The sequence below is a fragment of the Ammospiza nelsoni genome, chromosome 4, assembly GCF_027579445.1.
Source record: "Ammospiza nelsoni isolate bAmmNel1 chromosome 4, bAmmNel1.pri, whole genome shotgun sequence".
In the NCBI taxonomy this organism is placed as follows: domain Eukaryota; kingdom Metazoa; phylum Chordata; class Aves; order Passeriformes; family Passerellidae; genus Ammospiza; species Ammospiza nelsoni.
In genome coordinates, this window is record NC_080636.1 from 7,596,099 (window position 1) to 7,870,885 (window position 274,787).

The 274,787-nt window shown below is 47.2% G+C and overlaps 2 protein-coding genes across 2 annotated transcripts; one reads left to right on the forward strand and one right to left on the reverse strand.

Annotated features, from left to right (window-relative positions):
* The first annotated feature begins 2,467 nt into the window (after positions 1-2,467).
* LOC132072248 (GDNF family receptor alpha-4) lies at positions 2,468-73,828 on the forward strand. The gene is made up of 8 exons (XM_059470403.1): positions 2,468-2,581; positions 57,536-57,814; positions 60,817-60,897; positions 64,208-64,553; positions 67,366-67,475; positions 68,969-69,103; positions 69,319-69,476; positions 72,069-73,828. The coding sequence occupies exons 1-8, from the start codon at positions 2,542-2,544 to the stop codon at positions 72,213-72,215; spliced, it is 1,296 nt and encodes a 431-aa protein (XP_059326386.1). The 5' UTR covers positions 2,468-2,541; the 3' UTR covers positions 72,216-73,828.
* Positions 73,829-83,640: 9,812 nt separating this feature from the next.
* Positions 83,641-231,322, reverse strand: ATRN (attractin). The gene is made up of 29 exons (XM_059470115.1): positions 231,006-231,322; positions 196,430-196,513; positions 192,075-192,188; positions 183,077-183,205; positions 180,970-181,175; positions 179,802-179,970; positions 178,368-178,458; positions 177,008-177,251; positions 175,189-175,372; positions 172,772-172,926; positions 168,361-168,445; positions 166,608-166,828; positions 165,341-165,462; positions 164,679-164,817; positions 162,570-162,751; positions 160,167-160,383; positions 158,834-159,019; positions 157,156-157,389; positions 155,967-156,104; positions 149,927-150,020; positions 148,574-148,626; positions 146,874-146,968; positions 145,898-145,976; positions 145,343-145,500; positions 125,349-125,410; positions 115,130-115,208; positions 102,521-102,628; positions 88,400-88,514; positions 83,641-86,981 (listed from the first exon to the last, which is right to left on the reverse strand). The coding sequence occupies exons 1-29, from the start codon at positions 231,308-231,310 to the stop codon at positions 86,857-86,859; spliced, it is 4,173 nt and encodes a 1,390-aa protein (XP_059326098.1). The 5' UTR covers positions 231,311-231,322; the 3' UTR covers positions 83,641-86,856.
* Positions 231,323-274,787: the final 43,465 nt, after the last annotated feature.

The window sequence follows — 274,787 nt, forward strand, 5'->3', positions numbered from 1 at the left end:
TGCAGCTGTGAGGATGCAGGAATTTCATTGACCAAAAGGAAGGATTCCTCTGCTCAGAGCCCAAAGAGGAACAAGGCAGAGCCAGGGAAAACAAGTCCTCACACGGCAGCTCTCTTGGGACACTGAGCTAAACCCATCCCTTTGATGTGACGGGGCTCAGGGCACCTCCCTTGGTCCAAGAGCACCAGAATTCCTCATTCCTGAGGGAGGCAAAGACATTTTTCAAGGAAAATAAATTTTTAAATTTGTTAAAAATCTCACTAAAACTCACATATGTTCCAGTGATTTTTTTTCCCCTGGACAAACAGCCACTTCAAAAATAGAACACTGAAAAAGAAACTGCAAAATAATTAAAAATAATAATAAGCAGAAAAATCCAATCATTTCCCCAGTTTCCCTGTTGATGTTTCAACTGCAGCTCAGTGCAATTTCAGCTTGAAATTTGCTTAAACATAATCATACTGCTCTTAAAGAAATCAAAAAACCCAGCTCCAGAGCAGTGTTTTTTACTCCAAATGAGGCTTTATTAACACTTTCTTTTTCCCCACTGAGTAGCTCAAGAAATGTTCATTTTGGGTGTGAAATACACTTGCTAGGGACATTAATGTATTTACAACTTTTCAGTTCTGGCAGAGGACTAGGAAACCTGTTAAATGGATAGTTCCAGGCTGGAACATGGTAGAAGCTTTCAAAAGGAGAGGAAGGCCAGGGAGGAAGGCCAAGGATCACACTTTCCTTTTGATTTGCCAAGTGGGAAGGAAAAAAAAGGAAAAAGGAAAATAAAAAGTACTTTCTTGACTTTTTCTGTTTGATATATAACACCTACAAATGGCTGTATGAATTATTTCCCTTCTCTGTTTTACTCCTGAAAAGTAAAAGTGTGCAGTTCTTTGCAGGAAGGATTAATGAGGTGATGCCACGAGGAAATGCAAGTTAAGAACCCTGAACAGCTCCAGCGGAAAAAGAAAAACTTCCCAGAGTATTTAAATACCTGTTCAGTGAAAAGATCTGAGCCAGCAGAGGGAAAAAGCTCCCTCTGCAAATATCCAAAAGCTCTGCCTGGGAAAAGTGCCCTGGTCATCCCCTGAACCATCCAGGGAGCCAGGGAAGGGAAGGGAAGGGAAGGGAAGGGAAGGGAAGGGAAGGGAAGGGAAGGGAAGGGAAGGGAAGGGAAGGGAAGGGAAGGGAAGGGAAGGGAAGGGAAGGGAAGGGAAGGGAAGGGAAGGGAAGGGAAGGGAAGGGAAGGGAAGGGAAGGGAAGGGAAGGGAAGGGAAGGGAAGGGAAGCTGTGTAGGAACAGGGGTGGCTGAGCACAGAACACTGGCTCAGGAATGAGGCTGTCCCTGCTCCATGGGTCAGTTAATTACTGGGGAACCTGAAGATGTCACTTCACGTTTTGTGTCTCAGGTACTCCGTGCATGAAATGGAGGCAGTGGGAAATGATGCTCACTCATCATCACAAAGATTAAGGAGCCAGGCTCTGCTCCCTAATCCAGGATCACTTGCTGGGCCCTGGGGATCAGAGGTGGGGGAAGCAGCAGGGAATGGTGGTGGGGGACCAGTGCACCAGGGTGAAGGAGGTGTGGGGAGCTGGATGGGAAGCCATGGAAGCACATCACCCGAATTTACAGAGGCTTTTGGGGGATAACTGGGAGGTCATCACGAGTCAGGGGATTTTGGAAGGGGCCGTGGCCGGGAGGGGGGCAGGACGTGGGCCAAGTGTTCAGGGCAATGTCACTGCCAACAACAGTCGGGAGCAGGACACATCTCCAAGGCGATGAGGCCGGTGCTTCCATCCCAACGGGAGGGCTGGGAGGAGGGGAGAGGCGCCGGGACCCTCCAGGAGGGCAGCGGGGAGGCAGAAGGCAGCCCGGGGCTTGCAGGGTGGAAGGGCCATGCCCAAGGCACGGGTGCAGGAGACGAGAGAGAGAACCCCCGCCCGGGGCCGGGATGCGGGACCGGGGATGCGGGGCTGAGGAGGAGGAGCGGGGCCGGGATGCGGGGCCGGGGAGGAGGAGGAGGAGCAGCAGGAGGAGCGGGGGCCGGGCCCCAAGCCCCTCCCCAGGGCCGCGGCGGGCGGGGGCGGCCCGGGGAAGGCGGCGAGGCTGCCCCGGTGCTCGGGCACGGGGAGCTGCGCCCGCCGCGAGTTCCGTGCTGAGACAGGAGGAGAAAACAAAACAGAAAAACACAACCACAAAGGGAAAAATAACAAACAGAAACAAACAAAGGAAAAAAATCCCAATAAGAAGCAAGGACAATTAACTAATCCACACGCTCAGAGTCAGTGCGGCCATCCCGGAGCGGCCCCTCGGCGGAGCATGGCGCGGGGGGCGGCGGGCAGCCCGGAGCGGGGCCCGGCGCGGCTGCGGGCATGACCCGGGCCCGGAGCGGGGCAGCGCTCGGGCCGGGGGGGCCGGGCCGGGCCGCGGGGCCGCCCCCCTCCCTCCGCCCTGCCCAGCCCTCCGCGCATCCTCCGGCACCGCCGAGCCGCGCCGAGCCGCGCCGGGCCGGGCCGGGGCTCCGAGCCGAGCCCAGCGGGACGATGAGGGGCATCCCCTGCTTCTGCACCCTGATCCTCCTGGGTGAGTAGCGCGGCGCGGCCAGCGGGGCACAACTTTCTGCCGGGCTCGCTCGGGGGGCATCGCGGGCACCCGCGGGCAGGGGCTCCGCTCCGCAGCGCTCCGGGAGCGGCAGTGAGCCCGGCTGGCACCCCCGAGGCCGGGCTGGATGGGCTTGGAACCGCCCGGGCTCGAGGAAGGTGTCGCTGCCCGAGGCAGGAGCGTCGGAACGAGATGCTCGGGAAGGTCCTTTCCAGCCCGAACCATTCCGCGACCCCGTGCTCATCCATCGGCTTTGCCTCCTGTGCTCTGGAGCCGAGCTGGGCTCGCTGTTGCTGTGCTTTCGGATGGTCCTGCTGCCGCGGAGATGCCCAGATGTGCCCCGCGCATTCAGCACTTCTCGGGCACACGGCTCGGAGGGGCTGCGCTGCGAGGGGAGGCAGGTTCTGCACGGCCGGGAATGCCCCGGTGTGCCGGGCTTTGGGGCACGGTGTGCGGGGTGGCAGCCCCGGCTCTGTCCCCGCTCTGTCACAGCCCGAGCGAGCTGCCGGGCTGCGCTCGGGGTCCGCGCTGCGATTCCCTCACACCCCCCGATCCCAGCCGTGCTCAGCGCTTTGTTCCTGCACCGAGAGCAGGGATGAGCGCCCCAGATGTCCCCCCACCGCTGTGGCAGCCCCCGTCCCCTGGCGTGGCGGGGAGCCGCTGTCCCCGAGTGCGCGGGGATGTGGCTGCGGCTCCCGTGCTTTGAGCATCCCGCTCGCATTCTTCCTCCCTCCGCCCGGCCCGGAGCGACCGCGTCTCCTGCGCGATTCCCGGGGCTCCCGCGGCCCTGGAGGAAGGGAACGGGGGTGAGGGGGCTGCAGCCTCCGGCAGCGGCTGGGGATGCCCCGGTGCCACCCCGGCTCCTCCCCTTGGGGCATTCTGTCCCCTCCCTGTGCTCCGATGAGGCACCAAAGCTAACATTGAGCTTAAATAGACCAGGAAGGGCTCTGGGGAGGCTGGGAATGGGATGTGCCCGTTGTCTTTGGGTGCCACTGCAGGAGGAAAAGGTCTTGGGGTGACTGTGAGAGGCTGGGACATCGTGGGCGCCCGGCGCTAGGTCCCGCTGGAGCCCCGCTCCTGGGGAAAACCGAGCTCCGGGCAGGACACAGAGCTCCTGACAGAACCGAGCTTTGGCAGGACCGAGCTCCTGGGGAGAACTGAGCTCCCGGGCAGGACCGAGCCCCTGGGCAGGATGGAGCCCCTGGTAGGACACAGAGTTCCTGAGGAGAACCGAACCCCTGGGCACGACCGAGCTCTTGGGGAGAACCGAGCTCCTGGACAGGACAGAGAGCTCCTGACAGGACCGAGCTCCAGGGAAGAACCGAGCCCCTGGCAGAACTGAACCCCTGGGCGGGACCGAGCTCCGGGCAGGACCGAGCTTTGGGCAGGACCGAGCTTTGGGCAGGACCGAGCTCCGGGCAGGACCGAGCGGGTTCTCCCGCGGTGGGTTGGCTCTGCCGGAGCTCCAGGTGACTCCCCGTGCCGGCTCTCCCTGTCACTAGATGTCAGCAGCAGCAACCCTTCCAGGTCCCAAAGGTGGGGATGGGGGCAGATCCGACCCCTCAGGAGGGCCCGGCCGTGTTCAGCAGGGCCCGCTTGGCTCCGGGGCTGGGAGTGCCCGGGAGCACGGCACGGCACGGCCGGGATGGCCGCTCCTCCATCCCGGGACAGGGCTGCGCCCGGGCTGGGTGGGCTCAGCCTCCCCCAGGGCTGCAGCTTTTCCCTCGGGCTCTCGGGGCTCGGGTGCGAGTCCCGGCCTCGGCAGGATCCGTTTTCCAAGCGGCTCGGATTGGCTCCCTCATTGATTGACTGCCCGATTGACTGGCTGGTGGGCTGATCGATTTCTCTAGAGAAAGTGGGCTTAAAGAAAAGGCAAATGGCCAGTCCCATTGTCGGCAGTGGCGTTGGGAATAGGGGACAGGTGTTAGGGACACGGGACACACTTGTCACCTCTGCTCCACGCCAGAGCAAAGCCATCAGCTGCTGTTCACCCTTTGCCCTGCTGGTCCTGAGGGACCTTTTCACCCCTGCAGGCACAGCATCACCCCAAGCAGATGCTCCTGGACACCCTCAGCCTTTTCCCTGGGTATTTTTGGGATGTTTGTGTTGTGGACGGACATGGAGATGTGCCTGGGATCCCATGCAGGGCTGGAGAGGGCAGGCACGAGCCTGGCAATTCCCAGCTTCATCCCAGTGGGCTGCAGTGCGAGCTCCTCGCTTTTGGTGTGTCCTCTGTGGCATTTTTGGGATGATCCTGGCTGCAGGAGGCAGTTCTTGGTGAGATTAGGGCTCTCCTGATGGCAGTGTCACCATCGGGCAGCCTAGATGGAGATCCCAGCTTCCTGCTGGCACAAGCACACAGGGCGGCCCAGAGCAGGCAGCTTGCAGAACTGAGTAGTGTTTTTATTATCCTCAGCTGCTCTTCAGCCAGATCAGCTCCCTGAGCTGTCCCCAGCAGCCACACTGATGTGAGGACAGAGCAGGAGCACAGTGCCACCCCTGAGGACAAGGGACTTGGCTTTGGGCAAGCTCGTGGCTGCTAGAGTGTCCCCTGGTATTTACCTGAGCAGGAATCCCACTCATGGGGCAGTGCTGAGGCTTTCAGGAAGACTTTATGGAAAATCAGGGCTCCAGGAAGCACTGATAGAGTTACATATAAAGAGTGTAATTAATTTGACAAGGACACAGGGCTACAGTGTGAGCAGCCTGAGCAGCACAGCACCTGAGCAGCACAGATCCCATCAAACACTTGCAGGGTTCCTGGCCTGGGTTTAGTACAGGCTCCTCACAGATCCCATCAAACACTTGCAGGGTTCCTGGTTTGGCACAGGCTCTGCACAGATCCCATCAAACACTTGCAGTGTTCCTGGGTTTGGCACAGGCTCTGCACAGATCCCATCAAACACTTGCAGGGTTCCTGGGTTTGTCTCTGCACAGATCCCATCAAACACTTGCAGGGTTCCTGGTTTGCCATGGGCCCTGCACAGATCCCATCAAACATGAGACGGTCTGGCCAATTTTCACCTGGTTTGGGAACTCAGATCCCTGGGGAAAAACAGGAAAAAAAATCTCTTGATAAATGCATCTCTGTGTGTGAGAGAGGGAAACTTTCCTTAAATGAGTGGCTTTGTCAGTTCTGACGGGAGCAATCTGATTTTTACATCAACGGGAATGTGATATTTGTGTCTGTCCGTGTTGGTGCAGAGGAGAAATAAAACTTCTCCCTCATCAAGCTGCCCACTAATGCTGTGCAGATTGCTCTGCAAGGACCTTACCACACCCAGAAAATATTTTTTCCAGAGCTCTGGAGCCTTAAATAGCAATTATTGCTGGGTAAAAATTAGTACTACTTAAGGCTAATAATTAGTACGAATTACTGTGAATAGCATTTTATTTTGCTTTTGGAGACAGAAATGTCTTCCCTGCTCTCCCAGCAATTTTCACAGATGATTTCTATTGTGCCTGAAATTCCCTTCATCATTTTCACACAAGACTTGTTCATTTTTATAACTTTCCACTTGGTCATTTTAAAACATGACTTCTAATGTCTCTAAAGTTTGCCACCTTTTGATAAAAATACCCTGCTACCAAGATATTCATGATTTCTTTTTCCCTCTAGTGGACTTTATATTCCTTTTGCCTTCCCTAAAAAATGTATAAATGACCTCTTTCTTCTCAACCCAAAAGTGAGAGAGGACAAATTGAAAGGTAGTTCTCCTGCTAGAAGAATTTTTTTCAGAAGAACACATTTCACTGAAAAAATAAAAAGGAACAGAACTATGGCAAGCTTGTTCCTGTCAATCTTCGGTTCAGAACAGCTCCCTTGTTTCAAAAGCCTCTGTCAGAATCCCCTGTGGTAGCAGTGGAACAGAGCCCCTCCTGGCAGTGCCTGGGCTCAGGGAGAGGGCTGGCAGAGCTCATCCACCTGCACTCCCTGCTCCCCCCTTGGTCCATTCCTGCTGGGCTCTGCACTCCTGGGGAAGCAGCCTGGAACCAGGGATGGGTGAGAGGGGGAGCCTGAGGAGCTGGTGGGAGGTGGCACCAGGGATGGGTGAGAGGGTGTCTTGGTTTGGAAAGACAGGAGTCTGCTAAGGAAGGCAGGAGCCTCCCCTGAAATGGAGAATGTAAACCCTTCCCACTCCTCCCAATTGCTATAAATTTTAAATTAAGGGGCTCTCAGGCAAAAATATGGGAGCAGGAAATAACAGTTCTTTAATAGGGAAAGGAAGAACGTAAAAGGATAAAATAAACAATGCAGTACACTAGAACAACACTGCCACAGTCAGAACCCAACCTGACACCCTGTGGGGTGTTGGTGGCAGTCCCATTGGAAATGTGGCTCAGCCCTCCTGCAGTGTCAGGGGTGGTTCTGTTGGAGCAAGGGGATCCTGTAGAGAAGGATGTATTCTTCCTCTGAAGATCCAGTGGAAGGAGAGGCAGCTGCTGTTCCTCTGGGGAATCCCATGGAGAAAGCCGTGCTGGTGTCTCAAAACCTCTGGATTATATCTGGGTAGCAATGCTTGGCTCCTCCCTCTGGGCTCACATCTCACAATGGGATGCTGTAGTTCTTATCAGTCATGCAGTGACATTCAATAATCTGTTATCAGCAGATGTCCCCTCCTGAGGGAGGTGTGAATGTGGTCACTCAAAGACAGAGATAAAGCAAACTGCCCACTTGACAAAAGGTAATCTGCCATACAGATGGTAATTGCAAACATCTTGCATTGCAGTCTTCAGCAGAGGGTGAGCCTGAGGAGCTGGTGGGAGATGGCACCAGGGATGGTGATTCCTCCTGCAGGTGGACAGGGAGGAGAGCCCAGCCTGTGTGTCTGGGCAGGGGTGTGGGGGTGCAGGACAAGGACCCAAGGCTGCCTCACACAGGACAAGGAGGGTTTCCAGAGGGGAAGCCACCATCCATCCTGGGCAAGGAGGAGCTGGGAGTGCCACAAGGAAGGAAAATGAGTCTGCAGGAAGGTCACATCACACTGAAATCACCTGTGAGTCATCCAGGACCTGGGGCTGGTACCACAGCGGGCTCTGGCTGAGCTGCAGTGAGTTTGGTGGGCACTGAGAGAGCTTGTGTGTGATGGTGTTCAGAGGGGTCTCAGGTTGAGGGAAGAGATGAGGATCTGACTCCGTGTTTCAGAAGGCTGATTTATTATTTTATGATATATATTATATTAAAACTATACTAAAATAATAGAAGAAAGGATTTCATCAGAAGGCTAGCTATGAATAGAATAGCAAAGAAGAATGATAACAAAGGCTCTGTCTCAGACAGAGGGTCTGAGCCAGCTGACTGTGATTGGCCATTAATTAGAAACAAGCACATGAGACCAATCACAGATGCACCTGTTGCATTCCACAGCAGCAGATAATCATTGCTTACATTTTGTTCCTGGGGCCTCTCAGCTTTTCAGGAGGAAAAACCCTAAGGAAGGAATTTACCATAAAAGATGTCTGTGACAGTTGTGGTCCTCGTGGACATTGCCAGGCATCCCCTGCATCTCACCAGAGTGGTGGAGGCCCCACCTCTGGAAGCATCCAGGCTGAGGCTGGATAGAGTGTGAGCAACCTGCTGTGGTGGAAGTTGTCTCTGCTCTTGGAAAGTTCCTTTCAACTCCATCCAGTCTGTGACTGGGATTTTTGATTAAATGAACTTTCAAAGGTCCCTTCCAACCCAAACTGCTCTGTGACTCTGTGGTGAGCTGGTGCCCCAGCTGCAGATCTCCTTGGGCCCTTTCAGTCCCCCAGCAACGGCACATCTGTCCCTGCCCTGAGGGAACAGAGATCCTCTTCATTCACATCTGCGCTGTCCACAGAGCCTGCCCATGCCTTGTGCTCTGCCCCCTGGCAGGAGCTGCTGGGGCTGTGGGCTGTGGCTGCAGCAGGAGCTGGAAGGGATGGATGGCCCCAGAGACACAGAACAAACCCCACTGCCCCAGAGTCCTCATGGGGAAAAGCTCTTCCCTGTGTCCTGCTGTGTTAGATGAATATTCTCCAGCTCAGAACTGCTCTGGCCATGTCCTGTCACTCTCATCTCCCTTCATGTGAATCCATCTCCTTCCTCCAAGGTGTCCCCTCCAAGCTCAGGGGGCCCTTGTGGCTCTGCACAGCTCCTGCCAGGAGGGCACAGCTGGGGGGATTTGGGATCTTATCCCAGGGAACAGGGACAGGAGCAGAGGGAACAGCTCAGGGGAGCTCAGGGTGGGCATAGGGGACATTCCTCATGGAAAGGGCAGGGGTGGTGTCCCCATCCCTGGAGGGATTTCACAGCTGTGTTGATGTGGCACTTGGGGACACGGGCAGGGGTGGCCCTGGCAGTGCTGGGGAATGGTTGGACTCGGTGCTCTGTTCCGATTCAGAGGGCTTTTCCAATTGAAATTATTCTGGGACTCTATTTTTCTCTTTCTATGCAAATCCATCTGGAAAGCAGTTTGCATGAAAGCTGCAGTGAGAGCAGTTGTGCTGTGGCTCTGATTTATGGAACCCAAGTGGCAGAGCCTGTCTGTGGTACCTGTCCCCACTGAGCAGAGTTATTGCAGCACTCCCCCTGTGCTGGTGACATATGGCTCCAGGGCTGCTCTGACACACAAGTGCAGCCAGCTGGCTTTGGAGGGGAAAGGAATGGCACAGATTTTTTGGTGCTTCTTCCAAAAGGAGGATCAAATTGCTCATCTTTCAAACACCTCCGAGCTCAGCCATCTCTTTGTTGCCCCAAGGGGGTGGCAGTGCACTTTGGGATGGGAGCTTAACCAGCTCCAGATGCTGAGGGCTGTGAGTTAAGCCTTGAGAGGCTGCTGGGTGTTCCCTCCTCACCTCCTGTTACTGGTACAATGAAAGGGAGGCAGGCACACAGTTTGGGTCAGGCCCACCTGCAGTGCTGCTGCCCGAGCTGTAGGGCTGAGCTGCAGCCCACCCTGCTCAGGGGATCAGCTCTGCTGCGCCTGCAGGGACTGGGCTGCCCCGGCTGCAGGAGGGCTGGAAGTGCCCAAGGAAGGGTTCAGCTCCAGACTGGAGCAGCTCAGGGAGCCCCTGCATGGTCTGAGGTCTCTGGAGCCTCAGAGCTGAGCTGGACCCAGCCAGTGCCCAGGACAGGTCCTGAGAGAGCTCCAGGGTGCCTAAAGAGGTGCTGGAGTGAACTCCATCTCTGCAAAATAATCAGGCTTTGCTTTCAGCTGTGCATCAAATGAGGCTGGCTGGTGCCTCCTGGGAAATCCCATCCTCCTCGATTAATCAGAGCAAAGGAAACACAGGGCAGCCACAGCCTCGTGGGGAGGGAGCCTTCACTTGGAACGTGGCTGTGAATTCTTGTTTTGAGCAAACACCGTGTCTGGGCCACCACTCTGCAGAGTTCGTGTGGTCCTGTCCGTGAGAATTTTACATAAACAGTCAAATCAATCATAAAGGGGTTTGAATTTCTCAATTCATCTTCTTGTACTGTTGCAGCCTTTATTGAACGCTTTGCTCCTTTTTTTTTCCTCCTGCTGCCCAAACTGGACCCCCCCTAAGTGTCACCTCCACCTTATTAACTCTTGCAGCCTTTATTGAACACTGTGTTTTATTGTTTCCTCTTGCTGCTCTAATGGGATCCCCCAAAGGCATCACCTGCACCATGGTGACAACTGGAATGTCTTTCTGTCCCTTGCTCAGCCCAGGGGAAGGTGTCCCTGCCTGTGGCAGGGGTGGAACAGGATGAGCTTTGAGGTTCCTTCCAGACCATCCCATCCCATCCCAGGGTTCCAAGGCTGAGTGCTCTGCATCCCCATCCCTGCAGTCCAACTCCAAAGGGCTGGCTGTAGATGCAATGGTTTGTCCTGCAGCCAACCCACCCGCCCTTCCTCAGAGCTGCTCCAGTGAGGAAACCCAGGAGGAGGCTGACAGCTCACCTGTGTGTGGCTTTGGGTGAACAGCTTTTGGATCAGAGTACCTGCTCCCTGTGCTGTCCCTTCCCTGTGTGTGCAGAGCAATAATCTGCCCGTGCCAGCTGCCCAGGGGGCTCAGCTGTGCTTCCCCAGCCCCTGCAGCCTGCAGGGAGGCAGCAGCTGGCTCTGCAGGGCTCTGCAGCTTCCCTTGGATGCTGCTGTGAGCAGCGCAGGGCATCTTAAAGGGCTCTCACAGGGCTGGGGAGACAGAAGCCCCTGGAACCCTCTGTGACTCTGTGAGGAGGACTGCAGGTGAGGACGTGGTGCTGGTGTGTGTGATGGGGAGGAGAGCAGCCCTGCATGCTGAATTCTGGGGTTTGGGAAGAGCCAAACGAGGGGACATGGGGTTGGTGTGTGTGATGGGGAGGAGAGCAGCCCTGCATGCTGAATCCCCAAAGGAGGGGACATGGTGCTGGTGTGTGTGATGGGGAGGAGAGCAGCCCTGCATGCTGAATCCCCGGGGTTGGGAAGAGCCAGAGGTGGGGACATGGTCTTGGTGTGTGTGAGTGGATAGGAGAGCAGCTCTGCATGCTGAATCCTGGGGATTGGGAAGAGCCCAAGGCATTGAGCTGCTTGTGTGAGCCCTGGGTGAGCTGGGTGTGCTGAAGTGTCTCCTGCTGCTGAGGAGTTCACTCCTCCTTGCAAGGTTAGTTGATTTGACACGAGTTACAGCAATTTCACGGTACATTTTTCCCTCCTTCCAAGACATTTGTCTTGTTTCTTCCTCTTGGTAAGAGAAAATAACCAGTAGGCTGCTTGAGAGACAAAGTGCTCACCTTGGGCTGCTGTCACAGGGGACACACAAAATCCCTGGGGGAGCACAGAGCTTTCCTTCAGTGTGGGAAGTGCTGGGGGTTCGTGGTGCTCAGAGCCTGGAAAAACCCCCAAGGTAACAGAGGAGACAGGTGTGTGCACAGGGGGCTGGGATGAGGAGGAGCTCCAGCTGTGGGTGAGGAATCAGTGCCTTCAGAACAGACCATGCTGGGGCTCTGACACCTCACCCTGAGCATGCCAAGTTCAGGCAACACCGTGGGCTCACACCTTCTGTCTGCTGCCTGGCAGGGAACTGCTGCAGGAGAAGCTGAAATGTTGCACTCTGTGATCCCAGAGGTATTTCCTAACCTAAAAGGTGTGCTGTGGTTCTGTTAATAAAAGCTTGGATTTCAAACTACCTGAAGGGAGAAGAGCCAGTTTGCCCTTAGAGGGCTGATGGGATCACTGAAGGACTTGTCAGGCTTTGGAGAAAACCATAAACCAAAATGCTGCCCTGGGGAGCTCCCCAAAAGTGCCTGGGTGCCCCATCCCCTGGGAACATGCTGATTTTCCCTCTCCAGTCAGAAATCTTGTCTCCTTTTTGTGATGTTGAAAGGAAATGTCCTGAGGTGAGGAACCTCCTGTAGGACACAGCTTTGGAGGCTCTCCTGCTGTGTTGGGGACTTGGCTGAACTTGCACTACAGGAGTTGTCTGTCAGGGCCAGAGGGTTTGGGAAGGGAACAGTGGGAAGGTTCTGAGCAGATTCTGCTCTGGAAGTGGGATGTGGAGGAAAAGAGGCTCCTGAGGTGTCAGACGGGAGGTGCAGAGGGAGCATCCCACGGCGACAGGAATTCACAGGTGTTGAGGAAGATGAAACAGGAAAGCCTTACAAATATGATTGTCTGGCAAAAGATTTTGAGAATATGGAAACTATAAGTGAGATTGAAATGAAAGCAAGCTCTGAGATACCTCAGTTACTGAACAACTGGAAAACAATGGTGTGGCCAGCTGAAGATGATCCCCTTTTGATGGAACAACACCCTCTGCCTGCAGACAGCTCCAAGGGTCAGAGCAGACCCTACAGCTTGGCAGAAGGGGTCCAAAGAGGAGTTTTTAGGGTTTAAAATGTAAGACAGTGTGGTAATGTAGTGATTCTTACAGGCTGTATGTAAATGCTATAGAATTTGTGTATTGTACTGGAATGGTTAGTGAGGATCAGAATATTCAACACAGAAGATGATTTATTGTATTGTAACAGGAACTTCGCTCTCTTACCCCATTTATTCTCTTACCCCTTTTACTCTCTTGCTCTTTTACTCTCTTACCCTCTCATCCTCTCTCCCCCTCTCTCCTCTCGGGCCTGCTCTGAGTTGTGGCTGCAGCTCCCAGCAGGGCCCTGCACCCAGGCCCTTTGCAATAAACCCCAAATCCCAGCAGGGCCCTGCACCCAGGCCCTTTGCAATAAACCCCAAATTCCAAAAGGCCCCTGCACCCAGGCCCTCTGCAATAAACCCCAAGTTCCTGACCTGGCTGCAGAGATCTCTCCTCTCCGTCCGTCCCGACCATCCTCCCCCCACAATGCTCTGACGTACAGGAATCCAGGAGCTGGGAGAGGAGCACATGCAGGATGGGGAGCTCTGAGAGCCCTGCTGGATCCAGGGAGCCCCAGGGGATGGAGTTTCCTTCTGCCAAAGGGGATGTGGCTCTCTGCAGGTGAGGAGGCAGCTTGGGGCCGTCTGTCAGATTGGGGTTGGACACACGTCCCAGGAGAAGCAGAGGTAGATTTTCACCTTCCTGGGACTGCTGCAGGCAATTCACCTGCCTCTCTGGTGCTGCTTCATTCCTGCTCCCCACAGACGAGCCAGGGCAACCCCTGATGTGTGCTGGGAAGCCTGTGAGTAATTAACTACCTGACTCCAGGGCTCCAGAGCTCTAATTGAGGTCATTAGATGCTATTGCATTACCAGTAAGTTCTGATCATAATGGAAGGGCTGGAGCAAAAAACAAACTAGCAAACAGGAATTATAAAAAACCCAAATAGCAAGAAGAAATGCAGTGAACTCCCCCAGAAGTGTTCAATCTGCAGGGTGAGCCTGTCCCATAGGATGAGGAATTGTAGCATTTGCCTCTGGGTCTCTCAGGTTTTGGATAATGATGCAAACTCACTGCATCCATGTGTAAAATCAGGATATTTTTAAAGCAGGGGAATTCTTGTGAGCAGAACCAGCAGTGTTTGACCTGGGATATTTGTGTTTGTGGCCAGCAGCAAACTCCAAGCTGGGATCAGAAACATGATGACTTCCAGCAGCCCCTGCCTGAGCACAGAGCCCACTGAGCCCTTCCTCAGGCAGGACCAAGGTGAAGAGTTCTGCAAAGCTTCCCCCATCCCAGGGATGCACGGGGAGCTTTAACAGCCTCTGGCACAAGGGCAGGCTGGAAAGCAGCAGCTCATTTCCCAGAAAAATATTGGGCTTTTGGTACAGTTTGACTTTCGAACAACAATGACAGATCAGGAGCAGTAAAATTTGAAATAAAAGATAGCAAGTGGAAAATGAAATGCTTATTAAGTATAATTCCAGGGGAAGAAAAATGAGGACTAAAATGAAGCTGCAGATGTTCCTCTTCTGTTTTATCTGCTTTTATTGAGAAAACAGAAAATGGTCTTCCCAGAGGGACCTTTGGCAGGAAGAGAAATGGAATCTGTCTCTCACTTGTCCCACACACCAGACAGGTCCCAGAGGCTGCAGGTAATGGGTTTTACCCCACCTGGTTTTCACCTGCTCTTCTGAACTTCTACTTTCAATTGAGAGGAGAAGATGTTAGGCCTGGAGGGACACTGCTCCTCTCTGCACGTTGGTGTTACTCCCAAGGGCTTCAAAGCCAATCCCAGTGACACTTCTGGCTCTGTCCTTGATCAGTGAGATGAACCCAGCCAAAGCCACCAAGCTCTCATGGTCCTCCAAGGAGCAGCTGATGTGGAGGGAGAAGTCAAGGACCCATCATTTCAGTCTATACAACCAAAGAAATTAAAGATTAAAAAAATGAGATTAAAACATTATTTAGTGTTTTGTTTTCCTACTTGCAAAGCCCAGATTTTCCCAGGAAACATATTTTTCCATGTTTAAAAGAGAAATCCAATGAGAAACTTGTGTTTCACATTAGGGCTCTAGCCCTGATGATGGTTGGAGCTGCGTGGACTTGGTGCCTCCTCTGGGGCTCACAGAGTCCACCCAGAGCCCAGGAGCGTTTGGGGCCATGGGAATTGCTTGTCCCACTGTTAAAGTCCCTGAAGAGGTGTTGGCCATGGCCAGCCAGTCCTGTCCTGGCCCTGCTCACAAGGCAGGGACCATTCCCAGCTGGTGTGAGAGGGGCTGCTCTGTTTGCAGGAGGGCAGAGTTTACCAGCTCTGGTCACTGGCACCTGCACCTTGGCTTTGCTGGGCTCAGTGGGCAAGGCAGGGCACTGAGACCAACCCTTCCCCTGCCTGCCAGGCCTGCCTGCTGCTCAGGAGCCCCCAGGTCCTGCTGGACAAACGTTCCAGCTTCATCTCCTTAGCCCCCACCTCCATCTCCCATCGCCTTTCTGCTGCCCCAGGGCAAGGCACTGGGTGTGACATGAGATGGCAGGTGATGGCACTGGCTGTGGCACAGAGCAGGTGATGGCACTGGCTGTGGCACAGAGCAGGGAACGGCACTGGCAGAGCCCTGGCTGTGACACAGAGCAGGTGATGGCACTGGCTGTGACACAGAGTAGGTGATGGCACTGGCAGAGCACTGGCTGTGACACAGAGCAGGGGATGGCACTGGCAGGGCACTGGCTGTGGCACAGAGCAAGTGATGGCACTGCCTGTGACATGAGATGGCAGGTGATGGCACTGGCAGGGCACTGGCTGTGATACAGAGCAGGGGATGGCACTGGCAGGGCACTGGCTGTGATACAGAATAGGTGGTGGCACTGGCTGTGACACAGAGCAGGGGATGGCACTGGCAGGGCACTGGCTGTGACACATCTGACACAGAACAGGTGATGGTCCTGGCTGATTTAGGGGAGCAGGCAGGTCTGGAAGGTGTGAGCACACCCAGAGCACAGAGCCAGCTCTGGGCCAGGCTGGGTGCCGGGCCAGCAGGAGCTCCTGCAGAGCTTCTGTGAGCCCTTTGAGCCCTCGGTGCCCTCTGTGAACCCTCTGTGAGCCCTATGAGCCCTCTGTGAGCCCTCTGTGAGCTCTGCCATGCCCTCTCCAGCAGGCAGAGCCTCTCCTGCCTTGCAGTGCAGCGAGCACAGCCTCACAGAGCAAGGGAGGGCACGGGAGAGATGCCTGGGGTGGGTGCCTGGCTTACCCAGAGCTGCAGAGGGAAGAAAGGCACAGGAGAGAACGGGATCTCACTCTATAAATACCTGCAAGGTACCAGTTCCAGGGAGGGAGAGGAGGATTAGTCACACTCCTGTGAGACAGGGAGGGGAGGGCAGACAGCAACAACGTGAAGCACTGGAGGAAAAAGTTCTGAGTATTACAGTGAAATGTTTAGGCTATTTTTCTTTCTCATTTGTAATGGAAAAAGAAATTGCAGGGTCTCAGTCTTAGTTATCCTTGAGGCTTGATGAATTTTTTCAGGGGAGTTGTGAGTCACAGGCATGAGGAGCAGCCAGTGCATGGCTGTGTGGGATCTGCAGGTCCTGGGGATCATAACCATGAGGAGCAATCAGTGCATGGCTGTGTGGGATCTGCAGGCCCTGGGCAGTCACAGGCATGAGGGGTACCCAGTGCATGGCTGTGTGGGATCTGCAGGCCCTGGGTGCACCCAGGGTTAAACAAGGGGCCAATGTGGCCTTTGGGACAGCAGCAGTGTCACCAGTGTTAGGAAAATTAATCCACAAGCACCAGAGGTTTGTGTCCAAAGAGGACACAGAGGAGTCCTTTTTTGGCTTTATTCCAATAAAGGGAGAGGCCATGGGACATTCCCCTGGGATCTCTCCAATTTTTGGAGGACACAGCCTCCCTTTTTATTCCAATTTCCCAGCCACATTTCCCTCTCTCTTTCCCCATTGGCTGAGGTACTTGAGAGGTACAGACTTCCCAAAACGCCTGACACTGAAGATTTCTCAAAGATTTCCCTCTAATATTTATATAACTCTCTAACATATATGTATAACTCTCTGTTTTAATTTTTAATTCTTATGGAATTTAGGGGTTTTTCTTCCCCATTGTTTCTTTCATCTCTCAATGTCTAATTTCATTTATCAGCAAACCTAAAGTTTATTTGTAAAAGCAAATATCTTTTTCCATTCATCAATCAGTGGAATCCTTCCCATTGCTTCTTTTATCTCCCGGTGCTGGTTTTATCTACCAGCAGCCCCACAGCTTGTTTGGAAAGACAAATTTGCTATTCCTCTCACCAGGCAGAGGGTGACCCTGCTGCCTGCTGCACTGGGAGCCCAGGGCTGGCCACAGCTCTCCCCTTCCCCAGAACATCCCAGACTGGTGTGGAGGTCCCCAGGGAAGGAGGTGCTGCTCGGTCTCTGTGCCTTTGGATGCTGCAGCTGGGAGGGCTCTGGGTGACCCTAAGCTCTGCCCATGGCTCCTGGGGTATGTGGGCTCCTGCTCCTGTTCCTGCTCTGCCCCAGGGCAGTCCTGGTATCTCAAACCCAGTGTCCCCTCCCAGGACAGAGCTCCTGTTCCCCCTGGGATGGAGCGGGGCCAGGCAGGAGTTTGGGGCTCCCCTCCCCAAGGGGTTGGCTCCATGTCCAGCTTGGACAGACACTCCTGTTGTCACCCTCCATTGTGCTGGGACCCAAAAGTAAATCTTTCAAAAAAAAATAAGGGTTGCTGCTGGCAGGATGTTTGCCCCTCTCCTCAAGTAAGTGCCAAGAACTCTGTCTCATAACCAACCAGCTGGGCAAATATAGGTGTCCCTGGAGAAAACCCTTCAGGCTGGAAGAATAAACACCTTGATCCAAATAAAGGTAAACAATTGAATTGTGTTGTTCTTCCAGCTGTGTTTTCCTGAGAAAATTTCCTGAGAAAATGAATCTTGTGTATGTCAGTCTGCCCCCCCCTGGGCTGGTCAGACAGAATCACAGACTCATGGAGTGGTTTGGGCTGGGGGGGATCTCAAAGCTCATCTCCTTCCACCCCCTGCCCCAGCAGAGACACCTTCCACCAGCCCAGCTTGCTCCAAGCCCCATCCAGCCTTGTTGGATGAGAGGTTTCAGGAGAAGTTCAGATCAATGAGCTTTGGGAATGGGAATGAGCTGCTCGTGCTGCTCACTGTGGAAGGGTTAGCTCAGAGCAAAAAGATGTGTGTGGAAGGGGATGCAGGAACCCAGTTGCTTTCAGAGTGCTGCTTGCTTTGTGCCAGGCTGCAGGCACACAGGGGTGGTGGCTGCCAGTGGGGTGAGCCTCATCCCCAGTGGGTTCAGCTGTGCAGGACAGGTGAGCAGCACTGACAGCAGTGAGCCACAGGGTGCCCAGGTGAGCAGCACTGACAGCAGTGAGCCATGGGGTGCCCAGGTGAGCAGCACTGACAGCACTGAGCCATGGGGTGCCCAGGTGAGCAGCACTGACACCTGTGCCCAGGTGTGCTGGGCAGCCACGGAGGGAGCAGAGAGCACACAGGTGTGATGTGTGAGCATGAGGGGATAAAAGGCTGGGCTGGAGAGCAAGAATGGCAGATACCTGAAGCCTTCTGAAGAGATAAGATGTATGTGTCAAAGCTTTCTGAAATTGTGTGGTGATGCTCTGGGTACCGTGGCCATCTCAGCTGTGACACCAGGTGAGTGTTTTTCCTTAGGACTGTGGGTGGCTTGCTGCAGGAACTCCCCAGGTTGTGTTTTCTTGCTGTGGTGTCCCCTTGGACATGCCAGGGCTGTGGGGGAATTGCTCTGGGGCAGCAGGAATCACTGTTGGGGATGAGGGGAACTGGGGAAAGAACAGGCTCAGGGAGAAGCTTCCCGGGTTTGAGTCCCTCTTGGTGACAGAGCCTGGGGATCAGGAGCCCCTGGCTGTCCCAAAGCCATTTGTCAGCTCCAGCCCCAGGTCAGTGAGTGCCTCCCTGGGCTGATGGCTGGGGTGGGACACAGGGACAGCTCTGTCCATCCCAGATCATGTGGGGGGCACAGGGCAGGGCAGGAGGCCTCCAGAGCTGGCTCCAGCAGCTCCTGTGATCCTGGGCAGGGATATGGGGAATGCCAGGGCAGGAGGGCTCCAGAGCTGGCTCCAGCAGCCCCTGGGACCCTGGGCAGGGATATGGGGACCTGTCTGGTGCTTCCTCTGCCCCCCTGAGTTTGAGTGCTGTGCTCCCATCTGAGCCTCACTGCCCCTTGCCTTGGTTCTTGTCCTGCTGCCCCACAAATCCAGGGCAGCAGAGCCTCTGATCTGCCCCTTTGTCCATTGCACACAGAAATCTCAGAGTGATGGATCACAGGGAAAAGAGGGTGAAAGAGAGGAGGGAAAAAGATGTTCCTTCATGGTGCTTTTGTTTTCAAACAATGTTGACATTATGTGGAGTAACTGAGTATAAAATCTGCCTATCGTTTGGGAGCTGGTGTGCAGGGAAGATGTTATTATCCCAGCCTTTTATGCCTCTTTACCCTGTCTGGATCACAGGAGATAAATGTGTAGATAGGAGCCTCAGCTCCTGTCTTTATTTAAGCTGTCAGGTACTGCTGTGTTATTTTCTGATGATTGTTATAGAAAGCCTCCACAAAGAGATATATGTTTCTATATTCCCCCTTGTTTCCTATTTTAATCTATAATTTAATAATAAAATAGATGTATTTCCCTTTATTATTTTTATTTGTAGCATCAGTGCTGCTCGTTCACTGTTATTCTTCAGATAAACATTCACAGTCACAAAGCACTTAAAATATGCACATAATCAATCTTCTCTGTTCTCTTTTGGGCTCCCTTTTGACTATTATTGCAGTAGTACTTTAATTTACACATTAATGCCAGAGCATCTTTAGTGTAGAGCAGGCTCCCAGTGGGGACACACACAGAACCTGTGTCACCTCCTCAGCCACAGCCACGTGGCTCAGGCCAGGCACAGCTGCACGTGGGATGGGGCCAGAGGCACTTGTGAGGGGTGAAACAGCCCACAGAGCCAGGGGCAGTGTGGAACAGGGTGCCCAGGGAGGCTGGGGCTGCCCCAGCCCTGAACATGCTCAAGGCCAGGTTGGGCTCTGGGGCTCTGACCAACCTGGTGCTGTTGAAGATGTCCATCCCTTGGAAGGACCTGAGGATGGGCTGTGATGCCCCAGGTCCATTCCTGGCAGGGGCTGTGTGACTGACCCCTGTCCCAGGTCCATCCCTTGGAAGGACATGAGGAAGGGCTGTGACTGACCCCTGTCCCAGGTCCATCCCTGGCATGGGCTGTGTGACTGACCCCTGTCCCATCATTGGGATGGGTGTGAGCATGGGCTGTGTGACTGACCCCTGTCCCATCATTGGGATGGGTGTGAGCATGGGCTGTGTGACTGACCCCTGTCCCAGTGCCCACGTGCTGTCCAAACGTCCTCCTGGGAGCCTGGTGACGGCAGCTGCTTGAACAATTTCCAAGCAGGAACTTGGCACCACTTCAGATTTAAAATACAGGCAATTAGTGGAAGTGGTTTCAGTCTCGATTATTTCCCTCTTATGGCAGAAAAAGCATCTGTGGAAAGCTGGACAGTTTCTTTCCTAGAGCATTGAAATCATGTCCAAAGGGAACAGGAGGGAATCCCAGAACTCTTATTCCTGCACATCTGAACCCTGTGCCAGGCAGAACCCACCTCTGTCCAACATTTCCTCAAGTCCTGGGTCTAGAAACTGTAATAGGAGTCACAGGGGTTGTCAGCAACATTTTTACTCTGTTTAGTTTAAATGCAGTCACTATGGGGTGACATTTTTTAGAAAAAAATTAGGAAGAGTGAACAGCTATAGAAAAGATTCGTTCTGCTCCCAGGCTGAAACTTCCAAGAGGAGAAATCAGATGAGAAGAACCCTGGGGCACACTGAGTCTACCCAGACATGTCTCTGTTCTGGGGGATTTTTCTCTGGGATAAGCTGATATTTATGTGCTGGCACTCAGATCGTGCCCTATTGTTGGCTCACAGGGCTGCACAATGTTTCTCCACATCCATCATTTCTTGCAGGGCAGGGGAAGGCTCCTTGGAGACCCTGGAATTCATGGGTGGGCTGAGGGCACAAGGCTGCTGCCCCCACAGCCCTCAAAGCAGGGAGCAGTTCCTTGCATCATAGCAGAGCAGAGCTGGAGAGCTCAGCTCTGTCCTCTCCCTGCCAGTCCTTAGCTGACATTTGAACTGGAAAAGTGCACAGAGCATCTTTTCCAGCACGCTGCCCAAGGCTCAGGAAAACTCTGTGCAAACTGTAGAGGTGTGCTCCCTGCATCCCTGACCCTGCTCCTGCCTGTGCTGGCTGCTCCCTGCATCCCTGGCCCTGGTGCTGCTCCTGCCTGTGTTGTGTATTCCCTAGATCCCTGGCCCTGGTGTTGGGTGCTCCCTGCACCTCTGACCCTGCTCCTGCCTGTCCTGTTTGCTCCCTGGGCTGTGACCCCAGGCTGAGCTCTGAGCTCTGTTTCTCTAGGGACAAGTTGCAGGACAGGCTCCAGCAGGGGCTGAGCTGTTTCCTTCCCCAGGAGCTGTCCCAGGAGCTGCTCAGCCCCAGCTCTGGAGGGGCTGGTTTGGGGTCCCTGCTGCAGTCTCAGTGTTCTGGAGGGGCTGGTTTGGGGTCCCTGCTCCCAGGGTGTCCCTGTAGGGCTGGGGCTGACAGCACAGGACTGGGGGGCTCTTAGGCCCTGCCCGTGACCTGAACCTCTGGGGAATGACACACACCCTTATTTTGTCTTTCTTCCTACACAGGCAAGAAAACGTTTTGGCTTCATCAAAACCAAAAGCTTGTGTGAGGGAATGACCCATTTTGGTCCCACTGCAAAGCCTTGTCCTCCTCCACCCCTGGCCACCCTCCCAGGCAGTTTGTGACAACCAAATTCCATGTGTGGCTGTGTCACAGGCCCAGAAACCCTGCCCATCTCCCTGAGCCTGCCACACCAAACTCGGAGATCTGGTCTAGTCAGAAGGTTTGCAGAGAAAATGAGGGTTTTTTCCTTCTTGGCTGGCTTCCATCAGCAGCAGCTCCCACTCTCCAAGGCACATCTCAATTAATTAATACAGTCAAACCTTATTAGAGACAATTGCTGGGCAGAAATTTTCCAGTCCAGAGTTCTCTTTGCTTTTCTCCTTGTTACTTCTCACGTTTGCTTTCCTCCCTGGTGCCTTTCTCTGCAGTGAAGCCTCTCCTGCAGAGCCTGGTGTGGAGGAGGAGCTCTGTGGAGTGGAGTGGGGGCTCAGCCCCCTCCCAGCCAAAAGCCCAGCTGCAGTTGGGGATCCTGAGGGGATCCCAGCACAGCTGGACACACAGCCTGCCATCACCAGGCTGGGCAGTGCAGGTTGGGACTGGGCACAGCTGGACACACAGCTGGACACACAGCCTGCCATCACCAGGCTGGGCAGTGCAGGTTGGGGCTGGGCACAGCTGGACACACAGCCTGCCATCACCCAGGCTGGGCAGCAGCAGGCTGTGGCTCTCCTCGGGGTCCCAGCAGCTCTCATGTCACCTCAGATGTGGCATTGTGGGCAGAGCAGTGAGTTGCTTTTCTGAGAAAAGCAGGGAATGACCATTAAAGCCTCTGTCATGGGGGGCACTGGGAATGCTGAAAATCCTCCAGGCAGGCTGAGGTTTGACTTGAGAGACTGAGTGTCCAAGGAAGGAAGGAAGGAAGGACAAAACCCAGACCCAGCATACTTGAAACCAAAGCACACATCAGCAAAAAGAAGCAGGATTTGATGTTGTGTCAGCAGCCCCAGCAGCTGCAGATCCCTCAGCTGTGGCTCTGAAATACCAAAGTGCAGAAGGGCCAGGGCAGGGTCCTGAGGCAGGAGGGGATGGAGGGAGAAGGGGCCAGGGCAGGGCTGTGCAGGTGGGGCAGCAGGAGCCCCTGGCACCCTCCCTGGGGACAGACACTGCTGGGAGACTGGGCTGGGCTTTGCTACCCGGCCCTGCAGGAGCACCTGGAGTGTCCCAGCACCTGGAATGGCCCCAGCCCTGACCCAGGGTGTGGGGAACAGGGCACGGGGCTGGCAGGGTGTGGGACATGGGACACTGGGCACAGGGCTGACAGGGTGTGGGACACGGGGCTGGCAGGGTGTGGGACATAGGGCACAGGGCTGGCAGGGTGTAGGGCTGGCAGGTTGGCACACAGGGCACAGAGCTGGCAGAGTGTGGGACATGGGACACAGGGCACAGGGCTGGCAGGGTGTGGGACATGGGGCACAGGGCTGGCAGGTTGGCACACAAGGCACAGAGCTGGCAGATTGGCACACAGGGCTCAGGGCTGGCAGGGTGTGAGACATGGGGCACAGGCCTGGCAGATTGGCACACAGGGCTCAGGGCTGGCAGGTTGGCACACAGGGCACCGAGCTGGCAGGGTATGGGGCACGGGGCACAGGGCTGGCAGGTTGGTACACAGGGCTGGCAGGGTGTGGGACACGGCACACAGGGCACAGAGCTGGCAGCTCCCCGTGCCCCCAGCCTGGCCCAGGCGTGCAGGGGCCCAGGGGTGATGGGGCCCTCCTCAGCAGGGAGCAGCCGTGTCCCAGAGCAGGCAGGTCCTCTGAAAGCTCTGCAGGCTCAGCAGGAGCAGGGGCTGCTTTGTGTCTGTGGGTACATGAGAGGCATTTTCCAGCGCTGTCAGGGCAGAGCTGACAGCCTCAAATTATTGTTATTATTTTCTTTTAACAGGAATGCAAATATGTCAGCCTTTCTAGGTGGCTTCATTAAGTACCCAGCACATCACTCAGAGCCTCACAATTCTTGTCAAGTACCCACATCCCCATCCCATGTTCATTGCAGAGACTGAATTCCTCTGACTCCAGCTCGTGATGACAAACAGGTTCAGAATGAGATTAAAAAATATCCAAAAGATAATAACAGTTGTTTTTCTTCCTTACAGCTGCTAAATAGCAGAGCAAATACATGGCAGGGTCAGTGCAGCTCACAGCCTGGGTAGCTCAGGGCTGGGTCACTGTGATACAGGTGAGGAATTGGGGCTCATCCTGGGATTTAATGGATTTGTCCTGAAACACGGGGCAGTGCCTCATCCCCTCTGTGTGCTGGAAGAAGAAATTCCTCTTTCCCATTTTGCTTCTTGACTGAACAGGAGGGAACGAGAAAAGTGCTGCAGGATCATTATTAAAGCTGATCAAACAGAGACAAAGATAAATTGACTAACAACAGGAAAACCCTTTTATTGCATACAGGTCTTGATTAGTCTGTTTATTTTCATAAATGCAGTGAACTGCTCTTTGACCCTCAGTTCATGACATTCCATTTCCCAGGAATTTTAGCCACCTTCTCCCCCAAGTACCAAACAAGGGATGTGCATCACTTTGCCGTGCCAGGGACCACCATGGTCAGAGACCCCACAGGTCCCACCCGTGTTTCCTGCACCGTCTGGGCTGCCCCAGTGTCTCAGAACATTCCCTCTGCTCGAGTCCACCTCCACCCTCTCTGTCCAGGCTGATTCTCCTCTCCACTGCAGCTCCCTCCCGTGTCTTGTGGGAAGCTCCTTCTCCTCTCGGGCTCATCCCATTGAGAGCTTCTTCAGAGCCCCAGAACATGGGACAGATCAGTAAAATTCCTGAATTAGTGAAGCTTGGAGAGATGCTTTATACAGCTTTGAGTGTGGGGACCTCAACTGAGGGATTTAGGAGCACAGAAGAGAACACAGTTAAACACAGGGAGGCTTAAGAAAGACAAGTCATGACCAGTCTCCCTGGCCCTTCTGCATTTCAAGATCAGTCACAAAAATGTGTTCAGTATTTGGGCAGAAGGCACAGCCCATGGATTGGCACAGAGAGGGGATTGCTCCAGATGTGTGTGTGTGTGGAGAAGGCTGTGATGGCTGATGTGCAGGGACAGGCAGGTTCAGGTGTGTTTTAGCAGCACTGTGTATTAAATGCCTGAGCCTTGACCTTCAGCTGTATGAAGAAAATAGGTATTTCAGGCTCCAAAGTCAGTCAGACTCTTTATTTTAATGAAGGATGGGTACTCCAGAAATTACAGGCTGAACTGGCAAAAGGAATGAAGGAGTCTGGAGGCATTAATTAAAGCAGCCTGGCTGCTGTTCTGTCACTCACACAGCCCTGAGAGCTGAGGGGAGCTCCAGCCAAGCTTTGCATTTGATGATGCAGTAATATTTTACAGCTGAGATAACTTTGTGGGGCTGGTTTGTTATCAGCCTCTGCAGCAGCACACCTGGTTTTGGGGTGTCTGTGGCCCCTGTTCTGGGGTGCAGGTCACAGACCAGGCTCAGGTTCTGAGAGCAGAGGCTCCTCTGCAAGCCCAGCTGGAACTGTTTGAGGGCAGCAGTGGGAATGGGATAGCAGCCTGCCAGCCCTTGGAAAGCTGGGCTGGGGCTGTGAAACCCTCTGGTGTGCAAAAGCAGGCACAAGTCAGGGAGAAGAAAGAGCAATCTCCTGAGGTTAAATCCTTCCAGCTTCAGCCAATGCAACATTCAATACCTACAGCTGCCAGCACTTCAGGGGTGCTGTGAAAAAGATGGGCACAGACTTCTGTACAAGGGTGTGCAGTGATAGAAAATGGGGAATGGGTTTGCATTAGGCAAGTATAGATTCAGATTGTATATAAGGAAGAAATGTTTTACGATGAGGGTGTGAGGCCCTGGCACAGGTGCCCAGAGCAGCCTCTGGATCCCTGGCAGTGCCCCAGGCCAGGCTGGATGCTGGGGATGCTGGAAGGTGTCCCTGCCATGGCAGGGGTGGGAGTGGTGACTTTAAATGTCCCCTTCAGCCCAGGCTCTCTGTGGTTCTGTAACAGCCACTGGATTGCAGCACAGGGAGAGCAAAGCCCTGGGGAAAGCAGCCCCAGCCAGGGGGACAGGACAGTGACAGGTTTGGGGCTGCCATGAGCCCGGGGTGTGTGGGGATATCAAAGGGCTCCCTGTGCCCAGGGGTGTCACAGAACCCTGGAGTGCCAGGCTGGGACAGGAGAGTGGCAGATCTGGGGGCTGCAATGAGCCTGGGGTGCATGGGAACATCAAAGGGTTCCCTGTGCCCAGGGCTGTCACAGAACCCAGCCAGACTGGGACAGGACAGTGACAGATCCTGGGGGCTGCCATGAGCCCGGAGTGTGTGGGGATATCAAAGGGTTCCCTGTGCCCAGGAGCTCACCCAAGGGTGTCACAGAACGATGGAGTGCCAGGCTGTGACAGGACAGTGACAAATCCTGAGGCTGCCACAAGTCCCCCATGGGGACATCACAGGGCTCCCTGTGCCCAGGGCTTCACCCAGGGCTGTCACTGCACCGTGGGGTGCTGCTTGCCTGCCTCCCCAGCCTGAGGGCTGGCTTTGGGCTGGAGGAGAGGTGGCACTGGGAGGGTTTGGTGACACTCCCAGGGTGCTGCCACTGCTGGGGACAGGCACAGGAGGCTCCAGTGTCCCCTGCACTGCTGCTGTGCCTTGGTTGGCAACTGTCCCCACCTCAACACACCCTGGGCTCTTTACTCATTGCCTTTGCTTTTCACAACAAAAAATTGCTAATTTCCAGAATTAGCCAGCTGTGTGCTCCTCCTCACCCTCCTCTGATGACCTGCATGGGAATTGTCAGCACCAAACCTGAGCAAGCCATAAATTCACCTTTAAAACACACATTCCTTCTCACCAGAGCCCCATGGCAGAGGAGACCTTGTGGCAAGAACACATCTATGGGTTTGGCTTCTCTATCTCCTCGTGCAGGATCCCAGCCTGGAAGCCTGGCCTTTGTGGGTCTCCTTTGCTATTTAGGGTTTTCTAAGGGGTCTTCTTTGCTATTTAGGATTTAATTTGCAGATAAACTGTTCTTTGTGTGTGGCAGGGTTTGCGGTACTCTTTGTATGACCCAGAACACTGTGCTGAGGAATGCTGCCAGGCACAATTCCTTGCAGGCTGCTGCTGGAGGAGGATTGATCTGCTCTGTGAGCAGGGGTGGGGGCTCAGCTGTGCAGAACCCCAGTGCTGTGTGTGCCCCAGCCCTGCCCAGAGATGTTCAGGGCTCAGCAGGAGTAGCCCCTCATCCTGGGACTGTTGGGCTGGCAGAAGAACAAAGGAGCTCAAAACAAGGGTCTTTAGCTCAGCAACTAAACAAACATGAGAATCCATCTCAAGCTGGTGGTTAATGGGCAGAAATGGGCAGTGCAGGCTTCAGTGGCTCTTGGGGGAGACCCCTCTGCCCCCCTTTCCTGAGTGTCTGGGAAAGCACTGCCCCTCAATTAAAAATGAACTCCTCACATTCCTGTAAGAGCAAGGAAATGCTGGGGAGCAGCTGCTGCTTTCAAGGTCATACCTGGGGCCTTTCAGGAGTATTTCACGCAGGTTTTCTCAGCATCCCAAGCCTAGAAACTTGACAAACTTGGAAAGGAAAGGGAAATGTGTACACCCAGCAGAAGGACACCCTGCTCAGAGCTGCAGTGCCTGTGCAGGGGGCCTGGGCAGGGGGACCCCATTCTCTGGGATTTCTGACCCTGCTGGGGACAGTGCACAGGGGCTGCCCTGGGGGAAGGACCCTCAGAGCCCCCCCCCCCCCCCCCCCCCCCCTTTCAGACTGGGAGTCACAAACGTGGCAAACGTTCCAGGGGGCTCTGGGAACCTGGCTCTGCCTCTCCAGGGGTTCCTGGGGGCTCTGTGAGCCTGTCTTTGCCTCTCCAGGGGCTCTGTGAACCCGGCTCTGCCTCTCCAGGTCGTTTCCTTGTCCTTTTGTCCCTATGGGAACAGTCTTTTCTCAAATCCAAATGCAAGCAGCTAAAAAACCATTATGAATTTTACATATTTGCAATGGATTTCCTCATACTTGCACTCTCATTTTCACTCTTTTTCCCTTCAAAGGTCTGACCTTAAGACAGGGAGAATGATTCTGGAAATTTTACTTATGGCTGCAGTTGTCCTGTGGCTCAGGGCTCTTGTTACATGGCCACTCCAAATATCCCTTGACATTTTCCCTTCTAGCTTCATTTTTTCCTAATCCAAGTAAAGATCCAGGAATCAAAGCCAAGTAGTTAAACCATCCAACTCTATTCCCCACCCCACACCCCCTCCCATTCCTCTTGTTTGTACAGGACAAGGCTGTTGGCATCACAAAAGGTTATTTCTCTTTTTTGGCAGCCTTTCTGTAATTTTTTCTTTATTTAAAATCTTGCAAGGAGGCTTTTACACTCTGCACTGCACAGCCTTTTTTGGCCCATTGGATCAAACACCCTTCCATATCATATTTTTAATGTTTAAAATATCAGGAGAACTTTTCTCCTCCTGAACGACCTTTCAGCAGGAATAGCCCTGGGATGGATGATTTTCTCTTTATTTTGCCTCTGCTCAGGTAGAAGGTTTACAGGCTGGTGAGTCACTTTTTGGGCTCTGGGTGTCACAGGACAGACAGGGGAGCCCCAGCTGTAACCCTGCTGCACCAGCAGCACCACCAGGCACCCAGGGTGGAGCTCCCTGATGGGAATTCCAACATGAAATATCTGCCAGAAGTAAAGCTGAATAGATGGAATCCCCCTCCTGTGACTCTGCTTTGTGCAGATCCCCCCTGGTACTCCAGGAAGGGTCATTTTCTACAAGTTCTGAGGTTCTGGAGTGGTTCTGAGGATCATGGTGATGGTTTTGAGGTTCATGGTAATGGTTCTGAGGTTCTGGAGTGGTTCTGAGGTTCATGGTAATGGTTCTGAGGTTCTGGAGTGGTTCAGGATGGCAGAGTCAGGTACAGAACCCCTGGAGCTCCCCACAGCAGGACACTGTGGATGTTCACATGGGTCTGTGGAGACACTGGACATGGTCCCCAAAGAAAAATAAAATTTGAGAGTCCCTGATCTGCACAGAAACCACTTTTTCTCTGACAGGGAGGGTGTCCCATCTCTGGCAGTGTCCCAGGCAGGTTGGACAGGGCTTAGAGCCACCTGGCCCAGTGCAAGGTGTCCCTGCCATGGCAGGGGGTTGGACTGGAAGACCTTATAAAAGCCCCTTCCAACCCAAATAATTCAGTGGTTCCACATGCTCAGGGTGAGAAGAGCTGGAGGCTGGAAAGGCACCAGGGACGGCACCATGTCCAGAGTTAGTTCTTAAGTATTTTGGGTGGAAAAGAGAGAGCCCAGATGAAAACTGAGCTCTGCAAGACTCTTTGGTGGGTCAGGAGGCCATATCAGGTTGCATATCTACTCAGTTTTTGAGCGGGTCTCCAAGCTGTATTCAAATACAGACCACTGAGTAATAAAACTGATTTGTTAATTTATTAATCCAGAACAAAATATGCATGTAAATCACAGTATCAAGGAACACTGGAATTGCACTGGAGTGTCTCTGTTGCTTCAGCTGATGCAATGTGTGGGTCATTGTGGATTTTACCCTGGTTTTTCCCCTCTATCCCATTAGCTGGATTCTATTTCACACCCAAGATAGCTCAGCTACCTTAGAAGGCATAAAATCAGCAGGATGGCTTCTGTGGTGTTGTTGAGCAGGTCTGAATGCTCTCCAGTATTTCTGACTCCAGCATCCTCAGCATCTCCCCTTGGTCCCACAGCACCATGTGCTGGGCTCACCTTCATCATCCTCAGCATCTCCTGTTGGTCCCACAGCACCATGGTGTCCTCAGGGGCAGTACCGTGAGCTGGGCCCACCTTCAGCATCCTCAGGCATCTCCCCTTGGTCCCACAGCCCTGTTCCCCATAGAGGAGCTGGCCCTGGGGAATGGGGGCTCCTTTTCTGGGGAAGGGGGGCTCCTTTGGAGCAGCAGCCATGGCCCTGCAGGGAGAGGAAAGGAAAACACAGAGATGAGCACAGCAGAGGTGCCTGGACCTGCCCATGAGACAACAGAACAAGGGAGAGGGAGAGAAGAACAGAAGGTGCTCTGGAAGGTAAGTGGGCACAAACAAAGGAAATGAAGTTAGTTTGTCAGTGTGGAGTTTGGGCTTGCACAAAGAGCAGCAGTGCAGGACCTGTGAATGCTTGGCAAGGGCAGGAGGAAGGAGTGCTTGTGTCCTGGGATTAATTTAAATCACAGAAATGTGATCCCAAGCAAATGGGATGCAATGCCCATGGCAAAAGGAAGGGGAAAAAAGTACTCAAACCAAATTAAAGAGAATTGGAGTGATATAAAAACAAACATGGGTGTATCCACCCCCAACCCCCAGATTCCCAGCTAAATCCTGAGTTTTCATCCCCAGTTTATGAGGGATCTCTGCTGATTCAGGTGTGCTGGAGTTCTGGCTCAACAATTTCAAGTGGCCAGCATTCCTTTAAAAGATAATTGGTGCCTGCAAAGGCTTTTCTTCCTCCCGTCCACCTTCCCACCAGAATAAAAGATTCCCCCACATAATAATTGGCCAAAATGGAAATTGCCCATGCTTTCCCCTCAGGTATGCACAGCCAAGCAGCTGTGGTGTGGTCTCAGCTGGGAAGTTCGATTTTATTCTGCCATTCAGCCCAGGTGCTCAATAAAAAATGCAAGAGCGACAACAACAACAAAAAACCCAAAAATCAAAGGGCAAAGGATGGGAATATTGCTGCCAGCTAAGCAGCTCCTTTTAATCTGGGCTCCGTTCTCCTCCTTTTGAGGGAATGGTGTTGCTATTAAAGTCAGATGAGAGGAGAGATGGGATCCCAGGTGAGCAGAGCTGGAGTGGTTCTGGGAGATAAGATTTAACATTCAGAGGCAGAGACTGGAGCTTGTTGTTGCAGAAGGAGGGCTGTGTGTGCTGGGGGAGCACGAGGCATGTTTGGCTTCCCTGGGATCAGGGCAGGGCTGGGTCTGTGTGGGTATCCAAGGACAGACCCAGCTGGGAAAAAAACAGCTCCTGGCTGGGATTGGGTCTGGAAGCTTCCATGCCTTGTTAGAAGAGCTGGGAGCTCCTTGTGATACAGTCCTGAGTTCCTGAAAGCACCCAAAGGCTCCTCTGGATGGGACTGTGGGGCTGCCCAGAGCCTGTCCTGCTCCTGCATCCCTCGGGGGCTCTGAGCTCCCCCTGCCCATCCCAAACTGCCCCTGCACCACCCTCCTGTCTGTGCCACCTGGGTCCCCTCCTGGTCCCTGGGGTGGCTGAAGGACCTGCTGTTGCTGCTGGAAGTGCTCAAGGGCATTTGGCCAAGGATGTTCTGGGGGAGGGTTGGAGATCCCGGGCAGTGCAGGGGCAGTTTTTGCAGACAGGGGAGCCCAGGTGGAATCCCTGGACACAAATACCCAGCTGCATTTGGACAGGTCTGGAATCCCTGGACACAAATACCCAGCTGCATTTGGACTGTGCTGACTCCCCTTTTGATGCCTTGGTTTTGGAGGAGCAAGGACAAGTCTGGCACCTCAGACAGACAGACAGGCAGAGCACTGTCCTGCCAGAGCAGCAGACACAAGGCAGAGGCAGAATGGGGCCAAGGCTCAGCTAGACTTCTCAGGTCAGGAGTGAACACAAACTGGAACCACAGGACTGGTGGGGAAGTTTGGGCTGTCCCTTCTCTGCCACAGATTTTTGTGTTCCCTGGGAAAACCTCTCCACCTTGCCAGGCCCATGCCTGCCAAACCCGGAGGGATGGAGGGATGGAGGGATGGATGGATGGATGGATGGATGGATGGATGGATGGATGGATGGATGGATGGATGGATGGATGGATGGATGCTTTTTATTATTTTGAAAAGGCTCTAGACTTCAATAACGGCCCTCAGTGCAAGATATTCCACTTTTTAGCACTGAAATGGAGCAAAAGTTCAGCAATAATCTCAATGTGATGAGAACTAGGTGTTTTTCTGTGTTCCAAATGTCTATTTCCTTTTGTCCCAAGGTCCATATGTGCTACTGGGAAAAAAGGGGAAAGAAAAGGAGAGGGTTTTCTTGCTCTGTGAAATTGTAGCAGTCTGTGCAGTAGTCTGCTAAGGAAGAAGGGGTGAAAGCATCAGTCAGACATGGGTTTTACAAATTCCAGCTGAATTTGACACTGAGCCTGATGTGCAGTCCTTGCTGAAGGACCCAGCAGGGTTAAGTTTGTGTCCTCAGTGCTTTGGGTTATGGATGAGTCATGCCCGTGTATCCCCATCTGGAACCTCTCAGGGAGCTGCCCCAGTGCCTGCTGGGCAGACAGGAGCTCCCATGTGTCTGTCCTGGCAGTAGGGGAGGGAGGACTCTGTAGGGTCTCAGCATCGAGTGCTGGTGCAGCACTGCTGCTTTGCTGCTTTGTTCTGGGCCGTGGTGCTCTGGAATTGCTGCTGGATGGGCACCAGAGGGGTCCCAGCATCACCTGCTGTGGGCTGGGATCCATTTAATGACTTCCCAGAAAGGGCACATGAAGCCCTCCCAGACTCTGTGCCCAGAATTGGGTGGGAATTGGGTTTGAAGCTGAGAGCTGTGTCTGGGAATCCCCACATCCCAAGAGCAACTTCCCAGTTATCCTTTTTTGTTTGGATCAGGGCTTTCCCTTTGATCTAGAAAGCCTTCACAGCAGGGACCATCTCTGTGTGATTTGGCACAGGTGCCCAGAGCAGCTGTGGCTGCCCCTGGAGCTGTCCCAGGCCAGGCTGGACACTGAGGCTTGGTTTGGTGAGGGTCTCTGTCCATGGCAGAGAGTGGAGCTGGATGATATTTAAGGTCCTTTCCATCCAAACCATTCCATGATTCCACACTTTAAAGGGAGGTGGTGATGTGGGGGGAGCTTCACTCAGTCCCAGAATGAGCTGACAGAGAAGGGCAGTGACCTGTGCAGGGCTGTGCCACCAGCCTGTTTCTGAAGTGGGAGCAGCCCTGAGGATTCCTGGTGGTGTTTGATGCTTATTCAGAGGCTGTCAGGCTTCTCAATGACAAACTCAACCTCAGTCCTCACCATCTTGATGAGCTTTTGTGTGTGTTAACCAGCTGCCAAACACTTGATCAGGGAAGTGTCTCTGAGCTTAACAGAGTGAGAAAACAACCACACACTTCCACAGAAAGGCAGGGACTGAGCTCCCAGAGCAGGCACTGGTGTGAGACAGTGAGAGCCCTCGAGATGCTGAGTGTGTAACATCCAGACATCCTCCTGCATTCATAAAATTGGGGTCAATAACACCATTATTGATGCTAACTATGGCAGCCCCATTTCCCAGAGTGTCAGCTGTAATAAAACAGCTCCCCAAATGTCAGGCTGAGCATAAAGGATATTAGAAGCCTAATGGAGCACATTCATACTTCTAATTGAGAGTAAAATATCATCAAACAACCCAGTACTTTGACAGGGTTGTTTAATAATTAGGCCAGGATGCAAGAGAGAGAGAGTTCAGCTTGCTGCTGAAAATGAGGCAGGGCTTATGATGAGGGGAATAAAGACAGTCTTTTACAAAAGCAATTTGAGAGGAAATATTGCTGAAGAGTGCTGTAAAAAATGTCACAGGTATGGTATCAGCCTGCATAGTCCTGGGGAGGGTGAGCCCAGTGCTCAGCCTGCCCAGGGAGGTCAGTGCCAGAACTGGATGTTGGTGAATAAGCTCAGTTTAAAGAGCAACTTTGTCGTTTGCTTTCATTTGGATTTTTACATCAAAGACCTCATTTATCCTCTCCTCCAAGCAAAGGCTCCAAGAGGCAGAGCTGCCCTTCTACCTGAGCAGAAAAAAAAGTCCAGAGGCTTTGAGCTGAACACATGAAACATCATCTTGGTGACCCTGCCTTGACTTTGACAGTCTCTGGAGATCCTCCCTGTCCCTTGGTGGCTGAACTCCTCCAAGTGACACCATCCCTCCTGCAGCTGCATTAAAGTGGCAGGGAAATGTTTGGCACTGCAGAGATGGGAAGTTTTCCTCGTCCTACATGGGGACACAGCACTTTGAGCACCTCCTCTTGAAATAAATAGGGCAGGAGATCTTCCTCCTTTTTAATGCCTTTATTAAAATTGATCAGCTCGGGTGGGGAAGAACTGATGGGTCTCGCTCACACTGCCGCTGCTCCCAGGAATGGCACAGAGCAGGAGGAAGAGTGCAGTTGCATCTGCTGGTCTGCAGGCAGGGCTGGGGGCTCCATCCTCACAAGAGCCTCAGGAGATTTCCTTGTTTTTGAGTTTGACATTCAAGGTCCTCTTTCTAGCCAACATCTTTTTAGTTTAGGGTGAGGCGTTAAAAGGGTCTTAGCGGACACTGGAGTCTGTTCCTCACCTCTAGACATCACTTCAATCTCTTAATTCCATGGTGACTCATTGTTTTAGGGGTTTTTCCTGCTAGATTTGGTGAGGGGTTTCCTCATTTGCATGCCAACCCCGATGTCACCCCCTCCTCACAATTCTGAGTGCCACCTTCCAGGAAGCAGCAGGGTGATATTCAACAAACAGGTAATTAAAGTAAAACTATTAACAGGTGATTACAACATGAAATTATTAACAACAAATAGTTAGAACTCTAACTTAGCAGCAATTTGTCTAACCTGTTAACTTTGCAACTTTTAAAAAAAATGAACAACTTTTCTATTCATAACACTCTCAGCCCCGTGTAGCAGCAGCTGGGGCTGCAGGGGCTGCACGCCACACAGGCTCCATCAGCACCACCCTGGAGGGCAGAGTTTGGGCACACCTGGCCCACAGGGGCTGCAGTGGATCTGCAGTTTGGGCACATCTGGCCCAGAGGGGCTGCAAGGGCAGAGAGGGTTGTGAACACACACATGGGGAATGTGAGAGGTAACCAGGCACTGCTGTGACAGAGGTGATGAAAGCCTGTGACACACAGACAGGAGAGAGAAGAGAGAAGAGTGGTTTTAGGGTGCAATTTTCCTGCTAGCAAAGTGCTGGCTGGATTTTGGGAGGGGAGAACAAAGGGATGGAGCCCTGCTCCCATAGGAGAAAGCTGAGAGAGCTGGGGGTATTCAGTCTGGTGAAGAGAAGGGTTTGGGGGGAGCTTTAAACACTTTCCTGTGCCCAAAGGGACTGAAAGAAAGATGGGGACAAGTGTTTTAGCTGGACCTGCTGCAAGAGGACGAGGGGTGATGGTTTTAAAATAGAAAAGGGTTGATTTAGATTAGATATAAAGACAATGTTTTTAGGATAAGGGTGGGCAGGCCCTGGCACAGGTGCCCAGAGCAGCTGTGGCTGCCCCTGGATCCCTGGCAGTGCCCAAGGCCAGGCTGGACAGGGCTGGGAGCCCTGCTCTGATGGGAGGTGTCCCTGCCATGGCAGGGGCTGGAAATGGATGGGCTGGAAAGGCTCCCTGAAGTGCCCCAAGGCATTCCTGGACAGGTGAAGTGATCTCCTGCCTCCACCAGCTGTGCTGACAGAACAACCCTTGTGCACTTTGCCAGGACTGCAGTGGGATCTCTGGCATACTGGCCCTGCTCCAGCAGTAATAACTCTGTCCTGCCTCCCCAAATTCCTCCTGCTCTCTCAGTTAGAAACAATTTTCTTCTTCACTTCATGACCCAAACTGTTGCCTCAATTAGTTGCTCAATGTTGATTAAACAAGCCAGTTCCTATAGATGGCTGAAAAGGAGTCTGTGGGGATTCGAGCACTAATGGAATGCACAATATTAACTGAAATCAATAGAATTAATGGGTTAATTCCATGCTAATACGTAGGGCTGGAGGAGAAGTTAGGCTAATGAAAATGCATGTATTCCCTAAACTATTCCATTTGCATCAGATGATTCATCCAGCACTGCTTCTTTCAAGCACTAATGAGATTAAAAGGACTTTTACTGAGGTTGCACAACCAAGCACCAGCTCTGCTTCACAGGTTCCCTGGGTGAGGTGCTGCCTCTGTTCCTCTGCAGGTTAGCTGGGCTGCAAGAGCTGGGGAGCTGGGCAGGGGCATCCTGCTCTGAGGGCCAGCAGCTTTCTGCTAATGCTGCAGGGTGGTTTGGCAAGGACCCTCCCTGGGTCTGCCCTGGGCTTGAGTGAGGAATGAGGAGTGAGGAGCTGAGGTGTGAGCAGTGAGGAGCTGTGGTGTGAGGAGTAAGGAATGAGAAGCTGTGGTCATTTTGATGTCCACCTAAACCTTGCTTTGCATCAGCTCTTGTTTTCTTATACTGGAGAGATTCACTGAAAAGCAGAACTTCTGGGTTTTTCTTCTTCTCATGCTGGTTTCTCAAAAATTGCAAATGTCTGGCTTTTCAGGAAGAAATGTACATTTTCATCAGAGTCATGGAGTTACAGAATCATGAAGGCTATCACTGGGCTCCAGCCCTTTCCAAGGGGAACCAGAGGGGAGTGGGATTCACTTGGTCTGGGGGTGAGGGGATGCAGCTGTGAGCAGCAGAGAGGGGATCCATCCATTGCACACTTTCATAAAGGGCAAGGAGTCAATGGCTTATCATGAGCCAAGATTAGAAGTTTCTGAGCACTGGCAGGAGAAGCCCTGGACTTTGGGATATCATGGAGGTGTGCCAGCTGCAAGTGAGGGGTACATCTGTCAGGGGTACATCTGGAGGGCTCAGACAAGCTCAGACAAGAGGTGTGCCAGCTGCAAGTAAGGGGCACATCTGTCAGGGGTGCATGCGGAGGGCTCAGAGAAGCCCGGGTACAAAACTGCCCAGTAAATTTTCCAACCTTCTCTTGTCCTTGCAAAATCAAAAGATGCTCGAGGTGAGCCTTGATGACCACAAACCCAGGTTTTCCTGTGTTAGAAAGGGTTGATAGAAACATCAAAGCATCATTTAGGTTGGAAAAACCCTGTAAGACCATCAAGGGCAGCCATTCTCCAGCACTGCCAAGGCCACCCCTGTCCCCAGGTGTCACAGCCACACACTCCAGGGGCTCCATGGCACCTGAGTGAGCCCAGGGCAGGCACTCACAGCCCTGGACCAGCCCTGGAGCCCTGTCCCAGGTGCCCATGGCAGCAGCTGCCCTGCACTGCTGTGCTGCACAGGCTGGGTCACACGTCTGCATTGCTGCTGTGCAGAGCATTCAGGATCTGTGTGTGGGGCTCACAGCAGCCCTTTGCATGCCCAGGCCACCCAGGAGGATGTGACTCACCCCAAACAGGGCCAGAGCCTGCTCTGGGGCCGTTCTGGCACAGCCCAGGGGCAGCCCCAGCCCAAAACCAGCCCCAGGGACTGGGCAGGACTCTGATTGGCAGTGGGCTGCAAAACCTTGGGAGTTTGGCTCTGCTCTCTGGGAAGTATTGACAAAATCAGAGCCAAGAAAGATGGTCCCAGCAACCCGATAAATTTTTGGCAAAAGAGAAAATGGTTTTGGCCATAAAAGAAGTGGTTTGGCTCCTGAGCTGCATCTGCAGAGATGAGCTCCAGCTGCAAAACTCTGAGCAGAACTGACCAGATTTCAGGACACCCAGTGGCAGCAGTTCAGAGGCCACATTTGTCTTAGTTTGGGGATATTTGGGTTTTCTATTTATAGGAAAAAATATGGCATCTTTTTGCTGTGCATCTCCATTTTCTCTGGGGATGGGTAAAAAGAAATGTTTGATCCCACAGCACTCTGGGAGACCATTCTTGGAGACGTAATTAATTGGGAGTTGGAACTAGATAACCTTGAGGATCCCATCTGACCTTTAATCTATGATTCTGGGTAGTTACTCATTCTATGATTCTATAAGAAATTTTCTTTAAAAAATTGCTATTTGGGACAATTTTCCCCTGAGAATGGGCCTTGCCCAAAATAAAATGTAAGGAGGAGTTTGTTTCATTAGGGGAAGGGAAGGATTGGTTGCATAAGTTGAAGCAAACCTTTCATTTTTGGTTTCAATGAGGTTTCTCACCAAGTCTGCTTTTGAGTGACTGCACAGCTGAGCTTGGGTTTAATCCTCTCATTTCACCACTGTGGCAGGAGCAGTGGGGTAACAGAGGGTCCCTTACCCTCCCCATGGCAGCCACGAGGCAGTGCCTTTACCCAGCCAGGCACATGCCAGGTCAGTGCAGTATTTTTCTCCATTTACAAGAAGTGGAATTGATTCCCACAGGAAATCTGTCATTTCTCTGGACCTGAGCACCACTGTGTTTCTCACATTAGGAGCTCTGTATTCAGAGGCACTGGGGGGAGGTGGGAGCCCCATTTCCAGAAGTGTTCTGTGGTTTTAGGAGCACATCCCTCACAGAGCAGAGTGCCAGGGGAGATCCCTGGTTGCTGTGACAATGCAGGGCCCTGGCCAGCCCTGCACCAGGGCTCAGGCTCTGCTGGGCCCTGTGTATTACAAGAGCAGCTGAAGTCCTGCAGGGCTCAGCAGCAGCTGGGTTGTGATGCTCCATTTGGTACAGTCCTGGAAGTGCAAATGAAAACCAGCATTTGGATTTTCATTTCCTTCACCTCTGATCTCCACCACAAAGAGGATTTCACTGAGGATTAGGAAGAATTTCTTCACAGAAGGGGTGGTCAGGCCTTGGCAGAGGCTGCCCAGGGAGGTTTGGAGTGCCCATCCCTGGAGTGCCCAAGGTGTCCTCCACTGGAGCGCGGATACTTGCATGAATATACCTAGCAAAAACTAACAGTAAGGTTAGAACTAAGTCTTTTTCCTTGGGTGTGTGGCAGCCATCTTGACATCTTCAGTGTCATGCTTTTTACAAACTACAAGAACATAAAATTTGGTGGGTGATTGGTTGATGTTTTATCATCATGGTTTGATTTTTATTTGGGTTTTTTTGGCAGGGGGTAGTTCTGGGGTTAATTCTATGTTTGTTTGGGGGTGGTTGTGGTGTGATGATGACAGTTGGTTATTGTTTTTGATACTAGGAAATATAGAGGAAGGTTAATTGAAAGTGTATTGATGACAAATGATTTGGATCATGTAAGGATATATGATGCCTGGATGTGGCACTCAGGGCTCTGGGCTGGGGACAAGGGGGGGATCAGGCACAGGATGGACTCGATGGTCATGGAGGTCTTTTCCAGCCTGAATGAGCCTGTGATCCAGTGGTTCAGAGCAGAAACTCTGCAACAGCCCTGGTGACCCCTGGCAGGGTCAGGGCTTCCAGGACACGTCTGTGTGTCCCCAAGAGGGAGCAGAGCTACCCAGGCACACAGCTCAGGAACTTGACTTTGATCTCACACTTTGATACACCACTGACTGCAGTGCAGAACTGACACCATCAAAATAAGATCAAAGCCTGTTCCTTGTGCACTAGAGGCATCTGTGATGTCAGCAAACACCCAGAGTCGGCAAGCTGAGCTCTGTGGAATTGCTGTGGCTTGAAAGTGGTGTGACTATGATTAAAACTTGTCCTTATATTAATTCATATTTCACAGGCCTTTTCTGGGATGTTTTGCATTGTGATTCTGCTGGGGAAATTCCAGCTGCATGTTCTAGATTCATGGTCTCTGATCCTGTCATCTGTTCATTCTCTTGTGCCCGTGGCTGTTCAATCTCAGACAGGGAGAAGCAGTGAGGCTTCCCCCAGGCCGGTGTAAATCAGCATAACATCAGAACAGTCTGAGTCAGCCTGTCTTCACTCAGCTGTGCCAGCTTTAATTCCTGAAATGGGGGTTTCTTCCTGGAGAATGACACTGCAGCCAGCTGGGAACATGCAGAAAGTGTAGTACCAAATTCCCAGCTCCCAAAAGCAGACCAGAGAGGGACTGCCTGGAGGGGTGGAGGGACAGGGATGGTGCTGGCCCAGGGTTTAGAGCCAAAGGACAATGGAGTTTGTGGCCAGCATCTGTTTGTGATGCAATCCCAGATGCAGTTTGTGACTGCCAGGGGAACTGTGGGGTTCAATACCTGGCCCCCAGCCATCAGCCCAGAGCTGTGGTAGGTGTAAGAGGCTTGAGGATGCTTCCTGAACTCAGGGGAACTTCTCAGGTCTGAGTTCAACCCACCTCCATGGTGTTTCCATGAAATCTGTCTCTGAAAATGCCCCATGAGAGCTCAAAGAAAACTGGAACTGGGTGCAAGATGAAATTAGCACTTCAGAGGGGATGTGGCCATTAGTGGTACAGAGGGACCTTGGAAGAGAGGGGATTCAGCTCCAGCAAACAAAGTTAGGCTGAAATGATCAAAACCCCTCCAGAATTTAGGAACTTCCCTATTTATCCACACACTTCTGAATTGGCTTCTTGCTCAGCCCTGGAGGCTCCCTGTGTCCCGTGGGCACCGAGTGCCACCAGGGGCCCTGCACTTTGGGATCTGCTCCTGGGCACAGCCCTGCCTGAGCAGCTGCCCTTGGCCAGCTGAGCCAGCCATGCACACACACCACTGTTCTGTGCCTGCTCCCAGCTCTGCAGTGCTCCAGCTTCACTGCAAATCCAGCAGAAATACACACCCTGTGACTGTCACCTACTTAGCAGGACACCCAGGGTCTCAAAGATGCCTGCCAGCACCTCCAAATTCACTCCCAGCTGGATCAGCCAAGGCATGGAGGGGCTGAGCAGTTCTCATTGCTGGAAGCAGGGCCAGGAGACCTCACCTGAGCTGCATCCCAAAGCAGGCTCTGAGTCCTGCCCTGGGAACGTGGGGCTCTTCTGGCCCAGGTGTGCTCTGCAGGTGCAGAGGGCTCAGGGAGGGAGGAGGCTCAGCAGGGCAGGATGAGGTGCCTGTGCCACTCTCTAAGGCAGCTGGAGAAGTGTTTAATGTTTATTTTGTGTTTGTTCTGCATTCCTGAGGACAGTGGGAGGTCACACAGGTACATTACACCTGCTGGTACCTGGTGAGGGAGGATGGTGTGATGTTATCAGAGAAGGTTGAGGCAGGAAAGCCAAGCAGTCAGGAGACAGGCAGTGACAGATCCAAGGCTGTCTGTGCCATGTAATTCCCTTCCTCCCGTGTGTTTCCATTCTGATATGGTCTTTTAACTGCATGATTAAAAATATTGATACTCTTCTTGGACAAGATAAAAATCTGTAGTGTGGAGGTATTGAATGACTGGAGACACAAATCCTCATCTTTGGTAGACAAGTGAGGCAGATGCTGGGAGCGTTTGCTTTAGCTGAATGCAGGCTCCGGGTTTCCAGGAGGGAGGAAAACACAATCCCTCATGACAGAATGATGATATTTCAGCAGAGAGAGGAGTCAGGGGCATGGCAGACTGGCAGTGCTGATGATTTGCTGAGATGTTGTGTGCAGTGCTCAAAGCCTTCACGGGTACACAGATGAAAGCTCCAACTGGAGCAAACCAGCAGAGCTCAGGTGGATGTCAGGAAAAGGGGGGACAGGCACCCACCCCTGCTTGGGAGGGCAGAGTTTGAGCCTCTGGATCAGTGAATTGCAGGACTGCAGAAATGGTCTGGAGTTCTGCAAAAACCTCCCAGGGACAGAGGTTTTAAGGAGTGAAGTTGTGGCAGAAGGAAGATGAGAGATTCTTTTATTAAAGGGTTTCCAAGAATTTAATCCTCACAGGAAAGCAGCAAAAAGAGGTGTGGGAAGAATTTGGGCCAGTTACAACCGAAGGAGCCAAAGAAAGCACATTTTGGCAAGAGTGGTGATTAACCTTTGGAGCAAACTTCTGGGATGGTAACAGACTTCTTTCTCTCTTGAGGTCTTCCTATCAATGAAAACTCTTCTCTGGAAAACAGACTTGAGCCAAAGACCAGTTCCTGAGGCCATGGCGACCGTGAGTGGGTGCAATCCTTTGGGCAGTGTGAGGGAGAGGTCAGCCCTGCCTCCCCCTGTGCTCTGCTGCCTCAGGGCCTGCCTGGCCCCACTGCAGGCCCCACTGCAGACCCCACTGCAGACCCCACTGCAGGCCCCACTGCAGATCCTACTGCAGGCGCCACTGCAGGCCCTACTGCAGACCCCACTGCAGACCCCACTGCAGACCCCACTGCAGATCCCACTGCAGGCCCTACTGCAGGCCCCACTGCAGATCCCACTGCAGATCCCACTGCAGGCCCCACTGCAGATCCCACTGCAGGCCCCCCTGATGATCCCACTGCAGGTCGCCCTGCAGACCCCACTGCAGGCCCCATTGCAGACCCCCCTGGGCTGCCTCAGCTGCATGCTGATCTCAGCAGAGCCGGGCCAGCACGTCCTGCTGCACTGCAGGTCCTGCCAGGGCCAGGCCAGGGCTCCAGACCTTCACCCTCTCCCACCCAGGGGTGGGTTTTGCTCCCAGTGACCCAGCACTGAACCACCTCCAGCCTCTGTTCTAGACCCATTAGCTCTGTTCTGATGAGTGAGAACACCCAGCCTCTGTTCATCCTCCATTCCTACACCCCCTGTGTCCACCCTAACTTGCAGCCTCTCCTTGGCCTTGTTTCCTCTACTACACCTGCTAGTAACTCAGCAGAGCCCACACCAGGCAGGGAGCTGGCACTCCCAGGATGTCTGGGAAGGCTGCACACCTAGCAGTGTCCTCCTCTGGGCCTCACCAGCTCTCCAAGGGTGGGGATGCTGCAGAGATGGGCTCCTCCTGGTCCCTCCTGGCAGTCGCCTCCTCCTCATGAGTTCTGTCTGTTCAAACAGTTGTAGCAATCCTTGGTGCCCTGTTGCCTCCTCCTCATGAGTTCTGTCTGTTCAAACAGCTGTAGCAACCTTTGGTGCCCAGGGACAGAACCAGGGAACACTGGAGCTGGGCCAGGGCAGGTGAGGTTGGATCTCAGGAAAGGTTCTCCCCAGAGGGTGCTGGCACTGCCCAGGGGATGAGTATGACCCCAAGCTCCAGGAGCGTTGGGACAGGGCTGCCAGGGATGCCAGGTCCTGCCCAGGGTGGGATTTTGGGGTGTCTGTGCAGGACCAGGGGCTGGACTGGATGATCCTGGTGGGTCCCATTCAAATCAAGGTATTCTGGGATCTTTTTAACCAGGGCACTGCAGTCACTACCTCGTTTGGAGGTTCCCAGCCTGGACAGAATGACAGAATCAGATATTCTGAGTTAAAGGGGACCTCCCAGCCTTCTCCTGCACCAGAGCCTCTCTGCTGTAGAGCAGAAAGGCCAACATTGGGGGTGCCATGGGAAAATGCTGTAGCAGCTTAATTCTCCCTTGGGCACTGGGATCCTGAGTTCATCCACAGCTGGAAAAACACTTCCAGGGTGGGGAGCAGCCAGTGCAGCCCTTTGTACCTGCACTCAGCCTGGAGTGCTGGCCCTGGCTGCAGCAGCTCCTGCAAGCACAGCTGGGACTCTGTCAGGGAAAGGTGTGATGGTGTTCACAGGTTGAGGGAAGAGATGAGGTTCTGACTCCATGTTTCAGAAGGCTTGATTTATTATATTATGGTATATATTACATTAAAACTGTACTAAAAGAATAGAAGAAAGGATTTCATCAGAAGGCTGGCTAAGAATAGAATAGGAAAGAATGAATAACAAAGGCTTGTGGCTGGGACAGAGAGCCCGAGCCAGCTCCTTGTGATTGGCCATTAATTACAAACAACCAACATGGGCCAATCACAGATGCACCTGTTGCATCCCACAGCAGCAGATAACCATTGTTTACATTTTGTTCCTGAGGCCTCTCAGATTCTCAGGAGGAAAAATCCTAAAGAAAGGATTTTTCATAAAACATGTCTATGACAGAAAGGCAGCAGAGGAACTGCACTGGAGCAGTGACAGGGTCCCTGCCAGGCCCCAGACCAGCCAGAGCTGCTTTTCATTGTCAGGTGGAGGAGGAAAGGTCACACAACGGGCTCCTGGCACAGTCTGGGTTTCCTTCAGCAGAGCAGCACAAGGCTGAGAGCAGCTCCATGTGGGGGAAAAAGGGTTATTGGAATTGCAAACACCATTCAAGGAGAGCTGGGATTAGCTGGGTTTTACAGACAGTTAGGACTAAAGCTGAACTTTATTACTTCTGCCTTTTTCAGTTGCCTCTGGTCTATTCAAACTTCATGACACTTAAAATTAGATTGAAGTCTAAGCTTCACTAAATTGGGAAGCTGAAGTCAACAGGGAACAGGGAAGAGAGACCAACAACTCTTTTACCTCCATTGATTAGATGATAAAAAATATGATTTCCCTTTAAAGGTTCTGTTGATTTAAGTGTCTGAAATTCACTGATGTGCAATAGAGTTTTTAATAGTACACATGTTCCTGGTAAATCTTCATAATCAATTTTCTTTATGCTCTTCTCTTTCATTTTCCATCATAATCATCTTTCCTCAACTCTCCTCAGCAAGTAATTCTGAATTTCAGGCTTGTTTGCAACCTGCTGACCTCTCCCCACCCCCAATATGAAACCTATGAATAATCATTGAAAGCGTGTCATAAATAATTGTGTGTGAACTGCAGCCAGTAATTAAATATTAGGATTCTGCTCCTGTTGCTGGGTGAACTCTTGTTTTACAAGGGTAAAAGAAGCTTCAAGCAAGTTACTAGACCTTTGTATGGCTCAAGTTATCTTGGATTACAAGATAATGTCTTACAGCAAAATTCATGTTTGGTTATTTAAGCTGAGACCAAAAACAGATTTCCATGGCAGAAATAGTGAGGGCATAAGGAGAAAGTTCAGCACAAAGGTTCAAACCTTGCTTAATAACTTATTATTATTTAATTTCCTTTTATCCCCTGGGATCTCTGGGATGGAGAAACCTGTCATTGCTGTAGCTGCAGGTCTGGTTCAGGTGCAGACACCGTGGCTCAGGATGCTGCTGCTCCCCTGAAGTTTGGGAAGTGCTGCTGCGTCCATGGCAAGGGCACTGCTGGCTCTGTGCTGGCCCTGAGCAGGAAAAGCCTGTCCCACCCTCAGCAGCCTCTCAGCCTGTCTGGCTCCAGGTGCTTTTTGAATCCCTAACACAGGTCAGGGCCCTTTTCTGAACAATGAGGTTCACTGTGGCCACATTTGACCCTGGGACTTCATTGTCACAATCCACAATCACCTCTCTCTGTTTCCCTGCACTCTCAGCAGCTGCTGTGGGACCAGGACTGGGCTCCAGGGGCTGTCCAGGGCCTGTCCACGGGCTGTCCCCCTCCAGTTTCCCCTGCCAGGACTGGGCTCCAGGGGCTGTCTCCCTCCAGTTTCATCTGCCAGGCCCCAGCTGAAGGACTGCCCTGCCTGCGGCTCTGCTCAGCTGCTGCTCCAGGAGCAGGCAGGATTCCCATGGAGTACCTGTAGCCCACCTGTAGCCCTGCTCTTGTCTCAGATATCTTGGAGCATCCCAGGCTGCACTAAATACCCACAGCTGGGCAGTTCCAGTGACACAGAAACCAGGACACCCATCTCAGGGGTGGAATGAAATGACTGCTAACACAATTATCAGGGAATCATGGAATGGTTTGGGTTGGAAGGGACCTTCAAGCTCATCTTGTTCCATGGTCAGGGACACCTTCCACTAGACCAGGTTGCTCCAAGCAGGCCTTGACTTCTTTTCCTCCATACCACCCTTACATGACAGGTAATTTACTACTTGCTTTATACTCTATATTTTATTTTTTAACACACTGCCTTTGTTGTTCATTTGTTGCCCATTTCTGCCCAATGCCTCAACTCAGCAGCCCTAGGGAAAACCAATTTATCATCCTGGTTTTGGAGCAACCCCAAGACATGATCCATTCATCTTCTCTCTTTCTCACCATGTTTCCACTGTTTTTCCTTATTCTGTGTCCTCCACATTGGTTTTATGCTTTTTATGACTCAGTTACCCAGCTGAAATATCTCTTTTGCTCTCCCTTTTATGAGATGTATTAGGAAAGACTTGCCAAGGCCGTGCAGATCTCACCAGTGCAGCCTCTCCCTGTTCAGCACAGCACTTTAAATATTACACAGGGTACAGACACAAGGCTTGCAGTGCCTCCACAGGTACAATTCTCACCCAGGTCTGATGATTAAAATAGAATCTCTGGTCTGACTGTCAGCCAGCTGATGTTCTGGGCAAGGCAGGCAGGTGTGATGAGAATCTCTCCTCTGTGTGAGGCTGTATTAGTGCACAGGCTGGGCTATTATGTGACTGTGCCCTTGTGCTGGTGTGGGATGGGAGCGTGGATTTCAGCTCCTTCTGGATTATTCATGGCAGGTCTCAGATTGTGAATCCTTGCATTTACAACCTCAGTGCCTCTCTGCTGTGGAGTCTTGTTGATTCCAATGTAAGTTCTCATGGTTTTGTGTTTTTGCTGTTCCAGCACATCCTGCCTTTCCCCTCATGACCTCCCACCCTCTGTTTGTAGTCTGACTGCCCCACCACGAGCCCCACAGGCTGTGGGAGTTGTCCCAGCTAAGTGAGGCTTTCCTCAAGCCACTGAGGGCACAGGAGTGATTCCAGAGGGTAACTGCAAGTAATTTGGGTTCTCTTGGTATTCCCTAACTATTTTCCTATATGTGTAAATATATATGTATGGCTATATGCCTAAATTCCAGTTGTCTTGTGTCACCCCTCACTTCTCACTGCCTTTTCCCTTCCTCAGCTAAAATCTTCTCTGGTTTTTCCAACTTGACTTCCTCTTCCAGTTTCAGTGTGTGCCTTATTCGTCCTCGCTTCTGATTTGGGCTTACAAACTCCAGCCTTCGTGTCTAATATTTAGTGTCAGAGGCAGAAAAAGGTCAGTGAGAGATGAAGGGATGATGGATAGATGCAATGACCTGTGCTGGTACAGACATGTACACAATTTTGTCTTTGAACCCAGGGTTGCCTGGAAAAGTGTCACTGGAGGACATTTATTGGAGTCCTGTGGCTTTGTAACATCAGGAGGAGAATCTCTGTTCTTTGATTTTAATCATCATTAATCTTCATAAATCTTCAGGAGGGTTTCGCTTTTGTCTGAATGAATTTTGCAACTTCCAAAGAAAATAGAGGCGGGGGAGTATAATTGAGTGCTTGTTTAGTGCCAAATTCATCTTAAAGTAGAGAATGCAAATGGCATGGCAAGTGTTGAATTATATATGATTAAAACTGCTTCAGCCCTTGCAAAGAAAAATAAAAAATGGCCTTTTTATTCACCGGTTAATCATGTACAAAAAAAAAAAATTGGATGGAACAAAAATGAACTTAATCACAGAAGAAGGGGTCACAGTTGCTGCTTGACACATGGCTGGGATCCCCATCATAACCATGCAGCACAGAGCATGCTGGCATTTAAGTGCTTCAAAGAGGTGCATTAAGAAGAGAGTTCATTGATAAATGACCCTTTAAAAACGGGTGAGATTCTGTCCTTAGCAATGAATGCTCAAGGTCTGCACAGTTGTCTTGGCCCATCTTGGCTGCTCTTGTGTTTTGCAGGCAGAGTTGGAAGGTTTTCCAGTGCTTAGTTATATGGAATGATGTGCAGGACAGATAAGAGTGTTGAAACTGCTGAAGGCAGGATCCAAATCCTGTCCATTTCTGCTAACAATTGTTGGTCTGGCAGCAGTTCAAACTCAACACCCGTGGACTTTTCTGATCCAGCAAGTGCCAGAGATCAAACGAGGAAAACGTAATTTTCTCCTCACTTCTCTACAGGAAGAGCAGGGGCCTGAAAATGACTGCTGGACCCCGCTGAACCAAGAGCATCAGACATTTTTAGGGCTGTTTGATGCCGTGGGCATCACAGCTCCCCCAGAGAGCTGGATGAACTCAGTGTTCCCAGAGCTCTGTCTCTGAAGGCATTGCCCTGATGTTGTTATTGGCAGCGTGGACAGGGATGCTCCGTGCTCTGCCTTCCAAGCTGCTCCGGGCACAGGGGAGGCTGTGGGCTGTGCAAATGGGCTCAGCTTGCCCTGGAACAGCAGTTCCCTCAGATCCCTGCCAGGGATGGCAAAGGAGGACATGGGCCTCCAGCATGGGCTTTAAAAACCCAGCCACCTTTCTGCAGCTTGGTGTGTCAGTGTTTGGTGGGAACCAGTGGACAGAAACAGAGTGTTAGCAGCTGTGTTGGAGCCTGGTGAGGCAGGGAGGAGTTACCAGGGAGTGCTGGCCAGGGAAACCTTCCCTGTCCCAGCTTGCTCCAGCCCCAGTGTTCAGCCTTGAGGAGGGAGATGCCTGTTCTGAGAGAGCCACCCTTCACACAGACACAGTTATTCCCCTGCCATTTGTGCCTGTCTCCAGTGTGGTTTGTTTGATTTGGAGGTGCCTGTCCTCATTTCACAATCCACAGCTGCCACAAGGAGTGCCCTGGAAGGTATCACAGGGACAGAGAACGGGAAGGGACCATGTGTACAACACCCACAGCTCCAGCAGGGGAGGGAGGATGCAAGAGCTGCTTCTGACAGGTGCTTTTGTAAACAATTCCACTGCTGGGGATTAAACAGACCCTCCATAATCTGTTCCACTTTTTAACTTCCCATGTAACATTTTTCTTAATATTGATCTAAATCTCCCTTGCTGCACATTTACTCAGAATTACATCTCATCTCATATCTCACAACAGTGGAGGGATATCTATCACTGTCCACATCTAAAATGTCTTGTTTATGTATTTGAGTGCTCTGATCTTGTTTCTTCACAGCCTTCATCCTAAACTACACAATCCTTTTCTTTCATCCTCACCTCAGCCTGCAAACCATTTATAATTTTAATAAAATTCCTCTGGGATCTTGTCATCTTCCTTAACATGTGTTGTCCTATCAAAAGATGACCCAAACTCCAGCTAAAGCCTTAGTGGGGCTGAGAAGTACAGAATAATTTCTTCCCATGATAAACACATACCACTTGTGCCTCAGACCACATGTTTTCTGGTTTTCATCCTGTTTCTTTTCCCTGATCAGCCTGTGACCACCTCTGTCCCCCCCATATCTCCTTTGCTTCTATTTCCTAGCTTTGCTTTTCCTTCCTGTCCTTTCACACTCACACTTCCCAGTGCCACTTTTGCTTCTGGTCAGTGTCATCCTCCTGATTTCATACACTGCCTTGACCAGACCAAGACAATTTGGAATTCCAGTCTTGTCTTGCCCATTGCTTGTGACCCCTCCTCATCTTCTGTCAGCCACAAATTACAGAATTCTGTTCTCTATTCCATCACTGGAGCCATTATGGGAATACTGAACAGCACCAGACTCAGGACAGACTCTCAAACACCTCTGAGTCTGAAAGTGTGCCTTTTCTGGTGTTGGAGCTCTGTGTTCATGGGCACCCACTTGGCTGTGAGTGCTCAGAGGCCGCTCACACTTGGACCTGTGCCCAATATCTTAGAGAGGTCAAATGCCATGTCACACCTGCTTTCCTGGACAGTGTTATCCATGAGGTTGATCCATAATTCATCTGGTTCTTTTGCCTGCTTCTTTCTTTTTCCACTCCTTTGGGATCTCGTTCTTCATAAGAGTTGGAAAGATAAAGATGTTACCTTTCTACCATCTCTAGTAGCTCACATACACAGACTTTCTGACAGGGAGAATGTATTTCTGTGTAAGCAATTCTGTGGCATGAGGGGAAATTTTAAAGCAGAATTTGGGGGCAAACATCTCTTATTCTGTGGAGAGTGTGGTGGGACATGGCAGAAGCAGCCTGGATGTCATTCTGAAGGTCTTGCCCAAAAGGGTCCATGTCCTCAAATTGCTTTATCTCCTTGGAGCTCTTGCCCCTCATCACCCTTCACATGTTCTGACCTGGGCCACAGCAGAAGTTCAGGATCTTGTTCTTGGTTATGCCAGAGAGGGAGAACCCATGGCAGGAATGCCAGATCCATTTCTGTTCCCAGTTTATGAGTCAGCAGCTGTGGGGCAATGGATCACCAGCAGAACCACCCCTCTCCTCACCCTCAGCCTCACTCCAGCAACTCTTTTTTGGTCAACAGCTCCTCCCTGGGCTGCAGCCAGAGACTACAGCAGATGAGAGACTCTTGTGAGTGGGAAAAGATGTGAATGACTGGATGATATCTGGAAAGTGATACACTGCAAGGAAGTGTAGACCAGGGGGAAAAGAGAAAATAAAACAGTGTTGAGATGTCTTTAATAGCACTGGTGAGCAGGGCACAGAAATCTGTGCTGTCAGATCCTGAACCTCAGTGCTTCAGCCTCCAGAAATGCTGCTCTGCTCATGAGGCAGAAGTTAAGGGACTATCTGCAAACACTGAACACAGTTTTTCAAAATAGAAGTCAGTGCAATATGCCTGCCCCTGGGAGCAGCAGGAAAGAAGCACAAGTCCCTCAGATGGAGATTAGATCCTGAACAACTCAATAGGAATATTCAGAGAAAATGTTTTCCTTTGTGTACCAAGGGAGGTACTTTGAAGACAATAGCTGGAGATATGGGGTTTCTTCATCCTGTGATCTGCCCCTCTTGGGTCTTTGCAAATTGCCCTAAGAAGACTTTGTAAATCTGCATTTCCAATGCCCCTGATGGGACATGTTCCTTATAAAAATTTCCCTCTGGTTTTTAACTTGCTCCTATGGTTTTCGATAGGAAAATGCAAGAATTATTTAAAGGAAATGAGGACATTGCAGTCCACATAGACTGGGGAGTAGGGGAGAGGGCAGCAGAAGGGTCAAAAAATAGGGCATGGCAAAAGAAATCTAATTTGAAATGAGAAATGTGGGGTATTTGGGAGAAAGTGGAAGTGAATTGACGTATACACAGACTCTGGCCAAAGCCATGTGAGTACAGAAATGCTGCTTTGACAGCTAAGAAAGATTTGCAGGGTTTAGCTCCTGGAATTAAATGAGCTCTGTTCTTTCTGGGCTGTTATTCAGGATTCCAAGTGAAAGAGGAGTGCCAGAGTGGACAGGGAGTTTTGCCAGCCAAAGAGAGGAAAGCAAGCACCTGAGTTTGGGCAAGCTGTGCCAGAGAATTAGAGAATAGTTTGGGTTCTGAAGAGATCTTTAAAGGTTGTCTGTACAGCCCCCTGCAATGAGCAGGGACATCTTGCACTAGATCACACTGCTCAGAGCCCTGTCCAACCTGATCTTGAATATTTCACCTCAAGATCAACCACTTGGCCAGTAAATCCCTCTGTGAATGACTCAGACAGTGTGACAGAACTCCTGGGCACTATGGTGGAATTGTTTTCTCAACCACTCTGGAAAATGCACCTTCATGTACAGAGGGATGCCTTTGCTGCAGGAGCTGCTAAAGAAAAATATTCAGGTAGGAGAAATGGATCTCAAAAAAAAATTCAGCTGTGAGAAGATAGGAAGGTGTTCAGCTTTAATTTTCCAGCTGCATCCATGCAGTTTGGGCAGTGTAAACCAGGAAAACAAGAGCTGAGAGCAGGCACTGCTGTCCTGGGAGTATTTGAGCATCATTCTTGAGTGCTGGTGGAGAACTGCACAGGCCATGGAAATCTGATGGAAGAGATTTCTCTCATCTCAAACTTCATTGGGAATAAACTTCTGGGAGCCATAGCAAAGGAGAAGGCACTGCAGAAAGCTTTTAGCAGTGCCACTGGCAGGAGGCTTGGGAGCTGCATATCAATCCAGACCAGAGCTTTCTGTCACTGAGAGCACAGAGCACAGGTGCAAGGATTAGCAGGTGTCAGGGCTACAGGCCTGAGGGATTCTTCAGAATCTGTGAGACCATGAAAATCCATTGCAGTGGCCACCAGTGCACAGGGATGGAAGAAATAGATTTGTGTGAAATGTGTCAGTAGTTTCTACCTTGGAGACAAAAACCATTGAGGCTGGGTCAGGTGTGGTGGACCTGTGGGACCATCCATGGCACTGAGGCTGCATTATTAGAGACACTCATATTATGTTACCCCGTAGGAAACAATAAACCTTTATGTGGCACATATGGGCTTCCAGAAGTGGCCATTTTTTACATCAGTGCACAGTTAATTAATGGGACTTTGCAAGATTTTGAGGAGTTGGTGAATGCCAGAACTGTTCAGTCAAATGATTTGAAGCAAAGTGGAGCTAAGGGAGTTAAAAAAAATCTCAGATATTTAATTCTCTATGTGTATAAAACCATTACAGGCACTGAGAAAGATCTGGATTTCACTCTGCTGGACTTAAGCAGACTGCCTTTAAGGCACTGGGTGTTGTTAGCTGAAATTTTGCTCAGAAAGATGACTATTAGGCTGCCTTGCTTGTCCAAACCTGGACTGGGAAGCTGAGCTGATCTTGATGCACAGATAGAGAAATAAAAATACATGTACAAAACCAAGTGATGTTTGAGGAGCTCAGTTACTTCAGACTCTGTGGCTGATGACTCCTGAATGCTGCTTTAGTGGCAGATGAGCATCAACTGCAACATGAGAAGGATTTTTGCTCATAAAAGGAGAAGATGCAAAGAGTTTAATGATGAGGTTTCAAAGCCCTGTGGATCTGGCACTTGGGGACATGGGCAGTGCAGGGGGAATGGTTGAACTTGGTGACCTGAAAGGGCTTCTCCAACCTAAATGGTTCCATGATTCTGTGTGCAGGTCCAATATTAGACTTGAGGCCACAGAAGGACAAGGGAATAAACTTCTTGTTCACTGTCATTTCTCAGGTGAACAGGGACATATGTGAGCCCTGCTCAGCACAGGGGGAGATCTCTGGATGGGGAGCATGGCAGGTCAGAGGTGGGAAAGATCACAAGGTGATGTGACTGAGCAGACCCCGGCAGAGTTAGACCAAAAAAGGAGCTGTCTCCTGGCTCTAGGCTTGTTTTGCTCTGCCTCAGCAGAGAATCTTTATGTCTTTACCATGGGCCAGGACACTTTAAAGTCAAATTTAAGTGGAACTTGAGGTCTTATATATCTAATGTAAGTACTTAAAGATCACCTCTGGCCCTTGAAACCTCAATTGTCCTTACTGCTCTGAGAACATCTGCTAGATGTTCTCTCACCTTGGCATACAAGGAGCTGATATCCAGAGACCACCAGTTATCCAACAGGATGGGATAACTGTGGGATACAATGCACCAGTGTTGAGTCCCTGGTGATCACAAACCCCAGTCACCCTGTCTGGTATGCTGCCTAGCTTTGGGAGTGTGAGAAGAGCCTCTGTTCCAGCAGAAATCCAGGACTGAAGCTTCCCAATACACCAATATCATGGTGTCCCCAGATTTCAGCAAGGAATGAATGTCACGGATCATTTTCTCTGCCAAAACTTGCAGCTGGTTGTGTGGTCTGTGTTTCAGACTCCCAGTATTGCAGAATAGCCTGTACCCACTTTGGGACTTCATGGATCCACAAAAGTTTTAAGACTTCTTCCTGCTCTGATGGATTAAACTTATTTAAAATAGATACACAACTATTTGCAACCAGGTCATGCACTGAGCGTGATGATCTGCATTTCATCCTCCTTTCATAAGAATGTTGTTTATAGCTGATTTGGTGGTTAGTCTGGCTGAGTCAGTCCAGCAGGATGGGGCATTCCAGAGGCATCTTTAGAAAACAAAGGCTGAAGCCTTGTCAAAAAGGATGTGTTAGTGTAGGGGAGCAATGATATCTAGGGAGACTTTACCCCAAGTCATCATGAAGGCTTTCATGATGAATTCTGTTCTCCTTAAGGGTAATGGAGACATGATACAACTTGTCATGGTATCTGGGTGTCATGTATAAATCTGTGATAAACAGCCAGGCAGATGAGAGAAATGTTTTCTTTGGGTTTGAGTCTCCATACAGTGAGTGGTTATCTCCTACATGGATCAGCCATCAGAGCAGAAGGAAATATTCAGTGGGTGTTGCTGTGGTTATTTGTATCTCCTCAGTGCCTGTAAAGTCCTGTGTGGAGGCACAGATCAAACACAGACAAAAGATTGCTCATAACGTGGAGAGAAGGGGTGAAGGGTCAGAGCTGGAGGGACAGAGGATCAGGCAGCACATTTTTAATACCTGATCAGGACATGCAGCACGTTATTGGCCTGAACTTTCCAGTATTGCTTTATTTGCTCAGACCCTGCATTCCTGAGATATTCTCAGCAAATTCCACCACCCCAGTGCTGGCTGGGAAGGATCACTAGGAGAAGATCCATTTGCAGTATGGGATTCCATTATGTGTGTGCTATGTTGGTAAAACCATCAAAGTCCACAGAGGACTGTCAGCAGGGAGTGGTGGTGTCCTCCTCAGGTGAGCTGCTCTGAGTTAACACAGGAAACACTGGGGCAGCCCTCAGAGAGGTGTTGGAGCATGGAACCTGCACTGAGATCGGGGCAAGACAGGTGGAAGGGAAGGAAACTTCCCCTTGTGTGGAGAGCAGCATCCCAGAGGAGGTTTCTGGGCTCTATAAAACCCAGGTGACAGCTCTGAGTTCTGGACAAGGTGTGTGGGATCTCATGGGAGGGCTGTTCTCAAGCAGGCTGGGGAAGGAGCATAGGTATGGCAGACCTATTCATTGGGGCTGCTCTGCAGGTATTTCAGCAGCAAATGGGAAATTATATTTGAGCTGCATACTAGAGTTTGTTCCTTGTGATCCTGAGCAATTGGCTATAAAATCATTACATGAAAACAGAATTTAAACAAGGTTTAGCAGGGGCCACCTGCATTAGCCACCTGGGCCCATTCATGCATGACTATTGGTTTATGGATAGTTGGGAAATACTAGAAATATTTCTTCAAGACATCCCTGATCCCCCTTTCTCCAGACTGAGCCCCTTTCCCAGTTCTCTCAGCTGCTCTTCATAGGACTTGCTGTCTAGACCCTTCCCCAGGTTCATTGTCCTTTTCCAGACATTCTCCAACCCTTCAAATGAGGAGTGTAAAAAGATTCCCACTGAATTAATATATAAACTGGAGGGGAGAGAAGGGAGATGCATCCCAAGGCCCCCAGTGGAACTGGTGTGGTTCCTGCTAAAACATCTAAAGCCCAAGCTGAGTAAGAAAGGGAGAGAAACAGGACTCCATGGTGCTCTCCAGGCATTTTATTCACTATTTCCAGCCCTCACAGAATCACCTTCACACTTCTGTACCCCAGACACAGCTGCACTTCCTTGAGAAAGGAAATTATGTCCTTGGAGGAGAGTCAGACCTGCTTGGTCAGCAAAGTGCACTTTGAGACACCTATCTGAGAGGAGCTGAGGGTCTGTTAAAATGGGAAGAGACAGGATTTTCTCTTACTCCCACACTTGAGGAGTAGCTCTGGGTGAATGGCACTGAGATAAGAGTGAGCAGAAACAGATGTGGAGCACAGCTACAAACAGGATGTGAAAATAAACTCATTACTCCATCTGCCCACCGTAAACAGCGTGAAATTAGCAGGGAGTGAGAAATAAAACTCCAGACAAATGGCTTTTTAAAGGGAGCAGAGGGAGCTGGAAGGGCTGCTATTAGACAAGCAGAGACTCAGAGAGCCCAAGCCATGCAGAGCTCCGTGCATATCCCAATTCCCTGGTTAGCCAAGGAGGAGGAAAATCCCGTGGCACAGAGCCTGCCAGGAGCTATTTCTGAAGGCAAAACCAGAAAGGCCACTCCATCTTTGGGAGAGAAGACTTAATATTGCTCTTGTCCCTGCCTGTTAGGAAGCACTATCAATTTTATAAGTCATGGAGATTTATCTTTTTCCCTAAGAGGTGCTGTCTTAATGTTGCATAAAATTACTCTCTCAGGGGCAGTGTGAGGAGAAAAACGTGGTGTTATGTTGTCTCAGTTGCAAAGACTCTGCTAACAATAAAAGCCCCTGAATGATTTGGTTTTTAAGTGACACAATTACGGAACGGGTCATTCATGACACTGCAAGTGGCCTCAAGCACCCCTGTCATAAAGTCTGAATGGAGGTGTTTTATGCTGTGGGTATGGGCTGTAAATATTCACCCCTGGCCTTTGTTCTATGAAGCAAGGCTTGGTTTGAGGATATATTTACTTAAAATTTTGCAGGAAAATTTCTCAAATGGTCAATCTGCTTGATTTATTAAAGTGAGATCCCAAAGTGTTTTACAGCTTTTACAGACTGGTTGTGTTTATAACCATCCTGGGGAGTATCTTCTGCAATTCATGTAGCGGAGAAAGGGAAGGAAGGTCATAATTTCTATTTTAACCTACTTTTCTAGCAGCTGACAGGACACTGACAAAGTCATCTCTTCTGGAATACAGCCTGCTGGGCTTTATCCTCATTCAGAGGAGACCCTTTGGAAAAAGCCAGACTAAAATAAGTGAAGTATTTTTTCCCAGACATGTTCTCTAGCTCATTTTATGGATCTCAGTGAATGTGCAAATTGCCCAAATGATATTTCAAGGAAACTGGTTCCTTGTGTTCGAAGTTCTTCAGTATATGATAGCCCAAGGCAGACTTTCCCACATGTTGGAAATAATATCTCTCTCCACATTTGGCAGATCCAAACAAGCCTTGAGTGCTAAATAAACTAGGTCTATGAATAAATCAGGGGCAGGAGAACTCAAATTTGAGATAGTGTGAGATTTGAAATACCTGAAAGCTTGGCATTGGCCATGAGGCACTTTGAAATAGTCTGCAGTTAGATAAAAGGTTTTTCATTTGAGATTCCACTGGGATACTTCAGGAGGAAACCTCCTAGTGGGTTCACCCAAAGTTTGTAATAAACATAATTGAAGTATCTGAACTCCAGCTGCTACTTTCTACTCTAATCAAGAGCAACAGAGGCAGCTCCTTCGCAGCAAACACACTGTGACTGCTGAGGGAACAGAAATGGATATCCTGGGCTCAAGTGCTCAACTGGGAGGTGCAGAAATTAAGGAGAGGTAGCAGTTGGAAGGCAGAAAAGGAGACTTTATGAAGAGATCTGTAGAGTCTTGGAGAAAGCAGAGATTTCATGAAGCCCTCAGAGATGGAGATCAGGGACTCACATTTTTCTCAGGAAGCAGGATTTTCTAATATTGTCCAAACTGGGTCTCACCAGGAGCAGACACTGGAGGGAATCAAAAAGCAGATGGTCTTTTCTGTCCTTCCCCTTCTGGTTTCTACCCAAAGAGAACACAAGTTATGTTAGAGACAGAGACTTCCTTTGGGAAGTATTGGAGAAGTTCTCCTTCAAGGTCATGACAGCAGTTTCTGTTTTGATAGTACAGCAGGATCCAAAATTACTGTACAGGCACTGGAACTGATTCTCCCCTTCCATAAACCAGGTTTGCCTCTTCCTCACTCTCCCAAGCTGTGGAGCAGTCCTGCTTGTCCTATGCCAAATGCTCCAGACCATCACACCAGTCCCCTCGGTGCCACCTGGTGCCACACAGCCTCATCTGAGCACGGCTGACCCTGCCCTTTGCCAGGAGCAGCAATGCAGCCACGAGCCTTGGGCTGAGCACATCCCAGGAGCCAGCCTGGATGTGTCCAGCCTGCTTCAGTGAGGAGGAGCAATAAATAACACGGGATTGGTCTGCTCCTGGCACTGAGGCACAGCACCACTGAGCCCTGATGAGCTAATTTATTGGTGAAGGTGTAGCAATGCCATCTTCCTCCCATACTTTGGACTCTCCAAATGGAGAACACAGCATTTTGTGTTGGTAAAGGAACTTTGAAGACAATTTACAAAAGCTTGGAAAAAGCCAAGACAGAAACAGTGGGAGTCCTGGGGAGACGGTGACAGTGAACAAGGGCCAACTCCTGGGATATATGTGGGCTGACTACATGTCAAAACACCCACACAGAGCCATTTATTACTCCGAAGGTATAGGCACAGTTAAACCATATTCAAGGAGCAGAGGCCAGGGTCTCTGTAACATAGGGCTTCTGTTAACTTTGGAGGGCAGAAATGAGATAGAGAGCTGGGAAAGAAAGGATTTGAAAATATTTTTGTTCTCCAAGAAGGAAAAATCAACCACCAGGAACTGGTCAAGTTTCTGTCTCTTATAATCCTGCTACCAGGCTGATCCTGTCATAGAACCATGGCATGATTTGGGTTGGAAAGGACCTCAAAGCTCATCTGGTTCACCCCCCTGCCATGGGCAGGGACCCCTCCCACTATCCCAGTTGCTCAGAGCTCCATCCAGCCTGGCCCTGAACACTCTCAGGAACAGGGCATGCACACCTTCTCTGGGCCCCCTAGAAGAAGGTGACTGCGTGTAGCAGGCTCCATGGAGTTGGCTAGGGCCCCATGGCAGGCCAAGACTTAACAGTAGGAATTGCTGAGTCATGACGAGACAGCAAAATAAGCTCCTGTCTTCCGCCTCTCGAACCCTAGCTTATCTCTGTAACCCCATAGGTCACTTTCCCCTAACCCCTAGTACTGTACAAGTTTGGATCTCCCTATACCCTATAAAAAGGGGCTGTTTTATTTAGCCCATTCAGGAGAAGAAGAGCCGTCGCTGGAACCCTTCACAGACCCCCACAATAAACCATTGCTGTGGAACACCAGGACTTCTCCTTCTCCTCTCTCTCTTGTCTGCTTCCACCCCTAGCCCTCTGGTGCTTTTGGCAAGCAAGAGCTGAAATCCTAAGAGAGCTGATAATCACTAAAGAGCTGAAATCCACTTAGCTTGCCAAAGGTAGCCACAGCTTCGAGCAGCATGGGTATTTGGGCACTCTGTCTCCAAGAGGGACTGAGTTATCTGGATAGGACTGCCTTGCTTGGGGATAAGCCTAATCTGAGGACCAGGGGTCCTTCAGCTGCAGGGGACACGGGCCATTTCCCGCGGGGCTGCTCCGTGGCGCTGACCATCCCTCCCCTTCCCTTGCAGCAGGCATGGCAGCGGCCGCGGGCCCCAGCAGGGACTGCCTGCAGGCGGGCGAGGCGTGCACCACGGACCCCGTGTGCAGCGCCAAGTTCCGCACGCTGCGCCAGTGCATCGCGGGCAACGGCGCCAACAAGCTGGGCCCCGACGCCAAGAGCCAGTGCCGCAGCACCGTCAGCGCCCTGCTCTCCAGCCAGCTCTACGGCTGCAAGTGCAAGCGCGGCATGAAGAAGGAGAAGCACTGCCTCAGTGTCTACTGGAGCATCCACCACACGCTGATGGAAGGTCAGTGGGACGGTGCGCTCCTTTCTTATCATCTTTGTAAAAGGGAATTGTTCATGGGCTGTTCTACAGAGCTTTCCATCTCTGAGGTTGCTGCAGAATACCCCTGCATGATCCTGTTCTGTCTCAAGACGTGCTGATCTTGGAGGGAGCAGCATGAAGCTGTGTTGGAGGGGGTTAGGTTGGGTATCAGGAAAGGCTCTTCCCCCAGAGGGTGGTCAGACACTGCCCAGGCTCCCTAGGGAATGGCACGGTCCAAAGGCTGCCAGAGATCCAGGACCATTTGAATAACACTCTCAGGCACAGAGTGGGATTGTTGAGGTGTCTGGTAGGGACAGGAATTGGAGTTGAGGGTCCCTGTGGGGCCCTTCCAACTCAAGAGATTTGATTATCCTATTGATCCCCATGGTATTGACATTTGGAGAAAGCACTACTGAAAACCTGAGATGCCTCCTTCCTTTTCTTTTTTTAACCCAACCTCTCTTTTATGACATTCCCAATATACATTGAGATCTTTTGCTGGAGAAATGCACAGCATATTTTGTATCTAAGTATGTTAACCAAGACCATAAACACTGTAGATTTTATAGAAACACAACATAAAACACAGGCATTGAGGAAAAACAGCACAAGCTTCAAAAAAATCACTCTTAGAATGTCTCAAGTGTACCAGTGTCTTTGTGTTAGTGAAGATTTGGGGCTGGTGACATCAAGTTGGAACTTAAAGTGTTCCCAGAGCCAGTATTCAATAAGTTTGGATTTTGACTTTTTTAAGAGTCACCATAAAATTGCACCTCAGTGACCATAATTCTTCCTTGTCAGGCTGGTGAGTATTTTATGCACCATGAAAATTAAAATGGAGAATAAAACAGACCCTTCCAGCCATGGGCTGTGAAGTAGACTAATAAAACACTGCTAACTGAAACCTGAAAGGAAAAGTGCAGGGGTGAAACCACAGGCCAAAAGGCCAAGCAAAACAAAGGGGATGGATTCTGCAGTGCACAGGATTGCCAGGATGGAAACTGGTTGATCAAATTCCTGGGAAGCTTCCAGGTGCCACAGCTTGCAGGGTGCAGAGCATGGTGCTATGAACTGACTGGGCAAATACAAGACCTGAGCACACTCCAGTATCTGGCCTTTCCCATAATTATGTGCCAGATTTGTTTCCATTGAAGGGAAGTCTGGGGAAGAGGTGGCAATCCAATTTCTCCATTCATCTCAGTAGGTGGTGTTACAGCTCCTTCCCATCTGACATTTGTGGCTCAAACTTGGAAACAGGTCACCTGTGACATGGCTGTGTAGGGCAGTGCTGTCATGAGGGTTTCCAGCTCTGGGACACACAATGGTTTATGTTGGAAGGGACCTGAAAGACCCTGAAAGTTCCAAGGCCCTGCCATGGGCAGGGAGAGACACCTTCCTCTAGAGGGAAGAGAAGAGAGAGGCTGGCAAGGAGTGCTGAGAGCAGGCAGGGGCCAGCTCTGGGTCATCAGATGCAGAACACCAGTTGGGTGCTGGATGGACTCCCTGCCCAGTTCCTTGGGATTTCCACCTTGGAAATGACTGGGAGAGGGCTGCTCTTGGAGGCTGACAACAGCTCTACTCCACTTCTCCCTGTCATGTCCTGAGCACCACACTTTTTCAAACAACTGACTTCATTTGCAATGCAGATTCGCACACCAAACTTTTGATTTCCTTGCCTTAATTTCCCCAGGGAGATATATTTCGTAGCAGTCCCATGTTTCAGAGTCCTTACACATGTTTAATTGACTGAGAAAGGAAGCCAATCCACACGGTCCATGTAGAGCTTTGTTCTCAATCAGACATACCCAGGAGGCTGCAAAAAGCTTCCTAGAAGCCCTCTTGCAAAAACAATTGTGGAAGTGCGTGCTCAGGGAATTTACAAAGCACACTATTTACTCAGCTTCTCTTGAGCATGCCGTGTTTAGCCACCTTCCCACTTAGAGACACAATAACATGATGACAACCCGATAACAACTCTCTGATAAGGTGCTTTATCATCAGGACATAAAACTGCTATGCTGGAAAATACAAATGGGCCCCTCTCTAGTCAGTAACGATACAAGATATTTCAATGAAGGTGTAAAGCTGCCTTGTAATGTGCTGTGGTGATTGCACAGGGTTGTGGACCCTGGGAGCCATTTCTTGCTGCCTCTGGCTGCAGCTGGAGGTCAGCCCATGCCCAGAGCATGGGGTTGGATAGTCCTTTTATCCCAGACAGTACATCTGCTGCTGCTGTCCACATCCATCTAAATGTCTAATAAAAAACCAACAGATACTGAGCTGTTTGCTTCAGTAATATTCCATGGTATCCATCAGGATGATGGGGCATTACAGACCATTGCACAGATGAAAGGGAAGCACCAGTTGAATAAAATCAGGCTCCCAGAGACTTAAAAACAACTAGAGGAAGTTTCTGCGGGAGCTGTGGGTCATTAGCTTCGTGCTAAGTGAGAAAAGGCTGTTGGCAAGGAGAAAGGGAGAGGTGACAGTAAAGATGGAGTGTGTCATCACCCACATAATCCTGTGCACAGCCCTGTCTGTGTCCTAAAAAGAGGTGAGGACCTTTGACCCAGGGAGGGACATAGAAGAAACTGCAGTAATGGTGATGGAAACCCTGTGTGTGTAGGGAGCTGGTGATTTGAGCTCTGCCCATGAGCAGGAGCCTGTGCTACAGTCTGGTGTCCTCTCTGGCAATCCCTGCCGTGTGCCCCAGAGCATGAGCTACAGAACTCAACAGTTCCTGACAGGCTGCCCCACTCCAAAATGGAGATACATTTTTAAAGCCAGTTCCATTCTATTCCCTTCTCCAAGGATGTGTCCACACACCTGTTCCTATGGCTCCGAGTGTCCATTTACTCGTGGCCTTTAGAGCATCCCCTTGCACCCACCAAACAATATCTCACTGCAGATGTGGAACTTTGTGCATCTCAGCCATCCCTCAGGAGCCTCATCTGCCTTCTCACCAGCTTCTCTCTTCCCCTCAGGCATGAATGTCCTGGAGAGCTCCCCTTACGAGCCGTTCATCAGGGGCTTTGATTACGTCCGGCTGGCCTCCATCACTGCAGGTAGGTGTGTGGGAAATGCTCTGACACTTCTGTGCAGACAGAGAGGGCCCTGGCTGGGGATCAAGGGCTGCAGGCAGGGAAGTTCTTTGTGAGCATTGCATGGTTCAGGTCTAGCAGTTGTTTTTTCCAAGAAGGTGCCTCTGATTCCTTTGCTAAACTGTTACATGCTCTGGGAAAAGCTGCTTGTGATTTTTGTCTTTGGGCTGTTTCATGTCTGTACCATGAAAGACTGGGACTTAGGGATGTGATACAAAAACCCCTTCCAATGACCCATCCCAGGCACACTCATTCTCCATAGCAGGTGGATGATCTGTTCCATGCAGACAGGAGCTGCTTGGGCGTCGTTAGTTTGAGAAGGTGCTTCCACATCAGTCAAGGATCAAACTCTGCAGGAAAAGAGGTTGATAACTCAACCTGTGTGTTGATCCCAGCCACAGCCTTTAACCACCTGCCCTGAGGGCAACCTCAGGACCCAGAACTGTGTTCTGCTGTACATCTAACCCTGTTAATGGCTGAGCAGAGCAGTCTGACACCTTTTAACTCCCCGAGGGCTCAGCAGTTCAGAGGTCGGTGTGGCTGCCAATAACCCATCCATCACCAAGGACACAGCTGCCACCACAACCAGTCAGTGCTCCACAGCCATGGGGAAGCTTTCCAAGAGTGGGTATTTTACCAAACTACCTGTCTGGGAACAGGTAATGTGCTCCTCCTGTGTCCCTGGCAGATGTGCCCAAACAGCTTTTCCAAATGTGTGCCTTGCTCTAGGGTGACATCCACAGCTGGAGTGCACCCAGGCGAGGAACGAGCTGCATGTCCCTGCAGTTGGTCAATGCCTGCAGTCCCCACCATGGCCAGGCACTTGCTGGGTGAAAGTGTCCTGCAGCAAATTAACCCATCAGCCTGGACAAGGGGAGCAGAGAGGATGGGAGGTGCTCCCTGACCTCGCTCTCACTGACTCCACCTGGCAGACTGGTGCCTGGACAGGGAATTTTTTTTCTGGATCATGGTTTTCTTTACTGGAATTTTTCCCCTTCTGCTGAGTTCCAGCAAGCTTCAGAGCATGGGGAAATCAAGGGATGGGGATTTTATGCAGGGTTAACACACTCTCAGGTTTTTAAAGCAAACTGAAATAGATTGTGCAGCAAAGCAAATGGGCCCCGAGCAGCAGGGATTCGTCAGAGGACTTGGCATCCACTTAGGGACATGAAATTTCTTAGCCTTTTTGTCCTTATCCATACTAATCAATATCTTCTATTACATCAATTACAACCTGCTGCCCTCTGCCTGTCCAGTGTCCAGGGTCATATGGTCAACACTGCCAAAGGACCCTCTTTCAAATCTACCAAAAAGAAATCTCAAGAACTTGTTGAAACATGACACCCCTGTGACCATAGGCCAATTGAACAACAGGTATATTAAACTAAATTTTTTATAAACAATATATGGCCGCTACTAAAACTGTACAAATGGAACCATATCCCTCCACTCTAATTGTAGCAGTGATTTAAAAAGCACATCTGCTGGTGTTGCGTGGGAAGAGGAGAAAATCCAACATGTTCCCTGTGATTTATTGGCTGAATGGGTAATGAAACCCTTCCAAGTAACTGTTTCCTACACGTTAGCTGGCAGCTTCCCAGCATAAACTGATGCTCTGAAAATATTCATCTCTGGGTTTTAAAGGTAACTATTTAGTGAAGGGATCACAACAAGCAAAATTTTCACCCACCATAAAATACCTGAAAAACTTGGAATTTGACTTCCAGCTCACTGTAAGCAACAGGGGGCAACAGGAAGGAAAAAATAAATGGTGGGAGAAGGAGCATCTGATAAAGTCAGGGAAATAAAGGAGGGCAGCCAGCTCTGAAGGGCTCAGGGCGATTGTCAATGTTTTAACACTTGTCAGCAGTGACTGGCTGGTTTTAACTCCCAGTCAAAGATAGGGCTTGACTCTGCATTGGAAATTTATCATTCTGGGGATTTTTCCTCAATGGAAAAATCTTTCTGCGCTGGGGAGAAAGTCCTTCTGGTGTGCTGCTGGTCATGATTTTAATTCAGAAAGGTGAAAACCAGCTTCAGATTCATTTTCTCTCTCAAGCTTGAAGGACCCTTGTTTTATCTGTCCGATCAGACACATTCTGCTGTTCCCACTGACTCCTGCCAGGGACCCTGTAGCATTTTTCCCCTCTATAAAACAGAGTCCCATCCACCTTTGAAGCAGCCCTACATCCAGTGTTGGACAAATGCCTTTTCCTCTTCCTTTTCCCTGTTTTTACAGAGAAGGCTGTTGGCACATAAACTCATGAGATTCCTACTTTCCCACTGAAGACACTGTTTTTCTCATCCATCACTATAGTTTTTGCTTTATTTTCCTGACCTTTCCCCTTACTGCAGATTTCCTCCACTTTCCCTGCATCCCACAGCACATCTCTGCTCTCCCACCCAGACTGGGACATTCTTTCTCCTCTTGTTTAGGAGGGTGGACATGCAGAGTGATTTTGCTGATGTAAGTGAGGGTGTGGGGAGAGACCCACGTGCACTCATGTGCAGGCAGCATCAGGTTGTGCCCAGGGGCGCAAGGCTGGATGGTACCTCTGATCCTGCTCTGTGAAGGCACTGTCACTGCTGGGGACAGGGGGTACTGGCTCAGACTGGTCTGGATGGGGCACACTGCGACCCAAACAGGTCTCCCTTAACTGGGCAGATCCTGGGGTGAAAAAACAGCTGCTCCAAAGCCAAACATGACCGTTCAGAGGCCAGGAGAAACTCTCTGTCCAGGGCAGTGAGGCTGAGGTGCCAGGAATCAGTGCAGACCACCCATGTAGCAGAGACTCAGTCTTTGATCTTGAGCAACTTGTAGAAACAAGAAGGTCCATTCGTAGAGGTCCCAATACTTGATGGATGCACTCATAGCCATAAGTAGATGCACTTTCTAATGCCTGCTGTCTTTCAGGCCTCAGGCTGGTTAATCTCCATTAGTAAAGTGTTACCAGATGCCCAGATTAAAGCAAAATTCATTTTATTAAAGATATGAGCTTGGTAAAGTGAGCTCTGGGGGGGTGCAGTCTGGTATGTGAGTGTGGCACTTCCTGGGAAAAGATGAGTGTGGAGAGGGGATTTGGTCCTACCAGGACCCTCAGAGCAAACCTGGACTTCACCCTGGCCGTGGCCTTCCTGGGGTGTGATGTGGTGATGCACATGTGGTGTCACCAGGTGGCCATGGATGGGAGCAGGGGGATGAAGGCCTCAGGGGCAGTGCTGCTGGTGGGGAGGTTGGCACAGAGCCACCTCACCGTGTCCCACCACCCCGCAGGCTCTGAGAATGAGGTGACACAGGTGAACCGGTGCCTGGATGCCGCCAAGGCCTGCAACGTGGACGAGATGTGCCAGCGGCTGCGCACGGAGTACGTCTCCTTCTGCATCCGCCGCCTGGCACGGGCCGACACCTGCAACCGCTCCAAGTGCCACAAGGCCCTGCGCAAGTTCTTCGACCGCGTGCCCCCCGAGTACACGCACGAGCTGCTCTTCTGCCCCTGCGAGGACACGGCCTGCGCCGAGCGCCGGCGCCAGACCATCGTCCCAGCCTGCTCCTACGAGTCCAAGGACAAGCCCAACTGCTTGGCACCTCTGGACTCCTGCCGGGACAACTACGTCTGCAGGTGAGGCTCACACACAGGGCTGTCTCCATGGAGAACTCTCCCTTGGCCAGGGCCTGGTTACAGCCCTGTGCCACCACAGGTGCTCCTGGGGCCCTGTCCCACACGGCCATGATGGGCCGTGCCATGCTGGGCCCTGTCCCTGTATCCCACAGAACCTGCTCACAGACAGAAGGAGATGGGAGATGATCACCCTGAAGCTGTTTAGACATTTTCTGTGGATTTTTGGCTTTGGTTCTAGAAGAAAGACCTGTTATGGGAGCAGTTCCAGGAAGGTGCAGGCTAAGCAGGAGTATGGGGGAGGGGTCCTTACAGCCACTGTCACCAATCCATCTCCCTCACTGCTCTTCTTCCCCAGCCCAGAGCATCCTCAAGGAGCACCCAAGGTATCCTCACAGCCACAGGCACTTGTGAAGGCCTTAAAACCATGTTTGTTTGCCTGTTTAATTAGAAAAATTAATCTATATACGTAAAAAATACACCCTTCAACTGCGAGCAGCCTGGGATAGTGGAAGGTGTCCCTGCCACAGCAGTGGGTGGAATGAGATGATTTTTAGGTCTTTTCTAGCCCAAACCATTTGTGATTCTGTGATTCTATGTTTTGGTGATTGCACCAGGAGTCTCAGAGTCCTGATGTCATTCCAGGTCCACAGCACAGTCTGTGGCCAGCCTGGTTTGCTCCTCTGTTGCCTTCCACCCCCAATCACACACACACAGATCCATCCCATGTGCACACTGACAGCAGAACCCCTTCAGCACTTTTCCTTCATCTGCACTATTTTCCCCTCCCTGTTGCTCAGAAAGTCTTTGATATTCCAGAAGGTTAATGCACACAGAGCTCTTGGGAGCAGAGCCCAGCTGGCAGTGAGAGATGTAAGGCAAAAACAGCACCATGGGGGCCCAGCCCAGTGCCCTGTGTACAGCTGGGCTGTGAGCAGACACCTGGGGAAGAGCACAAGAACAAGTGTAGGACACACCTCCCTGTATTGTCTCAGTCTCTAATTGCTGTGGGGTTTGGGACTTCCTGAGCTGAACTTCCAGCAGCCATCCCCTACCAGCACAGTATCTTTTAATTACAATAAAAATATTATGTATTTTCACAAAGGAAGGTGAGTGCAGCAGCATCCTCTTGGAAGCATGAAAGTACAAATACCCTCAGCAGTCTACACCCCAGAAACATGGAGGCAGGAGAAGGACTGACCTGTGCAGAAGCAGACTGAGGGAGATGCAAAGCCCCTGGGTTGACCAGGCCCTGCTCAGATATTGTCCCCTGGCTACCCAGGGAATCCCAAATGGATGGGTTCTGCCCTCTCCCTAACATGACAAGAGGGCCCAGTGGGGAGGAAGAGGTTCAAAGGGGAGAGTGTTATTCCCCAGGAGACTGGAATCTATTTCCTGCAAGCAGCACAGCTGTTAATTATCGGGTCCCTTGGTCTCTGAATATATAATATAAAATATCCTCTAGAGACACAGAGGGAGCAAGAGGTTGACATGTGACCTGGTCAAAGCCAGCAGTGCAGAATCCACAAGGAGAGCCAGGAATAAATCATAAAGTGAAGCACTCCAAGTCTCACCCTGTCACTCCTGCACAGCTCTAGCCCTTTGAACTTCCCAGCTCAGAGGGCTGGGTTCTACTAATATGGATTATATAAAATCTGCAGTCATTATCTCCCTTCTCTAAATCTCCAAACAATGCAGCAAGTTTTGGGAAAGAAGATTTTGCCTGTCCATGTTACAGAAGGAAAGGGTTGATAAGAGGCAAACATGGGAACAAAGATGAGAAAAAAAGAAGGGTGTAGGGGAGAAGTGGGCTGGAAAGTGCAAACTGGAATGCTGACACTGACCAGAAGCAAGAGCAATGTGTCTGGAAAAGACAGGATGTCTGGGAGAAGCAACATGCTCAGTTTTTCTGAGATTGCCCAGGCAGGGTAAACATTTGAGTTCTCAGCTCAGACAGTGCAGGCTGTCACCTAAAGAACCCTCCCTTCAGGGGTTGTCAGTGCTGGTGCTTGCTTGAGGTTTCCTAAGCAGCTCAGATGCCACGTGAAATCCCTTCCTGCCTGGCCACAGAACGAATGTTGAGATGGATCTGGGTCTCCAGCTGTTTCTGTGTCCTCCCTAAAAGCCCTGTGTTGATGCCTCAGATCTCCAACACCACCATGTGCCAAGAGCTGACTCATGCCTAAAGAGTTTGGTGGCACATACCTGGTTGGCAGAATGATTTGCCTGCTCCACAGGCTCCAGAGAGTCCTTCTCCTGAGAATGGGCATCTGCAGTAGAGGATGGGCAGCAGCCCTGGCCATGGGTAGGACATCTTGTGTCTGAACCTCTGGACATTTCCTTTGATCTGAGGTGATCTCAGCTGTATTCAGAGTCTTTAGAGAAAGAAATTGGACCAGAGCAATTCTCTCTTTCATCCAATCAGACTAAAAATGAAAGCTGGGGTCTTTAGGCAAAGTTATTACCCAAAAGATAGAAAATGGCAACACAGACTGATCTCCTTCCTGGCAACAGCTCTTTCCTCAAAAACCAATCTCACACAACAGAAAGCAAACATTTCTTCCAACACTGGACTTATGTTGCAGTCCTGGAGGAAGCCTGTAAAACATTGGCTGCAGAACCTGTTCAAAACCTCCTCCTGGGTTAGATGGCATAGGCAGGAGATTGTAAAAGGACATCTGTTCCAACTGCTTGAAGAACACCTACAGCAGCATTTTGCAAACATGTTCCCCTCTGTGAACACCGTGAGTGTGCTGTTCCATCCCCTTTCCCACAGCTGTAGTAACATGTCCTGTTTGTGCTCTGGCTCTGTCAGGTCGCGCTACGCAGAGTTCCAGTTCAACTGCCAGCCGTCCCCTCAGGCCGCCAGCGGCTGCCGCAGGGACAGCTACGCCGCCTGCCTGCTGGCCTACACCGGCATCATCGGTGAGCATTCTCTCTCCTCTGGAGGGGAGACCTCTTCTCTGGGGGGGAAACTTCTCCTCCGGGGGGGAAACATCTTCTCTGGGAGGGAAACCTCTCCCCTAGGAGGGAAATGTCTCCTGTGGGGGGGAAACCTGTCCTCTGGGAGGGAAACATCTCCCCTGGGTGGGAAACCTCTCCCCTGGGAGGGAAATGTCTCCTCTTACTCTGGCTATGAGGACAGTAAGGTGGAGAGCTGAGCTCTCCAGGACATCACAGAGTCATGGAATGGTTGAGGCTGGAAGGGACCTGTAAAGCCCATCTCATTCCAGCCCTGTGCCATTGGCAGGGACACCTTTCACCAGACCAAATTTCTCCATGCCACATCCAACGTGGTGCTGGTCTTTGTCCCTTCAGTGGCATGACTAAGCCATGGGTATGGGGTAACTTTAGGATGGCTGCAGTGGAGGGAGAAAAACCATGGGCTACTGACAGATTAGAGCATCTCTCTCTGGTGGAAATAGATGGGCTATCCCAGGGTGTCTGCTCTGCCAGGGATTCCCTGATGCCATCACCAGTGATGCCACTGGAAATCACCATGCACTGCCATTCTGCCAACTTCAAAGGGTGTTAGATGAGGGTTTCAGATGCTGCAGAGCCCAGCTGGCAGCAGTTGGCATGGGCACAGACAAGAGTCCAAAGAGAAGTGCAAGTGGCCTTTGGACCAGATCTGTCCTGACAGATGAGACAGACTGACATTTTTGGGCCAACATTTCATTCTGTTTTAATCTTTCATTCTGGAGATTGAAATTGGCTTTTTCAATGACAGCATGAAAACCTTTATACACATTCACATGCAGTTTTTGAATGCCCAGCCTGGAGAATAAAGGGCTTCAAGAAGACCTTAGAGCCCCACCCCCAGGGCCTAAAGTGGCTCCAAGAGAGCTGGAGAGGGACTTAGGGCAGGAGCCTGGAGTGCCAGGACAAGGAGAATGGATTCCCAGTGCCAGAGGGCAGGATCAGATGGGATATTGGGAAGGAATTCCTGGCTGGGAGGGTGCTGAGGCCCTGGCACAGGGTGCCCAGAGCAGCTGTGGCTGCCCCTGGATCCCTGGCAGTGCCCCAGACCAGGCTGGACAGGGCTTGGAGCAGCCTGGGACAGTGGGAGGTGTCCCTGCCATGGCAGGGTGGCACTGGATGGGATTTAAGGTGCCTTGTAACCCAAACCATTCCATTATTCTCTGAATGTAATTAGGGAACCTGAATTCCCAGAAACTGCCCATTCCTTGGACTGATAGCACTTTTGAATTGACCAAAGGCTTTGGTGATGGTGTTGTGACCAAAAGGGTTGTGAGTGCCCCTCTTCTCTCCCCTGGAAGCAAACCAGAGCTATGACAGCACCACCTGAAGGGTTTTGCTGCTGTCATGGAGGGGCTTGGCTGAGGCAGAGTCACCCAGGAGAGCAGCCCCAGGGGATGTCCCTGCCCTGCAGTAACATTGTCCGTCTGTCCCGGCAGGCAGCCCCATCACCCCCAACTACATTGACAACTCCACGTCCAGCATCGCTCCCTGGTGCACCTGCAACGCCAGCGGGAACCGGCAGGACGAGTGCCAGAGCTTCCTGCACCTCTTCACCAACAACATCTGCCTCCGTAAGCACCACTGCTGCACACTGGGGGGGGTTTGGGCATGGGGACAGGGAGATGTCATGTGCTCCGGGGTCTGTGGCTGTCCAGCTCCCTGTGTTACCAACCAAGGAGCTCTGCAGAGCCTCAGGCATCCCTTCGGGTGATGCAGAGAAAGAGGCTGGGAAAGGGAGGCTTCCCCCTGCTCTGACAAACCTTTTCTCCATCTTTCCCACACCAAGAAAATGCCATTCAGGCCTTTGGCAATGGGACTCACCTGAACACAGCCGTGGCCCCGTCCATTCCCCCCACCACACAGATGTACAAGCAGGACAGAAATGCCAACAGAGCTGTGGCGACCCTCAGAGAGAACAGCTTGGAGCACCTCCAGCCCACCAAGGTAGGAGAGGGCAGGCCTGGCCCAGGGATATGATCAGCCATGTCTGTGCCTCCTGCAGTGTCCTCACCTCAATCCTTCTTGCACCTGTGTCATTTCAGTCACATGCAGGCATCCAACCTACCCTCCATCTCCTGGAGGCCTGATTTCCCTTCCCTTCCCTTCCCTTCCCTTCCCTTCCCTTCCCTTCCCTTCCCTTCCCTTCCCTTCCCTTCCCTTCCCTTCCCTTCCCTTCCCTTCCCTTCCCTTCCCTTCCCTTCCCTTCCATGTTTCATTTGAAGTACTGGGAAATCCATGGGGTTTTCACCCAGAATCACTGGTTTGGCTCCTCACTGTCCTTCATGGCATCAGTTCAGCTTCAGACGAGCATTTCAACTTCCCAGGACACAAGTTCCTCTTTGTTAGATGAGGGTTCTAGAGGTCATAATGCAGAGGTTAAAGGTTTGCTAAGCATTGGAGAATTTGAAAGGAAAGGTTCTGATCATCAGTAAATTATTACTATCAAAATAATATTAAATTGAAATTATTTTAAAACAAATAACATGTTCATTTACTGATGATGGCTGTGATAGACATTAAATATTTTATTTTCAAATAAAAGAAAATGACCTTGACTTGCCATGCTAGAGTAATTTTCAGATTCAATTATTTTCCTACTGAATAATTAACAGTGACCCTGATTTGCTGAACATTCAGGTTACAGAAGCTGTCAGTTTTAACTAGACTCCAAGGACTGAGCTTTGCACTGGGCTGACTGATACCTTCAGAACTTCCAAGTGTGGGTTATTTTAAGGCTAATCAGTGTTTCTTTTGCTGGGAAAAAGCCCAATTCACCCCTCTGCACCCTGTTTTCACAGAGTGGCTGTGGCCACAGCTCTCTTCACAGAGAGCAGCAGGCACAAACTCCCCAGGATTTCCCTGGGGAAGGCAGTGAGAGAGCTCAGAGAAAGAAGAGAAAACAATTCTTATCTGTATTTGCTGCTCCTGTTGTTTGGCACACAGGGAATGTGTTATGGAGATTGTTTACGCAAAGTGATTTGTTAATTGGATGCTGGTGAAGGTTGTTTTGATTGATTGACCAATTAGGTCAAAGCTGTGTCGTGACTGTCTGTAAGGAGTCGTGGATTTTTCTTTAGTGTAGTTTAGTATTAGTTTAGTATAGTATAGTATGTAGTAAATATATAGTATATATATATAGTATGTACTAATATAATTTAGTATCGCTTAATAAAGCAATTGCTCAGCCTTCTGAATCATGGAGTCACTGCACGTTATTCCCCAGCTGGGGATCATCCTGCATCAATCAGCAGCAGGTTGGGAGGTGGAGTAGAGTGGCCTCAGGTTTCCTCACTGCTCTCCAGGGCACTGGTGGCACTGTTGCAGGGCACAGGGACACCTTCACCAGGCCAAAAGCTTGGCACCCAACAGATCTGGAGGCTTTCCCTCCAGCTGGTGCTCCTCAAATCTTAGAAAATCGAAGTAGTGGCCTCAGGTCCAGACCTGGCACTGAGAACTTCATCCTGGAAGTGAAGGAGAAGCTGTGAACTGTCTGTGACCAGGACAGTACTCCCAACAGCAAGTGGGAAGCTGGAAAAAGCAGCTGCAGTGGAGGATGGCCCTGCCACATCTCCAAACTCCTCGTGGCAGCAGCACATCCTTCCTCTGGGGTGTGCGGGCTGCTGGAGTGTGGTCCCTGCTGGAAACCAGAGATTTGGGTCTTGACTTTGGACTCAGCTTCAAATCCAGATCCTGTTCAACTTTTAATGAGGTTAGCACCTCTGGAGAGGGGAAAGCTGGTGAAAGGTCTCCCAGCACCATGGAGGTATATTCCACATCCACCTTTAAGGTCAAGCCAGTGGCCAGCAGTGGCTCCATAAGATACGTGGATGGCCACTGACCTGAGAGGGCATCCAGGCACCCACCTCACTCAGACACCTCCAGCCAGTGTCCAAACAAGTGCTGTGCCCACAAATGGCTCTGCTGCTGTGGCACCACCAACAGCTGAAGAGCTGTGCTGACCTCCAGGCCAGAGTTTGGGTGCTGAAATCAGCACTGGCCCCTCTGCACATGCACATACCTGGGGCTGCACAGCCCCTGAGCCCCAAATCCTCTGAGGCACCAAGGAGGGACACCAGTTTGATTAGAGACATGGAGCCCCTCTCCTGTGAGGAAAAATGGAGAATTGGAATTGTTCAGTCTGGAGAGGAGAAGCTTCAGGGCGACGTAATTGTGGCCTTCCAGGGCCTGAAGGGGCTCCAAGAGAGCTGGAGAGGGACTGGGGACAAGGGCTGGAATGCTAGGACAAGGGGAATGGCTTCCCACTGCCAGAGGGCAGGGTTAGATGGGATACTGGGACTGAATTCTTGGCTGTGAGGAAGGGGAGGTCTTAGCACAGAATGCCCAGAGAAGCTGTGGCTGTCCTGGGAAGCTGTTCCAGGCCAGGCTGGACAGAGCTTGGGACAACCTGGGACGGTGGAAGGTCCCAGGGCAGGGGGTTGGAATTGGATTGTCTTTAAGGGCCCTTCCAAGCCAAACCATTTCATGATTCCATGATGAGGCACAGAGCTCACCCCACGCTGTCTCCTTTCTCCTCAGGTGGCTGGAGAGGAGAGGCTCCTGCGTGGCTCCACTCGTTTGTCCTCAGGCACCTCCAGCCCAGCAGCCCCTCCGTGCTGGGCGGCCTCTCTCCTGCAGATGTGGCTCCTCCTGGCCCCTGCTGTGCTCAGCCTCCCCGTGATGTGAGGAGGGCTGGCACTCACCCTGAGAAACTCGATCTGTGTTGGTTTCTGTGCTCAACAACCAGACCAGTAACTTTTTCAGGAGGAGAGCAGGAGAAGGGAGGGGAAGGGAAGGTGAAGTGAGTGTTTAGGCATCCCTTCCTCCTCCTTACCTGTCTGCCAGTTTATTTGATTTTATATGATCAGCGTTGTTGACAACCAGCTCATTCCTGGTCCTGGCCACCTTTCCACACCACAGCTTGGTTGTTGTTTCTCCAGCTCTCTATGGATAGGCCTGAAGCCATGGACAATTCCCTTGGAAAAGGTGAAGCAGAGACATGATCCAAGAAATGAGAGCTGCAAAGGAAATGCTTTTTCCTGCCCCAGCCAAGAGGGGAAAGACTTTTGACGGATGGGTGACTGGATGACCTGTGAGGAGGTTTCCTGAAGCCCACCCTGAGGGGCTCCTGACAGGACATGGGGAGTTCAGACTGTCTACACGGTTCCTCAGGACCTGAAGGACAGCACACCTGGTTCCCTCAAACTGAAGAAACCAGAAGACTGGTGGGAAGGTGGTTGGTTTTGTTCACTGGAGAGGAGCCTGAAGCACCTCTGGGGAGGGCCAAGTGACCACACTCTGAACTGGCTGGCAGGGATTATCCACCCTCTCAAAACCATGGCCAGAGTGCAACCAGCATCCACGTCCCAGTGTCACCTCCCCTCGGGCCCTCCCTCTTGGGGAAACCTGTGTCCTGTATTGATGGTATTCAGGAAGAAACATGTGTGTTGCATTTTGTTTATGGCTGAATTTTTTGTGTCCCAACCCAAACACCTCTATCCACTGGTCCTGTTCAGTGTTTTGGGGCATTTTTGCCACATCCAAACAACCAGAGGCCAATATTGTCCCACTCCAAGCTACCCTTTCTCCATCAGGGGCCAATGTGTGAGCCCATGGGCAGGGTTTTACCTGAGCCCAACACATCCCACTCTCACCTGCTCATCCTCTGGTCTCACTGGCACAGGGTCTCCAGCCATGGGATTTCATTTGTTTTCCTGGGAAGAGATAGGATAGGAGGGGTTTGCTAGAAACCACCCTGAAGACAGAAATACCCAGCCAAGAAAGGCCAGTCATGAATTATATAATGGGTAGGGACTGGATTGCTATAGTTTCCCCTCCTTGGAAAACTGGCAGAGGCAACCCCCAGTGTCGAGGTGAGCAGGCCAAGGGCTTTGCCTCTTGCCTGTTCCTGTTTTTTCAGTGAGGATGTCATTTAAGGAAGGGATGCTGAAGTGACCTTTTCTTCTGAGCCACAGCCAGAGCCCAGGGGAGGAAAGTGAGGATCAATGTCTCTCTGGTGTCCTGGGGCACCTTTATGCAGGTGTGTCACCCTGGGCTACCTGAGCATCCCATCTTTCCTGAGGAGGTGAGCTGAGGAGTCCCAGTGCCCTCCTGGGGGGCTGAGCCCTTTACTAAAGCCAGGAAAGAAGATGGTAAGGAAGAGTGAGAAGGTTTCCCAGGATAAATGCTTACCCAGGCTGAGTGCCATGGGAGGAAGAGCAATAGCCCCAGAATCCCCTGAGTGTGTTTAGGTCTGGCCTTTGCAGCAGTCCATTTATTCCTATAATAAATATCATTAATTCCTTGGCATTTGAATGCATGGAAAGGCTTAGGAAGCATCTGACACAGCAAAGTCCATTGCTTTGTAGTCCCATTTCCTGCAAAACCTCTCCCATTGCTTATTGCTTCGGATTTTCTAAGAAACTGCAGCAACTTCCTTGGCTCTTGCTCCAACAAGAAACCACTCTGGTTTTCAGCTGAACACCTGTGGATGTGTCTGACATGAGCAGAAATTCTCCTCCTGCTGCATCCTGTCCGCAGTGCTGCTCCCTGAGGTGCTCAGGGCTGTAGCACCTGATTTTCAGGGCTGTGCAAAGGAGACACCAAGCTCCAGGGCTTGTGTGCAGGGTGAAAGTCACACCCTGAGCCAAAGGCTGTGTGTGAGAACTTCATGGCCAAGAGGCTCACTGTGACCAGGAAAGCAGACCAGGAGGGAGAGCTGCAGGCAGGAAATCCTTTCAAAGTGACCCCAGACATGCACAGAGCTGCTGTGAAGGTCTCCCCTTTGCCCAGAACAACAGTGTCTCCTGAGAGGCCAAGTGACACAAAGCTTGTGCCCTCTCAGCTGCAGTGGAGAGGGGTGAAACCCTGACTGCTCAGCCCTCCAAGGCAAGGAACTACCTCAGCACCACGAGGTCATGCTGGGAATTGCACCCTTCTGCCCCGTTCCTTTCCAGTCCTGTAGTCATGCTCTGCTTTCCACAATCAAAGCAGTCTCCAGCAGCTTTCAGTCGTGCCCAGGCTCAGCATCTGCACAGGGTGGGGATGCAAATGTCAGCTCCTTCCCGGGAGCACCCACTCCCGTGTCTCTCACATGGTGAAATGCCACTTTGCCATTTCCTTCTCATTCAGCAGAGAGAGGTCAGGATGCCTCACCTCTCCCTTCAGACTGGTATGCTGTAAAAAGAGGTGTGGAGAATCCTACTCAAGGACTGGATGGGATGGAGACCTCCAGAGGTTACCTCACCCCAGTACCATGTCCCACATCAGCACCTACTTTAGTGATTTCAATGAGAGACATCATCATCTCCCCAGGGTTTACATCACAGGATCATGAAATGGCTCAGGTGGGACCTTAAAGCTCATCCTGTTCCAGCCCCCCTGCCATGAGCAGGGTCACTTCCATCAGACCAGGCTTCCCAAGCCCATCCAGCCTGGCCTCCAGGGCTGTCCTGCTTTAAAGGCTCTGCAGATGCTAATTGTCTCACTGCAGATCCCCAGTTCCCATGTCCTGTCCTCCAAGCCCTGTCCCAGGCCAGCTCCTGCCCTCCCAGGGGTTCCTTGGGGTTCTGGGACGCTTTGGGATGAAATGAGTGAGGCACAGAGCACGGAACCTCTCACCCAGCAGGAAGGAGCAGGAATTAACAAAAAAAAAATTCCCAAAACTTTCATGGCTTTGTTCTGATCATTTTACTCTTTCCACCAATATTTAATGTTGATTCTCCCTCCAAGCCTGCTCATGAATCAAACTGTGCAAAAAATGATGACTTTTGAACCTTTCTGCTGGAGGAAGCAGACACGATGACTCTCCTCCCACCCACCAACATGTGTGCACAGACCACTGCTTTTTCCTTGTGAAAAGTCAGTAATTTTTTTGGATGAAATTCCATCTCTGCTGAATTCTGTGAAGTGAACCATGGATCTTCATTTTTAAGTCTCTTGATTAACCACAGAAGTCATAGCAGCTGCTTGTAAAGGCAAAAGACTGAGCGAGCCAAGAGACAGAAAGGGAGACAATTTTTTTTTAGGAATTACTCCATTCCTGACAACTTCCATAAGCACAAAGAAGAACCATGGGAAAAAATAAAGAAAAAAAACACAGTTAAAGAACCAGCCAGACTTTCTGTAGCCACTGAACTCTATTTTTTGGCTGCACAGCACTTCTCCCAGTGTTTGGCAGCCCTGAGAGCCTGTGAAATATTGTGTGTGTACTTATACCTGTCCTGCCACGTCACATCCAGCATTGTCCAGGCGGGAGCAGGAGCTGGGAGGGAGACCTGGGGTGGGAGATGGTGCTGGGGCAGGAACCCCTGTGTGCCCCTGCTCGAGGGGAGGGGTCAAACTTGTACTTACCTTTTCTGTACATGTCAATATTCAAACATATCCATGAATAAAGCACACACGCATTTTCCTGACCCCTCGCTCCTGCCGCGCCAGCGTGTCCTGGATGCTGCTGAGCTCTGCTCTTCTGCTGGAAGGGCAGCTGGAAGAAGCTGGGGGATGTTCTCTGGGGGCTGGAAGAGTGGTGGGGCTCAGATGAGCCGTGCTTGGCTGGAATCATGGAATCCTAGAGTATCCTCAGCTGGAAGGGACCCACAGGGATCACCCAGTGCCACACCAGCACTGCCCAAACCCCTGAAATCCCACCCTGGGCATCCCTGGCAGTGCTGTCCCAATGCTCCTGGAGCTCTGGCAGCCTCGGGGCTGTGCCCATTCCCAGCCCCAGCCCCAATCCTGGGTCCCAGGAAGGAGAGGTGACAGGTGAGAACCACCTCTGCTGAGATGGAGGGACACCAGTGTCATAGGGAAGGAGACACGAGTCCCCACACCAGTCCTGGGGCTGTTTGTGCAGCCTGTGGGGGTGAAACCTGCAAAGGTTTGGGAGAAATCTGGGCAGGTTTGGCCCAAAGCTGGGGCCAGCACAGGAGGAGGGAAGCAGTGCAAGATACAGCAGGGATGGGAATAATTGCACCTGCAGTTGGGGGCCTGTGGAGCCACTGCTGCCAGGATGTCACCAGTGTCCCACAGAGTGGGAACAACTGGGAAGGGCTGGTGTTGCACCCTGGGCTGAGCACAGGAGGAAGGGAAAGGGAGGAGAAGGCAGGGTGGTGGGTCATGCCAGCCAGGAAGGCTTCTGCTCAGGCCATGAACATCCATGAGCTATTCTTGGCAACTTAAAATAAGAAATCACAGGAAATTTGATTAGAGGTAAATAGAATGCTTTCTTGCCAATTCTGGGTAGGGGAAAATTTGAAAATACAAATACATAAATTTTTTATAAAAATAATGAATAAAATTCAAGTCAGTTCCTTAAGTGAGTTCGAGGTTGAACACATAAATGTTGCACTTCTTCCTCCCGTAAATCATGTTTGCCTCCATGTGTGCATGGAGCAGCTGAGGATGCAGCTGAGGAGCAGAACCTGAGGGTTAGAGAAGGACTTGGACTCTCCTCAAAGCCTTTTTCCTCCCCACAGCACCCAGGCTGGGCTTTGCTGACTCAAAGGACAATTCCTGTGGAGGTTCCAGCCAGCTGAACCTGAGACTGTGGAAACTTCCATGCTATGGAAGCCCTGCAGGGCTGAGGGGCTTTCCCGGGCCCTTGGCAAGCAGCTGCTCGGGCAGGGTCAGCGCCCAGAGCTGGGCTGGAGGAGCTGCAGGGGGGTCCGGGGGGTCCTGGCATCCAAGGGGCTCTCAGGACTCCCCAGTGGGACCCCCCAGGCTCTGCACAGGGACAGCATGTGGGGCTCAGCTCGGGGGCTGGCTGCAGCAGCCCTGCTCTGGCATGGAGCACCTGGCTCCAAGAAAACCTGGGAATCACCCCAAATTTAGGGTGAGGAGATTCTGGAGCAGCAGAAGCACCAATGGTTGGAAGAGGCTTTGGCTGACCCTCAGTTCTTCCCTGTCTCTGGGTCTGGGTGGTGCTGGCTGTGCCCATAACAAAACTGAGCACCACTCCCTCCTCCAGCCCCAGACATTAAACACTGGGGAAGGAGCATAGGAAGTCATTTTTCCACATTCCCAGAGAAAAGGTCTCGCCTTTTCTTACTTCACCTGTGTGGCCCCCAGGACAGGACAGACAGAGCTTGGGGCAGCCTGCTCTAATGGAAGGGGTCCCTGCCCGTGGCAAGAGAGTGTTTAAAGTCCAGATGGTGTTTAAAGTCCCTTCCGGCCCAAACCATTCCATGTTTCCATGACACACCTGGGGCAGCACAGCGGGTTTGGAGGAGAGACCTGCAGACAGGACCCACAGTCCCCATCACACTGGGGCTGCAGACACAGCACAAGAAAATCCTGCAGCTGAGGTTCAACTGCTGCAAGGGGATGTAGAAATCAGAAACAACAATTTACCACACATTGTCTCCAAGCAAACAGTGCTAAAATGCTGGTAGAGATGGAGACATCTTGCTTTGGTTATTAAAACACTGAATTTCTAAAAAATTGTGGATGTTTGCAAAGGGAAAAGTTCAGAATTTGCTCTGACATGAAAAATGTTCAAGTCATTTCGTGGGGTTTTTTCTAAGGGGAAGTGGAAGTGATTTCTGGTGGGAGCAAGGATCCCAGGGAACATGTCAATGGAAATCCTGCCAGTCACCCTGTGGGAGGCTCATTGTGGCTGCAGCCTGGAAGGCAGAGCTGCTAAACAGCCAGCTGCAGGTGGGATGGATGGATGGATGGATGGATGGATGGATGGATGGATGGATGGATGGATGGATGGATGGATGGATGGATGGATGGATGGATACCCCACACATGTCTGTGCTCTGCTCCAATTCCTCATCCAGACAGTACTTCATGGTCAGCCACCACAATCCAGACCTACCCAGTGAAGTTCTGCTTCCAAACTGAATTCAGGGATCAGCATGAGGACCAGGACAGACTAAATCCCTTGCTCCCATGGCATTGCTGCTCACCATGGTAGAGGGAGATCAGAAACAGCCCCTGCCCTCACAGGTTTGTGGAGTTGCACCCGGTCTTCTTGTTAGCAGCAGGGAAATAAAAAGGGGAAAGGTGCTGTCTTTCTTGCTAGAGCCAGGGTGGCCAAGTCAGTGTTTTTGGCTAAATTCCCTGCAGATGTGGTTTCTGAATGATGCATGCAGCCCAGGGTCTCCCCCCACCTCATGCCCAGGAACACAGAGAGGAGGAGGAAGGAAGGGCCTGATCCTGCAGCTGATCATGGACTCATGGAATAGTTTGAGTTGGAAGGGGCTGTAAAGACAATTTAATTCCACCCCTGCCATGGCAGGGACACCTCCCACCATGCCAGGGTGCTCCAGCCCCAGTGCCCAGCCTGGCCTTGGGCACTGCCAGGGATCCAGGGGTAGCCCCAGCTGCTCTGGGCACCTGTGCCAGGGCCTTAACACTCACAGGGGAGAATTTATTCCCAGTGTCCCATCCATCCCTGCCCTGTGGCAGTTGGAAGCCATTCCCCCTTGTCCCAGCCCTACATGCCAATGAAAAACATCAATTCCAATGCAGTTTGAGGCCTGAGATCTTGTTCTTTGTTTGTGGGGAAGATTTCTCTAGTGCAGATCCCAAACCCCAAGCTTGTCACTGAGCCTCAGGAGTCACCAAGGAGAAGAGGTGCCTGTAGGACATCAGGTACCTTACCTCAGAGCTTCCATAGGGTGGCAATGGTGTCCCCAAATCCTGTGGCCAAGGGTGTTGGGACTCTGACACAGTCTGGGATGTGTTGCTGTTCCCAGCCACCCTGCAATGGGGAAGGTGAGGAGCTCAGCCCACCTCCAGTGATGCTGACACCTGGGTCCAGCTTCATTACCAGCCAGGAAAATCACCAGCAGGTGCTCTCACCTCATTAGAAAATCTCCCCCCATGTCATGCCTTTGGCAAGATCTCAGTGGTACCACTCTGTCCCTGCAACCCCTGCTTTGCTGCTTGATCACTTCAGAAACCAAAAACCCCAGAGAGAAATTCAAGAATCTGCTAATTCTTTTTTCCCAAATGGCAATTGGCTATGGAGCTCTGGCTCTTTTGTACAACTCTCTTCCTCCTCTCTTCCCATCAATGGGGAAAAAGGAAATGTTGGTGTTTCTGCCATGTTGTAGATGATTTGCCACCAACCAGCCACGTGGAACTACCCAAGAGCTGCCCCAACCCCACCTTTTCCTGGTGGAAGAAACAGCACCCAGCCTCCACTCCAGGATTTCTGGGGGAGTTAAACTGGTTTTCAAAAAGCCTTAAAGTCCCTTCTTGCTGTGAGTGGTTGATATTTAAGGTTTGTGGAAAGAAAACTGGACCTGAAATTCCTCTCTGGCTCCTTACCCAAAACCATTCATTAATGACAGCTGAAGACAAAGACCATCATCCTGGATGGACAAAAGCCTTGGAAAACCTCCACGTTCTTTCTCTTCCAGCCTCTTTTCTTTGCTACAACACGAGAAAAATCAGAGCAGGGATGAAAAATGGCTCCAGCCCTCTGTGGTTTTTCCTGCTGTCCAAAATAAATTTAAAGCAGCTCTAAAACCACTACCCCCTGCCCATTTCATTTCAAGTCTGGACACCCCACGCTGTGCTGTCAGCCTGGCATCCCCTGCTCAGCTCTGCAGCAATTGCTGGAATTGGGCTCCTGCATCCCCGTTTAATGCCATGGAATGAAGCAGCACAACAGCCTTTGGAGGCGACTGTGGCTGAAACCCTCACGGCTCATAAATGTCAGGTTCAACTCTGCTTCATCCCAGCAGTGCTTAATTCCAAAGTTGGAGAGTGACATAAAAATAAATGGGGAGCAGCGGATTGCGTCCCGGCAGGGCTCAAGCGCGGCTGCCGGGGTGTCACAGATCAAGTGACAGCTTGAGACAAGCCCTGCCTCAGGCACAGGCTCTTGGCAGCAGCTCTGCTTAGGTGACCTGCACCTCAATCCTCTGGCTCGAGAGATCCTAAGGCTGCTGATTAAGGCTACTATAAAATGTGTTATTTACTGAGCAGACAGGAGGTAACAGACAAAAGGCCTTGAACAGTTCCTGCACAGTACAAACCAAGAGAACTGCTGAGAGATGACATAAAACAGTGCACAACATTGAGGTTATTGTTATATATTAAATATATATTGTTATATATTATAGCTATATACATCAAAGCTAGCAAAGGCATAGTAGAGAACAGGAGTCAGTGGAACTTACCACCTATAAAGTACACAGAGTCCTTCCACTCAGTCCTTGAGAGAGTAACCACAAAATTATGTCCCAACTTTGGGGAAAAGCCCCACAAATTTCTAGGGAATGTGCAGAAGACTTTTGCTTTGTGAAAGTCTGGTGCAGCTTTTGTAGTAAAGTGGAGAGTCTGTCAGTCAAAAATTCCAGCTGATCTTTCCACAGCAAGATGTTTATTGTCACTAATAGTGTCACTTCCCTAGTGCCTGCATAACCATGAGACAGGCAGCCTTTAGTACTAGAGTTATTTCACCAAACTGCAAGATTTTGTGAAGGGCAGGAGCCTTGCAGCAGCCAACAAACCACAGGTCAGTCCCTGTGGTGGGAGATGTCCTGGTGCACAGGGGTGGGAGAGGAGCAGCCACCTCTGCCTCCCTCTCCAGCTGTTGTGTGTGTCTGGAACAGCAGCTGGTGCCAACACTTGATAAATCATCAGCAAAACTGGTGATACAGTTTCCATGGGGGAGAGCTTTTCCTACTTGGATTTAAACAAGAAATTTACTGGACAAGAATTATTAGTGAGAGTAAGAAGGGAAGGGGCTGAGATTTTATGTCTCTGTGGGGGTTATGTCAGGAGGGGCAGCTCTGATTTCTGCTCTCTGTGACAGGGAACGCCTGGAGCAGGGTCAGGCTGGAGGTCAGGAAAGGTTCTTCCCCCTGAGGGCACCTGGGGGAAAGTGAACCTGAGGGTAGGAATGGAACCTATTTAATGACTGTCTCTGTCTTTAAAATCTACAGATTTAACTCTTTGAATTACATCCATCCATCCCCCATCCAGAGGACACGTCCTTCCTTTCTCCTCCCAAATCCAGCACCTGCCAGGAGCCCACTGACACCCCCCTAGCAGAACAGAAACTCACCTTCACCTCAGCCAGAAGCCTTCAAAACACTTTGAATTATCCCCCCCACCCCCCTAAGAAAATATATAAGAGGGAAATTTTAACCAGATCATCTACTTTTTATTTCAGAGGAAAGATTTGCATTATTTACCTTTATTTATATACATGTACTTCACATTTGTATTTAAAATGCACAGACCTCCCAAGAATTTTCTCCTTCCGGCTTTAAATTAGCTGTTATTTTACAATACAAAAAATTATACCAAAAACTGCAATCCTAAATGTGTGTATGTATAACACCCACAACCCCAGCCATGAAATAGTTTACAATACTTGCTCCTATTTACATATGAATGCAATAAATGCTAAATTATACATATTAACAAACTAAGCTCAAGTCTGAACACAGATAAGAATCATAAATAATTACAGAACAAAGAGGGAAAAAAATCCAGAATACAATTAATTCAAGGATCTTAGTTTAAAGAACATTTATTGTGCACAAATTTCAGAGTAATATAAAACTCTTTTTTTTTTCTTTTTTTCTTTTTTTTTTTAAATGGACTGACATGTGATACACTCTGCAACAATTGTTATTTTTCTCTTTTTTTCTACTGGTGAGGTTTGTGGAATCAATACTAAATGGAGAGGAGATGTCTAAAGAGTTCTAGTACCTGGAAGACGCACACAAATCGTCTGTGTGAACAAAGAAACAGACTGAATAAAACCTGCCCTGATGCAGAGAAAATCAGCAGATACACATACTGTAGTAGTCCTGCCATGGAAACTCAGCTTGTTTCAGCAGCTACCAACAGAAAAAGCAGGAATTTGTCTAAAATTGCAAAGAACACACCCAAAACTGAGGCGCACACCCCGAGCCATCCCTTCCCTCCCTCCCGTCCCAGCCCAGCCCAGCCCTGTCCCCTGTCCTGCAGCTCCAGGGGCTCTGCCAGGGCAGCCCCTTCTCCTCCCCTGGGTGTTCCCAGATGGAGAAACCCGGGAGGGGCTCAGGGGCTGCCCTGGGCACGCAGAGCCTGCTGGCTGCTGTCTTACACAGAGCTTAATATCAATAAATCCCAGGTAATATCAATAAATCCCAGTAATTATCAATAAATCCCAGTTAATATCAATAAATCCCAGCAATTATCAATAAATCCCAGCTTCCTGTGGGAAGGGGCTGAGGGCTCTGGATGCAGCTGGTGCCTGTCCCCAGCTCAGGGTCTCCTGGAGAAGGAAAAGCAGCTGGAACAGCTGGAGCAGCAAAGGAAGGGGGGCAGCCCACCCCATGGCACTGGAGCCCCAGGGGTATGGAGAAGGCCCCAGGGGTATGGAAAAGGCCCCAGGTTTGGTTTCAGCCTCAAAGGCTCCTTTCAGCTCCTGCAGGGCCAGCAGGCTCAGTGCCATTTGCAGCACCCCACAAAGCCCAGCACCCCACAAACACCCAGCAGGCTCAGTGCCATTTGCAGCACCCCACAAAGCCCAGCAGGGCCTGGGCACCTGGGGCACGTTCCTGCAAGAGCTGGAGCTCCTGGGCACTCTCCAAGGAGGACACAAAGCACCCTCAGGAGGGTGGATCTGCCAGGAGAGGCTGTCCATGGCTCCACACCACTGAATTTGGGACATTACATGCCATGGCTTGATGTTCATCACAGGCATTTCCCATCATAAGTAGCTTTATTTTGGTAATTTCACTACAGTGCGTTTTAAGCCCAGGGAAAGTGATAGTAACAACTGAAAAGTTGTGTCTCATAAATATTCTTGTATCCAAAATATTGAGCCAGAGAGTTTCAAGGTCATGCTACACCTGCCCAGAGAAAATTCTGGGCTAAAAACCATGGAAAATGGTGAATTTAAAAAAAAAGGTGTTATTTGGAGATCCACTGGCACCATTGTTTTCTCGAAGAAAAGGGCCCCAACAGTTCTGAAATTTCATTTCTAATTTTTTTAGAGGCTCCTCTCAGAGAATGAAAATCTTCTGAGGTCCGAGATGTCAAATGCTGAATTTTCAGCCAGTCATAAACACCTGAAAATAGTGATTTTGAATGGAAACACTGCCACAATTTTAGTAACAAAGGCCTTAAACTACTGATTTAATCCTCCATGTAGTGACCACTTTAAGGACCTTTATTACTTGTATCCAAATGTTGCTTTTCCCCCTTTCAAATGGAAAAACCATTATTTAACTTGGTTTCTACATTTAAGTGAAATACATTTGAACACACAAAAGTCAAGTTACACATCCCTGCTTTGCAAGATATCACGATATAATCTGGTGTTTAAAGCTCTGGAAAGTTATCTACTACTGATCAGATGAAGGAGTTATTAAGACAAAACTCATACATAATTTAAAATCATCAAAAATACATTCAATATTTTTTCTGGTTTATGTACACTTTAAATCTCTCCATGTTCTGCACGTTACTGTAGAGTTTATGTACAAGTGCAAAATCTGTGTGCCATTTGTCATTTATTTACAGATTCTCCCATGAAATAAGGTTGTTCTTTCTCCCCCATCTCTCCTCCAAATAAAATAAACCCAAAATTCCTTCACTTCTGATACTGGCCTGGTGATAAACTGCCAGCAATTCCTCCTTCCCCGAGCCTTTCCCATGTTTTTCCCTGTTTACCTCTAAGCTGGGATGAAACTGCAGCAGAGCTATGTATGAGAATTCTCTTCTCCCTCATCAGGATAGAGATCAGATGCAGGGTAGAGCTACATCCTAAAGGAGCCAGGTCCTTTTAGTTATGTAAGTAACTCTTGTTGCTCTATTCACATTTTTTTGGTTCTGATACACCTTGACTTTGATCGTTTTTGCTCATTTTTTCAGTATCTGACACCTCATTTTGGCCACACTCCTGGCACACTGCAGGCTTTGCAGACCAGACAGCCCAGCTCTCCAGGACTGAGAAAACGTCCCAAACTCTGTATTTTTGTCTTTTTATTAATGTAAAAATCTGTCACCCCTCCAGGCCTACAGTCCTGAAAGCTGTTTGTGATCAGGAAAACCCAACAACTTTAAGCACCTGCCCAAGAGCTGTCCTGAAGAGGGAAATCCAAGCACAGGGGCTTTCACCATCTGGGCTGGCAGCTCTCCTCCCAAAAACAGCAAGAAGAAATCTGCAAACATCAGGATGTGCATCGTGGCTGAAAATACACAGTAACAGGGGAGGGATTTTAGTCCAGTCTTATTTCTCCAGTTCAGATTAACCCTATCACTGAGCAAGTTAGAAAATATTATCAGGAGATGAATCTGTCTGAGGTAATCTGTGCATCAGGTAAAACTTAAATTGCCTAAATCCCTTCATTCTAAGACAAATCTCAACCCTTTTCTGATCATAATTCCTTCTTCCCACAGAGCACTGAAACTTCTAGTTTAGAAACAGATGCATCTATATATATTTTTATATATAATGCATTTTTCCCAATATTTTTCTGCAGTCCCAATATTTTTTGCAGTCCCATTGCACTTGTTGAATGACACATTAAATCAGAATTATCATCCACCACAGTCCTTAAGCCATCAGGCTGTTCCCATCACCACTGTCTGGACACACACAGCAATTCACCTCTTTATTGCAATGCTGCCAGGCTCCAAAGAGCTTCTTCAAAATACATGGTTAGGAAAAAAACACCCCAGAAATGAACGGCTGACACGTGACTGATCACCAGAACACGCACAAAACAGGAGCAGTTATTTGGGTTTCAGTTTGGAAAGGTGCTGCCTGGCCAGACCCAAGAGCACTTCCCTTCATGTGTTACTTCTCCATTATTAAATATCAGATGTCCTCCACAGCAGCTCAGTGACCTGGGTGACCCACGATGACTGTCAGAGCCATAATCACAGCCCTCATTTGGAGCCTTCACTGACACCTTCCCACCACTGCAGCCCCCCCAGGCCCTGTGGGGACACACTGGACACCACCACACACAGATGGGTGCCCCAGTCCAACCTGGAGCCTCAAACCACAATCCCAGCTTGGCAGAGCAGTTCAGGTGGTTTGATGCACCCCTTAAACACCAAACCTTCTCTTTGCTGTTTGCAAGTCTCATCCTTTCACCAACCAGCGACTTCTTCAACCTCTAACAGAGCTCAAGCTACACAGGAAATACCAGGATGTCATTGTGGAGAACTCAAACGTGTGGCAAAACAAAGCTGCTCTGCCTGATTTTTATTTGAAGTTCTTTTTTAACTTCATCCTCAAGTGCCCTGGCACCTGGAGCGTTGCTTTTTACACCCTGTAAGAAGATGGAGCAAACCACAACCACTGGGGAGCAATGCCTCCAAGCTCAGCTCTCATCCAGAGGATGGTAGGAGGGAAGGGGGAGGAAAGAGGCCAAAGTCAGAAAAATGTGATGTGTCTGACCTGGAACACAGACTGCTTCTATGAAAATGCTGGTGAAACCGGGAGTTTTCTTATGGGATACTGAAACTCTACGTGCCTTGCAGGTATTTGCACCTGGGTGAGTATTTGGTTGGTCAGGAAAATGCAATTTTCCTCTGACTGCATGGGACAGAGGACACAGAGTGCCTTGGGTGACTCTAGATGTGAGTATACATACCTTCAAAGGAATTTAGTTATGTTAAAAAGCAGCGTGTGTAGCAGTCTCCTCACTCCCTAGATCTGTTCACGTCTAGGCACTTGTGTGTGGTGTACTCCAAGCAGGTTAAGACTATGTAAACACTGAGTCTTTCCAAAGCAATATCCAACTTTCCAGTTATTTTATGTGGTCTGAGCAACATCAACCTTTAAACCATCCCAGCTTTTGCATTCCTGGACCATGATGACTACAAAAAGGCTGTGCCTGGAAGAGAGTTCCACTGAAATAATGAGGGAACAATTAAATATTAAATGAAAACAAAGAATGAAGATGCTTTGAAGATTAATAGTAGTGTTTATGTGTTGAGAGCTGACACCTGTAAACACTGGATCTTTTTCTTTTTGTACAGTTTGATAAATACATGAACTACAAAGCACTTTCCATGTAGAAACCTGAGTGTCATTCATTGGACTACTGTTGTATTTACACTGACCAGGAGTGGCGGCGCCGAACCTCACCGCACCTGCAACGAAACCATTCTGCTTTAAACTTGAAGAAAACAAAGGAGCAATCTGAAGCCATGTGTCAGTAAAACTTAAGTGGAGCAGTTGTCAAATAAAGCCAACTAGCACGTAGATGAGAGAAAAAAACTGGGTTCAAGGAAGTTGTGGTTTTTTCCGGGTGCTTCTAGTCTCTTGGGACACGACTTGGAAATCTTCCTCCTCCTTGGTATTACTTTTTCATTGTGTTTAAAACCCTAGACAGTTTCTGATGTCCATGCATCAAATACAGGTTCCTGGCTGTGCAGGGGGCTGCTGCTTCCGATTCCGGACGGCGCCCGACTTCTCTTTGTAGGCAATTGGCATCTGTTGTGAAATGTCCACCAGAGCGCTGGCCACGGCGAGACCTGGCACAGAAAACACATCACACAACAGCCACAGCAACAAACCTGCAGAAAGAGCTCAGAAAACCCCTCCAGGCCACAAAGGGTGTAGAATTTTTTAATAAACTAGAAAAGTGTTGTGGCCCAAGAATTAAACTCCAGCCAATATTCTGAAAGGAGCTGAAATACTGCATGTTTAATTAGAAGCAACAGCAGGAGGAAAAGAAGCAATAAGGGTGGGTATTAGTGGATGTAAAACTCTAAATGTGGAAACCTCAATCCTTAACATTGAAGGTGTCTTTCCCTGCATCAGTAGATGGACTACAATAAACCTGAAAGCAAAAGTGGACCGAGGTTCACTGCCCTTCCCATGGATACATCACCTCTGCAACCTCCTCATGGCAGATCAGGGAGTCATGGAATGGTTTGGGTTCAAAGGCACCCTAAAGCCCATCCAGTTCCACCCCCTGCCATGGGCAGGGACACCTCCCACTATCCCAGGGTGCTCCAAGCCCTGTCCAGCCTGGCCTGGAAGATTCTAGAGATGGGGCAGCCACAGCTGCTCTGGGTGCCCTGTACCAGGGCCTCCCTGCTCTATTCACAGACAAACCAGATCTGGGACCCAGCTCAACACCAAACCATCCAATTCAAACCCTGCTAACTCTTTTTCCAAAGCCTTTGCTTCATCAAGCTCACTGGGCACTGGGGAACCCCAGTTAAATCACACACTGCCCAGGAGATGATGACCAAGTGCCCTGACACCAGGTTTGGGTCTGAAGGGGTTGAGAACAAGGCTGGGTGGGGAAAAGCTCTTTGTCCAGAGCTCCTAAGAGGAGGGCAGAGATGCTCTGAAAGGACTTGTAGTGACAGGACAAGGGGGAATGGTTTCAGACTGATAGCAGACACGGTTAGATGGGATATTCTTCCCTGTGAGGTGGGAGAGGCCCTGGCACAAGTTGCTCTGTGGCTGCTCTGTGGTTTGCAGCAACCTGGGATAGAGGAAGGTGTCCCTGCCCATGGCAGGGGGTGGAACTGGATGATCTTTAAGGTCCCTTCAAACTCAAATCTTTCCATGATTCTGTGAGTTGATGTTCCCCTGCAAATGGAGTTGGGAACTAAATTGGATAGGCCAAGTGACAAGTTACCTTCACAAGTAACTACTGCAAACATGGCTGTACCTGATCCCTCTTTCCCCCACCCAGCTGTTAATTAAAGCATAGTCCAATATCATATGTTCATCTATCAATTGACCTTAGTAATTAACTCAGAACTCATGTTGGGAGCCAGCAGGGCCCAGACCAGGGAGCCTAAAAAACCTCGAGCACATCCCAAGCTGAATTGTGGCTACAGCAGCTTCTGTGGGACCAGGAAAGGTGAACTGTAAGGCTGGGGAAGGAGTCCAGAGTTAATGCCAAGGCACCAGAGACAACAGCAATGCTCACCTGACTGTCCTGGTGGTGGAATACCCCCGAGCCCTCGAGGCAGCCTCACGAAGACGGAGAGAACGGCTGCTTTGTTCCCAAAGCAGGGCTCCAGCGCGATGGGCTTTGGTACAGTCTGCAGCAGGGGAAACAGCGGGGGAAAACAAATGTTAAACAGCGTGTTACACCCTCCCTCCTCCCCCAGCATCACTCCTCCAGCTCCTACAAGCCCCAGGGCATGAACCACCATGAACCACACTGCTGTGCTGGGCAGATTTCCAGCACACAGCCAGCAAAGCTAAAACCACTGTCAGCAACAATCAAAACACGAGTCATCACAAGAAAACACATTCACTTAATAAAAATCAGGCTATTAAAAAGTCCAGCACTACACAAGGCTTATATTTCTCCCTAAATTCAATAACAAAGGAGCAGCTTATGTAATCAACAGGACTGAGGGTTTGTTCCATCGACCCCATCAGCAGCCTGTCACTGATATCAGCACGCACCACCACGGCCACTCGATACTCCAAATTCTATTTCTACAATTTAAGTCCATGTACCCCCTCAACAGCACTCTGTGCATTAACACAGTAAAGAACATTTTCCCAAGAACAAAAATAAGTCTTCAAGGCCAGGCTGGATGGAGCTTGAAGCAACCTGGTCTAGTGGAAGGTGTCCTTGTCCATAGCAGGGGGAATTAGATGGGCTTTAAGGGCCCCTTCCATCTGTGATTCTAATGTATAATAGACAGACAGCTTTCTCCCTGGAGGAGCAGAGGACTGGATCCCTTGCTGACCCTCAGTGTCTGTGACCACCTCCCACTGCACTCTTGTGAAGATTTTACCTGAATGATCAACAGCCAGCTTCAGTATGTCATTAGAAAGCCAAAATGCAACAGCCCAGCCCAGAAATTAAAGTATGTTCTCAGCTGGGCCCCAACCCCACACACAGGTACACAGGATCAGTGCTACTGTGGGCTGCAATAACAGTCAGATTAGCATGCAAGTGTTCACCAATGAGTGCAGGTTTAGGAGAGTTTCTTCTTTTGTTCCACACCAGCTAAAAATGCTGAGAAACACTATTTTACCCAATACACTCAGTGCTTTCTGTTTTCTTGTTTAGTATGGACAAATTCCACTCGGCTGTTAATGAAATAATTAGTTCTTTTTCCAACAGGCATCAAACTACATCATAGCACTCAAATATTCAACAGAAACTCAATGCAATGCAAGCCATGAAAAAGCCTGAACAGGAGTCAAACATGCTGTTAAATTACTGCTGCTCAATAAAAAAGACAAAAGGAGACAACAGCAAGCAAAATGAAACTTAAAACTTTCCATATCTCCCATTTACTGCAACGATTGCAGCAGTGTTTGCTGGTCTGTGCCAGGCAGATAAATACATGCTGCACAGGCTGGATGATGGAAGCTGCTGCCTGCCTGCTTTATGACAGCAGGATTCTTCACCTCCCCACCCCCAACAAAGGGACTCAACTCAGAGTAAAGCTTTTCCCAGAAGGAAACAAGCACACCCTGGTGCTGGAACCCAGAGACTCAACTGCCAGAGGCAATGGAGGGAGCTTGGAGAAGGAACTGCAGGAATAGAGCCCACGGACCTCTGCCTCATGGGGGGAGCAAGAACCCAGCACAAAGCTGACTTTCTTTTGGACAGACTCAAGTATTTTACTTATTCTACTGTTAATGAAGCAGTTCTGCTGAATTCCAGAGCTTGAAGGATGGCACTGGGGTTACAGAGAGCTCTTGTGCTCACCCTCAGCATTGAGCAGAATGGGCAGCAAGGACCACACAGAGAAGTGATGGAGGGAAGACAGTGAAGGAGCAACTGAATAATAGACTGTATTTTTTAATACTTTTTAATGTATTTGTTTTCAATGGATTAACGGCCATGGAGCTGCTGCAGGGCTGGAGCCCCTCTGCTCTGGAGCCAGGCTGGCAGAGCTGGGAATGTTCCCCCGGAGAAGGGAAGGCTCCAGGCAGAGCTCAGAGCCCCTGGCAGGGCCTGGAGGGGCTCCAGGAGAGCTGGAGAGGGACTGGGGACAAGGCCTGCAGGGACAGGACACAGGGAATGGCTCCCACTGGGAAAGGGGAGATTGGGCTGGGATCTTGGCAAGGAATTGCTGGCTGGGAGGGTGGGCAGGGGCTGGGCTGGAATTCCCAGATTTGCTGTGGCTGCCCCTGGATCCCTGGCAGTGCCCAAGGCCAGGTTGGACACTGGGGCTGGGAGCAGCCTGGGACAGTGGGAGGTGTTCCTGCCCATGGTAGACCATGGATGGAAGGTGACCTTTAGAGTCCCTCCCAACCCATGAGGATGCTCAGTGACACATTCATCATCCTCCAGCCAACCTGCAGAAACAGGAGGCTGGAAAATCCATCCCAGGGGTCACCAAATCCAGCCCTCCACTAACACAGGCAATAGCACATAAAAGCACAATTCTCTGCTTTAGGAGCAGTTATACTTTCAGCCTGTGCCATCACCTCTGGGAGACCTTTCCAGATCCCCTGGTCTGGATCTCACCAGAGAGTGGTGGCAGAGTTTTAACCATTCTGCCACCAGAAACTTTCTTTTAACCTCAAATCGTTCACAATTCAATTTATTCATCTGCCTCATGTTCTTCTGTGCCTTAACCCTCTCCCTGGGCTTTAACCTGCTTTACAGCTCAGCCCTCTTTTGGATCTCAGCCCTCTTTTGGATCAACTGGAAGAGCAATACTCTGAATTCCTTCCCTGAACACAAGTACTGCCTCCTCCAGTTCTCCAAGTGCCCCTCTCTGCTCCTCGTTTTCGACCACCAGAGAGGCATTTCAGGCTCTGACAGGGCCTCTGTTGTGGTACCCAAATCACCCTGAGTCTCCTGCATGTCATAAAACAGAAAGAAACAGAAGCTGTTCATTATATAGCTCTCAGTCACAGAGCTGAAGGGACTTGGAGAGGAATTTAGCTCATCTCTCAGCCTCAGGCAAGACCCTCTCTCCTCCTCTGCCCTTTCCAACTAATGAACCCTGAGTGTGCAGCAGAAACTCTCATTATGCGTCCCTGTGGGCACAATCTTCCCTTTCCATGGAATTTTTATTTTGGTCCTCAAGGTCACACATCTTGCTCCTCTTTGCTCTCCTGGTTCCACAGCACAGAGAGCTGGGATAGGATGTAGCCCTGAGCCTCCTTCCTTCCATTGTCAACCTGCCCAGGAAACAACCAGAATCATGGAATCTTTGGATTGGGAGGGACCTTAAAGTTCATCTCATACCCTGCAGGCAGCAAGGACACTTCCCATTGTCCCAGGCTGCACCCAGTCCCAATGTCCAACCTGGCCTTGGGCACTGCCAGGGATCCAGGGGCAGCCACAGCTGCTCTGGGCACCCTGTGCCAGGACCTGCCCACCCTGCCAGGGAACAATTCCCAATTCCCAATATCCCATCCATCCCTGCCCTCTGGCAGTGGGAGCCATTCCCTGGCTCCTGTCCCTCCAGGCCCTTTTAAAATCTCTCTCCATCTTTCCTGATGGGCCCTTCAGGTACTGAAAGGCTACAATTAGGTCAACCCAAAACCTTTTTATTTTTCAGGCTGAACAATCCCGAAAGAGATGAGGGTTGGTAAAATATTGTTAATATTTCCCTGCATGGGGACCCTTATTTCTCTCAACCATGCACAGCAAGGATAATGATGCACCCAAAATCTGTCAAGCAGTTGCAAACTAATTTGGAAGGAATTAAGCACAACATCACTTTGCTGCAGCTAAGCTCCATCTTAAAACTAAAAGGGGAAAAATGGCCTATTGTCCATCAATCCAGCTTTTCCTGAGACAAGCTGCAGTTAATAACAACAAAAACTCGCCTAAAGAATCAAGTCCTGCACATTTATTTTTGACAGCCCCCGTTCAGGCACCTGTTTTCTGAACTGTGACTCATTGTGCATCTGAGTGCTGCTCACGGCCAGAGACAGAGCAGGGAGGGAATGACTCAGAGCAATGAGGGATGAGGAATGTGGAATTTGAGCAGGGAGGTCAGGAGTGAGTTGAGTGACAGAATGAGGAATTTGGAATTTGAGCAGGGAGGTCAGGAGTGAAGGACACGCTGCACCCTCTGCAAGGCAGAACCAGCGCTGGAGCCAGGGACCAGCTTCTGCACTCAGGGAGGAAAATGTGACATCTCAACCAGCAGCTTCACTGTGACCTGGACTGGAGACCTCACCAGCACCAGCCCTGCCCTGTCACCTGGTGTGACCTAGGTAGGTGTCACCAGGACACTGAGGGTCTAAGGAGCAGCTGGCTGGCTTCATCAAGGGCAGTTTTGGTGGGGAGACCTCAAGAGCTCAGGTCTCCTTTCTTTGCCCACTCAAGTGGTTTCTGAGCACTCTTATCAGAGATTATGGAATCCTCTGAGTTGAATGGGACCCACAGGCATCAGCCAGCCCAGCCCCTGTCCCTGCTCACACACCCCAAAATCCCCCCTGGGCATCCCTGGAGCTCTGTCCCAACGCTCCTGGAGCTCTGGCAGCCTCGGGGCTGTGCCCATTCCCTGGGGAGCCTGGGCAGTGCCAGCACCATCTGGGGATGAACCTTTCCTATCTCCACCTAAACTTCTCCTGACAGAGCTCCACAGCCTCTTTTATTGCAGATCCAAGCCATTCCCCTGCAAGATTTTGAGTGAACATGGACAGCAGAGTTCAGATGTGAGAGATGGCTCTTAAGGGTAAACTTTAAAAAGGTACATAAAATAGATGTATTTCCAAATTTTGTAACAACCTCTATCAGACGCTTAAAGCCTGCCTCTGCCAGCAACTTCCATTCAGAGGTTTTGATAAACTCATTGTTGAATTATAGAAGTGATTCTTTTTTACTGAAGGCCTAATGGCACAATGAAGTAGACATTATTCAAATCTATTCAAATAAGGTGCATCTCTCAGACACTCAGCACCAGAGGACTGCTTTGAGAGGTGCCTGAACAGCGGAGTCCCATGGTGGGAGCAGACACAGAGGGGAGAACAAAGCCCTGGAGCTCGAGTGGGTGGGCAAAGCCCACAGTCAATGGCCATGGGCAGAGCTGAGCTGGCTGAGCCAGCAGGCCCTGCCCTGAGGCACCTCTGGTCCTCAAAGAAAAATGGACAGCTGTGCCTCCAGCACATTGGAGAGACAAATTCATGGAGCTGATCACAGAAACATAGAGTGCTTTGAGTTAGAAGGGACCTTAAAACTCATCTTAAAGCCATGGGCAGAGACACCTCCCAATGTCCCAGGTGCTCCAAGCCCCAATGTCCAGTCTGGCCTTGGGCACTGCCAGGGATCCAGGGGCAGCCACAGCTGCTCTGGGCACCTGTGCCAGGGCCTGCTCACCCTCCCAGGGAACAATTCCCAACATCCCATCCAGCCCTACCCTTTCCCAGTGGGAGCCATTCCCTGTGTCCTGTCCCTCTGTCCCTTGTCCCCAGTCCCTCTGCAGCTCTCCTGGAGCCCCTGCAGGCCCTGCCAGGGGCTCTGAGCTCTGCCTGGATCCTTCCCTTCTCCAGGGGAACATTCCCAGCCCTGCCAGCCTGGCTCCAGAGCAGAGGGGCTCCAGCCCTGCAGCAGCTCCGGGGCCTCCTCTGGGCTCTCTGCAGCAGCTCCACGTCCTCCTGCTGTTGGCCCCAGGGCTGGGGCAGCTCTGCAGGTGGGCTCTCACCTGAGGGAGGGGCACAGGGACACAATTCCCACCTTGCCTTTGCCATCAGCCAGGGCTGGGGCAGCTCTGTACATGGGTTCTCACCTGAGGGTGGGGCACAGGGACAGAGTCCCCCCTCTCCTGCACTGAATCACCTGAACCCTTCCCTGCAAGGGGCTTTCCATGCTCCTCTGCAGCAAAGCAGCAATCAATGGACATGATGGGAAAACCCCAAGACCTGCAATAACTAGATATCAAATAATAAGCAGAAAGCCAGTGAAGCCCTGCTGGCCTGGAAGCTGTGGGCAGCCCTGTCAGGGGAACAGGCAGCTCGTGGTGCTTTAAGGGTGGTGACACAGCCCCATGTTCCCAGAGGCAGCAATAGCTGCTCTCAGCTGCTTCCCACAGATGATTTTATTGACCCAAATCAGCACTAAAAGCCAAGTAATTCCAGTTGTTTCTGAGTTTTGATGTGTATTTAGCATGCATAAAGAGTAAACCATTATAGACATTAAAAGCAATAAGAGACAGATGAGGTGATTTCATTAGTCCAGCTTCTCCAGCAGGATTCTCCACATGAACAGGGCCTTTCCCAGGAATTTGTCTGGGCTATTTCTAGGGGACCCAGATGTGGAATAGAGCACCTGTTCCCTTGGGAGTCAATTTCACAGCCAAATACTTTCCCCAAGTAGGTTGAATTGTGTGATGCTCAACCTAAACACTTTTATTTCATCTCTTTATTTCTATTTATGCTGCTTGTACTTGACAAATTCAAAAAGTTAATAATGTGTCACATAAAACTAATGGCCAGAACAATAAATATTCTGTATAATTTCACAAACCTGGCATCATTTTTATTTAGGTTCTGTGCTATACTGCCAGCATATTGCGTTTCAAGATGTATTAAAAAAAAATAACATGGACAATTTTTTTCCTTAACAAGAAAACATGTTTCTGTGGTTTGATCAAATAAGTCTTACATGGTTTTCAATTTCTAGGAAGGAAATTAAAATAAAGGAAAAATCTTATGGTGGTGGATGAGAAAAGGAACATTACCCAAACAGTTCAGTTTTATTACTTGATTCCACTTGTTCAGGTGATTTCACTCTGTAGAAAAAGGGTCAAATTCCATTTGCAAGTTTTTAAATTGTGCCATTAAAATCTGAGTGAACATTCGCAAAACAAGTTACAAGCAATTTCCTATTAAAACAGATTATTAAGCTTTTAAAATTATATTCTCAGGGTAGTATGTGTGTCCTGCAAGATAGAGATGAATGAACTTCTAGCAATAATTCACAGTAAATGAGTTTAGATTAAAAATTTACATTTACCTTGTCCCTGATAGCTACCTTGGAATTTTAGAGGGGCTGGGGAATGAGCTGACTTGCTCCTAGAACTGGGTTGGTGCATGAGAGAAACTAACAAAAATCACATTCAAAGCCTCAGCTGGATGTTAGCAGCCTGAAATGGGGAACAGAGATCTGAGCACCCCGGATCTGCAGCCCACATGCCTCCAGCCCCACGGGGCCCCAGTCTGCTCCCCCTTATTTAACAACTGCTCCGGGCTGCCCAGGGCTCCTGCGAGTCCAGCAGCGCCCAGCCACCAGCTCGGGGTGATGGAGAGGGATTGGTGAGGTGAATTTGGATCTCCATGGCCACCAGCTCAAAGTGATGGAGAGGAATTGCTGAGGAGAATTTGGATCTCCATGGCACCAGCTCGGGGTGAAGGGATTGGTGAGGTGAATTTGGGTCTCCAGGGCCACCAGTTCAGGGTGAAGGGCAGGGATTGGTGAAGTGAATTTGGATCTCCATGGCACCACCTTGGGGTGAAGGGATTGGTGAGGTGAATCTGGATCTCCATGGCCACCAGCTCGGAGTGATGGAGAGGGATTGCTGAGGTGAATTTGGATCTCCATGGCACCCACTTGGGGTGAAGGAGACGGATTGGTGAGGTGAATGAATTTGGATCTCCAAGGCTGCTCCCCTGAAATGACCAAATCTCGTGTCACAGTTTGAGCCTGGCCACTCATAGATGCCAACACTCATCCTGCTCCTTCACTTCCCAGCCACACTTCAGGGAGGGGTGGACGAGGCCATGGGGAGCAAATCTGGGAGATATGTGCATATATATGTGAATATTTATTTTGATTTTGTACAGGTGAAGGGGCAGGACCTTTACAATTCTTTTCAAGCACTCAGCTGGTTTTTGCACAGGAAAACAAAGTAAAAAAACCCAATGAAATGGGACAGCTGGATGAAGATGGCAAACACAACACACAAAACAACTACATAAATGAATGCAAATAAGTCTTTGATAATGCTGTTGAGAAGCTGCTGGTGTTATTAGTACTTCAATCAGAGAGATGCTCGTTAGAGGGGAAAAAATGAACTTAGAAAATCCTTCTCCTGTGGGAAGCTTCATGCTCCTTCCTCTCCTTCCAGCAAATACCTCCTTATCAGCTAAAATCAGAGTCCAACCTGCGGAAATGTTTATACAGTCTTCAAACCTAAAACTAGTTAAAATCACTTATCAGCCAAATGTTCCCTAAAATACAAGGTAGGCTTAACAGATATGTCTGCTGGTCTCATGACAGCTCCCTTCCTAAGATCTATATTCCATATTATATCATGGGAGTAGAAAAAGTTTCCCCTAATTTTGCAACCGAATTCAAAACAAGGCACTGGGCACTTGTTTACTGGAAATAAACCTTCAAAAGGTGAAGGTTTTATTGGATATTTTTGTTGCTGTTTTGGTAGGAGGAATCACAGCCAGCCTCTATGGAGTTCTAGGGCAGCTAATTCACTTTACACATCTCAGCTGCCAAGGGAATGCTCCCTTCCTACCCCTGGCATTCCTTCAAAGGGGATCCCACACTTTTCCATGCCCTAAAAGGGGGCCAGCATATGAGGAATAAACACCAAACAGAAAGTACAAGCTGGGCTGTCCTCCCTGTGTATTCCTTTGCCACCTCAATGCTCCAGGAGGGAGCCTAAAGAGTGGAAGTGGTTTTGCTGAAAACAGAGACAGCATAGACAGCCTTGGAATTCCTCTGTGTTAACATATGGAAAAGCTCCTAGAACCAGTAACTGCCAGAAAGCCCAGAAATAAGATTTTAGAAATTAAACTGCCTTTCCAAAGAGAAGCTGAGAAATCCAGAGCCTACCTTAGCCAGGTCAGGCAGAACCACACTGGCCTTTCTGGTCTCAAAGGCTGCATGTGATCCATCTCCAGCAAGTGCCACAGCAGGTCAGGATCATTCCCTTTCTTTCCCCCCATCCCCCAATTTCAACCCCTTGCTGCAGCTATTATCCTTCTGAGGACAGGAATGACTTTCAGCATATTTGTATCATCCTTGAAAAACCCTAACCTGCTCTGTCCCCTTCTAACACATCTTGATCACACAAAAAGAAAGTGGTTCAAGTTGTGCCTCTGGGCATTTAGACTGGATATAAGGGAAAATTTCTTCATGGGAAGAGTTGTGAAGCATTGCATAGGCTGCCCAGGGAAATAGGCATCACCACCCAAGGAAATGCTCAATAACCTTGTGGATGTGGTACTTGAAGACAGTTTAATGGTGAACATGGCGGTGGTGCTGTGTCCATGAATGCACGTGGTGATTTAAAGGCCTTTTCCAGCCTTATCAATTCTATGATTTGACACAGCCTGGTCATTTCTGCTTGATGAGGCTTTTGTGCATCACACCTCACGCCTGGCCTCCCTCCAAATCCTGCTCTTGCACAGAGCCCCAGTCTCAGCTCGCTGGAGCTGTCCTTGCCATGCTTACACTAACCCAGCTCACTGAAGGGGAGTAGGTTGGGAGATGTCACAAAAGCTGGTCCATCAGCAAATCTGATGGATCAAAAGCAGGTCAGCAACATGTGAAGTAAAGGGGAAGTGAGTCATCAAGAGTGACAACCAGAACAGGATAAAAGCTGTAAAAACCATCAGTTCCTTGGCCTTTAGTTCTTTGCTGAACTCCACCTGCATGAAACAGCCCAAAATCAAGCCACATGTCAAAATTAACATGAATTCACCCTGTAGAAGTGCTGGGGCTGGCAGATGCTTCATTTCAAATCATTCCTCACCCTGCAGCTTCCCCAAACCCTGCACTCTGTGGCACAGGACTTACTACTCATTTCTCTGCCCCTTTACTGCTGGTTGCCACTTCATTGCAATATAAAAGGAATTTAACAAGGGTATCGCTCAGATGCAAAATACAAATAGACTGAAAATATATTAATTAATCTGTGGTACCCCCTACCCACTCTCAAATCAGCTCATCACTTTAGCTCTGCACTTCATGAACAGATGGGATCTTCTGGCAGCCTTTAAACCACTCAAAAGCACTTTCTCCCATAACAAAGCAAACTAATTACTAGAATAAGATGCTATTTCCCATCTATTTATCTGCTATTTTTAAGGAATCAGCTTGCTGTCTGATTCAGGATTTGTAGTGAAGCCCTCAAACAGCAGAATTAAATGCACATTGGTACAATGGTACAGAACACACTAAATGAACTTCATAAGGATTTTGCTCACCAAATGCTTCTCCCTTTCCCTTTAGGAAACTAAAGATCATGGGTGCAAAGATAATCAACACTTAGCTTCACGTGCTGGATCCTTGAACACAGCACAGCAAAGACTGCTCCAGCTCTCCTCTGAAAGATTCCAAAATATTTTTTTCCAATTTGAGGATCATTCTTTCCCACTGCAACCATTTTCTTGTTGACCCCGTGAGTGCTTTGCTCAACCTCAGCACTTGCTTGCTAGGCTGTGCATGTTTTTTCCAAGGTAACTTCTTGCCTTTAGCAACTTCAAGATAGGTGGAAATCAATGTCAAAATTATAAACTTCCCAAATTCTTTCGGGAAAGCTTCTAAGCATGGCTGCAGAGGATTACAAGACTTAGATTAATCCGATAACAAGCCCTAAAAAAGCCTGAGCTACAGCAATACCAGTTCAGACACTTGGATGAGTCCCAGGCACCCAAGGAAGTTAAACACACTTAGAAAAATAATTGCAATATTCAGCACGTCTGAACGCACAAAGAGCTGCAGAGAGAAGCCAACAGATTTTGTAATAACTAAGCAAATTTAGTGGTAGATTTGTGATTCAGTGGGTATTTGTTGAGTGGCAAATAAACCAAAGCAGCTAGTTACGTGTTGCCTAGCTGCAGCCTCTAATAGGAATTGCTTCCCTGCAGGTAAATCACTTTCTATTACTCCTAAGTACCCCAGGAAAACTACTAATTGAAAACACAGTTCTAATACTGTCCAGCTGGAAAACATTAGCTTAGGATGGAACTAGCTTGACACTGGCTGCCAACTGGCTATGGACAATGGAATAGGAAATTAATCTTTTGCAGACAAGACATACCATTTTCCACTTCTCCTTTGTAACCTTCAAATCAACTCATCATTAACCAACAGCTTTGATTCCCATGGACAAAGAAAAGCATCACTGAATTCATGATAATGCAAGTCTGGCTTTCTTGCAATTAAAATGAAGACTCCAATTTTGACATAGTGGATGGCAGTGGAATTGGAGGGCAAATACAACATCCAGCACCACAGTAACATTTCCCTCTTTTCTTGACTAAGAGTTAAAGAACAGCCAGACCACAAAGAGAAGCACAGTTGTCCAATTCTGCATTGCCCCAGCCCATCCTCCTGCAGCTTTCTCCTGCCAAGAGCTTTTTCCCATGCAGGTGCAAAAGGCATGAGGAGAAAAACCCAAGCTGCTGGCTAGTGTTAAACCATAACACCCCATACATATTCAGACTGGTGTTTCATTTCTATTTAAATTCATTTCCATGCAGGGACCAACAGGTCAGACTATCTCAGAAGCACCATTTCCCCAAGTTGCTTCCAACCCACAACGTTCCTGAGCCTCCTCTCCTTTTGTGAAACACTCGGGCGTTTTGTGACTACTTTTATTCCCTAGCCAAGTTCTAAAAGATGAGAAGAAAAACTATATAAACCCCATCAAACCTAGTAACACTCCTTGTCATGTAGAGGCACCCTTGTTCTGCAGCCACACCTGCCAGCAGATGATGGCAGAGAGCTGGAAAGGGATGATCTTTAAGCTCCCCTCCAACCCAAAACATTGACTGATTTTATGGAGTTACCATTGGCAAAACACTTCAGGTGCACATTCATCTCCTCAGCTCCAGATTACTGTACAGAGTTTGTGCCATTGCATGATCAGACCACCTCATCTGTGCCCAAAATTGATTAAGAAACATGTATCTGAGTTACCAGCACAGAGGCAATTACCAGTTCCTAATGATTTCTGGGTCTAAAATAGCATATTTCTCCACAGTCTTTCTTACTGTGCTTCAAACCAGCTTCTCCATCCATTCCAGAGGAACCCAAGGAGGCCAGACAAGATGAGGGCAGCAGAACCAGAGGAGGAATAACACACTCATCAGAACTGAAGAGATCCAGAGCTTATCCTCTCTGTAGTTTGAGTGCAGACAACTTGTCAGAGATCAAAAAGTTTAGAACAGCTTTGTTCTGGCCTGATCCCACAGGAGAGGTGTTTTTAGCTACTTCCAGACAACAGAAGAAGATGAAGGGAAGGGCCCCAGACAGACAGACTGCAACCCAAACCCATCAGCAGCCAGGCTACATCCTCCCAGATCTGCCTCCAGCCTCATGAACATCCACATGCATCCCACAGCCTTTTTAATGAGCAATGAAATAAAAGTTCAGTCTGATTTGGTGAGTAACATTCTGATTTTGCAAGGGTGGATTCCCCAGTCTTGGTGAGCTGTCAGAGGTAATGATTCCCAGTACCAGACTCATGACAGAAGCAGGGAAATTATAAAAAAATCAGAAAATCTGAGGATCTGGAGTCAAGAGAAAGTCAATGGGGAGGAGAACCAGTCAGAGCATCCAAGGAGAGGTCCAGATACTCAATCACCTGAATTACTGAGGACCTTTGCAAATTTTACTTTACTTCACTATGCTCCAAACCAGGTACAAGACAGGATGAGAGGAAACAGCCTAATGCTGTTTCCAGGAAAGGTTCAGCCTGGAAATTAGGGAAAATGCCTTCCCAGAAAGGGCTGCCCAGCCCTGGCACAGGGTCCCCATCCCTGCAGGGATCTGAACATCCTGTGGTTGTGGCACTTGTGTGGGCATGGGGCAGTGCTGGCCCTGGCAGGGCTGGGGGAGTGGCTGGACTCAATGGCCTCAGAGGGATTTTCCAACCTTAACTATTCTGTGATTCCATATATTGAAAAGCTGCTTCTGCATGGTGTCCACCCAGAAGGTGGTGCAGGACACCAATCACATGGAATAGTATTAAAACTTGCCATGCCAGACCATATTTACACACAAATAAGGAAGAGCCAAAGCTATAGAGGCAAACCTTAATGCCTGCACTTAGGCCAAGACTTAAAAATTATTACTCACCAAATAGAAGTTTTGGGGTCAGACTGCTTTCATGTGCTTTAGGTTTTTGGTTTTGTTTTTTTAAAAGAATAAGCTCTCTTGCTATAGTAAGAGACTGTGAGAAACTTAGTACCTGGAGTAATCATAGAATCTCAGAGTGGTTTGGGTGGGAAGGGACCTCAGAGTCCACCCAGTGCCACCCCTGCCATGGCAGGGACACCTCCCACTGTCCCAGGGGGCTCCAGCCCCAGGGTCCAGCCTGGCCTGGGCACTGCCAGGATCCAGGGGCAGCCCCAGCTGCTCTGGGCACCTGTGCCAGGGCCTGCCCACCCTCACAGGGAATTTTTTCCCAACATCTAATCCATGTCTGCCCTTCTTAACCTTAAAGCCTAATGAGAAAAATTTCCAAAAAACTTCAGTCTAAATAAAACAAAAAAATCCAGCTGCCTTAGATGAGAAAGAAAAATAATCAATGTTTTCAGGTTCTTAATTTTTTTCTTTTTGTACAAAAGTCTGTGCTGGTCAAAGCATCACATCAAAAAGACCTTTGAATTAATTCATCACCTCTTAAATATGCTTCTACTAAAAATTCAACATGTTGTGTGTAAGAATGTGCCAGCCTGGTGTATGACCATGATTTCTTCATGCTCCTATTTGCTAATCACAAGATACGTTGGAATATATATTTGTTATCAGAAATATGTTAACATTATCCAGTACACAGACATGATTATATTCACACTTGTCTTGAGATATCACAGGGAAGGGTTTCTATTTGCAGCACCTACAACTATTTCCAGCCAGTGCTCTCTGGTGTAAAGCTGAAATTCTTCTCTATTTCAAAGCATAAAAACTAACAAGGTACACCCAACACTTCAAACCCAGCATCAGCATAACATTAATCTGAACCAGCCCAAGAGTTATCAGTGAATATCTGAAGGGATAAAAGCAAATTAAAATGGTGCCTGTTGGACCTCCTGGACTTAGAGTTTCTTGCAGGTATATACAAAAATGAGAGGATTTGGGATTGCTGTGTAAAGCATCCCTGGTTAATCATGGTGAGGACCACCCCAAAGGCCCAGCTCTCACCTTTATGCTCCCCCCGATGAGATCTGGTGGCTCCTCATCTGTTTCTAAGGCAACGTTGATGGAGGCAAAGGGGCGACTTGCCATCTGTTGCATCTCGCGCAGGAGTTGCTAATTTATCAAACAGAAAAATATTATCATCATATTGTTCTGACACAAAGATGAAAGACAAATGTATCTAAAAGGTTTTGCCCAATACAAAGGGACATCAATGAATATGGAAAAATAACCTCCAGGGGCTTTAATGGCCTTAACAATACAGATAATGGTAAATATTCACATTACCACAATTTAACAAGTTATTGGAAGTAAAGCTGAATGTGAGCCTGACACATCTGGAAGGCAAAACAATCTGACTGAGTCTCCATAAAGCAGTTATTTACTTTTTAAGCTGTTGTTTGTCATCACCTGTCTGATTCCCATTCCATAGGATTTGTGGGAAACATTTTGAAATTAAACTAGCAGCAGTATGTAACTACTGTAAGAATGAAGTTGCTATTTTTTATAACAGCACCATCAAAACACTGTCAGGTTTCTATTGAGTAATCCCCTTTTTTTATTTCCTTGCTGAATACAGAAAATGGCAAACATGACCTTATTGCAAAATGTTTTATTAAAATAAAAAACCTTTTCCTGGGCAAATCCCCACAATCTCTCATGACACAAGGCATCTCTTTATTGTGCTCTTAAGCCCTTCTAAGCATTTCGATGCAGCTTCCCCTTTTTTAACACACAAAAACCAGATACTTTCTACACAGCTGGGCTGGAAACAGCATTTTAGTTTTAGCTGAGCTGTGGACACACTTCTTGTTGGCTCCAGTGACTAATGTCTGATGGTGACAACACAGCCTGACAGGGGAGGCAGAAGCCAGAATTCCATGAGGCAAGGGGTCCGATGGGACTCAGTGTCTCTGTTTAATAAGAGAAAAGGCAAACACTTTGTGCAGCATGAGAAAACCCAGTGCTCTTAACCTTAAATGCAGGAACTGCCCAATGCTCTGACACAGATTTACACATTTACCATCACTACTTATTACAGCAACACCAGTTATCCTCTGTTTTTAAGCTGGACTGAGGCACCACCAAATGCTCTCTACAACTCTTGTCATTGCCACCTGCATTTTCCCATTAATTCTGGGCAATCTGACACTCCAAGCCCAAAGTGATCATGTACAGCACTCAAAAACCCCATAGAAAACCCCACAAAATGCACTGTGCCCCAATATCCCCACGCAGCACACAAGAAGGTGAAAGGAAGGTGCTGTTCTCCAACAACATTGTTTGGAACTGATTCCCAGAATCACCCAGTCCCAGAATGGTTTGGATTGGAAGGGACCTTAGGGACCATCCAGTGCCACCCCCTCCCTGGGCTCAGGCCCTGCCTGTGGCTCTGGGGCCATGGCTGGGCCTGGAGCAGAGCCTGGGCCTGCTCTGAGCCCTGCACACAGGGACAGACTGGGACACACAGGGACAGACAGCCAGGGACACACAGGGACAGACTGGGACACTGAGGGACAGCCAGGGCTGAGGCCCCTCTCAGCTGGGGCTCCTCTCCAGCTGAGCAGCCCCAGCTCCCTCATGCTCCAGGCCCTTGTTCAGCTGGGCAGCCTCTGCTGGCCCTGCTCCAGGACATCCATGTCCTCCCTCCGTGCTGAGGATCCAGAGCTGGACACAGCACTCCAGAGCTGTCCCCAGGCTGGGCACAGGGGTAGGATCCCTCCAGAGGTGCCCCAGGGCCGGGCACAGGGGCAGGATCACTGCAGAGGTGCCCTCAGGGCCGGGCACAGGGGCAGGATCACTCCAGAGGTGCCCCAGGGCCGGGCACAGGGGCAGGATCCCCCCACCCTGCTGGCACTGCCCTTCCTGCTGCCCCCAGGGTCCCAGGGGCTCCTTGGCCCCCAGGACCTGCTGGCTGCTCCCCCCCAGGTGCAGGACCCTGCATTTGTCCCGGTGGAATTTCAGCAGGTTCCTCTCTGCCCATCCCTGCCAGCTGTCAGGTCCACCTGAAGGGCAGCACAGAGGGGCTCCTGCCACCTCTGTGTCACTGGGAACTGCCAAGGAGCCACCCAGCCCACCCCAAATCACTGATGGACCAAACAGCACTGTGCCCAGTACAGAACCTAGGGGGACACCACTGGAGACAGGCCTCCAACCAGACCCTATGCCACTCATTGCCACCCTCTGGAACCTTCTATGGCCTTTGCTTTGCCAAATCACCTATAATTTTGAGACTCTTTCACTGCAGAGGACTGTCTGTAACTTGGGGGTGCAGGCAAGGCATGATGAGGCCAATGTAGATAAGCTTGGGGGGGGGGGGTGTATGAGCTTCTATGGCTCTCAGTCTAGCTAAAAAAAAACTGTAAGATTTTACTGCCATAAAAGGCATGTGGTAAAGTTTTCCTTAATTTTTGAAAAAAAAAAAAAGAAAGGGGAAAAAAAGGCATTTTGAGCAGATTGTAGATACTGTCACAAAGCAAAAACCCAACAAATCCACACAAATGGAGCGTTCGTAAGCAAACTTGTGTGTAACTCACACTTGGGAAAAGGACACGAAGAGTGCTCGGGTATTTAAAGCACACCAGCAGATTGCAGACGAAAGCAAGTGTGAAACAGATTGCTGGGTTGTTGTTCCTGTAATTGTCCCCTTCAGCTATCGCAGAGTGCTTTGTTTAATGGCTATAAAATCAATGAACAAGCTGTCCTGATGAAGATGTCCAAGAGACTGACAAACTAAAAGCTATTAGTTCTTCAAAGGAAGTTATTTTACTAAAGAAAATGTGCAATTTGGCAACATGACTCCTAGTGAAGTCAAAAGTAGCTTTGAGAATATAGAACCACAGGATGGTTTGGAACGGAAGGGATCCCAAAGATTATCCAGTCCTACTCCCTGCCACAGACAGAGACACCTCCCATTGTCCCAGGCTGCTCCCAGCCCTGTCCAGGCTGGCCATGAGTGATTTCAGGGATGGGAAAGACACAGCCCCTCTGGGCACCTGTGCCAGGGCCTGCCCACCCTCACAGGGAACAATTCCCAATTCCCAATCTCTCATCCAGCCCTGCCCTCTGGCAGTGGGAGCCATTCCCTGGCTCCTGTCCCTCCATCCCTTGTCCCCAGTCCCTCTGCAGCTCTCCTGGAGCCCCTGCAGGCCCTGCCAGGGGCTCTGAGCTCTGCCTGGAGCCTTCCCTTCTCCAGGGGAACATTCCCAGCCCTGCCAGCCTGGCTCCAGAGCAGAGGGGCTCCAGCCCTGCAGCAGCTCCGGGGCCTCCTCTGGGCTCTCTGCAGCAGCTCCACGTCCTCCTGCTGTTGGCCCCAGGGCTGGGGCAGCTCTGCAGGTGGGCTCTCACCTGAGGGAGGGGCACAGGGACACAATTCCCACCTTGCCTTTGCCATCAGCCAGGGCTGGGGCAGCTCTGTACATGGGTTCTCACCTGAGCATAAAAATGCCCAAAGCAGATGAAATCAGAGGTCCAGGATGCAAGCAAAGCAGCAAATGCCTAAGGGAACATCCTTTTCCTAGCACCAGCTCCTGGTGTAGCACAAGTCATGTTATGAAGTTCCCCCTAAAAATTAAGAACTAATTTAAGAAATAATTGTTTGGTTTACCCCAAGGCTTGCACCATGCCTGTTTAACCCAGACACAAATCAATCCTTCAGTATTTGTTTGGTGTGTCAAAATTTTAATTAAAAGATTTTATGATGCTGTAAGGGAGAAAATGTGATTTTTCTCCAGTCAAGAGGCTGAGCATGGCTTTACAAGTCAGCAGCTGTTAACATCTAAATACTGCAGAACCTGCCTTTCTCTCATTCCTAAAAATGGGCTTTCTGAGGTTTCAGATAATGAACCTCAATACTCTTTCAAGCAAACCCTGGTTTTCCAGATGACACGATTAATAGGACAACCTGGGAATATTTTAAATCACTTAGGCACAAAGAGGATTTTAAAGGCAAAGTGTTTGACAGCTTGCAAAGAAATCACATCAAAAAGCCTGTCTTGGAATATACCTCTGGCCTTTAATATTCATATAACTGCAAACTGTGAGAATGTGCACACCTTTCATTTGCATTGAGTGTGATTTTTTTCCACATCACAGAATTATGGAATGGTTTGGGTTGGAAGACACCTTAGAGACCATCTTGTTCCACCCCCTGCTATGTTCCACCTTTCTCCTGGGCTGACTTTATGATGCTCACATTCCCATTGGTCTGTTTAGCCCAGAAATGAGTTTTGCACCTTTCAGGCTGGTTCTGAGAGCAAAGGGGGAGACAAGAAGTGCACAGTTTGTTTTCGGACACTGCACTCACTCCCCACATTCCTGCTCCTGGACTGGGATGGACAGACAGCAGGACAGAGCTCCCCTTTGCTTTTAGTTAGTTTTAGCAGCTGAAGCACAGAAGTTCCCTGGACTGTGCTTTCTCTTTGGAGCTGTTCAAACCTGCTGTGCCCTGAAGAGCAGCAGAGCACCCCCAGCTCTCCCCTGTGCCCCACGGGGCATTTCCAGCCCCAGAGGGACTGATCAGAGACTGAGTGAGCTGAGCTACAGCCCACCAGGGACTCTGGGAGTGTGTCACCTCTGCAGAACAGTGAGAGGTGTTCTTGTTCCATATTGTTCATTTTTGGTGTGCTGGTGAATGCTTTGCCTGTTAAATAAACAGTTTTTTCCACTTTTCTCCAAGGAAATCTTTTTCTGAACTGGTTTGGGGAAGGGTCACTTGAATTTGCTTTCTAGAGGGACCCCAATTCAGAGGTTTTCTCCCAAATTTGCCCTAAACCAGGACAACCTTCCACTAGACCAGGCTGCTCCAAGCCCAGTCTAAAGCAGCCTGGAGCCCTTCAAATAAAGTGATTCCTACCAGGAATATTTTTAATTCTCACACATTGAGTAATGGACAATCTAGAATGAAGAGTGTGTTACTGATGGGAGAAAAACCTCCCGAGGAAGTGAGGAAAGCCTTGCCAGGCAGTAGTGCAGGCTCTCTCAGAGAAGACAAACAGCTATTCAGGTTACCAGGTTAATTGACTAATATAACCTATGCTGTGCTTCCTGACAGGAAAAGCCTGGACATTTTATTCCCAGTATAAAGCAGCCACAAGGCTCCATATAACCATCCTGCTTACATCCATCTCAGCAACTGCCCCTGCAGAGACTGTTTCCTGAGCACAGGGCCCCAGCAGCTCTGGGGATGGGGCTCTGGTATTTTCAGCCATGAAATAACAGTGATTTTTCCAGAAGGAAGTCAATATCTTGGATTTAATTTGATCCTTATGAAGAATGGCCTTATAAACAAGCTTATCAAAACAGTGATCTAGAACTTGTAAGGAACTTCAGTATCTACATGAGCAATTTGCTCAATTTTTTTTAAGAAAACACACCAGGAAGGAAAACAGTAGGAACTCAAGGAGGACAATAGTGAAGTACTGGCACAGGTGCCCAGAGCAGCTGTGGCTGCCCCTGGATCCCTGGCAGTGCCCAAGGCCAGCTTGGAGCATCCTGGGACAGTGGGAGGTGTCCCTGTCCATGGCAGGGGGTGGGATTAGATGGTCTTTATGGTCTCTTCCAACCTAAACCAGTGCATGATTCCATGGGGCCTGAGCACCTGTTGGAGCTGGCCCTGCAGGTGTGCAGATCCACCAAGCTGCCACTGCCACCAGGGCTGGAACCTTCTCTGTAGGTCCTTGGGAACCCCGTGAGGGTGGTGTCCCCTTCCCACACTGATTGTCAGCAGCCTGCAGCAGCCACAGCTGCTCTGGGCACCTGTGCCTGCCCACCCTCACAGGGAACAATTCCCAATTCCCAAGATCCCATCCAGCCCTGCTCTCTGGCACTGGGAGCCATTCCCTGGCTCCTGTCCCTCCAGGCCTTGTCCCCAGTCCCTCTGCAGCTCTCCTGGAGCCCCTCCAGGCCTGCCAGGGGCTCTGAGCTCTGCCTGGAGCCTTCCCTTCTCCAGGGGAACATTCCCAGCTCTGCCAGCCTGGCTCCATAGGAGAATCACTGTATATTACTTGGAAGTAACATGTAGATCCTGCTGTAGGAACATTTGCTTTATGTCATCATAACTTGGTGACCTTGGGGGAAAGGGAGTTACCTTCCAAAATAAAAACTGGCATCAGCAAAAAATGAACATATAAGCCATAAATATTCCATGAAGATGAGCCCCAAATGTCTCAGAACTGAGTGATTTAACGTATTTAACTACAATTACACTAACTACCATATAAGTCAACAAACAAACAATTTTCTCTGACGCTTTCATCATCACTGAAAATTTAGTTTTTAAGCCCCTAGAGCAGTGTACATATTAATGTTAGCTAATTAGTTTTGTAACTGACTTTGCAGGCTATGTTGAAAGAGAGAGGAGGAGAGAATTAATGTTCAAATCCTTCTCAACAGGCATTTCCACACTTCAAAACTATAACAAACCACAAAGCAAAGCTGCTGGGAAGTTGCCTCATGCTGAAATGACACAAGATATTTAATTCAGGGCTGATTAAGATAAGCAAGTTATTCATCATAATCATGCCCAGTAGGAGGGCATAGAAATCCTGACCTTTAATAAGAAGAATGAGATCATTTTTAAAAGACCAGAAGGATCTAGTCCATGCAGACTAAAATATACACCAATACCTGATAATTACACAATAGCACAGTGAAGCTTTGACTGAGTGGAGCTCTTCTGAAATAATTACACAATCTCTCCCTGATTTTTCCAAATAACTAAATTAGATACCTGTGATGGTAGCTGATGCCTACCATCAGAAAGAGAGCTTGGAGTCTGAAACAAGAACAGCTTCAATAGACGAGTAGTGGGCTTTTTTTTTAAATAAGGTTGAACTCTCCTAGAGCTGGGCTTGATAAAATCATTAAACCATGGAGTGTCTTGGGTTGGAAGGGACCTAGAAGCCCATCCAGTTCCACCCCTGCCAAACAGAAGGTTTGACCCAGTGAGCTGGTATCCCAAGCATGATACTCCAGTTTCATCTAATTTGATACTCAGCTTCATCTTTGCTCAAGCTCTACCAGCTCTTCTGTGGGATATAAACCCACTCAATTCTCCAGTAGCAACTGCCTTGAGGACTCTGTCACAAGAGCTCCACGGCCTGTGGCTGCCAGCCCCCTGTGCTGGTGTCCTACAGAGAGGTTGGGGATGCAGCTGCTCAGCTGGAATTGGCCATCTCCCCAAGAGGAGCTGCAATGGGCACAGAAGTGACAGGAGCATGTTCAAACAAAACCAGACCATCAATTGCCCCCCACAAGCAGGAATCTCTTGTCAGCACTAATATTTTGGGATGTTTTTCCTCTTCAGGGCATCTCTTATTTCTGCTGCAATTTCCTTCAGCTGGTGACCAAAGCCACATGGATCACTGCAGAGCACACAGTGTCTGTATTTCGGAAAAAGCCTCCTGGCACTATGAGCTGGTTCCCATTCATGGATTTTAAATTTAGGGAGAGTGGAAAGCTACGATTATTTGATGTGACCTCCTGCCCAGCACGAGTCACTGAATTGCACCATGTGATTGACCTAGAAAAGGTCCTCCAAAATCACTCTCACTCATTCTGAGAGCCATGTTTCTAAAAATAGAAATTATTGGCATTGCCACTCTCTCCATTAAAAATGGGAGAAAAACAGAAAAGATTTTTTTTGACTTTTTTACCCCCAGCTGCAGACATGGGGTGTTACAGACTGGTTTGGTTTGGAAAGGACCTGAAGTTCATCTCCAATCCCCTGCCATGGGCACGGACATACTGTTTAAACTTTTGGCTGATTCTTTAGAAGATCCTCATCCCATCATGAATCTTCTATGATTCTATATAAACCTTCTATCAAACTTTAAAAATTCTCTACAAATCCATTCTCCATATGATTCCTTTTCACAGCCACTGATTTGCATCACCAAACCTCAGTATGTTTTCCTTGGAGAAATTGAGGAATTTGTGATGCTTTAAATTCTTGCTTATCTTCCAGGTAACAAATTAACCTTGCAGTGTTGTTCACCATCTGCAACACCCAAAACATTGCTAAGAGTAGTGTGGACACAGTACTCCAATAACTGGTTACACCTAATAGTAACACTGAGTTCTTATTTTATTACTCATACATGCAGGAAATGATATTTACATTCAGCTTTTAAAACACCACAGCCACCATCACTTCAGTCTATTGTCCTGGGAACAGCTATTCTGGGAAGTAAACCCACCTTCAGTGCATAAAAAAAACCAACTCAGGTTCATGTTTCCCACTGTAATGAGAGAAATTATTGTGCTTACCACGTGACTCAACCTCCTCAGTCACCTGCTGGCAGTGATTTCTCTCTCCTCCAACTCTTGTTTTCCCTACAAACTGCCCCAAACCCAAGCTTAATATTTTCTTTTTGCTGACAGATACCAAACAGTGCTGTCAGTACTATGGAACAAGATCTATGTGGCAAATAACTGCTGGGAGCCTGGAGAATGCCCAAATCTAGAGAATTGCCAGATCTTTTAATATTTCTGCATAAGTTTAAACCAAGTCCTTTGGAGCACATCTTGGTCCAAAACACCACTGAAGACTCTAAACAATGACAAAGATCCTAAATTACAGATAATTGAAAATATTCCAAATCTAAAGCTTTTTCCTTGACCAAGGATGCCCTTAATCACATTCTAAGAGAGAAGATCTAAGAGATGAATGAAATACTACGGGATGAGAGCAAGAAGGGGAAGAAAAGGAAGGCAGGGCAATAAATAGCACACAGCACAGATCCCTTGCAACATCTTTGCTGTAAAAAACACAGGGATCTGCTTGCCTACATGGCATTCTGTGTGCATGGATGCTACAGCAGAGGATGCCAGTGGAAACTGAAGCACAACTAAGTTTTGAATACACTTGGGAGGGAAAAAGGTTTCAGCAATGAGACAGAGAAGGATAATTCCTGCAGTAAATCAATACACAAAACCCCTCCTGAATAACTGGGTGACTTGCAGAGTACAAATATTCAGTCTTATACAGCTTTGGCAAGAAAGGAGGCAAAATACAGATAATTTTGTTAAGAAATGTTTTGAAATGCAGCTCTAGACACCCAAATTTAATTATTTCTGTAGGTGCTTGCTATTGATACTCCCCCCACATTCCAAAGAGGCACAGGCAGTGATCCAGCTGACCCTCCCCTCCCTGGGTCAGCCACACTCCCTTTGCTGGGAGGGAGCTATTCCTTGCTCCCAGTGAAGGAAACAAGGAGGACTGAGGGTGAAGAGGACTTGATGCAAAAATAGAACAACAGCACAGAAAATTCCTGACAGCAGATGAGCATATTGAAATTCTAACATTATGCTCATACTTTGTGCATTATTCTCTATTACCACTGTGATTCCTTTAACATGCCATTTTCTACAGACAAGACAGAGAGGTTTCCTATCCCTATTTCCTAATGTCATTCACCTCATTCTAAGCCTCCTATAAAAGCTGCCTTTTTATTTCTATTTTCCCTTTTTTAAGATGTCTGAAGATACTCAAACACAGGGTTCAATGGCAGGGGAATGAACACGCAGTTTACAGTTCCATCTCCTGAATGCCTGATATGACACAAATCATTCCCATTTTTACTGCTGGTCAAGTTTTACTCTTTGCAAGGCCTGAACTTCAGCTCAGTGCTCCAAACTCATTTTCCTACAAGCCCACATTGGCTGTGTCTGCCCACCCCACAGACCTGGAGGCTGAGAAGCACTGACAGACACCTGCAAGCAGCTGGGCAGAGAGGTTTAGCTGAAATACAGAAAAGAAAAGCCAGGAGAATCTTGTGTGTTCTACAAGATCCTGATGGAGACTTTGGATTTGTAGCATGCTGCCTTCTCCATAAGGAGCAAAGCAAACTTGGTTTCAAGCAAAGGATGCTGCTGTGTTCCATTCCCCAGCCACACCAAGCACAGCTGTCTGCCTTCTCCCAGCACATTTCCCAAGCAAGCCTGGCTGTGTAATTTTGACCACTAAACCTGTCAGTACACTCCTTTCCTGCCCTGCACATTTCTCAGAATAAGCCTCAGCCACCAGCTTTTCACTCAGCACTGCCATAAGGATTTGGGCACGTGCAGTGCTCCTGCTGGAAGCAGAAGGGATGGACAGCTGGGAACTCCCTGCGCATTGCATCATATCCTACTGACCTCTGGGCTAAAATCAGACAACAAGCACAGAGTTACTACACACATGGGAAGTTACTACAGAGTCACTACAGACATGAGAAACGGTTTATTGTAACTTGACTACTGCTAAAAACACAGCCCAAACCAGAGAAAGATCTTCCTTCAGGGCTGCAGCATTTTGGAGAATCATGGAACACTTTGGGCTGGAAGGAACCTTGGAGATCTTCTAATTCCAACCCCTGCCACAGGCAGGAACACCTTCCCCTATCCCAGGGTGCTCCAAGCCCTGTCCAGCCTGGCCTGGGACACTGCCAGGGATGGGGCATTGATGATAATGTAAAACTACTAAAGAGACCTTTGCTTGGGTTTATCAAGAATCAGTAAAAAAACCTCCACCTTCAAGCTATAAAATCATCTTAGATAACAAATTCTTGGGTGGACTTTTGCTTCTGGAGAAAGTGTATTAATATATGTAATTATGGCACAACAAAGATTTTAAACTGTTTCCTCAAGATTTACAAGTATTTTTAACAGAAAATTAATGGAACAGCAGAGATCCATTAATAAAAAGATAAAAAGAGAGAGCAAGCTAAATAACAGCAAAAGACAGGAATGTGCCTGGGAAACACCACCCTGATGAACTGCCTGTCAAACAGCCACACATGTAGATTGAATTTAGACTGAAACATGCCAATATGTTGCCAGTACTCCAGGGTTGTTTTTTTTTCCTTAAAACAAGTATCAGACTAACTTAATTTATAGAGACATTTCTCACTTAGGCCACCACTCAAATACTTTAACTCCAAAGCACAGTGTTAACTTCTTGGTCTCTATTCCTTATATATTCCTAGATAACATTTAACCCCAGGAGCCACAGGGGATGTTATGCTGACTCCAGCTTAGTTTCTTGCCAAGAAAGCAAACAGGAAAAAAACAGCTGCCCTAGTAAAAATTTATCTACCTTCAGAGAATACAGAAAACCTCAAAGACTTCCATTATTTCCAAGATTAAGGGTTATCTGTTTGAAAAGCAATGATTATATTCTGCAGTGAGTTCACCAGTAAAAGCAGAAACATCTGAAGCAGAAAGAGAAAGAAGAGCAGAAGAGTTATCAGACATCATCCTGCTTTATTACCAGAGAGGAGCTCCTCATATGGAATAAATTCACATTATTCACACCACTGCACTGCAAAGTACAACCAGCTACAGATCTCTGAAGATATGCAGGAAACAGGGACTTGCAGAGAACTCCAACACCGTAAAAATTAATCCCCCAAATCCTCTTGATCAACCCCTACATGGGAACAAACCGCTCTTGAACACAACAGTGACACAGGTGGGTCTGCAGCTGCCAAGAGCTTCAGCCCAGCAGGACAGCTGGGAGGAAAACCTAGAGGAATGGCAGATCCCACCTGAAAATCCCAAAGCAGGGCAGAAACACGCCCCATTCCTTAGGGAATCTGGCCTCAGGTGATAACAAAGAGATAACTGTATACAGCAAGTGCACATGGACTCGCTCAAATGATGGCTGGCTTCTCTCATTTTGCACAGAAATAAACAGATTAACACAAGACAGAGCTCCTGAAAAGAACTCCAGGTGCAGCCCAGCCCAAGCTGTGATAGCTGCACGTTCCATGCTCCCAGCACACCAAGGAAACCTGATGGGTGTGTGGGCAGGTGGCACCCAGGACTGCCCCACAAACACAGCTGGTGTATGGGGCATTGGTGCTGAGAAATGGGGACTGAGGACACGTCCCTTGTGCCACAGCAATTGGTCACCTCACCTGGGCCACCCTGAGTGTTTGGGTGGAACAGGAGAGCAGGGTCCACTGAGAAGCAAGAAAGGAAGGTAGTGAACAAAAATAAATCAGGAATAAACAAGGAGGAACCAGATTTTGGGGGTGTAAAGCACTAAGTTATTTACATGATGCAAACACAAAATGTTGTGAAGCTCATTTGGACCATGGGTAGGTGAAGAGGAAAAACTTTGGCTCTAAAATTCACGTTTTTAAGCAGTAAGCTACTGGTGGCATCCCCAACTTTTTCTTATGCCCCTAATGTTCCAGGGGGAAAAAAACCAACCACCCAAAATATCTGAATAAGATTTAATTTCAAAATGGGTTTTGACTTCTTTTTTTAATGTATTACACAAGAGCTAATGTTTCTATTTTCTATTTCCTATTTTGAAACAGATATAAAGAATCTCCTAGTTTATGTGGTTTGGTACTTATGCTGTCTAGAAACAGAAATTCTGGGAATTCAGGATATTCACCCCTATTTTTTTGGTGCTTCACAGAAACTGCAGCATCAGGATACTAAAATAACATAATTTGTCACTGAAACTGTAATCAAAAATATGCTAAAGGCCTAAATAGCAGCATTAACTGAATTAGCTTAGCCTTCAATTTAAGGTTAATGTGATGCATATGTGAATAAATATGCATCTAGAGAGAACAACTACTAAAAAGTCATTAAGGAACAACACTTTATCCCTCTCACCTCTCTCCGTCGTGATGCCCAGCAACTTTGTTTAATCTTCCAAACCACAGCTGCCACCAGGAGCAATGACAGGAAACAACTGGAAAGGAAAGGAAAAAAAATAGAAAATAATATTTATTGCTCTTGTTCATAACACACTGGCAGCTGAAAAACTCTAGGAAATGCAAAGTTAAATGAAAAGTTCATATATTACAGATACACTGAAGAAAGATAATCCAGCACAGTTCAGTGCTTCTGATACCCAGTGAGGAATGACACACTTATTTTCATTATTTATATTGTTGATTCAAAGTTCCTTATCTGACTTCCTTAAATGACAGCAAGGCTGAAAGATTTAATCAGATTTTAAAAGCCACTATTGCCTATCTCTGGTGATATTTTGAGTGAGAGGATAACCCCCAAGAAGAAAAGCCTTGAGAGAAGTAGAGAAAATTGATTATTATTTCCGTTCCAAATTACAAAAATAAGATAGAGTGTAGAGCAGGCAGGCTGTTGCAGAGCTACAGGCATTTCTTGATTTCCCCAAATCTGTATTGGTTTTCATCATCAAAGGAGGAGGGGAAAAGGATGAATGAATATATCAATTTCTGGGGAAAATGCAGGGAAGCAGATATAATAAAAAAGAGTAATAGGAATAATAATAATCATTATTATTATAATAATTACAATAACAACCGACTGTACTGACAGATATGATTTTATCACACTGAGCACCTAATGAGCAACTTCAAGGCACACAAAATAAGATTAAAATTTGAGCCCCAGTGGAAGCCTCCTTCCTCAGGGACTGCACTGATGGGTCACAGAAAACATCTCCAAAGCCTCTCCACCTTCCAACATGTACTGAAAGGTTACAGGAAAGTGTCCATGGAAGGAAGATCAATCAGAGCAGGTGACTTATGTGCTCAGCTGCAGCATTGCCTGTAACCACAGGCTCTGGATGCTCCCACAGGGCTTTCTCTCCAAGAGAGAATCTGCCCAGGGCTGCAGGGAGTCACCCAGGACTGCACCCTGCCAGGAGGGGACAGGGACAGGAGGAGAGGGAATGGCCTCAGGGGAGCCTCAGCATGGACAGGGGGTAAATTCCTTCATGGGAAGGGGGTCAGGTCTTGGAACTGGCCAGGGCAGGGCTGGAGTCCCCATCCCTGGGGGAATTTCACAGCCCTGTGGATGTGGCCCTTGGGGACATGGGGCAATGGGGGCAGTGCTTGAACTTGCTGATCCCAGAGGGCTTTTCCAACCTAAATGATTCTGTGATACTATTACTTGGAAATGCCTATAATTAAACACCAGGATAGACAGCAGGAACCATTCCCTGAGAAGTGCAAAAGGTGAGGAGACAGTTCTTCTTGCCATATCACCATCTACAGACTATGTGATATGAAACCTCCATGGATGGGGCACACACACCCAAAGGCAGCCAGTCAGAGATGGGATTGCATTTTTCAGGCTTAGATGTGCACAGAAATATGCTTCACTATCATATAGCATATAATATTTAAAAATGTGCACTTGTTTGACTTGCATGGCCCTGGCACAGGTTGCCCAGAGCAGCTGTGGCTGCCCTGGATCCCTGGCAGTGCCCAGGCCAGGTTGGCACTGGGGCTGGAGCAGCCTGGGACAGTGGGAGGTGTCCCTGCCCACGGGACTGGATGGGCTTTAAGGTCCCTTCCAACACAAACCAGTCCACGATTTTATGACTTCAGATGCAGTTTATGTGCAACATGAGCTGCTGCCAGGGCTCATAAGTGTTTGCCTCCTCAGTACACCTCTATTTGGAGAAAAAAGATGGAAATCCAAAGGGCAGATGAAAATGCCAGCAGTGCCAAAAATGCCATTCATCTCAAGCACCTCTGGTAAATTACCCATTTCAGAGGAGTTTCTCAGGAGGAGTTTCTCAGGTCAGGCATACAGATGAACTTGCACTGTGCCACCCTCAGCCACAAAGTCAGTGAGGTCTCCACCTTTACACAACAACACGCACCAGTCTTGTGTATTCATCAGACAGCTCCAGAAATCCACACAGCAAATGGAAGACACACATCAAAACATGCTGAACTGCTGTAAGGATGGCCCCTTTTTAGGAAAAAAGTGACCTCAGCAATTAAAACTGTTGGACCTCTTATTTTGGGTCAATTTCATAGAATCACAGAACCTATGCTGGAAAAGAGCTCTAAGATCATCAAGTCCAACCATTATTAACTCAGCACTGCCAAGGCCACCACTAAACCATGTCCCCACATGCCACATTTTTGGTGGCACTGTAAATATGTCTCCCTACATATTAGTTACTCTTTTGGAGAAGAAAGAGTGGAGAACTAAGAGGGCCACCTTTACTACTAAATCCCCTTTCCAAAATGCAACACTGCACAAGTCTGCATGTTCCAGAGCCCTTCATTGGTTTCTCTTTCCTGCCCATTTCTGGCACCACAGCCAAGACTTTCTTCAGAAAATACAGAGAGGAATTAACAATTAAAGACTAATAAAACTTCTCCTAAAACACTCACCACAGTACCATTGTATTTCAAAGGCACAGCACCATACATCTTTGTATTGTCACAAGGAGGCAGCAAATACCCACAAAAGCTATAAAATCGCTAAGGAAATGTATTTTCCCCCTTGAACTAACATCCCTTGGAAGCACTCGGGGAGAAATAAAAGGCAGAGCCCACTGCAGTCCATCACCTGCTGGAAGAGCCCCAGGGGTTGAGCAAAGTCAAGATCTATTGTTGCATTTACTCAGCCTAAACCATCCTGAAATAAGTTAAAAGACCTGATGTGAGCATCACTAGCTTTGAAGAAGGTTTTTTTCCAACTTTCTCTGGAAAGCAACTTTGTAGGTATGGAAGCAGCAGAAAGAAGCAGCTGCATGCAGAGAGAGAGGTGCTGGGAAATGATTTGGAGTGAGAGCTGAGGCTGGCACAGTCCTGGGTGAGCTGTGCTCTGCCCTGCTCTCTCAACAGCTTCACACACATCTCTGCCATGAATATCCACCTGCTTACAAATGACTTTCAAAATCAACATTTACTGCAAGATTTGCTTTGCCCTCTCCTTCCCATTTCTCCAAAAATAACAGCCTACCAAGAGCATCCTTCATCCCAGAAATCCCTCTTCACCCAAGTCTTCTCTCTGCAGCTTCCCCCATCTCAAATGGCTCCAGGCAGAGCTCAGAGCCCCTGGCAGGGCCTGCAGGGGCTCCAGGAGAGCTGCAGAGGGACTGGGGACAAGGCCTGCAGGGACAGGACACAGGGAATGGCTCCCACTGGGAAAGGGCAGATTGGGCTGGGATCTTGGCAAGGAATTGCTGGCTGGGAGGGTGGGCAGGGGCTGGGCTGGAATTGCCAGATTTGCTGTGGCTGTCCCTGGATCCCTGGCAGTGCCCAAGGCCAGGTTGGACACTGGGGCTGGGAGCAGCCTGGGACAGTGGGAGGTGTCCCTGCCATGGCAGGGGTTGCAACAGGGGGATCTTTAAGTTTCCTTCCAACCTAAACTATTCTGTATTTCTGTCAACTGTTGGATTTCCATTTTCCTGTAGCCTCTGACACGTCCAGTTTGAGACCAGTTAAATTTTTCTAACAGATAAAAAGGAAACCAGCAAACTCAGGTGTGGAACCAGACTGGAAGGAAAAAGAACCATCAAGAGCCACCTAACACCCTGGAGAGCTTTTCATCCCAGGGAAATTTGAACATGACTCCATTTTAACCAGGTCCTACCAAACAGAGTTTCCAATAGCTCACACAGTCATAAAAATTTGTGCTTACACAGCATAAATATTGCAATGCAGGAAGAAGATACATTTAAATTTTATGGAGAATAGTCTATTTGGCAAATAGCTTTAATAATTCATTCTTAATTATTCATTAGATTATTTAAGTACAATAAATGAGCAATGTGGTTACAAATAATCTCTCCTCAGTTGGTCTCCACACACACATGGAACCTCAGCTGATCAGCCTTCAGGCTACCTACCACAGGGTATTCCCACAGTGACACAAAAACCTGAATTTAACACTCTGTCTGGTTTTATTCTAGACTTTAATCTCCTTTTCCACAGAGAGAATATTCTCTCCACGCCTGGTATCTTTAAAGCTTTTCAAACAAGTACGCTTTCATTTTTAGATGTCTGGAAAACTCCATCAGCACTTTACTGTGATGCATTCTCAGAAGAAGAGAAGAAAATCCATCTGGTGTATTAGGGCCCAATTATTAAACCTTCGTGAAATGTTTATCCACATCAGAATTGCTTGTAAAAAATGGCAGCTTTAAACACCAAAATGTACAGCAGCCTCACTGCTAATGTGCTTTAACATATACAGGTCACTTAATAATCTCAGACAGCACTGCCATGATTACTAGAAACACAGCCCAAGTTATTTTGATGAATTAGAAGCCATTTAAGTGCTATTTACCAGTACATTTTAATATGCTAGAGAGCTACAGGACACATTTTAAAGTACTGGATGCATTAATCCTTGAAATAATTGGAACAAGTGTATAACATGCACGTGGTTGGTGCCAAACAGCTGCCTGCAGCCCAACAAGCCAGATTCCTGACCTCATCCTTCTGCTGAAGATGGCACAAGGCTCAAGAAGCCACAGCTCACCCTGGTTATGGCAGAGGAGGCAGTGGAGGCAGGGAAGGGCTGGAGTACAGGGGCATGGGTTACACCCAGGTAGAAATGAAGCACTGCAAAGCCACCCAAGCCCCTCCTCTGCTCCCCCACCCTGGTGGTGTGGGGAGGAGAATCAGATGAAAAATTTGTAGGCTGAGAGAAGAAAATCTTAATAATGGAAAACAAAATAAATACAATAAATACCTAATAATAACAATTATATTTAAAAGATAAATTAAAGAAACCAACCAAACAGCTGATGTACAATAGAACTGCCCAGCACCTGCTGACCCAGATCAGAACCCTGCAGGTAACTCCCCCCAGTTTACACACTGGGCATGATGCTCTGAGCTGTGGAATATCCATCTGGCCAGCTGGGCTCACCTGTCCCAGCTATGATTCCTCCCAGTTTGAGTAACTCCTCACTGGCAGAGCAAGAGAAAAAATACAAAACCAAACTTCTGAGAAACACAACCTAGCAAAACCCAAATAGCAACACCCATCAGTGTATTATCAACATTACTCTAACTGAACCCAAAACACAGCACTAGAACAGCTCCTGAGAAGACATTAACTCTATCCCAACCTAAATCAGGACAGCAAGTCTGATGAAAAGCAGCTGAGGGAGCTGGGAAGGGGCTGCAGAATCCCTGAGGGAGCTGGGAAGGGGCTCAGCCTGGAGCAAAGGAGGCTCAGGGGCCCTTGTGGCTCTGCACAGCTCCTGCCAGGAGGGCACAGCCGGGGGGGTCGGGCTCTGCTCCAGGGAACAGGGACAGGAGCAGAGGGAACGGCCTCAGGGGAGGGTCTGGGTGGGCAGTGGGGAAATTGCTCTTTGAAAGGGCTGCCCAGCCCTGGCACAGCTGCCCAGGGCAGGGGTGCAGTCCCCATCTCTGGGGGGATTTCACAGCCCTGTGGATGTGGCACCTGGGGACATGGGGCAGTGGTGGCAGTGCTGGGGGAGTGTTTGAACTCGCTGATCTCAGAGGGCTGTTCCAACCTCAATGATCTTATGATTCTATTCTATGATTATGGAGGATGAAGTAAAGAGTGCTGAGAACATGGAAAAAAGGAAGTTATGGATACTGAACTGTTACTCTTCTTCATTTTGTTGGAAATAATGGGAAGATATTCCCAAGCTCTTCCTTTTTCTAAGAAAAAAAAAAAACCAATAAGGGACTCAGACTGTATTTTAAGCACCTATTTAATAAAGACATTTGTGCTAAAGTAAAAAATTATTTAATAAGCAACAAGAGTAAATAAAATATCTGCAGCATAACTACAGATTTGAATTACTGCAGGAGGCATTCCCACTTAATGAAAACACTGGGAAAATACATATATTTAAGGAAAACAATATACAATACATAAAACCATCTGCGTGAGTCTTGTACTGAGCAAACAGTTCTCCTGCTCAAGTTTTTATGAGGAACAGGTCCAATTATTTGTATCAAACTAAAACTACACCATTTCCATTTGATATTCAGACCCCAATGGGGCACATGAGGTTTGATGTGCCACCACAAAAACACTAAGCTGGCAGCTTTTATTCCATTTGTGAAATAACACTCATTTCTCTAACAATTATGGTAGGGCTTCGGTGGGACACGTTGGATCATGGAATCACACACTGCTTTGGGCTGGGAGGGACCTCATATCCAGCTTCAACCACCCTGCATGGGATGGGCAGCAATGCCTCCCCTAGACTGGAGCAGACACTGGACTCTGTTAGAAGGGTGTTTCAAGGACAGATAATGAAGACAAGACCAACAGCAGGCAGGAAACAAAATGAGCTGTGCATGTGAGAACCAGCAGAGAAGTGCAGTAGAAGACACCTGAGGTATTTGGTAAATCCATGTAGTAAAGCTCAGGATGAGACCACAGAGAATCATGGAATGGTTTGGCTTGGACAGACCTTAAAAGGCCCTCTGGTCCAACCCCTCTGCCATGAGCAGGAACATCTTCAGCCAGGTCAGATTGCCCAGAGCCCTGCCCAGCCTGGAGTGGAATGTTTCAGTGATGGGGTATCCACCCCTCCTCTGGGAAGCCTATTCCAGTGTCTCACCACCCTCAGCACAAAAGATTTCTTCCCTGATCTAGACTTAATAGACCCTCTTTCAATTTAAAGTCATCACCCTTTGTTACATCACAACAGGTCCCACTTAAATGTCCATCCCCATCTTCCTTTGCACTACTTTTAAGGATGCAGAGATCCCAGTAAGGTCTCTCAAATGCTCTCTGGGCTGAAGGTTGAAGGGAAGAAAAGGACAAGGGAAGAATGGAAGAAAAGAAGAAAAGGAAAAGGGAAGAATGGAAGAAGGGGAGAGAAAGAAAAAGGGGGAAAGAAAAAGGGGGAAGGATTATTGGGCAATAATATGGGCTTATAAGGCCACAAATATTTTTACATCTTCTGTACATAAAGGTACGCTGGTGATTAGTACCTGTGGTAGGTGTGCTGTCAGACAGATTTTTTGGAAGATAAGCAAGCACAGATATGAATAAAGAATGTTCACTAGAAATTGTCAAAATAGCTCAAACTATGTGCTGAAAGACAGCTGCACAATCTGTAAATTAAAGCAGAGAGGAGGAAAGAGAAACCCGAGTTTCCTTGCAGTTCATTAGCTTTGCAAAGGTTAACAATGGTTGGAATATCATTTCTCCTCTGGCTCTGATTATAATGCAATATTAACGATCTCAGAACTTCACCGTTCTACCCAACCTTTATCCACTGACATTTTCTTAGCTTCAAATAACACATTCATGTGTACAAATTAAGGCTGTGTCATACACAGCCCCCTGCCTGGCTTGGTGCTGAACTCCAGGAATCCAACAGCCCCTCTAAATGTGAGGCACAGCCCTCTGATCACAGGAGCCAGCTCCTAAATGAAATGAAAACCAGTCCTGTGTCCTGCTGCACACTGCCTGGTGCTGTCTGAATGCATGACCAGGCTCCTGCTTTTCCATGCCCTGTGCACCCCACAGGCAGCCCAGCCAGTGCCTGGGATAGCAAAACTCAGCAGTGCTGGGCTGTGGCGAGCCCACAGCTCTCTGCAAGGACTGCACTGACCTCATTCATCTCAAATGTCAGCAGAGACACTGAAAATCCCCCGGGTCCCTCTCAGGTGCTCCACACAGCTCAAGGCACAGATGATGCCTCCAGCTGCACAGCAGAAAAGCCCAGTTAGGACGGGCTTACAACCAAGTGGGCGAAGTGGCTTCCAGAATAAAGAAATGTGCCACAGCATCTCCAGCTCAGACAGATTTCCCAAATTCATAGAGTCACAGAATGGTTTGGGTTGGAAGTGATCTTAAAAATCACCTGTTCCAGCCCCCCTGCCACAGGCAGAACACCTTCCACCATCCCAGAGTGCTCCAAGCCCCATCCAACCTGGCCTTGGGCACTTCCAGGGATGGGACAGCCACAGCTGCCATGGGCAACTCCCACACTTCCTGCAGAACAGCAAAATGAAGCAACACCCTTAAATGTGCAAACAGAAAGCCTCTAAACATCTGTTTTCCAGAACAACATCTCTTTAGGTCTCCATTATACCTAAGAAATTGATACATATCCCAGGTTTTGAGTTTGGTGTTAATGATACCAACTGGTTTTAGGTTTTCACAAAGTATTTTCCTTGCTTCTATTTTAGGGAGCAAATTCTCAGCCAACTGTTGCTTATTAACAGCACAGGGGGCTCTCAGGTTATTTATGGTCTGTCTTGGATCCCACAGTAATTATGAAATGTGCTCTAGAGCATTAAAAATGCAAATGTTTCAATAGTTTCCCCTATACCCAGTGAGATGAATCACACTGTTCTAATCCACTGGTTAATTAGGGAGTTATGGTGACTGTAAAATAAAACACCTGGAGAGAAGCTTAGGAGTAGTGAAAGAATCAAAGAATTTCTAGCACATTATAAATGCTTAACTGGAAAACACCTGTAAACTGTCTTCTCCCAAATCCACATGTTCTTATTCCTCTGGCTTGTTAGGATGTTAAATAATATTGCAACATTACTTCTCAAGGAGAGCCATGAGATAACAGTGATGGAGGAAAGGAAAGGGAACTTGCAGCCTTTGCACATGTACGTTCAGCTGCATGTGCCCACTGAGACACACAGTGCACTGATCTTCTGCTTTAACCTGGGACTGGAATCATGCAAGGATTTGGGTTGGAAGGGACCTTAAATCCCACCCAGTGCCACGCCTGCCATGGCAGGGACACCTCCCACTGTCCCAGGTGCTCCAGCCCCAGTGTCCAACCTGGCCTTGGGCACTGCCAGGGATCCAGGGGCAGCCACAGCTGCTCTGGGAATCTCTTCAAACAATGAATCTGGAGCAATCCTTCATCCTGAGGAGTTTAAACCCTTATGTGCAGATGTGGTTAGGTCTGTAAAGCAGTAATTGGACAGGTTTTGTAGTGCAGATTTATCTTGCACAATTAGAAAAGAACTAAGGAACCAACTGTTTCCCTCTTCATTTTCCTAATAAGCAATTACCCTGCCACACAGATTTTTAGGGAAGATGTTGACTGTGATTAATTCAGCAAAACAAATGATTAAGCCTGAGCCAGGAGTAACCACCTACTCTGCTCCAATGGCAGGAGGTGGTGGTTCTGATTCCCAGGGATCAAACCTGCTGTTTCCCAGGAAATGCACTAAAGCAGATTCTACTCTCTAAAAGCTCCATATGAAAAAAATTGATATAAACCACTTGTCTGAAAGGCCTGTCTGGAGCTTCTTGCTTTAATTAAATTTAGCATGAAATCTAAAGCAAGATATTACTCCCACTGCTCATTTTACACCAGGCATAATATTGCCTACTTTAGAACAGGCTGTGAGTGGTGTTTACTCCATGTATATCCCTCCTGTAGGACTCCTTGTCGATCAGGTATTGGTTTCCACTTCTGGAGTATTAGCAGTCCCTGAAACAGAGGCCAATATACTGGATTTTGAAGCTTTGAAGAGAGGGCCTGCTGTTTAAATTTTTTGGAGCAATGAAGAGGAGACAAGGATTAAAATGGCTTCTGTTGGTTCCCACTCTGAGGGAATCATCAGCTCACTTGACACTAAGAAATGAACTTAGAACTGTGTATGAAAACCAGAAGAATTTGGCTTCCATTGAACTGTAACATATGTTTGTATTTAAATTTACATACTTTTCAGAGTTCAGTTTAAAATCAAAAGGTGGTACCTGAAGAGCTGGAAATTATTCCAGACTTAACTCTGCAAAATAACTCCCCTGGTTTGTGGCTGGTGCCTGACAAGGTGTGACAACCTGCAGTAAGTCACACACAGCTGTGGCAAGTCAATGTTTTCTACCCCCTCTCAAAAGGAACTTCTCCTTTTCCAAAAGCCCCTCCCGGCCCCTCCCAGCCCCATCCTCCCTTTCCCTGCATGCACTGGCATCATGCATTGGAAAAGATGCACAGACAATTAATTTTCTTAACATAATTCCTAATTAAACATTTAAATCAGAGTGAAGATTTCCATTTCCTAGGCTGTGCTGTAAGCAGGATGTTCAAGTTAAAAAAAGCCAGACCAAGAAGAACCCAAACTCTGAAGCCCAGAACCTAAAGAAGTAACATTTAGCTGTCTTAAATGAAAAGTACCTGAAAAATGTCACAAAGAACTGCACCAGGTCCATAAAGTTGCTGTGCTGTGAGAATGCAATCTGCAAAAGAAAAGCAAATGCTTTCTGTTACTTACTGGAAAGAAAATTCATATTTCAAGATATGTAAAAAGGATTTAAAATGACAATGAAAAGTAGCTTTACTCAGATCAATTCATATTTTTCAACACTGTTTTTGAAAAAGAACGGAAATGTTCTGAGGGAAAAGAAAATAAATTATAACTTGTTTTGAAAACATATATCCCAGAAACGAAGCTGAACAAGTAACTCTGTCTCCCAGCCATGTTCCAAGGAATATTCTTCAGTGCACACTGAAGAAAACACTACTTCAAAAACTTAGAACAGAGGTTTCACAGAGCTGCAAATAATCTTTAATTAGAAGTGAAAATCTTTAATTATTGTTTACACAGCAACCCAAAATTTAATATTTACATTTCAAACAATATCCAGACAACAAAATCTCCTCAAAAAAGGAACTTACACCCAGAGCTGCAAAGAGGCACGAAACACAGAAGATGATAGACACTGTGAAAACAGCTATGGCATTCATCTTAGCTCACTGCCCTGCAATCCCACGGCAGAGCAGGGAAAAACACAGAACATTTGGGACAAAACCAGAGGGAAGAGGCCAACAGGAAACTGGGAGGTGGTTAGAGGCAAAAAGGAAGATTAGGGAGTCTGGGTAAAAATAACAACGTGGAGGGGAGGCGAGCCAAGAGAAAAGCAACTTGTGCAATATTAGGGATCAGAAGTTCTTTCCAGGTACCTCCTATTTCCTCTGCCTATCAATCTCTCATCACCACAACAGCATATTAACTCTTTCATGAAGTAACAGAATTCACTCAGAATTAAAGTGAAATCTGCACTGACAAAATCCATCTCTGGTGTCATTTGTTTTTTTTTCCCTTAATAAACAATACTTATGGCAACATTAGCATAAACATAAATCCCTCCTCCCAGCAATAGCCACATCCCAGAATTCGTGAATATGTGTAAAGTGAACCATTGCTTGGGTTTCTGTTGCTCTGGAACACTTTCTATGATCGTATTTGCTTTAAATATCCATTGTAACTTGGTACAGAAGCTGCCCCAAATAGTTTTCTTATCAATACATTGACATATTTTGACGTTGAAAGCTCCTTTGCAGCTCACAATCACTGTGTGGCTGGAAAGTGAACTCCAAACCTGCACACCAGATGCTGCAACCTCAACAGTCCTGCCTATACAAGACAAGAAAAAACAGAGTTTCTTGTTGATTTTTGCTTCTAAAGTGCTTCCCAATAGTCTTCTGATTATTAAAAGACAGTGAGCAAGATTTCACTTTTTGTGTAAAAAATCAGTGCCTAGTAACTGAAGTGGTACAGTATTTGCATAAATGGATATTCTGGAATAAACATTATATTCTGGAATGTATTTAAGACAAAGATAATCCTTAGTGAAATATCTCATCCCAAAATATAAACATGTAACACAGCCAGTTTAAAAAAAAAATCCAACTCTTCATATTATTTCTGAGAATAACCATGATGCTGAGTGACTATAAGAGATGCATTTCAAAATAAAGCCCTTGTTATGTATCAACAATCCTTAAGTAGAAAAAGACAATTAAAAACACAAGGGAATCATTGACAGGCCAGTCCCCTGTGGATGACCATCAGGATCAGTTTCTGTGATGGAAACCAAAACTTGCTCCTATTAGAAGAAACAAGAAACTGCTATTTTTAAAATAAGGGAGATTCTATGAAAGATTAATGAGACTGTTACCAGAGAAGGGCTTCTCATCTTTTGATAACAACTGCAAGAAATAAATAAAAACAAAAACAAACAAAAAATAATGTAGGATTATTTCACACCGAAGCCTTACAAATGCTTTAGCAGTGGTGATTATTTTCTCCACCTGCTGGAGTTCTTCTCCTATAAAGCCCAATTTAGGACCTGTACCTCAAACATGGATTAAAAAAAACCAGGTTGTTTCTACAATTTATTCCTCGCAAACTGAAAATACTTTGTGCCATCAAACCTGACCAATCTGTGTCACAGGCAATTTGGTCTCATAATTGTTAATGGTTTGCTTACTTAGGGCTTAATTTCCCCTAATATAATCTGTTCCCAGGACTTAATTAATTCAGTTACATTGAAAGTTTGGTTGGAAATAGCTGTTGAAAGTAGGCTGTTCATTCTGGATCCATGAAAAATATGGCACCAATTTCTTAGCAGGCCGGGTTTTTAATTAAGTTTAGCTGACAGTAGAAGATTCATTTATCCATTCTCAAAAAATGAATTCTGTACAAAAGGCTGAAGCAGTTTAAGTGCAGGAAAGGGGCTCATGTTGGGGACCTGGAAAGGCTCCCCTGGGTACAGGGCAGAACCTGAGCTCAGCTGCACCATCAAATCCCCACTTTCACATCAAAGAATCCCAGAATTGTTTGGGTTTAGGCCCATCCAGTGCAACCATCTCCCAGCACTGCCACCACTGCCCCACGTCCCCAGGTGCCACAAGCACAGGGCTGTGAGATCCCTGCAGGGCGAGGACTGGAACGGGGACTCTGGCCCTGGACAGCCCTTTCTGGGCAGAAATTTCCCCTAAAATCCACCTTAAACTCTCCCTGGGCACACCTGGAGTGCCCCTCAGCCACTGTGGAGCAGCACCCCCAGGTCCCCTTCCATGGAGCAGCACCCTGACCCTTCCCAAGCCACCCAAGGAGGTGTCACACCCTGTTCTTAGGAACAGCATGGCACCCTCAGATACTTCATATGGTAATTCCACAGAACAGTACAAGCTTGTGTTTATCTTATCTGGAAAGGTACCCTTGAGAGCACAGCTGCCTGTCCTGCTTCTCCTGTTGCCACATCACTTGAAGTACCAAAATAATCCACCTGCTTTCCAGAGAAGCAGAAGTAGCTGGCTGCATGGACTAACAAAAATTTAGAATGAAGAGCTTTAAATTTTTTATCATTTGATTAGCATAAAATATGAAGCCAAGAAGAAAATTTGGCTTCCTTCACCTAGCCAACATCTAAAAATTGCACTGGCCTTGAAATCAGTACACACAAATTTCAAAGGAGTTAATGGCAAATGACTTGGCCACAAAATAACATAAGCAAAGGAAAAGCATATTTGAACCCAACAGACATTTCAGTAACAGTTGGTGTTTCAAACTCAAAATATTGCTGGAGCTAAACTACAGCCTGTGGCTGATAGAAATTTTGAAAATCCAATTAGAACAATTACATACCAGGATTTGGTTTGCATAAGCAGCAGTGTTTGTTCCTCAAGAGAAAAGAAAACAAAATAATTTTGAGATAACAATTTTGTATTAAAGTAGGCCAACTAAGACCTAAGTTCACCTTAAACCTGCAAAAATGCAATAATAATACATGCAAAAAATACCTAAAATTACTTAAACCTCTACTGTGGTGATCTACAAGTGTTCTGAACTTTTTAAAAACAAATTGAGTTTCACATACCACTAAGAAAAATCAGTCCACAACCAAATAAGAAATTATGTAGAAATTTTTTGTTAAATCCAGCAAGAATTAAATTTGAGTAACTCCTCCCATTTAACTGTAATAAACAGATATACAGATAATTTAGCATAGCATAACTTTTTCCACTTGTGCTGGAAGTTACTGATATTTTATAGGAAGCCAACCTTCCTATAAAATTCACCACAATGGGATTAGGACAACAGCTCCCCCAAACTCAAAAAATATCCAATATTATACATAATATTAGCACCCCTAATCTAAAATGAACTAAAGAACTGAAAACATAAGAGTTGGGGTTGTTGCAGAAGGCTCTGGGGAGACCTTGCAGGGCCTGCAGGGACTCCAGGAGAGCTGCAGAGGGACTGGGGACAAGGCCTGCAGGGACAGGAGCCAGGGAATGGCTCCCACTGGGAAAGGGGAGATGGGGCTGGGATCTTGGCAAGGAATTGCTGGCTGGGCTGGAATTCCCAGATTTGCTGTGGCTGCCCCTGGATCCCTGGCAGTGTCCAAGGCCAGGTTGGACACTGGGAGCAGCCTGGGACAGGGGGAGGTGTCCCTGCCCACGGATGGACTTTAAGGTCATTTCCCACCCAGACTATTCTGGGATTCTGTGAATGTACTGAGGAATATTTCAAGTATGACGATTTCATACCATAATTTGGTATATTTTGGGTCTCCAAACACCTGAGAAAATATGAACAACCACAGAAAAGAGTGTTTCCACTACTTTTTTACCTTCGTAACAACTCAGGATTATTGACACTTTATATTTCTGCTTTTCTTTGCAAATATATAAAGTGACTAAATTCCCACCAGTAGTGTCTTCCTTTTTATCCCTATTTCATATCAGGGATGAAAAAAAGAGAAATTGAAAATGATATTTTGCACAGGACATGCTCCTAGAATAGAAAGAGCTGTGTAAGAAAGAAAAGTAAAATTGTAATTAATTTCTGAAACCAGAGTGACCCAACAGAGACAGCGCAATGTGAACCTGGCTCCCAGAGCTTGGGGCTTGCTGTGAATTCAGAAGATATCAAAAGGTCCAACTGCTACATCCATTAACCCCACCTGGCAGGTGGGAGAGTGCTACAGGACTTGTGTTTTGAAAGTCTACAGGACCACACAGAAATTTAGAGGGTTTTGGGCTGTTTTCACAGAAATTTAGAGGGTTTTGGGCTGTTTTCTGCTTTTTATTTCAATCTAGCACCAGCACCAAAGCTAGCGAACAAAAAACAACAGGGGAAAGTGGAAAGCTGGGAGTTCCACAGGCTTCCAGTGAGAGAAAACCACAAGCCAAACAAGCTGCAGGTGACATTTATGCACATCCTCCTCTATTTTTTCCCCAAAACTCCAGTCTTGTCTCTTTTTTCCTATGGTTAGAGGCAAGGATTCAATCTGACCTTGGCGAATACAGACAAGACTTACAGGACGCCATGGTCTGAATGCTGAGTGCCTGTGCCTTTGTCAAAGGACCTGCTATAAAACAAAGGGGCTTTAAGTATTCTTGAGTGATGCCAAAGTCATCAAAACATTCATTCTGCCCTCTAGAATAATGCTGGGGGGAAACTTCTCTTCTGCTCAGGAGTATTGAGATTGCCTGTTCCAGTTCTCCTTGAGACACAAACCCAGCATGGCACTCTGTGCTCTGATGGAGCCCCTGGCCAAGGCCCACGCTGCTCCTGGTGCTCTCCCCTCCAGAGGAGCACTCAGCCAGCTCCAAGGGCCCTGGCTGCCAGGTTCTGGGGCAGAATGTGCCAACACAGCAATCCAGCTCCACCACCTGAACACGGCCTCAGTCCCGCCATGTGCTGCTGCTCCCTGTGTTCTGTGAACATCTTTAATGAGCCATGGAAGTCATTAAGGCAGCAGAGAGCTAATCACAGGAATGAAGGGCAAAAAGCCTTTCAAAAACACCCTTCAGAAGCTGGGTTTTTGGAGCTGACCCTGCTCACTGAGGGATGAGCAAACACAGAAGCAGCCTGAGATGAGCCCTTTCCAGGCAGGTGGCTCTTAAACGAATTCAGCAATGTCAGTTCCAAGGAACACTTTCCAGGAGGAAGCTTTTGTTCACCTCTGTGGGTGATTTGGGAGGTTCAGACACAGATTATGACATGCAAATCCAGGGTCACAGGGGCATTCCCATCAGCCCTTTACACTCAATGGAAACCTCATCTGTGCTTCAGCTGACCAAGGCAGGTGCCTAATAATAAATAACAAAAAACTATTACCCGACCAGGTCCATAACAGAACTGTAAACACTGAAGCACACAAAGACATCTAAATTTAGTTAGTTTAAATTTCCATGGTGCATCCTTGCCCTCGGTTTCCTGGATGCACTGGAAGCTCCATTTGTTGACTAAAGAGGGGTAAAAGCTATTGCAGCTTCCCCGGGACACCTCACCTGGCCTCCAGAACCACAGAATGGGCTGGGTTAGAAGGGACCTTCCAGCCCATCTCATGCCAGTCTCTGCCATGGGCAGGGACACCTCCCACTAGACCTGGGTGCTCCAAGCCCCATCCAACAGCTTTTGGGTGAATCCCTACCCCAAGCACACCACGGAAGCAGAAGGGCATTCTCTTGCAGAGGCACCACTGATCTTTGTTTTAAATGAACAGCAAAACTCCACCCAGATTTGGAGGTTAAACAGAAAATTTAACCTGGTCCACAGGGAAAGATTCTCTAAATGGAAAGTTAAACCTTAGGTTTCAGAGAAGAAAGGATCTTAACAGGAGTTAATTGTAACTTGAAAAACTCTGACACACAAGTTGGAGTATGATTTGGAGGTGGGAGACCCCAGAGAGTCTGTAATGCACCTGATGCTTTGGTGTGGACATCAGTAGCAGCACTGGAAGGGGCTCTGAGCTCCCCCTTGAGCTTTCTCTTCCCCAGGCTGAACACCCCCAGCTCTCATTCTGTCTCCAGAGCAGAGAGGCTCCAGCACTTGGAGCACCTTCATGGCCTCCTCTGGACCAGTTCCTCGCCTACTGAACAGTTCACCCATCAAATCCACCTTTCTCCAGATCAGAGAGAACTTGGTGCAGCTGAAGAGGTTCCCATGCTCACATCTGCATTCTACAACAAGCAAAAATTTAATCCTCACTCAAATTTGATTTTCACACCTACTACTCCGAGTCACTCTGCTCCTGCGTGAAGGATGAAAGAGATTAATGACTTACTCCTCACCTGCTGCAATATTAACTGAGCCATTGAGCTTTATGGCACAAATACTCACCACCGTGCAAATATAAAACCTGCTTCATTCCTGAACTTATTCTGAGATGAAAATCAATTTACATTCCAACACTATGCTGCCTTCCTGCAGTAGTCACAAATTGTCACTTCTCAGCTAATTGGCTGCAGTCAGCAGTTGGCTCAGAAATGCCAATTATACATGTTTTGTCTTCCCATGTGAGCTCTCTCATGTTGTGCAGAGCGAACACAGGCACGACTGTCTCTAAATTAAAAATAGCGCTTAAGATGTGGTCCCAAATTTCACAGCATCCCAGAAATTATCACACAAATCTGAAAAATGAGAAGTATTTGTTCAATAAACAGCCAGCGGCTGAATTGTGATGCACATCTAATTTAAAGTGCACTAGGACATAAAATTCTGGAAAGTCCCATAATTGAAACAGCAAACTCAGCTCAGACCCTGCACACCTCCACATGACAGAAACATGCCCCAAGAAAGCCAAGGCAGGGCCAGAAAAAAACCCAATTCTTCTGAATCCCCATTCAGAATTATTCTGAATTCTCTGAACTTCTCAGTTCTTTCAGGCCACTTACACGATGAAAGACCTGGAGGGGCTGGAGCGTGGGCAGGGAATAGAGCTGGGAAGGGGCTGGAGAATCCCTGAGGGAGCTGGGAAGGGGCTGGAGAATCCCTGAGGGAGCTGGGAAGGGGCTGGAGAATCCCTGAGGGAGCTGGGAAGGGGCTCAGCCTGGAGCAAAGGAGGCTCAGGGGGCCCTTGTGGCTCTGCACAGCTCCTGCCAGGAGGGCACAGCCGGGGGGGTCGGGCTCTGCTCCAGGGAACAGGGACAGGAGCAGAGGGAACGGCCTCAGGCTGGGCCAGGGGACCTCAGGGTGGGCATTGGGGAATTAGGGAAAGGGCTGTGGGGAATTAGGGAAAGGGCTGTGCAGCCCTGGCACAGCTGCCCAGGGCAGTGATGGGGCATCCCTCCCTAGAGGGATTTAACAGCCATGTACATGTGGCATTTGGGGACACGGATCAGTGCTGGCCTTGGCAGTGCTGGGGAACAGCTGGACTCGATGATCTTAGAGGGTTTTCCAACATAAATGATTCTGTGATCCTGCAATTGCAACAATTACTCTGGAGGCAAGGAAGCTCTGAGGTACTTGGAAAAAGTGGTTGAAAATAAAGATCCCAAACCTTGAGACGGAAGACACATCACCAGTAGGAAAACACTCCAATCCTCTGAGTTCCAGTTCCTCAAGCACCTCCCTCCAGTCCCAGCTGCTGCAGTGCAGATGCATTTGGGAAGGGACCCCATTGCATTTGGGAAGGAGGGACCCCGATGCACTTGGGAAGGATCCTGTTGCATTTGGGAAGGATCCCGCTGCACTTGGGAAGGAGGGATCCCATTGCACTTGGGAAGGAGGGATCCCATTGCACTTGGGAAGGAGGGATCCCATTGCACTTGGGAAGGAGAGATCCCGTTCCTGCCCCGTGCCCAGCAGAGCTCTGACACCGTCTGCCTGCAGGCTCGGTTACGTTCGATTGCAGGCCGACTATTGCTGGAGAGGTTCAGCATGGAGAAAATTAAAACTTTAGCACATAACAGCTCAAACTCTCACTCAGACCCTCGAAGTCCAGTAAAAATGAGCATTATAGTCAAGTGAGCTTAAAAGCAATATCTGCAAGTTTCTTTTTTAAGGGTTCAATATAGCTGACAGATGGAAACAGGCAAAACCTTCTGTCTTGCATCATTTCTGACCAGACAAAACAGGGGAAAAATGCAAGATACAGCTGAGGGCTGCAGTACTGTTAATGGGGAAAACAAGCTCTCTCTCCTTCCTGAAGAGGCTGTGAGTTCCAAGGATCATATTGGATGAGAAATTTAGCATGTTTATCAACCTGTAGCAAAACATCCTGTAATATGCCAGCTGCAAGAATCTCATCTTTAATAAAATAAAGTAGTAAAGTGTGTATGTATATATGTATATATGTATATATATATATATATATATATTTATACATATTACATATGGAATCATAGAATGGTTTGAGTTGGAAGGGACCTTAAAGATTATTTAGTTCCAGCCCCAAACTAAATAGGTATTTATATAAATAACCAAATTAAAAATATCTTTGAATGACAACATTGTCACATTATTACACAACACTAAAGCCACAAGTCATCTCAAACACCACATCACGACCTGAAGTGGCAGTAATTAAAAACCCCCAAATTTACTTTAAACAAACCACATTGCATCAGGATCAGTTTTAAAGAGCCATGAAATCAGAACCGAAGGCTGGGCTGCTTTATTCACCACAGGTTTTTCTGTTGAGAGCCTTGGCTATGATTTGGTGTTCAAGAAATCTTAACGTGAAAAAAATAACCATGCTGGGTGGTGCAGAATGAACAACTTCTCTATAAGCTCTCAGATTTGCATTTAAAAGGCCAGGTAGTCACTGCCTATCACTAAAATATTTCTAGAACATGTAATTCACCCTTTTGTCATGAAGAATTTCCCAGTAAAATACTGAAGTGACAAATCAATTGATGGAATTTAGTTCAATCCCCAGTCAAGATATTAATGTAATTTGTTGATACTTTTGGTCCAGGTGTGGGAAGGTAGATGGTGCTAATCTTGTATGCAAAACAGACTGGTTAAAGTAGTAATTATACATGACACTTGTAACTCAAAACAATAATTTTAGAGAGAACCAATTTAAGAAAAAAAAAAAAAAAAAAAACTCTTTGAAATCCCCAGCCATGCCAGAAATGTATTCCTATACAGGACTGTGACACTACTACCCTGCCCTGTCCCAGCTCTTGCTTGCCAACATTGCTGGGAGCAACATTTGCCATTACAGTAAAAACAGTCAAAATCTTAATAATACAAAGTCAGGAAAATAAGTGAGAGAAAAAGAAGGACATTCCAGTGACATTTTTTCCCTGAAAGAAGCCCCACAGTCAGCTGAGGGCTGCCTGTGGAGTGCTGGTGTCTCTGGCTCCGTGTCTGGGAGCTAAACCAGCCACAGGCATTTGGGTTTGTCACCCTGTCCTGGGCTGGCTTTATGATGCTCACATTCCCATTGGTCTGTTTAGCCCAGAAATGAGTTTTGCACCTTTCAGGCTGGTTCTGAGAGCAAAGGGGGAGACAAGAAGTGCACAGTTTGTTTTCGGACACTGCACTCACTCCCCACATTCCTGCTCCTGGACTGGGATGGACAGACAGCAGGACAGAGCTCCCCTTTGCTTTTAGTTAGTTTTAGCAGCTGAAGCACAGAAGTTCCCTGGACTGTGCTTTCTCTTTGGAGCTGTTCAAACCTGCTGTGCCCTGAAGAGCAGCAGAGCACCCCCAGCTCTCCCCTGTGCCCTACGGGGCATTTCCAGCCCCAGAGGGACTGATCAGAGACTGAGTGAGCTGAGCTACAGCCCACAAGGGACTCTGGGAGTGTGTCACCTCTGCAGAACAGTGAGAGGTGTTCTTGTTCCATATTGTTCATTTTTGGTGTGCTGGTGAATGCTTTGCCTGTTAAATAAACAGTTTTTTCCACTTTTCTCCAAGAAAATCTTTTCCCGAACCAGCTGGGGGAGGAGCTGAATTTCCTTTCTAGAGGGACCCCAATTCAGAGGTTTCCTCCCAAATTTGCCCTAAACCAGGACACACCCTCTCTTAGTTCTGGATATACTTTCCCTTGTGGTTTAGCCAGGCTGAATCCACTGTCACATTTCGGTGGGTGGCTTCTTCTATTTTACTTTTACAATATGCTTTTCTCACCTTCATTACCTCTGCTCACTATTCTGACTCTTTAAATAAGCTTTTGTATAAAGAAAAGTATCTCGCTCTTTCAGCTTCTCAGCAATGGCCCACAGCACTCACTTTTGAAATACATTTGAATTTGGGGGTCTATATTTACAATCTCTGGTGGGTTATGGTATTTTCAAGAGTTATTCATCATAGAAATACAGCAACTTCAAGCAACCAGCACTGGCCTCACCCAGTAGAAATTAATGCCTGATTTGGACTTAGCTTCCATAGAAAATTAATTCTGCAATTTTTTATATATTTTCCAGCCCTGCATTCAGAAAGAGAAAAAAATCAGCTTCCTTAAAATTAAGGCAATCAATATATATGTCACTGTCAGATCTCAATAAAACACAACCCAAGAAATGCTCCTGGTATTATTAAATCTGAATTGCAGACTGTCTCTCTCTCTGGTATCCTATAACTTTTCTTATTTATGCAGCTGAAGTTTTGCAACAGGCATTCAGAAAGACTTCCAGTGCTGTAGACAGGTATTACAATAAACCTCACATGTGAGTCACTACAGCTCATCCCAAGAAATCCCAAGGTGCAGATGTAAAACCCCAAGACTTCATTCATTGCCCCTTGCAGGCCTGCAGGGGCTCCAGGAGAGCTGCAGAGGGACTGGGGACAAGGGATGGAGGGACAGGAGCCAGGGAATGGCTCCCACTGCCAGAGGGCAGGGCTGGATGGGAGATTGGGAATTGTTCCCTGGCAGGGTGGGCAGGCCCTGGCACAGCAGCTGTAGCTGCCCCTGGATCCCTGGCAGTGCCCAAGGCCAGACTGGATGGGGCTGGGAGCACCTGGGACAGTGGGAGGTGTCCCTGCCATGGCAGGGGTGGGATGGGATGATCCTTCATCTCCCTTCCAGTCCATGAATCTGATAAAAACCCACACCCACACCCCCAACACAGCACCTGGGAAAAATCTGGCATGAACAATTTTCAGGATTGTTCATGCTACAACCTCCTGCAAAATGGACTGAATTGGCACCACCTCCTGCCAAGGGTTAACTGCCTGTGAGAGAAATCTTCCTTTTTAAGGATTTAAGAAGGTGCTAACAAAAATATTACTTAACAGAAAAGGAACAACTTCTAAAAGGAGAAAAATGTCACCAGTTGATGCCAAAAATAAGGTGGCAGGATCAGATAAAACAACAGCAGCTGTTTCATGTTTTAAAGGACCATTTAACTGTTCTGTTTTAAATCTTTCCATCCCACAGTAGAAGATGTCAGTTTGCCTGTTCTGAAAAATCAGCATGTAATTGCATGCCTCCAAAAGTAATTACATTCAACAGCAAATTTCATCAGATTAACAAATTGATTTACGTTTCATTGTTGGGTTTCAAGAAAACCTCTCACATGGTGAGAGAGATGCAGGGAGAGAGGCTCAAAAGCACTTGCAGTTACAGCTAAGGAAAGGCAAGGGAAATCATTAGCAAACAACTTTGGCATTACAATGCTTCCAGAAGCAACAGAAAAAAAGAACATTTTTGGAATAAAGGGTCCCAGAGAGCTGAGGATGATTTTCTCTCTGCACTTGCATCTCTTTCTTGTTAAGTATGAACAAGGCACATGAGGACCTGGCAGGAAAGCTGTCCAGATCAGCAACCTCACTGATTTGATTTCAAGCCTACATAATTATTTTACCAAAGCAATCCCTACCTATCTGAATGTGTTTTATTCTCTTTGGCCAACAACAAAGATACTCCTCCTTTGCCCTCACTGAGGGCTCTCATTCAATGAACCTGTTGCTTTTGGTTTGAGAATTACACTAATTTAGAGAAAGATTGGAAACCTCCACAGGCCATGTCCAGTCCTCAGGGGTTATTCATCCTGTATCAAATACCCAATGCTCCTTCCAGAGAGAAACTGTCTGCATTACAGACAGCTCAGGCCCTGCTTTTTAACTGTGCATGGTTTCTTTATTTTCTCTTTTTTCCATGGATTATCAAAGCCTTTTAGTCAGGCTGTAAACCTCAAAGAGGGAAAGGCAGAGAGCATGACTGCTGGCAATGATCATGCCACCTAAAGAGGGTGAAAGCCTAAAATAAAAGGAATGTGTGAGATCTGCTGTTCCTCCAGCTTTGTTTTAGCACCTGCAGGAGCTAAGGGTACCCCAAAGCTTTCCTTGGCTGTAGCAAAGTGTCATCCATCATTTAGCTCTGGAGGAAAACAAATGCTTCCTGAACTACACTAAACATGAATGGCAAATAAAATTAAAGCTTAATTGAAAGTTACATTAAGATTCTTGCTAATGCAGACCACCTGTTTTAGGGGTAATGCTGCAAATGAAACTAGCAGGTTGATGGGGAAGAGCATTAGAAGAAGAATTGCAAATCAAAACTGCTTTAATGAAGGAGCTTTACTCTGAAGGTTTCAGTATTTACATACTGGAGGACACAACATTAATGAAACACTGAAATAAACAATGATAAAGATCAGAGCGAGGGCTTTGAGGATTGTGGAGTCTTCTTAAAAATGCAATTCCTGGCAGTTTGCAAAATATGGGCTAATATTTCACACTTGGATAGCCACATTCAGCATAAGAAAAACCAAGAGCCATTCCTCAGCAGAATCTCAGCCTGGTGTAAAATTCATCTGACCCTGAAACACAGCTGACACCAGGTGGCTCCACCTGAACTCTGCCTACAAACAAGACAGGAAATATCTCCGGGGTAGGGAAAAGACCCATTTCCAGCTTCACTGCCAGCTCTGCTGAGCAAGGAGATGTGAAGGGAGTTTGCCCTCCTACATCCCTACAGACCTTTTCAGCATATCACTGGAAACCAGTGGGAACTGTTCCCAGGTCAAAGGGAGGCAATTAGTCACTATCACACAATCCTTTGGGAAACCCTTGGGCTGCAGAGGGAGGCAGAGAAGTCTTTTGATGCCTGTGAAAGAACAGAACTTCAGCAATTCCCTCAAAACAGCTCAGGATAGAAGAAAAGGTCTTCAAAAAATCAGTAGTCCCAGGTCTGATATACAAGGCACCTGAATCCAAGAAAGTCACAGTTCCCAGAGGTTTAACAGGAGCACAGTTGTCCTCCCACATTTATCAGAAATCTCACTTCATGCAGCACTGCAGCTCTTCACTGGAGCACTAAAATGAGCATTTTCCTTCCAAGTTTGGATAGTCATCCTGGCAATGGGAATTTAAGAAAAGCAACAGAAGGCAGAGAGGGAGGGAGGGCCCCAAAGGAAGGGGCTCATTAAAGAGCACCTCAGCTAATGGCTGACATCTCATTCCTTCCTGGGGATTGCACCTGCAATGGATCTGTACAGAGCAGATGGAGCTGTGACACCTGGATTTTTCCTGTGGCGCCAGGCTGGGAGAGCTGGGAATGTTCAGCCTGGAAAGAGAAGGCTCTGGGATGATCTTATAGCCCCTCCCAGGGCCTAAAGGGGCTCCACAAGAGCTGGAGAGGGACAGGGGACAAGGGCCTGGAGTTCCAGGACAGGAAGGAATGGCTTCCCACTGCCAGAGGAAAGGGTTAGATGGGATTTGAAATTCTTCCCTGTGAAGCCGTGGTACAGGTTGCCCAAGAAGTTGTGATTGCCCCATCCCTGGAATTGTTCCAGGCAAGGCAGGATGGGGTTTGGAGCACCCTGAGATAGAGGAAGGTGTCCCTGCCCATGACAGGGCTTTCAATGAGATGGTCTTTAAGGTCCCTTCCAATCCAAACCCATCTGTGATCCCAAGATTATGTGTGCCAGTCCAAACACAGCCACCTGGATCACCACAGACCAAATTCTGGTTTAATTACAGCACATTTGAGCCTGTCCCCAGTTTCCAGGTCCCCCATGAGTGACAGTTTCTGCATGTGCCCTCCTGACACCTCCTGTGCCAGCTGCCATCCACTGGAGGGCCATGAATTGTTTCACCTTGCAGCTCGGCACTCACCCTTTCAGCAGAGGAACCAGAGAGCAATGCAGCAATTGGAGTGGGCTCACCAGGACCCTCCTGTCAGGGTAAACAGCATCTCTGGAGACAGAATAACTATGACAACACATATGTGACTGAGCTAAACAATCCACAGATTGTCTTTCAGGTCCCTCCAAACCTGTTTCCATTAACTATCTGAGTAAAAAGGGATAAAGATATAAAGGAGACTATATAGATAGACCATCCTGAAATAAATCAAGTAGAGGAAACCAGAAGAAAGTTTAAGGAACTAAAGTTGAAGACACAGAGGCAATTTTAGCTATTTTTCCATTACAGCCTTTATGAAATCTGAGTGAAAGGCAACAATTTCAGTGAGTTGAATGTTTCCCACTGGTTCTCAAATGCACTTCAAACAGTGGAAGCTATGCAATGCTGCTGCAGCCTCCACCACGCTGCACATGCAGCGATGCTGCACAGTCACAGTGGCACTTTTTGAAGCCCACCACGACAATGAATTGCCAGGAAAATGATATATAGTGAATACCTAATGAGATTTTGCAAATGGCACATTTTGTATGCAAGGGCTGCAAAATTCCTTCGCCTCTTTTTGTTACTTGTAGCATTTGGTTCATAATTAAGTGTGTTCAAATCAAAATCCTTCAACCAACAGGAAGGAAAGAGGGAGGCAATTGCCAGTTAATGATACAATTACAAACTGGTTTTGCCTTAATCAGCTCCTAAATGTCTTACACATTCTCAGAATGTAGAGATCAATGCAAGATGCTTGGAATCTGAGAGGAAAAAATCAAATATCAAATGGGACAGAATGTAAGTGAATATAAACAATAGTTTGGGTATGAAACAAGACTAAACCACCAATTTCTATTTAGTGAGTGGCAGCAAACACCATCAGCAGTAAATTTTTGTGATGAAGCAGAAATCTTACAGCCAGGGGAGAGTTTCCTGTATTAGCAGATGGAATTTTCACCCTCCTGTACACTCTGGAGAGGAATTCACTCACTGGACTTGCCCCAGGTAAATACATCCAAGTTTAAACAGTGTTAAAACCAGCTGACATTTACACAGGTATCTGAGAGAGTTTCAAACTCTCACCATTAACTACTTGGCAGCTCCAGAAGTACAGTTTCACCTCAGAGTGAGCTGACTTTGCATGGATTGAAACCCATGAAGAGAACTCCTCTGGAAGTTTCTGAACTGAATTCCTTTGCTTCTTACTGTGCTATTGTACAGCAGATAATTTACAGTCAATGTCTCTCTTCTACTCTGAGCTAAGTTTGGAAAGAATAACAAAGCAAATTCACAATAAAGATTAAGCAAAGAGGAAGAATAGTGGGGGAAAGATTACTATTACATTTGCATAAGTGTAAAAAAAGGCTCAATTGTTCAACGCCCACTAATGTCCTTTTCTAAAGGGTGCACTCCCAGTTTGGGGGAAGACAGGGAATGTTTAGAGCCAGGCTGAGGACAGGAAGGTGAACAGCTGGAGTTTGCTAAATGCTGCAAAATTCCATGTGTCCAACATTTGCAGCAAAGATGAGCTAACAAAGCAGAGAGAATGGAAATATCCAGACACTACTGACAAGGCCCAACCGGGATTTTCAGGAAAGCTTGGGAAAGTAAGGCTTTAAGTGAACTCCTTCATGCTTGGAACTGCTCAGAAAGGAGAAATTAGGAAGAAGATTGCTGTATTTTGAAGGCTTTCTGCATTTTGCTGCTTTAGTTCTTTTACTGAATGATCATTTTAAGTCATTAACCAGGCAGGGAAAGACATCCCAAACTAACATACTTTAAAAAAATAAATGAACTGAAGTGGTTTGAAAAAGAGGTGGAGCAAGACAAAGAAAGAAGAGCCAGAACTGAGCATTGGCAGGGACACAGCCATGTCTTACACAAAGGAACATTTACACTTTCCAAGTGCAGATTTTAACAGGCAAGGAGACAGAATAAATAAGAGACAGATTTCAATCAAGGACTTCAAGATAAAGTTTGCAATACTTATAAAAACAAAATAAGGTGGATTGTAGAATTGCTTTGCAGTAAAAACTACATTTATAAAGTTTTCTGTTGCAAGATTTTGTATAGACATAAGCATTCATGTTTAAATGCATCTGTTGTATTGAAATTGAAAATAAGCCAGGACAAGTGAGTGTATGCACAATGACAGTTTACTAAGATAGTCAAACAAAGAATAAACCCCTAAAATATGATTTGGACATGCTGCACTGCCCAGGAGCAGCCCAAACACATGCATGAGCTGCCAGGTGATGCACATACGTGAGGACAGAATCATTTCCAGCAGCTTGGCAGGAGCAGAATTTTCCTGCCTTCGACATACTCTATTAAAATCAGTGTAATTTCCAAAGGAAATTGAAACATGTTCTGTCGCTGTGTGACAGTTTAATAGTGGAGTTGCAGTGAGGAATACTGGAGGAGACAAGCTAGGAGATAAGAGAACAGTTTGCATCCTACCCATACTGCAACATGGAGTTTTAATTAACAAGCCAGTCAGTCCTGAAGGACTGATCCCAACAGCACAGGAACTTTTCTGCAGCGAAATCAGGGATAAACTCCTTGGAAAAACAAATGAGAGAAGGAAAGTATAGGAAAGTATAATAGAAGGAAATTATTCCTGAGAAGAATGTAGCATGGGATGAGTCAAGGACTGAGGGCCAGAAGTCTTAAAATCACAGAATCAGAGAGTGAGGTGGGTTGGAAGGGATCTTAAAGCTCATCTCATTCCACCCCCCTGCCATGGGCAGGGACACCTTCCACTACACCAGGGTGCTCAAAGCCCCATCCAACCTGGCCTGAAACACTTCCAGGGATGAAGCAGCCACAGCTTCTCTGGGAATTTGTCAAAAAAATCTTTGTCCCAAAAACCTGTACCATGATTTAGCTTGTATTTTATCATATCAAACACAAACTACAGAGAGCCACGACTTCACAAAAATGAAGAAAACTGGGGCATGGAAAGGACAGGTAGGGACACAGATTGCTACTGAGGGAAGGTCAGTCCCTCACAGCAGATTGCACAAGACCTGAGAGGACACGGTGGGTCCTGGGTTTTAGCTATGCACTGAAGAGAAAACTAACAGAAATTCTATGGACCACAGATTGCTGGTGGTTGCCAGACTTTTACACAAAAACTGTGTCTCAATGAATAAGAGCTGATGCTATTTTAGATTGTTTTGGCAAGTAATAAAGATATTAAGAAGAGCTGGTCATAAAACATTAACTTGGATTGAGTGCATACAAGCACATTCACATTAAATTAAGGATAAAGAGAGGTTAAGTGTTGTAAGAGAATCAAAGTTCACTCTTTAACTATGAGAAATTAAATCAAACAGTAAAATCAAGTGGATAAGGAGATTAGGAATGGCAAAGCTGCCATCTAAATATTTCTCTCAGGTCAAAGATGAAAAACTATTTGAAAGCTGCATCCTCAGAGCTAACCTCAAAAGGGACAAGAGGATCAATTAGAGAGACTCTGTATTAAGGAGAGGAAAGGATTTATTAGCAATGTCTTGAAAGTCAGCAAGAAGCAGAGAGATAAAATAAGAGCTGCCAGAAGTCAAGCTGTGCCATTGCTCAGCAAATGAAAACAAAGCAGCAAGAGATGTTTCAGCCACATAAGTAAAGGAAACCAGGAGGGGAAGGGAAGAGGGGACGCTGTAAGGAGAGGTAAGTGAAAAACCAATCAGCTGTATCCCTAACACATAGTTCTGCAGCAATAAATAACAAAGAAATGAATAAGGGTAAGGTACAGCCTGGCACTGATTATGGAAATTCAAATATCAATCAAAATAACCCATAAGGTTAAAAAAAAGAATTACGTTTTTTCTTGACTCCTGCATTTATGAATTTGATGAAAGAGAAGCTCAAATATTTAAATAAATCATTGCATAAGTGCTCACCTTTGTACACACATGCTATTTCCCCTATGACAATAGTATTTACATGAAAACAAGGAGGTTTGGGACTTGCTACTTGAATATCCAATGACAAAGATTTTACATTGCAGCTCATCAACTCCTTCATATTTAAAACTCAGGACTTGAAAATAAACTAAGACTTTACCAGTTTATGAAGTAAAAACTCTCCAGCTGCAAACTGATTATCAAAACTGTAAGTGATATTAAAAAGAGTCCAAAGCCAACCTGCCAAATCTTCAATCTGCAATCAACAAGACAAAGTTTCCCAAGTAATTAAAACCCAGTATCTTTAGGAAAAGGTGATAAGAACATTTCACAAGTATTCCTAATATTTTTTTTAATTCAGGAAAAATATCACTACAGCTTAAGGACCTTTTTTCCAGGTGGATCTCATTTTCTTGCTCAATATTATCCTGTGCATTATTTTTGTTGAAAGAGTGAGTTTGCCTGACCAATAAGTTTGAAACACTGAGTGCACTGATGTGAAATGTCAGCTTTCACAAAACAATTGCATGAACAAGGCTGAAGATGGAAGGATTTGGGTTCCCATATTTGACCAAGTTTCTTTGATGAGGCAGAATTCAAATATGCCAAGCTTTAGCTGAGCTCTGTGGCTGCCCCATCCCTGTAATTGCTGGAGTTGGGACAGGGCTGGAGAAAGCTGTGCTAGCCAAAGCTGTCCTTGCCCATGGCACCATTAAAGCCCCTTCCAACCCAAACCATTCCATGATCTCCGCACCAGACCTCCAAGGATTTTGTCCTTCAAACACCCACATCACTCTGAGCACACAGGGAGCTGATACTTGACCAGCCCACTGCAAGAAGTTGGCTGAGGCTGCTCTGAATTGTGAGCTGCCTCAGCAGTTGCAGGATCTGTAACTGCAATCACAGAGTGATTCTGTCTGATTTTATCACCATCAATCACAGAGTGACTCTGTCTGATTTTATCACCCCCAATCACAGAGTGATTCTGTCTGATTTTATCACCCCCAATCACAGAGTGATTCTGTCTGATTTTATCACCCCCAATCACAGAGTGATTCTGTCTGATTTTAGGACCACCAGTCAGAGAATGATTCTGTCTGATTTTATCACCACTAAGCTCCGTCCCTGCTCATTCTGCACCACTTCATCCCCACAGCCAGCCTGGTGCCTCAGGCACTGCCTGCCAACCACCTACCCCTAATAAAGGGGAAGGATGAGCTGCTGGTCCTGCACGTGCCACCAGCCAGAAGCAGCAGCAGGAGAAAGGGGGTGGCCCTTGAGCTGGGCCTTTTGAGTACCAGGCACTAAAGAGCTCCTAAAGCATTTCCTCTGTCTGCTCTTTCCAGGCTTCCTTTTCAGCTTTATCAGTCTTTTTCTACAACACCAAGATCTGCACATTTGAAGTCAGACACCTTGTCAAACACGGCCCTGTTAATAAATGAGTGTCTCTATTTCACATCTTCAGATCCACTGGGCCGAGGCATGATCAGGAGATTCCTCACACCCTCTTCCTCTTATCCAGGAACATCAGACTCTGTCTGCTCTGGGATTACACCAGCCTGGCTCAGCTTGGATTCCTCCACACACAGCAAACTGCCACAGTTTTGAGAGAAATAGAAAAAGCACCTTTAAACAATTTGACATATGTTAGCACCTCCTACCTGTATTTTTATGGGCCAGGTGAAATTGCTGACGTAAACAAAGAAGGTGATGTTCGGGTTGTTGCGGAAATCAAATTTCTCATTGGAGAAACTGTCCTTGTACTCTTTTATATTAGTTCTGGAAACAACTGGAATTTCCTCCCCAGCCTGTGTGCCAGCTGTCGTAAGGAGTAGCAAGAAAAGGTATTTCAAGGTGTACTTAAGAAAACAAACAGAAGGGCAAACCATCCTAAATTCTAATTTTAAAAAATTCACTATTCATTCAAAACCAACTATGTCAAGCTGCATTGCATTATCAAAACCGCTGTGTGCCAAGATGTTGCATTGTAAAAAATCAAATTTGCACTTTCAATGTTTACAAAACAACACTATAAAAGTTGAAAACATAGGTTTTTTTAAACATTTTACTCCCCCCCTCAGGCTAACAATTTAAAAACACTATGCAAAAAGTACATGGGTTAAAAATCCCCCAGAGTTTTCCCACTTAAATCTGCCTTTTTCAGAAACTGCTAAATGAAAGAAGCTCCTGAGTTACTCAGATCATCCTCAATTTACCTGCAAAACTTGTGGACCAAGTAATGTTGAGGTTGAAGTTTTTAGATGCATTGATGAACATGTCCAGGTCTCTGTTTTGCTAAAGGAAGAAACAAAAAAGAAATCCCATTTTCAGAATAAGCAGTTTTACTGTACTGTTTCCTAGGAAATCATTGCTAAAAAAAATTATCTTGAAATTTGTAACATAAAGAAAATACATCATGCTAAAAACTACATAATGTATTTTCTGGAAGAAGTATTCTCCTCCTCAAGGAGGAAAAATATACATAACAAAAGAGTCATGTGTACAGAATATCAATGGAAGAACTGAGACACAAGATGTGGGATGACATCTCTGCTCTGGAGCCAGGCCAAGGGAGATGGGATTGCTCAGCCTACAGAAGAGAAGTGCCTGAGGAGTGCCTGGAGGGGCTCCAGGAGAGCTGCAGAGGGACTGGGGACAAGGGATGGAGGGACAGGAGCCAGGGAATGGCTCCCACTGCCAGAGGTCAGGGATGGATGGGAGATTGGGAATTGTTCCCTGGCAGGGTGGGCAGGGGCTGGGCTGGAATTGCCAGATTTGCTGTGGCTGCCCCTGGATCCCTGGCAGTGCCCAAGGCCAGGTTGGACACTGGGGCTGGGAGCAGCCTGGGACAGTGGAAGGTGTCCCTGCCATGGCAGGGGGGTCTGGAGCAGGATGAGCTTTCAGGTCCCTTCCTACCCAAACTGGTCTGTGATTTTAAAAAAACTGGAATGGCTCATAGGTTGTTCCAACAACTGGTAAGAATCAGCTGTGGCTCTTTATGAAATCTTCCTGTGACGATTTGGGACTGCACAGCCAAGCCAAGGTCAAAAAGCTCTGGGTGCTTCATGGAGCTGGACATACCTTCCATATCACAGGAGTACACCCAAAGACCCACAGAACTGTAACAACTCATTGCCTCCAGGGCCAAGAGAAGACAAAGGACAAAGTTAAAAGGGAAAATAGAAAATGTACCTCTTCTGGTGTTGCTACAAAGTTGATTGCTGTGTAATAGCGATCGTCCTCCTGGGAAAGGCTGAAGGTGAACTGATAGTCAATGAGCAGAGTATCTGTAAGGAATGCAGGGAGACAGTTATCCCATCTCCTGGAATAAAGTAACTTCTGTAAAGCAAGGCATGTCACTGAAGGGTTTCTTGGACAACCAGAACACAACACTATCGTGACACTGCTACAAATTACTTCAACCTACATATGATCCCACATAAGGAACAAAAAACTCCAGGAGCTGAGCCTAGCTAGAGAGGGAAGAGAGCTGGCTTATACTTGCCAAGCAACCGCCTCCAGCCTTGATCTAAATCAATATTCCTACCTATACACTGTAAAAAACATGCCAAAAGATTTACTTTTCCAGCCTGCAATACCTCTGTGATCAAAGGGAATAGCAGAAAAGTTCAGTAGTTGTGTAATTCCCACTGTGTAATTCCCACTTGGAAGGGGACAGTGGTCCCCCCATTCCAGGTTTCTGTACATCAGCAGATTTTCCTGGAGAGGTTCTACAGAGCAGCTGGTTGGTCATGAACCCAGCTGCCATCCTGCTCTGGGACACACCCCACCCAGGCATGCCAGGAGCAGCCTCTGGTCTGTCTGTCTGTCTGTCCTTCCCTGCTCCCGTCTGCCCAGGCTGGTGTGAGCCACAGCCACCAGTGGGGTGCACTCACCCACCTCAGCACCTTTCCACTACTGCACACTGCTGTGAATTGTGCACATTCCTGAAACCATGCAGAGATATTCTCAGCAATAATAACCAGGAACTGACACACCAGGTGCTGTTTTCCTCTCTCTGCCTCCCAGTGACCCCTCATTGACTGACACAAGTCAGACAAGCTGCTGGTGTCCATCAGACACAGCACAGAGAAACAGTCAGGGAATGAAACCAAGCAAGAGTGGATCTGGGCAGCACAAGGTTCTTCCTGTAAGAGCTGCAAAGCTTTGCCTTTCTCCACTTTTCATCCCTGCTATTTCAGCAAGGAATTTGGTCATTCTTACACAGAGATGCCATGAGGAGCCAGCAGTGCCCTTGTTTGGCCACACAAGCAGAATTCAAATAAGCCAAAACCAGGCAGTTGATCATTTCTGTGCTGGACAAAACCACTACTGGAGACTTTAATTTAAGATTCCATCTCTCCACGCCTGCCAGGCTGCTGATTGCTAATATTTGCAAATAGAAGCTGGAAAGTTTCCATTAGGTAATCTGAATCTTGGCAAAGGATCTTCTGGAACTGCATGGGAATCCAACTGCTCATTTCAGAGGAAACGTGGCAATTTTGAAATCCATTCTAACCTGGACCAGAATTTAAAATAAACAGTATTTTGCATTTCTAAAAATTCTAAGGACACTCCTTGTTTTTTACCTGTTAGGAATATAGTTTAGAGTGCTCTCCAAAAGACCAGATTTCATCTCAGTCACATGAAAAACATTCAAAACATTGTTCAAAAGATCTAATCATCACATGGACCTTATCAAGAAAAGTATTTTCATTCTCTTTAAACAATGTATTTGAGAAAAGTGAAGGTTTTTACAGCTATTTTTTAGTCCTTTCCTTAATCCCCCATACTTTAAACATATGCTGAGGCAACTGAAACAAGTTTTAAATAAGTTATTTTAAACTTCAAGCACATTTTTTATCTCCAAACAAAATCCCAAGGGTACTCACAGTAACACGTTCCTTTAAGTGGATTTCCTTGATATCTGTTTTCAACTTCACACCTAAAAAGAATATACATTTTTTAATAAATGGAATTTTTTTGCAGTTCTATTTATTCCCAGCCACTAAATACCAGAAAACACAACCTGTGCTGAGAGCAGTACACAATTAAAGATGAATGTCTGAGCTAGACTGGGCTGATGAAGAAATTTCATGTTCGGTCCAAGTCCAACTCATATGCAGTAAAAATGCAATATAAAATTCTGGATATTAACGTTTGCATCCACCTGGAAGGTATTTATTAGCTCTCCACAATGCATGGAACTGGATTAGCTTAGTCATTTATGGCTATTCCAGGTTCTATCCTATAAATGTTTACTCATGTGAGCAATGCTTTAAAAATAAACCTGGCAATGAAATTATTTGGAATTAAATTATTTCCCCTAACATTACACTAAAAGCATTTCTGTTATGTTACAGAAAAACCTCCAGCAAATTTGTTGCTCTAAAACTGCTCCATTAAACTGCTTGAATGTCAAAGGCTCATTTCCGATATATTTACACTCACACTGAACAGCATCAGAGAGCACGGACGGTGAAATGAGCATGGACGGTGAAATGCGCCGGGTAAAAAGAAGATATTGAAGGATAAAGCAAAGCAGAGAGAGACCAGAGCAGGCCCTGGAGCTGCTGCAGGGCTGGAGCCCCTCTGCTCTGGAGCCAGGCTGGCAGAGCTGGGAATGTTCCCCTGGAGAAGGGAAAATTCCAGGGAATCCTCAGAGTCCCTGGAGGGGCTCCAGGAGAGCTGCAGAGGGACTGGGGACAAGGCCTGCAGGGACAGGAGCCAGGGAATGGCTCCCACTGGGAAAGGGGAGATTGGGCTGGGATCTTGGCAAGGAGGGTGGGCAGGGGCTGGGCTGGAATTCCCAGATTTGCTGTGGCTGCCCCTGGATCCCTGGCAGTGCCCAAGGCCAGGTTGGACACTGGGGCTTGGATGCCCCTGGGACAGTGGGAGTTTTCTGCCATGGCAGGGGGTGAGCCCAGAGTCTCTTCCAACCCAAACCATTCTGTGATTCTATGTATAGTTTGGGGCGTGAGGATTTTTTCAGCCATCCATTCTGCATGATATTCCCAGCTGAAATGTTTTTAAAATTGGAATTCTTCAGGAAATCATCCTGTTCATGATATTCCCCAGGGGACCCACGGCTGGCTGCGCCCTCAGTGCAGTCAGTCAACTGTCAGGAGGAAGAAATGAGCAGAGACATCATAAACACAACCATTAAAAAATGGGGGGGAGGAGGGGTGTCTAAGGTGGTACGTGCACAATTTTTTATTGCAAATAAGAAAGGGAAATGAACTCACAGCTGACACTCATCTCCTTTGATTCCCTTGGTTGTGCAGAAACATTTCCCTGTGTTTGTGTTGCAGACGGACGCGTGGCCATTGCACTTGCAAGCTGTTGAGCAGAGGGGGAGAAGATGCAACGTTGAATGAAGAAGAGAAGCAAATTCAATAGCAATTAAGTCCTTTAGTTGTCAAACTGAGATACATCAACAATTAACGTGCATATGAAAACCCATTTGGTGTCCTTTGCTTTCTTTGTGCTACAGAAGGCAGATGAAAATAGAACCGTGCGTCAAAACAGAGCAAGCACAGGCTACCCAGGACTGGTGGTTTGTATGAAATTATCATCAGACTCAGCTTTTTAGCCTCAAAAATTCATTTAACTTCCTCTCCTATTGTTAGACAGCAGGGCTGATATCATAACTAGGAAGGAAAAGACAATATTTGAAATAATTTTGGGCTTGTTAACACATTTCAGCCAAACTCAAAACTCTTGAGAGAAGAATTGGGAAAATAAAACAAAGCCCATGGGACTTCAGGGGCTTTTTCCAGAAATAAATAAACAGACCTTGGGAAAAATAATATTTCATCACTCCTACTGAGGAAACAATGTCATCATCAACAGCACCAGCAGAAAAGATCTGGTGCTAAGATGGTGATGATGTCCATGTTGGGACTAGTTACCCAATATATTTTAGGATAACTTTGTGCAGAATGTCATTGAGTTGTTGTTGAAGCAAACCTGCACAGCCCTGAACAACTTCAGGTTTGGGGCAGGCCCAAAACAGACCACCTCATTCACCTGAGTCTGCTCAAGATCCAACCCAAGGTAGAATGGTGAGGACATACAGGAGATTTTCTTCATAAAAATCCTTCTCATTTAAGCTAAATGCTGATATTGACACACTTTGAGACCTTTATTTACAAAGATGTAGAGGAGAAACAAAACCAAACCAACAAGTAAGAACAAAGCCTACACAGCCAGTTGACTTTGACATCTTGTTCATTCTCACTGCGAGAACAGATTTAACAACTCTGGGCATGTAGGTGCTATTTAGGAGTCACTCTGCCAATGCAGGTGCATCCATCTGGAACTGTGCACAGCAGAGTGTACAATATAAGGGAAAAACTACACAAAGCAAAGATCCCTTGTTTATGGTCCTTGAGCTTGCTGGGAACAAGATGCTTTAAAGGCCAGAGCCTCCTTGTTAAGAAGACATATTCCTCCTCATTAAGCAGCCATGCCAATCAATGTACCAGCAGATTCTTAGACATCAAGTCCCCATCCTGAATATCTCTGCCAGCTTTGGACCTTATTTTAGGAATCCTTTTGATATCTTCTTTCTGTTGGCACACAATGGAAGCTATACTGTATCAGGGACACTTAATTGTGCTTCTCAGATGTGGATGAGTGGTTTCCTAGCAGCAACACAGAGCAAAATAGGAAGAAGCAAAAAGGCCTATTGTTGGAACAAGGAGACTGAATGAAAATTCAACAAAGTAATTGTATTCTGTGAAGGAAACACTCTTTTCATTAGTGCCACTTAAAGAAAAATAAGTCTTAGTACTATTGAGAATGTCTTGTACTTCTTTCCTTATGCTTTGCACAAGGGAAGCAAAGTGACGTTGCATCAATATTCAGTATGAACATGTTGTAGTGTGTTGTTACATACATGAAATTTCTCTTGATTTTTTAACCTCGGGTTGTTTAAAGGCAGATTGCAGCATCTTGAGCAATATCATTAATTTTTCTTTCCTCTCTGCTCTTTAGCATATCAAGAAGACTGAACACTCAAATATCTCTATTTAAAACAACAGAATTTATTCATTTATCCACTTTCCTACAAGCATGTAACTGGAGATCATTCACTAAATAACTGGAATATGCACAGAGACATCTTCTCATGGCTTTTCAGAGACCTTTAAATTTTGGAAACAAACTATTGATAGAATGTTCTCGACAAGCCTGGTGGAGTTTACAAATGACAATTTCCCACTGGAGCCAGAGGATAGAGCAGAAGCCCACAAGCACTGGAAATGGCTTTTTGACTGGGAATCCTGCTAACAGCCTGATGATGAACCATGTTCTACCTGCTGGTGTTCCTCCTACCTTCTCCACAAAGCAGGGCTCCCAGGCTCACTCAGAGATGGTCATGGGGGTCCTCACTGCTCTTTCTGTGTTTGTGATGGGCCAGCTTCCCAATGGCAACACCACCAGCCACCTGCCCAACACTCCATGCATGTGCTTCAGCTGCCCTGCAGGGCCCCCCAAGCCCTGGCAGAGGGAAGCAGGCAGGTCCATGGCAGCAGCAGCTCATGGGCCACCAGTGAAGGCTGTGTGGATGTGTTCAGAAGCGCTGCCACAGCTGCAATCTGATTTCAGGCATAATAGTGCCTTCCCTTCACTTGCAAATAACTTCCTTATCTCCCACCAGCATATTTTCATGGGAAACTTTAACCAGAAAATTCAGAAAAATCCTGAATGCAGAGAAAGCACCTTGCAGCTATTTTTACATTTGATGTCCTGCATTTCCTGCCCTTCTTGATTAATACTTCTCTACTTGGACACTTCCTAAAAGCAACCTCTGAGGAGTGATTTACCTGCCATTTAGTTATTATCTGCCTAGCTCTGCCAACACCAGGGCGTATGATGTGATGCAGACAATTTTTTCAGGGAAATAACTGCAGTTTGACAAAATATTTTCAACACAAGTAATATAATCTTGTGTTGGGACTTTTTACAGAGATATGCAGGACTGAAAGCATTTAAATAAAAGAGGGCAGGGTTAGACAGGATATAGGCAAGGAATTGCTCCCTGGGAGGGTGGGCAGGGGCTGGCACAGGTGCCCAGGGCAGCTGTGGCTGCCCCTGGATCCCTGGCAGTGCCCAGGGCCAGATTGGACACTGGGGCTGGGAACAGCCTGGGACAGTGGGAGGTGTCCCTGCCATGGCAGGGGGTGGCACAGGATGGTCTATTAGAACCCTTCAATCCCAAACCATTCCATGATTCCAGGACTCACACTAGGCAGTGAGTGTGCAAGCACACAGATGTTTGTGTGTGTGTCAGGCTGGAGTGTACAACAATAGTCTGCAGCACGGCTGTGACTGTGGGCTCTAAAAGCAGAGCAGCACTAAGTATTGCTCACAAATGCACAGAGTGAAATCAGCACACTATTAATGGCAAAGGATGGAAGGACCAGAAGCTAACAGAAGGGAGAAAACAGGAGCTAGCTCTGCTACCTATCAGCCAATCCTTATCTGAAGAATTCCCCTCTGGAAAGGTTTTCACCAAGCAAAAATGACTAATAGGCAGAAGTCAGCCTGGCTGCATCAGATAGGGTGATTTGCTCTTGCTTTCTCTTTCCCAATCCACTTCAGTCTTTCTGCCCAGGTTCCTGCTTCCCTCATTCTTTCCCCTTCCCAGTAAACAGTGTTAAATCACAGCAAATTAAAAACCTGGGTCCAAAGCACTTGAGAGCAAAGCACTTCTGACAGGAGCTACTGGTTCCATCAGATAAGGAACAAACGCTGTTCCACAATCTCTCTACACATTTTCTAATTGCTTCTTCAGGCATCTGGATGATTTCAGTCTGTCATTCATTACCTCAACAACAAACTATTTTGGGACAATCCTCATGCACAAGAGTCCAAAGGAACTTACTCTCCATTTCCACATACACGGAAAAACGACGCCTACCAACAGGCACGTTGTGATGCAGTGATTAAAACTGAAAGCTCAGGGTAGAATTCTGTATTTTCTCAGTCAACTCAGCCTCAACTTATTCATTACTTTCAAGAAAACTTTAGAGCATTTCAAAGTATATTCACCTGAAATGAGCTTATGAGTATCAGCAGTATTTTATCTGGCAGATAAGGTTGTGAAATCAAGTGTCAGGGATGCACCTTCTCCTCTGAGCCCCTGTGCTGTGTGCTGGAATTCCATATCCCTTTGTTCTAAGGAGGGCAGCTGTATCCTTGTGAGTTTTTCACCCTCTTCTTTGAATCTCTCCATTGGGAAGTTCGTCATAGCCCCAACCATCACCACCTCCCTCTTCTTGAGGAAACAGGACTCCATGCTGCAGCTACTGACCCTCATGTTCATACAAAAGGTCAGCACTACTCCCAATAAACATCCTAAATTAATATCCAACTATTTTCTACTGGATTGTGCCACATTTGGAAGAAGCAATAAAAAGTCTTCAATGCCCACACATTAATCCCACACAGTTCATTCTTCCAGGCTGGCCACAAACCACCCACACTCATTTCACAGAAGTACTGACACTGCCCTGAGCAATGTAATTTTTATTCTACCTTTTCCATCCCTGTATCTAAATGTCTCATTCCATCTCACTATACTCCACTAACATAATCCACTGGGTCAGTGCTGTTTAACATCTCTGCTGGTGACAGGGGCACTGGGACTGAGGAACCCACAGCAAGTGTGCTGGTGACAGCAATCTGGTAAGGTCAGGATGCAGGAGGGGAGGGGGACATCCAGACAGACCTAGATGGCCCCCAACAGTACCTGGATAGCACAATGGGGGCCTGAACACACCAGAGACATGGGACTGTGTGAACCTCATGAAGTTACACAAGGCCAAGGGCAAGGTCCTGCACGGGGCTGGAGCAAGGCAGAGCACAAGCACAGGATGGGTGGGGAAGGGCTGGAGAGCAGCCCTGGGGAGAAGGACCTGGGGGTGCTGCTGGGTGAGAGCTGGACATGACCCAGCCCAGAGCCCCTGACCCCAGCCCTGGCTGATGGCAAAGGCAAGGTGGGAATTGTGTCCCTGTGCCCCTCCCTCAGGTGAGAGCCCACCTGCAGAGCTGCCCCAGCCCTGGGGCCAACAGCAGGAGGACGTGGAGCTGCTGCAGAGAGCCCAGAGGAGGCCCCGGAGCTGCTGCAGGGCTGGAGCCCCTCTGCTCTGGAGCCAGGCTGGCAGGGCTGGGAATGTTCCCCTGGAGAAGGGAAGGCTCCAGGCAGAGCTCAGAGCCCTGGCAGGGCCTGCAGGGGCTCCAGGAGAGCTGCAGAGGGACTGGGGACAAGGGATGGAGGGACAGGACACAGGGAATGGCTCCCAGTGCCAGAGGGCAGGGCTGGATGGGATATTGGGAATGAGGAATTGTTCCCTGGGATGGAGGTGAGGCCCTGACACAGGGTGCCCAGAGCAGCTGGGGCTGCCCCTGGATCTCTGGCAGTGTCCAAGGCCAGACTGGACATTGGATCTGGGAGCAGCCTGGGACAGTGGGAGGTGTCCCTGCCCAAGGCAGGGAATTGGAATGGGATTTATGGTCCCTTCCAACCCAAACCATTTGAGGATTCTTTGATTTAATCTCTTAGGAGCAAGAAGCACCTTCCCTCACTTCTGCACCTCTCACACCTGGTCTCCGGTTTATAGTTGGTCTCCCCATGCCAGAGCACTGAAAAATTCACAACAGTTCAAAACTATACCACAAGGTTGCAGATCAAAACTCCAAGTCTTCCATGTATATTTGTCAATATTAAATGCATTGGTGTTTCCAGGAAGACTTTTTCCCAGTTTGTTAACTGGATCTTGCACAGCTGAAAATGGTTCTTTGTGCCAAAGAGTCCCAAAGCACTTTACTAACTGAAATGCAATTTTAACAGGGTTCTCCTAATCCTCAACTGAAATCCAGCCAAGCCTTCAGTGAAACACTGCAAGCCTTTATGAAGCAGACAATTTTAACTATTAACACAGAACACATTAACCAAAAGGAATAGAAGGTGAAACTTAGATAAGCAGAAATTTGTTCAAGACATTTGGATCAACACTGTTTCTTTTAAATACAGGATCACCAAACACTAAAATACAGACATTTTTCATTGTGGTCATTCCAAGTTTAGAAAGGAGGCCATAAAATCATCTTTACATGCATGCAGTGAAAGCAATTCCACTCAGCAGTCTGGGTGTCTTTGATTTGAAGAAACAAGAACTGAGCCTCACCCACAGGAAAGAAAACATGAATTATCAGGATGTAATTTGTGTTAGGCCAGCAGAGGACTGAGCAGAGCGGGAGCCTCGGGGCTGCACTTACGCTGGCAGGTGCCCCCGTTGGTGGGGTCTCCGTAGTAGCCCGAGATGCAGGTCTCACAGTGCCTGCCCGTGGTCAGGTTCTCACACTTCTCACAGACGCTCTCGTTCACACACCGGCTGTGCCCGTTACACTGGCACGCTGTGGGAAAAGCAAACAGGAAAAGCCCCTCTGAGTGCAGGGGCTCCAACACAGCCCTCAGAGACCCTCGGGAGGCTGTGCTGGGCAGGGGACAAATGAAACCATTTCATGCACCTTCCTGAGAGCTTCTTGTCTCTTGCTAGCGATACATGGGCCCAAAGACTGGTGTACATCAAAAAATGGAATTTAGAGCAACACACTGAAAACTGAACTGCAAAACACTACATGCACATTGTACTGGAAGCTGCTGGTGGGAGGGATTTACAAGGAACGGAGAGGGGAGTATGTTACATGGCTTTGCAAGGGTTTTTCAGGGTGAGAGAGATAGACGAGAATCTTGGCTTCATGATCAGAAGGCTGGATTTATTAATTTATGATATATAATACATTAAGATATACTATAAGGAAATAGAGAGAAAAGTTCAGAAGCTTGCTAAGCTAAGAATAGAATACGAATCAATAACAATAGTTCTATGTCCAAGCAGAAAACAAGGACAACTCTCCTGTGAGTGGTCAGCAAATCCAAACACTCACAGAAAACCAATCACAGCTGCACCTGTTGCATTCCACAGCAGCAGAGAACCATTGTTTACATTCTCTTCCTGGGGCCTCAGCTTCCCAGAAGAGGAAAAATCCCAAAGAAAGGATTTTTATGAAAAAATATCGGTGACAGGAGTGTTGGTTTTGTGTCAAAAACATTAGTTAAAAATCATACTAAGCATTATTAACACTTAAAATGATCTTCAAAGGAAGATGTGCCTTCCTTTCAAACAGACTTAAAATAAATAAACAAACAAAAGTTAAAATCTCGTAAAGATCTGTAGGGAAAGGAAAAATTTCTCCCAAGTAATAAATGTCTTCATGCAGCAAACCTGCGCAGTTCAGCTGCTTCACAGCCCCTTCCATCTCCAAGTGTGTAATTCCTACTTATATTCCATGCTCTTCTCCCCCCTCCATTAACAGGAGGGAACATAAGACACCACCATAGTGTTGAAAACTCTCTCCCTTTGCACTCAGTGGAAACATAGGACAGTGAAACGCTGCTCTTTACCTGGACACTGGATGAAGGACCAGTTGTAGTTGGTCTCTGCAGGGCACATGCTGACGTTGAGCACAGGCTCCAGGCTGTGCTTCCCTGGCGTGGAGGGGGTGGGCATCCTGACAGGCCCCCGGTAGGAGCCCTCGATGCACTTGCCCTTGCCCGTGTTGCTGGGATCCGTGCACCACCCGCAGCCCGGCTGCTCCAGGCACTGAGCACACGTGCAGTACCCTGAGCAGTTTTCAGCTACAAAAAAACAAACCACGATACAAAATTGTGGAAAAAAGCACAATCTCAAACACAGGCAACAAAAAATGCAGAATGTATTCTATAACTGTATTTTTATCTCACCAAAATATTTATCTCATCAAATCTAGAAATATTTATTCTGATATGCACAGCAACATGTTCATTCATATCAGCATATTTATTCCAGAATCTAAGATGACTATTAAAAAAAGGTTCCAATAGTCAATGAGTTACAAAACAGCACAACACACACACAGGTTTTTCTAACCATTACACACCACCCTCTAACACTAGAGGTTAATGTTCCCTCTACAAAACATCTCTGATTTATTTAAAATAGATAGGACAATCAAATGAGCCATCTGGAGGCAAAGGCTAAAAACCAGCCAGTTTAGTCACTTGGAGCCTCTTCCTACCATATTTCAGTATCACATGCTATTATTTCAAGTATTTAGCTGAGGCAAAAAGCATAGAATACAAATAGGAAAATAAAATTCCACCCTTTAGCCTCTCCTTTCTCTAATGGGATTGGATTTTAGGGGTGACGAACTCTTAACATACTAAAACTTTTTACATTTCTTTCCCTAGACCATCTTGAAAAATATTTTCTGGATTCTTGGTGTTGCAAGATAAGGAGACTTTCTATTTTGATGTTTAAATAGACAATATTTGCCTTCAAAAAGAAAAAAAATGTTTGTTTTCCATTATTTTAGCTTACTCATCTCCTGCCTGATGCTTCCTCCAACTTTTGACCTCTGGCAATATGGGAAGTTCATACTTTCATGTTCCTTAAATTCATTTTCTTCATCTCTTATTTTGCAACATTTTGAGCTACTTGTGATGCCCCTGCTCACACCCAGCTCCTAAAGAATTCAACATAAATAAAATAATTTCTACATCTTCACTTTTTTAAAACTTAAAATTTTGTTTTAAGTTTTTAGGCCCTTTTACTCCACTTTGAAAGGAAAACACACTATTCGAAAGTCCCATGAAGCTTTTGCAGTTTGCTCTCATCTACCTAAAAGGGGCAAAAAAGTAAATAATTTCTTTAAAATGAGGTAGGAATTCCTACTACAGTCTGTAAGTAGACAATACTTCAGAATAAAACACTTGTGTAAACCCTGATTTGGATTTGAAAATCAGGCAATTGCAGAATGTTTTGGGTTGGAAAGAGGCGGTGCTGTTCCACGCCCTGCCATGGGCAGGAGCCTCTGGCTGGAGCAGGGTGCTCCAAGGCCCATCCAGCCTGGCCTCATCCCCACCATCCTGGGAATGTCCAACACACCCCTCAGGGCTCTCCATGGGCAGGAGCCTCTGGGTGGAGCAGGGTGCTCCAAGGCCCACCCAGCCTGGCCTCGTTCCTCCATCCTGGGAATGTCCAACACACCCCTCAGGGCTCTCCACGGCCTGTCCCCCACCCCAGCCCAGCACCGTGACTCACGGGGACAGCTGCTCATGGTGTACCACTCCATGCACTGCCCGTAGGGGAAGGAGGCCACGTAGGCGTTGGAGTCCACACACTGCTGCATGTTGCTGCACCACATGCACTCGGAGCTGCCGCTGGTGCACTCGGCGCAGGCGGCGCGCAGCGCGCACGGCGTGCGGCACTGCTTGGCGCTGTGGTTGGCTGTGGGGAGGACAGCATCAGAGCTCTGCCAGGAACAACCGTGCCCTGCTCCCGCTGGGAATGGACCTAGGGACCATCCCATCCCAGCCCAGCCCAGCCCTGCCATGGCAGGCACACCTCCCTCTGCCCCACCAGGGTGCTCCCAGCCCAGTGTCCAGCCTGGCCGGGACATTGCCAGGGATCCAGGGGCAGCCACAGCTGCTCTGGGCATGGAGCAGTGGTCTATTTTTCTCTGCAGTTCTGCTGATGCATTCCCTAGTTACCCTCCCCAGCAAAGTGCAGGGCAGAGCCCTGTTTTACATGAGCTCACAGGCACATGCTTTAAGTGATTAGATCAGTTCCAGACATCAAACAAGCACTGAACTAACTCAGCAGTTTGTACTCTGAGCCAATGCTTTAAGTTTTGCTTCAAGTGACTGTTCTCAGACCATAAAAGCCAGCACAAAGCTTAAACCCAAGTGCTGCAAGTGAAAACATAGAGTATTTGAGATCAGGTTCCACATTCAGGATTCGCATCCTACTCTTCCACAAAGAATGATTTCAACTGCTGCAGTGTACTTAATTTTTTTTTTTAATCAACCAACTTCCCTAACACTTAAAGAGGCATTAATTGGTATTCAGAAATGATCAGCTACAATGGAGAATTAACAGACCAAGCCATCTGAAAAGATATGCAGTTTCAATAAAGCTGGAAGACTTTTCCCAAAAGCAAATAGATTGTTTTTTTCAAAGTTCTCATATCTCCAAAGTGTCTTGGCCAATTAATTTCAAACTTTGATAAAATCCTCCTCTGGCTACATAGCAGGGGAGGAGAAAAAGGGGAATTCAATCAGAAAGTTACTATTAATTTTTTATTTCTTTGAAACAGGAGAATGCTGCATACCATAATTACCCTAAATGTCACATGTAGGTATGCAATTAAGAAAAAAAAATAATTAAAATAATGTACTTCAAATATTTTACAGTTAACAGCGTAAATAGTGAGCTATTTTTAAAATTTCTATTTCCTGCATGAAATACATACACAAGACTCTTGTTCAGAAGTATTTTTCTTTGGCAAAGTCATAATGCAGCTGGTTCAAAATGTAACAAATTGCATTCTCTTTACCTTCCAGGAAATATAAATCAAGCAGACAGCTGCTGTTACCTGGCCTTTCACAGACAGTGCCGTTGACCTCATTGATACATGTTGCTGCCTTCAACCCCTGGTGGGAAGGCTCAGCTAAATATCCACAAAATCCAGCATCACTGGGTTCTTTGGGAAGCCACTGGACCAGGGTGTTGGTGAAGGGGGACATGTCTTCCCAGCACCAATAGGAGACATTGATTTTCCTCAGTCCAACCCATGGAGTCAAAGTTTTGGGCTAGAAATAAAGAAGCAGGTCAAATCTAAAGTAGTGTTGCTGGACACAAAATTCATAATATAAAGATCCTATAAGACAACTATTTCTAGTGGCAATTTATTTTTGGCACACTTTCATTTTGGGGAGGAGCATTTGAGCTCTGTTGATATAATACATGGTTTTACTGCTAAAATAAGTAAACATCACCTACTTCAAACCGATTTTATGCACTTTTATACCCTAGAGCTGCAGGTTCCAACAACAGGGTTACAAAGCATATCATGCTAACACCAACATATTTTATTGTTATTACTAAACATCTACACAGAGTTTACTTGAAAAAGGAGCAACTGCAAAGCAGAGTCTCCCCCAGCACAGCCACCAGTGCTCCAAGCCCCAGTGTCCAACCTGGCCTTGGGCACTGCCAGGGATCCAGGGGCAGCCACAGCAAATCTGGGCACCATATGCCAGGGCCTGCCCTCACAGGGAACAATTCCCTGCCCTCACAGGGAACAATTCCCAATTCCCAAGTTCCCATCCAGCCCTGCCCTCTGGCACTGGGAGCCATTCCCTGTGTTCCTGTCCCTGCAGGCCTTGTCCCCAGTCCCTCTGCAGCTCTCCTGGAGCCCCTGCAGGCCCTGCCAGGGGCTCTGAGCTCTGCCTGGAGCCTTCCCTTCTCCAGGGGAACATTCCCAGCCCTGCCAGCCTGGCTCCAGAGCAGAGGGGCTCCAGCCCTGCAGCAGCTCCGGGGCCTCCTCTGGGCTCTCTGCAGCAGCTCCACGTCCTCCTGCTGTTGGCCCCAGGGCTGGGGCAGCTCTGCAGGTGGGCTCTCACCTGAGGGAGGGGCACAGGGACACAATTCCCACCTTGCCTTTGCCATCAGCCCAGGGCTGGCCTCACCTGAGGGAGGGGCACAGGGACAGAGTCCCCCCTCCCCTGCTGCCCATGCTGGGATCAGCTCAGGATACACTTTCCCACCTTATAAGCATTCTATCCTAATATCCATTAAAACAGGCTCCTAGTCTCTTTAGGCTCACTTTTCAAAGGACTCTGTAGGTGGAAAAAGAACCCTGTAAATTAACAATTCCTTTTTACACTGTGTAAAAATTTAAACACTATGAGGGAAGGGCTACCATGTGTCTTCAGAAATTGACTCTACAGTCAGCTACTGGAATATCCAGAAACACCTGGAGCTGTCAGAATCATGTATTTTTTACAGTATCCCAGGCTTGGATTCCTCATTCTACAAAAGATTTAATGAACAATCTTGCTTAAACTGCACCCTACCTTTCCTTGGCTAAATTGACTCCCCTCTAAAACACTGTAAATGTTGAAACTCCACTTTAAAATTACAAAGGGTATCAAGGCAGGGAATGTTCTTGTTTTAACAGGGGAATATTTCTCTTAAGTACTGAAGCATGTTCTCTCTTGAAAAAAAGCAATCCTATTGCCTCCAACCTCATTTTTCCTAGAGAGAATTCTCCTCACAGTGGCCTCTGAGACCCAGGAGTTGTTATTCTGACGTGCCATCAGGCCGCAGCAGCTTTCCAGGCAAATCCAGGATTTTAGAAGAGATGCACAGCATCATTCTTTGTTAGGAATGTAGGTTTGTAGCACCACCTACACAACCTGCCCTGAACATCTCCCTTCTTCACCCAGGGACTGGAAAAAATATGTATTTCTTTCACTGATGCACGAAGAGGGAAAAATTCCAATTCACATCTCCCCGGGGCTGACAGAAAAGCACCTGCCACTAAATGACACCCAAATAATGCCCAATAAGCCAAGCAGCTCTGTGGAGTGAGAAGGTGACATTTTAAACAGCAGCTTCTCTGAGTGCAGTAAATAACACTTTACATTAAACACCTCCAGTGCCCCAAAGGGGCTTTTATTTATCAAATATTGTGCACAGACCAGCAGAGGGCTCCTGCTGCAGTCCAGTATTCCACCCGGGAAATGCAGGTGTGATTTCAGCACAGAAAGTGATCCCTGTAAGGAACTGTGTATGTTTATGTTTATCCTTTCCATTTACATTCTCTACAATTTCAGCTCAGAAGCACCCAGAGGGTACACTTAATTTCAAAAGAAAATCAGTTGGTTTTGGTTAAGAGGCATTTCCATTGTGTACAGAGCACACAATACTCCAGCAAGGACTTCTCCACAGCCACAGTTTTATAACACAAGGGACGGACAAGAGAGGCACTCACTGAAGACTGAATCTTCTGCAGCTCCTTCAGAACAAATTCCACCTTCTTCTGGGTAGTGAGAGAAGCCAGTAAAGCACCGTTGGACCTACAGGACAGTTTGGCATGATCATAGTTCTCCTTGGCGTTGGTGATCCTCAGGCAGGAGTTGCCAACCAAATGCCAGTTTGTTCCGCAGATGTTTTCTGGGGGACAAGGAGGGGAAAGAAACTAAACCCAGAGGCAAAGGTGACCTTCCAAAACAATCAAGGTAGTGAAAAAACCATTAATAAACATAAGCCCGGGTGGGAAAGGAGCCAGTGGCCCCCGGGCTGTGCCAGCTCTGTGGTGCCAGCAGGGCCAGGGCAGTGCCACAGTGTCCCTGTGCTGGCACTGCCGGGGCACCTCCAGTGCTGGGGCAGCTCTGGAGAGCCCTGGAGGGGCTGGAGCATGGCCAGGGCAGGGACAGAGCTGCCTGGGAAGGGGCTGCAGAATCCCTGAGGGAGCTGGGAAGGGGCTCAGCCTGGAGCAAAGGAGGCTCAGGGGGCCCTTGTGGCTCTGCACAGCTCCTGCCAGGAGGGCACAGCCAGGGGGAGTCGGGGTCTGCTCCCAGGGAGGAGGGGAAACGCCCTTAACTTGTTCCAGGAGAGGATTAGGTTGTGTAACAGGAAAAATTTCTTCCCTGGATTTGTTGCCAAGCATTGGAAGAGGCTGCCCAGGTCAGTGGTGGAGTCCCCACCCCTGGAAGTGTTCAGAAAATGAGCAGACATGGCCCTTAGTGCTGTGGCTTAGGGCTATGGTGAGGCTGGGGCAGAGGTTGATGATGATGATGATCTTGGAGGTATTTTCCAGCCTTAATGATTCTATGACCCCTACCACTAAGAAATACCCACAGCCCCATCCCAAGGCAGTATGACTTAGAGGTGTGCTGAGAAGTGTTGATACATAACACTATTAGAGGAGAAGGAAATCTGTTCAGGGGAGCTGAAGTCTGACATCAGCATTCGTACGTAATCAAAGCACCTATTACAATGTTGTACAGTAAAATAGTTGTAGGAGAAAGAGGGGAAAAAAACTGAATTTGTATTTTGTTGATGTCTTAAAGACACCTACTCACCCACACTTGTCAGGGGACCTTTTGGCAGGAGAGGGTTGTTGTGCTAATCCTGTCCACAGCACCGACTTCCAGGATTAATCCCTGCTTCAACTGGAGCACAACCTCACTACTGAAGAACTCCTTACACTTTGTGATTAATTATTTCCCTTGCAGAAAAAAACCTGATGGGCATTTCCAATGTGAATTCAGACTTAACAGATGGAAAAGCTCTCAGGTGTCAATTTTTCAGATGATCTTTTTACACATATGATCAGATCATCCCCTTTTCTATATCAAATAAAACAGGCTCCTAAAAGATGTTTTTCTCACTTTCAAAGATGAGATGTTTTTCTCTTCTTTAAAGTCTCCTCTTTTTTAAACTGCTGCAGACTGGCAAACACCAGACCTGGAAATGTCCAGACCTACCCTGTCCTAGGGGAAGCCTTTCCACATCCACTAAAATGTCCTGTCTCATGGGTTTTCTCCCCTTTCTCTATATTTTATTACCTACAAATGTTAATCGCTGAAGATCCCGTATTTCTCTCCCAGTCATTGGGATAAAAAAAAATTACCGCAAGGGAACTAATAACCAGCTCCTGTAAGCTCCACTGGAAGCACTCTAATAGGAGAATTTTCCTTAAACACTTCAGGTCTTACTTGCCTCATTTGTCCAGTATGTGCCATTATGCTTTTGCACAATTTTAGTTTCTAAATTAAATAGCATGCATTATTAAATCTAATATCTTGCAGAAGCCTATTATCAACAGCTTTTATCAAATGAAAAGGGAGAGATGACATAGAGCCTAATAATTATACGTGTGATCATAGTCCTCTTCAGACAACTGGGAATGAAAAATATTCCAGCAGACCTGCTGGATTTACTACAAATTCAATGTCATACCAAAGCTGTTATGATTAAACAGCACTATTTGCTCCATCTTAACACTAAAAACTACAGATTTGGGGTTAAAACCAACAAAAATTTTTAAAAACTTGCAACAACTTTTGGAGTGGGTGAATTTGGTACTAGTACCTACCTGGCAAAGCAATGCACTCCTGATTCCTAGGTTCCCACTGACAGTTTTGATCCATGGCACAGCTTTTACAACTTGTCTTTTTGTTACAGTAATAGGCAGGATTATCCTTAGGACAATTCTCATAGGTAGTAACAGGAACCTAAAATAAATAGCACAGGTGAGACTTTTTGTGATATCCAGCCATGTGGGTTTATAACAGCCATGATTACAATACTAATATCACAGTCCAGCTCTACAAGGCAATTTATATATCCAAAAGCTGTGGAACTGGGCACAGCCTGGACTGGTTATCCAAGATATTCCCCCAAAACACTGCCTGACATGTTTTCTGTACTAAAGCTTTTACAAGAGGGCTATTTTGTTTTTTTCTAGGGGAAGCCCTATTGATATCAAACCCAAAATGTGATTAATGAATAATCATATCACGGTGAAACCTCCAACTCTTCCCCTGCCCACAGCCATCCTCCTAAATTCATTGTAAAATACCATGCAAAACCCTTGGATCAAATTGAAAAAATTCAAACATGTAGCACTTTTGAGCTAGATATGCACTGGGAATAACAAAACAGGGATCATAACACTGACAGATGGAAATGTGGACATTTGCTATTCCAAAGGGTAAATTTAAATGAGGGAAGTGTTAAGAGCCATTACGCCATTACCTGTTCCTCTGTGCAGTTGTTGTGTGCTGGGATACACTGGTCAGAACACCACTGACAGCTGTTTGTGTTGGCTGTGCAGCTGTAGCAGTCTGTAATCTGATCACATTTTTCATTGTCTACAGCTATTAAAGAAAAAAACCTGCATGACCAAAAACAGGCATTTCCTGACAGAGCTCTAAGAACTTGATTATTTACAGCAAAAGACACAACCAAATAGCAGTGCCTGCAGATTTTCTGTTAGCAACTAAAATCAGGTACTTTCATGTATTTGAACTGATAGAAGATTGCTTTTATTTACAGCAGCAATCATTTTTAGTGCCCAAGGAGCCCTAAAACACACCACCAGAAAATAATGCACCAAGACATGGAAGCACAGGTTAATGCCCAGGGAAGTGATGCCAGAGGATATCCACAGGGACAGTGGCCATCCCCCAGCACAGGCCCATCTTCCTGCAAGCCTGGCTTTCAAGTGGAATGTGAAGCTCGAACTTTTCATTCATCTTTCCAATTATTTATTGCCTGTGTTTTGTGAAAATTTACTGTGCATTGGGAGCCCAGCAAGGCAATGTCTCCTTACATCAGTTTCTATTAAATAATTAAAGGCTGCACATCTGTTACAGAATCAAGGGCTGTATAATGAATGTATCAGGATAAAGTTGTTTAAAATTATCCTAAGGGGAAACACAGGAATCAGATCTTAAAACATGAATTGATTTTATCTGCCTCTATACATAGAATCATAGAATCCCAAAATGGTTTGGGTTGGAAGGGACCTTAAAGATCATCTGGGACCAATCCCCTGCCAAAAAAACAAAGTAACTTTTCCTAAAGCAGTATCCCTGCTGTCTCTTTTGAAGAGTACAGGATAACTCCATCAGATCCAGATGCCCTTCCTTGCCCCATGGTGCTCTTCAGCCAATTCTTGGCTCTCACAAAGTCAATTGTTGGAGCAAACATTTACAGAATGATGGTCCAGGCTTGGTTCTTGGCTGGTGATGCTTGTTAGGGATAGAAAAGCAAGTACAAGCAGCAGGGTAGGAAAAAGCTCTCATGAACAAGCAGCTTCAGGAGAAGGAGATAGAAACACTTCCACATCTCCATGACCCCTGGCCAGAGGAAAGGCTGCCAGGACACATGGAAGCCCAACCACAGCCCCCCGTGTAAAACCTGACCTTGGAATGGCACACAATTAACACAGGAGGAGTTTGGAAGGAGAAAAAGCCTGCCCACCTTCCAGAAAAGGGAACAGAAAGAAGGAGACACCTACCTGGCTTGGGAGGACAGTCTTCCAAGACCTTTTGCTGCTGCGCCAGTGTTGCATTTTCCCAGGGGATGCAGCGGGGAGGGCGCAGAGCCCACACACACCTGACCCCGGGGCCAGCCCCCAGGCAGGACAACTCGTTGCCAAAAGCCTCACATCTCTCAGGTGTGAACTTCAGGATGTCATTCAGGAGGAGGCTGTTGAAGCCTCCAAACACATACATGGTGCTGGACAACATGGAAGCAAAGAGAGAAAAACTCACAGCTGTTTTCATGAACAGAGCACTGCTCCAGTAAATGGGATTTAAGGTCTGAGAAAGTGTTTTATTACATGCCCGCATATATAAATCCAAATAAATAGCTCTTGGTTAAGGGAGGCACTAAAGAAAAGGTCAGACAAATTTCACTGTTTCGGAGAAGCCAGAGAGACTCAACACAGAGTCAAAGCTACTCAAGGTCATCAAACTATCTCCCCCTCCAGCCAAAACTTTGAGGGGACCTGATCAACACGATTATACATAAAATGCTGAAAAATGTGGGATCCCCTTGTAATCCACACTGGCAAGACACAGAGGAAGGATAAAAATTGGGGAGATTCTACCACAGCACTACACCAGAGTTTAGAAACTGTGACAAAACAATTTGTTGCTGTCACTCTCTCTGCTCCTCTGTAAGAAAACCACACTTGGCGTGTCTGGTAACAACTGAGCAGAGTCACTGTGTCAACTAAAAAACCCAAAACAACCCCCATTCCAATAATTTGTACGGAGAGGAGTGGGAGATTTCAAACCTCCTTCAGTATCCCAGCTGCACCAAAAAAAACTAAATTTTAACGGTTACACAAAAACATCACACAAAAATTCTCTGTGCATCTGTGTCTGTCAATGCACCTTTAAAAATATGGTGAAGAAGGGCCAAGGCAGCTGAAAAGAGAAGTTCTGGTTAAATCTTAAGTAGTTGTATTATGATTTTCATTCTATTTTAGAACTCCTATGAAATAAATTTCTCAAACTTGGTTGCACTGATCCAATAACAGCTGTTCATCTGGAAGCAGGGATATCACTACAGGCTGTAAGGCCTAACAGCCAAAATCTCACCTAAGATTTCACCCAAATACTGAACATCATGTGCCTGAGGAAGAGCAGCCCCACAGGAAAAGGTGTGTAAAGTGAAACACAGACAAATTTTAAAAAGCATGAGGGAAATTCAGATTTGGAAATAAATGTTGTCAGTGCAGCTAAGAAAGAGGTGTGAAATACATTGAAATGCACAATTATTAAATAACTAAAAAATAGAAATATATATAAAAATAATGACAAAAAAAATCAAATTATTGAAAAAACTAAGTGAGCTGGGACAGTTTAGCCCAGTACAGAAGGGCTGATAGGAACAGCTGAATACTAAAGGTATTACAAGAGTGAAGATCTGAAAACTTTCAGAGACTCACAGAATGGTTTGGGTGGGAAGGAACCTTAAATCCCACCTCTTTCCACTCCCTGTCATGGGCAGGGACACCTTCCACTAAGCCAGGCTGCTCCAAACCCCATCCAACCTGGTCTGGGACCCTTCCAGGGATGGGGCAGCCCAAAGCTCCATGGACAAGGGGGTTTGTGCCAGACCCTCAGCCTGTGCTGCAGCTCCTCATCCACTGGTGCCCATCCCCTACAGAACACCTGTGCCCAAAGCCCCAGAACACCTGTGCCCTCACCTGTTGTAGAGCACAGCAGTGCCCATTCCCTACAGAACACCTGTGCCCTCACCTGTTGTACAGCACAGCAGAGTGCCCAAACCTGTTGACATCATGGTGCAGAGCCGGGCGAGGCAGCACAGACCATCGATCACAGGCTGCAAGTGAAAAAAGCCATTTCAGAAATGTTTCTCTGGACAATGAAAAGACAATTCACAAAGCAGTTTCTTCCTGAGAGATCCCCAGGCACCTGAGATCCTTCAGCAAAGGCCCTGAGGGGCTGGACAGGCCCTGGCCCTGCCCCTGCCCTGACCAGGGCAGGAACAGAGCTGGGAAGGGGCTGCAGAATCCCTGAGGGAGCTGGGAAGGGGCTGCAGAATCCCTGAGGGAGCTGGGCAGGGGCTCAGCCTGGAGCAAAAGAGGCTCAGGGGCCCTTGTGGCTCTGCACAGCTCCTGCCAGGAGGGCACAGCCGGGGGGTCGGGCTCTGCTCCAGGGAACAGGACAAGAAGAAACTGTTTTTTCCTCCTTTACTAGTAGGATTTTTCACCATGTAACAAGTTCTGGTTTTATCTGTTTATACATGAATTATTTGTAGTTTTGCCCCAAACCAGTATCACTGAGAACAGAGGCTTATCTTTTTTTTACTTTTTCCATTGCCATTATGTTCCTAGAGGGCAGATATCCATGTTTTTAAAAATATTTTTCACTCATCATAGCTTAAAGATTTGTGGCTGTTTTTCTCTTTTAATACAATGTTAGATTATTCCATCTTTTTCTATTAGCATAAAATTTGTAAGTTCTGCTCCATTTTTCACTTGGTTTCTCAGGTAATTTTTTTCTTTGGGCAGTATGGGAGAAAAAAAAACAAATTAAGAAACATCTAACCCACTGAGCAAAGGAACAGAAGTAGGAAAAGTCAGTCCAATTCATAACACTTAAACTTCATAAAGGGAATGGATCACCTTGGGGGCCAATATCCCAGAGGCACTTGGATGCAATTTATGCAATTAAGACAGAAAAGTCAATCTTCTGTAAAGATCTACAGGGCCCTCAAATACTCCTAAGACTCTTTAATATCCTAAGACTCTTTAATATGAGATAGAACCATTGAGTAGTGGTGTGACCCTCTGGAAAAAAAAGCCCACAAACCAAACTAGCCCATGGATAAACTGAAAGGGCAAAAAACCCCAAAGTTTTATTTTTTTACTAAATTTAATTGGAGAATTTTTGGATAAAACAACAGATGCAGAGCAATTTTGTTCAAGAATGCTGATAAAAAAAATACAGAAGACAAAGATTTAGTACTTTGATAAATTGTGAATTTGGAATTCATTTTTACATGTCATTTGCTCCATCTTCAAAGAATTTAACCTAACCCAGCACCACTTCCAAGCTAAATATGACAGTTCCAATTTTTAATAGAAGACTTCAGAAAAATTGGACAGCAATTTGCAACTTTTTAGCCATCAAGTTATGTGTTATGTGAGGCCAAGAAAAATGTTTTTCTAGATTAATAGAAGGCCTGGAATATTTTGGTTTCTAAGCTTCTTTGCCATTTTTAACCAGAGATCAAATATTGGAGAAACCAAGTAATTCTGAGACTACCAAGAATCTTCTCCTTCCTGACTTAACCTAAAACTTAAAATGCTGGGATTTATGAAATACACTCTTCAAACAGAACATATCAGCTACAAAACCATCCAGCCTGTGCTTGTCATCAGAATCAGAATTTTCATGGGGTAAATAGAAAAGTTTTCGTTTCTCTTCTGTAGGGAGAAAAGATCAATTTAAAAGCACCACCTTTACCTAAGTAGCGGGTGGAGGATTAAGTGAGGCATTTTTCCACACAAAGCTGCTGCAGAGCAGGAAACCTTGACAAAGGCCAGAGAGACCAATTTTGGGGATAGGAAGAGCTAATTGGCCATTTCAGTGTGCAGAAAATAGGGAAAATACTGAGAGACAGCTCTGCCCAAGTGCTCACCCAACCCAAATGTCAACAGTCCAAAGGCTTGTGCTGAGAATGGAGAATAACACATGCACACAGCTGGACTGTTATCCTGAAACCTTCCCAAACTAGGCAGCACCTGGACAATTTGAATTTAATATGCCCCAAGCTGGTCAAGTAGAGGATAAGGGACAAGAAGCAGTCAAGAATTTTTATTGCTCACCCCCAGCACACATCTCAGTGCAAGCTGTTAGCATTGCCCCACACAGAAAAAAGGTTTTATGTCCTCCCAATACTCAGTGCATGTGCTCTGATTACTTGGAAATTTGAGGAGGGAAAACCAGAAAAAATTGATGATGTAAATAAAATTAGTTACTACCAAAATAAGCTTTAATGACAAAGGTTAAGGAGAAGACCTGGCTTTGAAGCATTTTTTTCAGATTGGATTTAATTCCACTTCTCCCCAGTCTTCCAACCATCACTGTGATTAATATCAATCATGATGGCTAATCATGAAGATGTAAAAAATTAGCAAACCAGGCAGAGAGTATACTATAAAAGTAGGGAATAAAGACAATTATTAAGCCTCTTCACTGAAGTCTCTCAGTATCAACTGGCCTTGCCTTGGGAACATTGAGGGTTAGATAACAGGGGAGTTATATGGGCTTACTCCCATGGAGACCAACAGGAGCATGACCAGGGTCATTAATTGCTGCACAGATCATGCATGAAGAACCACTGAAAAGGCATTTCTGCTGTGACACAAGTGATGGGCCACCACCCTAATGCTTCCCTAATCACACAGGATAAGGGAAATCATGCACAATGGCTCCTGCAATGAAGAGAACAGAAGTGGCCTCATTTCTGGAAAAGAAAAAAAAAAAAAAAAAAAGCTGCTCCTTTCAGGCTGAGAATCTCTTCTCTACGGAATGAGGGGACTCAAGAACACCTCTCACCCACCATGTGAGGTAAAACCAATACAAGCTCCCACACATGAGTGTATATCTGGTAAGAACTGGGGACGTTGACTACATCACTCATGTCATGTAGCATGTCACCTAAACCTGAACATCATTATTGGCATATTTTGTCAAATTAATGCAATTTGTGTTTTACACCTGACAGAGGGTTCAATAGGTCAGGGCAGATAGCAGAATGTAGAAAGAAAATCTATCACAGTTGCTACCAAAGTTTTAAAAAAAAATCAAACTGTTTATGACTACCACAGAATGACAAATTACTCTGGGCTGGATGGCACCTTAAAACAATCTCATTCCAGCTCTGAGCCATGGGCAGGAACACTTTCCACTAGACCAAGCTGCTCCAAGCCCCATCCAACCTCGTCAAATACCTCATTTTAACTCCTCAATTAAAAAAAAAATCAAAATAAGCTAAAAAAAATCAAAATAATGCTAGCTAGGAGCACACAAAGATTCCAGAGAGATGTAGCTAGAAATCACAGGAGGCACGATGGAATGACTGCTATAACAGAAAGCAAAAGAGCACAAGGATACCAAACCCTGATGGCCCAAGTATTCTGTTGCATTTTCCTCTCACAAACCAGGAATGAGATCTTGGTGGACAGTCACTTGGATATTTCAGGTTTACAGGACTATTTCAGGGAAGCCACATTCAGGGCATTCTGAGAGCAAAAGGCGAATGTCAGAGTACAGAAGGGCGTTTTTCCCCAGTGTGAATTATCTGTGTATGTACCTTCTTTTATGTAATTTCACCTCTTCCTTCCTTGTTCTTCTTAAACTCAGTCTCTGGAATCCAAATCCACAAATAAATGCTGCCCTCTCCTGGCCACTGAAACTCAGCAAGTGCAACCTAATAACTTGGCTTTCTGATTGAATAAGGCAGTGCACTGCACAGGTGGAGTTTCAGCAGGATCTAGTGCTTGTAACTGTCCTAAGAACTTGAATTTTTGACACATCATAGATTAAAACACAATCAAAAGATCAGAACAGACTTATGGCTGAGATAGCAGGACAGGAAACAGCCTCAAGTTGAGCCAGGGAAGATGTAGATTAGACATCAGGAAGTATTTTTTCATGCAAAGGGTTGCAAAACACTGGAATAAGCTGCTTAGGGCAGTGATGGAGTCACCATCTCTGGAAGTGTTCATAAAAACACGTGGATGTGGCACCTGAGGACATGGTTTAGTGGTAAAAATGGTAGTGGTGCTGGGTTGCCAGTTGGACTTGGTGATCTTAAAGGTATTTTCCAACCTTAATGCTTCCATGGTTTTATGATTCTGTAACAATATGCAATTTAAAACCTAATTTTTAATGCCCAAGGTTGTGTACAAACTGTTAACAAAGGAACTGCTGCTGTCTGTAATTAGACATCACTGCCCCTCACGTGCTTGGAATTCTGTAGCAAGGTTATGAGCTCCTCCAGACTGCAGATCCCTGTGCCCAGCAGCATTTGGGATAACACTCCCACCATAAACCAGCATTCTGGAGACAAACTGAGGACAGCTCCTGGGGAACAGCCAAGTGTTTGGGGGTTGTCATTATTTCTGCAAGAACTTACCGATATCATAGGCCATGAAGTCCGAAGAAAAGCACTTGGCTCCGTGGCTCATGGAGGTGTCGTTGTGAGTGTTTCCTCCAAACACCAGCATGGTCCCACTCACTATCACAGCTGTGTGCAAGTAGCGGAAAAATCGGCTGTCTTTGAGAATAGTCCTTCAGAAATAAAAATGTATCTATTAATGAGACTGCTGAGTACCTGGCAAAGGCAAAACACTCCATAAATCCAAGCTGAAGAACGCTTTGAGGGCGAGGATAGTATCTAACTACTTTTCCTAATGAGCTGATTAACAATTATATTCCACATTGTTCAATTCCACCTGTAATTTCATTCTCATCTTTCCACGTGCCTTGCCAATTTATAGGAGAAATATACCTATGAGAGCCTCTTTCCAAAGCTGTGGATCTTCAAATCATCAGTTCTTTCCCTAGGGATTCCCAAGTTTTCACACTTGTCTTTTGAACATAGTCAGCCTGGGAAGACTCCATATTTTGTAGTAACTCTGCTTTTATAGCAACACAAAGAAGTCTTTCACACTGGGCAGCACCTCTGCTCACAACTAAAAATTCTATTTTAGGAGATCTATACAGCTCCTGAAAACGAAGCCCTACAGGTTAATACCTGTACAACATGCTGGCTCATCGGAGACTAAATCATGGGAAGCACTAATCAAACTCACCACCAATCTCAACTTACATCAGTAGGACTGATGGCACTGAACACAGAGGGTCATCTTTTGGAGGATTCTCCTACTTTTCTGAGAGGATTTGTGTTGAAAGAGGGGGGACTCTGTCCCTGTGCCCCTCCCTCAGGTGAGAGCCCACCTGCAGAGCTGCCCCAGCCCTGGGGCCAACAGCAGGAGGACGTGGAGCTGCTGCAGAGAGCCCAGAGGAGGCCCTGGAGCTGCTGCAGGGCTGGAGCCCCTCTGCTCTGGAGCCAGGCTGGCAGGGCTGGGAATGTTCCCCTGGAGAAGGGAAGGCTCCAGGCAGAGCTCAGAGCCCCTGGCAGGGCCTGCAGGGGCTCCAGGAGAGCTGGAGAGGGACTGGGCACAAGGCCTGCAGGGACAGGAGCCAGGGAATGGCTCCCACTGGGAAAGGGCAGATTGGGCTGGGATCTTGGCAAGGAATTGCTGGCTGGGAGGGTGGGCAGGGGCTGGGCTGGAATTGCCAGATTTGCTGTGGCTGCCCCTGGATCCCTGGAGTGTCCAAGGCCAGGTTGGACACTGGGGCTGGGAGCACCTGGGATAGCAGAAAGTGTCCCTGCCATGGCAGGGGGTGGAATCTGTTGAGTTTTAAGGTCCCTTCCACTAGGGGACATCAAGTTGAGTGTGTGGTCATACACCTGAGGGACAGGATTTGTTCCAGAGGAAACTGGAAGAGCTCAAGAAGAAGGCCCATGGGAAGCTCATGAGATTTAACAAGGAAGAGAGGGCCTAAATCACTAAAGAATAAAAGAAAGAGTCAATGACACAAAAAAAAGGCAGAGATAGAGATGAACAAACAGTCCTACACTCTCCACTTGTTCAACAGGGCTTGCCAGACTGACAAAATAAATGTGACAAAAGAAAATTGGTGCTGCAGGAATTTGGAAGAACAATGTCACATTTCTTAAGTTTCTGCCTACTCAGCCAGATTTGTCCACTCCGTGGTTGAAGTAGAAGATCAGATTAATCCAGAGAGGAAGTGGGGTTATTTCTGTGTATACAACTGAGTGGAAAGGAGGGGGGCTGGAAATTAGTCACTCATTACCTTCCTCATCAGTACAGACTCACAAACAGATGTTGCAGAAACACAAGCTATTTTAACACCCAATAAGAGATGTAGTGACTCAAATTTACATGTGTTAACCCAAAAGACAGTCAGGAGCCTTTAGAATCAACATTTAGAAAAACACAGAATTAAGGACAATGTATTTCATCTCTGTTGCTCCAGGCTGTGAAGTGTGGCTATAGCTTTTTAATAAAATTCACCTTTTGGCAGCAATAAATCACAGAAGATTTTAGCTTAAGAAATGAACATTTCAAGCAGTTACAGAGCCAGAAGAAAATAGGGTTATAATAGAAATTCTTTTACAGTCTTAACTGTAGAATGGATTATCACTCGCTTGACTGCAGTAAGTGCACTAATATGCACAGGCTGTATGGCTAGCAAGAAAAAAACATCAAATATTTTTCTTTTCAGCTTGAATCAAACAATAGATTAAAATGGATTTCTTGGCTTGTTCACAGCCTTGATTATATTGATTATATCATTCTCTATTCATAACGGGACATAAAAACAAGAGATCCAAGAGCACAGCATCTATCCTGAAATCAGGTAGATATAAACCACTGTACCCTCATCAAATACCCATTCTCTTGTTCACTACAAACAAAACTGGCAGGGCAGTAAACAGGAAAAAGAAGAACAACAACTTACCACATGCGGGAATCCACTTCATATTTGTACAAATCATCTGCCAGCCTGTACTTGTTGGCACTGAAGGCCTTGTAACCCCCGTGGATATAGATTGATCTTGTATTTGGATCATAAACACTGCTGTGACCATATCCTCCCTGCACCAGAGCTCCGCTCGTCTGCAAGATGCTCCAGGTATTTGTCACTGAAAAACGAGTGACAAAACATGGCTCATTTCTGTCCATTAATAACTCATCAACAACATGGTGAAATAAATTGGGATTCCCCTGACTCAGATCTAGACACTGTCTCTATCACTTCACATCCAAAAATATTCCCCTTCAAAAAGTCTGTTGTCAAGGAGCATTGCCAGGTATTTTTAATTGGAGCAGAAATAGCTCTTCCACAGTAATTTTTTACATTTTGCAGACAAGATAAGTAAATGAGAAATAAAAAGTAGAGAAATAATAGATTTCATTTCAATGACATGAAAATGACAGTACTGTGACTTGATTTTGAATGGGACTCAAGAGCACTTTTACTTTTTATATATATATATAAATATATATATAAAGCCAGACAGCACTGAAGCCAAGTCTGACTGTGAAGAACACTGCAGTTAAAAACTAATATGTGATTCATGATCCTGTATCTCACTCACTAAAATAACATTGGTCTGAAGCACTTTAGACATATTATAATGGCAAGTGAAATAAAAATACCACATTACACACCAAATCTCTGTAGTAAGTGCTGAATGAAACCCTATACAATCTTCCCAACTACAGGCCAGAGCAGGCACACCAAAGGCAAAGGAAGTGAACAGTCTGCAAGATCACACATGGCAGAAACAAATCACTGCCTGGTTCTCTCTGGATTTCTCCGAAAGGAAGAGATCTTGCTCACATGGACTCCAGAGAACCAGGCTCCAGCAGATCCTCTGGATCAGCATGACTGGAGGACAAGGACAGCAGGAGCAAAGTGCAGACAGGGCCACTATTCCTGAGAATAACCAGCACACTCTTGTTGTGAACTTCCTGTGCCTAACTACAATCCTGACATGTCTGGGGAGCCAGCAATGTCTCCATTTCTGAGCTGGGTACAAGTTCAGTTTGCCTGGAAAGCCTCCTGTGCTTCTCCAGTGCTTATACTAGAACTCTCTGGATCCGAGAATCAGAGCCTGGACTACTCCAGGATATGGGGGTCAGATCCTATCAGGAATATGGGAATCCAGAAATTCAGCACCTGTTTCCCACAGCATCTGCTGCTGGGGACGTGGGTGTCAGGTTAAGCAGGTATTTGGTCTGAATTGTTACAGCCATTATTATATTTGCAGAATTAAAAAACAATTTCAGAAGTGTTTGTTTTGTCAGAGAGAGAGACGAAAACTAATCTAAATTGCTCCAGAGTTGCCCTGCTTTACCTCTCAATTACAGCTTTATATCTTTGGGACCTAACGCTGTGTATAAAGGTGGAGGCATGTGGCTGCCTGCTCACTGGGTTATACAAATCTGTTAGGTTCAACTCTTGTACATACAAACAGGAGGAGGAGAACACATTTGTCTGTGTTTTGTTATCTGAACAAGAGTCATTTAAATAACATCCAAACCAACTGATCCACTGGCAGGGCCTGACAGGAGGGCTGCCCCCCCTCCCTCCCTCACACAGGCTGTACTCCTGCACAGGAGGGCTGCCCTCCCTCCCTTTCCCTCTCACTCACACAGGTTGTACTCCTGCACAGGAGGGCTGCCCTTTCTCCCTCCCTTTCCCCCTCACTCCCACAGGCTGTACTCCTGCACAGGAGGGCTGCCCTCCCTCCCTCCCTTTCCCCCTCACTCACGCAGGTTGTACTCCTGGACGTTGCTGATGTAGCCGTAGAGGGGGCAGTGCCCGAAGAGCACCAGCATGACTGTGCTGTTGTCCCTCAGGGTCACCACGTGTGCCGAGTGCCCCACCACGGCGTACTGCTCCTTGGCGCGGGGAGCCAGCACGGCCCAGCTCTGCCGCGGGATGTGGAACACCCACAGCTGGCTGCTCACGTTCCCCGTGGCGTCCAGCTTGCCGCCGTACATGTAGATGTTATCCTGAGAGAAGGCACAGAGGGCAGGGAGTGCAGCATTAGGAAACTGCTGTTTGGGAAGCACTGGAGCTACTGGTCTGAAATTACCTAATAAACTCCCTTGGAAAGGGACTGGGGAGAAGGGATGGAGGGACAGGACACAGGGATTGGATCCCACTGCCAGAGGGCAGGGATGGATGGGATATTGGGAGTTAGGAATTGTCCCCAGGAGGGTGTGAGGCCCTGGCACAGGTGCCCAGAGCAGCTGGGGCTGCCCCTGGATCCCTGGCAGTGCCCAAGGCCAGGCTGCACATTGGGTCTGGGAGCAGCCTGGGACAGTGGGAGGTCTCTGCCTGCAGCAGGGGACTGGGACTAGATGATCTTTAAGCTCCCTTCCAGCCCAAATCATTTTGTGATTCCATGATGAATTTCCATGCTTTGAGGTTCTTCAAGTGCTCTGTTTGTGAATGACAGTGAGGAGTTTTTTGAGTACTTATGATTAAGCTTTGCCCTGGCCTGCACTGTTTGAGCTTAACAACATTACAAACCCAAAAATCAATAAAAGATCACCTCATTTCCTTTCCACAGACTTTGCTATCCTGCTCTCATATGGTCTGCACTTACAGCAAGGCACACAAGTGAGAAAGGAGGTAAAAACTGTCAAATCCACTTGCTGTGTCAGATGCTGGAAGATTAGATTCACAAATTTATTTGCAGAGCAAGTAACAAAAATCCGTAATCCCCCAGCACTGCTTTGGTGTCTTGGACAACAGAGCTCATAAAAATATTCATGTGATCTACATAAAAGGCAGCTGGGGAACTCCAGCAAACTCAGCCTCAGGCATTCTTGTCAGCACAGACAGTAAGAAGGAAATAATGGACTCACTGGCCTCAAAAAATCATCTTCAAAATCTCTGGAAAAAGGGCAAAGAAGGAGCACACAGGCAGAGACACTGCAAACTTCCCAGGAGAGCCACCCAAGGATTCCCTGGAGCACAAGGGCACAGCCTGGGCTGAGCAGGGACAAGCCTCTGAATGAGGAACACTTCTCCCAAAGCAAGGCTGACGTGGGATAAGGAGTGGGAAGCAGGAGAAAAGAAGGGAAATCAGCTGGGAAGTGAGTCTGGAGCACTGAACTTACCTTGTGCAACGCCAATGAATGACCATATCTCATCTCTACTGAGTTCACAGAGCTGTTCAGTGGAAGCCACTCTTCAGAAATGAGATCATACCTGTATAATTAAAACTGAATTACTTTCCAAGGAATAGGTATTAACGCTGAGAATATGATTGTTTGTCCTTTCTAAGATTTGGGGAAAATTATTTACCAATATAGTATGTTAGATATAATTATTTACTGAAATAATAAATCCTGCCATGATTTCAGCATGCACAAAGCTCATACAAACTACTTATGGGTTAAAAAAAAACAGTTGAACCTGCTCTGTTACTCAACATCCACAGGTTGATCTCCTTTGCCCTGTTTTCTTTTCCATACAAACCCAAGAGCTAGCTGTGACAACCCACACCACCTCTCCCTCAAAAAAGTAGGAAAACTTTACACTAAACTTAGGTAATTTGCAACTATTTGATTAGAAAAACTCTGCCAGCACTTAAAAAGCACTATTTAATTATGTCTTTGCTATTCATGCTAAAAATAACATAAACCCTCTGCCCTGAAAATGGCTTGTGGCTTTTCATTTAAAATAAGGCACTATATTTGCCAAGCTAAGGGCCTTGTGAGATAAAATCATCTCTGAGAAAGCATTCAACAAAGTCATAGGGTATCCTATTAAAAAACAAGGTGTGACTTTGGAGGAGTAAATTGTGGGTGCAACTAGCAACTGCTCTACATTTAAATGTGTGTTTTCAGCTCCTCTTCCCCTATAAGAACTATTACCTCCGGATGTGAGTGCAGAATACACAGCTCTCACTTAGGTCCATCAAAGTAAGGTACACGAGTATCTCTGGAAAAAAGTCCAGCTTTTGCCTAGATCTGCCCTAATACAATACAAAAGCTGGGGTTTTTTAAATGGACTATTTCCATGAAGTAAATTATTATTACTTTATATTTTAGTTACTGTTACATCTCCTCAAACAATTGCATAAATGCCCTCATCCTAATACCACTCCCTGTCTGGTGTCCCATCCACTGTGGATAACCATCCAGAGTCATCAGTAGGTGTTAATTAAGGAGCCAAAAACTCAAGTGACACAAACACAACATAGAGAAGGGCTAAAAAACACTGAAGCAAAATGACCCTCTTTGAATATGAGGCTAGATATAATTTAAGAGCTGGCCCAGAAATATACAGAGAATAGTTAAATGCTGACAGACACAGATGAATCAAAAGCTCCCTGAACATCAGGAACTTTATGCTTTTCTTTTCCAAAATTAGCACCCCTTAGCAAGATTTTCCCCCATCTCAAACATGAGCCTGAGTTTTTATTATGGCTGTTTTCCCTCAGAGATGAAGCACAGACCAAAGCAAAGCACGTCAGGTGGCATTTTCTAAAAATAACTCTCAAATCTAAGTTCCTATCTTTAGTTTTTATTATCTGGGTTTATACTCACGCTAAAACCTTCTGAGAGTCAGAATGATTGAAGACATAGCCTCCAACAATCCACATTTTATTGTCATGGATGACGGCTTTGTGAGATGCTCTGGCAAGTTTTGGAAGAGTGTATTCTTCCCGTTCCCAAAACGACTGGTTTGCAGGAAGAGGAATTGAACAGCCAGGACCTGGGAAAAGAAGGTTTAAAAATGGGTTTTTTCCAAAGCCTGTATTGCAGCTGGAGGTCAAACTCCTGCTAGTGCTGTAGCTGGTTGCATTTAATATGGGACTAATTCTTACATATCAGTAGGTCTTGGCAAAGCAAACATCTATGTTCGGGCCAGATCACTGCCAAGTTGGCCGTGGCTGATCAGCTCAGCTGCACATGAGAATGAGGCATTTGACATGTTCAAACGGGTCAGCTATGGCAACCAGGCTCAAATTTGCTTCAGGGGCATAGGAATGAGACCTGAAGGGATGCCTGTACACCACAGGTTAGTCCCTCTTTGGATGGTTGCTTTTAAAAGCATTTGTTAAAAACCACAGAATCACAGACTGAGATGGATTGGAAAGATCCCCTTCCACCCCCCTGCTGTGGCAGGGACACCTTCCAGAGGGTGCCCCAAGTCCCAGTGTCCAACCTGGCCTTGGACACTGCCAGGGATCCAGGGGTAGCCAGAGCTACTCTGGGCACCCTGTGCCAGGGTGTCATCACACTCACTGTAAAAAACTTCTTCCTTATATCTAATGTAAACCAGCCTAGTTTCAATTTAAAGTCATTCCCCTTTGTCCTGGCATTCCAGGCCCTTGTCCAACATCCTTCTCCAGCTCTCATGGAGGCCCTCTGGGCACTGGAAGTGGCTCTGAAGTCTCCCTGGAGCCTTCTCTTCCCCACACCCCCAGCTCTCCCAAACTGCCTCCAGAGCTGAGAGGCTGCAGCCCTTGGAGCTTCTCTGTGTCCTCCTCTCCAGCATATCCATCCATCCATCCATCCATCCATCCATCCATCCATCCATCCATCCATCCACATGAAGTGTGGTCTTTTAACTTTAAAAAGCAGGTACTCTGTTCCTAGTCAAAATGCTAATGCTGTCATGCAGAACATTCCCACGTCCTCCCAGTAAAGTGCCAGCTCCATATACAGAAAATGCATCCCCAGAGCTCTGTGTGCCCAGCAGGAGACTCACCTTGCCAGCCTGCAGAGCACACGCAGGCTCTGGAGCCGTTGAGGCTGCAGTGGCCCCGCTCCGGAGCGCCGCAGTTCCCCGGGCAGTAGGGAATGTCACAGGCCTCTCCCTTCCAGCGCTCGGCACACTCACACTGGGGGGCCAGGCTGCTGCTGTTGAGCCTGCACTCCCCCTGGCCAGAGCAGTTATTGGGACACATATTGAAACTGGGGAAAAGCACAAGGCAGCTCGTCAGGAAGGAAAGAGATTCCCAAGAATTATTAACAAAGGCAAGAGTGATGCTGAAGAAAATGAATACAAATCATTACAAACCAAGAGAGAGTCATCTGCTACCTGGTGTGATGCACCTGTAAAGATCTGTACTCTATTCCTAAAAACTGCTTCATTTCACAAGTTAAACTCGCAGCTCCTCTGAGAAAATGATCAATATGATTTTTAGCCATTTGTAAGGCAAATGACTTGCCTTAAAACACCCAACAGTAAGTGAGAACTTTCATCAGAGTGTAAGGCTGCTGTGGTGTCTGCGCAATTTATACTCAAACTGTTCACAATTAGGTGCTATTCTGGGATCTGCTTACCAAGAGAACAACTGGAGATGAAAACCAAGCCAAAGACGTGCCTAGTTTAAATAATTTCTGATTTTATAATATCTGCAACGTAGCTGAGGCAAAACCAGATATAACCTTGGTAAAGGTCCAAATTTTGAGAACATAATATTTTCCAGACTCCAGTATTTGCTGGTGTATCAACCAGAATAATTCACAGATGGGAATTAGTACCCATATTCTCACTGTCACTGGCTCCAAGGCAATTTCACAAGTGCTGAGAGAACTACTACCTACACTCAGTGACAACTATGAAGACTGCTATGTTTCATTCAATCTACTTGCTGGAAAAATGTTACAAGCAAACCTAAGAACCAGAACACAAAACAGCACTTGAAAATTGTCTGAAATGATGAAGAAAGTGACAAATTAAAGGAATATTGTTCTTGAAGACAATATTTTATTGCAATGGTGCAAATCCAACAGCTGGCAGTAGATGGAGTCCTGGTTTATGCAATCAGATTTGGAAATCACTGCCTCTTCAGCTCCTCTGATCCCACTAACTTTGCATACACTCCTGATCTTCTTCTGAAGCTTTCAAGGGGTGCTGGATGCCCCCTGTTTTTAAAAAAATTCACTATTATGTGGGTTATTCAGCACATATTTGTGTTCTTACTGAGGATGAAAGTACTGAGACTTGATATTCAAAAACTAAGCTTCTCATTTTAAGAGAAAGTCAATTTTTGCAAGAAGTCAGTCAAGACTGAAGCTTTTCCAGCTGTTTTTTTGAAAGAGGTGAGACTTCCTGCAGATTATTCCCAAATTAAATCTCCCAGTGTGGCACAAACATAACTTGCATCTGTATGAGCAAAAAAAATCCAAAGCTCATGATCCCTGCAGAAGCAAAACCTTCCATCTCTGTGAGTATGTCCACACATTTACCTCAAGACAAAACCTTTCTAAAAGCAGTTGATGAATTAGGGAGCATACAAGAATTACTTTTAAAAAGCTCATCAATGAGGACTAAATACATGTCAGTGAACAGAAAGCACCCATCTGTTTAGAACATGAACGAATATAAAACCAATCCAGAATAAAAAGAAGCCAGATGAAGGGATTCAATCCAGGGACTGAATAAGAAAGCAAATCCTGAGGATGAGGACCCTCAAGAGCATGTACAGCCCAGTGTCTCAAGTGAAATGCTGGCTGATGGAAAAGTGTGTTTGTGCTAGAGTATCTGCAGAGCACTCAGGAGCACAGACATGCACAAAACATATCAATTCCTGTTGCTCAGACAGAATCAAATTGATCCAATAACAAAAAATAAATAGTAAGATGCCTTTTGGAGCAAACATTCATCCACACAACTGACAAGTTGTAACATTGAGCACATGCCACTTATTGGCTGTTGCAAGGGTATAATAAAGATTAAAATCTAATTTCAGGTGTCTGCTCATAATTACACACTTCAATGGCAACTGCTTATTTCAAGACAAAAGTAAGAAAAGGGGAAAACTCCTTTTGCTCAACCTGCAGCATCACTGTGGAGTGGTGCCACTTACTTATAGGTGATGTTAAACCCTGTGAGATTATAGGCAGCATCACTGAAGAAATGTAGAAGAGCATATCCAGAAGTAGCTACAACTTCAGGTACTGTTTCATTGCTGTCCTTCTCAGGAACAATAAGACCACTGGAAAAGTAAAAGAACAATATTAGAAGTGAAATAGAAGGCAGCAAAGCAACAAGAGTAAATGCACCAGTACTTTCAATAAAATAATTGAATTTCAATAAAATAATTGAAACTCGATGTATTTCCATTATTTGAAATATAATGAATTTGTGGAATCATAAATAAATGTATGTTGGAAGTATTTAACCTGAGAAAGACTGAAGCTAACTAGAATTTTAGATATCCCTATCAAAAACCTTTCCCTCCCTTGTCACTCAGCAAAGAATTAAGCAGGTCCCATTCATAAAACAAGGTGGCCCCTTTGGAAACAGAAATTAATGTGTCCCAAAATAAAATCTGTATTACGAAGTCAAACTAAAGGTCTGCTGAGCTCAGATCTCCTCCTGACTGTGGGCTACAAAAATGATTGGGAAAGGTTGTGACAAACCAAGCAAGTACAGAGCATTGTGGCAAAGTGTAATCCACCTTCCAGACACCCAGTTCAGATGCTTAGGCCTGGAGAATGCACTCAAGCCAGTACAGTAAAATAAACCACTCTGCCATGCTTCTACCCAATTCATTTCTTAATCATTCGTATCCTTTTCACCTGAAAAATCTGCAGCAGTGCTGTTAACAATTTAATTCCACAACAGCAGAAAAAGGATTATTCTACTCATTTTTGACTTGCTGCCTTTTGGGTTCTTTTTCTATGAGAAATACGAACAGTCAGCCATGGAATCACAGACTGGTTTGCATTAGAGGCTTAAACCAGAGACTTAAAACTCATCCTGTTCAACCCCTGCCATGGCAAAGACACCTTCTGCTATCCCAGGCTGCTCCCAGCCCCAGTGTCCAGCCTGGCCTTGGACACCTCCAGGGATCCAGGGGCAGCCACAGCAAATCTGGGAATTCCAGCCCAGCCCCTGCCCACCCTCCCAGCCAGCAATTCCTTGCCAAGATCCCAGCCCAATCTCCCCTTTCCCAGTGGGAGCCATTCCCTGGCTCCTGTCCCTGCAGGCCTTGTCCCCAGTCCCTCTGCAGCTCTCCTGGAGCCCCTGCAGGCCCTGCCAGGGGCTCTGAGCTCTGCCTGGAGCCTTCCCTTCTCCAGGGGAACATTCCCAGCCCTGCCAGCCTGGCTCCAGAGCAGAGGGGCTCCAGCCCTGCAGCAGCTCCGGGGCCTCCTCTGGGCTCTCTGCAGCAGCTCCACGTCCTCCTGCTGTTGGCCCCAGGGCTGGGGCAGCTCTGCAGGTGGGCTCTCACCTGAGGGAGGGGCACAGGGACAGAGTCCCCCCTCCCTGGGGATCAGCCCAGGCACGGGGGGCGTCCTGTGTCCCAGCTCACTGGGCGTGTCCAGTTTCTTACCCACCAACATCACCAAGTCCTCCCCTCCAAGGCTGCTGTCCATCCCTTCATCCCCCACTCACTTCTCATAATCGGAATTGCTCCCATCTGATGCAGGACCTTGCACTTGACCCTGTTGTATCTCATGAGATCCCTACAGTGCCAGTCCTTGGTGATGCCCAGGTCCTTCTGGATGCCATCTCATCCCTCAGGCATTCCAACTGCCCCATATCTTCTCATCATCTCTTCTTTTATAAGCTCTACCTGACTCATCACATTCATGTTTGTTGTCCTTTCTATCATAGCAGCCTGTCACACTCTCAACTCCCACCTCATTCTTTGCTTCACACTTCTGGATGCCTTTGGCTGTTTCTCTCACCTTTCCAGGTTCTCTGAGATCCTCCAGCCTTTTAGTTTTCCAGGACTAGCTGAGAGAAGCAAAGATGGTGGGCAAGACTATCTACAGTATTGCAGACACACTACAGATTTATATAAAGGTTTGTCAAAATAATTGGAACAAACTGACAAACTAAAATGAGCTTTGAAAAAAGTAATTACTACCTATTTACCTATGACACTAAATACTTTGTATCTGAGAGGGAATGTTTATTTTTCATTTAACAGAAGCTTGACAAAACCAAAAAATTAAAAGTTGATTCCTCCCTCATACAAAAGCCATCAACATGGGCACAAATTTAAAGTCTATTGAATTTATGTTTTTAAAAGCCTTTATCCATGCACAGTATGTTGTCCAGCACCCCCTGCTCACAGTCAGCTGCTATTTCCCTGTACAGATCCACCTCTGCCCAGCCTCACTCCTGCTTCCCAAGGCAAAGTCGAAGCTCTGTGACCAGCAGGGGCTCGAGGGGCAGAGCAGAGCGTGTGGGGCAGGGAGCCGGGGCAGCTCCAATCAGCCCAGCCTGGCCCCCACCCGGCCACTCCCCAGAGCCCAGGGCCACCAGCAGGCAAAAAGCAATGATGGAAAGAATTTTCCCCCGAGAAGAACTTTCCTTTTTTCACATCTATTTAGAATAGAAAGCTAATGCAGTTGAAGAGAGTTTCCTAGGACAGAGTAAAGGAGTTTACCTGCTCAAGGAAATCACTCTCAGCTATCCACAGCACGCACTAATACCACCTGGGAAGCACTTGCTGTGACCTGAACTTTTCTGTCCCCATGGTACAATACAATGGTGTGCTCCAAGAACAGAACAGACCCTCAGCAATCCTTTCTACTACAGATCTGGGGGTATGTGCACCAAAACCAGCAGATGAACAAGCTACCTACATCAGGATCACACTGAAAACTGCACAACAAATCTTATGGTGGACAAAAAAGATGTCCTTCATTTTACCAACACACCATAAAAATCACTGGAACCTGATCCCATGTTTTGGCTAAGCAACTCCAGCACATCTGCTGATACACATTTCAAGAAATATTTCATTATGAGAAAGCCAAATTTCCCCCCGCTGCTCATTCACTTCTCAATGGTAAGGGATTAAACAGCAAAATTAATTCCCTTTTCATCTCTCTGGAAGGGGTGCTTTATTTCATTCTCAATGTTTGAGACTTCTGAAGTTTATCTCTCCCAAAAGACCATCTCTCACAAAACCTAAGAACAAAAAGCCTAACAAACTTCTTGTTTGGTTCATAACTATTCCCTTGTAATGGACACTGTAGGACAGTACATCTCCACCACAGGAAAACGAACATTTGAAAATTATTTGGGTGAGGCAAACTGCAGCTCAGGGACAAGAAAAAAATTGCTTTTGTCTGGTTTCTTCTTCAGCACTTATCACTGATATTACAGGGCAAAGTAAGTGGAAGGCAAGACAAAAAATCCCCTCAATAATCTTTCCTAATAAAAGGACTATCCTTGACAATTCTTTGTGTTCTCAAAGAAATCTCAGATTTGGGGTTTGTTTGACCAGAACACAAGTACCTCCATAACAATGCTTGCATCCCAGATATTCCCTATTTCCATCTTTTTCTGGTGATTCATGTGTAAATAACTAAAGAGGATGTTATGCCTCCTACACAAATTTGAAACACTCTAAGGAAACTTAATCACAGAATTGTCTGGGTTGGAAGGGACCTTAAAGGTCATCTAGGCCAAGCCCCTGCCATGGGCAGGGACACTTTCCACCAGACCAGGCTGCTGCAAGTCCCACCCAGCCTGGCCTTGAAAATTTCCAGGGATAGGGCATTTTAATTTCTTTCAGAGAAAGCCATGAAGAGAACACAACACAGCAGGAACAGTCAGAGCCTGAAAGGTTGAACCTCAGAAACAGTGAATAAATCAACCTGCTCCCAGCATCATATGGAATAAACAGAAGCACATCAGAATTTACATCTGCCACGAAAAAGAATCCAATAGGCAGAATCAGAATGATAAAAGATTATGCAAAACTTCCTTTAAATTATGATCCAGAATCTCTGAGCAACTCAACTTGGCCAAGATTAGCATGTTTCACAACACACTGCTTTTATTTCCTTTCATAAGGTTTCAAAACGTTTTGCAACCATCCCTACTCCAAAGCAAATAAACACTCCTACTCAGCTCAGCTGCCCAGTGACACCCAGGGAGAGGCAAACCTCTGCTTTGGACAGAAATAACATCTATTTCCTGGACTGCTGAAGTCAATGGCAGAAAGTAAAAGAGTATCAGAAATCAATGAAACATAGAATGGCCTGAGCTGGAGAAACTTTAAAAATCCTCCTGTTCTACCTCCTGCTATGGGCAGGAACACCTTCCACTATCCCAGGGTGCTCCAAGCCCCAGTGTCCAACCTGGCCTTGGGCACCTCCCATGGAACAATTCCTGCCCAACATCCCATCTAGCCCTACTCTCTGAAGGCTGTCACTTCTTCCTTGTCCTGTCACTCCATCCTCTTGTCCAAAGCCTCTCTCCCACTCATCATGGAGGCTCATTTCAAGTATGGAAGTTCACAATTATGTCCAGGAGACCCAACTTCTTCACTATCATAATTTAAAACAAAGGGCACCTCCTCTATTATTTTTCTTGGATTTGCTATGTGAGTATCACAATACTGGCATATTCCTCATTTCCTCCAGAGACACAACCTGTTAGAGATCAAAGCATGAGAAGCTCTACTAAGCAGAAAAAGGGTATAATTGAGAGTCACGAAAGGAAAGGGTGAAAATACAGAGTAGAGCTCATGGAGGAGTAAAAGGATAAAGATCATACTGAAAAATCAGCTTTCAATCCATCAAAATCCAATGCAAACAAATTATCCTTATTTTTAAATACATTGATACATCTGGACACACACATACACAAAATGGCAACATTTCTCTGCTACTAAAAACCAGTCCATGCACCTCATTCAAACTCAGAACTACAAGAGTAAAACTAAACAAACTAAAAATAGCAGTTACAGGAGACTAAAAATAAAACAATAGCAAAAAATAAAAAAGGAGGGAGGAGAATATAAGGAGACATCTGAAATTTATTGTCTTAAATGAAGCAGGATGACTCCCAAACACGGACTTTTAAGGAAACAAACCCATTGCAACAACATGTACGAAAAAAGCCTAGACTATAGATTCATTATAGAGCTGGCAGCCCCTCACATTACAATCTTCCTTGAAATCTTTCCCCCTTGGTGCAGAAAGCAGAAGCAGCTGCAGCACCAGCACAGGGAAGCTTGTCTGTCTGCAGAAGCCTCCAGATCAGGGGCTTTGCCCAAAAACCTCCTCAGTTCTTACATGACTGTGGCTATCGAAGGATCATGGAACAGTTTAAGGTGGAAAGGACCTTAAGGATCATCCCACCCTGCCATGGCAAAGACACCTCCCACTGCCCCAGGCTGCTCCCAGCCCCAGTGTCCAGCCTGGCCTTGGGCACTGCCAGGGATCCAGGGGCAGCCACCCTGTGCCAGGGCCTCACACCCTCCCAGGGAACAATTCCCAGTTCCCAATATCCCATCCATCTCTGCCCTCTGGCAGTGGGAGCCATTCCCTGGCTCCTGTCCCTCCATCCCTTGTCCCCAGTCCCTCTGCAGCTCTCCTGGAGCCCCTGCAGGCCCTGCCAGGGGCTCTGAGCTCTGCCTGGAGCCTTCCCTTCTCCAGGGGAACATTCCCAGCTCTGCCAGCCTGGCTCAGTGGTAGGGAAGCTCCAGCCCTGCAGCAGCTCTGTGACCTCCTCTGGACTTGCTCTGGCAGCTCCACGTCCTCCTGCTGTTGGAAGCCCCTGAGCTGAATACCCATTTCCATGGCAGCAAGGTCAGTTACAATTTCTGGCAAATAATTGAGGAAATAGAAGGAAAAAATAGAGGAGAGTCAACCACATCATCTATGTACAAGGAGAGGTAGGAGTGAGGTTCCTTTAACTTCAAGGAGAGATAGCTGAAGAAGGATGAAACCTAAATTTTGACCTCAACTACCTCAGGAGAGATTAGAGAGGAGGGAATATCAGAGGTTCACAAGAAAAGGACAGGAGGCAACACACACAGGTTGCAGCAAGGGATTGTGGCTAGACATTAGTATTAGATTAATTTTATATCATTATTTTAACACCAATCTCTGCACCATGGACCCAGAGGATCAACAAGACCTCCATCCTAAAGATAAACTCACACCTTGATTGGACAAAGGGCTCTGATGGTCATCCTGCTTTGAGAGAGGGATCAGACCCTTCCAACCCAACTCAGCCCTACACCCAAATCTGGGTGCTCAAGCACCACATTCACCATCAGGTCCACGAGGCTGGTGAGCTGCTCCTGCTCCAAGGGAACACGGGCTCACATCATCCTCCACCTGGCCCCTGAGAGCAACCACAGCAGCTGCTGGGCCACTGCCAAACGTCCTGCAGAACAACACCTGGGTCTGACCAGGAAAACACTCCGTGCCAACCCAATCACAATGAAAATAAAGGTGCAAAACCAGCTCTGGTAAATGTTTAATGCGGAGTAAAGTTAACAAAACCAACTAAGTTCACAGGTGCTGAGTGCAGTTTATCTACTTCAGATTTATTCATCAGTGCTGACAAACATACTGCATTTGTTTCCATGTTCTTTTACTGCAGTTTTGAAGCAGCACAGTTACACAGTCTCATTGTGCCTGTGGTCACAAATATAAGCCAGCAAAGATATTTTTAACACTGTTTAATAAAAAAGCTCAATATGCAGGACCAGACAGCTCTGGGGGCTCTCAGAACACAAGGAGTTTAGTCTATGCACACACTTGAACTGTGTAAATGTTGGCATTAAGCAAATATTTATTGCTGTTAAAAACTGATAAATTTAAAGCTTCCCTACAGTTCAATGCTGAGGATTCCCAAGATCATCTTAAATATATACAAGATTATATATATATTTCAGGATAAATATCATCTTGTGAACAAACATAAATGAGCATCAGAAGGTCAAGAAAACAAAATGAGAGCAGTGAAGGAAGTGAAGGTTCAGGGAACTGCTGTAAAAAGTCAGGGAGGGAACAAAAATTGAGTTGAGAGAAAGGAATTTCTAGTGTTTATCAACAAACTCTCAAAGCTTACAGGGCCCAACTGTATAAAGCTCAGTCTTGTATATCTCCTGGCAGGGTACAAATAATGAACAAGGAAATATGTTTACGGTAATAATAAATTTAATATACCCCAACTAAATTGGGAAAATATGAACACTGCTCTTAAAAAACTCCAAGGCATTTATTTTGTATTAGAGAAAGGTATTTTTCAACAGATGCTTTCTGGTACTTCACCAAAATGAGAAGCATCTGCCATTTCCTGAACTTGGATTACTGAATACCACAGCTCACTGCTAATGAAGCTAAATTCAAATGTCATCTAAAGAAGCAATTTTAAAAAATTGGAGTTTTTTCCCTACCTCAAAAACATTATTGTACAAAGCTCATGTTTGCTTGTCCTCAAGACCAGGCTTCCTGATTTACAGATTTCCCAGTCTGAACCATAATTGTTAATGCTGTGAACTACTTATAAGTTCAATTTTAAAAGCCCATTAAGTTTTGGAAAACGCACAAGAAATGGCAGGCACAAATCATCATTTCACCTTTTCACCAGTGTATTAAAAAATAGCTTGATTAGAACAAAATTACATTGGTCAAGATGACATTTCCTCCTCTTCCTGCACATCAATCAGAACACGATACCAGAGAGCACTTCCAGGTGGCATTGCCACGTTTTTGGAGCTTTTTAGAAGAGAAAGGTTGTTCCTTCCTCAAATTAGCTGTTCTGTTTTGACCTCACCTTAGTCTGAAGCTTTTACTCCAAAACAACGCTACATTTGCAGCTGAAGACCAAAAAACCACGTGGCGGTTTAAATTTTTATCAACTTTTTTCCCTCTGCTGATTTTCTCTCACAGACATTATAAGGATTTTTTAGAACAAACATGAAGTATTTTTAGACCTTCATTTCACAAATGAGAGGAAGCCCAGCAGAAGGTTAATTCTGGAAATAGTTACGCAGCCACTTGGAACAAGCAGGGTCCCAGGGGAACCTTTAGTTTTTTTCATAGATAACTTGGGATTATTTTCCTAATTTCAGTTTAAAGAATAAAAAGCATGACAGGGTGGTGTCACTGCAAGACTGAAACACAGAAAAACACAAGTTATGTTTATGTCTCAGGATGAAATGTGGATTGGTCACCAGCAGCCACACAGATGTCTCATCACATGGACAAGCCAAACACCTGTAACCTGTTGGCAGAACAGGAATTTTTACACATGAGGAGCTGGAGAGGGACACTTGCCATGGGATGGAGAACAGGACAACGGGAATGGCTTCCCACTGCCAGAGGGCAGGAGAGATGGGACATTGGGAAGGAATCCTTCCTTGTGACAGCAGTGAGGCCCTGGCTCAGGTGCCCAGAGCAGCTGTGGCTGCCCCTGGATCCCTGGCAGTGCCCAAGGCCAGGCTGGACATTGGGGCTGGAGCACCTGGGACAGTGGGAGGTGTCCCTGCCATGGCAGGGGTGGCACTGGATGGGCTTTAAGATCCCTCCCAAGCCAACCATCCTGTGATTCTGTTTTTTACAAGGTTGATTCATCATTGCTGCTCCTGAACATGTTCCAAGTAACTAAAGACTTTGAAGTTTAAGGTACATAAAAGATAGACATAATTCTATGAGACCTCCATGTCTACAACATTAGCTGGCTTTTGCCCTTCTGTCTGTATTGACACACTGCAAGTTTAAGTCATAAATCATGTTCAAACCCATAAATGGGGTAGTTTTCTCCTCTCAAAGGAGCCTGCACACCAAATCATCTCCAGCCCAGACAGACAACAATAATTTTTTTGTCTCCCAAAGAATCAGGATTTGGAAATGAAAACATAATACTTAAATGCTAGAGTGCAGTGACATGACTTGTTCATTGTAAAAGCTAAAAACAACTCTTTAATTGTTTATGCTGACAAAGAGTGCACAAAAGGACACTGGCTATATGTGCTGCACTTGCAGTGTTATACATTTGGATTACTGGATCATATTTACAGCCTGACATGTAAGTCAGGCTCTAAGTTAAGAAAATACCACTGGCTACAGTTAAGAGTCTCACCAAGGGGAACTCACCTAAAAGCTGCCAGTAAGGGAGCATAAATTGAGTCTCCATCATACACATACAAGTGGTCCCAGCTGCACTCTGTGGCAAAGTGATTGAATCGAAGCCTGAGGATTGTGTTTGGCCTGTAAAGAAAAAATAAATAAAGAAAATATTTGTAATTAGCCACTCAACACACAGGGCAAAATCCCTTCAACACACTTCTCTGGTGTGAAGCTCTGGTCTAGACAAGACTAAAACTGAGTCATTTGGTGTAACTGTAGGCGCATTAAACATGCTGTGGTTCAGGGGTTTTTTGTATGCAGCTCTCCGGGTATTAAGCAAAAATTTCTTTATGGTCAGAAAACTGTGTCCTGTTGTGCAGAACAGATCATGGAACCACACAATATCCTGATTTAGAAGGGACTGAGAAGGATCACTGAGTCCAGCTCCTGGCTCTGCACAGGACACCCCAACAACCCCACCCTGAGCCTGAGCGCATTGCCCCAGCGCTCCTGGAGCTCCGGCAGCCCTGGCACCACGGCCACTCCCTGGGGAGCCTGGGCACTGCCTGAGCACCCTCTGGGGGATGAGCCTCTCCTGAGACATAAACTATGCCTCCCCCAACACAACTGCAAGCCCTTCCCTTAGGTCCTGTCCCTGGTCACACAGAGATCAGTGTCTCAGAAGGAAGTTGCAGGCTGTGATGAGGCTTCCACTCAGTCTCCTGTTCTCCAGGCTGAACAAACCAAGTCACCTCAACCACTGTTCAAACAAGACAAATGTCCCTCTGCAGCTCTCCTGGAGCCCCTGCAGGCCCTGCCAGGAGCTCTGAGCTCTGCCTGGAGCCTTCCCTTCTCCAGGGGAACATTCCCAGCCCTGCCAGCCTGGCTGCAGAGCAGAGGGGCTCCAGCCCTGCAGCAGCTCCGGGGCCTCCTCTGGGCTCTCTGCAGCAGCTCCACGTCCTCCTGCTGTTGGCCCCAGGGCTGGGGCAGCTCTGCAGGTGGGCTCTCACCTGAGGGAGGGGCACAGGGACACAATTCCCACCTTGCCTTTGCCATCAGCCCAGGCATGGGGGTCCTGGGGGCCGGCACACATGGCTAGGGCAGGTCCAGGTTTTCAGCATGGTAAGACACCGTTTGTTTCATGCCAATATAAAAAAAGATACATCTAATGACAATTACACAGAAAGCACAGCAGATATTTAATTCTGGCTCAGCTCCAGGAGGGTGCAAACAGCACTACCACTGCTTAGACCTGAAACAAATAGAAAATGAATGTCTATCAGCAGTGCTTGTTCCCACCCACAGCTGGAGCTGTTGAAAGGACAGACACAAGTGTCTAGGATCTCCCCAACAGTATTGCCCTTGAATTCAGATGAACTCCCTGTTAATCCTAATCAAAAAAATTTTTTAAATGTCAGCTTGCTATATAGTCCTTCCTTCCCACAGAAGGGGGAGTCTTTAGGGAGTTATTCTGCAAATGACTGTTTTTTGATAGGTACAACAATCTACTCTAGGTCTTTGGAAAAGAGCAGCAGGTGGAACTCAAGGATAATGCCCTGCTTAAAGAAAAGGTACAAAGAGAACCTATGACTTCAGAACTGAGCAGCCTGTGGAGGCACAGGGAATTGCTTCTACTTGAACAGCCTGACAGCTGTAGAGCAGAAAAATATTGTCAATCAATAAAGGTTCAGACCACAAACAAAAAGGAAGGGTCTCTTTGCAACAGCCAACAACTGGTAGGAGACAGCCCTCATCTGCACAATCACATGGTCCCTCAGGACCCATGGAGCTCATCTGCCTCCTTCACTCTCCTGGGAAAAATAAAAAGGACTCCCCTGGGATAAGAACAGAGCACAGACACCAGCCAAGAAAACTCAGGAACGGTGCAGAAAGGAAATGAGAACACTAAGGAACACAGGGCTGCATATTTCAGCTGGTTTAATCAGCATGATTATCTCTTTTCTGTTTACCACCATGCCCTGACAGCAGGGTATAAACACTCACAGGCAGGAAAAGGACTCCAACCTATGCCTGGCTATGGAACAGGGAGGAACATTTCTGTCTTTCCAGCAAGAAAGATCTCACTTCAAAATCCATAAAGTGGTGGTTCCCTAGGAAGCCTCTCAGTAGTAGTAATTATAGGCTGGAGGAGCAGCTTTGGTGACATTATTGAGGACTCATAAAAAGCACTTCTGATAAAAATACAAGTCACAATATCTTTTAAAAACAGACGTTATAAGGGTTTAAAGCTGGCTATGCTGGCATTGCTGAGGCTGGTTCGTCTGCAATAATGCTCTTGTGAAACATTTTTAAATTATTTGTAATTGCAAACTGTCAGCAGCTGTTTTCCTATTACCTACACAAATTAAAACAAGTAGCCACTTGGAGCAGCCAACTTTTGCTCTTAACCACCTCAAACAACTGCGCTCCTTATAAAGTTAATAGTGAGTGGTTGCCTCTCAATTTTATCGTTCTGCATGGTTCTAGAGCTTAGGAATTAAACTTCCTCAACTCAAATAAATGTCTGCAGTAGATACAATGAATAATTTCTCCAAACTCATCAGACCTCCTGAACAAAGGACCATGGAGTGGTTTGGGTTGGAAGGGACCTTCACAACCATCTTGTTCCAGCCCCTGTCATGGACAGGTTAGTCCAAGCTCCATCCAGTCTGGCCTTGGGCACTGCCAGAGACCCAGGGGCAGCCACAGCTGCTCTGGGCACCCTGTGCCAGGGCCTGCCCACCCTCACAAGGAACAATTCCCAATTCCCAAGGTCTCATCCAGCCCTGCTCTCTGGCACTGGGAGCCATTCCCTGGCTCCTGTCCCTCCATCCCTTGTCCCCAGTCCCTCTGCAGCTCTCCTGGAGCCCCTGCAGGCCCTGCCAGGGGCTCTGAGCTCTGCCTGAAGCCTTCCCTTCTCCAGGGGAACATTCCCAGCTCTGCCAGCCTGGCTCCAGAGCAGAGGGGCTCCAGCCCTGCAGCAGCTCCGGGGCCTCCTCTGGGCTCTCTGCAGCAGCTCCACGTCCTCCTGCTGTTGGCCCCAGGGCTGGGGCAGCTCTGCAGGTGGGCTCTCACCTGAGGGAGGGGCACAGGGACACAATTCCCACCTTGCCTTTGCCATCAGCCCAGGCACGGGGGGGCTCTGGGCTGGGTCATGTCCAGCTCTCACCCAGCAGCACCCCCAGGTCCTTCTCCCCAGGGCTGCTCTCCAGCCCTTCCCCACCCATCCTGTGCTTGTGCTCTGCCTTGCTCCAGCCCCGTGCAGGACCTTGCACTTGGCCTTGTGTAACTTCATGAGGTTCACACAGTCCCATGTCTCTGGTGTGTCCAGGCCCCCTTTGGTGCCATTTCTTCCCTTCAGCACCTTGCCCACACCACATGGCCTGGTATCCACTGGCAGATTTGCTAAAGGTGCCTTATTCCACTGTGTATGTCAGCAACAGATACATTAATCACAGGGAGAAGATTAAGGAAAAGTGCCCTCTGGGACTGTAGCAAATTCGGATCCCCCAAGATGCTAAGAGGCCTCAGCTTGCAGTGTGCAGTGCAAGTTCACACTCTCACACAACTCCTGCCAATTCACAGCCCTCTCTACCTGCACACTCAGGGAACAACATGGAATGTGACTGAACATACAGATGTTATCACATAGCATCATATCTGACCATGGAAAAGCTTTAGAGACTAAACAAATGGATCTTACAGTCCTGGTACCAGCTTGGTTATATCAAAAATATATTTCAACAAGTGAGATGGTCTGAACTGCTGCACCATCAATCAGGTGACAGAGGATAGACATTAAATATGCTACTCCTAAAAACCTGTGCAAGAAATTGCTGTAAGCAATATAAGGATCAAATACAAGAAGGGCAGCAAAGTGAGGGGAGAGATCTGAGAGACTTCTCCCAGTTTAGAAAGCCTTTGCAATAAAAGGTCAGTGGTTCCTCTGAAGTCCTCATGGCTCAGTGAGTAAAGAAACATCTGAAGTTCATCACTACAGAAACTGATTCTTCATGAATAAAAGCTTTCAGAGCTTTCTCTTGTTTCTCATACTACTGAAAAATCCCATGTGCAGTGAATCCCATCATCTGAATGGCCCATGATGATGTCAGTTAAGTAATTCATAATCCTTCATTATTTACAGAAGTGCACTGATTTTTTGTTCACCACATGCTGTTTCAACACAAACCTCTTAAACAGAAGTCAGTTTGGAGGGCTCAGTTACACAAAAATTTATTTACCAAGACCAATTAAGTGTTGCCCAATTTAGCTTTTAGAATAGCCAGAAAGAATCGTGACATTTAACAATATTCAGGGCAGATAAAACTCGCCTAGAAGTGCCAATAAGCAATACAAAATTCCAAGCTGCTTCCAACACTCACCTTCCTTCAATGAGCCAGGTGCATTTTGTCTTGTATTTGTAATTTCCAGGCCCATCTGTGACATACCCTGAAGGTTCAGTGAGTCTGCAAACAAAAACACAAAGACAAACATTAGTGTCCAGTGCTTTTAAACATTCAGAAAGGATTCTCTAAATTCTGAAGATCCATCATTAGATTATTATCTACTTAAGAGCCACCATAAACAAACCAACTACAGCACGACAAAACCCAGCTGGGAGTCTCCTGTTGAACTCTCTGTGCAGGCCTTCTGATGATTGTTTCACTTCAAGAGTGATGGTTTCTCTATCATATTGATGCCATGGTTCCAAACTTGTATGTATGGATATACCACCTAACCAGCACAAGGAATTCCCCAACAGAAGCTAAAATTATTCCTAAACTATTTATTTAGACAAACTGTACTATTGCATGTGGTTCAGATGAAGGCCATGGTGCAACCTCTCACTCATTCTGTATCTGACTCTCCACAAACTCCTTGACAAGCTCCTAGATGGAGAACTGGATTGAGAGTTGGATCCCCCAAGCCCCTGGATCCCAGGCTGGACTGGGCTTGGAGCACCCTGGGATAGTGGAAAGTGTCCTTGCCCATGGATGGGGTGGAATGAGATGGGCTTTAAGGTCCCTTCCACCCCAACCATTCTGTGATTCTGTACTGTTATCAACATCTGCAAATGCTGCACAGTGCAAATTCTACTCCAGCGAAAGAAAACCATTGGGACATGCATTCCTGTCTCACATGAATTAGTCAAAATATTCCAGATGAGTATTGCAGAAACTGCTGAAAATAAATGACAGGGAAGGATGGCAGCAGAAGGCAGCAGCACCTGAAGGTGCCCAAACACCACATTCTGGTAGAGCACACACTGGCACCCAAACCAGGATTCCTTCCTAGGCCAGTTATAAACTCCATGGTCGGCACACTGCTGGAGCAAATCACAGCCCTCTGGCAAAATTCAACTGTCCTACTTACAACACAGCTCTGAAACAAAAACACTCTAAATTTAAACTTGGCAAAAAGAGAGGAAAGCAAGACCAGAAATTCCTCAAACCGGTATCTTGGAACCTTTTCTGTGCCTTTCCCCAGTGATCTGTTAATGCTAACATCTCACTTTTTAACACATTTAAAAATGTGGGCTGAGTCAAAAATTATTTTCCATATTCTTTTCCATCAAGCATTTTTAAGGTTGATCTCTGATTCAAATTAAAAAGGCAAAACTCACAGGTTTTTGAAAACCACCTTCCTCTGTCTCTAAATGAATTTATTACAGTACTTTTCAACCTGAGAAATTGAGCTGAAGATTTTAAAAAGCCAATCACTGAAGTTCTGCAGAAAATGGACATTCAAGCAAGTGAAGAAAAAGCTCAGATTTTTGGAAGCACAAAAAGCATCTGGACCCTCAATGGAGACACAGATGTCAGTGTAAACCGAGATTAGATTCAAAAAAAATACACATACAGAAGGTATAGATTTAGGCTGGATATTGGGAAGGAATTGTTCCCTGGCAGGCCTGGGCAGGCCCTGGCACAGGTGCCCAGAGCAGCTGTGGCTGCCCCTGGATCCCTGGCAGTGCCCAAGGCCAGGCTGGACACTGGGGCTGGGAGCAGCCTGGGACAGTGGGAGGTGTCCCTGCCATGGCAGGGGTGGCACTGGGTGGGCGTTATGGTCCCTTTCAACACAAACCATTCCATGATTCTGTGACTTATATTTCTTTTAAAATTTCAACATCTTAGAAAATTCAAACTACTTATCCACCAGCCAGGAATTCACAAAACCAAATGAAACTTCCAAGCTGGAGGCAGTAACATCTAGTCTTTTTGTCTAAAAAAATCATCATTCTGAATATAATATCCATGTAAAAGCCATGAATCAAACAGTATTAACACTGATAGAACTTTGCCTGCATCCAAGAACAGAGATTCTGAAAACCTGAGGAAGTCTCTCAAGCTATAAACAATCTCATGCTATGTGGCAAGCTCTCAGGGAACCTCTGCTCATAGAAATCCTGCAACAATTTTATCTGGAAGCAATTACTAATTCATTCACCACAGAAATGCTACCAAGAGTGATATAAAAAATAAAATAAAATAATCCTGTTAGTACTGCTCCAGGCATGTCGTATCTCAGGAGAGAAAAAAAGAGAGCATTTCAACAGCCATGTAATTCAATGAACTTTCAGCAAAACACTGGACTTAGTTTTAAAAATATAAGTCAAACTTCTTTGATCCCCTATTATCTGTAAGTTTCTCAGACTGCTTACTAAACTTCCTGCCATTATGGACGAATTAAGGATATTAAAAATCTATAATCTATTATTAAAATCCATTAATAAAAATCTATTAAAATCTATAATCAATCAGAGTTGACATGTCTGAAAGGAAAATAAATAGCCTGCACTGCCAGGCTAGAGCAGGCAGTAGCATCCATGTTCTTCTATAAGCACTCTCCCAGACAGAAATAAATCTTCAACACAAAAGCAAACTGAAATTAGAATTTCATCTTTCCATTCAAGACAGAAAGATGAACTGATCTCCAGGCTGCAGTTCAAAGCAAACAGGCCCTGTTCCCCATGCTGCGTGCTGCCTGTGCCACAGAGACACAGGGCTGGGGTTGGGATGGCTGGCACAGGTCCCACATGTCCCACAGGCCTCTGGCTCGGTCTGCGAGCAAAGCCTTGGGAAGGGAGCACGGGAGAAACTCCAGAAGGAAGAACACCGGAGGAATGAGGGACTTGGAGGTGGGAAGCTCCCCTGACATGCATCAGGCCGCTCTCATAGAAGGCTCCTACCCCACGTAGCCTGTGTCACCATCACAACCAGGCTCCAAGGCCTCTGGGCCCAGAAAGCTTTGGCCATGTTTGTGATGTGGGGTGAGGGTTAGGCCCTGCCGCTGGCTCACAGCAAGCCCTGCAGCTCCAGGCTGGGCCAGAGGGCTGGGAAAGGCCCTGGGGCTGCTGTGACAGCGGCTGGGCACGAGCCCAGCTGGGCAAGAGGCCACTGGGGGCCCCTGGGCCGTGCCAGCTCTGCGGCGGCAGCACGGCCAGGGCAGTGCCAAAGTGTCACTGTACTGGCACTGCCGGGGCACCTCTGGGTGGGCTGCCACCTCTGGGGCAGCTCTGGAGGGGCTGGAGCATGGCCAGGGCAGGAACAGAGCTGGGAAGGGGCTGCAGAATCCCTGAGGGAGCTGGGAAGGGGCTGCACAATCCCTGAGGGAGCTGGGCAGGGGCTCAGCCTGGAGCAAAGGAGGCTCAGGGGGCCCTTGTGGCTCTGCACAGCTCCTGCCAGGAGGGCACAGCCGGGGGGGTCGGGCTCTGCTCCAGGGAACAGGGACAGGAGCAGAGGGAACGGCCTCAGGGGAGAGTCTGGGTGGGCAGTGGGGAAATTGCTCTTTGAAAGGGCTGCCCAGCCCTGGCACAGCTGCCCAGGGCAGGGGTGCAGTCCCCATCTCTGGGGGGATTTCACAGCCCTGTGGATGTGGCACCTGGGGACATGGGGCAGTGGTGACCTTGGCTGTGCTGGGGAACAACTGGCCTTAGAGGGCTTTTCCTACCCCAACAATCCTGTGATTCTAAGGCAATTTTATGACTCAGATGCAGAAATCAGACACCAGAAAATATGGAAAGCAATCAAACACTATTTGTCTTTGATAACTTGGTGAAAGGTCTGGCTGCCACACAGGAAGTGCTTCCCTGTAGCTGAACATTACATCTCCTGCTCTGCAAGGAGCAGCTGCTACACCCTAGGAAAACAGTCAGGTCCTGTACAACAATACTTACAAGGCTCTAAACTACAACATCAACTTTAAAACATCCGGGGTAGAAAAAACAACTGCAAAGATGCAAGGATCTAGTCACAAAACTCAAATTAAAACCATACATAACTGTACTGCATAAATACATATGTGTACATTCATATACACACAACGCTTAAGGCTTGTTTCAAACTTCACTGTTCACAACAGTGTTGTGTACACTAAATTTTTCACTGATTTCCAGTAGACTGCCATATACATGAACCAAAGTGAAAGAAGAGAGTAAGGGAGAAGAACCTTCAGCACACATATTCAGAGCTCCAGCCTTGAGTACTGCCTATTCCAGCTTTTTTTAAGGAAAAAGCAAAAGGGAAGCAATGACAAGGAGGAAGATTTAACAAGAAAGAACTTCAAAAAGAAATACTTTATGCAAAAGTATTCTGCACATTTAATTGCTCCCCACTCATTCTGGGAGCCCCTGAAAAGCAGAAAACCAACACAAGAAAATCAGGCAGCAATCAATGGTATCTCCTGGGTAAACAGCCAGATCTGATATTGGAAATCACCAGAAAAAATCCGAAGGTTCTTTAATATTAACGTGAGTAATAGTAGCAGCATATATTTTTCAAATACAAATTAGTATGCACTGAAAAAATTCCTCCGTGGGCAGGAACTGTGCAACAATGCAAAGCCTCAAAGCTGTTGACTAATTTCTATCTAATAAATCTAAAGCAAGGCTGTTGCTAGTGAGTATAAAAACTCACAAGAAGTACCTTAGGATTTAGGATTAAATAACTTTGCAGCACTTACTTCAAAGCATTGTGACATTAAAGGTACATTATATACTGGCAACAGGGTTTTGAATATATTTATTTTCATCAGAAGTATTAATAAAGAAAAAATGCAGTTTGGCTTTCCTTCACTACTCTCCAGAAAAGGTAAGCAGGCTGGTTTGGTTTATAAAACACATTAAAATTTAACCTCCAAGTGTCATCACTGGATCTCAAAATGGGTTTGTATTACTTTCAGTTATACTGTAGTGACACTGACAGTGAAGACTCATCAGCATCTTGTGTCTGGAGAAGTTTCACAGCCTTTTCACTAATAAAAACCCCAACCAAATAATTAAAAACCAAACAAAAAACCAAACCAACCAAACAGAACCAGCAAAATCTAAATAACCAACCAAAACCACCAAACAAATCCAAAAGCCCCTTGTCCATCCTAATAGTTGTTAAATCTAGAGCGAGATGCACGCAATGAATTTTCCTCCTTTCTTCCTCCTCCTTCCCAAGTGCTCAAGCATTTCACAATTAGAAGTCACTGCTTTGGGTATATTTGGAGTTGAAGGCACAAAGAAAGGGCTGTTACAGCCTCTTACAGGAACAAACACTTTCTATCATAAATTGATTAATAATATGACTTTGTCCATGTTCTCACCAAAAGCACTGAGGTTAAAGGACACTTATTATAAGCAAATGCTTTAATTTATAGGCATGGAATAGTGATCAGGCACACTAGGGATGAGAGAAGCAGATAAGCAATCCACACAACTATTTCATTCATTTCTAATGAAGAACAACTAAATCCCTTCTTCTGCCACCTGGGTTCCACACCACAGGTAAAGCTAGGAAGATGTAAATAATTACAGGCCAGGTCTCACAGATGAAGGTAATGACATTACTGCAAAATCCACTTTGATAAGGATTTTCCCTATGCAGCAACAGGTACCTCAAACAAAGACAATCAACTACTCCAGGTGCTCAGAGAATTGTCTCCTCCTCTCTCTTCCACATACACAGTCTCCTGAGGTTACAGTCCTAAAGATGAGCAAACTCATGTGAAAGTCACTGCTGTAGCATAATCATGGAAAACCAAATGTTTTAGGTTGGGACAAACCTTAAAGTTCATCTCATTCCACCCCTCTTCCACTGTCCCAGGGTGCTCCAAGCCCCAGTGTCCAACCTGGCCTGGGACACTGCCAGGGATCCAGGGGCAGCCACAGCAAATCTGGGCACCTGTGCCAGGGCCTGCCCACCCTCACAGTAAAGATTTTCCTTACAGTAAAGATTTTTATCCTAAATAAATAACTTCTTAAAACAATTTTAATTGTAACAATCATTCAAATTACCTCACCTCAAGACTAAGACAACAGAAACGATGAAGAAAAAGCTGATTTGCCACCTCCAACTCCATTTCACCACATCAGAAGCATTGAAAAAAAAAAAAAAACCAAAACCAAACCACAGAACTGTGCTGGATCCCAAACAACACCAGCACTTCCCCACTGCTTCAAAACCATCATTTATAGAGGCTGCCTTGTGCTCCTACTGTGTTTGTCACACCAAAAACACGCTGGAGCTCCACTCTTGTGTGTGCCTCTAAGTTGTACATTCAAACTGAAAATATCCCAAATTCAGGTCCTTTCATATTCTCCTATTTCTTTATTCCCAGCCTCATCTCAGAGACCACAGAGCAGCATTTATTCACTGTGTAACCACAGCTTCATGTCTGCTGAACCAACCAGCCAAGCTGCACTGCAAATGTCAACATTACTGTGTACCTTTATTACAGATTTTTCCCTCATTCAAACTTACCAGGTAAAACAAAGAATAAAAGATATTATTATTATTATTATTATTATTATTATTATTATTATTATTATTATTATTATTATTATACACTGAAGGAATACATTCTTCACACAAGCAGCACGTTTTGTGCTGTTTGCCAGCACATTTTTCTGTGCCATTGTTCTATTGTCTCTATATTATCTTTGATCTCTGCTTTCGCACTGCAAGAACTCCAGTCTTGGCACTCTGATTTCTTTGAACACCTTCCCCAGTGCCTGTATTTTATGCAGAAATATTACCATGACAAAAGGCCAATTCATGAGGTCCCCTTGAAGGCCATCCATACCCACCACTTGTACCTGAGGCACCAGCCATGCCGATGGTGGACACTGCAACAGCTGTCTACTAATCTAGCCCAACAGTTGCATTCTGCTTTCCCATCTGTTCCCAAATCCACTTACTGGATCTTGGCCTAGTTCTTAGAAATAAGGATAATTTAGCTGAAAGTGTCTGTAATGCCCAGAAAAATGGGAGTCTCATCCTTCCCTGATGGTCCCAAAATGCTCCTGGGGTTTGTGGTAGGGAGTTGTCTTACACCAGGCAGGAGGAAACAACAGAGCACAATGGAAGCAAATGCATCTCACACATCATAAACCATCTCACTATAGCAGGAAAAGAACATATCAATGTCACAGCATAGTGCAGTCGAGACAGCCACAATACACAGAGTATCACCATACCACATCAGAAAGCTTCACCCCGTACACAGTAACACCATGACACTTCAGAAGGCTTCAGGTATCTGCCCTTTTGGTTCTCCAGCCCAGCCTTTCATCCCCTCACGCTCACACATCACACCTGCGTGCCCTCTGCTCCCTCTGTGGCTGTCCAGCACACCTGGGCACCCCATGGCTCAGTGCTGCTCACCTGGGCACCCCATGGCTCACTGCTGTCAGTGCTGCTCACCTGGGCACCTCATGGCTCACCTGGGCACCCCATAGCTCGTTGCTGTCAGTGCTGCTCACCTGCTTCTCACAGCTGCACCCATTGGGGATAGGGCTCACCCCACTCCCAATTAGCACAAACTGTGTACCTAAATATCAATCCCTCTCTTTCCCTGGCACATGACTCCCTAAAACCTTGGGGAAGGAGCCCTTGCAAGTGTCTTACCGCAAAACTTGACTGCCTGCCAGACAAAAGGACAAAGAAGCCACATTATTGCAATGGTCAAAGAGAATCATCAAAGGCTCATGCACACAAGGTCTGTAAGATGAATTTTTATCCCTTTCCCAAAATTAGAAATATTCAATTATTCAATGGATCTCAAGCACCTGTACAGGTGTGCTGTACTGTAAGCTGCAGTACAGCATACCTGTGACCCTTGTAAATAAAGCTTCATAATTCAAACTCTTTAAAGCCCACATGCTCAGAATTGACAGACATCAATCTTCTCCTCCAGCTGGAGAGCCCTTCACTTTGATAAGCTTTCAAGTTGTCAGGCCTACATTTAAGACTGGGAAAAACATTCATTGGCAGAACATGTGCTGTACTGTGAACAAAAAGAGGTTAAGCAGCTGACTTAACCTTCAGGCCAGTAGGAACCAGAGCAAGTGCAGTTTCAGGCCATCCCTGTGGAGCAGAAGACCATCGTCCTGCTGCACTTCCTCAGACAAAAGCAAGTTTCTGAGAAATGTAAAAGCAGTAGCAGCAATCCCTTCTGTTTTCCAGTGCTGTATATGAAACTGCTGCCTTATTCTTCCTAAACACTAAACCCCAAAATAATCCATTGAACTCTCAGTAAGTCCATTTAGACTCTGATTTAGCTCCAAACTTGCCACCCTCCATCACTGCTGATTTTTAGGCCAAACGCAGAGTTCAGAACTGGGTAGTCGCACTTACAGAAAAGCACAAGCCAAACAGCAGTCAGTCTTGCAACAGAAGTGAAAATATTGAGACAATCTATAAATAAACATCACAGCCTGACCCACTTTCCTAACAGGGATAGAAATAATTCCTTTTATTTCCTTCCTGACATTCAAAAATTTTAAGCTACTAAGCAGCAGTGTTACCTGCTGGGAGAACTGAGCCCTAAAAAAATAAAAGTAGTTAGGAAAAAGATTGCTGTTAACTTCTGTTTGGTTTGGGCCTCAAAACCAGGTTTTAACACAGATCCTCAGAAATAGATCCCTGAAATAGTCACAGTACATCCTGAAATCCAGAGGGACATTTCTGAACCTGTAGAATGACAAATCCTCTTGACTTTTTAAAGAAGCACATTGGCTGAAAAAACAACATAAGAACATGCAAAGATCAGGAAATTGATAATGAAAATACTGTATTCATTAATGAAACAAATTCTCAGCCAATATCATAATTTAATGACACCTTGATTAACTAATAAGGAAGATGTTCTCTAAGATGCCACAAGTAGTAAAAATAATACAACAGAAAAGGAGCCTTTTAAGCATAAAATATTAAACCTGAGCAAACAAGGGAAGTGTGGTCCCTCAGAAAAAAAAGTCTGTATGTTTATATGATACAAGGATATTCTACCTGTCCCACAAATGTCCTTCTCCTCACTTGTATTACTGTAAAGAATGAAAGGCATGTAAATATTTGTCTTGAAGGAGGGGGCAGAGAAGACTTTCATTGAGGGGAGGAGAAGTTCACAGAGCACCAATAATAAAATAAATGAACAATTTATCACTCCAATCTCCTAAAACCTATTTAGATTATTCTGTTTTGCACTTCATTTCAGTGAAACTGCTCCCAGACAAAATCCCTTGATCCACATGCCCTCTCTATTATACCAGTCCCTCAGCACACCCACCTGGGGGGTTTAGGACAGGCCCTCAAGCAGGACTGTGATCACTGGCTCAGAGAGCAGAGCCCAGAGCCCGGCGCTGGCTCGAGAGCCCAGCCGAGATTGCAGCTCTGTTCCCTCCCACCAACAGCTGCTGACACCACACTGAGTGCTGAGGGTGACACACCTGAGAGATGGAATGGCACCTGCTGGGACCTGGACAGGCTGGAGAGCTGAGACAGTGCAAAACTCATGAGGTCCAACACGGCCAAGTGCAAGGTCCTGCATGGGGCTGGAGCAAGGCAAAGCACAAGCACAGGATGGGTGGGGAAGGGCTGGAGAGCAGCCCTGGGGAGAAGGACCTGGGGGTGCTGCTGGGTGAGAGCTGGACATGACCCAGCCCAGAGCCCCTGACCCCAGCCCTGGCTGATGGCAAAGGCAAGTGAGAATTGTGTCCCTGTGCCCCTCCCTCAGGTGAGAGCCCACCTGCAGAGCTGCCCCAGCCCTGGGGCCAACAGCAGGAGGACGTGGAGCTGCTGCAGAGAGCCCAGAGGAGGCCCCGGAGCTGCTGCAGGGCTGGAGCCCCTCTGCTCTGGAGCCAGGCTGGCAGGGCTGGGAATGTTCCCCTGGAGAAGGGAAGGCTCCAGGCAGAGCTCAGAGCCCCTGGCAGAGCCTGCAGGGGCTCCAGGAGAGCTGCAGAGGGACTGGGGACAAGGCCTGCAGGGACAGAGCCAGGGAATGGCTCCCACTGCCAGAGGGCAGGGCTGGATGGGATATTGGGAATGGGGAATTGCTCCCTGGCAGGGTGGGCAGGCCCTGGCACAGGGTGCCCAGAGCAGCTGTGGCTGCCCCTGGATCCCTGGCAGTGCCCAAGGCCAGACTGGATGGGGCTCAGAGCACCCTGGGACAGTGAACAGGGTCCCTGCCCATGGCAGGGGGTTTGGAACTAGATGACTTTAAGGTCCCTTTAACCCAAATCATTCCAGGATTCTATCTTTTAGCACCTGCAGAAGCAATTGGAAATAAGTTCCCAACTTCACAACACAAAAAAGCAACACTCACGTTTGCCAATATCCAGGAGAAAGAAAGACAGGAACAAAAAAGCTGTCTCCTAATTCTTAGTTTTACAGGATCTTCTCAGTTCCACATACATAATGGTACAGAACTGTAAACACTTCCACAAACACTTCATCAGTTCTTCTCCCTTTCCTTTCCCAGTTCAAGCCAGCTGTTTCTCACTCCCACATATTGTTGTGCTAAATTCATTATCACAGTAAGAAAAGAATGATGATTTGCAACCCCTTGCAGAAAAGCACGAGTGGCATTTTCCCCAAACTACTCATATTAATGTAAGCAATTTCACACAACATAGAAAAAAAAGGAGCTAAATACCAAACACTTGGAGTCTCTAATGAAGACAGGTGTACACAGTTGGCTTCCTTGAGAAGCTCCCCTTCGTTAAGTAGAACAAAACTCAAAAATAAAGAATAATTCAGATGACTTGAATTTAAGCAGGACTATACAGACATCAGAAAAATGTGAATACCAAGCACTTGTCCAGCTGCATGTTCTCACTCACCTATGGGACGGGAAGTCACCTGCAGCACTTTATACTCAAACATGCACCCAAAATCCTGGCTTAACACAGAGAGAAAAGGCCAGACTTCATGTAGCTTTGATTAAATCATCTTAATCCCTTCAATGAAAACTTCCTACTGCTGGCACAGGTCACTTTAACCACACAAATTACTCCACCAGCCAGCCGAAGCTTTTCCACCAGCTCCTGGAAAGAATTAAATAAACTCATGGTGCTCAAACCATCCCAGTGTTTATTTAAGAGCCTGAGCAAATAAACCAAATGTGAAAGTCATCCAGTAACTCAACAGCTCCAGACCCCAGGAGGTGAGAAGCTGGAGGGAATTTCATATGCCAGAGTATGTTTGTCAGCCTCACTGGGACTAGTCTAAATCCCTTAGAGAATGGGTGGGTTTAGGCACTACAGACTGCTATGCCTTTATTAAATGCATCTGCACAATAAATTTGACAATCCAGATCAGGTATTTCCTAACCCACCAACAGATATTCTTGGCTATTAAAACACCAAGTCTTGATTCCTTAGCAGGGCAGAAGAAACAGCTGAGAGAGCTGGAAACGTTCTCCTGGAGAAGGGAAGGTTCCAGGCAGAGCTCAGAGCCCCTGGCAGGGCCTGCAGGGGCTCCAGGAGAGCTGCAGAGGGACTGGGGACAAGGGATGGAGGGACAGGAGCCAGGGAATGGCTCCCACTGCCAGAGGGCAGGGCTGGATGGGATATTGGGAATGAGGAATTGTTCCCTGGCAGGGTGGGCAGGCCCTGGCACAGGGTGCCCAGAGCAGCTGGGGCTGCCCCTGGATCCCTGGCAGTGCCCAAGGCCAGGCTGGACACTGGGACTGGGAGCACCTGGGATAGCAGAAGGCGTCCCTGCCCATGGCAGGGGTGGAATGGGATGGGCTTTTATAAGGATTTTCCAACCTAAAACATCCTGTGATTCTCTGACTTTTTAAACACACTTTAATCTAGCAAAGACGACATGCAACCATTTTATTTTTGGAACAAACTTTGAAAATATAGAAACAATGCACTCATTGACACATTACACAGAATTTGTGGTTTGTGTCAATGCTGCCTTAGCAACAGTCTCACTACAGTATCTTCATAATCCAAGCCCTGTTAGCATTTCTTTCTAGGATAAGTAGCTCTGGAGTGTTTGTCTGTGAATCACTCTTGGTTCAGGGAAGGTCACACCGCAGCCTCCCGACTCCTCAGCTGCAGAGACAGATGTTCCTGCATGGTGGGGGAAAGATAAGGGCATTATCTTCGCTTCTAGTAAGGCAGTGTCTGACATGCAGATCTCTTGATAATCCCTACAAAGAAACCCTTCCTTGGAAAAAATCAAGAACACAAAACAACAAATGCAACAGACAAATAGGCCAATCAAAAAATACCACAATTGTGGACATCTGACCCAGCCAGCAGAGAACTCCCTGAGGAAAGGTGTAGCTGTAAAAATCATTGCTTGCATCCGTAGCCCAGCCATATGCACCTCTCCTATTGCCTCCAAAATGACTTTGAAAGGAGTTATTCTGGGACAGTAGCGGGGAAAAAATGAAATTCCATCTGCTCGCAACAGATTTGCGACAACAAAAACAAAGACAGTGGCTCAACACTAGTTATGCAAAGTTTTGAAATAACCCCTCACTTCACCAAGCTGAACATGACTAACAGGCCACCTCTCTACTAAACAACTCTAAAGAAAGTCCCAACTTCTTATTTAGGATTCAGTCACCACCAATCTTTCCTCACTCAGGCAATGTCCATAGGAAATGGCACTAAGATTAAGGAGGGTTTAAATTAGATTATGAAGAAATTATTCTCTACAGGAGAGATGAGGCCCTGGCACAGGTTGTCCAGAGAAGCAGTGGCTGCCCCTGGATCCCTGGCAGTGTCCAAGGCCAGGCTAGATGGGGCTTGGAGCAGCCTGGGACAGTGGAAGGAGTTCCCACTAATGGCAGTGGAATGGAATAATATGTAAGGGACTTTCAGGTACCTTCCAACCCAAGCTATTCCATCATTCTAAAAGTCTGTTTGCACTAACAAGGAATTGTGCACAAAATACTGCTGTGCTTGCCTTAGTTTATTAAGAAAAACAGGAAAGGAAAAGGTTTTGCCTCATTCCACTTTCCCATTTAGCTTCCTACATTTTCACTTCATTATCTCTATTCACAACCAAGATGCCTTAAAACATTATTTATAAGAGAAACATTGACCACCCCGTCCACACCCTTAAACCTGTAAGGAAAAATTCATTTTTGCCTCAAAGTTGCTCAAACAAAGAAATGCCACTTCACTGTACCCTATGATGGAGCACTAGGAGAAGCACTTGAGTGGAGCCCTGCAGAGCAGGAACCCATGAGCCACATCACAGAGGGAGCGCTGCCCTGCAGCGTGCTCCAACACCGCTCTGCTGTCCATGCTCACAAGCATGCCAAGGTGCTGATATGACTTGGGTATCCACCAGGCTCTTTTCCTCTTGGATATATCTTTGTTCCAGGCCCAAAGCAACTCTTTGCCCTGCTGTGGGGCTGAGGAACACACACACACACACGTGTAGCAGAGGTACAACACCAAGGGCAATCTTGGTGTCAGCCCTCATTTCAGATATTTAACACAATAAATACCAAACTTCAGGTCAAAGGAGGAAAAAAGCTAAATGTTTCTTAGACCTAACCACAGATGCATCAATGCATCATAAGGTCAGTACTTCCTCTCATCTCCTGTGCTTCAAATTAATCTGTCAGAGGTAATTTATAGCACAAGAAGTGAAGCAATCAAAGAGATAAATTTCTCTTAGACATATGAAAAATCCAAAGGTACTAGGCACTGGACAACAGCTTTCAGGAACCATTTTGTTCTTATGCTAAAATTATCTATGCAAATGTACAAATAAAAATTCATGGTTTCATGACAAAAATAATTTAAAATATGTCTGCACAAAATTTCCTAGGAAATTTTAAAACTCCCACATCCAATTACAGAGCCCCACTGAGGATCCCAAGTGCCTGGACCAGGAGTGCTTGACCAGGTGAGGTTCCCATAGCCCAGGTACTGTAAACCCCTGTTACACCTGAACACACAGAACTGAAACCTCAAAAAGGAAACATGATTGCCAAAGCAGAGGGAAAAGTGGTGCCCAGCTCTCAGGAGAGAGATGAGCTCTGGGAAGAAGGTGAGCTGTCACAGTAGTGTGTGACAGGGACAAGCAAGGGCAGGTTGGGGGACCCAACTTGGTTTTCCCCTTCATCCCACCCATGGCAATGGCTGCTTTCCTGCCTGCCAAGAGCTCTGCAGTACTATTCTGAGCTTTTTGCATCTCATTATTTAATTTATTTATTAAAGGCTGATAGGGGAAAAGGGAGGCAATACTTGCTGAAAGCATTTGAGTTTTATTTAGATTAAGACAGGCTGTTCAAACTGGCTGAGAGTCAAACGGTTCCACTAATTACAATCTGTAGTTTAGAAAGAGTGGAAGCAGTTCTTGGTTAGCTGCTACAGCTGCAGAGCTCTTCACTTAGGGGTGAGTTTCTCATCTCAGCAAGGTTAACAAGCAGAGTTTAAAGCACATGGCAATTCCCAAACCATGAAATGGCATTTCCCAGGAAATTAGTCGATTTAAAACTGAGCTGTAAAATTAAAGCCCCTTTACTGCTCCCCATTAGTTAAATATTACAGGTGAGGAAGCAGCAGCTGGCACAGATACAACACCAGCACTGCCCCAGTGAAAGGAGCAAGAGGAGTAACAGAATCAGAATTTTTGGGGTAGGAGAAGCCCTCCAGGATCACCCAGTCCAACCTGTGACACCCCACCTTGTCCAACAGCCCAGAGCACCGAGTGCCGCATCCAGGCCTTCCTGGGGCACCTCCAGGGACCATGGAGGCTCCACCACCTCCCCGGGCAGCCCCTGCCAAGGCCTGAGCACCCTTTCCGGGAAGGAATTCCTGCTGGTGTCCAAGCTGAGCCTGCCCTGGCCCAGCCTGAGGCTGTTGCCTCTGCTCCTGTCCCTGTTCCCTGGAGCAGAGCCCGACCCCCCGGCTGTGCCCTCCTGGCAGGAGCTGTGCAGAGCCACAAGGGCCCCCTGAGCCTCCTTTGCTCCAGGCTGAGCCCCTGCCCAGCTCCCTCAGGGATTCTCCAGCCCCTTCCCAGGCAGCTCTGTTCCTGCTCTGGCCACGCTCCAGCCCCTCCAGGGCTCTCCAGAGCTGCCCCAGCAGTGCCAGCACAGGGATGGGCACTGCCCTGGCCGTGTTGCCGCAGCCCAGGTACACCTGTACACACAGCTCCCTGTACACCTGGGCACACCTGGGCTCATGTCCAGCAGCTGTCACAGCACCCCCAGAGCCTTTCCCAGCCCCCCTGTCACCTGGAGTGCTCTGTGAGTTTGCTGCACTCCAGAGCAGGACTCAGCACCCTGCCTTACTGACCCTCAGCTCGGGGGTCTCAGCCCATCAGTCCAGCTGCCCTGACCCCTCTGCACAGCCTCCTGCCCTCCAGCAGACTGACACTTCCACAGTTTCTTGTCATCTGAAAACATGCTAAGAGTGCACTCGATCCCCTCATCCAGACCACCAGTAAAATAAAATAAAACTAGGCCAAGACTGAGCTAATACCTGTTGGTATCAGCTCAGCTACCCCTGACCCAAACCCTCCAAAGCAAGGAGGACAAGCAACATTTAGACCTTTGCCATCAACTCCACCATAAATCACATTATTTTTTTTGTTTGTTTGTGGCTTTTTGGTTTTGGGGTTTTTTTTGTTTGTTTGTTTCCCGTCTCCCTAAATAACTGTCTGGTATTTCAGAGACAGAAAAGGCAAGAACTGATAAATACTGAATGCTCATTTTAAAGATTTGGAACGTTAATTTCAATGTTTAACTAAAGTAATCATTTTCTATGTGGGGGCAACAGCTTTAAGGCTGAATCCAAATGTGTTTCATGACAGCAAACACAGAAAACTCTTGAAAGCCAACAGGGCTTTACAGGCAAAGACAATTATTAAACTCACCCCCAGGACCTTTTACACCAACCCCTTAAACATCAGAGGGAAACAGGAGTCTTGCACAGTTCATACTAAATTTGCTGCTGCTTTGGAACTCAAATAAATGTAGTTACTATTTGCATGACACATTTGCTATCTCAGTGAGACACAGGATTTCACAGTGTCAATGTTGTTTCATAATGATCAATATGGAATTCCCTCATGGACAAAAGCCATGGCTGATGCATTTATTTGGAGTTTGGTCTGAGCTGTCTCTTGCCTGTGATCCTCATTGCCATGCACTGAACCCAAAAGCAGTTATTTTCCCAGGATTCTCTATCCTCTTTTCTCTGGAGACAAAATTATTTCTACATGAGCAGTGCTGTGACTTGTCAATAAGCACAGGCTGCTCTGCCAGACAAACAACCTCACCCAGCCACTAATTTGCTGCAGAGCACTTTGCATCCTGCCTGTCCCAGTCACATTCCCACAATGCCCTAACACAGAGGCATTGGCAAGAGGAGGATTCTATGAAAGACTCAGTGTAGTGACACATCACATGAAAATTAAATGTTAATGCAAAACTTTTGCAAGGTTACTAACAGTATCACTTCAACACTGCATTAAAAACAACCACTTTTTAACCCTAAAAACAAATCAAAAATCAATTATCTAAATAAATGTAGGGGAGGAAAAACCAGTAATTTGCAAACATGCCTTACTGACATTTCACAAAACTTTAACCTCACTTCTGTACAGGTTCCACCCTTCCACACCAAAAATACAATGTTCCACATGAGGTTTTATCTGAATCCAGTGGTTGAAATTAGTGTTTCAACCCTCTAAGCACAAACTTCATCACATGAACAGTGACTACACATCACACAAGGCAACTAAGCTGGGAGAACAGAATTTACAGCAGAAAGCTGGAAACATAAAACCTTGTGCTTCAAAAAAAAAAAAAAAAAACCAAAACACACCAAACAAAAAACAAACACTACAACATTGTAAGGAACAGGAAAAAAAACCTACTTCCTGGAAATTAATTTTATATATAGAAGAACACCTTCAAAGCCTTGTGAGGCTCACAAAGAGTCATGGTTGTCAGGATTCCTCAACCAGTGGGTTTGGGGTGAACTTCAGCTCCAGACAGAAAGCAGAGGGGGAGACACCCCCAGCCTGCTCTGCTGTCAGCAGCTCTCCATGACAAGTGGTAACATACACACATTGTTTTGCTCTAATTTATTCCATTTGAGGCTGCTGTTCTATATTAAGAGTGTGACAAGCCTTTATATGTCTAGTTAAATTTTAATATAAAAGTATTTTTTCCATTTGAGAAAAAGCTGACAGGGTGACTGTTAAGAAATAAATTATCTACCTGCTCCCAATGAACTGGAGAGCAACATGTAACAAAAAATAATAAAAAATATTTTTAAAACAACTTAATAGGTTTTTAAAGGGAAGATGGCATGACAAAATGTTCTACAATTACTGACTTCCAGTTTCAAATCTGAGTAGATGTCACTGGGCTGTAGAGGGAGAGATGCAGAGAATCATGGAATGACTGGTGCTGGAGTGAATCATCAACATCTCTGGATTAAACATGAGGACTTGTTCCATTTAAAAATTACCTTCAGTAATTGAAACAGTAATTTCAGTGTAGCACCCATGAAGCACTGTGGAATGAACACCACCCGGTTCTTAGACTGGTAAGAAACAGCTGCAGGCCAAGAGCATTTGCTGATCAACAGACATAAAAAACTTAAAGAGAAATGACTGCCAGAGCACCTAAAAACAAAAACCAGAAAAATCCTCTTCACAAACACATGATTATAAAGAAACCAACTGATCAGAGAGTGATGGTATTATCCAGAAGATATTCCTACCAGGGCTTTGAACCATAGTATCAGTTTTCCTCCTTCTCCTCTCTGCCTTTTTCCTTTGTCTTCCCAAATGCATCATGGTGACAAGTAACAACCATTCAAAGAACCAATTACTGTTTCTGGGTCTTTTTTTTTAATGTAATTCCATCTTGAGAGGCTTCTTCTGTAAATCCCCGTGAGTGGGAAGCCACCTCAGCCCTGTTCTGTCACTCCATTTCCCCTGCTCTGCCCAGATGATGGTGTGATCTCTGCACCCAGGCTGCACAGTGGCATCATCAGTGATATAAGACGTGCACATCTCTTCACTTTTCCATGAATGAAAATACTACATCAGGTTCCAGTTCCAACCCTCTCCCTTTCTTTCACAGTGTGAGAAACTCACCAATAAAGCTAAAAGAGAACAAAGTCACTGAAGCAAAACTACTTATTAATATAAACACAGTACCTGTGGCGGGTGCATCTCACTGAGGAGGCACACCTCCCCCTAAAATGTACAAACCTTTATGCCCTTCTCCCCCCCGCGGGTGCCCCTGTCCCCTCTCCCACTGCCTGGGTACTCAGGAACTTCCATTCTTTCAGCTCCTACTGCACTCAAACCAACAGCTCCTCCACCCTCACCTGGTTTAACAAACATCACTTGACTCCCCTTTTCCTCACTGCCACACTCCCTCCCGAGCCCTAGCCTTGTGCCAGCTACATCTTTGCCTACGTGACATTAACTATACATTCTTATGGCTGAAGCAAAACATTCTTTTACCCCCCACAATCCACCTCCTTTTTATTTATCACCTTCTTGCTGAGGCCCTTGGTTTGGTTATCTGTCTGGCCGGTGTGGGCTGGGCCCTGTTTGCAAAAAGCTTCTATTCACATATAACAGTTACACTCCAGACCTGTTATTTGGCAAACTCCCGTTTGTGCTGAGCTAGGCTTATTCCAAAATTTTAGGTCTTTGTTTCCTGCTGAGGTGCATAGCTTTACTCTACTTGTGTAAAATAAGATGTAGGTCGTCTTCTGGTTTCACTCTGTTCTGATCTCGCCTCCTTGGGACCATGATCTTCTGGGCTCCTACTCTTTGACTAGCAGCTGCAGGGTTTGGGTTCACTGGCATTCTGATCACCTGCATTTCTTCTACTACACTAGCAATTAACCTGATAAAACAGGGAATAAGACAAGGCATAAGCAATAATCCAGCAAAGGCACATAATAGAAGCCCATCTTCCTCCATTAGGTTTTCCCAAATAGGTTGTCCAAGGACTGAGAATCCCACAGTGTGCTCCATTTCTGTACTGGCACATAGGCAAGCTTTCTGATGTTTGAGCCTATGTTCCTAAATTTTGGACAATCCAGTAGGTTTGTGCTCCACCAGGGATCCTTTCCTGACATTTTGTAGGTTTATCAGAACAGGATACCATACTGAGCCAGAGATGATGGGTGAAGCCCCATTAATTTTTTCCAGCAACTTTCCAGGTTCTATGGCATTTAATGCAACAGTCAGCTAAAACAGGGGTTACTAGGACGAAAATTATAATCCCAGCAATAAAATTTCAATTATTTATTTCTGGGACAGATTATCTTTTGAAGGTTAATTTTAGAGGGTTACTTCTTTGTATTACAGTCCAGTCCCTGGGAGGTGACTCCACTGGTCCTTTAATTCAGATTGCAGGCGCCCACCCTCCCTCTGTAGTGTGCACTGCTGTCCCAATTACCAAGTGTATTGGAAAGGGACCTTCCCATGTCAGTGTCAAGTTTCCAAAATTTTACCAACATCCAATCTCCCAATTTTACCTGAGGTATGTAAATGTCCAGGGCTGATGTTTGGGGCAACAACCCCTTTCTTCTAAGATCTGCAAAAGAGAGGATTATCGCCTGCAAATAATTTTTGAGCAACAGGCCATTTGTTCCAGGAACTGGCAACCTTTCCTCCCTTCCCAGATAAGGGAATCCAAACAACATTTCAGAAGAAGATACTCCATGTCCATGTCAGGGTCTGCTAGAATCAGCAGCGTGTGCCTTCCCCTCTTCCCGTTGTCCTGCTCTGCAGAATCAGAGGTCAAGTTTCCCAGACAATTCCCCAAATTGTGAGAAACACCCACTCACCAATAAAGGTGAAAGAGAACAAAGTCATTGAAGCAAGACTATTTATTAATATAAACATGGCAGCTGAGACAGGTGCTAGCTACATCTTTGTCTACGTGACAAAGTATACATTCCTATGGCTGAAGCAAAACATCGTTTTATCTCTCACAACAGAATCGTGAAATGGTTTGGGTTGGAAGGGACCTTAAAGCCCATGCAATTCCAAACCCCCACCATGGGCAGGGACACCTTCCACTAGCCCAGGGTGCTCCAAGCTCCATCCAACCTGATCTTGGACACTTCCAGAGATGGGGCAGCCACAGCTTCTCTAGGCAACCTGTGCCACCTCACCACCCTCATCATAAAAAGCTTCTTCCTCATTTCTAATCTAAATCAACATTTGTCTCTGTTTGAAGCCATTTCCCCCCGTTCTGTCTCTCCAAAAGTCCTTGTGTCCAAAGTCTCTTTACATCTTTCTTGTCAGCTCCTTCCAGTTACCTGAAGGCCACAATTAGGTCAGCCTAGAGCCTTGTCTTCTCCAGACTGAACAATCGCAATTCTCTCAGCCTTTCCTCACAACAGAGCTGCTCCATCCCTCTGATCATCTTGGTGCCTCCTGTGGATTCACTCCAAAAGCTCCAGGTCCTTCCTATGCTGGGGGCCCAGAGCTGGAGGCAGCTCTGCAGGTGAGGTCTCACCTGAGCAGGGCAGAATCCCCTCCCTTGGCCCCTCTTTTAACCCTTATCCTCCTGTTCAACACTTCACCAACTGCTCCCCTTCCACACCTGTAATATGAGAAGGAGCCTGATTAATTCCATCTCAGTAGAAATGGCAGAATGGAAGATAAAACTCTCCAGATTTCCTGACTACCACACACAGGTGAAAAGTTCTTCATAGGTCATACAGTGCAGTTCTGCTCTGCGTGGTGCCATTGAATCAAAGAGGCTTCCAAAGCCCTGATTGCACCTATCTATCTCTTACAGGTGCCTTCATCCTAAATGATGCTTGTAACACATCCAGCGCATGTATATATTGTATTTTAAACAGTATCACTTACAAATGGCAAATCTACCTAGCAATTTCTGTGTGTTAACCACCATTCTTTCACACATTCTTAAATTTTGATCTCAAGATCAGACTGGTAGGCCTAAAGATAGCAGCTCATCTTTCCCTCCATTTTTTTAAATCACTACTGCACAAACCAAAGACTCAACTAATGTTACTTTCTATTACTAGCTCTTCACCTTCTTCACCCTACTTTTAAAACCGCTCTTAAAAGATTATCCATACACCTGCTCAAGGGCAAAATTCAATTATAATTAGATGAAGAAAAAACTTTAAAAGTGAAGTAATGATTTGGAGGATACAATGAACTTCTGAAAATCTAATCAAATCATTAAGATTAAAGGAGTAGCAATGAAAAAGGCAGAAAATCTCATTTGAACCAGTGAATGTCATCAGTATACAAACAATCAGGACAAAGTACAACATGGGCTATTTTAGGGACAACACAACGCAAATGTTATGACAGGAGTCCTACAAACTGCCTCGGTGCATGTAAGTAACACAGGATGTAAACACGTGTCCCATGTTCCCACCTCCAGGGCTCGGGATGGGCTCTGCAGTCTGAGCCAGCTTGGGCAAGGACTTGCCATTCTCCAAAAGCTGGGTGTGGAAACAGCTCTCTAAAAGCGTGTTCAGCTTGGCAGCTGAGACTCTGATGGTATCAGTCTAATAACACCCAGCCTGTCTGCAGGGGCTGCAAGGCACCTCCTTGTACCAATCAATTCAGCATCACACCTGTTATCCACTTCATAAATCAGTCCTGTAATTCTATTTTGTATTAGTGCACTTGGAGAGGGAAGTGTGCTACAACCCTTCTGAACGTAAACTTCAGTGAAAACACAGAAAACATCTCAAGGCACAAACCATGGCTGTGGAAAAAAACTAAATCCAAAAAAAAAACCCAAACCAGACCCAGTGATGCACAGCTATTTCGCTTCCCCACTTTCAATCCTGTTGCAGTTGCTGCCGCTGGCTTGCTCCGGATATCACCAGGAAGCAAGGACAGCAGGGAGGACTGCAGTACTGGGTTTGGCTTTATTTCCACATGGAACCACAACATCCTGAGCTGGAAGGGACTGACAAGGATCACTGAGTCCAGCTCCTGGCTCTGCACAGGACACCCCAACAACCCCACCCTGAGCCTGAGCGCATTGCCCCAGCGCTCCTGGAGCTCTGGCAGCCCTGGCACCACGGCCACTCCCTGGGGAGCCTGGGCACTGCCTGAGCACCCTCTGGGGGATGAGCCTCTCCTGATCTCCACCTAAACCTGCCCCAACACAGCTCCAGCCATTCCCTCGGGTCCTGTCACAGAGAACAGAGACCAGAGCTGCCCCTCAGGAGGAATTGCAGTTCACAGGGAGCTCTGAGCTCAGTCTCCCCTTCTCTCCTGCAGTAGTATTTCTGAAGATGCCCTGGAATAAGAGTGCAGGTGGCATATTGCCCCATCTACCTTTAGTTCAGTGCCCATTTAGAACAACATGTCCTGTGCAGTCTATGGATAGGGTTCCTCATAAGATTTTATTTACATTTTTAGATCCTAAGCAGGGTTTAATTTCAAAATCATACACCTGAAAAGTTTGGGTTCAGTTTACCCTATGTGTCCAGGAATATCTCAAACAGTATTCAACGCCAGCAATATTTTGAGATATTTTACTGTATAATCAGTAGGACATTGGCTACCAAGATCAGGATGAGATGATCCATAACATACTTCATATTACATATATCAAAACTACTTAGTTCAACTATTTTACCCTGCTGACCTGTTCTCTTTTCTCCTTAGCTCCACTACTTAAACAGAATACCATATATTAAGGAACATAAGTGACATGCACAATAATTACTTTGACTCCACAGCTCAGAAGTCATAGAGCTTTACCCACATGTATGTTTTACACATACTATGTACAGAAGTAGCTGCCAAAAGAAAACCCAAAAAGGAAATTTCAAAACTTACCATTTCTACTATTTCACTCCTTGGAGAAATTACAGCAACACACAGCTCACCAGGGCCAAACTTTTCCTGAGTTTGTTTTTAAGGACTTCATAATGAACACGTACAACTTATAAAAAAATCTTATAAAAGGACTTGAAGTCATTAGAGGAGAACCTCTGCTCAAATGTGAGTCAGTCATGAGAAAGGAAAAAATATGTGTGTGTATATATTTTACCCCATTAAAATCACAGCTATTTGGTGCTTCTTTAATTTAATTGGAGATTAAAGGGAAAGCATCTCATGCCAAGTCACAGTCCTGACCTGCCATTAATCCTCAGCAGATCAACAGCCCAGCCTGCAAAAGGGCTTCCAACACTCACTTTGGCCATCAGGCATGGCACCTTTTAACTGCTCTTATCACATATTTAAATTAGGAGAATTTAAAAACTTTCCACAATGCTTTCTGACCTCCAAATGGGTGCTTTTTCTTCTTCAGATATGACAGTTACCACAGAGATCATTCATAGAGGTTTATCTCCTCCTTAAGCATTGATGGTAGTGGCCTTCATCCACCTACTTTCATATTTTCAGCGTGTTACAAGACACTAAGGAAACATCAATTTCAGTTGTGTCTATAGAATCCTGTTAATCTCCCTAAACCTGAACAGAAAGATTTCCTTCAGTGAAGGACAGAAGTTGATTTATTATTTATTGAACTTACTACAGAAACACAAGACAGCCTTGATGCCCAGAGAGCCCCACAAAGCCTAACCATGAAGGGCTCAGGCTTCTGCAAATTTATAGCTTTAAATCAATACCAAATGTATGAAAAATTCAAGTGCAAACAAAAATCAATAGACACACACATGGTTGTCTCCTACAGAATTTCTTCTTCAAATCCACAGGTAAAAAGCAAGGAACTCTATGGACACAGGCTGAGAGAGCTGGGATTTGTTCAGCCTGGAGAAAGCTCCAGGAAGAAATTCCAGCACCTTGCATTACCTAAAACAGCTCCAAGAGAGCTGGAGAGAGACTTTGGAGAAGGACATGAAACCACAGGACAAGGGGGAATGCTGTCCCACTGACTGCAGGCAGGGTTAGATGGGATATTGGGGAGAAATGGTTCCCTGTGTGGGTGTAAGGCCCTGGCACAGGGTGCCCAGAGCAGCTGTGGCTGCCCCATCCCTGGAAGTGTCCAAGGCCAGGCTGGATGGGGCTTGGAACAACCTGGGACAGCAGGAGGTGCCTCTGCCCTTGGCAAAGTGGAAAACAGACGGATGAAGTTACATCAACCCACAAGAAAAAGGGAAAGCACTCCCTCCATGCTCCCTGGGAGAAGCTCCAGCCCACCCAACCTCACGGGCACTGCAGAAACTCATGTAGAACCTGTCTTACCACAGGGCACTGCTTGAGGAGCCCAGGTCTAAAACTACACAGTGTGAGTCACCATACCTTCATGCACTCATGCTTCAGTCCTCCCTGCCTTGGGATACTGAAATCAGTGGGATTTGGACAGTGGGAATATAGCAAAGGATGTCTCCTCCAGCACCACATCCCAGCTAATGCACACACATCTTGCACTGCAAGCAAGCAAAACTCAGGCACAGAGGCCACTCTGATGCCTCAACCGGCTTTGATCCTATAACACAATTTCCACATTGTGATTTCTTGTCTTTCCATACCACATGACAAATTCCCATAAGTGCTGAACAGAGAAATTAAGATCACATTTAAACTCCATCACTTTTAACATACAATATCCTTTTTCATCAGCCTCAGTGAAGATGATTTAGGCATATTTATAGCAACATTAACCACATTTCTTCTGTAGGGCAGTATTATTCTCAGAATAGACAACTGAATACCAGTTGCCATCCAAACTGTCATTAAAATATGCTTCCAAACCTCCAAATTCCTATGTAAATAGAGTCATCAGCAGAACATCTTTAGACCATATATATAATTTGCCCTAATTACTTGATAGGGAAACTGAACCAAGGGGATTAAATTATGAACTGCATTGACTCTTGAAGTCTGTGATACTCTATTCTCAAGGGAAGAGTAAAGTTAGAGGCTATAAAGTCATTTCAGCTTTTCCAGCCAGACCACACATTCCTGTTTCACCAGAAATTCAAATCCCCATCCTCTCACATTCAAACTCCAAACTTGCATAGAAATTGTTATTGTACTATTCACATAAGGCAATTCTGCTGGTACTGACATTTGCCTGCTGTCCCAGAAATTCTCAACAGCTCAGGTACTGAGAAAAGCTGAAAGTGATCCACAAATCACTGGTTTAACATGCTTTCCGTAGCACTAGAGTTTTCTTTGGGCTCATCACATAAATTCAGATAAAACAAGTTAACAGACTATCAGAGTATCCACAAGAAAATTTTAAATTCCAGTAATATTAATATGGATGTTTCAGAAAAAGTGTGCATAGGCGGGAAGTCAGATCCTGGTTTTGACTTTGAACCACATCAACACCTCCTCAAAATGATTCATCCTCCAGAAGTTGAACAAGGGCTTACTTAAACACCCATTACTATTCCCAAAATGAAAACCAGTAACTGTAAAGAGTCACTGCAGCCTGTGCTGCTGAGAAAGACACTGACTGACCCAAATTTATAGAGCTGCCTGTTATGTGTTTCAGTGTAATAAATCAATCCCTTAACTAAAGTGCACTGACACACTGTCAAACAAGGAGGCAGCAACTATACATAAATGCAGATGCAAACTGAGTGTCTTGAACAACAATATACTTCAGCTTTTTCAACAAAACTAAAAGCAACTCACCCAACAATTCTGCCTGTTCCTGATCTCTCCTTGAAAAAAATTAAAATTAAAATCACCAGTGACCACAAAACTAATTATTTCTCACTATATTATTTGGAATTCAGTACTTTGCTTCCAGCAACATCAATCCATGCTCACAATTTGGATACAGCAGTATACTTTTTTCTAGCAGCACTAAAATCCTTACTAGGAAACAATGCTGGAGTTTTCCCTGGCTTTTGGGCTTTTTTTTCTTGTAGCACTGCCAGCCCAGTCAGCACTTCAGTTCCACACTATTCTGCAACTCAGGTCTTGCAAAGGCTGGAAATCTTTGCAGCATCACCTCTGATGATCTCACACAAGATCAAGGTATGTAGCAAGCAGACACTAGAGATCTATGCTCTGAAATCACTATAAAATTCAAGTGACACTCTCCACTCTGGATTAATGGGAGATTGACTGTGTAAATTAATCATTAAAAAGACAGGTGCACAACTCTGGTAGGAAACATGTTGCACCTTGCTGCAAAAAACCTTCATACATTTTTGCTAGATAGTGCAATTACATTCAAAATATCTGGAACATGTGGAAAACGACTAAACTGTGGCAGGAAAGAGATAATGACACAAGCACAAAGAAACTGAAGGGAAAAAACAGACAAACAAAAACAAAAACCAGCCCCACAAAACCACAAAAAACAAAAACAGACAAAACAAACACTAAAGCCACTCAATACACAGCTAAGCCACTGCAGGAGTAATTTTTTTCATTGCAATGACTGAAAACTAAATAGCTGTTAATCACAAAGTAATTGAAGACATTCCTTCCCTTTGCCATGAAAAAATATTAGACCCAACCTAAATTTTCTGAATGGAAAAATACCTCTCACGTTCTGTATTTGAGTTTATAAAAGGAGTTTACAAAAAAAATGCTAATTCATCTGTGCCAAGCTTCTTATCCTTTGAGTAGACAAGCACCACCTTGGAGACAGATATTAAATTTTCAAGCAATACAAACACTAATAAGAAAGTCTTCCAAAGACTCTTTTCCTAGCACAATTTTCTTCTTTTTTTTTTTTCTTTCAGCTTATAGAAACTAGCAAAGAAAAAAAAAAGGTTTCTGAGAATCAGGAAACAGAGGGCAAAGGGAAATAATAGAAAATCTGGGATTTTCACAGCTGTATTTGTACATCCTGCATCAAGCTGAGCAGCACTGTCTGATGGTAAAGGTCATTACAGATAATTTTCAAAGATGATGTGCAACACCCTGTTACCTACACAAAGCAACAACCTCCTATTTAAATTTTTGCAACATGCACCGAGCACACCCGAGCTAAGTTTGTGTACAACAGTGCTTTCACCTCTGCAGCTGTGAGCCCAGCAGGCACAGCAGGGAATGAAAGGGAGTTTACACACGGGAAAACCCTTGGCTGGAATGCCCAGACCACCTCTGTCAGCATGGTGTCCCTTCAACCAGCTTGATTCCATTGCTGCATTTTCAGGAAACTGAAAATTCTGAATCTGGTGATACTGCAGGAAATTTGTTTTAGCAAGTGAAGCCACAACCAGGACCATGAATATTTTCCAGATCCTGGGGTATCCAAGAAGTACTTGTCACAATCTGTTCTGATCAGCTGCCCCTCTTTAGCAGGAATATTGCTCAATTCATCAGTAAAACATTTAAATTCTTCTTCATCATGCAAGATGCACTAAGACACTTATTATCAGCCCAAAACAGAATCCATTTTCTTTCAATTATTCTCCAAATCCCCCACTATGCCAATGTCCCAAATTTAGGTTATCAGATTGCTACATAAAGCTTGTTCTGTGTGCAATTAAGGGCTCTTAACAACCCTAATGATGTCACAACTCTGCAGTAAGGACAGAGCCCTTAGATTCTGAATATCCCAAGCATTTCCCATTCAAGCCCAAACCATGCCTGGAATCATCTGTATGCAGTACACATCCACCAAAACCCTGCAAGCAACCTGCCTCTCCATCAAATAAATATTTACTTTAAGCAAAAGGAGGAAAAGTGACAATCTCAAGTAGATCTAAAGGAACTTCTGTGAGGATCAGCCATGAACAAAGCAAGGGAACAAAAGGAGGAAACAAAAAGCAAACATCCTTACTGCTCCAGTGTTGCAGTGACTAAATGAGTATTTCATTCAAAACTGTGCACAAAAGCAAATTATCATCTCTGTTCACTGCTGTAAAATTGATCACCAAATATTCCAGCCCAGCTTCCAAGCTGCTGCAGTGGTTTAATGGGCAGATGTGAGCGTGTGGCTGTTCAAGAACAAAGCACTGGCACAAACTGCTGTGGTCCCTCTTACGGTGAATTCCAGTTCGGAGCAGCTCCCTCCTCCCCCAAAACTACTTTGCTTCAGCCTTTTTTACTCTGTTTTTTCACTATGCTTTACAAGATGTGATTTAAAAGCTCCTACTTGCAGGGAGTATTTTGAGTGCAGGAAAAAAGAAGCAAAGCTCTATCTGGTCAAGAAGGTAATTCTAAGTGCTCTGCCTAGAACTTCAAATCAGAAAAAAATTCGTCAAGGAAACCATTCAAGAAAAGAGGACCCAAGGGTATCCTAAATTAATACAGTAAGACAACAGCTTGGTGAGCAGCAGCATTACCTAAATATAGGATTTTCAGCATGGATTTCATAAATATGTTAGGTGCAGGAAGCTCAGAGTTTGAAATTTGATTGCTCACAAAAGCTTCAGAGGAACAAGCCAGGAAAATCAAATCCATCACACACATTTAAAATATTATTTAAATTTATCAGGACATGGGACAAAAGGATCACTGGTCCTAGATTTTTTTTTTTAATTGAAGAAAACAACTATTTTCTGTGAAAACAGTGCCAATTTCAGCCATTTTTTGGTATTTCAATATAAGTTATTTATGTTAAATGTAAATTGATGAAGATGGTAACAAACACCTGACTGGACCTGAGCTCATTTTATTAATTTCCAAGGGAAGCTGAGGCTGCCCCACTCCTGGAAGCGCTCAAGATCAGGCTGGACAGGGCTTGGAGCAACCTGGTCTAGCAGAAGGTGTCCCTGGCCCATGGCAGGGGGTTAGAATGAGAAGAGCTTTAAGGTTCCTTCCAGCCCAAACCATTCTGTGATTATTTTGCATCCAAAACGAAAGGAACAGCTGAGACTGAAATACTGGGAAAATCTAGAGCAGTGTCAGCCAAGTGCTAAGGGACTCAGGCAGGTATTCCCTGATCCTGACAGGAACAGAGAAATGACAAAAACGGTGACTGCTGCAGAGAAGGAGGCATTCTAAGTCCAAGTCAGCGATATGTTTCTGGATTTGGCAGGCACAGGAATGTTATCCTTCACCTGCTCTGTTCCAGGAGCTCTCATGCTCAGACGTGCTCAGCAGGAAGACAGGAACAGGACAGGACTTCTCTCTCTCACACACAGAGTGTTCAGTAATTCCAGCCACTAAAGCTCCAACAGGCAAGGCACTGGATGTTTGTGAGGCAGAGATGATGGGGAGGATCCAGCACGAGCTGTTTTGTCCGACTGCTCTGAATTTTCCACTACTGCCTCCTTACTACAAAGCAGACTGGAAACAGGCAGTGAGCTTATTGCAAACATTAACAAAACCTCCCGCAAGTCAAATATTTATGCTGCTCGTTTAGTGCACGGCACAAACTGCAGAACAATTCAGATATTTCAAAAATACTGAATTATTTCACAGGTGAAGTTCAGTTCTTAGAACAGCCCTAGTAAAATTTCAGATTGTCCAATAAAACAGTGAGAGGAGCAATAACAGAGAATTCAGATTAAATATTACCCATGAGTTTCCCAAAGAACAGATCATTTAAACAGAATCATGGAATGGTCTGGGTGGGAAAGGACCTCGAAGACCTCCTTCACCTTCCACTGGACCAGGTTGCTCCAAGCCACAAAATAGATAATATTTATATATTATATACATGTATGGATAGACAGAAATATAGATATGCATTCATAAGGATATCCACACATACCTCCAAGAACTAAAAAAAACCATATAATTGTTCTTTTTTTCTCAGTGCGTTCATTAAAATTGATGATGTTTAAGTATTTCCTACTCAAATAGCTTCTTCTTTTTTACCAGTGCAGTGTTTGAGCAAGTCTTTCATTAAGCAGCATGGAAGAGAAAATCATTTTAAAGCAAAATAATACCCTAATGAAAAGGGAGGAACAGAATGGGGATCAGACACAAATGCAGGCCCCAGATCTAATTTGAGCACTTAAACTGATTTGATTCAAATTGCCAACATCCTCGGATCTATTAAGCATCTTCCTGACCTTCCTAAATCTACAAATGCCTCAGGTAGCTTCTTAAAGACAACAGCTTGTATTTAAGCTTTTGACCAGAAGTTCCTATTTATTTAACAAAGAGAATTGTGATAGTTCTTTTCCAGCTCACAACTCCCTCAGGTAGTGATTTACACAAACCTAAAGATAAAATTCCTCTTCACTGTAATATTCTTTGGCCAAGCACACTCTACTACCACCAAGTCCTTCATAACATTTAATCAGCAACATGTAACTGCCCCCATTATATTACTAAAAAGAGAGTTTAAAGGATACAGTCTAATCTGTTTTTTACTCCCCAACTGTCAGGTTGCATGGTTAAGTCCTGCTTAGTATTTGCCATCTCCCACCACAAAAAGAGTATTACCATGAAAGGAGCACTAGTGCCTTTACACACAAAATCCATATTCCTGGAATAATTTGGTATTTCATTATATAGTCAAAATATTATTTTCAGCTACCATCAAACTGCCCATCAGTGAGCCTACACACACAAACCACATACACTAACTGCTCAATAAGTCAATCATTATCCTGAATTTGTTAATCCAACCCTTTACAATCTCAGGACAATAAATGGAAGTGAACCAGAGGTCATTTCTTGCTCTGTGCTTTACTTGCCTTGTCTGGGGAGGAGGGGCTGGGGGAACTGGGAGGGCTCAGCCTGGAAAAACTCGTGGCCAGAATGAGAAGAGCCCATTCTCATTCACTCCCCAAAACTCCCAGACAGAAGGGTGCAGCCAGGGGGAGTCAGGCTCTGCTCCCAGGGAACAAGAGACAGGACCAAGAGGAAATGGCCTCAAGTTGCACTTTTGGTGCAGGGGTTAGACTGGATACTGGGGAAAGTCTTCATGGAAAGGTTGGTCAGGCACTGGGACAGACTGCCCAGGAAAGTTCCGATCCCTGGAAGTGTTCAAAAACACGTGGGTATGGTTACTGGTGGTCTTGGCAGGGCTGGGGGCAGCTGGGCTGGATGATCTTAGAGGGCCTTTCCACCTTTAATTCCATCTGCTAATTAGGCAGCTGGCTGACAACTCAGTTTAGGCAGGATGAGAGGTTGTGTCACTGAGCTGCAGACAGCGCTTTGAAGAGTCTGTTAACAAAGTGGGCAGCATCTTTTTGATTGTACAATAATCAATGCTGCCAATTTCACTCTCAAGTTTGGAGCTCCCAAGCTCCCACTGCTCCAAATGCCATCTCAGGATGCTGCTGCAGCTCTGTGACTAGGGAATTTCTCATCCCTCCCAGCAGCAGCTCCTCTCCTGCCCATATCATGGCAGCTTGAAGGCACAGCAGCCTCCAGCCAGCCCAGAGCCCTCTGGAGGTTTATGCTCAAACAGAAGACACAAGCACATCAGGCACATTCCGTGTTTTCTGTTTCAGCTTCTGTTAACACCAAGATGTTTATCTTTGAACAACTAAAGTGGCTGGTTCCACATCTTAGAAAAAAGTCACATGAAGTCCTTCCTAAATCAGCCTTCCACCTCTAAAAAGCATCACTGATCTGGGGTGTGTTACTCATACACCTAACTGCAGTTTAAAAAAAAGATTTCCCAAGGAAAAAGGGGAATGGAATATTAGAAGACTGCAACTCGATGCTACAATGTTCATCCTTCACTGTGAACACAAGATGTGAGATATTAGTGGGTTAGTGAAGCACGAGGTGTAACTTTACAGTGTAAATGAAAACACTCAATGCCACAAATACAGTCATCATATACATCTAGATTAGACAGGATGATTAACATGCCAAATTTAATTACATCTCTCAGTCCAGCAGATAAGCACATAGAATACACTGCACTTAGAAAATAATTTTCACCTGCTCTTCTACTTCCCATTTGTACCTACAGCATTTAATAACACATTAAGTCCTTTAAAGCCAAACTCTTGACAACCATGAACCAAACAAAAACCTCCTGCAGAGCCAATTCTGACAGGAGACAGAGCAAACTCAAGGCATGTGAAAGAAGACACAAGACTGCAAAACTATGACCATTGCTTGCATTTCTCAGAGCTCCAAGTTTAAAAACATTACTAGAAATTCCAACTCCTTAATAAACTAATAAACAGACAAATCATCTACAGAGAAAAACATGTATTATGTTTTCAGGCAACATTTTAGACTAGAATTATATGCGAGAAAGAAAAAAGAAGTTCTATCAAAGCAGGTAAGAGGAAAAAAATTGAGATTCTATTAGCAGTGAATATATATCAATTCTTTTTTTTACTTGGCATTACTATTTGGAAAAGAAGTCTCTCAAATCCAGTCCCCTAAAAACCACAAATATCCTAAGTTACTCCAAGAGAGTAACAGGTATGAGGCTATTCCTTAAAGCACTCTCCCAGCTAAAAGAAAATGCTTTTCATGACAGCAGCAAAAAGACATTAAAAAGGCAGGTCTGGACTTCCAGGGCTTGCCTAGCCTGGAATTGTTTCTATACAAAACTCCTTTCAAACTGTTTGCAATACACACACATCTACAGACAGTCAATAAATATGAATAAAAAAATAAAGTATTTTTCTTCCATGAGTTCAGGTTGTATAAACAGTTACCCTCCTCCCAAATCAATAAGGAACATCATCAAAGGGTGCTTGGTACTTTCATCAGCTCCCCAAGAAAGCAGTCACTGCCTAGGATAATCATCCTTTTCTCATTTCCTTCTTTTCCAGGAATCAGCCCTGCCAGGGAATTCACCTAATGCATGCAGACACACACTGGCTCTCCCTCTGCCACAGATGAATCCAAGGCAGGTAACCATCTTACAGAAATCCTTGCCATAATGCCAGGGAGCATCCTCAGCCTATTCCCATGAAGATTTCCATTTTCTCATCCAGTGGGATACACTTCAGTCACACAACCCAACCGAGTAACTCAACACTAAAAGAACTGGCCCCAGCACTGCAGAAACACACCTTCCATCAGCATACAGCCCAAAAATCACTGTCCTGTGCAGACACCCCTCATTCCCACACACAGTTGTTTGCACTTGGCCTGGACCAGTGCAGAGCCAGGGAATTCCATCCCCCAGCCCAGAGCCCTCCTTTAGTCCTTTTTTCCTCAAAAAAAAAAAAAATCAAAAAAAAAAAAAAAAAAAACCCAAAAAAAAAGAAAACCAAAAAAAAAAAAAAAAACTCTGAAGCCAATACCCTCTGTCCTGTTCAATCCCCTCCCACTGCCCATTCTGGTCTCCCCACAAGCCCAGGAGATTTCTCCCACCAGGCTGCTATTCCCACTGTCCCTCCCCAAAAGCCAGCAGCATTACATCTCCAGATGATGAGCCTCCCAAATGCCAGCTACTCCCATAAGGATACTGCTTCGCTCCCCTGCACCTACTTCTCCTGAAATAACCTTTAACCAAAACCAGCACCTGCTGATCTGCCAAGAGGAGCTTCCTTAACCCCCCTCGAAACACCTCTAGAGTCTCCACACCGCTCTAACGCCCACTTGCCCGCCCTTCTCCTCCAACCTGTTCTAAGCGTGATCTAGTCCCATGCACACATTAGTCCTTCTCCCCGCCCAGGAACTGGCCCCACACCCACACTGACCTCCTGTGTCCACCTGCTCCTCACTGCTTCCATCAGCTCCACATCCACACACAAAGCCACCCCCATTCACCCACCATCCTTACACTTCCATTTCTAAATTCCCAAACCTAACCTTGCCACCAAAAGAATATCCCCATACCCACTCCCCTCCAGCCTTACTTTCTGTCTGGACCTACTAAAACTTAAACCAAACATTTTCCTGGCCCTGAAATCCACCAAACCCAGATCCCCACTGATCCAGTGCCCTACAACCACATCCCTGCTCATACACAGCCCCTTAGAATCACAACTGATACCGGTAATGCCTGTGTAACCCCAGCCAACCAACACCAAAAATTCAGCCCCCTTAGTGGCGCCTCTCTGCATAACAAACATCCTGTACTCCCCAACTGGGGCACTAAACATCCACGTCCCATTGCTCTGAGAGCGCCCCCAGGAAGCCCAACCACTCGCCTCCTCTGGGGACAGTCAGACCAAGCCTTCCACACTGTCACCCCATCACATCCATGCTGCTGTCACCTCTCAAGCCTCTTTCTGCACACCCACCTCTCCCTCTGCATCCAAATCCCTTCTGTCCCCCTTCATGACTCCTGCCCATCCCTTTACACCCACATCCCCCTCAACCAGGCCCATGCTCTCACTCTCACTGCCCAGAGACCCAGCCCCTATGGTCCTCTCAAGATGCTCCTATCCTGCCCTAACACCTGCATCCTTACTGTCACCTGCACCTGCCGCTCACCTTTATCATCACCTGAGTGTCCCTCACCATTCCCTTGACCTGCCACTCACCCTTAGTGTCACTTCCATCTACCGCTCACCTTTCACCTCACCTGGTCCCGCCCCTCACCTTTACTGTCACCCGGCCCTTTCCCTGCTGCCCTCACTCACCCCTGGACCCTCCTCAGCAGGTCTGAGTGCCCAAACCTGCTCCTCGTACCCACCTCCCTATTGCCCTCAAGTGCCCCTTAGGGCCCCCGAGCCACTGCTGTGTCTTCTCCTTTCTCCCTTGCCCTGTCCCTGCCCCCCATCCCTGATGGGGCTGCCAGACTCTCCCCTCGGCACCCCAAACCAGCCCGCTTCCCACGGTTCAAACGAACTCCCGACCCAAACCAGCCCCTCACTTGAGCCAGACTTTCCTTCCCGTACCCCAAAGCTAACCCCTCACTCGTGAACCAGCCCCGAACCAACCCCAAACCAGCCCCGACGCCCCGTCCACACGGACCCCTCGCGTCCCCGCCCCCCGCCCCGCGGAGGCTCACCTGAAGCGTCCCCCGCAGTGCTGGCACTGGTCGCCCACCCAGCCAGGCTGGCACTCGCACTGCCCGGTGCCCGGCTGGCACCGCCCGCCGTTGGCGCACGGCTTGTCGCATTCCTTGGAGACTGCCACCTCCTCGCCGGCGGCGGCGGCGGGGCCCAGCACCAACAGCAGCAGCAGCGCCAGCAGCGGCGGCGGCGGCGGCGCCGGTGACCTCCCGCCCCGCCTGCCCGGTCCCCGCCGCGCCATCTGCGGCCGCTGCCGGGTCGGAGCGGGGCGGGCGGGGGGCGGCGGCACAACGCGGACCATCGGCCGCCGCGGGGCCTCCGCCGATCCCGCTACGGTGGCCGCGAGTGGGGGGGGAACCGGGAGGGCGGGGCCAGTGACGTCACTGCGCGGCCATGGCGGCGGGGAGGGGGCGGGTCAGGGACTCGCAGTCACAGCGTCCATGTCACAGATCAGTCTCTAGTGTCGAAAGAGTGGAAGCAGTTCTTGGTTAGCTGCTACAGCTGCAGAGCTCTTCACTTAGGGGTGAGTTTCTCATCTCAGCAAGGTTAACAAGCAGAGTTTAAAGCACATGGCAATTCCCAAACCATGAAATGGCATTTCCCAGGAAATTAGTCGATTTAAAACTGAGCTGTAAAATTAAAGCCCCTTTACTGCTCCCCATTAGTTAAATATTACAGGTGAGAAAGCAGCAGCTGGCACAGATACAACACCAGCACTGCCCCAGTGAAAGGAGCAAGAGGAGTAACAGAATCAGAATTTTTGGGGTAGGAGAAGCCCTCCAGGATCACCCAGTCCAACCTGTGACACCCCACCTTGTCCAACAGCCCAGAGCACCGAGTGCCGCATCCAGGCCTTCCTGGGGCACCTCCAGGGACCATGGAGGCTCCACCACCTCCCCGGGCAGCCCCTGCCAAGGCCTGAGCACCCTTTCCGGGAAGGAATTCCTGCTGGTGTCCAAGCTGAGCCTGCCCTGGCCCAGCCTGAGGCCGTTCCCTCTGCTCCTGTCCCTGTTCCCTGGAGCAGAGCCCGACCCCCTGGCTGTGCCCTCCTGGCAGGAGCTGTGCAGAGCCACAAGGGCCCCCCCCGGGCCTCCTTTGCTCCAGGCTGAGCCCCCTCAGCCGCTGTTGGTGCTCCAGAGCCTTCCTCAACTCTTCCTTTCCCTGGGCGTGTTCCAGCCCCTCGGTATCCATGCTGAACTGGGGGCTTGGGGCTGCCCTGCACTGGAGGTGCCCCTGCAGTGCAACACAGGGCACGGGCACTGCCCTGGGATGGAGCAGCCCAAACTGGACTCCACATGGACGATGGACACATCCCAGCATCCCAGGGTGTCACCGTAACCCAGGTGAGCCCAAAAAGGTCCTGTCAGAGGAGGGGTTGTGTCCCCCTAGTAAGTCAGGAATGCCCCCCCACCCACTGTGAGCGTGGGCCTGAGGCACAGGGCGACCTCGAGGCAAAGGGGAGGGAAAAGGAACTGTTCAAGGCTGAATGGGGCTCTGATCCACCGAGGAAGCTAAATGGAAAGAAATTGTTCCCTGTGAGGGTGTGAGGCCCTGGCACAGGCACCCAGAGCAGCTGTGGCTGCCGCTGGATCCCTGGCAGTGTCTCAGGCCAGGCTGGACATCAGGGCAGCCTGGGACAGTGGGAGGTGTCCCTGCCATGACAGGGGTGGGATTAGATTTAAGATCCCTCCTAACTCAAACCACTCTGTAATTTCATGATTCTAGTTATGTAAAAAAAAAAAAAAAAAAAAAAAAGAAAAAAAAAAAAAAGAAAAAAAGATCTGAAGAACAGGATGCCCTCTCACCCTGAAAAACAAGGCAGTGATCTCCAAGGACTTCTGGGCTGTAATTTGTAACAGCAAAGGCCTGAACAAGGAAGAATAAAGAAGTTTAAAATCATTTTCTTCTGAATTTGCGGGCAAAGCAGCAAACTCAGTTGGACACACAGCAAGGATATCCTTTGCAGCAGGATGGATGAAAATTTCAGACCTTTAAGTTTTAACAGAGTCAAAAAGATGTGAGAAACCTGACAGTGTTTGCAGTTCTTGGGTAATTGTTACCTTTGGTCTGTCTCCAGCAATATGATTATGTCTTGACTTACACAAATTGTTTTGAGCGAGGAAATATGTCAACAGCTGAGAATTTATTATTGAAAGAAAAAAAAAATAAAAGAGGAAAAGATACTATTCACATTTTTCCCTCCGAAAGGGTGACCAGGATTTCAGTGCAGCAATGTAAAGACACACAGCAGACTGGGTGGAAATAGGCAGCTCACCAAATTTAAACAGTTCACTTGTGTTTAGAAATTCAAATGTTATTTACCTGACTGAGGGAGGTTCTCAGTGGGAGCCTTAGTGATTTCTGTGCAAGTTACTGGGATAACAAACAGTGTTGAGCAGATAGGAAAGAAAACATTCTAAAGAGTGGCTGTTTTTTTCTTGTCAGTCAATTATCTCTTGCAAAACTGTTGCTCAGAGATTTTGCCTTTTCTGCTTGAGGACTCAAGAAGGAGGATAAACTCTTGGGTTTAGTTTAAAACTGCTGGAGTGGGCTGACTTTATATTCAAAGGCAACCAAAACCAAAAAGGTGCGAGTGTTGAGAAACAGAGGTTGCAAATCCCTTGTAGGCTATACAGAAATGGAGGCACAGAGAGGCTATTTCTACATACACCTATATTCCTGGGACACAGACAACTGCCAGCATGCCCTGAATCTGTGGGTTCAGATATCCAGCCGTTTCCCAAGGTGCTGCCAGAAAAGCCAGACTGGCTGAGAGTCAGCCAGCTCAGCATACAGGCAGTGCATGACACTGCTCTCTGGATTGTCACTGTGGTGGGGTGGCCCTGGCTAGACACCAGGTGCCTCCTGAAACTGCTCTCACTCCCCTCCTCTGGGCAAGGGAAGAAAATACAATGAAAGGCTCATAGCTGGGATAAGGGCAGGCAGAGATCAGTCACCAGCTACTGTCATGGGCAGAAGAGATGGAGGAAATCAGTTTAATTTATTAATTACCAATTCAATCAGAGCAGGGCAATGAGAAATAAACTGCAATCCTAAATCACTTTTCCCCCTACCCCTCCTTCCTTCCCAGGCTCAATTTTCCTCATGCTTCTCTCCCTCCTCCTTCCAAGTGGTGCAGGGGAACAGGGAACGGGGCTGTGCTCAGTCCATCACACACGGTCACTGTGCTCCTTCCTCCTCAGGGGTTGGACTTTTCACACTCTGCCCCTCTTCCAGTGTGGGCTTCCCATGGGGGCACAGCCCCCTTCGGGCATCCCCCTGCTCTGCCATGGGTGTTCACGAGCTGCAGTGGGTCTGTGCACCCCCACAGCTCCATCAGACATGGAGGGAAGCTCGAGCACCTCCTCACAGGAGCCACCCCCGGATCAAACCCTGGTAACCCAAACCCAGCACAGTCACACAGGTGCTGGCAGCACAAGTTGCTCCCACCAAGTGATGCCAAAAGGTTCCAACCAGTGGAAGTGTTGCTGGTATAACTCTAAAACCCCACATGGATTAGCCCGATACAGCCAGCTCAGGGCTGGGGTTGGCATCTGCTCTCAAATCTTACCCCATCCTCTACTTCGTGTCTCCTCGCATCTGTTTGTGTTCACTTGCAGTTATCAGTGATAACAGTACTTCTATTTTCACAACATCTGCTCCCCCCTTTCTTGCCAAACATAGCTGTCTGTTGCACAAAAGACAGAAAGTAAAAACATTGGGTAAGGGTGCAAATAAACTTGGAGAAATTGTTCCCTCTTAGATATCAGTTGAATTTCTCTTCACTGTCATCAGATTTAGCAAACTGCTTCTGTGCTCAACAGTTTATGTGGGTTTTAAATCCAACTAGGAGGATAAAGCACAAGATTCCATCCATCCTTGGATCTCTCCCCACCCTTTTCCCTGCAGTAGTTCCTTAAAAGTCATAGAATCACAGAATGGTTTGAGTTGGAAGGGACCTCAAAGCTCATCTCATTCTAACCCCCTGCCATGGGCAGGGACACCACCCCACAGAGCAGATTGCTCCAAGTCCTGTCCAAGCTAGTCTTGAACACTTCCAGGGATAGGGCAGCCACAACTTCCCTGGGCAACCTGGGAAATTAGCAATTCAAAAGATTTTTGCAGTTGGGGAATCAAAAAGTTTTGTACCAGATAGCTGGAATTTTTAGATTTGTGCGGTGGTTGATGGTTGTTTTTCATCAAGCAAACTTTAAATCACTTTAAAAAATAGTTAAGAAGGGTCACCCAGTAAATGAGAACAGGAAGAGAGAGTTCTGACAATAAAGCAACAGCCCACCCAACAGAGCGTTCATCAGCTGCCTGTGGCAAATCTCAAATACTTGGGAGAAGAGTAACATCTGCAATTGTGGCACAAGAGAAGAAATCCTTTCCTAACCTTGTTAGTTATCACGCTGTCCTCCCTGGCACTGTCTGTATCAAATACTAGCTGCAGGAGATAATTATTGTTCTATTAACTTTAATCTGTTTCATTTTAACATGCAAAAAATGTTCCAAAATTGTTTGGGTTTTTTGTTGTTGTTGTTTCAGTTTGGCTTTTTGTTTTGGTTGAGTTTTTTTTTAATTATTCGCAGACAACTTGCTGACGTGAAATATCATTTGGAAGGAGAGGAGTTAGGTTAGCCCAGAGTTCTGACTTGGCTATTTTTATTTCAAAAGACAAATATTTCATAATAGATATACTAGAATGATTAAAACACCCTTTCCTGGCAACAAGCACAGCAGGACAATGGTGTTTGTGCAAACTACACACAGGGAGGGGATTGCCTTGAGGGATGGAAGAGCCCTGTGTATCACAGCTGAAAACATCATCAGAGCAACACTTCAGTGACTGATCTCTGCTCTCTGATGACCAGGGACAGGACCAAAGGGAATGGCTGAAGCTGTGTCATGGAAGGTTTAGGTGAATATTAGGAAAAGATTCTTCCCCCAGAGGGTGGTCAGATACTGACAGGCCTCCTAGGGTTTGTGGAGGCCCCAGGGCTACCAAGCTCCAGAAGCATTTGGACGATGCTCTCAGGCACAGAGTGGGGTTTGTGGGGTGTCCCATGCAGAGCAAGGAGTTGGACTGAATGATCTTTGTGGATCCCTTCCCGCTCAGGCTCCTCTATCTATGATATTTTATGAGTCACACAACTTTATGCAGTATGTGAAATAAACAACCAATTCAACAACCATTTCCATGGACATTGATTTTAGACAACTCTAAACAAGCAAGTACAACAAGCAAGTACCCCCAGCACTGAATTAGGTCTGGAATGAGGAGTTAGACTCACATCTGTTGCTGCCAGACATTTATGGCCCCATCTGTTGTCGTTATGTGTGCAGTTGAATCCATATTTACTCAGCACATATTTGCTCTGTATATAAGCCAAGTTACTACCCACTTCATATGCCCAATGACAGGATAGCCGGACATGCTAATTAATGAATTGCCCTCTGGGGTGAAATTATGTCTGCATTAAGATTTACATTGGTATTAATAAGGTCAGAACATCGTTGCTGATGGCTGAGTCATGGCTGAGCTGGGTATCACAGGCATGTAAACAGTGAATCTGCCCTAGGAGGCTGGTTCAATGGTATGTTTTTCAAAATGGATTAAGTCATGGTGATATCAGAGGTCAAAAATCACATGAAACCATAAGCAAAATGCTGCATTGTACAAGCTTTTTATCTGCTGCTGAGATGAGCTCACAGGAGTCCTGATCTTCAGAAATAACTCCCTAGCCAAGGGCCTGGAATCAACTCTTTCCAATTATCTTGTAATCCAGCATCACCATTTTTTTCTACTCCTCACTCAGCTTGCTATTTCCACCCATTACAACCTCTGCCCACATACCCAAATCCTCAGCACCTTGCACCCTGTCCCTTCTGTTGAAGGTTGTTCCATTTTCCCCAAAACTCCTCTTTCCTTTACCTCTGAGTGTTTCACTTCCGCAGCACTGATGAAGTCTGAATCCGAACATGGTCATGCCCAGACTAAAATGTATTCACTCAAAATGCTTGTTTGCTGCCTGTGGAAGTGTGTGAGGCAACCCTACATGTAAAAACTGCCTTGTGGTCTTATCATAAAATCCCAGAACAGTTTGGGTTGAAAGGAACCTTGAAGACCATCTTGTTCCCTGTCCTGCCATGGGCGGGACCACTGTCACAGATTGCTCCAAGCCCTGTCCAACCTGGCCTTGACCACTCCCAGCGATGGGGCAAACAGCTTCTCTGGGCAACCTGTGCCAGGGCTCACCACCCTCACAGGGAAGAATTTTTGCTAATATCGGTTCTAACCTGCCCTCTGGCAGTGGGAGTCATTCCAGGCCCTTGTTCAAGGTTTCTCTCCTGCTCTCTGGTAACCCCTTTGGACACTGGAAGGTGGTCAAAGGTCTCCCTGAAGCCTTCTCTTCTCCAGGCTGAACAGCCCCAATTCTTCCTTCAAAACACTCACTGGGTCATTTGAAGGACTTGTTCAATATTTTTTTTTACTCTCCAGATTTCCTGCAAACAACTCACCTTTGTTTTGGTTCCCTTGATCTTGTCCCAGACCTCACACTGGCACAATTCCCCCTCATACCAAAGAACTTTTCCACCCAAGTTCCTGAGCTGATACAAATGTCAGAACAGCAGGAGTAAGCACAGAAATCTTCTATTTTCTAACCATCCATCTGGAAATCCTGCTATGAGCATGTTTGACTATACAAATCCAGTTATTAAGCACATTTAGGTATAAATTCAGAGTTTGCTAGAGGTCTAGTTTGATCTCTCTTTTTCCTTTATTTAGATTTGGATGGCCAAAAGCCCTTTGAAAAAGTGCTTCATAAGGGCAGAAATACACTAACTCAAGTGCTGCCGGGAACAAAGGTCTGAGAGATTTGCAGGCACATTAATGATGAGTAGCAGAATAAAAACTATATCTGCACAGTTGCTTTCGAATTTTAGGATAGGGGAAAGCTATTAATAAAACTTTGTTGAAGCACAGAAACTGGGAGAGAAAATGAAGAACAGTGCACTCTTCCAAAGCTGTTGAGGACACAGTGGTTAGTGAGACTGTGAAAACATCACGGGGACTTGGGTTATGTGCAGGGCCCTGAAAGAACTCTAATGATTACAAAAGTCAGGTGTTTGGTTTTCTATATAATTCAAAATAAATTGTATTTCATGGGGTCATAGAATGTTTTAACTTGGAAGGGACATTAAAGATCATATGTAAAATCAGAAAGGCTGCTGGATCCATCCAGGGTCAGCAAAAACTATCTCAGCAGCCAAGTTATTTGCAGTATATCTGCTCTGTCTCTTTCTCGTAGATTTCCTATTTTGTGGTCATGTTTTGACAGCAATTCACGGAATTCATTTATCTCCATCTGATTTTAAGGGGAAGGGCTCTGAAGAGCAGCATTTGATGGCCTCAAGTTGGGTAACTATGAAACCTAGATATCTGTTTGGGAAAATGCTGATTTATATAGACCAGGTACTAAAGTTAGGGCCAGACCTGGGAAGAAGCGGGGCTGGGAGCCTGTAAAACCCCTCCTCCAAAGTACTACCATATTTTGAGATAGCCGCCACCTTAACAATGAAAATCAAAGTTGAAATAAACAGAGCCAGGAGACTTCTCCTTTTAAATGCCTTTATTAAAAGCGATCAGCTTAGGATTGGGTGGCTGGACAGGTCTGCAGCATGCGTTAGCTCCCCCAGGGTGACTCAGAGAACGAGGATATGGACAGCTCTGTCCACTAGGAGCAGAGCTGAGGGAATCCAGTCCTCGTGAAACCTCAAAGCATGGTAATCCCCGTCAGATGTTGATTTTGCTGGCTGTCTTAGCAGGCCCTCATCTCCGGGGACAACTCCCGTGGTCAGGGTGAGAGGCTCCGAAAGTGTTCCGCATCTCTGCAGGCTCAGCACTCGGCTCCTCACGTGCAGACATCACTCCAGTCTCTCAACTCTTATTTGGCTCGTTGTTTTGGGGGTTTTCTCCGTGAGTTTGGAGTCGGGGGTCCCACAAAGCATTCTGGTCCTGGAGTGACTTTGCATAACCCCCCCTCCAGGTCTCTCCTCCTCACTGTTCGGGAAGGTCCCCACCCGTTACTGTCTCAGGAGAAGGGCCATTAACTCGCCCCAGCCAGGGCTTTTACTAATACAAAAACAACCATTAACGACAACGACCCGTAATTACCATAACACAGGCAGCAGCCCAGCAGCAGTGGTAACTTTTTCTCACAGAAAAAATATTAACCGAATTTTTGTTCATAACAAAAGTATTGCATAAAGAACAAAGCAGGAAAAGGGAAAAAAACCTCAAAAGATACGTGTGTCTTTGGAACAGAAAAATCATTTCAGCGAGCTATCTCTGGCATATATTTTTTTGAAAAGTAATACTGAATAGTAAATTTGCTGTAAGGAAAAAGCCAACTACATGCTCAAACCACAACATCTATAAAAAGAAAGGCTGTGTTTGCAAGCACCTCTTCTGCTCAGAGGAATCATCCAGGTTCAGCCTGCTCGCTGGAAGGAGCACGTTAACTACATCTGCCTTTTTTTCCAAGCATGGAGCAAAGTCCCAAGTGTAGCAAGTAATTAAAAGATCATTGACCAACAATAGCAAGTTAGATGCAGTCAGGGAGAGCCTGAATGCTGTACAAATAACTCAGTCTCCCGCGTTCCTTCCAAGCCCAGCAAGAGGATATGAAAAGGCATTCAGAGTCACAATGTGACCCTCCACACATTCAGCTCAGGGAAGGGGCTGAATAGAACGGAGGGGCCAGCATTATTCAGGGCGTTCTTGGGAGGAAGAAAGGGAGGCAAGACAGTTTTGTATATTTAAAACCAAACCCCAGACAAAAGAGCAAAGACAGGCTGCACATTGTTCAGGGCCGCTGGAATTCTGCATTTCCCACGGAGAAGCATCTCTGCTGTGTCTGATCTCAGTGACCCCTGCTCTGGCGTTGGGGCTGCGGGGGCACTGGTGCCCGTGGTGGTTTGGTAGAGCAAGAGCCCTGGCAGCCCGACAATGGGTGCAAGACTTGCCCTGCTAACACCATGCCGAGGGTGCAGACAGGCAGGCACACTGTGCCACATATATCTGAGGAGGCCTCACCTCCCCTAGAGGGATTTACTGATGAGGAAGCAGAGGAATGGAATGACATGCTACTGGATTAGTGCCTCCCCATCCTCTCCTCTTCCCCATCTCATTTGCAGAGGCTCCAGAAGCACAACACTTCCTTGTCTCAGCCCTTTCTATTGGGAGCTGAGCAGTGCTGCCCAACCCTCTCCGACACAGCTACAAGGAAACGTGATTGCTGCCCTTGCCTTGCAGCCCAGCACTGGCTGACTCACATCTCTGGGGTGGAAACACCTTCCCCAGTCAGGCCCTGGTACTGCCATTCCCTCAGCATTTTTTGCTTCCTGGGAACAGGCATGGCCCCATCAGAGGGACCACAGGGAGGTCAGCTACTGCTCTGGGGATGCAGGTGTGTTTCCAGCTGCAGCACAGACAGACCCTGTACAATACCCAGCCTCTGCTGGGTGCATTTCCACCACCAGTTCCCTCTCTCTCTCCCCTCTGGCTCACATGTGAAGTTGCTTCCTTCCTGCTCTTGGGACAGATCCTGGAATGGTATTCAATCTCTGGGAGAAGATACTGAGCTGCATTTTCACAGCTGCTTGAAGCCTTAACCACCTTCCCTGGCTACAGCCAAGGAAACAGCAGTGGCAGGAGACACCAACCCTGGGCTCTGGGGCTGTTTTGGTGATTCCGTGTCAAAAATCTCTGCTTCTTGCCTGAAGGGAGCTCCAGCTTCATACCAGTCAAATACCATCAGCTATAGGAGAGCTGCTCCTTTTCATGGTACAGTATTTGCCCTCTCCTCTGGAGACAGGCTGCAAGAGTTGGGATTGTTCAGCCTGGAGATGAGAAAGCTCCAGGGAGACCTTTGAGGCACCTCCAGTGCTTGGAGATACTGAAGAACCATCTGGATGCAACCCTGTTCCATGTACTCTTGGATGACCCTTTTTGGGCAGGGAAGTTGGACCAGATGACCCACTGCGATTGCATCCAACCTGACAAATTCTAAATATTCTGTGAATAAAGGGGCTCCAAGAGAGCTAGAGCGGGACTCTGAAAAATGGCCTGGAGTGACAGAAAAGGGGGAACAGACTCCCACTGTCATAGAGTGCTGTCATCTCATTGCAAAAGTTCCATACCTTCTCAGTGATTTCTCATGGGCATCTCCTCACAGCACAGCCAACAAACTCCAACTCTCTCCTCTCCCATCCAGCTAACCCACTCTTTTGTAGCACTTATCTTCCTATTGGGCACAGCTGTGGCCTATTAAGACCAGGCCTGTTCCTAGTCTTTGGTGATTAGTGCAGTTGCAACTCCTCAGGTGTGAGACTACCTTCTGCACCATCTTTATTTTCTTACATTCCATCCCTCTACAATAGAACGGGTTAGATGGGATATTAGGAAGAAATTGCCCACAGAAGCTTTTGCTGCCTCATCCCTGGAATGGTCCAAGGCCAGGTTGGATGGGGCTTGGAGCAACCTGGTCTAGTGGAAGGTGTTCCTGGCCATGGGAGAAGGTGGAATGAGATGGTCTTTAAGGGTCTTCCAAGCCAAACCATTCTGTGATTATATAAGTAAAATTAGTACTGGAGCAGCAGCATTCAGCAGTGACCTGGGCAGGCTGCTTGCTTGCTGGTTTAAATCAACTTAATAACTGGCTGGGGACTGTGTTGGCAGAACATATGCAAACCCTGTTGTTCAGCCACCTTGGGATAAATTAGTTTCCTTAGCCATGGAATCTCTGGGATAGAGAGCCTCGCATTTATAGAAAGTTTATGAAACTACACTTTATCCAAACTTTTATACATGGACTCATGATTAAGTGAATGACTGGTCTGGCTGACTTCATGAGAGGGGATGGATGTGTAGTTAAACTGATGCCTGCAGCTGAAGAAGAGGGGAACTTCCCCATGGGCTGGTCTGTGGCCTGTTGACACAGCACACAAGGAACTTGGGGTTTAGATTATATCAACACATTTTGCTTCCTCCTATCGTGACAGGCCAAACCAGTAAAGAGATACAGATTTTACATTGAAACCAGTTCTCCAAACACCTCTCCAAAATAGTTGGGCAAAGAATAATTGGGATAATAGAGCCCAGGATAATAACAGAGTTGAAGCAGGTATTTTGCTAGAGGTTGCATGAATAACACTGGAAAGTAGGAAATGCCTAAAAGAGGGGGATGAACATACAGAGAACACACAAAATACAGGGGTGAATTCTTATGGATGAAGTAAGCAGAACTGTGGAATAGCAGAAAAATTGAAGTTGGAAGAAATCTCCCCTTCCAATCCTCTCCTCTTCCACCAAGCAGCTCAAACCACCTTGGAGAAATATTTGGGGCTTGAAGATACATGACCTCAGCACCTCTGAGCACTAAATCAAGATTAATAGTTTCACGCAACTTAACTGCAGTACAGCTGCAGATACCTACATATTAACAGGGCTTAACAGGGAATTAAACCAATTTTAGGAGTAAAAGAACCTTGGAAGCATCTTCATTCCTCACTTGGGAGAGACAGTGTGACTCCGTCAGGAGGAGTACCACCAGGGCATGGGGTTTGGGTGGCACAGAGGGGAGGAATCACTGCTTGGAGCAGACCTGTAGCAGCCTTTGCCCCACGAGGTGAGTCATTGCAAAATCTGGGTAGAGGGGTCACGAGGAAAGGGAGAGAGAAGTGAACAGAGTAGAAAATAGATGCCACCATACAAGTGTTTTGTATAGGATTTATGACAGTTCATGGAGTCAGAGGCAAGAAGCGACCATCAGCTGATGGAGGCTGATTTCCTGTGTTTTGGTTCCATCCTGTTGCCTTGGGTCCAGACTGTACTCCTACCCCATTCACAGTCCCAGAGGGTCTCACATCTCTGGGCTCTCGGTTGTGCTGGAAAAGCTCAGCTCTGTGGCACAATTTGGGGTGATGGCTACTGCAGTTTGAGCTCTGTGCAGCTGTTCAAGGAAGCAGAACATTTGGCTCAAGAAGGAGATTGCTGTGGAATCCCTTGGCAGGAAACAGGCTTTCATTATAATCCAGAAAGGTCTGGAGGGCTGGATTTAATTTTTTTCTCCAGTTTAAATAAATGTGGCTTAAATGTAAAATGTTGTGATCTATGAAATAAATATGGAAAAGATTTTTGACATTTCTTGCACTGCTTTGAGCTCTCCTCAGCATGATCATGTGAGTGTCCAGCTTGAGCAAAGACAGACGAGGGCAAAAGGTGGGAGGCAAAGGAATGGGGGGAAAAAACCTCAATTCAGCACAACTGCAAGTGCAAGTTTGCAACTATTGGGAGATGACGAGACACCTGCCAAAACAAGAAATGCTGGTTTAGAAAGAGCAGAACTGTCTTGTGCAGACTCTCCTGAAAGGATCTACCCTGAGCACACAAAGCTGGCTGCTGCTGTGTTTGAGAATACAGACTGAAAACAGCGGGCTCTTCCGCAATGAGACACGCTCCAGGAGTGTCTTTATAAGAGGACTGTGTGTTTTAGAAATAACATTGGATAGAAGCATTATCTGGGAATCTGTGAGTCAGCTTGTGTTCGGTACTGGCAGATAAATATTCTAATAAGCACATGGAATAATAGCTACCTTGAAGGAACAGCCTCAGCTGCTGATATGGCCAACAGGTTTGCTAACGATGTGCAGAGATTGGCAATAGGAAGTCGTTATGGGTAAGTTCTGACCAGTCAGTGAGAGGCAGGAAAATGCATTCCTTGGCTGAACTGTGCTCCAGCAATGAGTAAGAGGTGAGGGCTTTTCTGGAGCCTCCAATGCCATCCTTGCTCCAGGCCAGAAGTGCTGCATGGGCTATGGGTTATTGATATTTTATGGATAGCATTGCCTCTGTCCCAAAGGGTGGGACTCATCTCAGCAGGCCTGTGAAACTGGCAGCAACTGGAAGATGCTTAGTTGAGATTTCAGGAAGAAATCCTTCCCTGTGAGAGAGGTGAGGCACTAGTACAGGCTGCCCAGAGAAGCTGTGGCTGCCCCATCCGTGGGAGTGTTCAAGGCCAGGTTGAAGCAGCCTGGTCTAGTGGAACGTGTCCCTGCCCATGGCAGGGGGTTGGAATGAGATTTTTGTCTTTTAGTGCCCTTCTGCTCCAACCCATCCTGTGGCTATGTCTTCTTCAGAGGTTTTTTTTCTGTAGTCAGTAGAGAATTGACCACAAGTCTGGGGTACCTCTCCTATGTGGAAAGGTTGAGGAACTTGCAGAGAAGAGGAGGCTCCAGGGAGACCTTATTGCAACCTGTCAGTACTTCTAAGGGGGCCTGTAAGAAAGATGTATAAAACAAATGTTCAAAGCAAATTTTGTCTTGGAAACAGGAAATCAAAACTGTGCCATGCTTTGGTCTGCAGATGAGTGTGAGATCCAATTATCTGTTGTGTTTGGAAAGCCTTTAAAGACCCAGGAGAGGGTACACACCACAGGGCTCCAGACACCCATGTACAGCAGCTCAGAAGTCTGTAGATTTCTGCAGTTTGTAGAATCCCAGAATCATGTCATTCCAATCTCCTGCCATGGGCAGGGACACCTTTCACTGTCCCAGGCTGCTCCAAGCCCTGTCCAACCTGGTCTTGGACAATGCCAGGGATCCAGGGGCACCTGGACACCATCTCTGTGCAACCTGTGCCAGGGCCTCACCATCCTCACGGGGATTAATTTCTTCCCAATTCCTCCCCAATATCCCATCTAATTCTGCCTTCTGTCAGTATGAAGCCATTCCCCCTTGTCCAAGGCCTCTCTCCAATTCTCCTGGAGCACCTTTAGATGCTGAAACATGCTGAAATGTCTCCCCAGAGCCTCCTCTTTTCCAGGCTGGACACTCCCAGTCTGTCTCCAGAGTAGAGGGGCTCCAGCCTGTAACATGCATGTTAGACATCCTCATACACATAACAGACGTGCTTTCAGAGCCTCAGCTGAGATCACAGGTTTGGTGTGCACCATGTCAAGCAAAGCAAAAGATGTTTTCTGCAGGAACCTCAGAAGTGAGCGGCAGGAAGGACTTGGCCAATGGAGGAGCCAAGCAAAGAAGGTTAGAGGAATGGTGAGCACAGAACCGAAGAGCTGTAATTTTTGCAGACTTCAGCAAGAGGTGGCCTTCTAGGCACTGTGGGGGACAATCTTACCACTGGAAAGATTGAGGAGCAACTTAAAGAAAAAGCACGCAAAAATGTCAGATTCTGGGGGCTGCAAAAGGCTGCAGCTCTATGGAGAACGGAGGTGAAAAGAAGGTGCTTTGTTTGGTGCAGGCTCAGAGTGTGAGGCAGGGGAAGGATGGAGTCACAAGAGCAATGTGTTTGAGAGATGAGCTGGGAAGGTGGTCCCAGCAGCAATGGGGGAGTACCAACATGCTCTCACAGAGTGTCACAGGTAACCCAACTCCTCAGACCACCTCTCAACCCTTCGGCTCACACAGAAACCTCATCACCACATAAAGTGTTTCTTTTTCACAACAAGCTCCATTTTACTTTTATTACTCTTACACTCTCTTTTTGCTTAGAAATTAATGGATTACCTTTGGGGCAAAATAGCAAGAAAGAGGTGATTCACCTGCACACCGATCTCAAGGTGAAGAGTGAGGAGCATGAGGGGAAAATAATTCACCTTGTGATGAGAGGAATTATGAGTGGGAATCAAGGGGTAAAGAATGGGAATTTTCGTGCTGGAATAATTTTAACGGCACACAACAAACACCTTGCCATAATTAAGTGCTAAGAAATAACAGCCTACCATTAAGTGATCGCTTTATAGTCTCAACAGTGATCGTGTAGCAGCCTCAATACCCATGGTGTCAAACCAGGATGTTCACAGGAAGATGAATGAGTAGTTAAAATATGAAAGCTCTTCACCAGAAGGCTTTCTCCAGGAAATGCCTGCAAGCTCATTTGTTGTTACTTAAATAAACAGAACAGCATTGTTGAATATGAACATTTTTACATTGTCTTATAAAAATGTCAGAATAAAGATGAAGAGGAAGTATTTTACAGCAAATATCCAGAGGCAAACCTGTTTTCTGCATAATTTGCCACTGCTTTAACACCCCAAACTCCCTAATTTGCCTACAGGTACCATGCTGCAATCTGTGCTTTCTGACACCATTTTAGGGAGTCCCCTGCCCTGGAAAAGGCAAATTCCATTATTTGACAAAATCATGGAATGGGCCTTTAAGATCACCTAGTTTCAAACCCCTGTCCTGGGCAGGGATGCTGCTCACTAGATCAGGCTGCTCAGGGCCCTTGACTTCTTCTAAAGCTGTTTTGTGAGGGATGTTAATATATCATTTTGTTCTGGTTTAGGGCAAGAAATTCTCATTTCTATATTACTTTTCCTGGTGTGAAAATATCTCCACCTTCTTCTGCCCAGTCTCACAGAGCATGACAGACTCCTGGCTGGTGGCTAGAAAAGTTGCAGAAACTTCTGAGGAGCACCTCATCCAAGAATTGGGACTGCTGGTGTTACTTTCCTCAGCCTGGCAGCTCATATTAGAGGAAAAGGATTAAAAAGGCTTAGAGGGGGTAACTGGTCTTGTGTTTGGATGAGAATCACTGTGAAGATGGTGATTAAATGCTCCGCTGTCTGTTTTTAGAGGATTTGCCTTGTGGGAGGTGATCCTATAAAACTCACCTGTCTACCTAGGAAGTGCTGATAGCTGATGAACAGGCAAGGCAGGAGGGTGGATGAGGGTGACTCAGGAGCAAGGCACTCTCAGGGAAATGAACTCTCTTTGTAGACACTGAGATCACTAACTTGCTTTAGCCTCTGTCATCCAGGACTGAGATCTGTTACATGAGCTCAAACTCCACTTAGGAGATGGTGGGCACTTCACATGGGGTTAAGGCATGGAATTTCATGGATCAGTGGCCACCTCTTGTCTCCAGAGGGAAACTGACATCAGATGGGTGGAGAAACACTGAACCAGCATCAGTGGAGATGATCAGGTGCAGGAGTGACAACCACTTAGAATCACACAATCACAGGATGGTTTGGGTTGGAAGGGACTTAAAGAATATGTGTTTTAACCCCCTCCCATGGGCAGGGATAGCACTCACTAGATCAGGTTGCTCAGGGCTACATCCAGCCTTGAACACTGCAAGGGATGGAGCCATGCAAAACCTTGTTGGGAAGGCTCAAGATATTAACTGGAAAATCTCTTCACAGTGCCAGTGGTGTTCTTCAATAGGTCTGAAAATCAGAGGACCTGTTTATAATATGTGAGTCTGGAGAACCTCACCCCTGGGGTGCTCTGACTTGTGTGTATGCTGCCCTAAGCCTCTGTACCAGGCCACCAAGATGGAACAGCTCATCCCAGACAGTTCAGGTCACCTTCGCTTTAGCCTGTCTCCACTACAGGGTGACAGAATCAGGACTAAGAACCTGCAGATGGATAGAAATTGGCCTGTCAAGTCCTCTGCTTTCCAGCTTCTTCACTGCTGAGTTAAACTAAGCTACATGAGAGCAAATTCCCAGAGAGCATCCCCAGAGCTCTGTCAGCACCCAGAAATCACAGATTCTCCCAGACATCTTCTCTGTCCCTCACATCTTCGGTAATTATGCAGAGGATTTGTCCATCGCACTGGCATCTCTAGTTTCTGCACCAAATGCCTGGATCAAACCCACAAGTAGCTTTTCCAGGTTACATATTAGAAAGAAGTTCTTTGCTATTAGGATGGTGAGGCCCTTCTCTAGACAGGGTGTGTAGACAAGCTGTGTGGCTGCCCCATCTTTGGGACTGTCCGAGGCCAGGCTGGATGGGGTTTGGAGCAGCCTGGAACAGTGGAAGGTATCCCTGCCCATGACAGGGCATCAGAACTGGATGGTCTTTAAGGTCCTTTGGAACCCAAATCATTCCATGATTTTATGGAGGCTGTGGCTCACTTGCCCTTGGCACAATGCATCACAGTCAGTCCCATCACTTATCTTATAAATCTGCTTTTGGCATCCAGCTCTCAGATGACAGATATCTGCAGACACAGGATAAAGTCCTGCACTTTCCCATCTCCTCCTCATTACCCCTGACATATCCCAGCTCCCTGGTGCTAGTGGGAACACACTGCAGTCCACTCCAGCTAGCACCAGCTCCCTACAGCCCCAGCAACCTATCTCCTTTTCAGCTTGCAAAAGCCAGGCCAGAGCACCTCAGGTATCCAGAAACTCCCCATTTCTGGATGAGAGAGCATCCCCTCTGTGCCATGCACTCACCCTTTCCCAGCTGACCCCAGCCACAGACAAGTTCCAGCAGTTTCTCTTTGCAGGATTTTTGTGCAGCATTTAAAGCAAGTGCATGAACTACTGGGAACAAAGCCTTTTCCTCAAAGAAATGCCCTTGAGAAGGCATCAGCTCTTACCACATTCACAGCCTCACAGCTTCTGGCAGCCCTTGGCTTCCCCAAAATGCAGCTCAGCTGCTTCTGAATGGGAACTGCTATAGGGAGGCAAGGTAAAAATTCGTTGCACAGGATTTGGTTTCTTTCTGGCATAGTCGGAAGAGAAGAAGAGAATCAAGGAAAAAGCTTAGTGACATCAGACTTGGCTTTCCAGAGCAGAGCATCTGAGTGCCTCACCTCCCTGCCCCACTGCCAGCACTCAGCCAGCTCAGCTCGTGGCTCAGCTCTAGCTGAATGCAGACAGATTCTTTCCTGTGAGGGTGGTGAGGCCCTGGCACAGGGTGCCCAGAGGAGCTGTGGCTGCCCCGTCCCTGGAATTGTCCACGGCCAGGTTGGACAGGGCTTGGAACACCTTGGAATAGTGAAAAGTTTTCCTGCCCATGACAGGGCATCAGAACTGGATGATTTTTAAGGTCCCTTCTAACCCAAACCATCCTGTGACTGTATTCTTCTACGATCTGGCACATAAACACTGTCAGGACAACAAACAAGAAACTTCAGGCTTTGAGCTCTGGCTTTGCAGATTTGTTATTCTTCAGTCCCCAGTGCAGGATTTTTGGTGCAGTGTCTTCTGCTCCAAGCGATTTCCCACTCCAGCACACAGGCTGGCTGCTGCAAGGCAGGAGCACAATATATCTGCTCACAGCAGCTGAATTGGCCTGAGCTCTGCAGAGCTAATCAGCCATGAAAATGCCCCTCCTTGTCATCCTGGAAGAATTGACTTTAATGATGAGAGACATTCTGTTTTGAGTCTGGTCAAAAGGGTAGGACGCCGTTCAGGGAGATTTCAGCTCATCCTTGGGAGCATCTCATGCAGTCAGAGAGCTCAGAGCTTCTCTTAACCCTCTCCTAACCTGGAGTCAGGAATTTCAGAAGCTCAATGCAGGATTAATACAAGACTTGGAATTATAATATATATAATTAATACAAGGCTTGGCATTTGCATTTTTTAAATTATTTTTCTTGGAGATCTTCTTGATGTGTTTCTCCCAGCCCTGTCTGCAAGTGCTGGTGATCCATCTCCACATCTCCAGCTCCCACACCACCCTTGGCCTTCTTGACCACCAGAATCATAGAATGATCAGGCAATCACAGAATGGGTTGAGTTGGAAAGGACCATCTTGTTCCACCCTCCCTGCCATGGGCAGGGACACCTTCCACTATCCCAGGTTGCTCCAAGCCCCATCCCACCTGGCCTTGAACACTTCCAGGGAGGATATGAAGGATTATCACAGAATCACAGAATAAACTAAGTTGGAAAAAACCTTTGAGATCATCGAGTCTAACCTGTGACCTAGCATTACCTTATCAGCTAAACTATGGCACTGAGTGTGCCTCATCAAGTCTTTTTTTAAACACCTCCAGGGATGGTGACTCCACCACCTCCCTGGGCAGCCCAGTCCAATGCCAAACCACTCCTTCTGTGAAGAATTTTTTATCATCTAATACCAAGCCTAAATTTCCCCTGGCACAGCTTGAGGCTGTGAGCTCTCATCCTGTCACCGTTCCTGGGAGAAGATACTGACCCCCAGAAGGCCACAGCTTCCCTTTGGGCACTTGCAGACAGTGATGAGGTCTCCCCTGAGCCTCCTCCTCTCCAGGCTGAATGCTCCCAGCTCCCTCAGCTGCTCTACACAGGGCTTGTGTTCCAGGCCCTTCACCAGCCTCACTGCCCTTCTCAAGGTCATTCCTAAGCCAAGGGGCCAGAACTGGCCACAGCACTCAAGGTGTGGCCACACCAGTGTGCAGGGTAACAGTGACCTACCTGCTCCTGCTGGCCACACCATCCCTGGTACATGCTGGGAAACCTAAAGCATCTCACTGGAAATGTTCCTGCACCTTGTGTTTAGCCCAATGTCCTAGCACAGCTAAAAGGATACAATTCCTGTCTCCTGTTCTTACATCTGTGTTCTACATCCCATCTCACATTCAGGCAGCCACAGATGGGATTTATCTCCTGCATGCACAGGGCTGTTATCTGTGCCTATGTTCAGGCTGGCAATGCCAGCAGGACCCTGTGCTGCTATCTTCCCTCATTATTTCCTGTATCTCCCTAAGGCAGCAATTTTTCCTCATGCTTCCCCTCTCTGAGCAGCATCTCCTAATAGCCCAGTCTCAGCCGTGGGAGCTACAAAATGTGATAGAAATGATGGGATATTTATTCTGTCTCCCAGCTGGGCTGCACTGACTGTCAGGGCTTTGATGAGCCCAGATTTAGGACCGTGCTGCAAAGAATAATTTGCGAGTCAGGGGCTGAGATTTTTAGGGGGTTAATAAAGACCCTTCCCATCAGTGATTTGGGTGGAGGAGATGGGTCACCTTGAAAGGAAGTGGTTGTAAAGTTTCCTGGAGGAGAATACTTACTGTGGAAGTAGGCATTTCTCTCCGTGAGAACAGCCTGATCTCTCTTACTAGTTATTAGTAAGTAACTATAATAACTAAATTATTAATAGTAGGCTGAGAGAGCTGGGGGAGTTCAGCTTGGAGAAAAGAAGGCTTCAGGGAGACCTTACTACCCCTTCTAGTGCCTAAAGTGGCTTCAAGAGAGCTGGAGAGGGACTTCGGACAAGGGAATGGCCTCACACTGCAGAGGACAGGGTTAGATGGGATATTGGAGACAGAATCTTCCCTGTGAGGGTGGTCAGGCCTGGCACAGGCTGCCTGGAGAGGCTGTGGCTGTCCCATCCCTGGAACTGTCCCAGGCCAGGATGGACAGGGCTTGGAGCACTCTGGTCTAGTGGAAGGTATCCCTGCCCGTGGCAAGGGTTGGAATGAGATGGTCTTTAAGGTCCTTTCCAGCCATTCAATGATTAATAATAATATTACCTGGTTTTGCAGCAGCATCTGAAGTTACAGCCACAAAGGATGCACTGGTCATGCCACTCTGAAAAGGACATCCCTACCATGGGGCTGATAAGGCAAGCTGCATTTTTTGGGTTACTGTGATCAGTGATGACCTCCCAGGTTGGGTCTGAGATGGCTCTAAATTCAGGCCAAGAAGTCATATCACCCTAGTCCTTCCCCTGCTGACTATCCATCAAAGGCATAACTTGAATCCTGAGCAAAATATTCCTATCTCAGTAATTCTGCAGAAAAGAAAGTCCTACAAGTAGGGCTGGAATGTAAATCCACTGATTCTCTTTTTTCTTCCACAATCCTCAGGTACTACAACTAACAAAGTAATGGAGTAAAATTATGGATTCAGCACAAGGTGAAGACCAATTTTTCCAATTTCTCTTTGAGTTCTGTGTGCCACATCACCCCGAGGGAGATGGTTACAGACTGATGGCACATCTGAGCTCAGCGAGCCAGGAGCTGCTGTGCCTCAGTGCTTTTCTCCATGCCAAAACCCGGTCACCCCTTGCTGTGAGTCAGGAGGGAATATTCCCAATGTAAATGAGCTTATAGTATATATAAATTAAGTCCTGGAGGACTTGCCAGCAGAACAATTCTCTGTCTGAGCAGTTCCTATCATGCACTCTATAGAGAGGGAGGGGTTTGGTCTCCATGCCCAAATCCTCCTGATATTACCAGGGAAAGAGGCAATTACTCCCAACAGCTTTGCTGAAGTAGCTTGTCTAGCCCAGGGAGGCCACTAAACTCATCACAGCAAGCTGATGAGTACATGGTGGGAACTATGCTCAGTCACCACACAGCCTTTGTGGATTCTTGTCTGTTCCAGCCCAGATGATTTTTTGCAGTGATTTATTTAAGCCCATATCAGGGCTGCTCAAGAGCTCATTCTGCAAGCCAAGTCCGTCACTTCTGGGACTGATTTTTTTACTGTAGGACGATCCATCCTGCCATGACAGTATCTCTTTATCATCGAACAATGTTGCTCAGAGCATGTCACCACCTTATTTTTCATTCATGGGTCATCTGGTTTTGTTTGTCGTTCACTAGGAGACAAGCGTGTGCTCAGCCATTTAGGATCATTAATAGATGATGTTGCTCTTCAGGAAGCAAGACAGGGAAAACATATACTGGGTTGGGAAGTGTTGGTCAGAGGAGTGTGCAGCAATATTTTCTCATGAATTTTACATCTCTCTGCTCTCAGAGTGGAGTTCTCCACTTTCCCATGCTTTAGCACATAAACTTAGTTTTGGTTTCTTTCGTTGATCACAAATCCACCACATGAAATCATGTGCTGGCAGAAAGTTGATCCAGATATGGCTGGACATTTTCTAGCTCCAGGCGATGCCTTTTCCATGTCTGAGCAGCCTTAATGCTGTTCCCTCAAAACACAAGGGTGAAACTCTTCCCTTTTCTCAGGAAAACCATTCTGGCTGCAGCATGGTTCATCTGTTGGGGCTGGGGGATTGTCTGTTGTCTCCACATTTCCCCATGCACCAGAGGTTGTGGCCATGTCCTCTGGAATGGCCTCTGATGGACCATGGGGCAAAGGCAGCATGGAGGAGAGGCTCTGATGGGAAGGTCCTCTGCAGCCAGGGAGGAAATTATCTAGAGATGTTGTTAATTTAGCAAATGAACATTAAGTGTTGCTCCAGCTGTAGGTGGCTTCAAGAAGCTGCAAAGCTTCTTGGTCAGGCTTTTTTCTGCTGGTTTGGTGATCACATATGTTATAATATGGTCAGGTTCAGAATCACGGAATCACTTAGGTTGGAAAAGAGGTGTAAGATCATTGAGTCCAATCATTAACCCAACACTTCTACCTATGCAGTACAAATATCAGTTCAAGACAGGGTGCTGATGAGGGTTGGTCAAGCCTTCATACACCTGCCTTGAAATCAGTGATCAGTGGTTTCACCTCATTATGCAGATTCCTAAAATGCCTGTTCCTCTTCCTCTCTTCAGTTACCCTCATGGTGCATTTTTCCTTCCTTATATCCGGTTGGGTTTCTTTTTCCTGCAAATTGCACCTCGTCCCTTCACTGTGAATGTGTAGGAAGTCTTGTCTCTCCTCTGTCTGTCCTGTCTGTCATCCTCCCACTGTCGAAATAGTAAAAGGCTTTACAAGACCACTTTAAAATTTGTTTGTATACAACCAGTTCTTGACAAGTTCTCTTTTAAATATTCCTAGCTTCCTAAGCTCACCTGCAATCTGGAGAGCTAAAAATATGGAATTGTTGCACTGGCCATGTAGGAATGCCTGGGGAAACAGAAGAGCTCAGCTGAATTCTGGGAAGGAGCACAATACAGGACAGGTTTGTCCTGAAGAACTATCCATCTATACAACCTTTGACGGGGCTTTGTTCTATAGCAACCATCTTGCAACTCTTTTCTTTAAATTCTTTTTGAGTATTTAGCCCCATTCCTTCACTCTGTTGCCACATCCCAGGCTGTGGGGTTTATTTGGACTCCTGGAAGTCGAGGAAGCCACAGCATGCTTTGTGTGCATGAGCTGCTCACTCTCTGCCTGGGCTGCTCTGTGCTCTCCTCTCTCCATCCTGAGGATGCCTGAGAGGGGTTGCACTCATCAGGCATTATCTTAGCCTTGACACCAAGCTGAGTCACACAAACTGTTCCCATGTCCTTCAGCTTCTCAATGGAGCCATATATCCTTCCATTTTCTGCCTGCTCCTGCCCCAGACCACTTGTATCACTACCTTGGTGGACACATGTAGACCTCTGCTTCCAAGGGACACATGCCTGGGTGCTTTGAGCTCTGTTCTCAGCTACCTGCCTCTGTGAAGGCTTTAAATATTTTTTCACAATCCCCTTCAATAAAGGGCATTGATTTGGGATGGAAGGAAGTCTCTGAGCAGGCCAGAGTTAGAGAAGAATCTGAGGCTGGGCAGGTCTGCCCTGGCTCTCTGCTACTAAGCTGGCCTGGCTGTGATATGAGGGTTTCTAAGTCTAGTTAAACACCCCTGCCTGTGCTACCCCAGGTGGCTTCAAAAATTAAATAATGCTGAGCTTTCCAAATTTGCCACACATACAACTGCTTAAGTTGGAAGGAGAAACGTGACTTTCATAAAACCTTTTTTCTTCTGGCTTCTGGGAGGCTGAGCCCAGGAAATAATAGAATCACAGAATGGTTGGTGTTGGAAGGGAATTTAAAGGTTATCCAGTTTCAATTCCCCTGCCATGGGCAGGGACACCTTCCATGAGCCCAGGGTGCTCCAAGCCCCAATGTCCAACCTGGCCTTGGACAATTCCAGGGATGGGGCAGCCATAGCTTCTCTGGGCAGCCTGTGCCAGGGCCTCACCAGCCTCACAGGAAAGAACTTCATTGCTAATATTTCATTTCTTTTATATAATTAAAATTCATTTGCACAATAAATCCACTCCATGCAAGGCCCTTTTGACACCTCCCAGTACTGCAGAACCTTGGACACCCCAAATTCTTTTCGTGGCACTGCTTTTCCCCAGCTTAGTGAGTTAATGACTTTCAGAGCAGAAATGCAGTGTGCCATGTGCCTGTGCAGCTCTGGCCTCAACTGGGAGATGTATTCAAGCACCCTCTGAGATCCTTTCACTGGGATGTCTCCTGGCACTAAAAGCCTGGTTTGGTGGCATGGTTAGGGAAGACCCACATCCCAAGGAGTCCAGCAGGATTTCCATCCAGTTTGCTGAATTACTTGACAAAATTACGTCATGAAGACCATTTCCAGGTGATGCCAAGTTCTCTTTGAGCCTCTTGGACTGCTCAAGCAAGAAAAAGCTCATGACAGTACTCAGCTGGAAGGATGTCAGCAAAGGGAGAGAGCTTGCTCCCCCCAGCAGCCCCATGGCTGCCACACCACTCCAGCCCTCAGAGGTGACTTGAAGACACAGCAGAAGATCTGCTGGGAAAGAAGGAGCTATTTTCATTTGCAGGTCACAAAAAAGGCATTTGTGACTGCAGCCGCCTTACAAACACAGGCCCCTTATTGTTTGCAAAGACACCCTTGGCAACCTTTCGGAGCAGCCTGGAGATGAACCAAGAAGGCCTTTGTGAAGCCTCATAAAGGGGCATTATGAGCAGGGGGCCCCACGGGCGGGTGGGATGTGCCGGGGCGATCCTCCCCAGAGGGAGCTGTGGGAAGCACCAATCTCTAGGAGATGCTTTGTGCTGGAGCTGGTGTACCAGGCTCTCATGTGCTGGGGATAGGCCCGTTGCTCCCACCTTCCTGCACAGAGCATCCTCACAGTGAAGAGAGAAGCTCTTTGGGAAGCTGAGCAAGAGATGTGGATGATCTGACTTGAAAAACTTCATTGATGCCCATCATAGTTACAGCTGGAATGGGGGTTGAGTTTGGGTCTTGGTCCTGCTGCTCTGCTGCAGAACATCTGATAGCACTGGGCAGATGTCCCAGACCAAGAAAATCCTGTCTTCTTGTGAAAATATAAAATAACAACTGCTGAAATCCAGTCCTTTTTGCTTAATGGGATATTAGTGATCAGACCACAAGCCCAAGTGGTTTTCCTTGCCTTTGGTCACTTGGCATCATGAGGAAGACCTAACAGCCAAGAAAAAGTGCTCTCTGGAGGGAGCATGAGTGTGTTATGGATGATAAAACAAAGATTACTTCATTTGAGCTTATGAGCATGGTCTCACACTTGTAGGGTAGGTGTCTTCCTTTTGTTGGTTCTGTGGCCCAAGGATCACCTGCCTTGAGATGCTGAGACAAGGCAGCTGAGTGCCCAGCCACAGCAAGAGGTACCTACAGCCTTCCTCAGGAAGGGTGATCTAAAAATCAGGGATGATTTTCTGTTTCTATAGCTCAGGGTGTCTTGCTGAGCCAGGAGGCAATGATATGGAAGCTCACAAATTCTTCCAATGTGCTTGTCACAGCAGAAGGACGCATCATCTCGTGTGTGGTGAGAGCAAACCAGCCTTTCAGGAGGAGGAAATTGGTTTGTGTGAGAGCCCCAGCCAGGACTGTGCTTCTACAAACAGAGCAGAGGCAGAGAAAAATCAGGCAAATGCAACCCTGGGTGTATTTTATGGAGGTGACAGTAGCAAGGAATATTCCAGCTGTGCTGGACCACAAACTCTGCGGGCTGAGGCCAAAAACCACATGTGGACTCTGGGGAATGGTGCTCTCTCTCCTTCTTCCACTGGTTTTGTGACAAGGTCTGCCCCAAAGCCAGCCCTCTTGTCACAGGTGGGGGATGTGATCGCACAGCAGAGGACGCTCTGTGTGGTCACAAGAGCTGCACATGTGTCCCTTTACTCAGGCCAGATGTGTGAGCTGAGCCCCCCCAGAATCCAGCCTGTGCCCCCTGTGCAAGGGGGCTGCAGTTGGGTCACTGGATGCATGTGTCAGTCGGGGGTGTTGAGAAAAGGCCATCAGGGCTCTTTGCCCTTGAGAAGATGGAAAGGCGGGATGAGCCATCCTGCAAACCCCTAAGGTGGGGATGCCCAGAGCTGCCCCTCACCAGAGCACTCCCACACCAGGCTGAAAGTCTGCATTCAACAGGGACTGGCAGAGGTGAGATCACGCTGCATGCCTGAAAGGGGGCTTACAAGAACGCTGGAGAGGGACTGGAGACAAGGGATAGAGGGACAGGACACAGGGAATGGCTTCCCACTGCCAGACAGCAGGGATGGATGGGATATGGGGAAGGAATTGTTCCCTGTGAAGGTGGGGAGGCCCTGGCACAGGTTGCCAAGAGAAGCTGTGACCGTCCCATCCCTGGCAGTGTTCAAGGCCAGGTTGGATGGGGCTTGGAGCAGCCTGGGACTATGGCAGGAGGTTGGAATCTGTGGTGTCTTGTATGTGGGCTCCATCTCCTGGCTGCTCTGCAAGCCCGGCTGCCACCACCCTGCTGCTGTGCAGGCACTGCTACCAACACCACCTCTGCTCCCTCCCAGAGACTCTCCATGCAGCAAGTCCTTTTCCCAAAGAGCTGTGAAACGACATCCCAAATGCCAGGGATTTCCCAAGGATGTGCTCCTGTCACAAACCCAGAACAACACTTAGACTCATTTAGGCCAGAAAACCGCTCCAAGACCATTGAATCCAACTGCAACCTCATCACTTCCAGGACCACCACTGCCCCATGTCCCCAAGTGCCACATCCACAGGGCTTTGAAATTCCCCCCCAGGGATGGGGACCACTGCCCTGGGCAGCTGTGCCAGGGCTGGACAACCCTTTCCCTAATTCCCCAATGCCCACCCTGAGCTCCCCTGGCCCAGCCTGAGGCCGTTCCCTCTGCTCCTGTCCCTGTTCCCTGGAGCAGAGCCCGACCCCCCGGCTGTGCCCTCCTGGCAGGAGCTGTGCAGAGCCACAAGGGCCCCCTGAGCCTCCTTTGCTCCAGGCTGAGCCCCTGCCCAGCTCCCTCAGGGATTGTGCAGCCCCTTCCCAGCTCCCTCAGGGATTCTCCAGCCCCTTCCCAGCTGCCTCAGGGATTCTGCAGCCCCTTCCCAGCTCTATTCCCTGCCCTGGCCACGCTCCAGCCCCTCCAAGGCTCTCCAGAGCTGGCCCAGCCCTGGAGGTGCCCAAGCAGTGCCAGCACAGGGACACTGTGGCACTGCCCTGGCCCTGGTGGCACCGCAGAGCTGGCACAGCCCGGGGGCCTTCTCGGCCGCTCCACATCATCCCCCTCTGAGGTTCCTTTTGGATGTAATCACCCTCTGTATCACTCATCAGGTTGGATCTGTAGCACCTTCCAGCTGAACAGATTTCAGCACTCGAAGTGATTTGGCTCCAACCTCCCCGTGGTGAGAAGTCCCATCTGAGCCACGGGGCTCTCCTTTCCACACTGCCCAGAGGAGGCTTTGCAACTCCTCATGACAGCATTTGGAGCAGCCCAGCCTCCACAATCTGTACTGGAATGAGGAGAAGCTTTCTCAGCAAGGATAAATTTGCCAGAATCAAGATCCCAGAGTATTTACAAATTCAAGCCAAATTATTTTTACCAGGCAAGAGTCCTGCAGCATCTGGGCAGAAGGATTGCTGGAGGAACTGGTGAAGCCCTGTTTTACTGGAAATGTCAGTGGCTGCACCATCCTGCTGCTGTGGGCCCACAGGATACCTTCAACCCCAAGCTGCAGCCCATTGGGACAATCTGGGGGTCCTTAAAATCCATGCACCTCCGCTTAAACTTGAACCACTTCTTCCCTGCCATAGCAACAAGGCTGGCTGGTATCCTGACGTGGTTCAGGGCTCTGTGGTGTCCTGATCAAGCTGTTCAGCTGAGTGTGAAGCACTTCAGTAATCACTAAGGTGATGCTGGGAACAGCTCAAGCTGACAGTGCAGAACATTCACTCAGAACAGAGAAAAAAATGAAGAACCCTTCTCTTTTTCTCTTTCATTACTCATACAAAATTGCCCTGATGTGGGCAGAGAGAAGAAGAGCACTCCCCCAACTCCAGCCTCTGTCTGTGAGTCTGGGATCCCCTGGACAGGCCTCTAAGTCAGCATCCTGGTCCATATCTCCTACTGGCAGACATAAAAGTGAGAAGGCTATGAAGACCTGAACTCTTTTTATGATTTATAGGGGCCCAAGTAGTTTCATATTAGGTGAAACATTGCTGTGAAGCCTAGAAGTAAATGAAAATTTTGATTTTTAGAGTACTTTGACAAGAAAGAAGAAAGCAGCACAATTTTCTGTTTCGCACTTAGGAAGTAGACTAGGGCTGCAAGCAAGAAATAAGTGATTCGGGGTGGCATAGAAGAGAGAGCTGAGAGTAATGGAATTAATATAAGGAAGAACAGACTGACATGGAAAATGCATTTTCTAACAGCCAGGAGCAGCTGTCCAAGAAAGGGATGAGAGTCCCAGCATGGGAACTTTCAATTTCCAATAAAATACCCCAGAAAACATCCCACTGAGGATGGTCCCATCCTGCAAGCCCCCACTGGTGGGAAGCATGAATCCTCAGCTCCTCTGCCACTGGCTTGCTCCAGTTTCTCCAATTTTCACACATTCTCCAGAGTTGTAAGACTGACTCTGAAAATTATGAGCAGTTGCAAGATTAATTGCTTTAAAAGCAGAAAAGGAACAGAAAATGCCTGAAGGCACATGGACAGATAATATGCTGTATTCATAAAGCTTTTAATAATTTATTGCCAGCAGCTGTATAAAGTTATTCTGTCCCCTTCCACCACTCCTCTTCAAGGACAACTCAAGGAACACCAATCAAAGGATGTCTTGCATCCTTCTAGGTGGACTCATTTTCTTCTAACCACAGAAACTTGTTTTCTGGTAAGAAATTAGAAGTGCTGTTATTGAGTTCAAAGTTTGTGAAAAATTCCAGATGAATGCCCTGGAAATAAAAGACAGTGTTTGCCTTGGTTTTGGCTGGGGAAAGAAAACCTGCTCAGGGGAAGGAGTTAAGTATGTCCTTAAAATTAGCTATGTACTTAAGGGATTCCCTGAAATAAAGCCCAAAATGCAGCATTTCAGGACTCTCCTTTGCAAGACAGCTGCACATCCTTTGTCTTTTAGGTTACAATGTAAGATGTAACCAAAAATATGTATTCTATTACCATCTTCATAAGCTGTTGAGGTGGGAGGGGCAGTGTTCTTTATCCTCTCCATGACTCATCCCCCAGAGCTCCCTCCTGGTGATATCTTCTGCTAATGGGCCATCAAGGGCTCCCCCATGACTCAAAATTACATCACCCCACTGTAGGATGATCCACCCAGGGGGAGGAACCAAGCATTCCTACCTGGATATCAGCTGAGGTCTGGAACACCATCAGCAGCACTACCCACTGGATTCCCTTCTCTGAATGTCCATAACCACCACTGGACCTTCAGAGAAGGACCAGACCCTTCTACAGGATCACCGCTTCGACAGAAATACATCCAGCACTCCAGGGGGACTGCAGCCACTGCTCCCAACACCCTGACCCACAGCGTGCCAGGTCACATTCTGCCTGCTTTCACCCTTGAGAGCTCGGGTGGTTCTGCCTGGAGAAGAGAGGGGAGACCTTTGAGAAGCCTCCAGTGCTTAAAGAGCCTCTAAGGGAGCTGGAGAAGGACTTTGGACAAAGGTGTTGATTGCCTTGCAGGACCAGGGGGAATGGCTTCCCACTGCCAGAGGCAGGGTTAGATAGGATATTGGGAGGGAATTCCTGGCTGTGAGGGTGGTGAGCTCTGGAACAGGTTACCAACAGAAGCTTTGGCTGCCCCATCCCTGGAAGTGTTCCAGGCCAGGTTGGAGAAACCTGGGATAGTAGAAGGTGTCCCTGCCCATTGAAGAAGGTGGAATTAGATGGTCTTTGAGGTCCTTTCCAGCCCAAACCATTCCATCATTCTGTGATCCTCAGCACATCCTCCTGGCCCAGCAAGGCAAGCAGCTGCCCCTTAAGCTGGGCTATGGAACTGTTCCCTGTTTTCCATGGAAATAGCATGTTCATCACAAATGTTTTGCTGTTGCTACTCCTGGGCTCTACCATAGGCTGTTCTCTAACCTCTACAAGCCGTTCCTTTCTCCTGCAGTAATTAACACCCTCATTCACACCCCTGTGCTCTCGGCAAGTCGGCAGGTGGCATAAATACCTTGGCATTAAATATTTCATTACCAGGCAGTCCAAGTTACTAACAGGGACAGTAAATAGTAAGTGTCCTCTTTGTGAAGGAAAATTAACTAATTTATGATACACTGCCTTGCTTGTTTCCACGAGAGAAGCAAAATCATGGTGCCAGCTCTCATTCAAATGCCCATTAAAAATACCACTTAAATCCTGAAGAAGGGTTTGCCTGAAGAGCTTGTGTATTATAGGAATTCCTGGGTAAATAAAGACAGGCTCCTGTGTCTGTACAACAAGGATTTCTAAGCAACTAAAACCTGCCTGGCTGGACCTGCAGGGGAAACAAAATTCAGCATATTTCTAGAAAGAGAACAGAGAATTTCTAGTCTCTTCTCCTTCTCCTCATTTCACTGAGCCATGCTACTAGTGTATCTCACAGTCATTTAATTAGTTTGATTAACTAGTCTGATCCTACAGCATCTCTGAAGCCTTTTCATTAAAATTTAGGTTACTCCTCCTCAGTCTAAACCTCCTTTTATTTTGTCCAGATCTGTAAATTTCCTTAGTATTAACTGTGCTGGTATAGGAAGGGTAAAATTTTTTTCTTAGCTTATTTTCATGGTGGGGTTTTTTGGCAATTTCCTGATGTTCCTCTTTTGAAAACCTCTAATGCAGGCTGCAAGCTGAATACCCATCCAGCTGGGAGATGAGGAGGATTCTAGAGCATCTCAGGGCCACTGGCCAAGATAGGAGCTCTAGTGGCCCAAGGAGGGGGAGGATGGAGAGGGGTCAGGGAGACAGGATGAGGTCCCCATGGCCTCCTTGCTTCTCTGGCCCCAAGCATGGCAGCAGGGATGCAACCCTTGGATGTGGCCAAGGAGCCATGTGCAACTGACAGGGTGTGGGGTGGCTTTCTCTCTGTGTAGCACCTTTATTGGCTTTTAAGAGATATAAGCATCTATATGTCATTGTACTCAACCCTCTCTTGCACAGGAGACAAAATAGCTGGTAGAGAACTGTAAGAGAAAAATTAATTTCATTTTCATGGATTTGGGAAGGCAAAGTATTTTCCAGGATAAGACAAAGGAGGTTATTATGACTTTTTGGTCCTTTTTTAATGAATAAGGATGAAAAGAGGAGATAAAACATGCAGTTCCTTGGTTCAGGTTCCGTTTCAGCCTGTTTTTTCTCACCTAGAAAGTGTCTGATGGACAGACGGGGATTGTTGTTGTGGTTTTCACCCAAATATAGCACCTAGATCTCAGCTTTTTGCTTCTTTGTTTATCTGATATTTCTTTCTTATATGCTTGTTTCATTGTTATCTGATATTTCTTTTGCATCTTACACAACCAAAACTTTCAGCACTCATTCTTTGCCACCTGTCACTCCTCAGATCATTCCTTTCCCAGTCTTCATTGATGTGAATATTGTTTGTGCTATTCAAGGGCTCTCCTCCACATTAAACCTAATCCAAGCAGTCATGTCCATGACTGAAACCCTCCTGGTAGTGCTGATGAAGAGGCAAGAGGCTTAAAGATTCTCATGTCTTTTTGCTGTCCCTGCTGAATGCTGTGCCCATCAAAGTAACTGAATCTTAATTCACATTGGCTGTATCCAGCTCCAGAGGCAAATTCCACACGGAGATTTCAACCCAGCTTTTCTTTCTTAGGGGAACAAGAAGAGGAGGTTGGGAAAATGCTCACTTGCTGTGCTTCAGCTTTTTCCTTCCCCAGATTTGTGGATTCTTTGTGGCATCCCACATTTTGAAAAGACCATTTTCCTGGAGAGCAGGAGGCACAAAGCTGGAGCAGGAGTGTCAAAGGTGCCTACTCACACCCACAGGTATTTGTCCCTGCAAGTGTGAACCACAATCCTTCACTATCTCTTTTATCCCCTCTGGAGGAAACAGCCTCAAGTTGCTCCAGAGAAGTTGCAGGCTGGGCATTAGGGAAAATGCCTTCCTGGAAAGGCTGCCCAGCCTTGGCACGGCTGCCCAGCCCTGGCACAGCTGCCCAGGGCAGTGGTGGAGTCCCCAGTCCCCATCCCTGGAGAGATTTAAAAGCTGTGTGGGTGTGGCACTTGGAGATGTGGGTTAGTGGTGGCCTTGGCAATGCTGGGGTAGCAGTTGGACTTGGTGATCTCAGAGGGCTTTTCCAACCTTAGAAAATCTGTGATTCTGTGATTCTCTCCAAAGTTCTTTAATATCCCTGTTTTCTTCTCCTGCTGCTGCTTTTTCTGCCTCTTTTCCTCGTTAACAGCAACACAGAGGTGCCAACTCCCTTTCTCATGACCTTCATGTATTTTATATTCACTTATCAAATGCTTCAGGAGGGAGGGAGGTAAAGTTGTTTTGTGGTTTACATCTTATTGATGGGATTCTCTCCAGTGCTTTTGATACACAGACGAGTCAATTGATTTCTGGCTGTGTTTTCCCCCCGAGCCTCCCTCCTGTCTGCACTGAATTAGTTTCCATGTGCAGATTGCAATCATACCGATCCTGTGTGTGCACAAGCATCCACGAGATTAACTTGCAGACCTGCAATGCAGGTGGCATTGAGATTGTTCAAAAGGAGAAAAAAAATCAGGGCTGTTGATATGCTTTTCTTTTTTACTCAGTTTTACAGGAAGAAAATAGATGAGGACCACATCATGGCCAAGATCCCAAGAAGTAGGTGAGTGAAACAAAGAGGGGAGGAAATTCATTGCCCCATGAACCAAGTCTGGGACACCAAATTTATTTAACCGTATGCCCCAAGCTTGTACAGGTCCATCGCTTCAACATTTTCTTAGGGAACATTGTGGGCTGCACTGCTTCTGCCTGAAGCAGAGGGCTCAGTTTCAACTTTCAGTTTAAAGCTGGGTTTAAAGTGAGAGAGGGCAAGATTAGATTGAATATTGAGAAGAGATTATTCCCTATGAGGGTAGTGAGACCTTGGCACAGGTTGCCCAGAGCAGCTGTAGCTGCCCTATCCCAGGAAGTGTCCAAGGTCAGGTTGGACACTGGGGCTTGGAGAAACCTGGTCTACTGGAAGGTGCCTCTGCCCATGGCAGGGGGTGTAATGAAACGATCTTGAAGGTCATTCCAACCTAAAACATTCCTTGATTTTATAATTACTCTAGGCCTTGACAGTGTTGACAGATCTCCACATTGTTTCTTAAAGCTGGAGATGATGAGAAGCCAAATGTTCCAGCCTATTATTGCCTTGATTAGATAAAATCAATCATAGAAGCACAGAATGTCCTGAGCTGGAAGGAATCCATCAGGATCACTGAGTCCAGCTCCTGGCTCTGCACAGGACACCCCAACAACCCCACCCTGAGCCTGAGCGCATTGCCCCAGCGCTCCTGGAGCTCTGGCAGCCCTGGCACCACGGCCACTCCCTGGGGAGCCTGGGCACTGCCTGAGCACCCTCTGGGGGATGAGCCTCTCCTGATCTCCACCTAAACCTGCCCCAACACAGCTCCAGCCATTCCCTCGGGTCCTGTCACTGGTCACAGAAAGATGAGATAAAATACCCTATTTCCTGCCTCAAATGAATGCATGTTGTTCCTCACCGTGCTTCACTCAAACCCAGTATGTAAATAATCTCTAATCACTAGTGAGTTACAGCGACAACCCACTTCATCATGAAACTAATCCACAATTCCAAAGCAGGTCCTTGTTCTGAGTCAGAGAGAACATTACAACTTCTGCTGGAGAGAAACACTGAATATCCCTCAAAACTTCTGGTCAATCAAAGGGTTCTTTTTCTATTTTGACTGTTTTCTTTTCCAGTACATAAGAGATTGAAGTAAGAAGCCCTTCTAAAATGAAAAATGAAAAGGCCTCACTCTTAAACTTAAAATGTTAAAATATCTTGGTTTGATAGCTTTAGAATACTTGTGAGCCCTTTAGATTTTTTTTTTCAAGCTGTGCTTTAATTAAATCTTCAGTCTTCAGGAAGCTCAACTCTTTGATCTGCCTCAAATAGAATTATAGAATCACAGAATGATTTGTGTTGAAAGGGCCTTAAAAATCACCCAGTTCTGACTCTTGCCATGGGCAGGGACACCTTCCACTAGAACACCTTCCACCAGAAGCTTGCTCCAAGCCCCATCCAACCTGGTCTTGGACACTGCCAGGGAGCCAGGATCAGCCACAGCTGCCCTGGACAACTTGTGCCAGGGCCTCACCATGCTTACAGAGAAGAATTTCTTCCTAATATCTGATCTACAGCTACTGTTGGTGTGAAGCCCTTTCCCCTTGTCCTGTCCCTCCACATCCTTGTCCAAAGCCCCTCTCGAGCTCTCTTGGAGCACCTTTAGGCATTGGAAAGTGCTATAAAGTCATTAAATGAGGACTTCAGCTGCTCTTTGGTTTCATCCTTTCTTGGCATAAGCCTATCCTGGAGGAGATGCACAGCCACCTCTTCATTAAGTCATGTTTCATCGTGAGTTATTTCAGAGTTTCCAGTTTGTAGAGTGAAATACCTCCTGGGTGAGTTAAATATACGGTAAATGATTCAGAGGCTCTGGAAACCAGTTTTTAGGCAGCAAGGGACTTCACCTCATGCTGGTAGATGCTAAAGGTCACTTTCTGACAATATTTACACAGACTAAATAAAGCCATTACAATAACCAAACTGCTGCTGTTATCTCTCACAAGAGACTGTCCCAGCAGTGGAAATAACTTATTCACTAGAAAAACTCCTTGGAAGTGTCTAATTGGCCAGCTGAGACTCTGCCTAATTGGAATGTCTATTTGCCTTGACATCCGTGATGCAGCAGGAGCAAAATGCTCTTCTGAGCCCTGACTCTCCAGGGCTACTTCAAAGCCTTCATGGGCTCAGAGGGTTTGGACATTCCCATACAGTGCTGGAGGCAAGAAGCTGCCTGGAGCCTTCATCTCTTGACAGATTGGCCAGAAATAGAAATTCTTTCCCCTCATATATATATATATATAAATATATATATATATATATATAAATAGTCTCAAGCTATTTCCAACCCTCATTCTCATCCCCAACACATCCTCACAGCTGCAGCAGGATGGTCTATGAGCCAGGAAAGTTGGCCACTGGATAACTGCAGACAGTGGGATTCAGGCTGAAGCACTGAAGGGGGGGGAAATGAAATTGCAAAGGTTCTCCCAGCCCATTACCATGGGAGATAAGACACGAGGGATAAATCTTGGATGGGCTGGAAATCAACAGCAAGACCCTACAGACTGCAAGATGTTCAAATCTCCCTTCTTAGAGCAGTTGAGCAATTGCAGAGTGCTCCATTTAGCTGGATACAAAACCAGCAGGAAGAAAACAGATTGGAGGTTGGCTGCCACAGTGAAATTGCCTTATGTTGCACTTATCAAACTGTTGACACTAGATAACTGATAACATTTTATGATTCTTACGAACAAGCCTGGAGGTGACCTCCAGCTGTAGATTCATAAAGACACAATAATCACCCAGACATCTGGATATTGAGCTCTAGGATAAAACAGAATCTGTGGACCAGATCCAAATAAAAGTAGAGGCACAGTTTATTTTTTGGGAGGCATGACTTCTTGAGGAAAAAAAGGCAGGAATCTTTGATCATGATGGTCATGGAAAAACCAGTCGGGAGGAGGCACCTCAGAAGTAGGGCTGGGGAGGTGGTTGGAGACCTCTGGTACATAAAGGTCAAAGAAAGGAATTGAAGGTGATGTTGCTGCATTTGGACAAAGAAAACCCCATGTGCAAGGAGTGAATACATGGAGACATGCAATAAAGGCTGTGAAAATTCAGCTAAGTGGTGAGTAAAGGCTAACACAGAATCACAGAATGGTTGGGTTGAAAAGGACTTTAAAGATCATCTTCTTCCATCCCCCTGCTGGGGAGAGGGACACCTTCCACTGTCCTGGGCTGGTCCAAGCCCCATCCAGTCTGGTCTGGAACACTCCCAGGGATCCAGAGGCAGCCATAGCTTTTCTGGGCAACCTGTGCAGGGCCTCACCAACCTCACAGGTAAGAATTTCTCCCTAACATTGCATCTCAAGCTACTGTTGTAAAGCCATTCCCCTTTGTCCTGTCAACTCCCTCTCTTGTCCAAAGTCCCTCTCCAGTTCTCCTGCAGCCCCTCTAGGCACTGACAGGTGTTTTAAGGTCTCCCCAGAGCCTTTTCTTCTCCACATTGAACATCCCCAACTCTCTCAGCCTCTACAGGCACTGCAGCAGAAGACTGGGGTGCACCTTTCTGCCTCGTGTCTTGGAGGTCCCAGGGAAGGGCTCCCCAGTACTGCCTGCTGGGACCTGCCCTCTCTCCCCTGGGCTTCAGCACCTTCCAGGAAGCCAAAGGTAAATGTGGCAGAGCTCCACCAAAGAATGAGTGAGAGACTCAACAGAAACAGAGAGGTCTGAAGAAAAACTCATGCCATCCACTCTATATGCCAGACATTTACTTGAAAGTTCAGAGACTTCTCATTTGTTTTATATTTCCTGTTGCTCCAATCAACGTGGTTGGAAGTCAAACTCCATTGGGTAGTTTCTAGCCCTTGCTTTCCCCAAGAGCCACCTGGCTGTCCTGAAGACACACCCCATAATGTCCCAGGAGGGGGAAGAGCAGCTGTGGGTTTAGCCCTGTACCTGCTGTGCACTCCCTGCCCACCCAAACCCACCTTGTAACCAAATCTGCTGGGATGATCACTGGGCTTGGCATCTGCAGGACGACAAGCCAGTGTCTGCACTGGGCAGACCTGTTTGTTTCTCGGGGTGTCCGGTTTGATTCATGCTGACAGGGCAGGTACCCGCTCTGCACTCCCCATGGGTGTAGGGAAGCTGGGCTTCCACAGCATTATTTATAGGGCACAGCATTATTTATGTTCCCCTATTCTTGCTGTCTTGCTGTCATGCCCTGAACTGCATTTCAAAAATCATATTTTAGTAGTAGATCTGTGATTTTGTTTAATTTCATTAAATGAAATGAAACTTGCTGGAATGAAGTAAAATGAAAAGAAAATAAATTCTATGGAATTAAATGAAATTAAATTTTAAAATTTAATGAAATTAAATTTACTGAAATGAAATTCTATGAAATTTTATGGAGTGAAATGAGATTCTAAAAATTAGATGAAATTAAATTAATTTTCCTGGAACGAAATTAAATGAAACAAAATTAAATTAAATAAAACAAAACGAAATGCTGCAACTAGCAGATTTTTTGTTCATCTCCTTCAAAATATTTAGAACTCTCAGTAGTTGATTTGCTGATATTAACATCTGCAATGGTACTTCTCTGAAAAATTTAATTAATCTTATTCCACAAAAAATTAAATGTCTCTCAAATTATTTATGACCTGATGAACTCTTTTCTTAACCACTACTCACTCTCAAGGGTCATGATTCCCAACTTGCATTATGTGTGCAATTCCAGTGGACACACAGAGTCCTTGTAGTTGTGCATTTGTGGTTGTAGAGAGTGTTTGGTAAGTCAAATCCTCGTAAATCTCTGTAGCATTTGCTCATATAACTAAATGCATTAATGGACATTACATTGTGACATCAGCTGTGGTATTGCTCATTTAAAACAACTACGTATTTCACTATCAAATAAAGCTTTCCTTTCTCTTCTGTCTCTACTTTCCAGAGTTTTCAGTAAGTATTCATATTTATTTCATATTATAAACTCAAACTGACTCTAAAATACACGGGAAAAAATCAGTGCATTGTCAAAGCACCCAAGAACTTATGAGAGACAGATCAGGGGCTTCTTTCAAAAGCTCTGCAAGGAAAATGTTCATTGAATTGTTGGAAGCCTCAGAACTAGTTAAACTTGTTCCCATAAAGAGTGGGTACCGGCTGCCGCCGCCCCGCCGCTCGGGCGGGAGGGCTGCGGAGCTCGGGAGGGCTGCGGGGCTGTGGGAGGGCTGCGGGGCTCGGGAAGACTGCGGGGCTGTGGGAGGACTGCGGGGGCGGCTCGGGGCTCAGGGAGGGCTGCGGGCCCGGCTCGGGGCTGCGGGGCTGTGGGAGGGCTGCGGGGCTCGGGAGGGCTGCGGGGCTCGGGAGGGCTGCGGGGCTTGGGGCTCAGGGAGGGCTGCGGGGTCGGCCTGGGGCTCAGGGAGGGCTGCGGGGCCGGCTCGGGGCTAGGGGCTACGGGAGGGCTGCGGGAGGGCTGCGGAAGGGCTCCGGGGCTCGGGGTTGTGGGGCCGCCTCGGGGCTCAGGGAGGGCTGCGGGGCTCGGCTCCCTCGCTGTGGGCCGCTCGCTGCCCGTGCCCGGCAGGGCTGGCCGGTGCCCCTCCCCTTCCCCGGGGAGCGATCAGCCCGGCGGCTCCGCCTGAGGAGGGGTCACGAAGAGCCCCGAGCAGGGCAGGGGTCCCTCAGGAGCGGGTGGCCGTGTCTGGCCGGGCACGACAAGCGCCCCCGGGTCAGCCTATGCCGTGCGCAGCTCTGGCCTTGGGGGTGTTTGCCGCTGACGCCGTGCGCACAAAGTTTGGCACAAACACCTGTCTGGAGGTGTGAGGTGAGCTGACAGTGGGGCTGCCTCGGCTGGGCAAAGGCAGCCTTTTGCCGCTCCTGGCCCGCTTTTCAGCCAATAACGTGAAGGAGATACTGTGCAGTGCTTACAGAGCATGATCCCACTGTGATGAGGGGGAAAAAAAGGGCCTTCTGCTATTCATGGGAAACCTTCTGTTATTCCATGTGCAGATTTTTTATTCTGTTGTCTGATTTACTGTCCAGTATCTTTCTAACAAAACCTGTTAGAAATTTAGATGAAGGATGAGGAGTTGAGTTCGTTCATTACAAAATCTTGCAAAGCCTGAAGGACTGGGATGGTGACTGCTCTCAGCAAAGTCTATTTATTAGCATTATGTCAGATTTCCCCCAGCCCTGGGCAAGAAACCTCTGGGATCGTGTTGGAGGTGAGACTGATCCAGGTCAGACCAGGTCAGTGTTTACCTGTAGGTGTGGGGTTTGGCCCCAGACGCTGAGTTTAAACTGGATCAGGGTAACAGGCGCTGCGTTTTGTTGTATCACGAGAGTTTATATCCCTGCCTCTGCTGGGATGTGGCAGCACAGGGAGTAGAATTAAGCCTGCACCTCCCGTGGCATTGCTGGACTGTCTCTATGTTGTGCCATCAGACCATGGCAGTTTGCTGCTGTCACTGCCACTGCCACCCCACCTCGGGGCTGTGCCCTCCTGGCACCCCTTGCCAGCCCCACACAAGCTCCAGTGCTGCTTCTGTGCTGTGTTAGAAGTGTTTGCTGGGAATGTGCCTCATCCTTGGGAGTATCCTTTTGTTCCTGGGCAGTTGGACAGAGCTTTTGGGCTTGTCAGCTTCAGACTTTGATTGCAAAAGTCACTGAAAGGGAGAATGACAACGAGGTTTGTCAGAGTGGTGCTGACAGACCCCACTTGACAGTCTGTGCTGCATGTTGGAGGCTGTTGTGTATTTGCAATGCAAGGAATTAATGTCCCCTTCCCAATTCAGCCTAGATGGTCCCAAAGGCTCTTGCAAGGAATATTTCTTCTTTACTTTCTTTCATTTGTGATAACATAATTTCCAAACTGCCATGAAAATTTCTTTTGTTTCTCCTGGGGAAAACCACATGGCAGAGGCAGTTTGCAAAGGAGCCCAGAATTGTTTTAGGAGAAGGGAGTGCTGTGAGTGCTGACAAGCTGCATCTGCCTGTGTTCTTATTCCAGGAAAAATGCACTATGCCAAGTCCTTTTCAGTTCTTTCACATAGAAAAGCTCTTGCTGGCACACAGGGAGCAGATGAGTGTTCCTCGAGTGCTTGGACTGGACTGGGACCACTCCACAGCTGAGGAATAATTTCATTTTTCCAGAAGGAGGCGGGAAAACCATGGACTTCCACGTAAGAAAGGTTGGAGAGAAACTTGGAAGTCGTGCAGCTTGTTAATGATTTATTCTGATCGGCATTTGCCCTCTCAGTGTCCCGAAGCTCGGCGCTCCCCGTGTGGGGGCCGAGCGGTGCCTGGCGCGCGGCGCCGCAGTGACGCGTGCGCGGCGCGGGCAGTGGCTCGCGCCTGACACCCGGTGGCGCGCAGCAGTACTGCAGTGGAACAGTGCGCATGCGCGTTTGCCAGCAGAGGCCTTTTGCACGCGGGAATTAAGGGCGAAAAGGAAACCCCGTGAGCATGCGTGGTGCTGTGGAAGGGGAGGCGCATGCGCAGTGACGTGCCCGGCGCGGAGCCGGGGCCGCACGACAGAGCCTTTCCTGAGACACAAACCCTAGGGTTTTCCTGGGAAATAAAACCTGGGTTTTTCCTGAGACACAAAACCTGTCTTTTTCCTGCGAAACAAAACCCAGGCTTTTCCTGGGACACAAAATCTGCGTTTTCCTGGGAAATAAAATCTGGGGTTTTTCCTGGGACACAAAACCTGGCTTTTTCCTGGGACACAAAACCTGGGTTTTCCTGCGAAACGAAACCTGCAGCTTCCCCGACCCCGTGGCGAGGGGGGAGCCGCCCATGAGCAGCTGGGGCGGGGCCGGGGCGGGGCTGGGCGGGGCTGGGCGGTGCTGGGGCGGTGCTGGGGCGGGGCCGGGGCGGTGCTGGGGCGGGGCTGGGCGGGGCTGGGCGGTGCTGGGGCGGGGCTGGGCGGTGCTGGGGCGGGGCTGGGCGGTGCTGGGGCGGGGCTGGGCGGTGCTGGGGCGGTGCTGGGGCGGGGCTGGGCGGGGCTGGGCGGGGCTGGGGCGGGGCTGGGCGGTGCTGGGCGGTGCTGGGGCGGGGCTGGGCGGGGCCGGGGCGGGGCTGGGCGGGGCTGGGCGGGGCTGGGCAGGGCTGGGCGGGGCCGGGGCGGGGCCGGGGCGGTGCTGGGCAGGGCTGGGCGGGGCCGGGGCGGGGCCGGGGCGGTGCTGGGCGGGGCCGGGGCGGTGCTGGGCCGATGCCGGGGCGCGGCCGGGGCAGTGCCGGGGCTGTGATACGCGGGGCCGGGGCGGTGCTGGGCGGTGCTGGGCCGGGGCCGGGGCCGGGGCAGTACTGGGCAGGGCTGGGCCGGTGCCGGGGCGGTGCTGGGGCCGTGCTGGGGCGGCGCTGGGCAGGGCCGGGCCGGTGCTGGGGCGGGGCCCGGGCGGTGCTGGGGCGCAGGGCCGGTGCTGGGGCGCAGGGCGGATGCGGTTGGAGAAAGAGCTTGCAGTCTTGTCACTTTTAAAGGAACGTGGAAAGCGGGGAGAGAGGTGGTGTAAAAGCACTGTGGCTGCTGGGCAGGTGAGACGCGACTCAGAGGGCGGAGTCGCTTTCCTGAGCTCCTGAAGTTCCACTTGCTTCTATCAGGAAAAGTTTTCCGTTTGGAGCTGGGCTCCAAAAGGAAGGAACCTGGAACTGCTTCTTCTGATAAATCCCTAAGCATGGGAAGCCATACTGTGAAAAATGCATTTATTTTATGATTGGCCTTTCACAAATATTAAAATGAATATTATATGTGTTGTGTTAGAAAATAATGCTGTATTAATACTCTTAAGTACTGTGTTAAATATAGTTTTAGGTTTTAAAAAATGTTAAAATAGAAACTATGCTATGTAGGATACTTTTTTAAAGGAAGGACTCGCAGCGAGATAGCAGCCACAGGACACCTGAATCTTTCAGAGAAAAAGAATTTATTGTCCTCTTATCAGAAGAAATGAACTTCTTCCCGCCTCAAAGGCGCTGTTAGGATTAGAAGGAAGAAGTTGACGATGCCCAGACAGAATCCTGTGTTTGAATGGAATTTATGCATCATGTATGAAATGTATGAATTTGCAACAGGCTGTTGCTTTTAAGGGTTAATCCTTTGTTAACGTGGGTCCTTTTCCGTGCTCGTGATGCCCAGGAAAAGGTACCCGGACGTCTGTAACTCTTTGTCTTTATTGTCTCATATTGTCCTAATTTAATTTGTCCAAATTATTATTACTCTAATTGTATTACTATTTTTAATAACCATTTTATTACTATTAAACTTTTAAAATTTTAAAAACAAGTGATTGGCGTTTTTCACAATATGAAGCTCACTGCCATAAGCAGGCAGTAACTTCCACGGGTATTTTAACTATTAAAAATGCTGACTTGTATTTCCTCTGGGCACAAATGACTTGGCCCATGTAGAATCCACTGAGGCTGTGAATTGCAATCCAGAGCATCTTCAGGCTTCTGGTGCTCGGGGCTGTGGTGTTTGTTGCGCAGAAAACATCCCAGGCTGTCCTCCCTGGGTCTGGATGTGCATTTCCACAGTTCCTCAGAGTGGGGAAAGGCCAAGAGGCTGCTGGCAAGGGCTTCCTCCCAGGCCTGGGCATCCTCAAGACACCTCAATGTTTGTTGTCTTTTGTTTCCCAGCCCAGGGCTAAGCTGGAGAAAAGGTGGAGAGAGTAGCAAGTGAAACCTCCCATGTTTCGATCCACCCTTGGATTCCAGGTTCTCCCGGTGGGTCTGTGCTGCCTAAGGGAAGGAAACATTGTGAGTACCTGTTTGTTCACCTGTGCAGCTTGGAGGAGAGACTGAGCATGGAATTGCAGGGAAGCTGTGCTTGTGTAGTGGCTGGAGGAGAAGCATATTGCCCCACATGTCTGTATACCTCTGTCCTTACTGTGTGTTTGGCACTCTCTTTTTCTCTGTTCTTCTCCATGCTTCACTCATGTTCCTTTTTATTCTCTGGGGTGCTGCCCGTGCCATTGTTCCTCAGAGGATCCTTGTGTCCCACTCCCTGTTCCTGTTCTTTTTTAAATGCCTCTCTGTTGTGCAGCCCATCCCAGTTTGTTTTTTTGTTTGTTTGTTTGTTTGTTTGGGGGGTTTTGTTTGGTTTTTTTTTGTTTGTTTGGGTGTTTTTCAATTTCATCCTGCACCCTGTTCTTCCTTTTCTTCCTGTGTCCTCTCTGCTTCCGCTCCCTCTTGCTGCCCCTGGCTCGTAACAGTGAGGTTGGGGAGGAGCCTCAACCCTTCTGGGGGCTGCCCCCCCTTTCTTATTGCAGCAGAATCCCTTTCTGGGGGGATGGACGTGTGGAAAGGGCTTGGAGGAAGCGCTGCGCTGCTGTCCGGGGCAGTCGGACTCATTCTGTGCCTTCTTTGGGGGTCAGGGAAAGGGGGTGAAGACTCGGGGCTCTGATGCCATTGGGGGCACCCCAAGGTCCCCGGGAGTGGGAGCCCCACTGTGGTGCAGGAGCAGGTGGGTGGCGGGCGAGGGGCATCACGCTGGGTGCTGTCCCCCAGGGGGACCCAAAGCTGCCACCAAATTCACAGGGAGAGGTGGGTGTAGAATGCTAAAACCTGTCCAGGTATTCGTTTTTATAGGTATTGGTAAAAAATAGGAATTTGTCCCTAAATTCATATGGAAAGAAACCCAGAGCAGCCTCAGGTGTGAGTGTGAGGATGATGGGGGCTCGGAGCAGTGCCAGCTGTGAGTGTGAGGATGATGGGGGCTCGGAGTAGCCCCAGCTGTGAGTGTGAGGATGATGGGGGGCTCGGAGCAGCCCCAGGTGTGAGTGTGAGGATGATGAGGGCTCGGAGCAGTGCCAGATGTGAGTGTGAGGATGATGGGGGCTCGGAGCAGCCCCAGGTGTGAGTGTGAGGATGATGAGGGCTCGGAGCAGCCCCAGGTGTGAGTGTGAGGATGATGGGGGGTTCGGAGCAGCCCCAGGTGTGAGTGTGAGGATGATGGGGGTTTGGAGCAGCCCCAGGTGTGAGTGTGAGGATGATGAGGGCTCGGAGCAGCCCCAGGTGTGAGTGTGAGGATGATGGGGGCTCGGAGCAGCCCCAGGTGTGAGTGTGAGGATGATGAGGGCTCGGAGCAGTGCCAGATGTGAGTGTGAGGATGAGGAGGGCTCGGAGCAGCGCCTGGTGTGAGTGTGAGGATGATGGGGGCTCGGAGCAGTGCCAGATGTGAGTGTGAGGATGATGAGGGGCTGGCTCCTGCCGGGGGGAGGCTGTTTTAGGGGGAGGCTTTGCCTCAGCTCCCTTTTGCATGGAGCTGCTGAGTGGAGAGATTTATGGGGGGCTCCCGGGG

Excerpts from the sequence above, each read along its gene's own strand:
- LOC132072248 (XM_059470403.1), top strand. The coding sequence starts at position 2,542 with ATGAGGGGCATCCCCTGCTTCTGCACCCTGATCCTCCTGG. Across the intron at positions 2,582-57,535 it reads CTGCACCCTGATCCTCCTGG|CAGGCATGGCAGCGGCCGCG; the intron begins GTGAGTAGCGCG and ends CTTCCCTTGCAG. Across the intron at positions 69,104-69,318 it reads CACCAACAACATCTGCCTCC|AAAATGCCATTCAGGCCTTT; the intron begins GTAAGCACCACT and ends TCCCACACCAAG.
- ATRN (XM_059470115.1), bottom strand. The coding sequence starts at position 231,310 with ATGGTCCGCGTTGTGCCGCCGCCCCCCGCCCGCCCCGCTCCGACCCGG. Across the intron at positions 181,176-183,076 it reads GGGTTTAACATCACCTATAA|TTTCAATATGTGTCCCAATA; the intron begins GTAAGTGGCACC and ends GCTTTTCCCCAG. Across the intron at positions 150,021-155,966 it reads CAACGGGGGCACCTGCCAGC|CTTGCAAGTGCAATGGCCAC; the intron begins GTAAGTGCAGCC and ends TCTGCTCAACAG.